At 42.3% G+C, this 283,171-nt stretch overlaps 5 protein-coding genes and 1 non-coding gene across 14 annotated transcripts; 4 read left to right on the top strand and 2 right to left on the bottom strand.

The window, feature by feature from the left end:
* Positions 1-4,785: 4,785 nt before the first annotated feature.
* LOC106567689 (single-minded homolog 2) lies at positions 4,786-31,721 on the top strand. Of its 2 annotated transcripts, none has more exons than XM_014137274.3 (12): positions 4,786-5,177; positions 6,036-6,233; positions 16,975-17,057; positions 17,798-17,887; positions 23,391-23,499; positions 24,247-24,332; positions 26,651-26,850; positions 27,534-27,640; positions 27,991-28,138; positions 28,346-28,511; positions 28,783-29,206; positions 30,050-31,721. In XM_014137274.3, the coding sequence occupies exons 2-12, from the start codon at positions 6,059-6,061 to the stop codon at positions 30,901-30,903; spliced, it is 2,442 nt and encodes an 813-aa protein (XP_013992749.3). In that variant the 5' UTR covers positions 4,786-5,177; positions 6,036-6,058; the 3' UTR covers positions 30,904-31,721. The 2 variants fall into 2 exon arrangements, with proteins under 2 accessions (XP_013992749.3, XP_013992752.3); XM_014137277.3 differs by lacking the exon at positions 4,786-5,177 and adding an exon at positions 5,224-5,689.
* A 5,948-nt stretch (positions 31,722-37,669) lies between these two features.
* On the bottom strand, positions 37,670-84,736 carry hlcs (holocarboxylase synthetase (biotin-(proprionyl-CoA-carboxylase (ATP-hydrolysing)) ligase)). Of its 2 annotated transcripts, XM_014137272.2 has the most exons (11): positions 84,317-84,736; positions 83,724-83,870; positions 80,026-80,188; positions 78,644-79,698; positions 78,243-78,425; positions 67,278-67,561; positions 44,117-44,184; positions 43,758-43,918; positions 39,870-39,984; positions 39,487-39,700; positions 37,670-39,257 (listed from the first exon to the last, which is right to left on the bottom strand). In XM_014137272.2, exons 1-11 carry the CDS (start codon positions 84,719-84,721, stop codon positions 39,086-39,088), a joined length of 2,967 nt encoding a protein of 988 aa, XP_013992747.1. In that variant the 5' UTR covers positions 84,722-84,736; the 3' UTR covers positions 37,670-39,085. The 2 variants fall into 2 exon arrangements, with proteins under 2 accessions (XP_013992747.1, XP_013992748.1); XM_014137273.2 differs by lacking the exon at positions 83,724-83,870.
* Positions 84,737-89,712: 4,976 nt separating this feature from the next.
* Positions 89,713-92,696, top strand: LOC106567741 (uncharacterized). Its single transcript, XR_001320144.3, has 4 exons — positions 89,713-91,359; positions 91,436-91,496; positions 91,700-91,773; positions 91,989-92,696. It is a non-coding gene; the product is annotated as an uncharacterized LOC106567741 (transcript).
* Positions 92,697-112,022: 19,326 nt separating this feature from the next.
* On the top strand, positions 112,023-159,870 carry ttc3 (tetratricopeptide repeat domain 3). 3 transcript variants are annotated; one of them, XM_014137269.3, is made up of 46 exons: positions 112,023-112,111; positions 112,681-112,753; positions 112,895-112,937; positions 113,161-113,317; positions 113,417-113,498; positions 113,584-113,637; positions 114,705-114,837; positions 115,869-115,954; positions 119,441-119,535; positions 119,902-119,964; positions 120,070-120,124; positions 120,650-120,836; positions 132,124-132,169; positions 132,269-132,368; positions 139,800-139,836; positions 140,575-140,629; positions 142,217-142,307; positions 142,642-142,794; positions 147,326-147,406; positions 147,519-147,628; positions 147,718-147,844; positions 147,958-148,080; positions 148,173-148,274; positions 148,363-148,455; positions 148,539-148,603; positions 148,767-148,903; positions 149,842-150,162; positions 150,345-150,620; positions 150,742-150,788; positions 150,898-150,957; positions 151,678-151,754; positions 151,844-151,999; positions 152,204-152,846; positions 152,937-153,008; positions 153,105-153,254; positions 154,774-154,913; positions 155,092-155,160; positions 155,306-155,402; positions 155,533-155,636; positions 155,736-155,820; positions 155,975-156,076; positions 157,909-158,180; positions 158,257-158,383; positions 158,653-158,793; positions 158,982-159,074; positions 159,268-159,870. In XM_014137269.3, exons 2-46 carry the CDS (start codon positions 112,691-112,693, stop codon positions 159,394-159,396), a joined length of 5,499 nt encoding a protein of 1,832 aa, XP_013992744.1. In that variant the 5' UTR covers positions 112,023-112,111; positions 112,681-112,690; the 3' UTR covers positions 159,397-159,870. The 3 variants fall into 3 exon arrangements, with proteins under 3 accessions (XP_013992744.1, XP_013992745.1, XP_013992746.1); XM_014137270.3 differs by lacking the exon at positions 112,023-112,111 and adding an exon at positions 112,119-112,281; XM_014137271.3 differs by lacking the exon at positions 112,023-112,111 and adding an exon at positions 112,330-112,532.
* A 6,773-nt stretch (positions 159,871-166,643) lies between these two features.
* vps26c (VPS26 endosomal protein sorting factor C) lies at positions 166,644-177,325 on the bottom strand. Of its 2 annotated transcripts, none has more exons than XM_014137204.3 (8): positions 177,177-177,325; positions 174,188-174,331; positions 173,853-174,002; positions 172,677-172,757; positions 172,300-172,374; positions 169,140-169,290; positions 167,345-167,497; positions 166,644-167,253 (listed from the first exon to the last, which is right to left on the bottom strand). In XM_014137204.3, the coding sequence occupies exons 2-8, from the start codon at positions 174,260-174,262 to the stop codon at positions 167,171-167,173; spliced, it is 768 nt and encodes a 255-aa protein (XP_013992679.1). In that variant the 5' UTR covers positions 174,263-174,331; positions 177,177-177,325; the 3' UTR covers positions 166,644-167,170.
* Positions 177,326-201,881: 24,556 nt separating this feature from the next.
* Positions 201,882-261,731, top strand: dyrk1aa (dual-specificity tyrosine-(Y)-phosphorylation regulated kinase 1A, a). Of its 4 annotated transcripts, none has more exons than XM_014137264.3 (12): positions 201,882-203,103; positions 231,012-231,081; positions 246,349-246,545; positions 247,292-247,411; positions 247,765-247,953; positions 248,420-248,567; positions 250,692-250,978; positions 255,202-255,348; positions 255,724-255,864; positions 257,140-257,443; positions 257,749-257,873; positions 258,097-261,731. In XM_014137264.3, the coding sequence occupies exons 2-12, from the start codon at positions 231,072-231,074 to the stop codon at positions 258,697-258,699; spliced, it is 2,271 nt and encodes a 756-aa protein (XP_013992739.1). In that variant the 5' UTR covers positions 201,882-203,103; positions 231,012-231,071; the 3' UTR covers positions 258,700-261,731. The 4 variants fall into 4 exon arrangements, with proteins under 4 accessions (XP_013992739.1, XP_013992742.1, XP_013992743.1 ...); XM_014137267.3 differs by having other exon boundaries at positions 247,319-247,411; XM_014137268.3 differs by lacking the exon at positions 231,012-231,081.
* Positions 261,732-283,171: the final 21,440 nt, after the last annotated feature.

Below are 283,171 nucleotides of genomic sequence, written 5' to 3' on the forward strand. Positions count from 1 at the left end.
TATAAACCAAAAATATTAAGCCAATGCCATTTGAAAAGATATCTAAATAATGAATTTAATTTGTTGATTTAATGTTGAGCATATAAGAACTTTCCCAGATCACCAAACTACAAGCCTATTAAAACGGAATTCAGTTTTCTTTTAGGCCTATGGATCCGGAATAGATGTGGGCTATCCTAATGAGAAAAGATCTAGTGGCAAATTAGTTGCACTAACATTTTCATGTTTTTTATAACCCTAAAAGTGCCATTATATTTATAACCCTCAAAGTGCCAACAAGGGTCATGGTTTACCCCATATTGGTAATGATTGCAAAGAGATACTATCTGTCAAGCAGTAACACTTTTTCTTTGATTCATCTTTGGTAACACAAGTAAATGGATTTAATTCCCCAAAATAAGCATATATTTTTAAATGTTCACACATTTATAGACACATTTGATGTAAAAAATATATATATTTTTTAAAAGGTTTTGAACAGTTATTTTGATACATTTCATCCATAGCAACTTGTCATGAACATTTTTCTGTTATTTATTGAAAGTGTTGTGTTTCTGTGATACTCAGAGGCTGAGAAATTGGTGATTGAGCTCATCTGATATACCGGTATGATCTAAGATGACCGCCCATGTGGGCGATATAGGCAATATGGGCACCGGTGCAATCAATCTTTTAGCTCTAATGTTGGAACGCTATAGGCTATCAACTCAGTTCTAATTGCATCTGAAAGATGAGACTCTCAACTTGGTATAGAAGCATTGGCTGAAAGCTAAATATTTATTTACAATTTAATTTTTTGGGTTGGCTCCATGTCTACAGTTGAAGTTGGAAGTTTACATACACTTAGGTTGGAGTCATTAAAACTAGTTTTTCAACCACTCCACAAATTTCTTGTTAACAAACTATAGTTTTGGCAAGTCGGTTAGGACATCTACTTTTTGCATGACACAAGTAATCTTTCCAACAATTGTTTACAGAGAGGAAGGATATGTGGATATATTGAAGCAACATCTCAATACTTCAGTGAGGAAGTTAAAGCTTGGTTGCAAATGGGTCTTCCAAATGGACAATGACCCCAAGCATACTTCGAAAGTTGTGGAAAAATGGTTTAAGGACAACAAAGTCAAGGTATTGGAGTGGCCATCACAAAGCCCTGAACTCAATCCTATGAAAAATGTGTGGGCAGAACTGAAAAAGCATGTGCAAGCAAGGAGGCCTACAAACCTGACTCAGTTACACCAGCTCTGTCAGGAGGAATGGGCCAAAATTCACCCAACTTATTGTGGAAAGCTTGTGGAAAGCTACCCGAAATGTTTGACCCAAGTTAAACAATTTAAAGGCAATGCTACCAAATACTAATTGAGTGTATGTAAACTTCTGACCCACTGGGAATGTGATGAAAGAAATAAAAGCTGAAATAAATCATTCATTCTCTCTACTATTATTCTGACATTTCACATTCTTAAAATAAAGTGGTGATCCTAACTGACCTAAAACAGGGATTTTTTACTAGGATTAAATGTCAGGAATTGTGAAAACTGAGTTTAAATGTATTTGGCTAAGATGTATGTAAACTTCCGACTTCAACTGTATATATTTTCAGGGTACTTACATCTACCTCTGTGCCAAATCTAGTGCTTTTATCACAAAGTTTACTATTGAGTCAAAATGGACACACTCTGTGTGCAATAACAGTTTTTAACATGATTTTTAAATGACTACCTCATCTCTGTACCTCACACATACAATTATCTGTAAAGTCCCTCAGTCGAGCAGTGAATTTAAAACTCAGATTCAACCACAAAGACCAGGGAGGTTTTCATGCCTCGCAAAGAATGGCACCTATTGGTGGATGGGTAAAAAGTCAAGACAAAAAACAGACATTTAATATCCCTTTGAGCATCGTGAAGTTATTAATTACACTTTGGATATTGTATAAATACACCCAGTCACTAGAAAGATACAGGTGTCCTTCCTAACTCAGTTGCCGGAGAGGAGGAAATACACTCAGGGATTTCACCAACAATCAATCAATCCATTTTTTAACAAAGCCCTTTTTACATCAGCAGTTGTCACAAAGTCCTATACAGATACCCAGCCTATAACCCCAAACAGCAAGCAATGCAGATGTAGAAGCACATGAGGCCAATGGTGACTTTAAAACTGTTACAGAGTGTAATGGCTGTGACAGGAGAAAACTGAGGATGGTTCTCCACAATACTAACCTAATTGACAGAGTGAAAAGAATGAAGGCTGTACAGAATCAAAAATATTCCAAAGACTGAATCCTGTTTGTAACAAGTCACTAAAGTAATACTGCAAAAAATGTGGTAAAGCAATTCACTTTTTGTCTTGAATACAAAGTGTTATGTTTGGTTCTAAATAATGAACTATCACAATGCTTGTTTTAGTACATTACAAAGTTAATTACATTTTTAATCAGGGTACACAGTAGGCCTGCAAAACAGAAATTACAGGCTAACAACAAAATAGAAAAGGAATGACAGACCTAGATCCATAGCCTAGATATTGGTTTTCTTGCTTCTTACATCACATTGAAATTGACAGTGTGGAGGGAGAGGGGGGGGAGGCGGGGTCTTGAATTTGAATCATTCTCCTATTTGTTTAAAATACAATGTTGTACTGCAACAGTGGTAAATATTAAAACAAAATCATATTCCAAATGAAACCAACCCCCCCCCCCCCCCCCCTCCACCTCTCTCTCATTGTTTAAACCAGGGATAGTTGGCTCAGGTTCTTTCAATCACATTCTACTCTCTTCCCCGCACCAATGACCTCCAGACAGACACAGCTGTATTTGTGTCCCATAGGCTACTCCAGACCCTTTTCAGGTGTCCCAACTTTTCTTTTTACAAGAAAGGTCCACTTGTTAGCAAGACACATCAATCTTTTCAGGCTACAAGACTGTAGGCCTAATGACAATCACAGAATGGCATATCACGTTTTGGTGTTTTGTAACAGATGTCTATTTCCATTCATCAAATGGCGGGCGCACGGTGAACTGTTTGGATGCTGGAGTGTGCAGTTCAAGATTCTGAGCAGATTATTACAGCAACTGAGAAGATTTCACAGACCTGCGACAACCTATGCATGCTATCTTGAACATGAGCAATTTATATAATTAGCCTACAGAAGAAATGTATAGTTACAATAACCTCAAATTGTGGCCATGGATGTGTTACTCATTTTAATGTTGAATGTTACATTCGTTTGTAAGATAGCCTTAACTTTAGGCTATTTAGGCCTACTATAAAAGTAATATTGAATTTGGTTGACAATGCGACAACATATCAAATTGAATTAAAGGAGTTGTATCTACTGTTTACATAGTTCCATTTGAGCTACTGGCTTAATTCCATTCTTCAATTTACATTTTTGGTTGAGTTGGAGAAAAGAATCCAACATATCATTTCTTAACAAGTTAATAGGCTATTTATTGCATTTCAAAAGTGATATTGAAGTGTGTTTGGTTGTTAAAGCAACAAAATATCAACATTTGAAGGACATTAATCTTCTGCTTGGATAGTTCCATCTGTGCCACTGATTTAGTCTGGCTTTAATTCCAAATTGTCTACAAATTAATAATTGACAGGCCTATGTTTTTTTTTCAAGTCTCCATCTCAACCAAAAATCTAAGTTAAAGAATAGGACCAAATCATATCAAACTATAAATGTGCTTTAATCAAAGTTTGATTTGATTCAGTCCTTTTATTTAACTTAGATTTTTGGTTGAGATGCAAACCTTAATCCAACATATCAATGATTCATTTGCAGACAAACTGGAATTAAAGCCAGACTAAGTCAGTGGCACAGATGGAACTATCCAAGCAGAATATGAATCTCCTTCAAAGGTTGATATTTGGTTGTTGGCAACCAAACACAATTCAATATCACAAAATATCATAACATTTGAAAGCTTGAAACCCTTGGCATATTGTTTTGTCTATGTATTTATTTTTAATTCTGGGTTGAATTGAAACAATAACTGTTGATGACTTTGCAAATGCTATATAAGCCTAAATAACATAATTGATGGTAAGGCCTACTGTATAAGTGATCAAGTATGGTCACATTTGTTAAACCTACCCTTAGGAATGACTTCGACAGCAACAGTGAATATCTTTCGTTTTTAAGTGGAAATCAATCAACAATCATTCTCATGATAGAACATTGGTAATAGTCAGTGACACATATCATAGCTGAGCAGGGCTGAGCTTGGGTAAAACCCTGGATGGGAGACCAAAGGGTAGCTGTTGATATATTTACTCTCCAGCAAGATGCGCTACCCAGCCTATATATCTTTTTTTTATAGTGGGTATAACATTTAAGATCTGACGTTGTTTTAAAGATACAAATTCAATATAGTTTATACACGGTTTGTCTTTGTTGAAATGTGGTTACCATGATGACATGATCCTGTGTATGAAGTTTCACCCTCAAAACAACAGTTTACCTTTATTACTTTTTTCAAATTCAATGTATTTTCAATGTAGATTCCACATCACAATATTTTGACAAATTACGTTGAAACAACGTTGACTGTCTCCTCCAGTTTGTGCCCAGGAGCCTACATGTGACCAGATGAATTAGGAGGAGACATGCAGTCTTTTGTCATGTAGTCAGCCCCACACTAGAGTTGATATAGTATTATTTATTTTTTTTACAATTTATTTGCACTGAAGCTACCTTGCTTTGATCCAGGCGGTAGAGATTCCGTGATGTAACTGTGCCCTCTTGCCCGCGCACCGCCCCTCTCTCTCCCTCAGTCCGCATTTGGTTCTGCAAAAGGAATTGACGGGTGCTGCTTGGAAAATCGGTCTGTCTTTAAGGATTACTGAAGCCAAAAAACGAGACTTCTTGAAGACGAAAAGGTTGCGTTATTATTCCTAGCACTGTCTGAGACAACTTCGCATGCTCTCCATTGGTAGCCTAGTTAAATATCCTTATCCTGGCGTTGAAATAAGGAAATGGAGAACTCAGTTGATGTCTTCCTGAGTCGATTAAACAAGGTGGACATTACATGGGGAGGACTTATAGTCGTTATTCACTAATCATCCTAACTGCAGTGCCAGTACGTCATCGAAGACAGGTTTCTGGTGATTATGGCAGCAAACCCACTCTGGAATGAAGTGTGAAAAATAACATTCCAGGCGCAGGTAACTTCAAATTGATATGCTGTAAAACATCTACATCATGGACGTCTTTAAATGTGTCTTGGGCATGGATGTTGTAATTATTCGACAAGTTGAATAATTTCGCGTCCAATTCTTTGCAAAAGTTAACAGTAGGCTATAGTGTTTATATGGGCTTGCTTTCGTTAATCAAAATATTACAATTTGCGTTTTATTTACGCAAATGAATAGGCCTACACATTCGCACCGACGAGGTATAGCGAATCCAACCAAATCGTCTTTTGATGGTGTGCCTGAACTTGAGAGATTTTCTGATACTTCAAGGGAGTCTTTTCTGTTTAAACGGGGCGTTCATCCGTGTGATATTTGACAGTCTACGTATTCCGGAGTTTACTTGCTCAGTAGAGAGCAACCTGTTTCTCATGCCACCACTTGGAGACTGAAGGGAGCCTACCCAAGATTTGTCCTCACAGACTCTTTTGAATGAAAAGTAGCCTAGTCGAAGAAAAAGCTTTTCAAATGATTACAGAGCTCTGGTAACTTTAACGTTGTTTACCACCTAAATTGCGTTATGCACAGGCGTCGCAAAACAATGTTTTGGAGACCAACATTTCGAACATTCATTACATATCAACATGTAGGCTAATGGTTGTAATATTTCATTAATTACATGCAACAGGTTGTTTTTAATGAACATGCAAGTATCTGCAATCTATAAGGAGACAGGAGAGTGATTCGTTTTCACTAGATTGTTCAAGAAATCTTTAAAATATGTTACAATATCGTTATGATGTAATTGGTAAGTGCATTTTCTGATTCAAAGATAAAAAGGAAACATCTACGTTTTGAGGGCGAAGAGGAAGGTGTTCTGTGTTGCAACAGGTATTCATTTACAACAGTCAGAGATGAAGGAAAAGTCCAAGAATGCGGCGAAGACGAGACGAGAGAAAGAAAATGGAGAATTTTATGAACTGGCGAAATTACTGCCTTTACCTTCGGCCATCACATCACAACTGGATAAGGCTTCAATCATTCGGCTGACAACCAGTTACTTGAAGATGAGAGCCGTGTTTCCGGATGGTAAGTTATGCTACCACTATCAATTATGATTAATCATAATTAGGCCTGTGTCTTCAGAAGAGGCACATGTCAGTTTTTAAAACATAATATTAGTCTTCCTATTATACTTTTAACAAATACATATTAGAAAGGGCCAGAAAATATAAGAAAATGCATGCATTTTCATTGTGTTAATTTTGAAATATATGTACATTTTCGGGGTTATTTAGATTACCATTGTCACTTCCCCTAGTTAATGTTTCTATGGACAAGGACAGTTATTTGTCGGAAATGAATCTCCAGTAGAATTTGCCAATTATAAATATCTAAAATATATGCATCCCACTGAGCACAGACATCAGTTCAACGTCTAGTTGTGATTTACATTTTGATGAGTTGTGAATTCAATGTGAAATCCCAAAAATGTCAACATGTCAATGGATTTATATTAAATGTTGGGTACACAATTACGACATTCCTTTACAATGATTACTTTTTGCAAATTTTGCAAAACCAATTTTCCACTTTGATTCAACGTCATCACATAGATTTTTTTGGGCCAGGACACAACGTTGATTCACCCAGTGTTTGCCCAGTGGAATATGACCATGCATGCCTAAAAGTGCCATTATAATTGTCACCAACTTTCCTCTTTCCCACCTGGTCATACAATAAAAAAAAGTACTTATTTTACAAGTTTACAACTTCACATTAATAATGTTTCACTCCTATACATGTGGCTCTAGATTATGAGTTATAATAAATCATCCAATTATGGTCAATAAAAGGAACACTTCGACAGGCTAAACCTGAGGAAAACAGCCTTCTTCCTCTCATAGAATTGATCTGTCATCACTCATAAAGTCATAGAAACCTTTAGGCACGGACTAAAAGGGCCGCCCGTTAGTTCTGGATTTGAATAGCTAAATGTATGACCATTTCACCATTAAAATCTTGTGGAATCTATAAATAATTAAACCGTATAACAATATTACAAAAATAAAAAGTGTAAGCCTACATCTATTATAGTCTTGATCATATTTAATTACAGTAATCAAAAATGTGATTTTGATGTAATTTCAAATATTTGGAAATCAATTAAACTAATATTCTCTTAAATTATTTGGCCAATCGTTGGGTTTTTTTATGGAGCAAAATCAGACACTACCCTAAAACAACCAAATAGCCATACTATTGTAATTTAAAATAAACGCAACTTCCATGACAAAACAGAAATGGATTTATGAACTAATAAATAATAATAAATAATAAGCTAATAACCTACTTCGAGAAAATGCATTATGCTGCCTCTCAAAAGTACAGACCATAGGCCTCCGTTGTAAATTACATTCACTTACAGGTGAAATATTATTTAAGCACTCCAAGTTATAGCAAATATGATTAGATAGGATTGTTTATTCTTAATTACAATGTTTCACACGAAATATAGGCCTTAATTTTTAATTAACTGTAGAAATTAACAGTCACTTCAAATTAATACGTAGGCCTAGGCTAGGCCAAAATACAGTCTGCCGTAACATTTTTGTTTTTACTTTCTCGTTTGACATATTGATTATTCTAACATCAGATGTATGGAATATTGTTTGGGTCTACATGTAATTCACGACATCCTGGTACTGAGAGAGATGTGACCGCCGTCCAACGAGTCTATTAATGGCCACTGTCCCTCACATTTGTCAAATGTGTAGGTTTATTTTGCAAGTAACCAATGCTTGACTTGGGCATGACCTCATCGGAGCTGAGTATCGGTACCATCATTTTCTACTGGTTGAGCGAGCTCCTGTTCCTCTTCTAGAATAGTAAATCAAAAGTATTGTGGGGCACCTGCACCTAAATATAAACAGTAGGCCTACCGGCACCCAAATTGAGTACCGGCACCAAATTTCAGTCCAAGTCAAGCACTGCAAATAACTATTCTGGGGCTTCAGAAACTTGGACCCGAGGCAGATTTCAATATGATGCGCAAAAGTTTGTGAAATATAGGCCTATCACCTCACGCAAATTATGTTTATCTCGTGCATTCCATGTGCAAAGTGTGCAAATTAAGCAAATATAGGCCTAATTTATTTTAGTTTGAGGTAGTCCTTTAAAAAGAGTAATAAATAAGCAAACATATTTTTTCACACGACCTCAAATTGCTTCCACTTATGCCTATAGCGGGGGTGCAAGTGCAACGTCTCTGTCGCAGCCACTTACGTGATTTGGGCCTATAGAACCGTAAAAGGCCTGTCCTGCACAGCACCTAATCCCTAATCCCGTCTATCAAATCAAGACACAGGGAATTAAATGGATATTGATGGTGAAAAGTATGAAATATAAGAGTTAAAATTGTGACCTATTAACCATGAATGTTTGTCCAAAACATATTGTGCAATAGCCACTATTTAGCATATTTTCCCCAGTTTTGTAACTCAGTCAAATCAAAGCACTCAAAGCAAAGTTAAATTGAGAAAATGTAGGGTGCTCAATGCTCATATGTTTTTCTGAGAACCCAGACTATAGAGTGCATTCGGAAAGTATTCAGACCCCTTGACTTTTTCCACATTTTGTTACATTACAGCCTTATTCTTTAATGGATTCAATAGTTTTTTTCCCTCATCAATCTACTCACAATACCCCACAATGATGAAGCAAAAACAGAATTTTAGAAATTTTGGCAAATTAATTTAAAAAAAAACTACTGAAATATCACATTTACATAAGTACTCAGACCCTTTACTCAGTACTTTGTTGAAGCACTTTTGGCAGCGATTACAGCCTTGAGTCTTCTTGGGTATTATGCTATAAGCTTGGCACAACTGTATTTGGGGAGTTTCTCCCATTCTTCTCTGCTGATCCTCCCAAGCTCTGTCAGGCTGGATGGGGAGAGTCTGGCTGGGCCACTCAAGGACATTCAGAGACTTGTCCCGAAGCCATTCCTGCGCATTCTTGACTGTGTGTTTAGTGTCGCTGTCCTGTTGGAAGGTGAACCTTTGCCCCAGTCTTAGGTCCTGAGCGCTCTGGAGCAGGTTTTCATTGAGTATCTCTCTATACTTTGCTCTGTTCATCTTTCCCTCGATCCTATTTCAGGTCTCTCCAGAGATGTTTGATCGGGTTCAAGTCTGGGCTCTGGCTGGACCACTCAAGGACATTCAGAGACTTGTCCCAAAGCCACTCCTGCGTTGTCTTGGCTGTGTGCTTAGGGTCGTTGTCCTGTTGGAAGGTCTGAGGTCCTGAGCACTCAGGAGCATGTTTTCATCAAGGATCTCTCTATACTTTGCTCCGTTCATCTATTCCTTGATCCTGACTAGTCTCCCAGTCCCTGCCACTGAAAAACATCCTCACAGCATGATGCTGCCACCACCATGCTTCACCGTAGGGATGGTATTGGCCACGTGATGAGTGGTGCCTGGTTTCCTCCAGACGTGACGCTTGGCATTCAGGCTAAAGAGTTCAATCTCGGTTTCATCAGACCAGAAAATCTTGTTTCTCATGGTCTGAGAGTCCTTTAGGTGCCTTTTGGTAAACTCCAAGCAGGTTGTCATGTGCCTTTTACTGAGGAGTGGCTCCCGTCTGGCCACTCTACCATAAAGGCCTGAGTGGTGGAGTGCTGCAGACATGGTTGTTGGTTGCCTCCCTGACCATGGCATCTTCTCCCCCGATTGCTCAGTTTGGCCGGGTGGCCAGCTCTAGGAAGAGTCTTTGTGGTCCCAAACTTCTTCTATTTAAGAATGATGGAGGCCACTGTGTTCTTGGGGACCTTCAACGCTGCAGACATTTTTTGGTACCCTTCCCCAGATCTGTGCATCGACACAATCCTGTCTCGGAGCTCTACAGACAATTCCCTAGACCTCATGGCTTGGTTTTTGCTCTGACATGCACTGTCAACTGTGGGACCTTATATAGACAGATGTGTGCCTTTCCAAATCATGTCCAATCAATTGAATTTACCACAGATGGACTCCAATCAAGTTGTGGAAACATGTCAAGGATGATCAATGGAAACAGGATGCACCTGAGCTCAATTTCGTGTCTTATAGCAAAGGATCTGAATACTTATGTAAATAAGGTATTTCTGTTTTACATTTTTTATACATTTGCAAACATTTCTAAAAACATGGTTTCGCTTTGTCGTTATGCGGTATTGTATGTAGATTGATGAGGACTTTTTTTTATTGAATCCATTTTAGAATAAGGCTGTAACGTAACAAAATGTGGAAAAAGTGAAGGGGTTTGAATACTTTCTGAATACACTGTATATGAAATAAGTGACACTGGCCATTGATTTCACAGCATTTGACAAATTCCACCATTCTACAAATTAATATGATGGACAACCTGGTATGCTAATATTCAACTTCATCACACATCATAATTCATTTCAGATTTAGGGGTTATATTTTCAGATGACAGTTGTGACATTTCTGTGAATGTAACACTTTCTTTTAAAACATGTTTCATATGTTTATTTTTCTTTTCTTTTTTTCTGGTGATTTTGTCAAGCCATAATTTGCAAACAGACTTATTGAGTATAAACACACAAAGGTTCCCACTGGGCACACCATGTCAATTCAACGTGGATATTTGGGAAATATTTGGTTGAGATGTTGATCAATGAGATTAAAACCTATATTCACCCACTCAAAAAGAAAGCCAAAAGTTATTTAAATTTCCAATGTGTTATCATTATGTTTCAACCATCTAAAAGCACAACCAAATTCCAATTCATTGATGTGTTATTCTGGTCACGACGTACATAGCTAGTTCGTTAGCTAAGCTAGCCACTTGTAGCTAGCCAGTAACTCCTCCAGTATGTGCAGATGTCATTTCACAGGATTTGTTTTTGGTTACAGTTTAAAGCCATAACTTTTGGAGTTTTTGCCAAAAGTCGATCTTTAAAGTAACTTTCCAGTGTTTCCAGATTTGTATGAAATATGACCTTTAATAAATTACAATATGAGTGAAATAGTTTTCCTTCCAAAAAATGGCAATTAAGTGTGTTAAAAAGCATCTTCTCTGTGTTGGAATGGTGTGGGTGTATACCGGTCATTCAAAATATTAATGCCAGCTCATTACCTCTATGAGGAAATAGCAAGCATTTTTGTCTGTTTGAGATACAAGTTTGAAGTGGGGTTTTTGAAGTGTTTTTTCTTCAATTCATGCTTTGGTCACAAAAACGAGTATAGGATGAGTCAACAACGTTATTTGGGTATGAGTTAATTACAATATATGAACTTTTCAAAGTTATATTTTCACTGGACAGTTTCTTTAAAACTGTAACATTTTCTCTTAGCATCATGGAAAAATGTGTAGAGTAGTGGGTAATTAAAACTGCAACATTTTCTCTCATCCTCATGGCAAAATGTGAAAAATAGCATGAGATGAGCTATAAAACAGCACACTTGTCTTTCTGCCCTATGGCAAAATGTGTAGAATTGCAGGAAATTAGCTTTAAAATGGCAACATTTTCTCTCAGACTCATGACAAAATTTGTAAAATACCATTATAAAACTGCACTGCATAAAACTGTAAAATGTGTTGAAATGCAGGAAGTTAGCTGTTTCCCCCCCCCAAAAAAAATCAGTCCCCCTCCGCAAAAAAAACATGTCCTTTTATTTTTTGGGGGTTGGAGGGCCTTCCAATTATCCTTCCACTTATACAGTTTTTTCAAAATACCCTTCCATATAACCCTCATAGGACCCCTCAAGAGAGGCATAATACTGTATGCCATGTCAAACTGTGTGGAATTGCAGGAAATACGTTCTTAAAATGTACAAAATAAATCTGGGGGCTGAATTTTCTGTTAATACATACACCACAATTTTGCCTGTGTTTCAACCATTTAAAAGCACAGCAAAGTTCAAATGGGAATACAATATCAGATATTTTGTTTATTTATACAACAGATTTTTTATGTGCTCCCGATTGGCGCAGCGTTCTAAGGCACTGCATTTCAGTGCTTGTAACGAACGTTGTTGGAAGGATGGTCGGACCAAGACGCAGCGTGGTTTGGGTTCATCATCTTTTATTAAATTGAACCAGCAACAAAACAAGGAAACAGAAACCAACGAAACTGACAGCCTTGTAGGGCTAAAAAGCAACAATACAAAATCAGGATCCCTCAAACAACAGGTTTGAAAAAAAAAACAAAAAACAAAAGGCTGCCTAAATATGATCCCCAATCAGAGACAACGATAGACAGCTGCCTCTGATTGGGAACCATCCCCGCCCAACATAGAAAAACAAAAACTAGAGTACCCACCCTAGTCACACCCTGACCTAACCAAAATAGAGAATATAAAGGATCTCTAAGGTCAGGGCGCGACAGTACCCCCCCACAAAGGTGCGGACTCCGACCGCAAAACCTGACTCTATGGGGGAGGGTCTGGGTGGGCATCTAGCCTCGGTGGCGGCTCCGGTTCGGGACGTAGACCCCGCTCCACTCGCGGATCCCTCCGCTTCCTTGGAACCGGACCGTGGATCGTCGCCGGAAGCTCCGGACCATGGATCGTCGCCGGGTACTCTGGACCGTGGATCGTAGCCGGAGGAAACAGACCGTAGATCGTCACCGGGGACTCCGGACCGTGGATCGTCGCCGGGGACTTCGGACCGTGGATCGTTGCCCGGGACTGCGGACCGTGGATCGTCGCTGGAGGCTCCGGACTGGGAACCGTCGCTGGAGGCTCCGGACTGGGAACCGTCGCTGGAGGCTCCGGACTGGGAACCGTCACTGGAGGCTCCGGACCTTGGATCGTCTCTAGAGGCTCTGGGCCGTGGATCGTCTCTGGAGGCTCCGGGCCGTGGACCGTCTCTGGAGGCTCCGGACCGTGGACCGTCTCAGGAGGCTCCGGACCGTGGACCGTCTCAGGAGGTTCCGGACCGTGGACCGTCTCAGGAGGTTCCGGACCGTGGACCGTCTCAGGAGGTTCCGGACCGTGGACCGTCTCAGGAGGTTCCGGACCGTGGACCGTCTCAGGAGGTTCCGGACCGTGGACCGTCTCAGGAGGTTCCGGACTGTGGACCGTCGCTGGAAGCTCTGGACTGGGAACTGTCACCGGAAGCTCTGGACTGGGAACTGTCGCCGGAAGCTCTGGACTGGGAATTGTCGCCGGAGGCTCTGGACCGCAGACCGTCGCTGGAGGCTCTGGACCTCAGACTGTCGCCGGAGTCTCTGGACCTCAGACCGTCGCCGGAGCCTCTGGACTGCAGACCGTCGCTGGAGGCTCTGGACCGCAGACCGTCGCTGGAGGATCTGGACTGCCGACCGTCGCTGGAGGCCTGGTGCGTGGAGCTGGCACAGGACGTATCGGGCTGGGGAGACGCACAGGAGGTCTGGAGCGTGGAGCCGGCACAGGACGTACCGGGCTGGGGAGATGCACAGGAGGCCTGGTGCGTAGAGCTGGCACAGGACGTACCGGGCTGTGGAGGCGCACTGGAGGTCTGGAGCGTAGAGCTGGCACAACGTGTCCTGGACAGATGACAACCTTCGCACGGGAAGTGCGGGGAGCTGGCACAGGACGTATCGGGCTGTGGAGGCGCACTGGAGACATGGTGCGTAGAACCGGCACACATTGTACCGGAACGATAACACGCTCCTCAATGCGAGTGCGGAGAGCTGGCACAGGACGTGCAGGGCTGGGGAGGTGTACTGGAGACCTGGTGTGTGGGGCCGGCACAGTCTTCACCAGACGGCTAGCATGCTCCTCAGGACGAGTACGGAGAGCTGACTCAGGTGGCATTAAACTGAGGACACGCTCCTTAGGGCGAATGTTGTGCCTCATGCACCAACACAACAGCTCTCTCATAACTCTCTCCTCCAATTTCCCCATCAACTCCTTAACTGTCTCTGATTCACTCCCTTCACTCCCCTCCAAGTTCACCTTCCTCTCCCACTGGCTCTGGTTCACACCTTGGCTCCTCCGACCATCCCGTGTGGACTGGCTCTGGTTCACACCTCGGCTCCGCCAACCACCCCGTGTGCCACCCCCCAAATATTTTTGGAGGCTGCCTCTTGGGCTTACGTCTTGGATGCGAGCCTCGATGTCGTCGATTCTCCTCCTTCGTTGCTGTCGCCTGCTTCCATGGCAGGCTTTTGTCTCCTGCCATTATTTCATCCCAAGTCCAGGATGTCCTCCACTCCTGGCTTTTCTCCCAGGCCCAGGATCCCTGCTCCTCCTGGGCACGCTGCTTGGTCCGTGGGTGGTGGGATCTTCTGTCACGAATGTTGTTGGAAGGATGGTCGGACCAAGGCGCAGCGTGGTTTGGGTTCATCATCTTTTATTAAGGTGAACCAGCAACAAAACAAGAAAACAGAAACCAACGAAACGTACAGCCTTGTAGGGCTAAAAAGCAACAATACAAAATCAAGATCCCACAAACAACAGGTGGGAAAAGGCTGCCTAAATATGATCGACAATCAGAGACAACGATAGACAGCTGCCTCTGATTGGGAACCATACCCAGCCAACATAGAAATACAAAAACTAGAGCACCCACCCTAGTCACACCCTGACCTAACCAAAATAGAGAATAAAAAGGCTCTCTAAGGTCAGGGCGTGACAGTGCCAGAGGCATCACTACAGACCCTAGTTCGATTCCAGGCTGTATCACAACTGGCCGTGATTGGGCGGCGCACAATTGGTCCAGCGTTGTTCGGGTTAGGGTTTGGGCGGGGTAGGCCGTCATTGTAAATAAGAATTTGTTCTTAACTGACATGCCTAGTTAAATAAATGTAAAATAAATAGAAGATTCATGTGTTATAACTGTGCTTCATATAATAGCAGAACCAAATGATCGGGATTACAGTTGAGACCACATTAAAAATACATGGTGCAAGTGATCAGTGCCATTTGAGATTCTTCACAGATTATTACAGCAACTGATTAAATGAAAATACATCTTCATCAATCTGCACACAATACCCCATAATGACAAAGCGAAAACAGGTTTTTAGCAAATTTATATAAAATAAAAAACATAAATACCTTACTTATGTAAGTATTCAGACCCTTTGCAATGAGACTCGAAATTGAGCTCAGGTGCATCCTGTTTCCATTGATCATCCTTGAGATGTTTCTACAACTTGATTGGAGTCCACTTGTGGTACATTTAATTGATTAGACATGATTTGGAAAGGCACACACCTGTCTATATAAGGTCCCACAGTTGACAGTGCATCTCAGAGCAAATACCAAGCAACGAGGTCGAAGGAATTGTCCGTAGAGCTCAGAGACAGGATTTTGTTGATGCACAGATCTGGAGAAGGGTACCAAAAAATGTCTGTAGCATAGAAGGTCCCCAGGAACACAGTGGCCTCCATCATTTTAAATGGAAGAAGTTTGAAACCACCAAGAGTCTTCCTAGAGCTGGCCTTGGTCAGGGAGGTGACCAAGAACCTGATGATCACTCTGGCAGAGTTCCAGAGTTACTCTGTAGAGATGGAAGAACCTGCCAGAAGGACAACCATCTCTGCAGCACTCCATCAATCAGGACTTGATGGTAGAGTGGCCAGACAGAAGCCACTCCTCAGTAAAAGGCACATGACAGCCCACTTGGAGTTTTCCAAAAGGCACCCAAAGGACTCTCAGATCATGAGAAACAAGATTCTCTGGTCTAATGAAACCAGGATTGAACTCTTTGGCTTGAATGCCAAGCGTCACGTCTGGAGGAAACCTGGCACCATCCCCACAGCATGGTGGTGGCAGCATCATGCTGTGGGGATGTTTTTCAGTGGCAGGGACTGAGAGACTACTCAGGATCGAGGGAAAGATGAACAGAGCAAAGTATAGAGAGATACTCAATGAAAACCTGCTCCAGAGCGCTCAGGACCTGGGGGACTGATTTTTGAAACAACGTTGATTCAACCTGTTTGTGCCCAGTAGGTTGTTTGCATGTCCCAGTGTCCAGCATAATAGACAAATAATATCACAGCAAGTGAGAGTGACTGTAGGAAAAATATATCTTGTTCTTAGTGACGTAGGGGATTATGGATGTGGGCATGAGCAAATAATGGGATCTGAGTCAAGCACGAACTAAAATAAAATCTTTAAATACAGCAAAAGTACTGCATAAGGGTGTGTTTCTGAAATCTACTCTCATATGTAACATCTCCCGTTAGTCCAACCTTATACAAGACTGGTGGACATGTGTGCTTGTAGGATTCTGTGCACTCACTTTGCATCAGCTGAAAATACATACACTACTTTCAACCTATGTGATTTAAAACAAATACAAAAATCAAATCAAATAAAATGTATTTATATAGCCCTTCGTACATCAGCTGATATCTCAAAGTGCTGTACAGAAACCCAGCCTAAAACCCCAAACAGCAAGCAATGCATGTGAAAGAAGCACGGTGGCTAGGAAAAACTCCCTAGGAAAAACTCCCTAGAAAGGCCAAAAACCTAGGAAGAAACCTAGATAATGATACAGGATGGAGCAGCTTGAAAACCTTTAGTATTACCAAGGAGGATTAAATGTATGTTATACATTACAAGGTTCAATACTTCTCAAACCATTATGAGCAGCATCTCAAGGGACAATTGTCGTGATTGATGTCCCCTTTAATACTGGCAGGTGTCCATCTTTTCATTTGGCGTAGAAGACATTGTGTCATTAACCCGTACCATTGAGATTGCAGTATCTGACCAGACCAGGAAGAAAAATAATGTAAGGGTATATATTGGGTCCTCTTCATAGTGTCCTCTTCTCCTGGAAGCAGCTCGGTAATGAATTCTACACCTATTGTGTGTTTCCTCTATAGGGCTGGGGGAGGCCTGGGGCCAGCCTACCAGAATCAGCCCTCTGGACAACATGGCAAAAGAACTGGGCTCCCATCTACTGCAGGTGGGATATTTTCAACACAGATATATGACCCAATATACACAATACAAATATGTAACACAATATTGCAGTACTATATATACAACATACAGTACCAGTCAAAAGTTTGGACACACCTACTCATTCAAGGGTTTTTCTTTATTTGTATTATTTTCTACATTGTAGAATAATAGTGACATCAAAACTATGAAATAACACATATGGAATCATGTAGTAATCGCAAAAGTGTTAAAGAAATCAAAATCTATTTTATATTTGAGAAAAGTAGCCACCCTTTTCCTTGATGACAGCTTTGCACACTCTTGGCATTCTCTCTACCAGCTTCATGAGGTTAATGCGTATGAGCCAATCAGTTGTGTTGTGACAAGGTAGGGGTGGCATACAGAAGACAGCCCTATTTGATAAAAGACCACTGTATGGTACTGTATGTATTTAGGACAATTGTAGTGTTCTGAAGAGGAAATGCCATTGATGTTTCAATGTTTTTGCTATGGAATTTGTAGGCTTTGCCAAGAATTTGTAGTGGATTTCATGCCATGATTAGAGCCAGATGTGATAGAACAGAGTGTGGTTTTTGAAAGACTACAAAAGAGTAGGCATAAAAGGCATTCTTAATCATACACCCATATGCTGATTTATGCACAATGCAACGTCTAATATCTACAATTCTAACTGACCTTCTATGCATGTTATTATCCAAAATGGATGGTATATTTTCGGGTCTAACATGTTTTGTTCCCCAGACTCTGGACGGCTTCGTATTCGTTGTCGCTTCAGACGGCAAAATCATGTACATCTCTGAGACTGCATCAGTCCACCTCGGCCTATCCCAGGTAAGACATCACTCTGCCTCCATTTTGGTCCTGGGCCATTGCGTATGCCACGAGCTTTGGGTCTGCCTCCCTCAACACAACCAAGGTCAACTAAGGGGCATCTGCCTCCTGATATACCTGTTCAAACATTGATTTGATAGTCAGTAAAACAGACTGCAGAATGCTACGCAAAGTTTGCCTAAGTTCACCTAGCACAGATAATTGAGAAGGTATGGGGTGGACACAGAATATGATCTGTCAGTCTATTCTAGGTGTTGTTGAGTTATTTTCCTTTGTGTTTGGGCGCTGTTCACAATTTGTTGGCAGTCCACCCACTCTGCCCAGAGAGGGTGAAAACGGGCTTTGGTGATGAAATTTCACTTTACATTTTACCAAGACAAATATGATTCTTCATGTTCTGAATCTATCAGTGGGGTCTTTCTCTAAAATATCATTACCAATCCAAAAAGTCAGATTCCGTAACCTAATACATCCGATAATAAGCACCAAGCTCTGTTGACAGAGTGGTGCCACTTCTCGCAGTGACGTTTGAGGATTTTACATGTTGTGGTGGTCTTCTGCAAAAAGTGAAATTAACATGGTAGAAGCTGAAAATAAAAAGCTTGTGGTATGCTAAGTGTTCCGTTGATATTTCAGAGATATGCTTGTTTTTCTGATACATTTTTACGAAATAACAGGAATTTTGCATTAATATGAATAGAGTATACTAAAATATGAAAACACTACATGTCATATCTCAAAATCCATATCTATCTTACCTTATATTATCTTATATTGTTTTATGTTCTCTGGATTATAAGAAAGATGACGAGTTCAACCGTGAGCCTGTCAGTTTGCCTTAATTCTCACACAGCATCCAGCCTAGCTGACACAATGTTATTTTCAGATTTTTGACCTACAAGGGTAAAAACTCCAATAACTTTTGAACAGATTATGATAGAGAAATTTGGTATGGATCATCAGTTTTTCTTAGCGGAGTATCTACACAATTATACTGATCAAAAATATAAACGCAATATGTAAAGTGTTGGTCCCATGTTTCATGAACTGAAATAAAAAATCCCAGAAATGTTCCATATGCACAAAAAGCTTATTTCTCAAAATGTTTCTGCACAAATGTGTTTACATCCCTGTTAGTGACCTTTCTCCTTTGCCAAGATAATCCATCCACCTGACAGGTGTGGCCTATCAAGAATCTGATTAAACAGCATGATCATTACACAGGTGCACCTTGTGCTGAGGACAATAAAAGGCCACTCTAAAATATGCAGTTTGTCACACAACACAATGCCACAGATGTCTCAAGTTTTGAGGATGATTTTTACGCGCTTCAGTACTCAGCGGTCCCGTTCTGTGAGCTTGTGTGGCCTACCACTTAGTGGCTGAGCCATTGTTGCTCCTAGACGTTTCCACTTCACAATAACAGCTGACAAACTGCTTGTTGGAAAGGTGGCATCCTATGACGGTGCCACGTTGAAAGTCACTGAGCTTTTCAGTAAGGCCATCCAATGTTTGTCTATGGAGATTGCATGGTGGTGTGCTCAATTTTAGACACCTGTCAGCAACGGGTGTGGCTGAAATAGCCGAATCCGCTAATTTGAAGGCGTGTCCACATACTTTTGTATACTGTATAAAGTGTATTTTATTCTGTTTACCCTGCCTTAACTGAGGTCCAGGCAGTTTGACTGAGAAGCAGTGTATCGTTGCTGGTTTGGCTTATATATATTCCAGTAGGACAGTGTGATCAGCATTCTTCGCTGCTTGACACTTCATCAGTATTGGTGTTCCCCCAGAGACAGATGCTCTGTCTAGCTAACCCACTCTCCACACGTGGACTCCCACTGAATCATCTCATTATTCACACGCGGTGACTGAGAATAGCGAAATGGAGTCAGCGGCAGCCTCCCTCAAAACAGAGGTTTATCCTTAAAGTACTGTCTCTGATGTGTTATACTCTTGGCCTCTACTTCGAGCATACCGTCATTCTATCTGGTTCACTTTCCAAAAGGGTAGAACATAGACTTTTGGGGGTACCCTAGAAGTAGTGGTCCTGACCAAAGCAACTATTTTATGAATCAGTTTTTTAAAATGGAGGTGCCCACATTGATTTTAGCTGAGCTACTTACAGTATAGGGGTGTTCTGCTTATGAAAGTGGTCAGAACCTAAAGTATGGAACCGCTGTCATCCTAACACTGCACTCATGTAAAGAGATTGTGTACTGAGCTGTGGATAGCAAACAGAAATGCTGATGTCTTGAATGTACCTCCCCTAAGCAAACTTGGACAGACACATTGACGGCTGTGCTCAGAAAGCATGCGAGAGAACAGGGGGGCTGAGCAACAGCAATAACTCAATCCAATAAAAACAGCCCAACCACCCACTTTGAATGTGGCGCTCTTGCACGCAGGCCTGATGTAAATTATGCTTGTGCACACCTGTGTTCGCTGTCAAGCTTATTCAAATGGACCATCCACTGTTGTTGATATCTTGTGTGTGTGTGTAGGGGGTGGTGTGTGTGTGTGTGTGTGTGTGTGTGTGTGTGTGTGTGTGTGTGTGTGTGTGTGTGTGTGTGTGTGTGTGTGTGTGTGTGTGTGTGTGTGGTGTGTGTGTGTGTGTGTGTGTGTGTGTGTGTGTGTGTGTGTGTGTTTAGTGGGCTAAGGTTAGGGTCGTTTTCAAATTAACTGTGAAAGACAAAACAGTATGTTGAGAATGCCTCTGTTTTAACACTGAGGTTAACCCATCTTCCATTGTAAAATCTAGATGCCTGTTAAGTATCAGTAACCCACATATCTTAACTTACATTGGTGCTTTTACACACTAGAGGCGGTCAGTGCTCCGATCATGGCCTTATTTCTATTACATCATATTGTATGACTCTTATGCATATTCCATTCACCCAGTTCAATGTAACAGCGATAGGTTTAGGCTACTACATGATACTCAAATTTTCCATAAACCCATCTTGAGGTTGCTACAACCTAGCCTATGAATGAAAGTTTACAACGTCGGTGCACACAGGTCGAGAGACAAATTTGAGGTGTCAGACAGTGAGACATGGACAGACAGTGACATTCAATACCGTTTTGCACACTCTTGCCTGCAGTTGCAAACGAGAGTTTATATTGGACAAATTCAGGTATGTTTAGCCCTGTTTTGTTCCGTTTGTTTCCGTTTAAGTTCACTTTCATAGCAGCCACGTTGTATTCCTTCTTGCATCTATGCGCTCTCCTCCTCTCACGTCTTCCCTTCACTTGTGAACTTCAATGCACAACACATCAGCTGTATGTGACCAGGCCAAAAAAAACTTTCCAAGCCAAACCACTACACACAGCCTACACTGTTGTCACCATATTAGCTAAAGTAAAGTCATAGTCAGCATAGCTAATAGCACTGTTAGTAAACCCACTACAATCATGCAGTAATGTTACAGTGAACAGTTAGTAAGCAGTTACACTGATGTGCCCCGGTGGCAATAAATTAGTTATACCAAAAGCTTACCTTGACTTGGAAGAGTTCCAGTGTCATGTTGGGAAAGTCATAGCCAGCTAGCTAACATAGCATCCCTCTGTTTGAGCAGCAGTAGGCTAAACTAGCTAGCTGCATTTGCTAGCTAAGTAAGTGAAACTGAAAGTGAAAAAGAATGACGAAATCTCTCTATTTCTCTCTTGCTTTTCCTTCACTTAGGAAGATATTCATTTGTTCAAAACTGTTCAATTATTGTCTTTCTCTCTCTTTGAGTCAACTACTGACCACATTTTATACACTGCAGTGTTAGCTAGCTGTAGCTTATGCTTTCAGTATTAGATTCATTCTCTGATCCTTTCATTGGGTGGACATCATGTCAGTTCATGCTGCAAGAGCTCTGATAGGCTGGAGGACGTCCTCTGGAAGTTATCATAATTACTGTGTCTATGGAAGGGGGTGAGAAACAAGCGCCTCCTAGGTTTTGTATTGAAGTCAATGTACCCAGAGAAGGACGGAAGCTAGCCGTCCTCCGGCTACACCATGGTGCCACCCTAAAGAATGCTGTTGAGGCTACTGTAGACCTTCTTTGCAAAATAGTGTGTTTTAATCAATTATTTGGTGACGTGATTAAATTGAGTATAGTTTATCTGAAAAGGATAGCTTTAAAAAAAAATTACAATGAAACATTTCATGAAATTCACTGAGTAGGATGGTCCTCCCCTTCCTCCTCTGAGGAGCCTCCACTGTTACACAAATATTTCACTTGTTGCTCCTGAACACCATTTCTGTGACACCAAAAAGCAGAGCAGTCCTCTATCATCCGTCCCAATGCTCTCTCACTACAAAGCATGGATTACTCGAGCCTAACTCCACACTATGAAGAAACCAATTTGTTGTTGAAGTGGGGAGCAGTGACCCGCTCGCTGAGTGACCCAGCCCCCAAATTTGAGAGGTAAAATAGATCAGAGGGGAGCCTAGACGTTGTTCTGTGTTCTCATGCAAATGATTGGTTCTTTCATAAATTAACCCAAGTGTTTCCTGACATCATCCGCCTTTGAGACGGAGCTGAAAGTGATGCAGAGATCAATTTTTGTCCCCTTCCTCACTTCCAACACACAGACATATGCATGTACGTATGCATGCAGGCACAGGCACTCACACACACGCACACACTCACATGTACGCACACGCACGTGCGCGTGCACACACACACACACACACACACACACACACACACACACACACACACACACACACACACACACACACACACACACACACACACACACACACACACACACACACACACACACAAAAAGTCAGTGTCCCCCTTCAATAGGCATTTCTCTTTGATAATGTAATCCCTTGTAATGACAGAGTATCATCCTGCTAAATGATCAAAAGACCTCAAAACACCATTCAGAAAGACTGTCTTCTTCACTGTTGTTTTAAGATGGCGCCGGAGAAGAAGGCAGCTGTTTTACGTGCCCCCAACCAATTGTGTTTTTTTGTTTGTTTATTTGCATTGTTTATAACTTTTCTTTTTCTTATTCTTATCCATATTTTTTTTTAAACTGCATTGTTGGCTAGGGGCTCGTAAGTAAGCATTTCACTGTAAGGTCTACTACACCTGTTGTATTCGGTGCATGTGACTAATAACATTTGATTTGATTTGCTAGGGATGACATGTCACTGAAGAAATGATATGCTGGTCTCTAACATATGTAATGTAACTTGTCATTTTCTCAAATTTCAGGCTGATGAAAGTTGATGTGATGTGATTAACCGGTGCCCCCACACATTGACTCTGTACCGGTACCCGCTGTGTATAGCATCGCTACTGTTATTTTACTGCTGCCGTTTAATTATTTGTTATTTTATTTAAAAAAATGTACTTATCTATTTTTTACTTAACACTTATTTTTATTAAAACTTCTTAAAGCATTGTTGGTTAAGGGCTTGTAAGTAAGCATTTCACCTGTTGTATTTGGCTCATGTGACAAATAACATTTGATTTGATTGATTTGTTTCTGTCAGGTGGAGCTGACGGGCAACAGTATATTTGAGTACATCCACCAATCAGACCATGATGAGATGACGGCCGTGCTCAGCGCCCATCAGCCCCTCCACCATCACTTCCTGCAAGGTGCCTAATATGCTAGATTCATTCACTCTCCTTTTCTATTTTCTCTTTCTCCTTTTTTCTTCCTCTCTTTCTGTCTTTCTTATTCTTTATCTGTCTCTGTCTGTCTTTCTTTCTTTCCCTTCCCTTTCCCTTTCTACTTCTATCTCTCTGAACCAAGTCACTTGATCACGATTTTCCCTCATGCAAAATGTACTCAACTCTCTGTACGTTTATAAGCAACAGTGTTGGTACTTCAATGAGGTCTACCTCTATCGTAAGAATAAAGGCAACTATAACAACATAGTACTTGTGTACAAAGTACAATGTGTAGCACCATGATGCATAATACAAGGCAATACTCAGGCAGCCTCTCTCTCTCTCAGAGCAGCAGGCAGGTTTTCATTATCTTAGTCTAGGAGCAGCATCTTAAGTCTTATGTGATAACAGGACTAGACATTCTGTGGAGTACCAACTTGGGCTAACCACATCCACATTTGCTGCTTTATTTGGTATTGGTATTTGGTATTTTATTAGGATCCCTATTAGCTGTTGCGAAAGCAGCAGCTACTCTTCCTGGGGTCCACACAAAACATGAAACATGAAATAATACAGAACATTAATAGACAAGAACAGCTCAAGGACATTAAACCAGGGTTTGTGTGTGTGACTGTGAAGGTGAAATGTTTTTATTTTGTCTCCTCTCCTCTCTCTCTCTGTGTGTGTGTGTGTGTGTGTGTGTGTGTGTGTGTGTGTGTGTGTGTGTTACAGAGTACGAAATTGAGCGCTCTTTTTTCCTGAGGATGAAGTGTGTATTGGCCAAGCGTAATGCAGGACTGACGTGTGGAGGATATAAGGTAGTACTATAATGAAATTAAATATTTGAAATCACATTTCTTAGTTACTGTATTCCATGATAATCTGCGTCTCTGGAAGTAGTAAACATTTCATGAATATCAATAAAAGAGAGAAAGTAGCTAATTCAAATTAAACACCTACAATTTAAAATTGTCAGTTCAAAACAAATATTTCTTCTTTCTTCTATTTTGAGATTAACATTTTTTTTTGTTCTATTGAGGCTATAATGTTATTATAGTCTTATTACAGTGTTAACAGGTTATTTTTAACTGCATATTGTTTGTCTAAGAGTCTCAGCAGCTGCAGCATTTCCACTTGACTCACTCAAATCTCCAACAACAACTACCTCTTCTAAAACCCAGTCCACAGTCGTTCCTCCACCATCCTCCTCTCTGGATGCAACGGCAATATTCTTCACTCCCTACTTCTTCCCTCTCTTCCTCTCATCCCCTATAATATACGGCACCTAGCAGATTGCAATTGAGATCTGTTGTCAATTTACAGTTGAAGTCGGAAGTTTACATACACCTAAGCCAAATACATTTAAACTCAGTTTCACAATTCCTGACACTTAATCCTAGTAAAAATTCCCTGTCTTAGGTCAGTTAGGATCACCGCTTTATTTTAAGGATGTGAAATGTCAGAATAATAGTAGAGAGAATGATTTATTTCAGCTTTTATTTCTTTCATCACATTCCCAGTGGGTCAGAAGTTTACATACACTTAATTAGTATTTGGTAGAATTGCCTTTAAATTGTTTAACTTGGGTCAAACTTTCTGGGTAGCCTTCCACAAGCTTCCCACAATAAGTTGGATGAATTTTGGCCCATTCCTCCTGACAGAAATGGTGTAACTGAATCAGGTTTGTAGGCCTCCTTGCTCGCACACGCTTTTTCAGTTCTGCCCACAAGTTTTCTATGGGATTGAGGTCAGGGCTTTGTGATGGCCACTCCAATACCTTGACTTTGTTGTCCTTAAGCAATTTTGCCATAACTTTGGAAGAATGCTTGAGGTCATTGTCCATATGGAAGACCCATTTGCGACCAAGCTTTAACTTCCTGACTGATATCTTGAGATGTTGCTTCAATATATCCACATCATTTTCCTCCCTCATGATGCCATCTATTTTGTGAAGTGCACCAGTCCCTCCTGCAGCAAAGCACCCCCACAACATGATGCTGCCACTCCCGTGCTTCACTGTTGGGATGGTGTTCTTCAGCTTGCAAGCTTCCCCCTTTTTCCTCCAAACACAACGATGGTCATTATGGCCAAACAGTTCTATTTTTGTTTCATCAGACCAGAGAACATTTCTCCAAAAGTACGATCTTTGTCCCCATGTGCAGTTGCAAACCTTTGTCTGGCTTTTTTATGGTGGTTTTGGAGCAGTGGCTTCTTCCTTGCTGAGCAGCCTTTCAGGTTATGTTGAGATAAGACTTGTTTTACTGTGGATATAGATACTTTTGTACCTGTTTCCTCCAGCATCTTCACAAGGTCCTTTGCTGTTGTTCTGGGATTGGTTTTCACTTTTCGCACCAAAGTACGTGGTACCTTCAGGCGTTTGGAAATTGCTCCCAAGGATGAACCAGACTTGTGGAGGTCTACCATTTTATTTCTGAGGTCTTGGCTGATTTCTTTTGATTTTCCCATGATGTCAAGCAAAGAGGCACTGAGTTTGAAGGTAGGCCTTGAAATACATCCACAGGTACACCTCCAATTGACTCAAATTATGTCAATTAGCCCATCAGAAGCTTCTAAAGCCATGACATCATTTTCTGGAATTTTCCAAACTGTTTAAAGGCACAGTCAACTTAGTGTATGTAAACTTCGGACCCACTGGAATTGTGATACAGTGAATTATAAGTGAAATAATCTGTCTGTTAACAATAGAATAAATCATCTGTGTGAACTGGGCGTCCGCTACTGAATGGCCGGACGAGGCCCGCGCAGGCATAGGTTAACAGGAAGTGAGGAAGATAAATAGCGCCATTAGTATCTAGGCACGTGGCTGTTCCAGGGAGGCAGGGCTGGAGGGGAGCAGTGGAGGAGGGGGGATGGAGAGGGGCACTTAATGGGGTGCAGGCTGAGGTTTGAGCCTGCTCTTGCGGAGTTAGTGAGAGCAAGTTTGCTGCATTAGCAACAATGTTGTATCTCTATCTACTGTATCTATCTCTTGGATCCACCTAAATGTGGACACAAAACCACATTCTGGACACATAAGGCAAGGTGTAAAGCCTCTCTGTCTAGCTATATCTATGTATGTATCTGTATCTATCTCTATATTGCTGTGTAAAGCCCCTCTCATCTCTCTGCTCCGCAGGTAATCCACTGCAGTGGGTATTTGAAAATCCGTCAGTACGTGATGGACATGGCGCTTTTTGACTCGTGTTATCAGATCGTGGGTCTGGTGGCAGTGGGCCACTCCCTGCCTCCCAGTGGTATCACAGAGATCAAGCTCCATAGTAACATGTTCATGTTCAGGGCCAGCCTGGACCTCAAGCTCATCTTCCTGGACTCCAGGTATGGGAGTGAGTGAGTGAGTGTATTTTGTATTTATTATGGATCCCATTAGCTGCTGCCTTGGCAAAGTTAAGGCAGTTTGTACAGTCTCTTATGGCATGTCTTGTGGGGTATGCATGGGTGTCCGAGCTGTGCGCCAGTAGTTCAAACAGACAGCTCAGTGCATTGAACATGTCAATACCTCTCATAAATACAAGTAGTGAAGAAGTCAATCTCTCCTCCACTTTGAGCCAGGAGAGATTGACATGCATATTATTAATTTTAGCTCTCTGTGTACATCCAAGGGCCAGCCGTGCTGCCCTGTTCTGAGCTAATTGCAATTTTCCTAAATCCCTCTTTGTGGCATCTGACCACACAACTGAACAGTAGTTCAGGTGCTACAAAACTAGGGTCTGTAGGACCTGTCTTGTTGATAGTGTTGTTAAGAAGGTATAGCAGCGCTTTATTATGGACATACTTCTCCCCATCTAAGCAACTGTTGTATCAATATGAGTGAGGGAGGGAGGGAGGGAGGGAGGGAGGGAGGGAGGGAGGGAGGGAGGGAGGGAGGGAGGGAGGGAGGGGAAAAAAACATACACTGTATGTAAAATGAGACAAAAAAAACAAACAAAAAAACACCACAAAGGATGTGAACATCATGATTTAAAATGTTTTACTTTTGACTCCTGAACTCTGGATTCAAGGGTGGCTGAGTTGACGGGACACGAACCCCAGGACCTGATCGAGAAGACACTATACCACCACGTGCACGGCTGTGACGCATTCCATCTACGCTTCGCTCACCACCTCTGTGAGTCAGTCCCCCTCTGTGGCCACATTGTGACACTTCTAACTAAACAACCCACACTCTCCTTGAGAGGGCTAGGGTTTCTGTAAGTGGCAACTGTGGAGTTTCTCACAGGATATGCATGCAGGCTTAAGAGGAAAATAAAAATTATACAGTATTCATGACTCAAGGTATTCATGAGTATGTCAATGGAACTGAGCCTTTTGCAGTCACTCTCTCCCAAGCATTCTGTATGCATTCTATAGCTATGTGCACTTCTCTTTCTCTCCCTCAGTCTTTTATTCAGGCACGGTGCAGTCTGGGATTTGGTCTCTCACCCCCATCTTTCTCTCTCACCCCTCCCTCTCCTGCAGTGTTGGTGAAAGGGCAGGTCACTACTAAGTACTACCGTATGTTGTCCAAGCACGGGGGCTGGGTGTGGGTGCAGAGCTACGCCACCATCGTCCACAACAGCCGCTCCTCCAGACCCCACTGCATCGTCAGCGTCAACTATGTTCTCACGTGAGTCAACACTTTCACCTTTCGACCTGAGTGGTGCTGTGACAGGTGAATCATGCCCTAAAAAAAACGTCTATTTAATAGTCAAGGACATTTTGGGGAAGAAAGTCTGGGTTTGTAAGGTGGTGCACCCGGTGTGTGTGTGTGTGTGCGTGTGTATGTTATGCTAATCCAAGCTTTTCTGTGATGTATGTATATATCTCGCCACAGGGACGTAGAGTATAAAGATATGCAGCTGTCTCAGGAGCAGAGTCGAGCGGCCAAATCCAGCTTGGCCTTTAAGAGTGGCCCGGCCTCCTCTCAGGACCCCCGCAAACAACTTAAAGCCAAAGCAGTCAAGATCAAGAGCAAACTCAAAACAGCCCCCTACCCTCAGGTACTACAGACTACTGCTCCTCACTCCGAGTTACTAATACTGTTCATATGCACATACAGTAGCCGATATTATGATGAATAGCTTTTGCCAGCTTGGAAAAAGAGGAGACACTATTCACAATCTTTCCTCTTGAAAAGGAAAATATACAAAGTGACTTGATTCTTTGTCATAGCTCAACAAATGAGCTGTCCTCAGCACTGTATTCATTGCCTGTCTTTGATAGAAAAGAACAACACCATCATAACCTGCTGTCTATTGCCTCCACCTCCAGCCCAACATCATCTACCATCCAGACAAGCTGGACTGCTCCCCCCAAGGAGAGGCCTGGAAGGAGAGCCCCCCCTACACCCTGACCCCCTGCCAGGGGCAGAGCTCTGGCCCCTCTGGAGGCCCAGAGGCTGGAGAGGTCCTGTGTAGCATCAGCTCCCCGTATGGCCTCTCCTTCCCCAACCCATATGGACACCTACCCCACACGGAATCCCAGAGGAGGTTGCGACCCACCCAGGGTTCCTCTTCCGCCTCGCCCTCCCCGTTTTCCCCCAGCCTGGCTGCCCGGCAGCTGCTCAGCTCCCTGCAGGATCGAGGGGGCGAGGGGCACTGGAGCTGTGCCAACGCCAAAACCCATCCCGGTCACACCCTAAGGCCCTCTGTTGCATCGTGTGCCATCACCACTGCCACTGCAGCAGCATATTCCGGTATGGCTCTGGCTCAAAAGCATGGGGAAAGGCGGGCTCCCAATCAGTGCTGAGGAACGCAGAGCTCTTTCCACAAGCTTTTAAATGCACCACTAACTGATATAATCAGTTTACACTAGCATTGCTACATTTAACCAGAAATGGTACACTGTAACTGAAAACTGTAATTAATACAGTAATTTGGGGTATTATCAACAGTCAAATACTGAGAAACATTTTACTGCAGCATACTGTAAATGATGGTGCATTCTGGGAACATTTGTGGGCGGGGAAAGAATTGCTATATTTCAAATGATACTGTAATTTAATCTCACAGAATACAGTACCGTACTGTATTTTTGCACCAAAAGTGCCAAAAACCTTTTGACCACTAGTGGATGCATGGTATTATTGTTTCTGGCTCATTAACATATTTTGAGGCGTGCCTTGTAAGAGGCTATATTTGTTGCACCATTACTGAAAGTGCTGTACCAATTGAATTACTATGTGGTAGTAGTGACCCATCATTTTAAAATGTATAAGGGACAGATTGGTGTGGCAGCAAGTCTTAAACCAGCGACTAACCCAACTTCTAGAGGTGTCTGGTTATAGCCTCTTACTGTAATGAATGGCTGCTAATTCTATTTTAGCAACATTCAGTCAAATAGCTAGAGAATCGGTCATTTTACTTGTACTTCACGACTTGCCATTAGCAGGGCTGTAACGTTTTCGCTTACAGCTGTTTAAGACCACATGTTGCTATCTCCTCAAGTAATGTCACTGTAAACCCCAACGTAGGGTTTTAGCTCAGTTTCACCATAGCATTTTAGACTGAATCTCACGGAGCATTTCATTTCTTCACAGGCCCTACGGCGAGCAGGGGGTACCCCCACAGCGAACCCCTCCATGGCGTCCTCTCCAGCTGCTCGACCCTGCGCCCTATCAGCAGGTACAAGGAAGAGCCCTACGAGCATCACACGCTTGGCCAGAGAAAGACCACAGAGGACCGCCTGGCCTCCCAGTCACAGGCCACGAAAGAGGACAGCAAGCTGCCGTTCAATCGAGACCACCTCCACAAGGGCTCCGAGGGAGGTGGTTGCATAGTAGGGGAGAAGCCTTTGTCCTGTCCTCTGCTGAGTGGCTCTGTGCTGGAGAAGGCGAGCTATAAGCAGTCCGGGTCCCTCCACGGCCTGGGCCAGCCCTTCCCCATGCAGGTAGTGCTGGAGCAGCGCAGGAGGCTGTGTATGATGGAGTCCCCCTACAGCCACAGTGCCACTGGCCCCTTGGAGCACACGGACAGCAATTGGGAGCGGAGGACCCCCAAGCTGCTGGAGCCTGAGGCGGGGGAGAGGAGGATGTGGATGGGGGTTGGAGTTGAAGTTGGGGTTGGGATGGGGGTTGGAGTTGAAGTTGGGGTTGGGATGGGGGTGGGAGTTGAAGTTGGTGTTGGGATGGGGGTGGGAGTTGGGGCAGGCCTGCCGGCCCAGGCTCCGTACATGTCTTTGAACCTCCACCATGTCTTGGCCAAACACAGCTCCTTCCAGGCCCCGCCCTATGCTGCCCTCGGCCATTTGTCAGACAGCTACGGTTACCGTGGTGATGAAATGGGTTCTTATGGCTACAAGAGCCAAAGCCCTGCCTCTGGCTCCTCCCCTGAGACCCACAGGGAGATCCCTCATTACATCGGCACGTCCGTCATCATCACTAACGAGAGGTGACACAGCCTGGGGTTGAAGGTCAAGAAGGGACAGACACCCTTAGACTTCAGCCTTTTTGGTCAGACACAGACCATGACCAAAAGCTGTATCAGTGACTATGTCAGACATAAGTCGAGTCACTTTCTGGGGACCCCCATTTCTGTTTCCCCCGATGCTTTCTACACAAATAAACCAATGTCAGACTCCTGTAAGGAGCAGCCAGGAATTTCAGGTTTCTTGAATATATTATATTTGTGGCATACAGTTTAGCCAGTAGCATATGTAATGCATTCTAGTTCAAAGCCATTTCTTTTGATAAGACGTCAATCACCTTTGAGCCATACGGTACATCATTTGAGGTACAAATTATTGCCTGTGAAGAATACACCCCTCTAATGTTGTAACTCATAGAGGTACCAATCATACAGACCTGAACAAGAAGAGACTATAGAATGTAGCATGAGTTCAACCCAATTTGCAAGCTAGTTCAAGTGCAAACTGTTTCCAATGCACGTATAAGTTATGCCAACAGAAAAATTACAGTTGCAAATATTGAACGTGGACACTGTCTTGCAAACAGTAATGAGGGTAAATATCCTTCATCCTCTTTTGAAGTTGGAATTAATTTGGTTTATTCTACCCATAGCAGAGATTGGAAACGTAATGTGTTTATTTATTATTGTGCAACACAAAGCAGCTTGCTTATTTATGAAGGAAACCAGGGTCTAACAAGTATAATGAAAAAAAATCTACTGCATTGGGGGAAATTAAATGAAATAAAACAAGGTAGTTTGCTTTCATTCTGAATAAATAATTCAAATGAAATGTCATGCCAGACAGTCATTGTCCGTTTCTATTTTCAGCTCTTCTTTATTCCTCAGAATGCATCATGAATATCATCTGGTTATTGAAGAAGTCTGTGGACATTGCTGTGATATCAATCACGTCAAATGTCTGAATATGGAGCACTTTTATATAATAGTTACATATAACCTTCTTACTTTCTTTCTATGAGGTCATCTTGAAATACACATTTACATCCTCCTGCCTGTATCCCACCAACCTGGTAAAATGGGCCCTCCAAATGTACAGTTGTGGCCAAAAGTTTGGAGAATGACACAAATATTAAATTCCACAAAGTTTGCTGCTTCAGTGTCTTTAGATATTTTTGTCAGACGCTACTATGGAATACTGAAGTATAATTATAGGCATTTCATAAGTGTCAAAGGCTTTTATTGACAATTACATGAATTGATGCAAAGAGTCAATATTTGCAATGTTGACCCTTCTTTTTCAAGACCTCTGCAATCCGCCCTGGCATGCTGTCAATTAACTTCTGGGCCACATCCTGACTGATGGCAGCCCATTCTTGCATAATCAATGCTTGGAGTTTGTCAGAATTTGTGGGTTTTTGTTTGTCCACCTGCCTCTTGAGGATTGACCACAAGTTCTCAATGGGATTAAGGTCTGGGGAGCTTCCTGGCCATGGAACCAAAATGTCAATGTTTTGTTCCCCGAGCCACTTAGTTATCACTTTTGCCTTATGGCAAGGTGCTCCATCATGCTGGAAAAGGCATCGTTCGTCACCAAACTGTTCCTGGATGGTTGGGAGAAGTTGCTCTCGGAGGATGTGTTGGTACCATACTTTATTCATGGCTGTGTTCTTAGGCAAAATTGTGAGTGGGCCCACTCCCTTGGCTGAGAAGCAACCCCACACATGAATGGTCTCAGGATGCTTTACTGTTGGCATGACACATGACTGATGGTAGCGCTCACCTTGTCTTCTCCAGACAAGCTATTTTCCGGATGCCCCAAACAATCGGAAAGGGGATTCATCAGAGAAAATGATTTTATCCCAGTCCTCAGCAATCCAATCCCTGTTGCTTTTGCAGAATATCAGTCTGTCCCTGATGTTTTTCCTGGAGAGAAGTGGCTTCTTTGCTGCCCTTCTTGACACCAGGCCATCCTCCAAAAGTCTTCACCTCACTGTGCATGCAGATGCACTCACACCTGCCCGCTGCCATTCCTGAGCAAGCTCTGTACTGGTGGTGCCCCGATCCCGCAGCTGAATCAACTTTAGGAGACGGTCCTGGCGCTTGCTGAACCTTCTTGGGCACCCTGAAGCCTTCTTCACAACAATTGAACCGCTCTCCTTGAAGTTCTTGATGATCCGATAAATGGTTGATTTAGGTGCAATCTTACTGGCAGCAATATTGTTGCCCGTGAAGCTTTTTTTGTGCAAAGCAATGATGACGGCACGTGTTTCCTTGCAGGTAACCATGGTTGACAGAGGAAGAACAATGATTCCAAGCACCACCCTCCTTTTGAAGCTTCCAGTCTGTTATTTGAACTAAATCAGCATGATAGGTGGATCTCCAGCCTTGTCCTCGGCAACACTCACACCTGTGTTAACGAGAGAATCACTGACATGTCAGCTGGTCTTTTTGTGGCAGGGCTGAAATGCAGTGGAAATGTTTTTGGGGGATTCAGTTCATTTGCATGGCAAAGAGGGACTTTGCAATTAATTGCAATTCATCTGATCACTCTTCATAACATTCTGGAGTATATGCAAATTGCCATCATACAAACTGAGGCAGCAGACTTTGTGAAAATTAATATTTGTGTCATTCTCAAAACTTTTGGCCATGACTGTATGTATGTGGGAGAGTGTTCTCTCAATGACTGCAAGTAACTGTCCATCCACTGTGGTCTTCTGTATCCATACACCCCTCCACATTCCCCTTAGGACACATATAGACAGGCAGGGAGTTATTTGGACAAGCCCGTCACACATCCAGGGGTCCACATCTAAATAATCCGATGACAGCCAGAGACACTCCATGTTAACATCTAAACTCAAACACAAATCAGCAGAAACTCTGAAAGTTTTTTATTTGTAATTTTTTTATTTCACCTTTATTTAACCAGGTAGGCAAGTTGAGAACAATTTTTCATTTACAATTGCGACCTGGCCAAGATAAAGCAAAGCAGTTCGACACATACAACAACACAGAGTTACACATGGAGTAAAACAAACATACAGTCAATAATACAGTAGAAAAATAAGTCTATATACAATGTGAGCAAATGAGGTGAGATAAGGGAGGTAAAGGCAAAAAAGGCCATGGTGGCAAAGTAAATACAATATAGCAAGTAAAACACTGGAATGGTAGATTTGTAGTGGAAGAAAGTGCAAAGTAGAAATAGAAATAATGGGGTACAAAGGAGCAAAATAAATAAATAAATACAGTAGGGGAAGGGGTAGTTGTTTGGCTAAATTACAGATGGGCTATGTACAGGTGCAGTGATCTGTGAGATGCTCTGACAGCTGGTGCTTAAAGCTAGTGAGGGAGATAAGTGTTTCCAGTTTCAGAGATTTTTGGAGTTCGTTCCAGTCATTGGCAGCAGATAACTGGAAGGAGAGACGGCCAAAGGAGGAATTGGCTTTGGGGGTGACCAGAGAGATATACCTGCTGGAGCGCGTGCTACAGGTGGGTGCTGCTATGGTGACCAGTGAGCTGAGATAAGGGGGGACTTCAGCTAGCAGGGTCTTGTTGATGACCTGGAGCCAGTGGGTTTGGCGACGAGTATGAAGCGAGGGCCAGCCAACGAGAGCGTACAGGTCGCAGTGGTGGGTAGTATATGGGGCTTTGGTGACAAAACGGATGCCACTGTGATAGACTGCATCCAGTTTATTGAGTAGGGTATTGAAGGCTATTTTGTAAATGACATCGCCGAAGTCGAGGATCGGTAGGATGGTCAGTTTTACGAGGGTATGTTTGACAGCATGAGTGAAGGATGCTTTGTTGCGAAATAGGAAGCCAATTCTAGATTTAACTTTGGATTGGAGATGTTTGATGTGAGTCTGGAAGGAGAGCTTACAGTCTAACCAGACACCTAGGTATTTGTAGTTGTCCACATATTCTAAGTCAGAACCGTCCAGAGTAGTGATGCTGGACGGGCGGGCAGGTGCAGGCAGCGATCGGTTGAAGAGCATGCATTTAGTTTTACTTGTATTTAAGAGCAGTTGGAGGCCATGGAAGGAGAGTTGAATGGCATTGAAGCTCGTCTGGAGGGTTGTTAACACAGTGTCCAAAGAAGGGCCAGAACTATACAGAATAGTGTCGTCTGCGTAGAGGGGGATCAGAGACTCACCAGCAGCAAGAGCGACATCATTGATGTATACAGAGAGAAGAGTTGGCCCAAGAATTGAACCCTGTGGCACCCCCATAGAGACTACCAGAGGCCCGGACAACAGGCCATCCAATTTGACACACTGAACTCTATCAGAGAAGTAGTTGGTGAACCAGACGAGGCAATCATTTGAGACACCAAGGCTATTGAGTCTGCCGATGAGGATGTGGTGATTGACAGAGTCGAAAGCCTTGGCCAGGTCAATGAATATGGCAGCACAGTATTGTTTCTTATCGATGGCGGTTACGATATCGTTTAGGACCTTGAGCGTGACTGAGGGGCACCCATGACCAGCTCTGAAACCAGATTGCATAGCGGAGAAGGTGCGGTGGGATTCGAAATGGTCGGTAATCTGTTTGTTGACTTGGCTTTCGAAGACCTTAGAAAGGCAGGGTAGGATAGATATAGGTCAGTAGCAGTTTGGGTCAAGAGTGTCCCCCCCTTTGAAGAGGGGGATGACCGCAGCTGCTTTCCAATCTTTGGGAATCTCAGACGACACGAAAGAGAGGTTGAACAGGCTAGTAATAGGGGTTGCAACAATTTCGGCAGATCATTTTAGAAAGAAAGGGTCCAGATTGTCTAGCCCGGCTGATTTGTAGGGGTCCAGATTTTGCAGCTCTTTCAGAACATCAGCTGACTGGATTTGGGAGAAGGAGAAATGGGGAAGGCTTGGGTGAGTAGCCGTGGGTGGTGCAGTGCTGTTGACCACAGTAGGGGTAGCCAGGTGGAAAGCATGGCCAGCCGTAGAAAAATGCTTATTAAAATTCTCAATTATAGTGGATTTATCGGTGGTGACAGAGTTTCCTATCCTCAGTGCAGTGGGCAGCTGGGAGGTGGTGTTCTTATTCTCCATGGACTTTACAGTGTCCCAGAACTTTTTTGAGTTTGTGTTGCAGGAAGCTAATTTCTGCTTGAAAAAGCTAGCCTTGGCTTTTCTAACTGCCTGTGTATATTGGTTTCTAACATCCCTGAAAAGTTGCATATCACGGGGGCTGTTCGATGCTAAAGTGTTAGGTACTTCCATAAAAAACGATTATTCTCATATCAGTGTTATGTACAGTATATCAACAATGGTCCCATTTATTTCTAAATTAACCTAAAAGAGCCACAGTGTAATTTGTGCTTTATGAATTTCAGAGGTCAGAAAATGTACAATGTAACACCAAATAAACACTACAGGTGGTTACCTGGGTATTTGCATGTTTCAAATAGAGCATAAAAACATTTAAATTCAATAACGCACCTTCCACTAGTTTTCAAAGACTCTTCAAAGTTTATGTAAATACTGTATGTCCACTCCATATGCTTGTTTTCCCTGCTAGTCTTTTAGGTTTCATCACGATGGGATATGAAGTCAGTCAACCATTCACCATCTAACCAGTACACATGGCAGAATGCTTGTAAAACAAAGTTCAGCAAACATATCAGCTCTCAACCATTATTTTCTCAATCTTACATCCTTCACTTCATTCTGTTTTCTATAACTTATAGAATAGAGTTAGCGTAAACATAGAAGCCAAGGATTTCCATCTAACTACCCTTTAAAACAACATGTCTAGATTTTCTTGAAGAAAAGCTCTGATATTTGAAGGTGAGCCAAAGGGCTCTGCTGTCTCTCTGGGGAGGCTGGATTGAGATGTGGTATTATGCAGCCAATATTAAAGAGGATAGATCCCTTTTGACCCTTGAGACCTGCCACTGAAATTGTTAAATAGGATATTGAGGAGGCACCATTTATGGCTCCAGAGGTAAGCTATTTGCTTAATGAACTTTAGGCTTGAGAAAATCCGGAGTCTTTGTAGCTGATGCTCCAGAGTGTACAAACGCACACCATCAGCTACATCAGAACGGTGCAGCTAAGACCTAAATCTTCATTGATCAAAATCGCTACATTGGAAGCCAGTTGTTTTCAACAGCGTTCAGAGGACCATATTGTTTCCTTAAAAAGTAACAGTACTCATAAAGCCAGGCACTGTAAATACCTCAATGTTGCCATTGAATACATTCTGTTAGCGCACTGCTAAACTTTGATGAAACCATATTGGGTACATTTATTAAAATCTGAGAAGGGGGAAATGAGCTTGTAATGGAGCTGAGGGCTGCATCCAGTTTGTGGAGTTAGCATGCATATTTTCTCCTTATCTAACCCCCCCCCCCCCAATCCTCACTCCCTCCTGGCCACCTGCACCAAGGGTCTCACCCACACCTCATCACTCCCCCACCGGAAGAGGGAGGGAATCTACTTCCCCCCTCCCTCTCCCACTCTACAGCCACTGCTGGGCAAAGCTGGACTCAATCAACAGTGTCTTTCTCTTTAGTACAGTTCAAGGGGCATGGAGAAAGGAGAGCAGAGCAAAGAAAGCAACAGGAAACCTACCTCCCTTCGTTTAAGAGGCCCCTTCTTGTTGTCCAATGACATGCCTTTAGATGGGAGACTGGGTTGTTGCAAACAACATTATTTTGAGGCAGACTTGAAACCCAATTCCGCTCTAGGGGATTCGTCCATGTGTCTACACCTTATTCCTAATACCCATGCAAAGGTATCATGGTCTACAAACTATTGCAAGTCAGAAAAATGATATATCCAAATCCATTTATTTCAGTATAGGTTTTTAATAATAGCTCTTATTGGAATGACAAGATAATTGATATTTATATATGTTTACCAAACAGTTTCTTCATCAAACAACTGCAACCAGTATTCCTTTATTACATAATTACATAGTTATAGAGTGCTGATGTTTTACATCAATTGTGTGTATTATCAAAATATACAGATCACCTCTTTATCTTACAAATATGTATCTTATGTTAGACATTGTGTATCAGTTATAGTCTCTGAAACTTAAAGTCAGGAATGCAATCCAGCATGCCTGTCCTAAAGAGTAACAAAATCATATCACTGTAACCTCCAAAACATCAAATGCAAGGCTTGAAGTAAGTGATATGAATTTATAGTTCTTAAATTGGAGTTCTAAGATAACATAAGTTAATACATGACTCAGCGCAACAGGCTTGGGTTATCCCGTAGCTCAGTAGCAAACAATGCTAAACAGTCCAGCAATTGGGATTAGGTGCCAGCCTTCGGGCAGTCTATCACATTGTGTTTGCACTCAGTGAATACATTTGCATCTAAGTGTGACCTCCCATGTCAATATAGCATCACAATGTCTTTACGCAAAGCAGATTTGGTACATTTCCAAGCGATAAGCTAAAGACGTGTTTTAACATGTTAATAGCACTCGCGTCAACACCTCTGGAAAAAAAGACTTTTGACCTCCAGCACTTTCTCGAGAGCCTTTGAGTGTTGTAACTAAAGATATTACATGGAATACTACATTACAAAAGGAAATAATCAGTGTTGACAATTTGACTTCACAACCTTTGCACAAAATTACTGGAAATATTACACTTAAACCATGCTATTGTACAATATATATTGAATATAAGTGAGTTGGGTGAATAACTAATTTTGTATTCTTCATAAACTACTGTATTTTAGAAATCCTGTAGCTGCCAACTACAATTTGATCATGTAATAAAGATGTGCTTGTCTGGGGCTACAACCAAAATGTATGCTGTTAGGAAACCCTGATGTAATACATGAACTAGTCAAGTAATTCCACTACCACCGCACTACACTAAACAGGCCAACTTTTAAAAACAGCTACCTAAATACCATGGAATTGTATCCTAACAAACGTTTTCAGATGCTTTACTTCCCAATAAGTTTCAGCCAATCTATCAAGTAAAATGAGCGAACATTTGTATTTATACTTGCAGATAAGTAATTGATAGGTCAATTCGTTATTTTTTCAAGTAAAAAACAAGAAAAAAATTAAGTAGTATTTTTCCCTAGCAGATTAGTTGTGTGAGATCTCACAAATAGTTAAGAGTATCTCCAACTCAAGCTACATAGGAGCTGGCTAATCTTCTTTCATGATGCCCCTGGCTAAAATGCCCTTCAGGCAACCAGGAGGGGCTACTCTATAGGGATCCTTACAGGGTCCTAGCGTTGCTTGGTGACCACCAGGTTCCTTAGCATGTCAAAGGAGTTGCCGTCAGGCTGCACGGAGACCACGCCCTGCTCCTCGGAGCGCACCTGCAGGAAGCCGTTGTCGTCGAGGCCCACTACGACAGCCTGGGGGCCATCCTCACTCCACAGACGCACCTGGGTCCCACTGAGACAGGACGGAGGGCACAGCAAGGTCAATGTAGCGGAAACACAATTCCCATGTTTAGATGTTATATCTGAAGAGTGAGAGGTGTTTATTGATGTGTATGTGTAGGAAAGAAGTTCCTCTTGAATGACAATTAATATTATGATCAGCAGTAGCAACTGCAGCAGCGGGAGTAGATTCTACAGGTAGCCTACAGAGTATAAAATAATATCCATCCAAGTTATCTTACTTGTGCACCCATCTCTTGTAGTAGAGGGGTAGGACGGCCTCTGACCCCCGATCTTGGAAGTCAGAGATGAGCTGCTCCAGGCAGGTGAGGGTGCGGCCAATGAGCTGGGCTGAGCTAAGGGCCTCCAGGCTTGTGCCACGCTCTCGGTTGTGCTGCATCACCAGGTCGTTGATGGCAATGGTGGGGTTGCTGTTGCTGACGTTAAAGCCACAGCCTGGAGAAGCAGATTGCTTAAAGACATTCATTGAGAAGACACTTCACCAAGAATAACAAATGGTATTGTATTCAAGCACTGTCTTTTTCTATAAGTTAACAGGTTAAGTCCTCAACAGAAGCTCCATTATACTGCACTTGGATAAACATAAGTAGAAGAGGATTCTGACCAATGAGGAGATGGAAGGTTGGCCCCATGACTGTTGATGTCACCAACACTCCTCCTAGCTTCATCAGGTTACCGTAGTAAATGTCATTAGGCCACTTCACCCTTAGGTCGATGTCCTACAACGAGACCAAAACTGACGTTGAGATACACTTTTATATCACACATACACTGGGGCGGCAGGTAGCCTAGTGGTTAGAGCGTTGGACTAGTAACCGAAAGGTTGCAAGATCGAATCCCCGAGCTGACAAGGTAAAAAAATCTGTCGTTCTGCCCCTGAACAAGGCAGTTCTGCCCCTGAACAACCCAGTGTTCCTAGGCCGTCATTGAAAATAAGAATTTGTTCTTAACTGACTTGCCTAGTTAAATAGAGGTAAAATAAAAAATAAAAATTTAAATGCTGGTGTAACACATCAATACATAAAAGTACTATTAAATACGGAGATATAGTACACGATACCGTATCCACTTTTATACAACGCGTGGTTCTAATCCTGAATGATGATTAGTTAAAACCGCATTCCAGCCAGTGTCTATTCCACAAGTTACCACCAGCTAAATCTTTTACATTAAAATGCCTATTTACTCTGTTCCATCGGACTGCGCAATCCACTGTCTCATCAGCCCAGCCAGGCAATTTATAAACTTGATTTCCACTATTAAAAGCATCAAGACATTCTCACATTTCTTTTAGACTAACATGTAGTTTTCAACAGCGGAGCTTTGTATAAACCTTGCTGTCTGTCTCTCTGACATTTGCAACATTGTTTCAATATTCAAATTCGATCTTCAGCTGTCCCATAGAGAGCCATTGTGTTGAACACTGCGATGTTTAACAGTGAGAATGGCAGAATGGTGAACTTACTAAATGACAGAGTTTGGCTGTGTGATATTAGGTTGCGTCTTGTGTAAATATTTTCCGTCTGGATTTTAATGATTTGTATGTTCGGGAGAAGAGATGTGGCAGACAGGCAGGTAGCTTTTCTAAGCCAGTCAAAATCATGAATCAGCATAATTTTTATGGATATATACAAAGAACTATCAATAGAAAACAGGTAAAAACAAAACGAAGTGCAGCTAGTTTACAGTCTTTCCAGCTTCAGTTTGAAGTCATTGTGTTAGCTGTGTTGTTGGCTAGCTCCTCTGAACAACAGTGTCCTGAAGAAAGAGCACATTTTATATGCCAGGCAAATCGTGCATCATTAGCTCATTGTTATGGATGTATCCAAATAAATGTCATTAGAAAACAGTTCAAACAAACGCAAACACAGCTACTTTCCTGTTATTCTGGCAGCACTGTTTGACATGGCTGTAAGTTAGCTGTAGTTGGCTAGCTAGCAAGGGGTAAGAATGTTGCCAGCCAGTATGGTAAAGGACCATTTAGAACAAAGGACTGGGTCGCGTCCATAGATACAGAACAAAAAGACTGAACGACTGGGTCGTGTCTCTGGAAACCGAACCGATAGAACAAACGACCAGCCAGCTTGGGTAGCAACCCTAGATTTGTGTCGGGACTATATCCTGTGGAAGGATGAAATAGTATGAATAAATTCATCAAAATAACATTTTTAATGATATAGGTCAATCATTATTTTAATATGTTGGTAAGCTGTTATATAAAAGTGATAATGCCCTTGAAGCCGCTGTTTGGAGGACCGTGCCAATATATCCTCCAAACACCAGATTCTCGGGCATTATTACTTAAATAATCAAATATGTAGTATTACATGTAAGACATAACATGCTAGACATGGAAATAGTTAGTTCTAGATCAAGCTAAGACAGAGATCAAAATAATGTGTCTGTCAACCTGAACAGCTCTTCTGAGTCTGGCCTGCTTTGAAGGTTAGGTTCTCCCCATCTGCAGCACATCCCTTAAAACGGCCACCATGTCTGTTTATATTTACCCATAACTCATGGCACACATCTACAATGGCTTTGACAGACCTACATTACCTCCAAAAATGGCATATCCAGCTACATGTAAACCTGGCCTCTAGTCTTGATTAAGAGAGAAATATTTAGGCAAAGTGTTGGCTGTTATTTCTTCACATCCAGTACTATTTCCTGCGCCATGCATTGGCTTGTTCTACACTTTGGCTGACTGGCCAGAGCCCATAAATTACTGGGAAGTGTGACACCAGTGTGTTTCTCATCACAGACCCCCACACTGCAGCGCATATATTTTCTCACACACACACACACACACACACACACACACACACACACACACACACACACACACACACACACACACTCCTGGAAGCAAAATAGGGCCCTTACACCATGTAAAATAGATGCTTAATGAGAGAGGGGGAGAAAGGAGAGTTCTAGCACAGAACCCTTGGATCAGTGAGTTAGACATACCATCCATTTGGAGAGGGAAGTGCATTGCGTTGAATAGAACAAGAAGAAGAGGGACACCTGACCGGCCATAAACAGCTGTGTGAAACCTGGAGCCCTTTATTTCGGCATAAGGAGTGCTCTCAATGGTAAATGTATCAGTGCAGTAAGTATTCTAGTGATGACAGGCTTAACCTCAGTAACATGGATTGGGATAGGGCAGGTCTATGGCTGTAGCTTGGAGATACACTACATGACCAAAAGTAAGTGGACACCTGCTCGTTGAACATCTCATTCCAAAATCATGGGCATTAATATGGAGTTGGTCTCTACTCTTCCATTAATATGGAGTTGGTCTCTACTCTTCCATTAATATGGAGTTGGTCTCTACTCTTCCATTAATATGGAGTTGGTCTCTACTCCCTTTGCTGCTATAACAGCCTCTACTCTTCTGGGAAGGTTTTCCACTAGATGTTGGAACATTGCTGCGGGGACTTGCTTCCATTCAGCCACAAGAGCATTAGTGAGGTCGGGCACTGATGTTGGGCGATTAGGTCTGGCTCGCAGTCGGCATTCCAATTCACCCAAAGGTGTTTGATGGGGTTGAGGTCAGGGCACTGGGCAGGCGAGTCAAGTTTTTCCACCCCGATCTTGACAAACCATTTCTGTATGGACCTTGCTTTGTGCACAGGGGCATTGTCATGCTGAAACAGGAAAGAACCTTCCCCAAACTGTTGGCACATCTAGAATGTCATTGTATGCTGTAGCGTTAAGATTTCCCTTCACTGGAATTAAGGGGACTAGCCCGAACCATAAAAAACAGCCCCAGACCATAATTCCTCCTCCACCAAACTTTATAGTTGGCACTATGCATTCAGGCAGGTAGCGTTCTCCTGGCATCTACCAAACCCAGATGCCAGATTGTGAAACGTGAGCCATCACTCCAGAGAACGCATTTCCACTGCTCCAGATTCCAGTGGCGGCGAGCTTACACCACTCAAGCCGACACTTTGCATTGCACATGGTGATCTTAGGCTTGTGTGCGGCTGCTCGGCCATGGAAAGCCATTTCATGAAGATCCCGACAAACAGTTATTGTGCTGACATTGCTTCTAGGAACTTGGTAGTGCGTGTTGCAACCGAGGACATACGATTTGTATGCGCTACGAGCTTCAGCACTCGGCAGTCCCATTCTGTGAGCTTTTGTGGCCTACCACTTCGCGGCTGAGCCGTTGTTGCTCCTAGACGTTTCAACTTCACAATACCAGCACTTACAGCTCTAGCAGGGCATAAATTTGACGAACTGACTTGTTGGAAAGGTGGCAACCTATGACGGTGCACTTTGAAAGTCACTGACCTCTTCAGTAAGGCCATTCAACAGCCAATGTTTGTCTATGGAGATTGCATGGCTGTGTGCTCTATTTTATACACATGTCAGCAACGGGTGTGGCTGAAATACCCCAATCCAGTAATTTGAAGGGGTGTCCACATACTTTTGTATATATAGTGTAGCTTGGTGATAACCATGCAGCAGCATGTAGTGTTTCTACCTGGTAACCGGGAAGGGTGCGTACGGCCTCCACCACGGCCAGGGCAGCCAGGTGCTGCAGGAAGGGGATCCTCTGGCCCAGTCTGGAACTCACAGCCACTTGCACATGCACACTAAACATGGCACATCCCAGAGGACTTAGCCACGCATTCCCCCCACGGCCTGACAAACGGAAAATGCAACAAAAAAACACACAAAAACACAGTAAGAGGCGACATGATGTAACAATCCACCTTTAGGTTGTTCATTGGAACGAGGTACAAAAATGTACCAATGTAAGTGAATTGAAAAGTAGTAGCTAAGTGAGGGAGAGAGAACAAGAAAGAAAGCGAGCGAGAGCACGTTGTGGTGGAAACTGACCTCTACCCTGGGTCTGTCGAGCCGCGATAGCAGTTAACCCCATTTTCTCAGGCAGCTGGAGCATCAACCTGGAGGACAGGAGTGAAGGAAGGAGTCAGAATATGAAAGTGTTGCCTTCACATAACTGATTAGTGATAAGAGTATTATTCATACACTGACAACACTCTGTAAATGACACCCTCTGAGAAAAATAGTAGTTGAGTCACTAGTTTAGTTCTGCATTCAAATCATTGGTGTTACAGAAATCCTTTCTGTATTAGCTAGCTGAGGAGGAAGGTCCTTCTATCACTTTCTCACACACACACACACACACACACACACACACACACACACACACACCCTGCTACACTGCGTGTGACGTGTCAACTTCAACAACTCACCAAAAACATTGACTAATCACACGTGAAATGGGCCTAACACAAAAACACAAGCAAATGCCTTTGCACTGAGAGTAAAAAAAAAAAAAGGACTTAAATATTTTCTCCTCTCAAGTAGCTTGGCTGCAGACGCCTGGTAGTTAATATTTTCTTTCTAGAAGGCCCAGAGCTACTAGTGTTGCTTTGGATGGCCACCCTGCATTAATCACACTCAGTTAAAGATAAACTACTCAGGCAGGTGGTGTTAACTCTGCACCTGTCCTTTAACCCCAAACACACACCACAAATGCCACAAACACACACAGGCCCTGGAGCTAATACGTTTTAAACACAATCTTTCTACATTTTAGTCATTTAGCAGACGCTCTTATCCAGAGTGACTTACAGGAGCAATTACGGTTACCGTAATTTCCGGACTATAAGCCGCAACTTTTTTCCCAGGCTTTGAACGTTGCGGCTTAAACAATGACGCGGCTAATATATGGATTTTTCCCGCTTTCAAATGTTTTTCTCCAAAAAAAACACATTCTGTGACGTGCTCAGTTTTTTGGCGGCATGAAGCTTTCATTAGACCAATGAAATTGCCGAACGGGTTAAGGTCAAACATCTTTTTTTGTTTACTGTTTAGATTAAATCGAGCGCTCTCAAACTTCCCATCATTCTGATTACGGTAGTCATTTTGTCACCCTGATTCCTGGGGGCACAACAAAATATTTGCAGCCACTTGACATCAGTGTAAATCGTGCATTTAAGGTGGCGCTCTGTGTTCAGCGGGAGGCTTGGATGACAAGTGGGGAGAAATCCTTCACTAAAACGGGCCGCATGCGAAGAGCAACTTATGGTCAAGTCTGCCAGTGGGTCCTGACAGCGTGGAGCATTGTCAAAAAATCCACTATCATCAACGGGTTTCGAAAGGCTGGACTGCTGCATGTTGAAGAGGGCTCAGCGGGGGATTTGCCTCCGGATGAAAATGACGAGAGTGACAATGAAAACGATCCAATATTGGATGAAGCAATTCTGAGGCTATTCAACTCTGACACCGAAGGAGAGGACTTCAGTGGTTTCAGTGCACAGGAGGAGGAAGATAGTGACCAATGTCTTTCTTGGTAGGCTACTGTTTACTGCAAATTTTTTATTTTTTGTTACAAGCCGTGTTTCGTTAAAGCCTATTTATTTTTGGTACAAGCCGTGTTTCGTTAAAGCCTATTCATTTTTGTTACAAGCCGTGTTTCGTTAAAGCCTGTGTAAAGTTCATTTGTTTCAATGTACCGGTAGGCACCTGCGGCTTATAGACACGTGCGGCTTATTTATGTTCAAAATAATACTTTTTTAAAAATTCAGTGGGTACGGCTTATATTCAGGTGCGCTTCATAGTCCGGAAATTACGGTAAGTGACTTGCTCAAGGGCACATCAACAGACTTAACTTAGTTGGCTCGGGGATTTGAACCAGCAACCTTTTGGTTACTGGCCCAAAGCTCTTAACCGCTAGGCTACCTACCTGTTCTTATCTAATCATTTGGTCAGCAATTAATCAATTAAAATGAAATGTTACTTGTCACATACGCCGAATACAACAGGTGTGGACTTTACCATGAAATGCTTACTTACGAGCCCTTTATCAACAATGCAGAGTTAAAAAGTTTTAAAAAATTGCACACAAAAAAAAACAGTAACACAAAAACAATGAGGTTACAGTGCCTTCGGAAAGTATTCAGACCCCTTGAATTTCCACATTGGTACATTACAGCTTTAGTCTAAAAAGTATTAAATTAAAAAATATCCTCATCAATCTACACACACTACCCAATAATGACAAAGTAAAAATAAAAACAGAAATACCTTATTTACATAAGTATTCAGAACCTTTGCTATGAGACTCGAAATTGAGCTCGGGTACATCCTGTTTCCATTGATCATCCTTGAGATATTTCTACAAGTTGATTGGAGTCCACATGAGGTCGAAGGAATTGTCCGTAGAGCTCAGAGAGAGGATTGTGTTGAAGCACAGATCTGGGGGAGGGTACAAAAAAAGGTCTGCAGCATTGAAGGTCCCCAAGAACACAGTAGTCTCCATTCTTAAATGGAAAAAGTTTGGAACCACCAAGAGTCTGGCTGCCCGGCCAAACTGAACAATCGGGTGAGATGGGCCTTGGTCAGGGAGATAACCAAGGACCCGATGGTCACTCTGACAGAGCTCCAGAGTTCCTCTGTGGAGATGGGAGAACCTGCCAGAAGGACAACCATCTCTGCAGCACTCCACCAAACAGGCCTTTATGGTAGAGTGGCCAGACGGAAGCCATTCCTCAGTAAAAGGCACGACAGCCCGCTTGGAGTTTCCCAAAAGGCCCCTAAAGGACTCTCAGACCATGAGAAACAAGATTCTCTGGTCTGATGAAACCTAGATTGAACTCTTTGCTCTATATGCCAAGCGTCACATCTGGATGAAACCTGGCACCATCCCTAAGGTGAAGCATGGTGGTGGCAGCATCATGCTGTGGGGATGTTTTTCAGCAGCAGGGACTGGGAGACTAGTCAGGATCAAGGGATAGATGAAAGGAGCAAAGTACAGAGAGATCCTTGATGAAAACCTGCTCCAGAGTGCTCAGGACCTCAGACTGGGGCGAAGGTTCACCTTCCAACAGCACAACGACCCTAAGCACACAGCCAAGACAACGCAGGAGTGACTGACGCCGAACTGACTGCAGTTTGCGTGGGCAAATGCTCACCTTCGATGGCCAATGGCATGCTGGAGACTTCAGTGGGAAAATGCTCACCTTCGATGGCCAATGGCATGCTGGAGAAGTGTGCTCTTCACTGATGAATCCCAATTTGAACTGTATCGGACAGATGGCAGACAGCATGTATGGTGTCGTGTGTGCGAGCGGATTGCTGATGTCAACGTTGTGAACACAGTGCCATTAGTGGCGGTGGGGTTATGGTATGGGCAGGCATAAGCTACGGACAACGAACACAATTGCATTTTATCGATGGCAATTTGAATGCACAGAGATACTGTGACGAGATCTTGAGATCCATTGTCGTGCCATTCATCCGCCGCCATCACCTTATATTTCAGCATGATAATGCACGGCCCCATGTCGTAAGGACCTGTACACAATTCCTGGAAGCTGAAAATGACCCAGTTCTTCCTTGGCCTGCATACTCACCAGACATGTCACCCATTGAGAATGTTTGGGATGCTCTGGATCGACATGTACAACAGCATGTTCCAGTTCCCGACAATATCCAGCAACTTCGCACAGCCACCGAAGAGGAGTGGGACAACATTCCACAGGTCACAATCAACAGCCTGATCAACTCTATGTCAAGGAGGTGTGTCGCGCTGCATGCGGCAAATGGTGGTCACCCCAGATACTGACTGGTTTTCTGATCTACGCCACTTCCTTTTTATTAAGGCATATCTGTATTCCCAGTCATGTGAAATCCATAGATTAGGGCCTGATGAATTTATTTCAATTGACTGATTTACTTATATGAACTGTAACGCAGTAAAATCGTATCCATTTTTGCATGATGCGTTTATATTTTGATTTAGTGTATAATTCAACAAAATAATGTTTCAAGAATGCTAATCTTATCTGTTTCTGACTACAGAAACAATTTCAGAACATTCTGAGATGGTGGGTGTCGAAATCTGGTTTCTTGTGCTTTTTGAGGTGGAATTATTATTGTTTGCAGCAAATTCCTTGATCTACCCAAATATTTTTTATAAATGTTTTATTTTACCTTTATTTAACCAGGTAGGCTAGTTGCGAACAAGTTCTCATTTACAACTGCGACCTGCCCAAGATAAAGCAAAGCAGTACGACACAGACAACAACACAGAGTTACACATGGGATAAACAATAAACAAGCCAATGACACAGTAGAAAAAAAGAAAGTCTATATACAGTGTGTGCAAAAGGCATGAGGAGGTAGGCAATAAATAGGCCATGGTAGCGAAGAATTACAATTTAGCAGATTAACACTGGAGTGATAAATGAGCAGATGATGATGTGCAAGTAGAGATACTGGTATGTAAAAGAGCAGAAAAGTAAATAAAAACAGTATGGGGCCTTGGTCAGGGATATGCATGGTGGAGAGTGGTGGAAGCAAAAAAGAGAAACGAGAGAAAACGTGAAAACAATAACCAAAACGCTGATTTGCAGACGTAGGAATTTGTTGTCTCAAACTGATAGTAATTAAATTGGACGTGGTGTAATGGCCCGACGGCAAAAAAACTGAAGCCTTCAAAAAGTTCTAGACACAGGGAAAATGTTTAAAAAAACTTGAATATTAAGTATTCTGCTGTACTTTCTTTGCCAAGATAAATAAAATGTTGAATGAATAAAAATAAAAGTAGCAATATGCAATTTATGTTAATCAATTATGATGATGTTGAGTAATGCTTGGCTATGAACCTGTGTTAAGAAAATAGCTTTCATGCATGGTTTAGTTTAAAAAAGGCATGAAATCCTGTATACTGCCATGTCATAGTAAATCTCACACTGCTCTTCCAAATCTTCCCTCACACAGACACGCACACAGTATTTGTGTGCCGCAGTGTGAGCTGTGCGAGTCATGTCTGTGAACCATGTTAGCAGGAGCATGACCTCTCCGCGGCTGAGGCCAGTTAGGAGGTGGCCAGGCTCGGAGCACCGCGCAGGTGCCCTAATTGAGCGCTGACGCTGTTTGGCAGGACCAGGGAGAACCCTGCGCGCCGCTCCGTGACGACGGCCACCCCCTCGCCAATCAAGGCGCGAGGTGAAGCGAACAGGGGGCCCAGCTGCCTCTCTGGAGTCCTTCAGCCCCAGAAATTTGCTTTTTATAAGAACATCCGTGCCTTAACTAGGCTAGGAAGACTTTCGCTGACTTCCTCACCAGGTTGCCAGGGTACCGCTGTTCACCATTAAGTGTCTGATAAAGTGTCTGATACAGCTAGGGGTGTGGGTCGCGTGTGGGTGTGCATGTTTTCTTCAATTTGTGTGTTAGAGGTGTGTGTGAGAGTGTGTTTTTCCGTTGTTTACAGCCGAGGAGGAAGATAATGGCTGAGATGCAGTGGGAAGTGGGTGAATGAAGAGATGTACTACTGGTAATGTGAAAAGATGCTTTGTAAATAGGAAATGGCCTACGCATACTCGACTGACTACTGTCGAAGTGTAGAAAGTTTGAAGCATTTCATGAAAACATCATCTGGATGAATACTCAAAGCACTTTCGCAATATCCATAAGGAAGTCAACCTTCAGAATAGGCAATTTCCACGCCAAATCGTGGGCCACTGATTCAAACAGTGCAGTCGGAGAGTATTCAGACCCCTTGACTTTTCTACATTTTGTTACGTTACAGCCTTATTCTAAAATGGATTGAATAGCTTTTTTCCCCTCATCAATCTACACAAAATAACCCATAATGACAAAGCATAAACAGGTTAAGAAATGTTTGCTAATTTATTAAAAATAAAAAACTGAAAAATCACATTTACATATGTATTCAGATCCTTTACTCAGTACTTTGTTGAAGTACTTTTGGCAGTAATTACAGCCTTGAGTCTTCTTGGGTATGACGCTACAAGCTTGGCACACCTGTATTTTGGGAGTTTCTCCCATTCTTCTCTGCAGATCCTCTCAAGCTGTCAGGTTGGATGTGGAGAGTCGTTGCACAGCTATTTTCAGATCTCTCCAGAGATGTTCGATCGGGTTCAAGTCAGGGCTCTGGCTGGGCCACAAGGACATTCAGAGACTTGTCCCAAAGCCACTCCTGTGTTGTCTTGACTGTGTGCTTAGGATCGTTGTCCTGTTGGAAGGTGAACCTTTGCCCCAGTCTGAGGTCCTGAGTGCTCCGGAGCAGGTTTTCGTCAAGGTTTTCTCTGTACTTTGCTCCATTCATCTTTCCTTCAACCTTGACTAGTCTCCCCGTCCCTGCCGCTGAAAAATATCCCCACAGCATGCTGCTGCCACCATCATGCTTCAAAGTAGGGATGTTATTGGCTTCTGCCTTTTACTGAGGAGTGGCTTTCGTCTGGCCACTATCATAAAGGCCTGATTGGTGGAGAACTGCAGAGATGGTTGTCCTTCAGAAAGGTTCTCCCATCTCCACAGAGGAACTCTAGAACTCTGTCAGAGTGACCATCGGGTTCTTGGTCACCTCCCTGACCAAGGCCACTGGTACCCTTCCCCAGATCAGTGCCTCGACACAATCCAGTCTCAGGGCTCTACTGACAATTCCTTCAACCTTATGGCTTGGTTTTTGCTCTGACATGCACTGTCAACTGTGGGACGTTATATAGACAGGTGTGTGCCTTTCCAAATCATGTCCAATCAATTGAATTTACCACAGGTGGACTCCAATCAAGTTGCAGAAACATCAAGGATGATCAATGGAAACAGGATGCACCTGAGCTCAATTCCGAGTCTCCTAGCAAAAAGGTCTGAATAGTTATGTAAATAAGGTATCCGTTTTTGGGGTTTTAAAACATTTGCAAAAAATTCTAAAAACCTGTTTTCGCTTTTTCATTATGGGGTAGTGTGTGTAGATTGAGGGAAAAAATGATTTAATCAATTTTACAATAAGGCTGTAGCGTAACAAAATTTGTTAAAAGTCCAGCGTCATTATTAGTCCAATGTCTCAAAAGCACCTTTTAAAAAACAGAATTGTAGTCAAAATAGGCCTACTTAATGGTGGAATACTAGGAGTAAGAGTGAGAGTGCCATAGGGAGAGATAGAGAGAAAGAAAAGGGAGAGCCACTTCAAGTCTGTCTCCTCCTCCCAGACTGCTCTGGTCTCTATTATAGAGTCAGTACAGAGCCCAGCCACAGAGAGAGGAGAGAGAAAAGCTGCATTGTCCCAAAGCTGGGAACCAAAATTAACCGTGTCTGGGTGGAGGGTGTTTTACCCCCCAAATGTCTTTTTTTCTTGGGCTTTGTCACATCTAAAATAAGTTCCCCCTCTTCTCCCTGGGCCAGCTTAGCATGCAAAGCAGCGTGAAATACATTTCTACAATGCAAATATGAGATCACACAAAACAACTCAGTCCTAAACATGGTAATGCTCTTATACGCTCAATGAGAGATTGTCAATAAAGAAGGAGGTGGGGGGTATGGGTGTTTGTGTGTGTGCGTGCGTGCATGTGTGCGTATGAGTGTGTAGAAGCAAGTGCACGTATGTGTGTGCGTGTGTTTGAATGAAGAGCCATCTCTAATAAGGGCCAGCTCAGCCAGTCCAGGGCTGTAAAGCTTGGGGGGGCTAATGCATTCCTCTAGAAAGTCAATCTAATTTTGAAAGCACATACACAGAGTACCACAGAGGTCGCCGCTGGCTCAGAAAAGCCCAAACACATTCGAAAGATTCTCAATAACGTCCACAAAAACGGAAAGAAAAGGCCCACAATTAACAATTAGACGGCTACAATGGCAGGGCTTTCACCTGCAAGTGACACAAATGGACAAGGAAACTAAGCTTGGGCGGTATACAGGGGTATTTGGAAATAGACAGGGGATGGTTTATGAATACGTCAACTATTTCTTTGAAGTTTATCAATACATTTTTATATTTGTAGCTACTTTATAAGTAAAATACCTGCAGTCAACTAGCGCAGAAGTTAGGAAATAAAGCAGAACACGTTGTTAATTTCACCGGTCACATTATGAAGCTTAACGTAGTTCACCAAAATAGTTGAGCCAGTCACGTGTTTGTTTGTAAATAGCACAATGGGAGAAAGCTTTTTATACTGAAAGTCAAGATTTTTTATGTTTTTTTTTTCCCTCAATAGAGTAATCAGGGGTGTGCAACTATAGAAAATTAGTGCAACACATTCCGCAGCAAATAGCTCAATTTTTATCAGATGACAACAGAAGTGCAACGCTATTTGGTTGGCAGCCACGAAAGTAAATGAGCTTACAATGAAAAAGCAAGGTATTTTTTTCAAAAACTACACATGGCCATCATATTTCTAATGTTTATCATAGAAAGAATGTAGCCAGCTACATTTCCTAATGTTTTGCATAAAGTTCATCTTTAAAATTTTACCAGAGAAAAATAGTTTACACAAAAAGTAGGCAACACCGAAAAGTACTGGAGAAAAGTAGCGACACTCCAGTCAGAGCACTGTCTGTTGATAGACTGCAAGTATTTTTTGTTGTGTTTATTTGTGTGAAAAACACTGGGGTTGCGTTAACCAGCAAGTTAAACTTGGAATTCTGCGTTATCTAAGTAAGTGGCTGAATTAATAAGCAGACGGGAGCATCATATAGTGTTATCTGTCTGCCATGTTTAAGAAATCTGTACAGCCCTCACTGCTATTTTGATTTCCTTGCTATTTTTTTTACTCCTCTCTGTTCTCGGCTGTCTCCTCCCTCCTATCCGAGCAGAGCAGGCAGACCCGTTGCCCTTGCGACTCCAGACTCCACACAGAAATAACGTGTACACATGCTGCTCCAGAGCCAGTACCGTTCTTCCTTCAGACAAGCATGAATATAAAACTTTGTTAATTTGTACAATGTCTCGCTTGTAAATGTCCAAACTCACCAAAAAGTACATTCGGTATCTCTTACCTATGTATAATTTTACGAGCTGGATTGCCTGTCTTTACAATTCATTTATTTTTTTGCTCTCGTTAGCATATTTAGTGACCAGCCTCCATGGAAATTCGTTATTAATTGTGCTAATTTTGTTAGCATTCCATAGACGTCCAATGGCTTCCATTTCATTTTAGCAAGCCAGGTTTTCAATGGGGTTCAAGTCCAGTGATTGAGATGGCCAGTCCATTTCTTTGACGATTTTATTAGTGTTTGGGTTTACTATCTTGCTGGAAGATCCACTCCTGGCAGAGTCAAATAGGTTTTGGATTAAAATGTCCTGTTATTTATTTTATACAGTCTTTTTTGCTCATCTTTATCAAGAGTGCCAATAATTATGGACCTGACTGTATGTACAGTGCATTCAGAAAGTATTCAGACCCCTTCACTTTTTACACATTTTGTTAAGTTATAGGCTTATTCCAAAATTGATTCAATTGATAGTTTTCCCCCCCTCAATCTACACAAAGCAAAAACAGGTTTTTAGAAATATCACATTTACATAAGTATTCAGACCCTTTACTCAGTACTTTGTTGAAGCACCTTTGGAAGCGATTAGAGCCTTGAGTCTTTTTGGGTATGATACTACAAGCTTGGCACACCTGTATTTGGGGAGTTTGTCCCATTCTTCTCTGCAGATCCTCTCAAGCTGTCAGGTTGGATGGGGAGCGTCGCTGCACAGCTATTTTCAGTTCTCTCCAGAGATGTTCGCATGTGTTCAAGTCTGGGCTCTGGCTGGGCCACACAAGGACATTCAGAGACTTGTCCCAAAGCCACTCCTGCATTGTCTTGGCTGTGTGCTTAGGGTTGTTGTCCTGATGGAAGGTGAACCTTTGCCCCAGTCTGAGGTCCTGAGTGCTGTGGAGTAGGTTTTCGTCAAGGATCTCTCTGTACTTTGCGCCGTTCATCTTTCCCTGGATCCTGACTAGTCTCCCAGTCCCTGCCACTGAAAAACATCCCCACAGCATGATGCTGCCACCACCATGCTTCACCTTAGGGATGGTGCCAGGTTTCCTCCAGACGTGACGCTTGGCATTCAGGCCAAAGAGTTTTCAATCTTGGTTTCATCAGACCAACGAATCTTGTTTCTCGTGGTCTGAGAGTCTTTAGGGGCCTTTTGGCAAACTCCCAGCGGTCTGTCATGTGCTTCCGTCTGGCCTCTCTACCAAAAAGGCCTGATTGGTGGAGTGCTGCAGAGATGGTTGTCCTTCTGAAAGGTTCTCCCATCTCCACAGAGGAATTCTGGAGCTCTGTCAGAGTGACCATCGGGTTCTTGGTCATCTCGCTGACCAAGGCCCTTCTCCCCCGATTGCTCTGATATTTTCCGCATTGACTGACCTTCATGTCTTAAAGTAATGATAGACTGTCATTTCTCTTTGCTTATTTGAGCTGTTTTTGCCATAATATGGACTTGGTCTTTTACTAAATAGAGCTATCTTCTGTATACCACCCCTACCTTCTCACAACAACTGATTGGCTCAAACGCATTAAGGTAAGAAATTCCACAAATTAACAAGGCACACCTGTTAATTGAAATGCATTCCTGGTGACTATCCCTTTAAGCTGTTTGAGAGAACGCCAATAGTGTGCAAAGCTGTCAAAGGCAAAGGGTGGCTACTTAGTAAAAATAAAGAAAAACCCTTGATTGAGTAGGTTTTTATTTAACTAGGCAAGTCAGTTAAGAACAAACTTTTATTTACAATGACGCCCTACACCGGCCAAACCCGGACGACGCTGGGCCAATTGTGTGGTGCCCTATGGGACTCCCAATCACGGCCGGTTGTGATACAGCCTGGAATCAAACCAGGGTGTCTGTAGTGACGCCTCTAGCCCTGAGATGCAGTGCCTTAGACCGCTGTGCCACTTGGGAGCCCATAGGTGTGTCCAAACTTTTGACTGGTACTGTAGGAATATAAAACTCTTAGGATGCAGGACTATAAAAATGTAAATATACTGCTCAAAAAAATAAAGGGAACACTTAAACAACACAATGTAACTCCAAGTCAATCACACTTCTGTGAAATCAAACTGTCCACTTAGGAAGCAACACTGATTGACAATAAATTTCACATGCTGTTGTGCAAATGGAATAGACAACAGGTGGAAATTATAGGCAATTAGCAAGACACCCCCAATAAAGGAGTGGTTCTGCAGGTGGTAACCACAGACAACTTCTCAGTTCCTATGCTTCCTGGCTGATGTTTTGGTCACTTCTGAATGCTGGCGGTGCTCTCACTCTTGTGGTAGCATGAGACGGAGTCTACAACCCACACAAGTGGCTCAGGTAGTGCAGCTCATCCAGGATGGCACATCAATGCGAGCTGTGGCAGAAAGGTTTGCTGTGTCTGTCAGCGTAGTGTCCAGAGCATGGAGGCGCTACCAGGAGACAGGCCAGTACATCAGGAGACGTGGAGGAGGCCGTAGGAGGGCAACAACACAGCAGCAGGACCGCTACCTCCGCCTTTGTGCAAGGAGGAGCAGGAGGAGCACTGCCAGAGCCCTGCAAAATGACCTCCAGCAGGCCACAAATGTGCATGTGTCTGCTCAAACGGTCAGAAACAGACTCCATGAGGGTGGTATGAGGGCCCGACGTCCACAGGTGGGGGTTGTGCTTACAGCCCAACACCGTGCAGGACGTTTGGCATTTGCCAGAGAACACCAAGATTGGCAAATTCGCCACTGGCGCCCTGTGCTCTTCACAGATGAAAGCAGGTTCACACTGAGCATGTGACAGACGTGACAGAATCTGGAGACGCCGTGGAGAACATTCTGCTGCCTGCAACATCCTCCAGAATGACCGGTTTGGCGGTGGGTCAGTCATGGTGTGGGGTGGCATTTCTTTGGGGGGGGCCGCACAGCCCTCCATGTGCTCGCCAGAGGTAGCCTGACTGCCATTAGGTACCGAGATGAGATCCTCAGACCCCTTGTGAGACCATATGCTGGTGCAGTTGGCCCTGGGTTCCTCCTAATGCAAGACAATGCTAGACCTCATGTGGCTGGAGTGTGTCAGCAGTTCCTGCAAGAGGAAGGCATTGATGCTATGGACTGGCCCGCCTGTTCCCCAGACCTGAATCCAATTGAGCACATCTGGGACATCATGTCTCGCTCCATCCACCAACACCACGTTGCACCACAGACTGTCCAGGAGTTGGCGGATGCTTTAGTCCAGGTCTGGGAGGAGATCCCTCAGGAGACCATCTGCCACCTCATCAGGAGCATGCACAGGCGTTGTAAGGAGGTCATACAGGCACGTGGAGGCCATACACACTACTGAGCCTCATTTTGACTTGTTTTAAGGACATTACATCAAAGTTGGATCAGCCTGTAGTGTGGTTTTCCACTTTCATTTTGAGTGTGACTCCAAATCCAGGCCTCCATGGGTTGATAAATTGGATTTCCATTGATTCTTTTTGTGTGATTTCATTGTCAGCACATTCAACTATGTAAAGAAAAAAGTATTTAATAAGATTATTTAATTCATTCAGATCCAGGATGTGTTATTTTAGTGTTCCCTTTATTTTTTTGAGCAGTGTATAAAACTCCCCATGTAAATATAAAACTCCCCGTGTACTGCTGCAACAAGATTGCAACGTCCCCTTGAGCCAGAAAACATGTGACTCAGACAAAAAACTGTATTCGAAATATGAAAGAAATTCTTGTCTTTAAGGAATACGGATTGTTCACCTCCCTCCAATCTATCTGGGTTGCTGGCGGCGGCCAAACGAGCCAAGGCCTGCTTCCCCCTGAGCCAAGGCCAGTAGCACAAAACAGCTGTGTTACTCCAGGTTGGTCTCTTCAAAATCAGCAGCATGGCCCTGATTAGAAACAGCAGTGGCCACAAGTGCAGGGACTACATCCTCAACCTGCACTGTGCACCCACTCAGACACACACACACACTTTTCCCTCCCTCCCTCTCTCTATTTATTTCTCACTCTCCCCCTCTATCTCTGTACACTTTAACCTATTCAAATCAAATCAATGCTGTGACTTTTAAAACAGGGAACTGACGTCTTAAGACCGAACAGTTACAGGTCAACTATTGCCAAACCTGAATGAGCAATACCTTCAAGTAGGGAAAGGAGAGGTACAGCTAGATTAAGATTAGGAGAGAGGCAGAAATGAGTAACCCCTACTACTCAACCACCCCATCCAGCAGCAGTAACCCCTACTACTCAACCACCCCATCCAGCAGCAGTAACCCCTACTACTCAACCACCCCATCCAGCAGCAGTAATCCCTACTACTCAACCACCCCATCCAGCAGCAGTAATCCCTACTACTCAACCACCCCATCCAGCAGCAGTAATCCCTACTACTCAACCACCCCATCCAGCAGCAGTAACCCCTACTACTCAACCACCCCATCCAGCAGCAGTAATCCCTACTACTCAACCACCCCATCCAGCAGCAGTAATCCCTACTACTCAACCACCCCATCCAGCAGCAGTAACCCCTACTACTCAACCACCCCATCCAGCAGCAGTAATCCCTACTACTCAACCACCCCATCCAGCAGCAGTATTCATTTCATCTTCACTGACCAGGCTGGGACCATTGTCCAGCTCATAATTACAACAAGCCCAGAAAAAAAGACATTACAAAGTAACACGTCTGGGGATGAAAGATGGGACCACCTCTCCCAGAAGAAGAGCAGGGCCCTTTTAAGTCCGGCCAGGTCTTTGTTTGGCTTGCCGGACCAGAGATAGGCTCCCAGGGCTTTGTCTTGGGGGGGCAGCTGAGCCAGAGGGGTCACTTACTCAGCGCCAATAGGTCAGAGGGACAAGTGGGGAGGAGTGGTAACTCATACCTCCCTAGACTGACATATAGTGTGTGTGTGTGTGTGTGTGTGTGTGTGTGTGTGTGCATGCGCGTGCTGGTCCTGGATTAGTGTAAAGGCCCAGTCGCTTACCTTGTTTTCGGGGGTATAGGAGAGAATGGTGTGGGGAGGTACACATTACACATAGCAGACAAAAATAGGATTTTCAGCCCCAAGGTTAGCCCTAGGCCTAGGGGTGAAGCTATGCTCTGTTGATTCTTAAACAGGCCAGGTGAAGATGTTTCTCAACAGCATGCTGCCTGTCACAGGGAATGGCTGTTGTGGTGACGGCAAATAAACAGTAACCCGTTTTTGCCCACACTGATGTGGATGACTGCCTCCAAGTCATTATAGTAATTTGCAATGACAAAATTAATTGACTTGACTGGATTTTATTTTCTGATAAAACTTCAATTCAAATCAGAACTCATCAGGCAGAGTGATATAGGCCTAAATCTCTAATTTGGGGACCTTTTACTGAAAGCCATTTATCATAAAAACACTCTCCCATCCAATCCCTATCCAATCCCCCAGATCAAAATATCTCAAATTAAGAGATTATTTCTGCCGTCGATGCTCTTTTTCACAATTGGATTTGCTGTGGTTAGCCTAAGCTAGTTTGCATTGATCATCAGCCGAAATAAAGGTGATGATCGATAGGAGAGGAATAACTAATCTGTAAATGTGATTAATTGAGGTAATCCTGTTGGCACAAATTATCATTTTCAAATAGCACCCTTAGAGGTGATCAATGGGAGGCGTTATCCATTACTGAGGACAGGCAAGGACAGGTCCCCCTCTTTTCCCTGACTCTGCTGGACCCTTTAAATGGCCCTAGAGGTTTAGTCAGAAACGCTAGTCATCAGAACATACGGAGGGACGCCACTCGATTTCTTTCTTTAGAGCTGTTATGTCTTTGTTTAAAGAACGATGTCTTGGACAGGATGTCAGTCTTTCCTTGGAGCTTGCGTTTTCATGACATATGTAGAACCTTTATCACATAAGGTGTTGAGCACCTATTCTCCTCCACCCTGATGATACCTATTGAATTTCCGACGACAAAATATGTTCATCGTTTTAACTCCTGTTGTTCATGTGTGCCGGAGGGTGTGTTTCTCTATTCTCCCACTTGTGCGAGTGTGTCTCTCGCTCTCTCTCTCTCCCCTTCTCCTGCTCCACTTGAACGCTTCTATGAGGCCTGTGCCCTGCAGGGTCCTCTCCTCAAAGCCTGACCTGCAGACTCCAGCTCCTTAGCATGCCGACTTTCTGGAGATGTAAACTTTAACTCTGGTCAGCCGCGCCAGATGTTCACTAGAATATGAAATGAGGACTTTAGGCATCTGCTTACAATTTTAGATAATTGCAGGTAGAGCATGCAAGGTCAATTGGACCAATTCAATTTTTATGTACAAACCTGCTGCTGCAGTTATGGGGCGTCCATTTTCTCTCTCTTTCTCGCTCGTGCTCCCCTTTCTCGTTTTCTACCCGTACAAGGTTCATATTTTGCACAGGAAACAGGACCCTAATTCCATACAGTGTCAGTTTGGATTTTGGATTCCCTGTCAAAACAAACACTGATTGCCGGGGCTTTGGCCCGACAACTGGGCTGCTTTAACCAGAAGAGCCCCTTGTTCACCGTGTTTGTCTTATTCCCACTTCCAGAGGAGGAAAGTGTTATGCTCCCATTAGCTTAACAGGGTCCTGTTTATGTCCCTACAACTCAAACCAAATATGGCGTGGGTTTTCACTGCTAAATCACACCGCTGGTGGTCATCTTTCAAGTCATTTGCATTTTACGTCCATCACTTGTTCCTCTCACCGGGCCCAACCTCTCTGCTTAATGAAAGAAAAAGGAGAAGTTAGAGGAGAGGAAAAGTGGGCCCTGGGGTTTTTCTTGACGGACCTGACGCCTGGGCTCAGATAGAGAGAATGAGAGAAACCGGGACAAAAAGAAGCGTATCGCTCCAGGCACTGGGATCAGGTTCACCGGAGCAGGAAAAACATCATTATGGCTCAGTAGACCCAGTGGAGTAGCGTTCAGGAACACCATAGGGTCTTATCCCACCTTGTTCACAAATAAACACTTCCACAAAACAGTCCAGTTTAAATGTCAGTCGGATGGAGGACGCGCACCCTCAGTGTACCGCGAGGAAGATGTCTGTCTGGGTGATGGGTTGCTACTGATCCGTCTTGATGCCCCACACCACCATCTCCCACGAGAAATGATTATGGATTATCAAACATTTCAGCAAACGAATGAACTGACACTTTTATGACACCATTTTCACAGTCTGACTGTGGCCAAAGTATCACACATATACAATAATAGAAATGACGAATGCGACAAGGAGTAAAGATACAGTTGAAGTCGGAAGTTTACATACACTCATTTTTCAACCACTCCACACATTTCTTGTTAACAAACTATAGTTTTTGCAAGTCGGTTAGGACATCTACTTTGTGCATGACACAAGTAATTTTTCCAACAATTGTTTACAGACAGATTATTTCACTTATAATTCACTGTATCACAATTCCAGTGGGTCAGACATTTACATACACTAAGTTGACTGTGCCTTTAAACAGCTTGGAAAATTCCAGAAAATGATATCATGGCTTTAGAAGCTTCTGATAGGCTAATTGACATAATTTGAGTCAATTGGAGGTGTACCTGTGGATGTATTTCAAGGCCTACCTTCAAACGCATGCCTCTTTGCTTGACATCATGGTAAAATCAAAAGAAATCAGCCAAGACCTCAGAAAAAAACATTGTAGACCTCCAGAACAACAGTAGACCTCCAGAACAACAGGAAAGGTCCTTGTGAAGATGCTGGAGGAAACAGGTACAAAATTTGGAGGAAAAAGGGGGAGGCTTGCAAGCCGAAGAACACCATCCCAACCGTGAAGCACGGGGGTGGCAGCATCATGTTGTGGGGGTGCTTTGCTGCAGGAGGGACTGGTGCACTTCACAAAATAGATGGCTTCATGAGGAAGGAAAATTATGTGGATATATTGAAGCAACATCTCAGGACATCAGTCAGGAAGTTAAAGCTTGGTAGCAAATGGGTCTTCCAAATGGACAATGACCCCAAGCATACTATCAAAGTTGTTGCAAAATGGCTTAATGACAACAACATCAAGGTATTGGAGTGGCCATCACAAAGCCCTGACCTCAGTCCTATAGAAACATTTGTGGGCAGAACTGAAAAAGTGTGTGCGAGTAAGGAGGCCTACAAACCTGACTCAGTTACACCAACTCTGTCAGGAAGAATGGGCCACAATTCACCCAACTTATTGTGGGAAGCTTGTGGAAGGTTACCAGAAAAGTTTGACCCAAGTTAAACAATTTAAAGGCAATGCTACCAAACACTAATTGAGTGTATGTAAACTTCTGACCCACTGGGAATGTGATGAAAGAAATAAAATATTAAATAAATAATTTTCTACTATTATTCTGACATTTCACATTCTTAAAATAAAATTGTGATCCTAACTGACATAAGACAGGGAATTTTTACTTGGATTAAATGTCAGGAATTGTGAAAAACTGAGTTTAATTGTATTTGGCTAAGGTGTACGTAAACTTCCGACTTCAACTGTATGTGCACGATATCTGCGTCCTTGTAAAATGTCTCAAAGGCTTTTGGTCTGATAAGTCATGAGACCATCTTTAGTAGCGAATTGAGTAGCAATTGAATAAAAAATATACAATATGACTGTGATGGGTATTTAGCCTCTATGTAATCTATCAGACTGTATGAGAAGTGTTAGAAAGTGTGAGTGTGTGAGTAGCTGACTAGCGGCGGGGTTAGTGAGTGTGAAGCGGCGGGGTTAGGGAGTGTGAAGCGGCGGGGTTAGGGAGTGTGAAGCGGCGGGGTTAGGGAGTGTGAAGCGGCGGGGTTAGGGAGTGTGAAGCGGCGGGGTTAGGGAGTGTGAAGCGGCGGGGTTAAGGAGTGTGAAGCGGTGGGGTTAGTGAGTGTGAAGCGGCGGGGTTAGTGAGTGTGAAGCGGCGGGGTTAGTGAGTGTGAAGCGGTGGGGTTAGTGAGTGTGAAGCGGTGGGGTTAGTGAGTGTGAAGCGGCGGGGTTAGGGAGTGTGAAGCGGCGGGGTTAGGGAGTGTGAAGCGGCGGGGTTAGGGAGTGTGAAGCGGCGGGGTTAGGGAGTGTGAAGCGGCGGGGTTAGGGAGTGTGAAGCGGCGGGGTTAGGGAGTGTGAAGCGGCGGGGTTAAGGAGTGTGAAGCGGTGGGGTTAAGGAGTGTGAAGCGGCGGGGTTAGTGAGTGTGAAGCGGCGGGGTTAGTGAGTGTGAAGCGGTGGGGTTAGTGAGTGTGAAGCGGCGGGGTTAAGGAGTGTGAAGCGGTGGGGTTAAGGAGTGTGAAGCGGCGGGGTTAAGGAGTGTGAAGCGGCGGGGTTAGGGAGTGTGAAGCGGCGGGGTTAGGGAGTGTGAAGCGGCGGGGTTAGGGAGTGTGAAGCGGCGGGGTTAAGGAGTGTGAAGCGGCGGGGTTAAGGAGTGTGAAGCGGCGGGGTTAAGGAGTGTGAAGCGGCGGGGTTAAGGAGTGTGAAGCGGCGGGGTTAGTGAGTGTGAAGCGGTGGGGTTAGTGAGTGTGAAGCGGCGGGGTTAGGGAGTGTGAAGCGGCGGGGTTAGGGAGTGTGAAGCGGCGGGGTTAAGGAGTGTGAAGCGGCGGGGTTAAGGAGTGTGAAGCGGCGGGGTTAAGGAGTGTGAAGCGGCGGGGTTAGTGAGTGTGAAGCGGCGGGGTTAGGGAGTGTGAAGCGGCGGGGTTAAGGAGTGTGAAGCGGTGGGGTTAAGGAGTGTGAAGCGGCGGGGTTAAGGAGTGTGAAGCGGCGGGGTTAGTGAGTGTGAAGCGGTGGGGTTAGTGAGTGTGTAACCTGCTCACAACCCAGCGGTCCTGGCTGAGGGCATTGATATTCCAGCTTGGTTGTGACCTTGTGATCTGTCTTGGGGCCAGCCTATTATTAGCTGCTACTGGCCAAACAAAGCACTAATACTCTGGACAAACACACCGCCTCCCCACTGAGCTCAGACCCAGCCTGGCCGTCAATATATTCCCCCACCCCCTATACCAATCCCCCGTCTTCATCAGCTCTCCCAGCCGATGAGCCAGGCACTTTACTCCCCAACCAATTCCCCTTTTAATAAGCTCCCCCTCAATGGCCTATTACCTATTACTTATAAAAGAAATGCTCCACCATTGAGTTGAAGAAGTGATTAATCTATAATTGAAGTTGCATTTGGGGGAAAGGTTTATATACACACACAAAAGTTTGGGGTCACTAAGAAATGTCCTTGTTTTCCATGAAAACATATATGAAATCAGTTGCAAAATGAATAGGAAATATAGTCAAGACTTTGACAAGGTTATAAATAATGATTTTTAAGTGAAATAATAATAGTGTCCTTCAAACTTTGCTTTCGTCAAAGAATCCTCCATTTGCAGCCTTGCAGACCTTTGGCGTTCTAGTTGTCAAATTGTTGAGGTAATCTGAAGAGATTTCACCCCATGCTTCCTGAAGTACCTATCACAAGTTGGATTGGCTTGATGGGCACTTCTTACGTACCATACGGTCAAGTTGCTCCCACAACAGCTCGATAGGGTTGAGATCCGGTGACTGTGCTGGCCACTCCATTACAGACAGAATACCAGCTGACTGCTTCTTCTGTAAATAGTTATTGCATAGTTTGGAACTGTGCTTTGGGTCATTGTCCTGTTGTAGGAGGAAATTGGCTCCTATTAAGCGCCGTCCACAGGGTATGGCATGGTGTTGCAAAATGGAGTGATAGCCTTCCTTCTTCAAGATCCCTTTTACCCTGCAAAAATCTCCCACTTTACCACCACCAAAGCACCCCCAGACCATCACATTGCCTCCACCATGCTTGACAGATGGCGTCAAGCACTCCTCCAGCATATTTTCATTTTTTTTGCATCTCAGGAATGTTCTTCTTTGTGATCCAAACACCTGAAACTTAGATTAGTCTGTCCATAACACTTTCCCCCCCCAATTTCCCTCTGTCTAGTGTCTGTTCTTTTGCCCATCTTAATCTTTCTTTTTATTGGCCAATCTGAGATATGGCTTTTTCTTTACAACTCTGCCTAGAAGGCCAGCATCCCGGAGTCACTTCTTCACTGTTGACATTGAGACTGGTGTTTTCCGAGTACTATTTAATAATGCTGCCAGTTGAGGACTTGTGAGGCATCGGTTTCTCAAACTAGACACTCTAATGTACTTGTCCTTTTTCTCAGTTGTGCACCGGGGCCTCCCACTCCTCTTTCTATTCTGGTTAGAGTCAGTTTGCGCTGTTCTGTGATCAGTCCACAGCGTTGTACGAGATCTTCCGTTTCTTGGCAATTTCTCACATGGAATAGCCTTAATTTCTGAGAACAAGAATAGACTGACGAGTTACAGAAGAAAGGTCTTTGTTTCTGGCCATTTTGAGCCTGTAATCAAACCCACAAATGCTGATGCTCCAGATACTCAACTTGTCTAAAGAAAGCAAGATTTATTGCTTCTTTAATCAAAACAACAGTTTTCAGCTGTGCTAACATAATTGCAAAAGGGTTTTCTAATGATAGATTAGCCTTTTAAAATGATAAACTTGGATTATCTAACACAATGTGCCATTGGAACACAGTTTGGGCCTCTGTACGCCTATGTAGATATTCCATTTAAAATATTTAAAAATAAATAAGCTGTTTCCAGCTACAATAGTCATTTACAACATTAATGTCTACACTGTATTTCTGGTCAATTTGATGTTATTTTCATGGACAATTTTTTTTGCTTTTCTTTCATAAACAAGGACATTTCTAAGTGACCCCAAACTTTTGAACAGTAGTATTGTGCTAAATTGTAATTATTTTCACCTATATGGCATATTTATTGCCTACCTCACTACATTTGCACACACTGTACATAGATTTTTCAATTTCTCTTTTCTTTTGTGTTATTGACTGTACGTTTGTTTATGTGCAACTCTGTGTTGTTAATTTTGTTCGCACTGCTTTACTTCATCTTGACCAGGTCGCAGTTGTAAATGAGAACTTGTTCTCAACTGGCCTACCTGGTTAAATAAAACAAATAAAAATACATATCTTTGTATATTATTAGCTTTCGTATATTAATAAGGTTATTACATTCTCAGGATTTTTCTTCCCACTGCTTTAACTAATATATTTGTGAACTAAAATATTGATTAAGAATGTACAAAAAATGTCTAATGGATTGTACAGTTTATCTGGAAATTATACATACTATTGAAAGTGACATGGATAGCCTATGATTAAATAAACTTCAGTTGAGGAAGAGGTGCAAAAAAATAGTTTTAGCCATTTTACTGTATGCTAAAAGATATGCATACAACAATGCCATAATTTTGTTGAACAATAAGTTCAAGTAAAATAAGTCAAACTAAACATTCAAATAGACTCCATCATTTATTTATTTTTTGCTTGAGTAATACATTGGTCAGAACATTTCTTGCCCGCGGCAACTCATTTGGATTTACATTTCCTTGCCAACACTGAGCACTACACCACCATAAAAAAGTATTTACATAGGAATGTGCAGCTAATTGTTGTTTTATGCCAGTTCAATTATAATCATGAATTATTCAGCCTATTTTCACTTCCTGTCTTACTTTGGCTTATAACAGAAAAACAAAAAAAAAATCAGCTTTTTGGATGAATAACAGTTACTGGTTTTGCATTTACTGTGGGTCCTTTACTCTCTCTCCATGCATCAAAAATTGTCCCTCTTGAATGAAATAGTGTATAATAAAGGAAACACTTATTAAATCCACTGTACTGGTGGCCCTCCAAAGAAAACTGAAACTGCTATACTTGAGTAGCTCCTAAACTGCCGTGGATCGGTTGTACGGTATTCCACTAACATCTGCACAAAAACTGACCCCACAGCTAAGAACAGGCCAGCAAACAAATTGAGAAAAGCATGTTGTACAGACTAAATAAAGACCTATTGAGTATGAATGAGAGTCACACATACTTGATACCTATAGTAGTTTCACCATCACCACCAGTCCATATCAGAATGCCAAAATACACTCAATACTGAATAGGCAAACAGTTGCTTATATGGTTAGTGTCAGTTATATTGATATTACCAGGACAGTGTTCATTAGGTCACAGCGTAGAAAAACATTTTGGAACGGAAAAAGAAAATGAGAGTTTCTTATTGAACAAGTAGAGATAATTTCTCCCCGTTTCGGAGCACTTTCTTCCTTTTGGTGCCTAATGAACACAACCTAGGTGTTCCCTTTTGATAGGAGCAAGAGCAGTCCAGATAAACAATGACAATCCTCCCATAGTCATCCTGGGCTGTATCACAACCAGCCGTGATCGAGAGTCCCATAGGGTGGCGCACAATTGGCCCAGCGTCGTCCGGGCTAAGGGATGGTTTGGCCGGGGTAGGCTGTCTTTGTAAAATAAGAATTTGTTCTTAACTGACTTGCCTGGTTAAATAAAAAAGAACTACTTGTGCTTGAGGGAATATAGGCTAAAACAAAGAAAAGGAATCCAACAAGAGGCTTTCATCTAGAATAATCCCACTTAATCAAGACTAACGGGACCATCTGGAAATTAAACCGCCAAAAAATCAGAGGGAGCGAAATCAAAACTCACAACTGGAGAACTGTTTTTTTCACGCGTCCTTGTCTTTCCTCCCTCTTTCGTTACCTTACAACCTTAATGACAACACTGTCAGTTCCAATCAATTCCGCGCAGGTCCAGAATCCATTTTTCAAACTTCATGACAGCTCTAATAGCTTCCACCTGTTCCTGGGATCCGCCTGTTGACTGGCAAGTTCCCAATGAGATGTGGGGATATAGACAAAGACCTGTATTAGGTACAGCCTGCCTCTGCTGCAGTAAGGTCACTCAGCCATTAAATTAGTTCCAGCCCAGCGAAATGCCCCCCCAACTCACAGCATGGTTGGTGGACCAACCAACCACTCACTCTCAATCGAATTTGTTTTCTCGCTCCTTTTATCGGTCTCACGCCGCACTGGTGTCTGACAACTTCACTTTCATTTAGACACCACTACTAAACCCGGAATCACCTCGTGGCGCTACGCTGACAAGGGTATCACAGTGCGTTTGTCATCGTATGTGTCCATGTTACTTTAACAATGACTGTAAACTGAACATCTTCCCCTGAAACCACCCACACCCGATAAAACCCGGATGTTAACTGGAGATATGAGTGCAGCCAACTCAAACTTCTGCTTAAGTCATGCATCGATGTCAATGGAGAGTTCTGTGAAACTTTGAGTTGGACTAATTCTTAGGTTAGGATTTGGCCCTTACTTACAGACTACCCCACTCCCTCCCTGTCGCAGAGCCAGGTGGAGGTAATGTTAACTTACCCCTCTAGTAGGTCCATTGTGGTAGGGGTGACCTGAGTGTAGAGAAGGGTCCGTCCCAGCGTGCGGGTCTCCAGGTGCTGGCTGTAGGTCTGCAGGCTGAACTGCTCCCAGCTCTGGGCCTCTGGGGCGTCCGTGACCAGGGCCAGGGTCCCCTTGGGCAGCAGGGGGGGCCCAGCCTGGAGCTCTGCGCTGGGGACTACTTTGAGGAATGCCTTGGAACACTTGAGCAGCCCTTCTTTGTCCAACTGGGTGTGCAGCCACTTGAGGAAGCTGGCCCTGCGCTCCTGGGGACAGAGGAACACAAGGCCGGTGTGATGAGATACTGAATAAATCCTCTGATTTCATTACCATTCACTTCACTAATTTCAATTAAAAATATTTTTCTTCATATCCTAATGGCTCCCATCCTTCCATGAAAACGTATAAAACAGACAACTATGATGCCATCTTTTTCAATTATATATATTTACAGTATAGAGTTAAAGAGCCAAGCCGAAGTCCAGTCTTAAATAAGATAATCAACGGCTGTTGAGAATCAATTACATGGCTTAATTAGGCGCTGGTTCCAAGAGTAGCGAAACATTCTGTTCCAGTCACTTCTCATCCATCAGAAGGATCAGACACTTTATGACTCCCACCAGAAACCATCTCCTCCGTGTTTTAGATCAATGCGTAACACTAAAAAGGTGTTGCTCAAGAAGTCAGCGGAAGCCCCTTCTCCACAGAGGGATTTGACATGATCCTCATCTAATTTGATGCTGTATACGGATGGTACGCAGAAAGGGAATGCTTCCATTGCGTTTGCCGCAGGCTAGATCAATTGTACTCAGCCAAGAACAGCAAAGTGAATTGTCTGAATTAAAAGTAATCTGTTACTTTGATGAATTTTATCAGACACAGGTTAAAAAAGGTAATTCTTTATAGTAACTACCAGAGACAGTACTAAGTCACAATTTAGCAAGTCCTAAGCAAGTCTCAAGTCTTAACCTTTGAGTCTCGAGTCAAGTCCCAAGTAATAATGGGCAAGTCTCAAGTTAACCTGTTGGGGATAGGGGGCAGTATTTGCACGGCCGGATAAAAAACGTACCCGATTTAATCTGGTTACTACGCCTGCCCAGTAACTAGAATATGCATATCATTGTTTGATTTGGATAGAAAACACCCTAAAGTTTCTAAAACTGTTTGAATGGTGTCTGTGAGTATAACAGAACTCATATGGCAGGCCAAAACCTGAGAAGATTCCAAACAGGAAGCGCCCTCTCTGACCATTTCTTGGCCTTCTTTGTCATCTCTATCCAAAACAAAGGATCTCTGCTGTAACGTGACACGTTCTAAGGCTCCCATAGGCTCTCAGAAGGCGCCAGAACATTGAATGATGACTCTGCAGTTACTGGCTAAAAAACAGTAGCACATTTGGTAAGTGGTTGATCTGAGAACAATGAGACGGGTGCGCGCGTGCACGTGAAGAGTCCATTTTACTTTCTCAGTCTTTGAACGAAAACAACGACTCCCGGTCGGAATATTATCGCTATTTTACGAGACAAATCGCATAAAAATGTATTTTAAACAGCGTTTGACATGCTTCGAAGTACGGTAATGGAATATTTTGAATTTTTTTGTCACGAAACGCGCCGGGCGCGTCACCCTTCGTTACCCTTCGGATAGTGTCTTGAACGCACGAACAAAACGCCGCTATTTGGATATAACTATGGATTATTTGGAACCAAACCAACATTTGTTGTTGAAGTAGAAGTCCTGGGAGTACATTCTGACGAAGAACAGCAAAGGTAATCCAATTTTTCTTATAGTAAATCTGAGTTTGGTGAGTACCAAACTTAGTGGGTGTCAAAATAGCTAGCCTGTGATGGCCGGGCTATCTACTCAGAATATTGCAAAATGTGCTTTCACCGAAAAGCTATTTTAAAAATCGGACACCGCGATTGCATAAAGGAGTTCTGTATCTATAATTCTTAAAATAATTGTTATGTTTTTTGTGAACGTTTATCGTGAGTAATTTAGTAAATTCACCGGAAGTGTTCGGTGGGAATGCTAGTCACATGCTAGTCACATGCTAATGTAAAAAGCTGGGTTTTGATATAAATATGAACTTGATTGAACAAAACATGCATGTATTGTATAACATAATGTCCTAGGAGTGTCATCTGATGAAGATCATCAAAGGTTAGTGCTGCATTTAGCTGTGGTTTTGGTTTTTGTGACATTATATGCTAGCTTGAAAAATGGGTGTCTGATTATTTCTGGCTGGGTACTCTGCTGACATAAGCTAATGTTTTGCTTTCGTTGTAAAGACTTTTTGAAATCGGACAGTGTGGTTAGATTAACGAGAGTCTTGTCTTTAAAATGGTGTAAAATAGTCATATGTTTGAGAAATTGAAGTAATAGCATTTCTAAGGTATTTGAATATCGCACCACGGGATTCCACTGGCTGTTGACTAGGGTGGGACGTTTGAGGTTAAGTCCCAGAGCTCAGGTCAAGTCACAAATGTTGTGTTTTGAGTCTTCAAATCAATGGTTAAGTCAGGGTTCTCCCCAGGATTGTTAAACAAGGTGGTGCTGATGGGTAAGGCAGGGGGAGACAGAGATTTTTGAGCACCTGTAAGTGACATTTCCTTCCATCTAGAGCCTTAAAGGGCCAATCTGTAGTTGCTACATCCATTTTTGGACTTATATGATATGTACCCATTGATCCTTAAAGGATAGAACTTATGCCTCATTAGCTTTGTTAAACTGTCATACCCCTTCAGAACCCCAAATATAAGCTTGTTTTACGCCAATGTTTGTTTACATCTACTTTGTTTACAAACACTATATAGACTAATATCAAAATGATTGTTTTAACCATGTTATTAGGGATGGTCAGTTCTTGCTTCCATAGCTCTGTCTATGAATTTGAGTTTGGTTACATTCCCTCAGCTTTCTATCGTAACAGGAACGGGCAGAACTCTTTGCTTTAACTGCTGATTGTCACTTTAAATCAGGGGTGTCAAACTCATTTTGCCCCAGGGGCAGCATTCTGTCTTCAACGAGGTCCGGAAGGCTACACTGAAAATTGCCTATATTTCTTTGCTGTAATTTGTATAATTTAAAAAAATATATTCCTCTATCCATCGTTTTTGGAACTGTCGATGTGCCTTGACTGTCTAGCTTTCATTTGGGTGAGTAGGCTATTAGCGAGCTGGACACAGTCAAGAAACTGCATGAATGTTCAGTAGGTCCATTATCATTTATACACAGTTTCAAGTTGGTTTTATTCATTTTAATGTGTATATACAAAAATTACAGGCTTAGTGGCACATTCTTTGGTGAGAACTCTTAAGTGTTTTATATTCATTTCAATACAATTTTTTAATTCAGGTTACATTATCTGTTTACCTTACACTAAGCATACTTGTACAGTACATAGGCCTACAAAATAAACTTAACAGATTATTAAAAAAATTGTTTTTGAAGCATTACTAATAGAAAGGGCATCCAAATGACGATTTACAGCTAGTGTTAATAGTACAGTTAAAGTTTGACTGACATTTTGAAATATCCAATTAGAATCAAGTGTTGTTTTCCCCCTGCCCACTACATGCACATTGAGAGGTCAGAATAAACATTCAAGGAAACTCTTGCTAAGAGCACATATTTTCAAGCGACAAGCGTTGAAAATATAGGACAGTGCTCTATTTTTCCCCTTGCCTTTCCGCATCTGCCGGCGCTAGGCAGAACAAAATGTAACAGTTATTTTACATATAACCCAATGCGATTCTCAGCTTTGAGCAACGGAACTGCCACAAATGTAGGTTCACGGTGTAATAACAGAATTTAACAGGATCGGAAGGGGGGAGAGCAGCACCATCAAAGTCTCAAGTCTCTTGATAGTTCCAGTCCAAGTTCAGTCCTGAGTCATTGATGCTCAAGTGAAAGTCAAGTCGCAAAATTTGCAACTCGGGTGGTACTCGAGTCCAAGTCACGTGACTCGAGTCCACATCTCTGGTAGCTACCAATTTAAAGTATATAATGTTGCTATTTAATCATGTTATGATCATTCAAACATTTTACTAATTCTTATTTATTTTCAGCTAAATATAGTTTTTTTAGTATCACATTAAGTATTATTCAAGTATCCAGGTTTTTTTTCCATGTTACTAATACATGAAAAAAATACATGCACATTTCTAGTGGTGTTCTGTAGTTTACTTTTAATTTATTTATATTGCCTTGTAATATAATAACTAGGGGTAGTGAAAATGTACAGCTAATCCTCCAATCCTTCCAATTTGGGGAAAGTTACCAGAATTTTGAGTGAGTGGATTAATAGTCCTTTCTGCCACCCCACACCCACAGAAGATACTCGGTTTAGTAAAGAGGATACGTGGTGCTCCTTTCATCTCCTCAAATTAGGTCATTTTTTTAACCTCTCAAGGCACCATCTGCTACGCAAATGTATGTGTTTGGCACCCCCTTGGCAATGAGAGAGGACAAGGATGACGGCCTAATTAGCCCAAATCCATATTTAGCAAATACAGTGATGGTTAATCAATTAGAGTCGCTGATCTGCATGCCTCAATTATCTGCTTTGTGCCAATCACAAAGGAGAGGGCGGTCACTGGAGACTGGTTGGGCCACTTAACAAGTCTGACATCTCTGGGCTTACAGGGATAAGGAGCAGGGAGCTCAGTAGGTTTCTCTATTGAAAGCACTGCCAGTGTGTCTGCTGTTGTACCTTAAAAACTAGTATAACCTGACTAGTACGAACTGAAAACATCTAAGTAGTATTTAAGACAAAGGAGAAAAAAATTTGGGTGCACAACTCCATTTTGCTCCTCCCTTCCTATAAGCAGAAACAGGAAGTACCCGTTCTAAGGTCTATTCAATGCTGGTCTGACCAATGGGAAAGCATGCTTCAAGATTGTTTTGATCATGCGGACTGGGATATGTTCCGGGTAGCCTCTGAGAATAACATCAACAAATATACAGATACGCTGACTGAGTTCATCAGGAAGTGTATAGAAGATGTTGTACCCACTGTGACTATTAAAACCTACCCAAACCAGAAACCGTGGATAGATGGCAGCATTCGCACAAAACTAAAAGCGCAAACCACTGCATTTAACCATGGCAAGGTGACTGGGAATATGGCCGAATACAAACAGTGTACTTATTCCCTCTGTAAGGCAATCAAACAAGCAAAACGTCAGTACAGAGACAAAGTGGAGTTGCAATTCAACAGCTCAGACACGAGACGCATGTGGCAGGGTCTACAGACATTCACGGACTATAAAGGGAAAACCAGCCATTTCTCGGACACCGACGTCTTGCTTCCGGACAAGCTAAACACTTTGAGGATTAGTGCTATCCCTGTGCTATCCCGCTTTGAGGATAGCACAGTGACAGACACGGCCCACTACCAAGGACTGTGGGCTCTTCTTCTCCGTGGCCGGCACGAGTTGAGACATTTAAGTATGTTAACCCTCGCAAGGCTGACGACCCAGACATCATCCCTAGCCGCGTCTTCAGAGAATTCGCAGACCAGCTGGCTGCAGTGTTTACGGAGATATTCAATGTCTCCCTATCACAGTCTGCTGTCCCCACTTGCTGCAAGATGTCCATCATTGTTACTGTACCCAACAAAGCAAAGGTAACTGAACTAAATGACTAACGCCCCTTAGCACTCACTTCTAGTTAAAGATCATATCACCTCTACCTTAACTGACACCCTAGACCCACTTCAATTTGCTTACCACCCCAATAGATCCACAGACGATGCAATCACCATTACACTGCCCTATCCCATCTGGACAAGAGGAATACCTATGTAAGAATGCTGTTCATTAACTATAGCCCAGTATTCAACACCATAGTACCCTCAAAGCTCATCATTAAGCTCAGGGCCCTGGGTCTGAACAAACCCTGTGCAACTGGGTCCTGGACTTCCTGACGGGTCGCCCCAAGGTGGTGAAGGTAGGAAACAACACCTCCACTCCGCTGATCCTCAACACTGGGGCCCCACAAGGGTGCGTGCTCAGCCCCCTCCTGTACTCACTTATCACCCATGACTGCATGGCCATGCACACCTCCAACTCAATCATCAAGTTTGCAGAGGACACAACAGTAGTACGCCTGATTACCAATAATGACAAGACAGCCTACAGGGAGGTGGTGAGGGCCCTGGCAGAGTGGTGCCAGAAAAATAACCTCTCACTCAACGTCAACAAAACAAAGGAGCTGATCGTTGACTTCAGGAAACAGCAGAGGGAGCACCCCCTCATCCACATCGACGGGACCGCAGTGAAGAAGGTGGAAAGCTTCAAGTTCCTAGGCGTACTCGTCACTGACGGTCTGAAATGGTCCACCCACACAGACTGTGTGGTGAAGAAGGCGCAACAGCGTCTCTTAAACCTCAGGAGGCTTAAGAAATTTGTCTTGGCCCCTAAAACACTCAAACCTTTACAGATGCACAATTGAGAGCATCCTGTTGGGCTGTATCACCGCCTGGTACGGCAACTGCACCGCCCACAACCACAGGGCTCTCCAGAGGTTGTGCGGTCTGCCCAACGCATCACCAGGGGCAAACTACCTGCCCTCCAGGACATCTACAACACCCGATGTCACAGGAAAGCCAAAAAGATCATTAAGGACATCAACCACCAGAGCCACGGCCTGTTCACCCCGCTATCATCCAGAAGGCGAGGTCAGGTGCATCAAAGCTGGGACCAAGGCACTGAAAAACAGCTTCTATCTCAAGACCATCAGACTGTTAAATAGCCATCACTAGCCGGCTTCCACACGGTTACGTAACCCTGCACCTTAGAGGCTGCTGCCCTATATACATAGACATGGAATCACTGGTCACTTTAATAATGGAACACTAGTCACTTCAGTAATGTTAACATACGGCTTTACTCATCTCATATGTATATACTGTATTCTATTCAATGCTACACCGACATTGCTTGATCTAATATTTAAATATTTCTTATTTCGATTATTTTAGATTTGTGTGTATTGTTGTGAACTGTTAGATACTACGGTACTGTTGGAGCTAGGAACACAAGCATTTCGCTGCACCCACAATAACATCTGCTAAATACGTGACCAATAAAATTTGATTTTGATAATTTGTTTGTCAGATTAGAGAAAGCATACCAGGGAAATCAGAGAGGGATGAGAGAGTAAGGACATAGAGAGAGAAGTGAGCAGTAGTGAGCAGTAGAGGGGAAAAGGGAAATAAACGCTCCCTTGATGAATCTGTCTGAGCACCGAGTTCCTCTGAGCAAGCCCATGCCATGTGACGTGCTAGAGCAAAGGAACCTGGGTAATAACGATAACACCAGGGTCTCCACTACCAATTCCAGAGTTTGCATTGCCAGATGCACACAGTCCATCCGCTCTAGCCAAGGTGCACAGAATACACTCTATAGAGTTCATTCTATTTCTGTGGTACACTATCTAATCCCCTCCAATTCCTCAAAGCACCTTCCATTTTCCAAGAACAATCTGGAAGCGATCCTGCATGCCCTCGCTTTCATCATCCTGGTGTATATTTTAACAAAGTTGCTGGGACAGTGGGGTGAAGAAGTCACAGCCCAGTCCAAACAGTCATAATTAAACTACATTTTGGGCCTTTTCGGGAAACACTTTTCCATTGTCGGGCAGAAGGAGGCCAACTATGGCCAAGTGTATGGATAAATAAGTAACTTAACTTGTCAGAGTCGTTCAAGTGGGCCCATAAGATGTGATTTGCCAAGCGGAGGGCAACGGGTTTGTGACATCTCTCCTGTCCAGGGTATATTGAGGTCTTTATTTGGCATTATGAGATAATGCATTTGTTTTGGGGCTCACAAATCGTGGGCAAAGTGAATTTTATTTTGAGGTACAACTGTACTGGGGTATTACATTCTTTGATTTATTTTCAGTAAGTGTACACTTTGATAAAGAATACTCAAGAACGTTAATCAAAGTGACTGAATTATTTCCTTTTTGCTAAGACGAATCACCACAACAAACAGTATGAAATACCAGACAGATGGTGTTGTAGTACTCATAAAGGGCAAAATAGAGATTTTCTGCCACCTAGTGGAGAGTTATTTCACCACAGGTGCATAGGAAAACTTCTGCTGTCATTTGTATCCCCAGCCAAGAGGGTACAGCAGACTAGAGTAACATAACACCTGGGCTGCAGTCTTAAGACCCAGGCTGAAATAACGACATTTTCACAATCTTTTCACAACTCAGGTGCTGCATTGCACTTCTCCCTGTCTGACAGACCTACTCTAGACTCTATAGCCCTTATGGGTTTAACTAGATTACACATAACTGCTAAGGCTGAAGCCTCCAGAAACAGCCTGGCTGTCTGTGGCACGGAGGTATATAGAAATGGAGACAGCATCCAACACGTCCAACCGTAGTTTTCAACGTAATGTTAATATCTTCGGCTGTGAGCGATAGAGAAAATAAAATAATCGGCCTCAGCAACAATCATTTGAATAATTCAATGGATGTTTTGTGCACAAAGGTGATGACTAAAGTGTCTTATTAGGAATTTTCTAATCTGACTTCTCTATGTGGCCGTCTATGGAAATTGTCTTTCTTGGCAGGCGTCAGTTAAACTGCAGTACCAAAGCAAGACTGTAGTTGCAGTCGAAACCATGCTTCTAGACCGGAACCCTGGCCTCTTGGTGTGTGGTCCTGAGGCGTTTCACTTCCTGCTCTCAGAGGCCTGTTAGGCCAATCAGTGGCGAGAGCCTGGAATAACCCTCTGAGATCCCTCTGAAGTGGGTGAGTAAACGGTCAGTGATCCATCTCAAACACTGATTAACTCCCAGAGCTAATTCCCCACATACCACAGCAGAGCACAGCACTTTGCTGGGGGGCCATTTCGAATGTCAATGAAAAAGTCAGGGGCCTCATCATCAAACACAATGGAGTAATAGCCTCAGCCTGCCAGTCAGCAAGTTGACTGGGAGTAATAGCATCAGCCTGCAAGGCCGCAAGTCGACTGGGAGTAATAGCATCAGCCTGCCATTCAGCAAGTTGACTGGGAGTAATAGCATCAGCCTGCAAGGCCGCAAGTCGACTGGGAGTAATAGCATCAGCCTGCAAGGCCGCAAGTCGACTGGGAGTAATAGCCTCAGCCTGCCAGGCCTCAAGTTGACTGGGAGTAATAGCATTAATAGCCTCAGCCTGCCAGGCCGCAAGTCGACTGGGAGTAATAGCCTCAGCCTGCCAGGCCGCAAGTTGACTGGGAGTAATAGCCTCAGCCTGCCAGGCCGCAAGTTGACTGGGAGTAATAGCATCAGCCTGCCAGTCAGCAAGTTGACTGGGAGTAATACCATCAGCCTGCGAGGCAGCAAGTCGACTGGGAGTAATAGCTTCAGCCTGCCAGGCCGCAAATTGGCTGGGAGTAATAGCCTCAGCCTGCCAGTCAGCAAGTTGACTGGGAGTAATAGCATTAATAGCATCAGCCTGCAAGGCCGCAAGTCGACTGGGAGTAATAGCATTAATAGCCTCAGCCTGCCAGGCAGCAAGTCGACTGGGAGTAATAGCCTCAGCCTGCCAGGCAGCAAGTTGACTGGGAGTAATAGCATTAATAGCATCAGCCTGCCAGGCCGCAAGTCGACTGGGAGTAATAGCATTAATAGCCTCAGCCTGCCAGGCAGCAAGTTGACTGGGAGTAATAGCATTAATAGCCTCAGCCTGCCAGCCAGCAAGTTGACTGGGAGTAATAGCATTAATAGCCTCAGCCTGCCAGGCAGCAAGTTGACTGGGAGTAATAGCATTAATAGCATCAGCCTGCAAGGCCGCAAGTCGACTGGGAGTAATAGCATTAATAGCCTCAGCCTGCCAGGCAGCAAGTCGACTGGGAGTAATAGCCTCAGCCTGCCAGGCAGCAAGTTGACTGGGAGTAATAGCATTAATAGCCTCAGCCTGCCAGGCAGCAAGTTGACTGGGAGTAATAGCATTAATAGCATCAGCCTGCCAGCCAGCAAGTTGACTGGGAGTAATAGCCTCAGCCTGCCAGGCAGCAAGTTGACTGGGAGTAATAGCATGAATAGCCTCAGCCTGCTAGTCAGCGACTGGGTGCACACAGACTGGTGGCACTTTTTGAACTGTCACCACTGACATCACATAGAGAAACTGCATTGTGCACTGAGCAATAAGGTGTGTGTGAGAGAGACTGTGCGCTACCTCTTACGTCCATGTCAGGCCTTTTCTTGGCCACACACAATCCCCCCCCACACCAGACCATAATTACCTGGGTAAATGTTTATTGTGGCAGCCCTAGTCCAGACACGCCCCAGACGGGTCTGAACATGTGGAAACCATTTTGTTTCTTAATACATGCAAATACATGTCCAATATATGCAACAGGCTTAGAGCAGGTTTATGTGTCCAGAGGGCCAGTCAAAATAAGTGAGGGCAGGGCTCCACAAGAACACAAACAGTAGAACTAGAACAGACCTTGAATCAGCAGTCAGCCTCACGGCATATCTAGTTGAGAGACTGATGAGCTAACATTGTTAAAGCAGTAGGATATTTTTTTTATCCAACTGGAGGACAGGAGTAATGTGAGAACTCTAATAACAGACAAGAGTGTTGAAGGTTTCCATACCCAGTTGTCTGGATATTGTGGGGCAGGCTAGCCAGCCATGTTCACACCACAGGCCAATGTAGAAATATAGAATTTGTTACTGATCAAATGTAGGGTGGGGAAGCCTAGGTCACGTTTAGTCAGGTGCATACACTATACGCAACACACTGACCGATGCAGATAGAAATACCATGAATAGAGCAGTCATGACTCCTTACTCTGTCAGAAGCATGTCTGTTCTACACAATAGATTTCTGAATAAATATCTGAACATTCCAAAAACCTTGTGCATACTGAACACGGCCCTGGCTGGGAGAGGCCTTAGCTTTAACGGATAGGTAGCAGGGGAAGAGTCAGGTACGTACCTCAGAGGTGGCGAGGAGGTAGACAGGGCTGGCCGGCGGGGCCTGACACTGCTCACAGCTCAGGCCCAGGGAGGTGATGATCTCCGTCAGGACCTCGTAGCGCCGCGCATTGCTCATCTTCAGCTCGTCAAAACCCTGAGACGACACAATATCTTCAGAGTTGGGGGCCGTCTCCAGGTGCACCTGAGGTCAGTGGTGAGAGGGCAAAGGTCAGCTGAAAGGTTAAGTGGTTGTAAAATGCACATTCATCTAAATGAATGAATACTGTATATTATTTGCTAAATAAGTTAGTTAACATGAACAGCAGCAATACTTTCCATTTATAGAGCATTTTATTTACAAATCTAGTGGTTTACATGTGAAATGACATCTTTGACTGATCGAGACAGTGGAGTGCAAACCTGACACAGCACAGCCTCCCCTCGGTCCTCTCCACGCGTCACCCTGACGATGACCATGTCCTTGTCTCCACCATCTCCGTCCAACTTCAGCTCCCCCCAGACTTCCGTCTCTCCAGGGTCCCCACCACTCTGCGGCTCCCTGACAAACACACTCCCACTGGCAAGCACGCTCAGATCCAGCTCTGTGGTATCAGCCTTGGTGAAGCTTAGCCTGCAGATCTGGCTCCTCCTGCTGTTCCTGGGCACCAGGGCCAGCCCCGTGGGGCAGAGGGTGGAGGAGAGCCCCAGGACCCTGCCACCCTGCTCTAGGTATGCAAGGAAACGGGCCTGGAGCTGGGGGGTAAGGGGTTCGTCTGAGGCCAGCACTAGCAGGATTGCACTCTCCAGCCAGGGTTCACTGAGGGCTTGCTGGGGCCTTAGGGGGTACACCGTGTAGCTGTCCATGTCGATGCACTCGCCCAGCAGCGAACGCACCCTCTGGAACCTCTCCTGGCAGCCACCCGTGAACACCAGCACGTTGGGGGGCTTCCCGGTAACGTTGACCCGCCGGCTTTGACCAACAAAGCTCTCTGCCTCGTCCTCCTCAAACTCGTCCAGAGTCTCGTCCCCGCTGTCCGTGCACGTGGCGTAGTCGTCGGGAAGGTCAGGGATGTTGTCGACCGAGGCGTACTTGACGGAAAGGATGGTACTGTTCTCCAGCTCCAGGCACTCGTGGCAGCTGGAGAGGTGGAGGTGGCGGCCGTGGCCCTCCATGTGCTGGTGGTTGATGCCAAGTGAGTTGTCCCCGCTGTCCACCCCAGGGCTGACTCCTCGTAGGGGCTCGGAGCCTCGTCTTTCCACTAAAGCCCTCTGGATCTCTGGCGGTTGGAGCAGGCTGCACTTCCTATTTTGTGTTAGCTGGAGGTCGCCTCTCACTGAGAGTACCTCCCACTCGCAGGGAGAAGGCTCAGAGAGGATGATCTCAGTCTGTTTTTTGAGGTTGAGGGAAGAGATGTGCTTTTCCGACTTTCCCTTCTCCAGAAGTTCTTTGAATGCAGATTCTCGGAGCAGGACAGCTGTGGAAATGAGTACAAAGGGCAATATTTGAATTGCAAAATGCGTCCCTCACTCAGTTTTAAGCAATGTGAAAAAATTTCACAATAGACTTGGAAAACTGATTTGGATCATGTTTTTGGATGTAGCCTAGCTAAGTGAAGTTCTGAGATGGCATTGGCCAAGAACTGAAACTTATCTGCAGTTAGGGAAAAAAATTGCCTCTTTTTAAAAATACTAACATTTTTATTTTAAATATCCTAGGTTTACAATCAAGTTGAGGATAGGTATAAAACTGTATATACACACACATGAGAAACCATTGACATTTTTGCAATAACGACACTCACAGACTATCTTTGAAGGCACTAGTCCATTGTCCAGCTGAAGGCGATCTTCCATAAACGCCACCCCAAGGCGGCTGAAGTTGTCAACGCTGGCCTGAGCCACGGCCCTGAACGGCTGCACTGGGCTACAGGCCAAAGGCAGACAGTAGTCTGACCACTTCAGCACCTAGACAACAGAGCATAGTACACTTTAACCGTTAGTGGACGGTAGAAGGAAAAGAGGATCATATCAGACTTAGTTTTCTAGATTAGTTGGGATCGGGATTAGTTCAACAATCAACAGAACATAGATACTGCACTGCTTTACCACTTTTGAGTAACTAAGCAAAATCTACCTGCTGTCTGAGTAAAATAACAATTTGTGTGTTTAAAGGCTGAAGGGGAATTAAGGATTTCCTCTCCAACCAAAACATTTTGGCTCCAGGATCTTAACATGGCATCTCAAGTGTCAGTTGACCCTCCATATTAAAGACCTGCTTTTTAAAACATGACTTCCAAAAGGCCAGAAGCTCTCTCTTTCCTTGAGCCTTTTGAAGGAAAACAGCCCAATTGAACAGTGTCCAGTGCAGTCCAAACCAGACGTGAGGAACAATGGAGCGGAAGTAAACACTCAGAAGGAAAGAATGCGACCTGTCTAAGGTTAAAATCCTCTGTCCAGTAAGCAAAAGAGAGCATTCCCCCCTGAACTATACAAGCATAGTCTCAAAAACCCGACCCTAGGCAACAGTGACTAGTGCAGGGGTCTACAACCAGTCGATCTCAAGCTACCAGTAGCTCACAGCCCACCTATGAGTAGCTCGCCAAACAATTCTGAAAGTATGTGCAATTTTCACGTGTTCCACCGCAAACGGTCATAAACAAATCTCACAAGCATCCAACACCGCAAGCTACCAGCTAATCAACGCAACAGTGACATTATCCCACCACACCTGGTTAAGCACCACTGGCTTAAAAAGCCAAACCTAACACTATCTGCCAATTAATTTCCATCAATATTATCCGTCTGTCTGTGTGGTGCGCGCATTTGTCTATCACTCTATGTGTAGCCAAGTTGATGTGATAACCGTCTTGTGGGTTGACAGAAATACTTTCCCCAAAACTTTCTCAATTAAAATGTTAACTGCAAAGTAGGCTTACCTGGCAGAAGTATATCATTTGCATCTATTATTTACAAACTTTGCTATGGAACGAGCCGCAGAACATTAGACTGCACATTCCTCACTTGCTACAGTGAACAAAAATATAAATGCAACATGTAAAGTGTTGGTCTCATATTTCATGAAATAAAAGATCTCAGAAATGTTCCATAAGTACAACCGAAGAATTTCTGCACAAACTGTCTGAAACCGTCGCAGGGAAACTCATCTGTGTGCTGGACATCCACACCAGGGTCTTGACCTGACTGCAGTTCGGCGTTGTCACTGACTTCAGTGGGAAAATGCTCACCTTCGATGGCCACTGGCATAGAAATGTGCTCTTCACGGATGAATCACAGTTTCAACTGTACCGGGCAGATGGCAGATAGCGTGTATGGAGTCGTGTGGGCGAGCGCTTTGCTGATGTCAACGTTGTGAACAGAGTGCCCCATTTTATTGATGGCAATTTGAATGCACAGAGATACCATGATGAGATCCTGAGGCCCATTGTCATGCCATTCATCCGCTGCCATCACCTCATGTTTCAGCATGATAATGCATGGCCCCATGTCGCAAAGATCTGTAAACAATTCCTGGAAGATGAAAATGTCTCAGTTCTTCCATGGCCTGTATACTCACCAGACATGTCACTCATTGAGCATGTCTGTGATGCTTTGGATCGACGTGTACGAGTGTGTTCCAGTTCCAGGCCAATATCCAGAAACTTTGCACAGCCGTTGAAGAGGAGTGGTACAACATTCCACAGGCCACAATCTACAGCCTGATCAACTATATGCCAAAGAGATGTGTCACACTGCATGAGGGAAACAAATGGTGGTCACACCAGATACTGACTGGCTTTCTGATCCACGCCACTACCTTTAAGGTATCTGTGACCTATCCCCACCCATTACATTTTTACATGTTGCATTTATATTTTTGTTCAGTGTTAGTTTTGTCACATACAGTGCCTTGCGAAAGTATTCATCCCCCTTAGCGCTTTTCCTATTTTGTTGCATTACAACCTGTAATTTAAATGGATTTTTATTTGGATTTCATGTAATGGACATAAACAAAATAGTCAAAATTGGTGAAGTGAAATTGTTTAAAAAAATAACAAATGGAAAAGTGGTGCATGCATATGTATTCACAACCTTTGCTATTAAGTCCCTAAATAAGATCTGGTGCAACCAATTACCTTCAGAAGTCTCACAATTAGTTAAATAAAGTCCACCTGTGTGCAATCTAAGTGTCACATGATCTCAGTAGATATACACCTGTTCTGAAAGGCCCCAGAGTCTGCGACACCACCAAGCAAGTGGCACCATGAAGACCAAGGAGCTCTCCAAACAGGTCAGGATTGGGTTATAAAAAAAATATCCAAACCTTTGAACATCCCACGGAGCACCATTAAATCCATTATTTAAAAAATGGAAAGAATATGGCACCACAACAAACCTGCCAAGAGAGAGCCGCCCACCAAAACTCACAGACAAGGCAAGGATAGCATTAATCAGAGAGTCAACAAAGAGATCAATGATAACCTTGAAGGAGCTGCAAATCTCCACAGCAGAGATTGGAGCATCTGTCCAAAGGACGTCTTTAAGCCATACACTCCACAGAGCTGGGCTTTATGGAAGAGTGGCCAGAAAAAGCCATTGCTTAAAGAAAACAATCAGCAAACACGTTTGGTGTTCGCCAAAAGGTATGTGGGAGACTCCCCAAACATATGGAAGAAGGTACTCTGGTCAGATGACACTAAAACTGAGCTTTTTGGCTATCAAGGAAAACGCTGTCTGGCGCAAACCCAACACCTCATCACCCCAAGAACAACATCCCCAGAGTGAAGCATGGTGGTGGCAGCATCATGCTGTGGGGATGTTTTTCCATCGGCAGGGACTGGGAAACTGGTCAGAACTGAAGGAATGATGGATGGAGCTAAATACAGGGGAATTCTTGAGGGAAACCTGTTTAAGTCTCCCAGTGGTTTGAGACTGGGACAGAGATTCACCTTCCAGCAGGACAATGACCCTAAGCATACTGCTTAAGCAACACTTGAGTGGTTTAAAGGGAAACCTTTTTAAACGTCTTGGAATGTCCTTGTCAAAGCCCAGACCTCAATCCAATTGAGAATCTGTGGTATGACTTAAAGATTGCTGTACACCAGCGAACCCATCCAACTTGAAGGAGCTGGAGCAGTTTTGCCTTGAAGAATCGAGACATACCCCAAGATGCTTGCAGCTGTAATTTCTATAAAAGGTGGCTGTACAAAGTATTGACTTTGGCGGGGGGGGCTGAATAGTTATGCACGCTCAAGTTCATTTTTTTTTTTGTTTCACCCAAAAATATTTTGCATCTTCAAAGTGGTAGGCATGTTGTGCAAATCAAATGATACAACCCCCCCCCCCCCCTCATATTTTGTTTGTTTTTATTCCAGGTTGTAAGGCGACAAAATAGGAAAAATGCTAAGGGGGTGAATACTTTCGCAAGCCACTGTATATGCTTGACAGTCTACAAAAACTGACAGTTTCTTTGCTTCTCGATAAATATACTTGTGATCCATACTTTTTTATTTTCTGTAGTGTGATGAGCCTGGCTGCCCACTCTTTGTCCTGATGTAGCCTCTATGATGAAAGAAATGTTCTCTATCCGCGGGCCACAACTCAGAGAGGACCCCCACAAAAGAGTCCACTTGCTGAGGTCCTCACATGCCTAGGAACAATAATACAGACAACATATACACTGATCTACAGTATGGATAGATATTAAAGCATGTTTTAGAAAGTTAGTATGATCATTAGACATTAGTAAGACTTTCACATATACAAAACTATGTAAAATGACTAACATATCATGTAAGTTAATGTGCACCAAAAAGATCTGACAAATTCACAGAATTGACTGGATTTTGACGGATTAGCCATTTACCACAGAGCATGCACAAACTGATAGCTAATAATGGAGGAGGCCTATTTCACATTTTCGTGCTCTGAATGGAACAGAGCAGAAATATGTGTACCTTAACGCCTGTCATTTAGCTTGCAAGCTGATCTTGCCCATTCATTGATAGCGGAGTAGCTTGTGTTTTTTGACAAGACAAGGCCTCGGATGCTAGCTAAAATAAAAAGCTAGCTAGCTATATCAAACAAACGTGTCACCTGAGGTTCGGTTATGTAAATAGCCTTGTCGCCCAACTTGAGAAAAACGTCCTCCTCAGGCAGAGGTGGACTGAGCTGCTTATTGACACTTTGCAGGCTGGTTGGTTGTCCTTTCTGAAGTCGAGGCTTCCCCAGTGGATTCAAGGCACAGAATGTGAAGCTAACGTTACTGGCATTGGTTTTGCTCCCCCCGCACAATCTGTGCAGGGTGCTCCGAATTACCACTGTGTAGCACTTTTGAAAGCGCACCCAAAGGTAGACGTAGCACAACGTTATTAGCATTTTCTTTACATTTGGAAAGCCGTTTTTGAGCCCATATGGTATGGCCTCTCCTCTGCTCAGATTCGACCTGACCGTAGCTTCCCTGTTGTTGACAGAAAAGCTCTTCCCACTATAAATCGTCATTACGCATGCTCGCAGTCTGTGCAGATGAGTGGCACAGTTTCTAAACCCAGAGGCACAACCTCGCGAGACTTCCGAGAACACTTGCGAAACAGACTATGCAGACCGGTTTGGGGTTTGTGAAGTCAATGAGGGAAGTGACACATCTTCTTTAGTTATTCATTCTCGAAAATTAAAAGCAAAACCTAGATTCAAGCCAATGTTTTAAGTATATGAACTTGTTATTACTCCAACCACGTGAGAACAACAAACTGATACTTTTTCAGTTTCGTCAAAAACAACTTTATATCGAAGGAGAGCCTTTGCGTAGTCGGTTTGCACATGCGCAGTTTGGCGCGAGACCCAATGACGTGAAAATCTGAAACCCACAACAGACCCAACCGCTAAAATCGAAAGCGCACTGTAGGCTACAGTCAGAGACTGCGGAACGATTTCTTTGACAGGGCGGACTTTTTTTTGGTTGCTTGATTTAGATATGTTTTTGCTTATAATTTCCGACATTTTGGTAGCCTATTTGCTAGTTAACTTGTCTATAATTGTACTGAACAAAAATATAAATGCAACATGCAACAATTACAGTTACAGTTCAGTTGGAAATTAGTCAATAGAAATGAATTCATTAGGCCCTAATCTATGGATTACATGACTGAGAATACAGATATGTATATGTTGGTCACAGATACAGTACATTTGGAAAATATTCAGACCTCTTGACTTTTTCCAAATTTTGTTATGTTACAGCCTTATTCTAAAATGTATTAAATAGTTGTTTGCCCTCATCAATCTACATGATTTTAGAAATTTTTGCGATGTATTAAAAAAAAATACAACTGAAATATGACATTTACATAAGTATTCAGACCTTAAATAAAAGGTTCAATTAATTAATTAATTAAGCCGCATACAAACAGGCAGCTCCAAAATGGTGTTTCAGCTTAGCTCAGTGCTTTCTGTGGTGGTGGGGCACTTGTTGGGATGTGTTTGTTGAGTAAGGATGAATATGTTGGAGACCCATTTGAGGCGTCAAATGGTGAAGTTTGCGCTGGGAAAAGTGGAGTCTCAGAGTGACCAGGATTTCTGAATAACAGTGGCAGCCTCAAAAGAATCTGGACAACAGAAGTTTTTGTTTTGAACATCGGAGTAGAGCACCTGTCAAAGGAGTCATCTCAGGGGTGATGACGGATGTTCAGGTTGAAAACCTGAAGATAATTCCTGGTGTGGTTGGTGCCCGGTGTCTGACCAGCTGGGTGAAAGGAGAAAGTGTTGGTCCTATTTTTTGATAAAGAGCAGATAACTACGCATGTGAAGCTTGGTTAAAGTAAAATACGCCGTCAGAGCTTTCGTCCCCAAACCATTGCAATGTAAGAATTGTAAAGGATTTGTCCATGTTTCAAGTGTGTGGAGATGGACAGAGTATTGAAGGACGACAGTGTTGCAATTGTGGTGGGGATCATGATCCCCAATTCCTGGAGTGTGCTCTAAGGGTGAAGGAGATTGAGGTGGTAAAATTAGAGCAGTGAATCGAATCTCCGATGCGGATGCGATTAAAATAATTGAGAAAACAAGTTATGCTAGGGAAGATATGGTAGTGTTAAAAAGGTGGATTTTGTGGCGTTCATTGCTATAGTTATAAACTGTACGGCACGTCTCAGAAATCCTAAGAAACTGGACATTATTGTGGCTGCGGCAGAAAAGTTTACATTTGAAGACCTGTAAGGGCGCTGGAAGACCTGACCTTCCAGGTGCCCCTTGAGCCGGTGTAGGGATCAGATCTGTTTTATTTATTTTTTAACAGAAAAGTAGAGTATTTTTAATTTTTTTGTATTTTATTACATTTTTGGTATCCTGTTTCCATCCTGCACAGTAGGTGGCGGAATGCACATTAAATTGTGCTATCACAAATATATTATAGTATAAATAGTTTTTGGTGTGGTAGAAGTTAGATATTTATTTGGTTTTGAATTTTATTTTCATGGTAGTATAGAATTGCGCAGATCATGATTGATCGTACATTCCAGCACAGTAGGTCCCGGCATTCACTTAAATTATTGTTTGCGGACTGCCATGATATTGTAGAAGTATTCGGGCCTGGGAATTTAGCGGAGAATGTCTCTCCGTGGGGACTGGCCCCCTATGCAAGTTTCCATGTCTTGTCTGTTTGGGTGTTTGCTGTGATCGCAATGGAACAGTGTCTGCGGAATGCAAATTCTTACTGGCGAATTCGAGTGAGGAAGTGGGCGGCTACGCTGACGACGAACTGTCGCTAAAATGGTCATCCAAGAGCAGAGGACGGAGAGAGGCATTGGTACAACACACATCTAGGAGCTTTAGCTCCTCTAAGGGACGTGATTCTTCCTGTGTTCCCCTTACAGGCTGACTACACCACTCGCGTCGCGTGTGCGAGCGTTGCAAAATAAATGTAGAAATCTATGTTATTCAATTATTGCACCCACACTGCTCGCACGCGCCAACGAGCGTCTGCGTTGCTAAGGGCAAAATAGAACTCGGTTCCATTTCTGACGCAGATCGCGGTGTAAATCCTGCCTCTCATCTCCTCATTGGTTTATAGAAGCAGGTATCCACGTGCCATCTCCTCATTGGTTATACCCACTGGGTGACTGAAAGACGAACGAGGTCAGTGGCATAATGCACCTAATTTATGAAAGTTGCCAATCGCAATATAAAGTCAAGAGAAGAAAACGCATGGAAGGAAGAAATTCGGTTGACCATTTTATCTGTGGATTAATTGGAGGAGTAGAGGACCTTGTGCATTTCAGGTAAAACAACAACTCAATGTTTATATCCCAGGACAAATTAGCTAGCAAATGCAAGGTAGCCAAATAGGACAAATTAGTTAGCAAGTGTAAGCTAGCTAAATTGCCATGAAGGTTTAATGCTTTTCGGCCTGTCCCCAAAATAATGTAATTGGTTCAGAGTTTGTTTTGATATTTTAACCTGCGTGTCGTTTTCCCATTTGGTGTGGGGGGACAAAATACATTTATGCACGATGGCACATGCGCGCAGCCGGTTTGGATTCCGTGTCAGACCGGGCGCGTTCCAGGACAGGGAGCTGTGCGGATCTGGATATCACCATACAGAGGTTTATTTTGTGGGGATATGCTTCTCGTCGGGCCCTAGAAATCGAGAACCTATCCCTACCCTGTTGTCTTGTCTGTCCTCCCTATTTTGTCCTATAGTAGAACGTCCGTTAGAGGAGTTGGCAGAGTAGAGCAGGGCCAGGGTTAGGGTTCTTACTTTGCGTTTTGGTGTACTGAAAAATACTCTGATGTCCGTCTTTTATTTTTCTGCCATTTTTCTACCTGGCTGGCTGGCTACACACACACACAGTGTGTAGGTTATTTACAGTAGGAGATGGGCTTCTATCATCTTATCTTTTATCATTCTATTTGGGCTTCGATCTAAAAGGTAGCTAGCAAATGTGAAACGGATTAAAATGACAAGACTTGACAGCTGTATGAGTTCACCATTTACACAACATATGCGGCAACCTTTTGTAATGTTAATAGTTTGTTTCATATTGGCTGGCTTCCAACAATAGCTGAATTTGCAAAGCTAGCGAGCACCAATTCAGTTTCAGTGGTGTTTGCTATAATCTTTGCTACCCGGGTTAAATAAAATAAATAAATAAAAGTTCCCTTGCGACAATTTAGCTTTTGCAACAAGACCATTAAATATATTTAAGACAATGGTAGAAGAGAGTGTAGTTCTGTTCAGTTTGGACTTCAGTTTATCGCTAACCTTATCACAGGGACTTTGAAGCACTAACTTACATCATCTGCATGCTGATCTCGGAATAAATTGACGATAGCAAAGATTCCATCTTTGACGAGGCCACATAAATGGAATAGGTACTAGCTAGCTTAATAGTTAATATTTGCGCGCTAGCTCTGCATATTCAGCTAGTGTGTGTGCGCGATTGACTGGATTAACCTCACGTCAGTTACGTTCATTGAGTGCCTTTCAGACAGTGGCTACGACCCCTCTGTTCCCTTGCCAGTGGATCAAACCATTGTGAGGAAAAGGGTGGGGGGGGTCGCAATCTTTTGAAACTTAAAAACGCGCTATTAAGTGTCTAATCAGCACAATTGCTTTCATTGCGTATTATTAATATTATTTAAATTACATAGTTATGTTTCAGTGATATATTGGGGGGGACAAATCATATTTTTCCCAGGATGGGGGGGGTCGTGTCCCCCCCGTCCCCCCCGGGATTTCCGCCCCTGGGCGGATGGATAGTCTTGGCAAAGGCAAAATGCTCACTAACTGGTTTGTAAACAAAATTGTGCAGAAAATTTGAGAAGATTTTTGTGAATATGGAAAATGTCTGATCTTATTTCGGCTCATGAAACATGGGACGAACATTTTACATGTTGCGTTTTATATTTTTGTTCAGTGCAAATACATGCAGTTTATCTTCTGTCATTAGCCTAGCCCATATGTTTCCCTAGAAGACTAAATAAACCCTTGCTCACCAGAATGTTATAAATCGATAGAATGAATGCTTGACATCGGTAGGTTTTCTGTAATCTCTGCTTTTGTGGAGCAAAGACGTTTAGGTACCAGGGAGAAAATGCAGTCATAAACTGGAAAGATTTTCTGCGCAAAATGTCCAAATGACATCAGTTTGACCAGTTGTAAAGAAATAATAAGCTGTGAAAACGACCCAACATTTTGTGCTGTCTGTGCCCAATGTTTGTAACATGTTTTGTGCTGCTGTTATGTGTTGCTACTGTACCATGTTGTCATGTTGTGTTGCTGCCATGCTATGTTGTCTTAGGTCTCTCTCTTTATGTAGGGTTGTGGTGTCTCTTGTCGTGATGTGTGTTTTGTCCTTTAATTGTATTTTTAATCCCAGCCCCCGCCTCCGCAGGTGGCCTTTTGGTAGGCCGTCATTGTAAAAAAGAATTTGTTGTTAACTGACTTGCCTTGTTAAATAAAATATATATTGTTTGATAAGATTTCAGTTCAGCTTGGATGCATAGCCTATTTTATGTGGTTTAAATACTGATTTTATGATGCTGATAGTGCCTCTACAGACTGTATCTAACGGTGCATTCCCATTCTCTCAAGATGCTGAAAGAAAGACATATTTCTCCACTCCTCTTCCCGAGTCAAAATGTAGCCTACATTTGGATAAATTTACTGAAAAAAATGCTTAATTCTGCAGGAGTTAATATTAAGGCTGTGTGAGGTTATAGACCTACAGTCAGTGTCCAGATTTCAGTTTCCATTTAACCCATCTGAACTGTAGTTCCCTTGATGTGCCATAAGCCTATTTGAAGTCCAGTCTTGTGACTGTCGACTTTGTATAGCGTCTCATATCACACAACATTGCGGCACTGCTATCATCCTCTCTTACCACTTCACCAAACCTTTCCCAAACATTACTTTTCTGGCCGTCCCTTGTCTTTATTTTCAAGTCAACATATCTCAGCTTTTCTCTTATTGAAATAAACCAAGACATTGTCCTTCTTGCCTCAGTGGATGTACATTTACTTTTTCTGCCTGTTCTCAAAAGCGTTTAGTGATTGACTGTTGGCTATTTGGCACGCATAAAGTTAGGCCCTAAAGTTTAGGCTTACCCACTAATGACAGAGAGCCTAAAATAATGAAAGGAAAAAATGTAGCCTATTGTTCTCTTGTACCTGTTTTCATTTCGAGGACCTGTGTCCTTTATTACTCATACAGACTTCCCAGAGCTGAGATTTAAAATTGTACAGCTACATCGTCTGTTTTTAAATTTAAAATAAATTGCACAATAATTATATTTTGATGGATTTTTAAAGGTATTCTCTTTATTCAACCCGACCTGCCATCCACCCGCCCTTCATCCACACAATATGTCATGACCCTAAACCCACGCGCCCGGCGGATATAACAGCGGGGACTACAGGTTGAGTCAACCCACTCATCACTAGTGCAGACATACCGTATATACAGTCATGACTGCAGGGCAAACTTTCACTGCGTGAGGCCGAGGCCATGTGAGAGGGAGAATTTGAAACACTCAGGGAAAGAAAAAATTCAATATCTATTACGAGAACACAATGTGAGAGGCTATTTGCATATCCCTTAGCTCACCAAATGTTATACACATTCTTATACAGTTTCTTCCTTAAATGAGAATTAAACTAATTATATTCCATTTAATCTAAATGTACCCAGTACAAATGCATATTACCAGTAAACTTACCAATAACTATAGGATAGGTCTATAAAATAAATGGAAGGACAGCCAGGGCCTTAAAGTTCAATAACATGAAAAAGATAAACAATATTTTTTTGTTATCTGAATAACTAACTTTTCATGATCCATCTTTGAAAAGCTTCAATTCTGTGGAGGAAGGGGACCTGCAATTTGACAGCCGAAGACAGATCTCAAAGACTCCCCCCACCCAAATCCACTTTTGTTTATTCAAGTGAACAGTCAAGATGGGAAAGCCTTGATAAACAGCATACCTGACCGTATCCCTCAGTCTAGGAGTTTGCAGGTAGTGGGTCAGTCGAAGACAGAAGATGCTCCCTCTTGGTCAGGATATGCAGTTGACGTCGCTCACAGTGAAAGACCAATTAATGAGATGCATGAGAAGAAACGGGGAGTCTGAAGAGCCAATCCTAAGGTATGAACGTTATATTTAGCCTGTTTGGAATATGGAAATAAAAACCAGTTCAATAAAAAATGTTCTACTTTTGCAGTTATCCAGTGATATGGAGACCATGGATTCCCTGTCATAGAGAAACTGGATGTCTAGAAAAAGTAAGGACATTATGCAATTACTTTAGGCCTACTATTAGATTAGGAAGTAATTCAATTTCATCCAACCTATCACAAGAAACCTGTAGCCTAGTAAACAAGATTATTCAATACTTTACTGACACAGGTCCTTAGAAATGCTGTATTTGGTATTGTATAGGTTTATTCATTTGAGTTGAAAATGAACATCTAATTGTCCTGTTTAGTTTGACCAAGGGAATGTGTCATCAAGAACCAGACAGATGTCCAAAGGTGCTCATGGATTCCAGCACCCTGTCAGGTATGTAGACTGTTAACAGTTGAGAGAAGATAGTAAGTTGGAATTGTTACTACATTTAGACTCATTTGGGGAAAAGACCTGTGTTGTGAATACATTTTATGATTTGACGTTATCACTTTCATGAAGACCATTTTTGTATACCGGTATGCTAATTTCTTTGAATAGTAAAACACAGATGTATTTTAAAATACTTAATACTGTAATCTGATCCATAGGCTCTTCATGCCCAAGTCCAGGACTGAGGAATATGTGTCTCATTTGGGGAAGGTGGTCTTGGACAGTTTCCCTGTCCAAGCCACTCTCCACTTCTACAACGATGACTCCAGCTCTGAGGATGATGAAGATATGGAGGAAGAGCTGGAGGTTCATTCACATAGTTTGGATCACAGGTCCCATCCACTCAGAGATAATTCAGAGAGGTAGCTAGTCTTTACTGTTTTGGAAACAAGCAGGTGTGATTGGACAAGGGAGACGGACAGTGCAGCAGGTCACAGGAGACATGTTACTTCCATGGTGAGGGTCTAGTAGGACCCAATGTGTTCACCTGAGACAGCCACAGAAAGCCGGGAAGGGCCAGGTCACTGGCTGCATGTGGCTTCACTGAGGTGATTCTGTTTACACCAGATCACCGTCAACACACCTTTAACCTGGATATGGCCATTTTCCTTGACAACGTCCTATGTTCTCTGGACCTTGTCATACAAACTCAAGTTGGCCTTGTGCTGGTCCCTTGTTTTTGTTTGTAGTGAAACATTTTCTATGCTTTCAATGTTTTGTAATTATAATATTTTTTTTATGTGTGTATGACAGTGTGTGTGTAATACATTGCTGGACATATGAGTTACTGTGTAGATGGTTTGTTGGTTGAAATGTAAATAATGTATGTGCATAGAATTGAATATTACTGTTATGCGCTTAGCTAGTGAGTGAATATGTTGGTATGGATGCCAAGTGAAATGTAACAGTATTTCAATGATATCATTTTAGTTAAGTAATAAACATTTCTTTCAAAATCATAATTTTCCTACCCTTCTTGTGGATGTGGACTTATACTTTTGTTCAGGATCAATTCACATGTTCATTGAGGTATTTGCTATCACATTACTCCTAGTCAGTAACCTACTCCTAAGCAAAAACAACAGTGAATATAAATTATTTAATATTGGCTGACCAATTCTCTAAAATGCTTGAAAGTGACAGTACAGTGCATGCAAAACAAGGGGAAATGGAATAAGGTGGCATGAACCTATCAACATGTAGGGTTTGAGGTCATAGAAGGCCGCGCCAGTACAGGCTCATGCTACAAGGGGAAGAGACAGACCCAATGAACCCTGACAAGTAAAAGGAAAATGGATCATAAAGGTCAGGCATACTGTATGTCAGTGCAAATCAACTGACTCTTTCAGTACATATAAAATAACATCTCTCTCATGAATCATATTGTGAATTTCAATGGCAGAAAAAGAGTATAAACACCCCAAACCTCATCCATTTAAGGTGACCAAAGTTGTGATCTTATATGGGATCTTCTAAACATAATGGTCCACCATTGACTATTTCCCGGGAACTCAGAGAGATCAGAAAACAGCTGGAAAACCATTGGAAATAAGTCGAATTGGTCACTTCCTAATCACTCCTAATGACACTGGGTCCAGTGATCAAAGCCTGGGCTGAGGTTGAGCCTGGGGGCAAGTTTAGCCCTCAAACAACCGGCACCATCCCCTCCCTCTAGGGTTGGGTAGGCTATTTTCTACATGTAATCCGTTCATTACTAGTTACCTGTCAAAAATTTTAATCAGTAACATTACTTTTTGATTACCCAAACTCAGTAATGTAATCTGATTACTTTCAGTTATTTTTGGATTACTTTCCAAAAGGCATTTAAATAAGACAAAAAGGATCCAACCAACGCATTTGGTGTGTCATCATAGTTGTCTCTGACTTGCGGTCAGACTCGCTCAGCTGGAACAAACTTAAACTTGTGGCTTTTTTTTATGCTGAATTGAATTTCATTGAGAAAACAGAAAGATGTCATATTTTTTTGCAAACATCCATTCAGAATGTAAAAGTAATCAGTAAGCTGATTACAATATTTTTTCTAGTAACGTAACTGATTACAGTAATTGTTTTGTAGTCAGATTACATGTAATCAGTTACTCCTAAACCCGGACTCCCCCCCCACACGAACACACACAGGGTACGATATAGTGCCAGGGCTCTCCATCATCAGGTCCAGCTTGGCTTACAAACAGGGCAGCAGGAACTGGTGGCCCTCCAGAGGTTAAACACTGGCCAGCCATCTGATCCCAACCTCTTGTTTGTTTATGATGGTTTATCTGTGCAGCCTGGCTGAGGTGGCCGGCTGACCCGTCTGGTGGGCTGGCTGGGACAGGCTAGGGGAGAGGGGATGGGGATAGGGTTTGTCAGTCCCCAATGGGTGGCTAGGTCACTGAGGTGGGCAGCAGACTGATTGAGGTGTCTCAGCGAAATCCTGAAGATGAGAAGATAGTGCTGTGACCATTTCACTTGCAGTCTGACGAGTTCAGGAGGTCATAAACCTACTGACCTCACCCCAACTGAAAAGAGCACATCATACTGTAGAAGCACAGGCACAATGCTTGATTTACATCACCCAAAGGCTTAAGCATTATAAAATCGAGAAGTTGTTGATCTCATATTTTTGACTGATTATTACTAATACAGTCATTGGATAAATATAAGACTAATTAATCTCGTTCCACACAGCACCACTAATTTTACATGTTCCATTACACAACATTTTCTATCTGCATTTTCATTAGTTAGTCGAGGGGCTGTGATGACGGATTATCACAAGAGGTTGAAGAGCAAATGATGTGCGAGCTGCTGTGGTCAGGTCACCTCCCTTCCCAGGGTTCATATACAAGTCAGATCTTTGTCCTGTCACAAGTGATGGAAAAGGTGCATCTAAAACCTCCGCAAATTCCCACGGTGAGGAGAGATGCCAGTTATGGTGACAAAACTGCCCTCTGCTTGCCCTGAGACTTCAAATAAGACCACTGGCTCAACACAGTGGATGGTGGACAATTATAACGTACAGGTATGTTGCAGGATTAATACAATTGAACAGTGTTGAACTATAATAAACAATGTTAAAATGCTAAATTAACAAAACAAAATATGCAGCAAATAGAGGTAAATTGGTTGTCTACCCTCAGCTCAGCAGCATATTGAAACATTTTGCATATAGAATTTACATTTGTGCTATACTTCCAGTTACCTTTGACAGGTTTTGAGTGGACTATAGACACAAAATAGTGGGAGTGAGAAAGATAGCAAGATAAGACAAGATAACTGACTTTTCTCTGAGAAATGCATATCCACAGAAGTACTATTTAAGTTAAACCAAAACGTACAAATATAATAATTAAGATCAGTTCACATGGTTTTAATAGACATTATTATGAACCCTAAGTTGGTGAGAGGATAATGAACTTACTAAAATGAAAATGTGTGAAGTTGGTGATAAATGTTCAGGAATTGCATTAAATAACCTTCTAAGGAACCTTCTTCTTGAGGAGCTTCTTAGATTATTTTCAGACAACTTGTGAATCAAGGCTGAAGTCATTCATATTCCCCAAAAAAACGTAAAAAGGAAATCATTTGTAAGACATTTACAATAGTAAGGGGACCCCTTGAAAGTGATAGTGCTCGACAAATACTAAATAAGTATCATATGACACACCACACTTATGTCAAGCAATTATCGTTGCAGTGCATATAAAACAGCATCAGCTATTTGTTAATTTTCTTAGTGAGCATCCTCACTGAGGTAATGCCATGCTTCTTAGTGCCGTATGCCCGCACCTGCCAGCCAGACTAGCATCACTACTCTGGACGGTTCTGACTTAGAATATGTGGACAACTACAAATACCTAGGTGTCTGGTTAGACTGTAAACTCTCCTTCCAGACTCACATTAAGCATCTTCAATCCAAATTAAATCTAGAATCGGCTTCCTATTTCCTCCTTCACTCATGCTGCCAAACATACCCTCGTAAAACTGACTATCCTACCGATCCTTGACATCGGCGATATCATTTACAAAATAGCCTCCAATACCCTACTCAACAAACTGGATGTAGTCTATGTCAGTGCCATCCGTTTTGTCACCAAAGCCCCGCCCCCCGCGCCGTGACTACTACGTCCACCACTGGGCCGCACGCTGTATGCCCCCATCTCGCTCCTGGCCCCCCCCCCTGGCCGCGCTCGCTCACGGCATGCATCACTGAAGCTGGAGTCTTATATCTCCCTCTCTAACTTTAAGCATCAGCTGTCAGAGCAGCTTACCGATCACTGTACCTGTACACAGCCAATCTGTAAATAGCACACCCAACTACCTCATCCCCATATTGTTATTTATCCTCTTGCTCTTTTGCACCCCAGTATCTCTACTTGCACATCATCATCTCCACATCTATCACTCCAGCTAAATTGTAATTATTTCACCTCTATGGCCTATTTATTGCCTTCCCTCCCTACTCTTCTACATTTGTACACACTGTACATAGATTTTTCTATTGTGTTTTTGACTGTACGTTTGCTAATGTGTAACTCTGTGTTGTTGTTTTTGTCGCACTGCTTTGCTTTATCTTGGCCAGGTCGCAGTTGTAAATGAGAACTTGTTCTCAACTGGCCTACCTGGTTAAATAAAGGTGAAATAAAGAAATAAAATAAAATGTTCTTCCAACGGAATGTGAAAAATCTGTTGTCATTGAGGTGATAAATAGAAAATGATGTTCACTTCACTGATGAAGACATCCTTTAATCTGGGTATGGCCCTCTTCTGGCAGTCATCCATCCTCTGACCTCTGGCATAGACATCTTTTCAAGACAATAAGGTGGGCTACAGGTTACAGTCGAGGTGACTAGATTCAGAGAAACAGATATTAGAGAACCTTGTTGAAGCACCTTTGGCAGAGATTACAGCCTCGATTCTTCTTGGGTATGACGCTACAAGCGTGGCACACCTGTATTTGGGGAGTTTATCCCATTCTTCTCTCAAGCTCTGTCAGGTTGGATGGGGAGTGTCGCTGCACAGCTATTTTCAGGTCTCTCCAGAGATGTTCGATCAGGTTCAAGTCAGGACTCTGGCTGGGCCACTCAAGGACGTTCAGAGACTTGTCCTGAAGCCACTCCTGCGTTGTCCCCCCAATTGCTCAGTTTGGCAGGGCGGCCAGCTCTAGGAAGAGCTTTGGTGATTCTAAACTTCTTCCATTTAAGAATGGAAGGCCACTGTGTTCTTGGGGACCTTCAACGATGCAGACATTTTTTGGTACCGTTCCTCAGATCTGTGTCTCGACACAATCCTGTCTCGGAGCTCTACGGACAATTCTTTCGACCTCATGGCTTGGTTTTTGCTCTGACATGCACTGTCAACTGTGGGACCTTATATAGACAGGTGTGTGCCTTTACAAATCATGTTCAATCAATTTAATTTACCACAGGTGGACTCCAATCAAGTTGTAGAAACATCTCAAGGATGATCAACGGAAACAGGATGCACCTGAGCTAAATTTAGATTCTAATAGCAAAGGGTCTGAATACTTATGTAAATGTGATATTTCTGTTTTGTATTTTTTATTTTATTTGCACAAAATGTCTAAAAACCTGTTTTCGCTTTTTAATTATGGGATATTGTGTGTAGATTGATGAGGGGGGAAAAACTATTTCATCAATTTTAGAATAAGGCTGTAATGTAATAAAATGTGGAAAAAGTCAAGGGGTCTGAATACTTTCCAAATGCACTGTATATAGCGCTATAAAATTTTAAAAAATCAGTTGGAGATTTGTATTACATATTTGAATAATCTAATGTTTACATAAATCCAGTTAGTTGCATTTTATTGAGAAAAAAAATATTAGAGGTTGTTCCTTTACATGGTGTGATCTGATACTTTGGGTCTATCAAATACAGTACCAATCAAAAGTTTGGACATACCTACTCATTCAAGGGTTTTTCTTTACTATTTGCTACATTGTAGAACAATAGTAAGGACATCAAAACTTTGAAATAACACATATGGAATCATGTGGTAACCAAAAATGTGTTAAATAAATCAAAATATAGATTATATTTGAGATTCTTCAAAGTAGCCACCCTTTGCCTTGATGACAGCTTTGCACACTCTTGGCATTCTCTCAAACTCAAAAAGGTGAGGTAGTCACCTTGAATGCATTTGAATTAACAGGTGTGCCTTGTTAAAAGTTAATTTGTGAAATTTCTTTCCTTCTTAATGCGTTTGAGCCAATCAGTTGTGTTGTGAAAAGGTACGGGGGTATACAGAAGATAGCCCTATTTGGTAAAAGACCAAGTCAATATTATGGCAAGAACAGCTCAAATAAGCAAAGAGAAACGACAGTCCATCATTACTTGAAGACATGAAGGTCAGTCAATCCGGAAAATTTCAAGAACTTTGACAGTGCAGTCACAAAAACCATCAAGCGCTATGATGAAACTAGCTCTCATGGGGACCGCCACAGGAAAGGAAGACCCAGAGTTACCTCTGCTGCAGAGAATAAGTTCATTAGAGTTACCAGCCTCAGAAATTGCAGCCCAAATAAATGCTTCACAGAGTTCAAGTAACAGACACATCTCAAGATCAACTGTTCAGAGGAAACTGTGTGAATCAGGCCTTCATGATTGAATTGCTGCAACCACTACTAAAGGACACCAATAATAATAAGATACTTGCTTGGGCCAAGAAACACGAGCAATGGACATTAGACCGGTGGAAATCTGTCCTTTGGTCTGATGAGTCCAAATTTGAGATTTTTGGTTCCAACCACTGTGTCTTTGTGAGACGCAGAGTAGGTGAACGGATGATGTGTGGTTCCCACAGTGAAGCATAGAGGAGGAGGTGTGATAATGTGGGGGTGCTTTGCTCCTGACACTGTCAGTGATTCATTTAGAATTCAAGGAACACTTACTCAGCATGGCTACCACAGCATTCTGCAGTGATACGGGGAAGGAGTAGAAAATTGGCAAAAACATAAAGTACATTGAAAAGTCAGACTAACACACTCCATTTGAGAGCACATTTGGCTTTTTCACATAGTCTACAGAGAATAATATGGCATTGAATCTCCAACTTCAGTCTTCTTCTTCGATCGGGTTTAAAGGCGGTTGGCATCCACTGTTAATGGTGCATTACCGCCACCAGCTGGACGGGGTATTGAATAAAAAAAACATTTTGGGAAAGGGGGAAAACGACGTCATCCAAAATAAACATGTCAACAGCTCAGCTTTCCCCATTGAGACCGTGTCTGTGCCTCGATCTAGGTTGGGCAAAATTAAAAATGGCGGTGTTCGCTTTAGCAATCTCACTAGTATAAAGACCTCCTCCATTCCTGCCATTATTGAAAGAGATTGTGATACCTCACATCTCAAAATTGGGTTACTTGGGTTGGGTTACCTGACTGAAACATGGCTTAAGCCTGATGAATTTACTGTGTTAAATGAGGCCTCACCCCCTGGTTACATTAGTGACCATACCCCCCGTGCATCCGGCAAAGGCGGAGGTGTTGCTAACATTTACGATAGCAAATTTCAATTTACAAAAAAAAAAACAATGACGTTTTCGTCTTTTGAGCTTCTAGTCATGAAATCTATGCAGCCTACTCACTCACTTTTTATAGCTACTGTTTACAGGCCTCCTGGGCCATATGCAGTGTTCCTCACTGAGTTCCCTGAATTCCTATCGGATCTTGTAGTCATAGCAGATAATATTCTAATTTTTGGTGACTTTAACATTTACATGGAAAAGTCCACAGACCCACTCCAAAAGGCTTTCGGAGCCATCATCGACTCAGTGGGTTTTGTCCAACATGTCTCTGGACCTACTCACTGCCACAGTCATACTCTGGACCTAGTTTTGTCCCATGGAATAAATGTTGTGGATCTAAATGTTTTTCCTCATAATCCTGGACTATTGGACCACCATTTTATTACGTTTGCAATTGCAACAAATAATCTGCTCAGACCCCAACCAAGGAGCATTAAAAGTCGTGCTATAAATTCTCAGACAACCCAAAGATTCCTTGATGCCCTTCCAGACTGCCTCTGCCTACCCAAGGACGTCAGAGGACAAAAATCAGTTAACCACCTAACCGAGGAACTCAATTTAACCTTGCGCAATACCCTAGATGCAGTTGCACCCCTAAAAACTAAAAACATCTGTCATAAGAAACTAGCTCCCTGGTATACAGAAAATACACGAGCTCTGAAGCAAGCTTCCAGAAAATTGGAACGGAAATGGCGCCACACCAAACTGGAAGTCTTCCGACTAGCTTGGAAAGACAGTACCGTGCAGTATCGAAGAGCCCTCACTGCTGCTCGATCATCCTATTTTTCCAACTTAATTGAGGAAAATAAGAACAATCCGAAATTTCTTTTTGATACTGTCGCAAAGCTAACTAAAAAGCAGCCTTCGCAAATGGAGGATGGCTTTCACTTCAGCAGTAATAATTTTATGAACTTCTTTGAGGAAAAGATCATGATCATTAGAAAGCAAATTACAGACTCCTCTTTAAATCTGGGTATTCCTCCAAAGCTCCATTGTCCTGAGTCTGCACAACTCTGCCAGGACCTAGGATCAAGGGAGATACTAAAGTGTTTTAGTACTATATCTCTTGACGCAATGATGAAAATAATCATGGCCTCCAAACCCTCAAGCTGCATACTGGACCCTATTCCAACTAAACTACTGAAAGAGCTGCTTCCTGTGCTTGGCCCTCCTATGTTGAACATAATAAACGGCTCTCTATCCACCGGATGTGTACCAAGCTCACTAAAAGTGGCAGTAATAAAGCCTCTCTTGAAAAAGCCGAATCTTGATCCAGAAATTATAAAAAACTATCGGCCTATATCGAATCTTCCATTCCTCTCAAAAATTTTAGAAAAAGCTGTTGCACAGCAACTCACTGCCTTCCTGAAGACAAACAATGTATACGAAACGCTTCAGTCTGGTTTTAGACCACATCATAGCACTGAGACTGCACTTGTGAAGGTGGTAAATGACCTTTTAATGACGTCAGACCGAGGCTCTGCATCTGTTCTCGTGCTCCTAGATCTTAGTGCCGCTTTTGATACCATCGATCACCACATTCTTTTGGAGAGATTGGAAACCCAAATTGGTCTACATGGACAAGTTCTGGCCTGGTTTAGATCTTATCTGTCGGAAAGATATCAGTTTGTCTCTGTGAATGGTTTGTCCTCTGACAAATCAATTGTACATTTCGGTGTTCCTCAAGGTTCTGTTTTAGGACCACTATTGTTTTCACTATATATTTTACCTCTTGGGGATGTCATTCGAAAACATAATGTTAAATTTCACTGCTATGCGGACGACACACAGCTGTACATTTCAATGAAACATGGTGAAGCCCCAAAATTGCCCTCGCTAGAAGCCTGTGTTTCAGACATAAAGAAGTGGATGGCTGCAAACTTTCTAATTTTAAACTCGGACAAAACAGAGATGCTTGTTCTAGGTCCCAAGAAACAAAGAGATCTTCTGTTGAATCTGACAATTAATCTGGATGGTTGTACAGTCGTCTCAAATAAAACTGTGAAGGACCTCGGCGTTACTCTGGACCCTGATCTCTCTTTTGAAGAACATATCAAGACTGTTTCAAGGACAGCTTTTTTCCATCTACGTAACATTGCAAAAATCAGAAATGTTCTCTCCAAAAATGACGCAGAAAAATTAATCCATGCTTTTGTTACTTCTAGGCTGGACTACTGCAATGCTCTACTTTCCGTCTACCCGGATAAAGCACTAAATAAACTTCAGTTAGTGCTAAATACGGCTGCTAGAATCCTGACTAGAACCAAAAAATTTGATCATATTACTCCAGTGCTAGCCTCCCTACACTGGCTTCCTGTTAAGGCAAGGGCTGATTTCAAGGTTTTACTGCTAACCTACAAAGCATTACATGGGCTTGCTCCTACCTATCTTTCCGATTTGGTCCTGCCGTACATACCTACACGTACGCTACGGTCACAAGACGCAGGCCTCCTAATTGTCCCTAGAATTTCTAAGCAAACGGCTGGAGGTAGGGCTTTCTCCTATAGAGCTCCATTTTTATGGAATGGTCTGCCTACCAATGTGAGAGACGCAGACTCAGTCTCAACCTTTAAGTCTTTACTGAAGACTTATCTCTTCAGTAGGTCCTATGATTAAGTATAGTCTGGCCCAGGAGTGTGAAGGTGAACGGAAAGGCTGGAGCAACGAACCGCCCTTGCTGTCTCTGCCTTGCCGGTTCCCCTCTTTCCACTGGGATTCTCTGCCTCTAACCCTTTTACAGGGGCTGAGTCACTGGCCTACTGGTGTTCTTCCATGCCGTCCATGGGAGGGGTGCGTCACTTGAGTGGGTTGAGTCACTGACGTGGTCTTCCTGTCTGGGTTGGCGCCCTCCCCTTGGGTTGTGCCATGGCGGAGATCGTTGTGGGCTATACTCGGCCTTGTCTTAGGACGGTAAGTTGGTGGTTGGAGACATCCCTCTAGTGGTGTGGGGGCTGTGCTTTGGCAAAGTGGGTGGGGTTATATCCTGCCTGTTTGGCCCTGTCCGGGGGTATCATCGGATGGGGCCACAGTGTCTTCTGATCCCTCCTGTCTCAGCCTCCAGTATTTATGCTGCAGTAGTTTATGTGTTGGGGGGCTAGGGTCAGTCTGTTACATCTGGAGTATTTCTCTTGTCTTATCCGGTGTCCTGTGTGTATTTAAATATGCTCTAACTAATTCTCTCTTTCTCTCTTTCTGTCTTTCTCTCGGAGGACCTGAGCCCTAGGACCATGCCTCAGGACTACCTGGTATGATGACTCCTTGCTGTCCCCAGTCCACCTGGCCGTGCTGCTGCTCCAGTTTCAACTGTTCTGCCTGCGGCTATGGAACCCTGACCTGTTCACCGGACGTGCTTGTTGCACCCTCGACAACTACTATGATTATTATTATTTGACCATGCTGGTCATTTATGAACATTTTAACATTTTAACATCTTGACCATGTTCTGTTATAATATCCACCCTGCACAGCCAGAAGAGGACTGGCCACCCCTCATAGCCTGGTTCCTCTCTAGGTTTCTTCCTAGGTTTTTGGCCTTTCTAGGGAGTTTTTCCTAGGGAGTTTTTCCTAGCCACCGTGCTTCTTTCACATGCTTTGCTTGCAGTTTGGGGTTTTGGGATGGGTTTCTGTACAGCACTTTGAGAATATCAGCTGATGTACGAAGGGCTATATAAAAATAAATTTGATTTGAACTAAGGAAACCCATCACACTTCTTCAATCACAGTCCACTACAAAATACATCCTTACACAGGCTCAGGTGGTACATTCACCGACAGGATTTCTTGCATGGCCTCGGCTGTGAAATCACGGAGACCCAAAAAACGTTCAGCGGCATTCACAATGATTCCAATTTTCTTAAAATTCTTCTCCGCTTGTGCTGTACAATTTATGACCATTGCAATACATAATACAAAGTCCACCTTTTTAACATGTAGCATTCCACTATCCCTCGGTTGATGAGAAAACTTCACTGGTCGTGGTGGCTCTAATACCATTGCTTCTTCCCCGCCACTCGTTCCGTCCAATCTTCTCACCGCCTCCAGATAGAAGACATGCTGGACACTCCTTAACCTTGCCACCTCATTCTCACTCAGGGCACTCCAAGAATTCAGGTGCATGTTCACCTGCACAGTTGTAGCATTTCCCTTCATCTGGCATATGATCTTTTTCCCTTCTGCACACACTTGACACATGATCAAATCTTTTACATTTATGACACTTGTGCACAAAAGCTCTTACAGGGTATCGCATGAATCCTAACTTTATATGTTAAGGGAGAGACTCTTCATCAAAGAACAGTAGCATGGATGAAGTTAATTTATTTTCTCCGTCCACCATACAGGTCAGTCGATGTGCACCAACCACTCTATCAATGTCTTCAGTTATATCCTCTGCCTTTACTTCTTGCGCCACCCCAGAAATAACCCCCTTGATTAGGCGCTATGCTATGAAAATCCATGCAGGAAAGATTCCACTCCAATATCTTTTTGAGTCATGCTTCTTCTGCTCCGCAGACACACAAAAAATCTAAATAAGACCACTTCTTGTGACTCTCACCGACTCCACACTTTCCCCCAACCCATTCCAGATTTTCCTGGAGACGTTAAACAGATAAATAGCATTGATCCAAAACCCTGACTCCGACTAAAAACGAGTCTACTGGTTTCCTGTTTCCCAACATAGCTTTAATTCTCGTTTCTCTTTTTCCTCGCCAATGTAACCCACTCATTCTCACTTTCTGTACTATTAGCTTCACCAGACTCACTAGCAGTTTCAAACAAAACTTCAGGTTCTGCCATCTTCCGTCACATTCCAATCCCAACTTCAGTCATCGACACAGCCTAAACTCAAAAGTCACACAATTGTGATTTACAGAAGCCAACTTGTGAGCCAAGGAACAGAACAAAGCCGTAGACGGCCCTTTCTGGCAGCGGAGAGGGCAAATTTTCCACCACATAATCTGAAATCATAGAAAAGAGAAGGAGATAGAGAGGTAAATATGACGCATAGACAGATGAATTGCTTGGTTATAACAGGCTAATGTATAATTTGAGATATTCACCACAACATCAGCATGCCTCATTTGAAGATAACTTTATGCTTTTTCGTAGGGCTAGGGAGGGAAATTCAGAACCATGTAATAAATCTTGTACCCATCTTTATTACTTCCATATTTCAAAGTGGGTGTTGGTAACTTTGTCATGTGAATTCAAGAGAGTGGGAAGTGGAACAAGCAACTGATTAGGAATGAACGAGAAACACAAGCTGTGTTCAAATACCCATTCCTTTCATACTGTATACTACATACTTAATGAGTATATACGACATACTATATACTATTAGTTCTTTGTAATATACTGTAAACGAACATTATCGTTTCAGTTGAGCGTACTAGCACTACGAGACAGCCAGTCCGACTGCTATTTCCACAACGCAGCTTCTATTTCCACTTCCTCTCTGCCGGAAGTTGATGCTGTTGCTATGCAACCTCTTGCTAGCATAACAAATTACTAGACAGACATTTAACGATTTCGGGTGTGTTCGTAAATTTAATCTGGAGTGCCATTGTGCACTCTGGGCGTTCCTAAATCAAGCGTTGTCAGATTGTCGTTTCGCTCTTGGAGCTTTCAGCACACTGGACGCTCTGGCTGAGGAGTAGGGTTGATCTGAGCGTTCTGACCTCACAACAGCAGTCAAGCACCCGAGCTAATTGGCTAACGTTGGCTTGCTACTTCCAGACACAACTGAGAGAATATCTCACTCTGACCATTTTACTTGCCCTAGCAGAGTTGGTTAGGCTGTTTTCATGTTAACCAAAGCATTGGTGACTGTAACTGTGCTGCTGGCAACAATTTAATTAAGCTTTCTGTTTGCCAACGTTTACTGACACGGCCATATTCAACGGGTGTTATTCTGTGCTCTGGCACATTCAGAGAGTGCTCTGAAATCGGAGTTGATAGCCAGGATGAACAATGTCCATTGAAAACTTAGCTAAGAATGAAGTGAATAATCAAGTCAATAAATGTTGGGTAGTTAGTGAAATAGCATATAGTTAATATACTGTCTGGCTAGTTCAAATGTATTATTGAAAAGTCATTCATGTATTACATTGCTCAACATTTTCTTAACATTTGTCATAATTCGGCTGCATATTTTCCGCCATTTTCCTCACATCTGAAAACGTTGTGAAGCCGCGCCCGTTTTCTGAAGAATTGCATTATGGTCCCTAAAAGCACGGAAATGGTGTCCACTGCTTGTATACTTCGTATTTTGTCGAATTTAGTACGACGTACCGGAATTTTTGGCATACTAAGACCAATTAGCTTATTACATACTCAATATAGGTCACAAATAGTGCGATTAGTATGAGTGTTCGAACACTGCTACTCTTTTCACACCAGCTCCGTGAAATCAGCGACATTGACTGGTCCCAAATCGCGCAAAAAGCTTCAAAATAAAGGTCCTCCGTTTACTTGAAATTGAGTTTGTTTCAAGATGCGTTCTATTTTTCTGATCCTATCCTCCCCGTGCATGCTATTTGGGGAGGTATTGAGGCTCATTGTTCTGTTCTAGTGGTTATTTAAGCAATAATGTACGAGGGGGTGTGGTATGACCATATATCACGGCTAAGGGTTGTTCTTGTGCACAACGCAGCTGCTCGCCAACGTAATTAGAACAGTCAAAAGTAATGTTTTTTTCATACTTGTGGTATACGGTCTCATATACCACGCTTTCAGGCAATCAGCATTCAGGGCTCGAACTACCCAGTTTATAATTGTAAATAGGTACTCACTTTGCCAAGGTGGGTAAATGAAATAAAACATGCAATCAGTACATGTTATTCTAATAAGTAGACATCGGAATGTGTATTAAACAGCAATGTTAAATATACATGAGTTGAAAAGGAGTTAATAGAAATGTCAATATTCTTCATTAAATAATATCTGGAATAATAGTTTCATTTATATTCCGTTAGATGGCACTGTTGTGCTGCTATTTTTATTGACTTGGCCAAAGCTTTTGATACAGTAGACCATTCCATTCTTGTGGGCCGGCTAAGGAGTATTGGTGTCTCTGAGGGGTCTTTGGCCTGGTTTGCTAACTACCTCTCTCAAGGAGTGCAGTGTATAAAGACAGAACATCTGCTGTCTCAGCCACTGCCTGTCACCAAGGGAGTACCCCAAGGCTCGATCCTAGGCCCCACGCTCTTCTCAATTTACATCAACAACATAGCTCAGGCAGTAGGAAGCTCACTCATCCATTTATATGCAGATGATACAGTCTTATACTCAGCTGGCCCCTCCCCGGATTTTGTGTTAAATGCTCTACAACAAAGCTTTTTTAGTGTCCAACAAGCTTTCTCTACCCTTAACCTTGTTCGGAACACCTCCAAAACAAAGGTCATGTGGTTTGGTAAGAAGAATGCACCTCTCCCCACAGGTGTGATTACTACCTCTGAGGGTTTAGAGCTTGAGGTAGTCACCTCATACAAGTACTTGGGAGTATAGCTAGACGGTACACTGTCCTTCTCTCAGCACATATTAAAGCTGCAGGCTAAAGTTACATTTATACTTGGTTTCCCCTATCGTAATCTCTCCTCTTTCACCCCAGATGCCAAAGTAACCCTGATACAGATGACCATCCTACCCATGCTAGATTACGTAGACGTAATTTATGGATCGGCAGGTAACGGTGCTCTTGAGCGGCTAAATGTTTTTTACCATTATGCCATCAGATTTGCCACCAATGCTCCTTATAGGACACATCACTGCACTCTATACTCCTCTGTAAACTGGTCATCTCTGTATACTAATCACAAGACCCACTGGTTGATGCTTATTTACAAAACCCTCTTAGGCCTCACTCCCCCCATCTGAGATATTTACTGCAGCCCTCATCTTCCACCCGTTCTGCCAGTCACATTCTGTTAAAGGTCCCCAAAGCACAGACATCCCTGGGTCGCACATCTTTTCAGTTCACTGCTGCTAGCAACTGGAACGAGCTGCAACAAACACTCAAACTGGGCAGTTTTATCTCAATCTCTTCATTCAAAGACTAAATCATGGACTCTTACTGACAGTTGTGGCTGCTTTGCGTGATGTATTGTTGTCTCTACCTTTTTGCCCCTTGTGCTGTTGTCTGTGTCCAATAATGTTTGTACCATGTTTTGTGCTACTACCATGTTGTGCTGCTGCTGCCATGTTGTGTTGCTACCAGCCTTCCCTGTAGCTCAGTTGGTAGAGCATGGTGTTTGCAACACCAGGGTTGTGGGTTCGATTCCCACGGGGGGCCAGCACAGAAAGAAAATGTATGAAATTGTATGAAATGTATGCATTCACTACTGTAAGTCGCTCTGGATAAGAGCGTCTGCTAAATGACTAAAATGTAAAATGTAAAATGTTGGTGTCTTGTTGTGTTGCTACCATGCTTTGTTATCATGTGTTGCTGCCATGCTATGTTGTTGTCTTAGGTTTCTCTTTATGTACTGTTGTGTTGTCTCTCTTGTCGTGATGTGTGTTTTGTCCTATATTTTTATTTTTTATAAAGTCCCCGCAGGAGGCCTTTTGGTAGGCCCTCATTGTAAAGAAGAATTTGTTCTTAACTGACTTACCTAGTTAAATAAAGGTTAAATGACTATAAAAAAATAACAGAACAGGATTAAATCATGTTTTGAAGAGAACAATTTTAAATTGGCCCTGTTTTTTATAAAGCTCTTCACAGTGCTTTTTCAGATAACCAGCCAACAACCTCAAAGAGCAAGCACAACGCAGAGACATAGAGAGAAAGAAAGAGATGGAGGGGAATTCCAGAGAGCAGTAGCGATTTTAGCAGGTAAATCTTGGCAAGGCAAAGTCCCTACATTTTTTGTTGATGCATGCCAGCAAGCCACTACACAAGACTAAACAATACATTAATTGCACTATAAACGGTGACGACAAACTGTTAGGGCCTGCCCCAACAGCAGAGTCCCAACACCTTACCACTGCTACACCTGGCTATCAGCAGATCCTTGTCTGGTAGCAAAACAGTTCATTCAGCCTCATTTACTGTCTTTAAAAAAACATAACTGATATGGTTGACTTGCTTAATTAAACAAATGTGGTTTCTACTGACAATTGAGATGTACATATGGCAAACAAATGTGGTTTCTACTGACAATTGAGACTGTCACGTTGCGTCAATTCGAATCTGGTATTAGGATATAAACAAACCATGCAACTTAGTTTTGCAATGATTATTTAATTCATAAATAGAATGATAGTACAAATGGAAAATATGATGTTCGTATATATACGGTCTCGCTGTGACACCACGCAGGGCAGACAGAGAAGAGAGCGTCACATCCTATTGTTCTCCCTTATATACTGACAGAGATAGTTCCCGCTCAATGCTGGCCTGTCAGGGCGGGGCTGAGCGTGGTTTAAACTTGCTCATCCTAACGTCGGCGTGCAGGCTGGTCCCAGCCTAGTGACGCACTTCCTGTCGCCGGGTGTAGTTCTTCTTGTCTTCAGCAGTTGATTTATCAGTAGTTTATATACTTAATATTGTAGCATAGCTTCCCCGGTATATTATATAGGTTATGCAAACAAATAGCCAGTTCAACCCTAACAAGATGTACAAATTATGGCATAAGGGGACAATGAGAGGATAAAAAGAAATCTGTAATTTCGATCAAGACATTAATGAGCGAGCTAGGATGGACGTAGTCAATACAACTATTTGTTCAGCACTTTTGAAATGTATGGCGACAGAATTCAGAACATGGGCCGTTCTTACAATATTCTCCCTGTACACCAAGTCAGAACCGAAGGATAAATAAAGGGGGCATATAAGCAGACAATGAAAACTCTTACAATATTCAAAGATGACATTTCTCTAAAACAGGCTATAGGCTAAATTTGCACCTCAAAGTCAGAACAGTAGGTTAAGAAAATTATTATATACATATCTCGCAGGCATATTACACAATTAATGCAGCAGCATACAATACATTTTTGGACTCCCTTTGTTGTGCTGTGCTCACTTGAACAGGAAGGTGGTGCGGCGGTCCTACTTGTGGGCTCTAGAAAGAGGCCCAAAATCCCAACTTGGAATTCAGAGTTGGATGACCGTTCCAAATTATTTGACGCATTTTCCCAGTCGGAGCTAGTTTTATCCGAGTTCGCAGTTGTATTGAACTCACTGAAGTCTGAGATTTCCCAGATCCGAGTTTCCAGTTCTTTTGAATGCGGCAGAAGTCATGCTGGACTGACAGCATGTCAGTGTCTGGCCCATGGCAACCCCTTTTTCGTGATATCCAATTGGTAGTTACGATCTTGTCTCATCACTGCAATTCCTCTACGGACTCAGCGAAGGTCAAGAACCAAGCTGCCGCACTGCTTCTTGACACACTGCTCGCTTAACCCGGAATCCAGCTGTACCAATGTGTCAGAGGAAACTCTGTCGAACTGACGACCGAAGTCGACCGACCGGTCCTCCACAAGAAGTTGCTAGAGCACGATGAGACAAGGACATCCCAGCCGGTCAAACCCTCCCCTAACCCGGACGACGCTGGGCCAATTGTGTGCCGTACCATGCGTCTCCGGGTCACGGCCGGCTGTGACACAGCCTGGTATCAAACCCGGGCTGCAGTGGCTCCTTTGCACTCGTTGTTGAATTTGCGATTTCCAACTTGTTGTGGAATATTTGTGTTCAATGGCCGATGGGCACCGATACGTTCTATAATTTATCTTTATTTGACAAGGATTGAAAAGGATTTGCCAGTAGATTGCCGACTTGATGCATGATGATGACTGCTTGTCTAGCTTGCTAGCTAAGATTTTGAAATTATGATATGACGTGATCAGTCCAATCAAAGCTAAGGTAGATATGTGATTTGATGTCATTTTATCTGTGTCCAATGACCTTGAGCCTTCTTGGATGGGCACTTCTAATATAAGTCTATAGCAGCACCCAAGAGGCTTGAATTCTTTAGTTCTACCCGTAGATTCTGCGGTGACGTGAGGGATAGAACACTGAGCCAGTCACTGCACAACTAGAGAACATTACCAACCCCTGGGCTCCGTATTTTCCACTGGCTGCCCCACCACCACAGAAAGCACTAAGCTAGGGTGAAATACCTGCATTTTGGAGCTGCTTTACTCAAGAAAGCAAAAAAGAGACCATGTTTGTATGCAGCTTTACTAACTCAAGGTTTATTTTTTTTAACATTGTTTGCAAACTGATATGTGACAGGTATTAATGTCAAAATAACATACAAAACAGAAGATGTTTTATTTTTTATTATATATATTTTTTGCTAAACAGCATCGCCACAGAGAGAGCATGCCTAAAATCACACAATACACCAGTTAAGGGTTGACAGTAGTTTAAAACCATTAATACTTCCAACAACAGGGTTGGTATTGTGTTGTTATTTTTTTAACTACTGTTAACTCTACCTCTATGGGATTGGTGTGTCCCCCGCGGGACAGTTGAGCTAACGTAGGCTAATATGATTAGCATGAGGTTCTAAGTAACAAAACCCAAAAAATCCCAGGGCATATGTAACCGATGTGAAATGACTAGTTAGTTAGCGGTGGTGCGCGCTAATAGCATTTCAATCAGTGACGTCACTCGCTCTGAGACTTGAAGTAGGGTTTCCCCTTGCGATGCAAGGGCCGTGGCCTTTGTGGCGCGATGGGTAACGATGCTATGTAACCGATGTGAAATGGCTAGTTAGTTAGCGGTGGTGCGCGCTAATAGCGTTTCAATCAGTGACGTCACTCGCTCTGAGACTTGAAGTAGGGCCGCGGCTTTTGTGGCGCGATGGGTAACGATGCTTCGGTGGGTGTCAGTTGTTGATGTGTGCAAGGGTCCCTGGTTCGAGCCCGGGTTGGGGCGAAGAGAGTGACGGAACCTACACTGTTACACATAGACATATCTGATATGGACAGAAAGCTTAATTTCTTGTTCATCTAACTGCACTGTCCAATTTATAGTAGCTATTACAGTGAAATAATACCATGCTATTGTTTGAGAAGAGTGCACAATTATGAACTTGAAAATGTAATAATAAACTAATTAGGCATATTTGGGCAGTCTTGATACACCATTTTGAACAGATATGCAATGGTTCATTGGATCAGTCTAAAACTTTGCACATACACTGATGCCACCTAGTGGCCAACATCTAAATTGTGCCTGGGCTGGAATAATACATTATGGCCTTTCTCTTGCATTTCAAAGATGATGGTACAAAAATAAATAACGCATGGTTTTTTTCTTTGTATTATCTTTTACCAGATCTAATGTGTTATATTCTCCTACATTCATTTCACATTTCCACAAACGTCAATGTGTTTCCTTTCAAATGGTATTAAGAATATGCATATCCTCGCTTCAGGTTCTGAGCTACAGGCAGTTAGATTTGGGTATTTAATTTTAGACAAAAATTGAAAAAAAGCGTCTGCTCCTTAAGAGGTTTTTAACTGGTGTACTAGCTTAACAAATGAGACAGTAAAACGATCTTTGTTAATTGATTTCAATAATATATTGTTCGTTTTTTCAGTACATGTATGTTTAAGTCACTTTGAACTATTGTTGTGATTTTAAATCAGAAAAACGTGGTTTTCTGTAACGTTCAAGTAAAATAAAAATCTACGGGACTTTTATTTTGAAATGTAGCCGTATTATCAGCAACGCCTGCTCTGTGGTAAACTGAGCATGTTGCCATAAAAGACAAGTGAACAAGAAAGGTAGGTTGGTGTGTGCTGTCCCATATTTTTTTTGTAGCGTGTCTAACAGTATTTCATGCTCGCGGTGTCCAGATTTCTAAATGTTGTTTTTTTTTCACGGTAAAGCCATTAAAAAACCGCGCCAAGTTGCTAGCTAACAAACGATTGCTTAACGTTAGCTAACTTTCAAGGTGAGTGCGAGGCTTCTGGCAGTCAGACAGATGTTCCCTTCCCCCATCTGCAGTTGGCTAACCAAACAATGACTCTATTAGATGGGTATTGTTAGGAAACACAATTTAGTTGTAACGTTAGTTAGCTAACGTTAACTTAGTTAGCCAAGTTATATGACCGCAGAACTAACGTTAGCTATAATTTTGGTTTAACGTTTCCAACGTCGTTAGCCATCTCCAAACATAGCTCTTTAGCCGTCAATTCACATGTGGTACGTTAACTTGGTACACTTTCGTTGAGTAATAATAGCTAGTTAACATTAGTTAAGTTGGCTAGTTTGTTGACAACGCAGTTAACTAAATAACATAGCTAACGTTATTGTGTATTGTCACTGGGCTAAATTATGATTCTTGTTTCAGACTTCCCAAAATGTCAGATTCAGACTCCGGTCCAGAGTTTTTGGACTGCGACATCAGACACGGGGCGAAACTTGTGAGTAACAAGGATGGTTGACTGTAATTTTAAATAGTGAAGTAAGTTAGTACCGGTGAGCTAACTACATCCTTTTGAAAATGGACTACTAATGTAATAAATGTGGCAGTACGTCATTATTAACCTTATGTTCTTCCTCAGATCTATGACAAAGACAGTCCCTTTGTAGCCCTGCAACCTCCAGGTAAGAAGTAGAACACTAGCTAGTTCCTTACACATAAATACCTAGCTAGCTAGTACTGACTCTCACATTGTGGTTGGAAATGGGTATTGGGAGTGGACAGGTGTGACCCAGATCCTCCACTATCAGAGACTACAAACATATCTATTCAAGGTGGATGTTGAAGATTACATGGGAAAAAATAACATTCATTTTCACTTGTATCACACTGTGTTTAATGTTGCAGATGTTATATATGAGCGATGGAATAAAATCCCTGTCATTTTGAAAAAGAAGGCGGCCCAGTTAATGAAATTGTATGCCTTTTGGTACCACATTCTGCTGCGTCAAGAGAATCACAACACCACACGCTGGGCTGTGCAAGTGGGCTTCCTAGACTCAAAGTAAGAACAATGACTTGCAAATTAATTGTAACTCCCCTGTCTCACATTTGTCGTTCCGTAGTAGTGTTAATGTGCATGTTTTCTTTTCACTTTCTCTAGTGTCAGCAATGACTTGAGTCTGAAGAGACTGCACAAGATAGAAATATTGGAAGCTATCCTCAGAGCGATGGAAAAAGGATGTGTAAGTTCCTTGTTACAATAAATGGAACCATACAGGAATTGCAGTGTTGAACCTGAAGGCTCATGTTGTCACTTTTCTCTTCCAGTTATTAGAAGATCAAACAAGGCATATGATCTGGATAAGCAATAAATTTAACTTGGTAAGTGTAATGCATGCCTATGGTGCACTGAAAATGCAAATATTCTGCATCTTCACTGCTTTCTCTTGCTCATATCTTTCCAAATAGAGCAACATGGTTTCTTCTCTTTTCTAATATGGAAGTATCCACTCAGCACAATAATTATTCATAAGAATACAAGAATGTTCTCTTCATGCCAAGAAAATGGGGCAAAATTCTACTTACTGTTTGAGGTATCCAAAGAGTGGGGTGCCAATATTCATTGTTTTAACTCAACAACTTATTTACACCCTGCTGGTACATAGCCAAGCAAAGGAAATCGAAATGTCCTGTTTGGTGCTCTTAAATTTGAATCGTTGATTGCGTTAAGACAAGCTCAACCTGATTTGTCACATGGAATACCTAGCAACCTGGTGCGCATGAACTTCCCACCCATGGGTGTATTGTCTTCTGGTTGCCGTGGAGTTGCCTAGGCAAAGAACTCTGTAAATATTGTACAACATTAGCATTTAATTGTTTGGTCTTGACTCCATTGCAGAATTGGGGTAAAGTGTTTTTTTTTGGCTCATTGCTAGCATGCTAGATGGCTGTTGGATTCAAATAATGTAGCCCTGGCTTTGTTTCGTCTGTTGGGAGGAATTACAGTAAGTACTGCATGCTGTCCAGAGATTGGGGGGAGGCTCAGGAACTGTTCTTAACCACAGCCAAGATGTGGTGGCTATCCATGTGCTTTTCGACAGCTGTGGCATCACCCAGGTGGGTGCTACATGTTTGGCAATTGAGGAACTGACTGTCGGAGAAGCAGATGTGGTACACCGATGAAGTGGTCCGTTCCCGTTTGTTAGACTTTCTCTCTGGCTGTACCATCGATGCCCCCTATGCTGAAGTGACACTGCCTTTCCAGTACAAACTGCCTCAACCCCCACCCTTTCACCTGAAGCCAAAATGGGGGATGTTTAATCTCCCATCTGTACCACCTCAATTTATTTTTTTGCTTTGAGAATTTTCTGTAATAATCAGCGCTATACAAGTTGTTATGATGGTGAAGGCTAGAGGTGTTTTGTTGACTGGTACCTCTCTGTGGCTAGCATGTGCCGGAGGTCCTGGACGACGCGATACGCTGGCTGGAGCGGACAGGAGAGCCCCGCATCAAGCTGCGGGTTCAGGAGCTGGGCCCCAGAGGGAACTGCTTTGCTGCCCTGCAGCTCATCTTCACTGAATGTAAGAACCACTGTCGGGCAGTGTGTCCTCCATTGCTGTTAATATGGTGGTCTGATATACTGTCTGTAAGCCTCATACTGATGTTTTTTCAGCCTTCTCACACTAGATCTTAACCTACTAATGCCTGTTTAGGGCTTAGTGGTAGGTAGCTTGTGGAGGCTGAAAGGTGAAACATGGTAGATGGGCAGTGATATCTAAACTTCATCAGCGAGGGCCTTGTTTTTTTTAAGCCAGAATTTCTAGAGACACCCAAATCTGACAACCTTAAAATGTGTGATTTGCTGCTTTTTTTGTTACATAAAAAGTCAATTCATTACAAATAATTATTAATCAAAATTACAAACCAATAAATGCCTTAGATTATTTCTGAAACATTTGTATTTTGTCCCATACAATCTCTATTCTTAACTGTTTTGTGTTCCGGCCCTCCAAATCAAACTTTATTTGTCACATGCGCCAAATAAAACAAGTGTAGACCTTACCGTGAAATGCTTATAAGTAACGGATGGAACTTCTCTGCTGACACCAGAGCAGAGTAAAAGGCAATTGACAGGAGTGTTTGGGTGTCAGAGTTCTTAAACTGCTTTTGCCCCTTTAATACTGGTCAGTCAGTCCTTAAACAGGGCAATGGTTCCTAAGTCTTCTGTGGGCCAGGGGGAACTAGTCCACATAGGAAGAGGCGTAGCCTGCCTTACTTCCAGTCAAAGGAGCGCTTCACCAGCCGGTAGAAGTTACGATTGTGCTCCCGGAGGTAGGAGCGTAGCTGTTGCAGCACGGTACTGTTGACGGCCGGGTGGGGACGCCCTTTGGACTCGTGCAGGCAGCATGTGACAAAGTTTGCTTTGATCTCTATTCTTAACTGTTTTGTCTCCCCCCGCCCGCAATTCCCGTGTGATCCTGACTTTGAATGTTACTGGGCTATAGGCTAGAATACCACTGTGCAATTAAATATGACATTGTTTATTCTGGCAACTTGGCAACTTGGTTAGCAGTGAATGGGTCCCAATCCAAACATGAACTTCTCTCATCAGATGCCCACTATACACAGGCCATGGGAGTCAACAGAAAAAAAATGATGCGAGAGCTTGCACAGGACCCCGGCCAATGGTCTATTGAGGTAAGAACCTGTAATTTATGTCATCCTTGAAGGACTCCATGCCCTCACCTTATTTTATGTAAAAATTGTGACGATTTGGAAAATGAATTTACTACAATCGTTTCGTTCCGATCAGCAAAATAAAGTTCTGAACCGGTTCGAACCAAAAAGTACTGTTTATTGTTTTACCTGTAAAATAACTTTTTATTTAGCTCATTAACCTCTTGGGGCTATGTGGGACGCTAGCGTGCCACCCGTGGTGCACCCTATCAACAGCAGGTGCATTTCAAGAGCGGCAAATTTGAAACCAAATAAATGTCAAAATTAAGATTTTTCAAACATACAACTATTTTACACCCTTTGAAAGATAAACATCTCCTTAATCTAACCACGTTGTCCGATTTCAAAAAGGTTTTACGGCGAAAGCATAAAGTTAGATTATGTTAGGAGAGTACATTGACAATAGCTGTGTGTAATGTTTTGTCAATTCAAAGACAGGGTCACCAAAACCATAAAACCAGCTAAAATGATGCACTAACCTTTTACAATCTCCATCAGATGACACTCCTAGGACATTATGTTAGACAATGCATGCATTTTTAGTTCTATCAAGTTCATATTTATATCCAAAAACAGCGTTTTACATCCAAAAAGATCCGTGTTAGCACATGATCTAAGCCAGCCGGACTTCTCGTCATGAACGAGGGGAAAACACTATATTTACGTTCGTTCAAACATGTCAAACGTTGTATAGCATAAATCATTAGGGCCTTTTTTAACCAGAACATGAATAATATTCAAGGTGGACGAATGCATTCTCTTTTAAAACGTTTTGGAACGAGGGTACCCAACATGACCTCGCACGCCAGAGTCTAATCGGCCATCACCGTTCCAAGGCTCTTGTTCGGTCAGATCTCAAAGTAGAAGATTCAAAACACTTTGTAAAGGCTGGTGACATCTAGTGGAACCAATAGGAAGTGCCAAAACATTAATCAGCCCCTGTGTGTTTCAATGGCATAGGCTTAACCTCTATGGGCTAGCGTCCCACCCGTGGTGCACTCCATCAACAGCAGGTGCATTTCAAGAGTGGCCAATTTGAATCCAAATAAATGTCAAAATTCAAATTTTTCAAACATACAACTATTTTACACCCTTTGAAAGATAAACATCTCCTTAATCTAACCACGTTGTCCGATTTCAAAAAGGTTTTACGGCGAAAGCATAAATTTAGAGTATGTTAGGACAGTACATTTACAAGAGTTGTGTGTAATGTTGTGCCAATTCAAAGACAGGCGTCACCAAAACCATAAATCAGCTAAAATTATGCACTAACCTTTTACAATCTCCAACAGATGACACTCCTAGGACATTGTGTTAGACAATGCATGCATTTTTAGTTCTATCAAGTTCATATTTATATCCAAAAACAGCGTTTTACTGTGGCGTTGATGTTCAGGAAATCGTTTCCCTCCAATAACCGGCAGTCAAGTCAGCACCACAAATTAAATAATTAAAATTAGGAAACATTGGTAAAATATTATATTGTCATTTAAAGAATTATAGATTTACATCTCTTGAACGCAATCAACTTGCCAGATTTAAAAATAACCTTACTGGGAAATCACACTTTGCAATAATCTGAGCACTGCGCCCAGAAAAATACGCGTTGCGATAGACTAGCCGCCATGTTGGGGAGATCTAAAATCGAAAATACTATGTAAATAATCCATTACCTTTGATTCTCTTCATCAGATGTCACTTCCAGGTATCACAGGTCCATAACGAATGTAGTTTTGTTCAAAAAAGCTCATTTATGTCCAAAAATCTCTGTCTTGTTAGCACATGATCTAAGCCCGCCGGACTTCACTTCATGAACGAGGGGAAAAAATATATTTACGTTCGTTCGAACATGTCAAACGTTGTATAGCATAAATCATTAGGGCCTTTTTTAACCAGAACATGAATAATATTCAAGGTGGACGAATGCATACTCTTTTATAACGTATTGGAACGAGGGTACCCAACATGAACTCGCGCGCCAGGTGTCTAATGGGCCATCATCGTTCCATGGCTCTTGTTCGGTCAGATCTCCCTCCAGAAGACTCAAAACACTTTGTAAAGGCTGGTGACATCTAGTGGAAGCAATAGGAAGTGCCAAAATATTCCTCAGCCCCTGTGTTTTTCAATGGGATAGGTTTAAAGGTAATACAACACATCAGGTATCCACTTCCTGTCAGAAAATGTCTCAGGGTTTTGCCTGCCAAATGAGTTCTGTTATACTCAGACACCATTCAAACAGTTTTAGAAACTTTAGGGTGTTTTCTATCCATATATAATAAGTATATGCATATTCTAGTTACTGGGTAGGATTAGTAACCAGATTAAATCGGGTACGTTTTTTTATCCAGCCGTGAAAATACTGCCCCCTAGCCCCAACAGGTTAAATTATCCAATCAGTGGATAGAGTAGGCAAACTAGTTAACATTTTTGATTGACAGAGAAGTGTAGCCTATGGCTCAATTTGACACATTTTGCAGGTGGGCAGAAAGGGTTGAGGAGGCTTGAAGTGCTGGGCATTTTATGACATGCATTATCTGAATTGGGTCCAAATAATTATATCTAGGAGGAGTGGCTTCTATGGCGGAACTTTGCATTTCCTTTTGAGTTAGCTAGCTAACAATCTTGTGTGTGCAGAGCGGCACCAGAATTTAAAACCCATCTTACCATTTTGTAGTTAATAAATCCAATGTGAAATGTGATGACTAGGCCTATAGTATTCTTAACTAGCATTGAAGAAGTGAATCTAATCTTCTGTTGCTAATTAAAAATATTTATCTTCTGAATCAAGCTTGTAACATCAAGACAGTATCATATCAAATGTATTTATAAAGCCCTTCTTACAGCAGCTGATATCTCACAGTGCTGTACAGAAACCCAGCCTAAAACCCCCAAAAGCAAGCAATGCAGGTGTAGAAGCACGGTGGCTAGGAAAAACTCCCTAGAAAGGCCAGAACCTAGGAAGAAACCTAGAGGAACCAGGCTATGAGGTGGCCAGTCCTCCTCTGGCTGTGCCGGGTGGAGATTATAACAGAACATGGCCAAGATGTAGTAGTCTGTTCTTTGGGAGGGGCAGGTAGCCTAAACATGCAACGGTTTTCATATTACAGGTAGATACTCAAACTTTTTCTAGTAACAGTGGGCTTTGCATAGGCACTTAGTGGGACTAAAACAATTCCTAGAACATAAAATCACTTAACTGGTTCCCATGCTTCTAAAATAACGGTTATGATCCGGAACATTATGGATCACTTTCATTCTGTGCCTTCAATGTTTTCCATTTCTGTTCTATTCCCTGAACTGGTTCCAACCCCTGATAGTATGTTTTAGATGTATAGCAGATGTTTTTTTAATGACCTAAGTTGATGGATAGGTTAGTGTCGATTTACATGAATTCTGACATGTTTTTTCTATTAGGATTTTGTCAACTTTTTTCCCTCCTTTCCTCAGAAAAGTGAAGAGATGAAGACTAGAGGAAATGATCAGTTTCAGAAAAAGAAATATGATGCAGCAGTCAAGTGTTACTCAAAAGCCATCAAATATCAGTAAGTGGTATTTTTGGTTTTAACATCGGATTTACGTACTATTGGAATGTTGGACAATATAACATGCGCCTGTGATTGCATCAAGTCAGGCTGTTACCCATTACCGCTTCCCAATGTGTTATTGTCACACTACCTTTTTGATTTCATTGTTTATTCATGTGTTTTATTCAAGTGACTAACACCCTGCTGAACATGTTTGTTTATTGCACCATAAATGTCGCTGAAGTGTAAACTCTACTTTGACCACAACTCACTTTCCCATTTGGTCTGTCAAAATGGACCAGAATGGTGTACTTAACTACTCATAAATAAATACAAATTTGTATCAATTTCTTGTTTGATAACATAATCCTATCTATTTTTCAGCCCTGAAAACCACATTATCTATGGGAACCGAGCCCTTTGTTATATCCGTAGTGAAAAATATCTGTAAGTCCTACAAACTATAAACATATGATAAACAGACCTGTTTGTGTAGGACACTTACACAAACCCATTAAACATGTTTAATGATCAAGGCATCATTTGTTACAGAAAAGCTGTTGGGGATGGAAAACGAGCCACTTTAATACAACCAGAGTGGGCAAAGGTATGCAATTCTCCCACGGCCACATCTGAATTTCCGTTGCGATTGCCCTCAGCTTAAAGGGATATTTCGGGATTTATGTAGTTCCCCAGGGTCAGATGAACTTGTGGATATCATTCCAGTCATTGTGCTAATGCTAGTTAGCAATTTTACTAAAGCTAGTTGGCAACTTCAAATGCAAAGACAAATGGTATCCACAAGTTCATCTGACCCTGGGGAAGTAAATAAAGGGCTTCGTTGCCGAAATCACAAACTATCCCTTTAAGCAAGATTCATCAAATATCTGAAGATCAAACCCATTGATGGTGGTGAAATGAATACATTTTAGTCAGCTCTTTGTTATGACTGACCAGCAAGCTAGTTCTATTGATCTAAAATCAAAATGTTTTTTTTTCAGTGAGGCATGAAATGCTCAACATTCTACAAAAAGGTTATGTTGTATGATTGTAATGGAATGTTAATGCCTAAAGTACTATCATTCCTAAAATGTCTGGCATCTTCCCTTCCTCTGTGGTCTGTGTATGTCAGGGTCACTACCGGTACTGTGAGGCGCTGTTCCTACTGGGGGAACACAAGCAGGCGATAGAGGCCAACGAGTGGGGCCAGACCCTGTGCAAGGCTGACCCAGAGGGCATGAAGGACCTGCTGCAGCAACATGCCAAGTTCAACATAGAGATGGAGGAGAGCAAGTGCCACCGGGCAGAGGAACGCAAAGGTAACGGAAATTCGCCCACATAACTTTATATTAAAACCAACTGATCATGTAGGAAAACATAATTACTAGGATCAATTTGGGGATGATTGTAAGAATTGGCTTGTGGTTAACAAGATTAATTTGGCGCCTTGTAAAACTAGCGATTTACCGTGACAAATCAAAGGGATGGTTAAAAACCCTCCCAACAAGAGCTTGTCCCACCGCCATAAATTTTTCGCATATCCAATAGCAGGAAGTGGGGGTGGCTAATCCTAACTCTACCCAGAGGGTACCTCCATATGAAGTTGGGGGAAGATATGGAAAATAATCATCTTTGTTTACAGTGGGTTCGGAAAGTATTCAGACACCTTGAGTTTTTCTGAGTTTATGTTACAGCTTTATTCTAAAATGGATTAATTGTTTTCCCCTCAATCTTAACACAATACCCCATAATGATAAAGCAAAATCAGGTTTTTAGGGATGTTTGCAAATGTATTAAATAACATAAGTATTCAGACTACGGATGCTCCGCTGTATCGGTGAACATATCGGAATCGGACGATATTAGCTAAAAATACAAACGCCGGTATCGGCCGATATCTAGTTTAACACCCGATGTGCACAACCGATGTCAAAGCTGACGTGCATACCGATGTAACGAAGGTACACGATGTAACGAAGGTACACGATGTAACGATTGTACACGATGCAACACAGCAGCTAAACTAGCCCACAATGTCTGCTGTGTGGGTCAAGCAGTCATTTGAAAGGAACAAAATTTCAGCGAGACCACTCGAAGGTGAAATCCATTAAAGCCAAGATAATGGAATTCATTGCCCTTGACAATCAACCTTTCTGTTGTGGTTGATGGCTTTCGCCGACTGGTCGAGCACCGGTTAACACTACCAAGTGCGCTATTTTCTGCTGTTGCCCTACTGGAGTTGCACAGTAATAGCGTCACTATTAGCTTCACAACATGCATACTATGGAATGCCGTTTGGGTCTTTGCGTGTCAAAAAAGATAGGTGCACAGTCAAAGCTGTACAAAAGTCAGCCAACACCGGCCATGAACAATGTTTACAATACCGTGTTGGTAAAGTATAATTTGTTTGACCGCAACTTCTGGGGTAGCTAGCGTTAGCTTGGTACCTAGCTAGCACCAATACAACAGCCTGAAAACAATAACCAGTATAACCTGCAGTCATCATTATTCTTAGCAATGATTTAGGAATCCTTAAGTATTGTTCGCTTAATGAAATTTAACTTCAGTTCATGAAATTAAGTAGCTGGCTAGCTACTTAACCCTGTTCCCCAAAGCAAATGTTATAAGCAGCCAGCTAGCTTCATCTGGCTAGTGAGGCTCGCTCGGACTGAGTTATGTGTTAAACTAGCCACAATAAGGTTTAGGCACAATAGTCGAATTTGCGGTTTGCCTTCAAAATAAGTGTCTTTGACAGTGATGCGAATTATGCCATACTTTTAATGAAGGCTAACCGCAAAGTCCACTATTGTGGCTAATCCTTATTGTGGCTAGCTTCACAGAGATGGGTCCGACCACCATTAATCAAATAAACTATTATAACCCTAATTTATTTTAGATGACACCTAGCTATTTAGTTAGGACTATAGCTACTGAAACAGATGCCGTTTTGCTATGTTTTTGGGAAGAACATTGTTTGCACCCATGACCTAGCTTTTTTTTATGACCAGCACTGTAGGTGCACAAGGCATCTTTATCAGCATCAAAGCATACGTATCGATGAATTGGATGGTGCCAGGTTTCCTCAAGACTTGACACTTGGTGTTCAGGCCTAAGTTCAATTGGTTTCATCAGACTAGAGAATCTGGTTTCTCATGGTCTGAGTCTTTAGGTGCCTTTTAGTAATTTCCAAGCCGGCTGTCATGCCTTTTACTGAAGAGTGGCTTCTGTCTGGACACTCTACCATAAATTCCTGATTGGTGGAGTGGTGCAGAGATGGTTGTCCATCTGGAAGGTTCTCCCAGAGGAACTCTGGAGCCATGTCAGTGCTCATTGTGTTCTTGGTCACCTCCTTGACCAAGGCCCTTCTCCCCTGATTGCTCCGTTTGGCCTGGTGGCCAGCTCTAGGAGGAGTCTTGGTGTTTCCAAACTTCTTCCATTTAATAATGGAGGCCGCTGTGTTCTTGGGACCTTAAATGCTGTGAAATGTTTTGGACCCTTCCCCAGATCAGTGCCTCGACACAATCCTGTCTCGGAGCTCTATGGACAATTCCTTCGACCTCATGGCTTGGTTTTTGCTCTGACATGCATTGTCAATTGTGGGACCTTTATATAGACTGGTGTGTGCCTTACCAAATCATGTCCAATCAATTGAATTTTCCACAGCTGGACTCTAATCAAGTTTTAGATACACCTCAAGGATGATCAATGGAAACAGGATGCACCTGAGCTCAGTTGAGTCTCATAGCAAAGGGTCTGAAGTCTTATGTAATTAAGATATTTGTTTAAAAAAAAGAATTGCAAAACTTTTTAAACTTGTGTTCGCATGTCACCATAGGGGTTTTGTGTAGATTGAGGAAAAAAATATTTTATTTCTTTTAGAACAAGGCTGTAATTTAACAGTGGAAACTCAAGGTGTCTGAATACTTTAGGAATGCACTGCATGCTAAACAAAAGTAGCCTACAATGTAATGCCATTAGTTTGTCATGTATTTCCTTTTCATTGTTCTTGTCTTGGGTAGGTTGGGCTTGTTTTACCAGCTGTTACTTGTTCCCAGCGATGCAAACTAGTCACCTTTTGCCGAAATTCGCTGTTTTGAATCCAAACTAGGTGACCTACGTGAATCGTGTAGATCCGAGTGATGCGCGTTTGTAAACCAGCGCAGCGCGAGACCGAACGATAATGAAGAGGTAGGCGAGAAGCCTGACCACGGAGACGGGTGAGAAGATGAAGCGTACTTCATGAGCTGTAACTGGAAAAATTGGCATTTGGAAAGTGTGGTGGAACAAGTATTGTTGGCATTAAGTATTTTGCTATAGTAGCTGGATTGAATAATCTGTTAGCTAGCCAGAGAGAATTTGAGCAACATTAGCCAATTTAGCTGATCAAATTATTGCGTTTGTCTGAAAATTAGCTAGCTAATAAAGTCAGACAGCTAGCTAACGTTAGTAACCTAACCAATGCGGTATAGTATTAACTGGTATACGACTCCTTGCTGTTGTTCAATGATCATTTTATTTTTATGGCGGTTTTATCGGGGGGGAGGCACTAATGATATCTGGAGTTTTCGCTTTGGCTATTTGTTTCAAGTGTATTAGTCTAAATAAATCTCTTTGCCCAAAATCGTCATCACTCCCATGTCTTAATTGACTTGTTTTGAAATGTTTATTGCTTGCCTACATCTTACTCCCTCTGTTTAACATAACACATATTAATTTTGGTTGCCTATCTGGACGTGAAGTTTGTTCTATAATATAAAATACCCTCTTTGATTTGATCTTAACCTCCCTGGGCAAGGTGGGACGCTTGGTCAACAGCCAGTGGAATCGCGTGGCGCGAAATACAAATACCTCATAAATGCTATAACTTCAATTTCTCAAACATATGACTATTTTACACCATTTTAAAGACAAGACTCTCGTTAACCTGTTAGGGCTAGGGGGCAGCATTTGCACGTCTGGATAAAAAAAACGTACCCGATTTAATCTGGTTACTAATCCTACCCAGTAACTAGAATATGCATATACTTATTATATATGGATAGAAAACACTCTAAAGTTTCTAAAACTGTTTGAATGGTGTCTGTGAGTATAACAGAACTCATTTGGCAGGCAAAACCCTGAGACATTTTCTGACAGGAAGTGGATACCTGATGTGTTGTATTACCTTTAAACCTATCCCATTGAAAAACACAGGGGCTGAGGAATATTTTGGCACTTCCTATTGCTTCCACTAGATGTCACCAGCCTTTACAAAGTGTTTTGAGTCTTCTGGAGGGAGATCTGACTGAACAAGAGCCATGGAACGATGATGGCCCATTAGACACCTGGCGCGCGAGTTCATGTTGGGTACCCTCGTTCCAATACGTTATAAAAGAGTATGCATTCGTCCACCTTGAATATTATTCATGTTCTGGTTAAAAAAGGCCCTAATGATTTATGCTATACAACGTTTGACATGTTTGAACGAACGTAAATATATTTTTTCCCCTCGTTCATGACGAGAAGTCCGGCTGGCTTAGATCATGTGCTAACAAGACGGAGATTTTTGGACATAAATGATGAGCTTTTTTGAACAAAACTACATTCGTTATGGACCTGTGATACCTGGAAGTGACATCTGATGAAGAGAATCAAAGGTAATGGATTATTTACATAGTATTTTCGATTTTAGATCTCCCCAACATGACGTCTAGTCTATCGCAACGTGTATTTTTCTGGGCGCAGTGCTCAGATTATTGCAAAGTGTGATTTCCCAGTAAGGTTATTTTTAAATCTGGCAAGTTGATTGCGTTCAAGAGATGTAAATCTATAATTCTTTAAATGACAATATAATATTTTACCAATGTTTTCTAATTTTAATTATTTAATTTGTGACGCTGACTTGACTGCCGGTTATTGGAGGGAAACGATTTCCTCAACATCAATGCCATAGTAAAATGCTGTTTTTGGATATAAATATGAACTTGATAGAACTAAAAATGCATGCATTGTCTAACATAATGTCCTAGGAGTGTCATCTGATGGAGATTGTAAAAGGTTAGTGCATCATTTTAGCTGGTTTTATGGTTTTGGTTACCCTGTCTTTGAATTGACAAAACATTACACACAACTCTTGTAAATGTACTGTCCTAACATACTCTAAATTTATGCTTTCGCCGTAAAACCTTTTTGAAATCGTAAAACGTGGTTAGATTAAGGAGATGTTTATCTTTCAAAGGGTGTAAAATAGTTGTATGTTTGAAAAATTAGAATTTTGACATTTATTTGGATTCAAATTTGCCGCTCTTGAAATGCACCTGCTGTTGATGGAGTGCACCACGGGTGGCACGCTAGCGTCCCACCTAGCCCATAGAGGTTAATCTAACCACACTGTCCGATTTCAAAAAGGCTTTACAGCGAAAGCAAAACATTAGATTATGTCAGAGTACCCTGGCAAAAATAATCACACAGCCATTTTCAAAGCATGCATATATGTCACAAAAACCAAAACCACAGCTAAATGCAGCACTAACCTTTGATCTTCATCAGATGACACTCCTAGGACATTATGTTATACAATACATGCATGTTTTGTTCAATCAAGTTCATATTTATGTCAAAAACCAGCTTTTTACATTAGCATGTGATGTTCAGAACTAGCATACCCACCGCAAACTTCCGGTGAATTTACTTACTTACTCACGATTAACGTTCACAAAATACATACCAATTATTTTAAGAATTATAGATACAGACTCCTTTATGCAATCGCGGTGTCAGATTTTAAAATGGCTTTTTGGCGAAAGCACATTTTGCAATATTCTGAGTAGATAGCCCGGCCATCACGGCTAGCTAATTTGACACCCACCAAGTTTGGCCCTCAGCAAACTCAGATTTACTATAAGAAAAATTGGATTACCTTTGCTGTTCTTCGTCAGAATGCACTCCCAGGACTTCTACTTCAACAACAAATGTTTTGGTTCGAAATAATCCATTGTTATATCCAAATACCTCCGTTTTGTTTGTGCGTTCAGGGAACTATCCGAAGGGTGACGTGCGAGCGCATTTCGTGGCAAAAAAATTAAATATTCCATTACCGTACTTCGAAGCATGTCAAACGCTGTTTAAAATCAATTTTTGTGATTTCTCGTAAAATAGCGATAATCTTCCAAAAAGGCGACGTTGTATTCGTTCAGATTGAAAGGAAAAACATGGAGTCCTCTCATGGATGCACACTCCAGTGTCATTGTTCCCTGTCTGACCACTCACAAACTCCTGCTGTTTTTCGCCCAGAGACTGGAGAGACGTCATTCTACTCTCTGGCGCCTTCTGAGAGCCAATGGAAGCCTTAGAAAATGTCACGTTACAGCAGAGATGCTGTATTTTCAATAGAGATGCCACAGAAGGAGAACAAATGGTCAGACAGGGCACTTCCTGTTTGGAATCTTCTCAGGTTTTGGCCTGCCATATGAGTTCTGTTATACTCACAGACACCATTCAAACAGTTTTAGAAACTTTAGTGTTTTCTATCCAAATCTACTAATTATATGCATATTCTCGTTTCTGGGCAAGAGTAGTAACCAGTTTAAATCGGGTATGTTTTTTTTATCCGGCTGTGCAAATACTGCCCCCTAGCCCCAACAGGTTAACCAATACTCCTCATCGTTTTAATGCTTCTGGTATTTTTGTAAATGACATAAGTGATCACTGTGCTATTGCCTGTGGATGGTAATATTCCTAAAATCTCCACGTGATATTACGAAAAGAAACTGGAAGCGGTTTGATATTTAAGATTTTTTACATGATGTATCTAGCATTGAATGGAAGTAATCCCTGATGTTGAACTAGCCTTTTACTTCCACAATGCATTCTAGGATGTATGCAATAGGCATGCCCCTTTAAAAAAAATCAGGATTAAGGGCAGAGAGAACCCTTGGTTTACTAAGGAAATCATAAGGTGGTTTGGCAGATTGATTGGAAGGCTTTTAAACATCTTCGAAATATGGGTGTGGGTATGATCCGTAAATTGAAAGCAGACCACTACCTGAAATCTACTTCACAAAATTGAAATAATCTATCCAAATTTTGGCAAGTAGTGAAGGGTTTGGAGTGCAAAAAACATGCACAGATTCCCAAACAATTGTTGGTCGATACCGATTGTAACTGAGACAACCTCCATTCTGAAAGCCTTGAATCAGCATTTTTTTAGATGCAGGCAGTTTATTTGAAAAGGTATAATTGAGCCCCCTATGAATTTACCTGACACCCCTGTGCGCTCCTTCACCAGGTTCTCCTTTTCATCCTCCTCCGTTTCAGAAGTGTGTAAAGCCCTGAAAGAAATTGCTAAAAAAAAAAATCCCCTGGCCCTGATGAACTAGACCCCTGCAGACATCATTGCAACCCCTTAACATGTATTTTTAACCTCATGCTTGATGAGGAAATCCCCAAGTTATGGAAATCTGCTTTTGTACTGCCTCTCCTGAAAGGTGGAGATCCTTCGCTACTTGACAACTATTGACCGATATCAAAATTGTCTGTACTGTCAAAGGTACTGGAGTCCTTCGTTAGTAGGCAGCTAAAGGTCTACTTCCAAGAAAACATCTTAAATGGAATGCAATCAGGTTATAGGTCTGGCCACAGCACTGTTTCAGCAACATTGAAGGTTTTAAATGACATCCACTGTGCTCTTGATAAGAAGTTACATTATATCTGTTTTTATTGATTTGTCGAAGGCTTTTGACACCGTGGACCATGCTGTGTTAGTGCAAAGGTTGAAATGTTGTGGAATTACTGGTCATGCTCTAGATTGGTTTATAAATTACCTATCAAATCGTACACAATGTGTAATGGCGGATGGTTGTAAATCCAGAGGTGTGCTCAGGTGTTCCGCAAGGTTCTATTTTGGGCCCACTGTTCATTTTGTATATCAACCACATTGGGGATCTTAATAAAACGGCGGATGTTCATTTTTATGCATATACTGTTCTTTATGCAAGTGGTAGTAGTTTCTTTAGCTTTTGAAAATGCCCAAAGGGCATTTATCATACCACAGAATCTGTTTGATTTAAAGCTGATTCTAAGTTCGGGTAAAACAAAATGCATGGTACTTTCAAATGCCAGGTATGTTACAAATGTCATTGCTACATTGGCTGGACATACTATAGAGCAAGTTAAAGTGTACAAATATTTTGGTGTGTGGGTTGATGATAAGCTGAGCTTCACTGTGCATGTAGAGAACTTGATAAGGAAGCTCAAGCTGAAAATAGGATTTGATTACCGGCATAAGGCTTGTTTTTCTTTGAGGCCAGGAAGGAGCTGGTACGATGTAATTAATGTCGATTTATATATATTATTTATTTATATTTATTTATATATATACTATTTATTTATTAATTTATTTATTAATTTATTATATATATATATATATTATGCAGGCCTCCGCCACTACCCTGAGAGCACTTGATTCAGTGTATCATGCAGCCCTCAGGTTCATTACAAATCAGAAACGTCTAACGCATTGTGATCTCTACAGCGCTGTTGGCTGGTCGTCATTGACCTTGCGTAGGCTTAAAACACTGATTTATAAGGCCATATTGGGTTAAATGTTTTTTTTTTTTTTTGTCAGGTCAGTAAATAAATATCAATTACAGTCCCATTCTGATTTGCAGCTAACAGTACCAAAAATTAGAACAGGTAATGGTAGAAATAGTTTTAGTTACTTAGCTCCGTGGTCCCGGAATTCTCTCCGGAACATCTTAAAATGTGGTGATCTAGTTTTGTTGGTGGAGTTTAAACACTTGATCGATGTATATATCATAAAGTAATTGTTTTTTTAGGCAAGCTGTTTTTAGTCAAGATGTTTGTTTTTAATGTGAAATGTTTTTGTTGTACTGTATGTGTTTATAGTTTTAATGTTGTGTTAGTGTATGTAAGTTGTTTTGTTTAAACGTTGTTCCCTCTGCTGCTATTGGACCAGGTCTCTCTTGGAAAATAGGTTCTCAATGAGAACCTGTATAAATAAAATGGACGTTTTTGGCTCTAGTGACAAAATGTAAGGAAATTAGAAATCGGGTGGGAGAGAAGAGTATTTCGGCAAGGCCATTTTCTTGCCTGCTGAAATTCTCCCTGCCGTCTAAGTTCCTTAATTTTGTGGCTAGTCAAATACTTTCTGTGGCACACACTACTGGTCAACATGAGCTACCAAAATGATTCTGAAATGTGCCAGGCCTTGCAGCCCCCAAAATAGAAGGGAGAATTCAGCAGGCAAGGAAATGGCCTTGCTGAAATACACCCCCCCCCCCCCCCCCCAATTTGCTTTTGTCAAATACTTTCTACAGAACAAATTTCACGTCAGGATAGGAAACCTTAATTAATGGATGTGTATTAAACCAAGGGAGTCAAATGTAGGCAAGCTATAAACATTTCAGATCAACTACTAGTCAAATAAGACATGGGAGATGAATTTTGGCAGATTTATTTATAGAGTAATACACTTGAAACAAATGGCCAAACTGAAAATTGCAGACATTTGTGCCTCCCCTGCGATCAGAGGACACAAACAAAAAAAAAAAGCATTCTACTAAGATCAGTGAAATGTAGGCTTAACCTCTTGGGGCTAGGTGGGACGCTAGCGTGCCACCTGTGGTGCACTCCATCAACAGCAGGTGCATTTCAAGAGCGGCAAATTTGAATCCAAATAAATGTCAAAATTCAAATTTTTCAAAAATACAACTATGTTACACCATTTGAAAGATAAACATCTCCTTAATCTAACCACGTTTTACGATTTCAAAAAGGTTTTACGGCGAAAGCATAAATTTAGAGTATGTTAGGACAGTACATTTACAAGAGTTGTGTGTAATGTTTTGTCAAGTCAAAGACAGGGTCACCAAAACCATAAAACCAGCTAAAATGATACACTAACCTTTTACAATCTCCATCAGATGACACTCCTAGGACATTATGTTAGACAATGCATGCATTTTTAGTTCTATCAAGTTCATATTTATATACAAAAACAGCGTTTTACTATGGCATTGATGTTGAGGAAATCGTTTCCCTCCAATAACCGGCAGTCAAGTCAGCGTCAGAAATTAAATAATTAAAATTAGAAAACATTGGTAAAATATTATATTGTCATTTAAAGAATTATAGATTTACATCTTTTGAACGCAATCAACTTGCCAGATTTAAAAATAACCTTACTGGGAAATCACACTTTGCAATAATCTGAGCACTGTGCCCAGAAAAATACGCGTTGCGATACAGACTAGACGTCATGTTGGGGAGATCTAAAATCGAAAATACTATGTAAATAATCCATTACCTTTGATTCTCTTCATCAGATGTCACTTCCAGGTATCACAGGTCCATAACGAATGTAGTTTTGTTCAAAAAAGCTCATCATTTATGTCCAAAAATCTCCGTCTCGTTAGCACATGATGTAAGCCAGCCGGACTTCTCGTCATGAACGAGGGGAAAAAATATATTTCCGTTCGTTCAAACATGTCAAACGTTGTATAGCATAAATCATTAGGGCCTTTTTTAACCAGAACATGAATAATATTCAAGGTGGACGAATGCATAGCCTTTTATAACGTATTGGAACGAGGGTACCCAACATGAAGTAGCGCGCCAGGTGTCTAATGGGACATCACCGTTCCATGGCTCTTGTTCGGTCAGATCTCCCTCCAGAAGACTCAAAACACTTTGTAAAGGCTGGTGACATCTAGTGGAAGCAATAGGAAGTGCCAAAATATTCCTAAACCCCTGTGTTTTTCAATGGGAGAGGTTTAAACTCAATACAACACATCAGGTATCCACTTCCTGTCAGAAAATGTCTCAGGGTTTTGCCTGCCAAATGAGTTCTGTTATACTCACAGACACCATTCAAACAGTTTTGGAAACTTTAGAGTGTTTTCTATCCATATATAATAAGTATATGCATATTCTAGTTACTGGGTAGGATTAGTAACCAGATTAAATCGGGTACATTTTTTTTATCCAGACGTGCAAATGCTGCCCCCTAGACCCAACAGGTTAACTGACAATGGAGTGAAGAGCAGAAATCGCAAGTTGCAGCAATGAAGATTTGAGTGCGTTCACGGGGGTAGTGGGTTGTTCTTCGGCACAACACCTGTCCTCATGTTATAACGCGACCCTGGCAATCTGACATGTTAACTAACTACTGTTTTCCCTCTACAGTATGTGGTTCGTTTTCAGAATGAGAGAATTAGGTCAAAATGAGACGTTGCTTGTTAAACAAGTGTTCAGGTAGTCTAGCAACATAACATTGGATTGCTTTCTTTAAAAAAAAATTTTTTAGCTGCGAGTTAGGTTTACATTAACCACTTATTTTACAGACTGAGCATGTTTTAATTAGTTAAAATCTGCATTTCCCCCTAGCAGGGATTTTTTTGTTGTTGCCTGTTTCAGTGCGACGCAGTGTCACCTTATTGGGCTCTCACCAGTTTGCATCCCTGTTGGTTCCTCAAAAGCAGTTTTTCCTCAATTGTTCTAAGTTTATAATTGTTTGTTGGAGGTAGTCTGCTTTTGCTAGATCATTGTCTGTATGTATTATCTTTGATTTGATGTTTCTTTTCATGTTTACAAACTATTCATTTCTAGCTGGAAGATCAAATAAAACTGCAGCTAAGAAAGTTTCAAGTAAAAGGTATGTACAGTATTACTCAAGTGTTTACGAACCAATGGCAATCATGCATTTGTTGATCATTTTGAAGTTGTTAACCTGGTGTTTTACTGTGACTTACAGAACAGAGAGTACCACCAGAGACACTACAGAGTCACAACAGACTGCTAAACCCACCAGTAAGGTTGAGCCTTCTGCTAAAAACACTGCTGCTGAGAACAAGGTCAGTTACTCAGACCTGAGCCTCAACTTTCAGTACCCTAATCTATGAATTGCATTCAGGATGACACATTTTGTTCACAACAGTCCTTGTAGAGTACAAATAGGACTTAATCCAAGAGTAGTTTCAACTACAGCAACTGGTGATTGCTTTGTTGTGCACTGATTAATGAGCTGTTTGATAAGCTATAGCATCAACGTCATCTCATGGACATTAATGTTTCTAAAGTCCTGTTGTGAGTAATACTGTTAGGCATGTTATGCAGACCAAATACACTGAACAAATATAAACAGAACATGCATAAATGTTGGTTTCATGAGTTGAAATAAGAGGCCAGAAATTTCCATACGTCTTATTTCTCTCAATTGGTTCACAAATGTTTAAATCCCTGTGAGGGTTTCTCCTTTGCCAAGATATTCCATCCACCTGACAGGTGTGGCATATCAAGAAGTTGATTCAACAGCATGTTCATTACACAGCTGTACCTTGTGTTCGGGACAAAAGACCACTCTAAAATGTGCAGTTTTGTCACACAACACAATGCCACAGATGTCTCTATTTTGAGGAAGAGTACAATTGGTATGCTGACTGCAGGAATGTCCACCAGAGCTGTTAAGAGAATTGAATGTCGTTTTAGAAAATTTGGCAGTACGTCCAACTGGCCTCAACCGCAGACCACGTGTAACCACGCCAGCCCAGGACCTCTACATCTGGCTGCTTCACCTGTGGGATGGCCTGAGACCAGTCACCCGGACAGCTGATGAAACTGCAGAAATTCTTTGGTTGTGCAAACCTAGAAACTGTTAGAAACCGTCTCAGGGAAGCTTAACTGCGTGCTCGTCATCCTCACCAGGGTCTTGACCTGACTGCAGTTCTGCGTCATAAGACTTCAGTGGGCAAATTCTCACCTTGGATGGCCACTGGCACACTAGAGAAGTGTGCTCTTCACAGATGAATCCCAGTTACAACTGTACCGGGCAGATGGCGTCGTGTGGGTGAGCGGTATCCTAACGTCAAAGTTGTGAAGAGTGCTCCATGGTGGGGTTATGGTATTGGCAGGCATAAGCTAACGAACACAATTGCGTTTTATCGATGTCAAATTGAATGCAGAGACACCGTGACTAAATCCTGAGGTCCGTTGTTTCTGTATGATAATGCACTGCCCCATGTCGCACGGCTCTGGACACAATTCCTGGAAGTGGAAAATGTCCCAGTTCTTTCATGGCCTGCATACCCACCAGACATGCAGTGCATTTGGAAAGTATTCAGGCGCCTTCACTTTTTCCACAATTTGTTAGGTTACATATTTCCTCAATATACACAATACCCCATAATGATAAAGCAAAATCGGGTTTAGAATTTTTAGCAAATGTATCAAACTGAAATATAAAATGTACGTAAGTATTAAGACCCTTTACGCAGTACTTTGAAGCATCTTTGGCAGCAATTACAGCCTCGAGTCTTGGGTATGACTCTAAGCTTGGCACACCTGTATTTGGGGAGTATCTCCTGTTCTTCTCTGCTCATCCTCTTAAGCTCTCCGGTTGGATGGGTAGCGTCGCTGCACAGCTATTTCAGAGATGTTCAAGTCCGTGCTCTGGCTGGGCCACTCAAGGACTTTCAGAGACTTGTTTGGAATCCACTCCTGCGTTGTCTCGGCTGTGTGCTTAGGGTTGTTGACCTGTTGGAAGGTGAACCTTCGCCCCAGTCTGAGCACCTACTCCAGAGCGCTCAGGACTTCATCAAGGATCTCTGTACTTTGCTCAATTCATCTTTCCATCAATCCTGACTAGTCTCTCAGTTGCTGCCACTGAAAAACATCCCACAGCATAATGCTGCCACCACCATGCTTCACCTTAGGGATGGTGCCAGGTTTCCTCCAGACGTTAATCTTCCATTCAGGCCAAAGAGTTCAATCTTGGTTTCATCAGTTCAGAGCATCTTGTTGCTCATGGTCAGTCCTTTATTTGCCTGTTGGCAAACTCCAAGCGGGTTGTCATGCACTTTTACTGAGTGGCTCGTCTGGCCAGTCTACCATAAAGGCCTGATTTTAGTGGAGTGGTGCAGAGATGGTTGTCCTTCTGGAAGGTTCTCCCATCTCCACAGAGGAGCTCTGTCAGTGACCATCCGTGTTCTTGGTCACCTCCCTGACCAAGGCCCTTCCCCCGATTGCTCAACTGTTCTTGGGGACCTTCAATGCTGCACACTTTTTTTTTTTTATGCTTCCCCAGATCTGTGCCTCGACACAATCATGTCTCGGAGCTCTACAGATAATTCCTTTGACCCCATGGCTTGGTTTTTGCTCTGACATGCATTGTCAACTGTGGGACCTTTTATATAGAAAGGTGTGTGTGTGTGCCTTTCCAAATCATGTCCAATCAATTGAATTTTCCACAGCTGGACTCTAAGTTTTAAACACCTCAAGGATGATCAATGGAAACGTGATGCGCCTGAGCTCAATTTCGTGTCTCATAGCAAAGGGTCTGAGTAATTATGTAAATATAGTATTTTATTTTTAACCTCTCTGGGCTAGGTGGGACGCTTGCGTCCCACCTACTCAACAGCCAGTTGAATCCTGTGGCGCGTTATTCAAATCCTTAGATATGCTATTACTTCAATTTTTCAAAAATATGACTATTTTACACCATTTTAAAGATAAGACTCTCGTTAATCTAACCACACTGTCCGATTTCAAAAAGGCTTTACAATGAAAGCAAAACATTAGATTATGTCAGCAGAGTACCAAGCCAGAAATAATCAGACACCCATTTTTCAAGCTAGCATATAATGTCACATAAACCCAAACCACAGCTAAATGTAGCACTAACCTTTGATCATCATCAGATGACAACCCTAGGACATTATGTTATACAATACATACATGCATGTTTTGTTCAATCAAGTTCATATTTGTATCAAAAACCAGCTTCTTACATTAGCATGTGACTAGCATTCCCACCGAACACTGCCGGTGAATTTACTAAATTACTCACGATAAACGTTCACAAAAAGCATAAATTATTTTAAGAATTATAGATACAGAACTCCTCTATGCACTCGATATGTCCGATTTTAAAATAGCTTTTTGGTGAAAGCACATTTTGCAATATTCTCAGTAGCCCGGCATCACAGGGCTAGCTATTTAGACACCCAGCAGGTTTAGCACTCATCAAAGTCAGATTTACTATAAGAAAAATGTTCTTACCTTTGTTGTCTTCGTCAGAATGCACTCCCAGGACTTCTACTTCAATAACATGTTGGTTTGGTCCAAAATAATCCATCGTTATATCCAAACAGCAGCGTTTTGTTCGTGCGTTCTAGACACTATCCTAAAGGCTAAATCAGGGTTACGAGCATGGCGCAATTTGTGACAAAAGAATTCTAAATATTCCATTACCGTACTTCGAAGCATGTCAACCGCTGTTTAAAATCAATTTTTATGCAATTTTTCTCATAAAAAAAAGCGATAATATTCCGACCGGGAATCTGCGTTTAGATAAACAGACAAAGGAAAACAAAGCATTCGGTCGAAGCGGGCACGTGCCTAAGCCCATAGTACTCTGAGTGGCCACTCGCCAGAAGCGATAGTGTTTCAGCCAGAGCCTGCCTCGATATCGTTCATCGTTTTCCCGGGCTCTGAGACCCTATGGAAGACGTAGGAAGTGTCACGTTATTGCACAGATCCTGAGTCTTGAATAAAAAGAGCCAAGATGAAACACTACTTCTCAGACAGGCCACTTCCTGCTTGAAATCTTCTCAGGTTTTGGCCTGCCATAGGAGTTCTGTTATACACACAGACACCATTCAAACAGTTTTAGAAGCTTTAGGGTGTTTTCTATCCAAAGCCAATAATTATATGCATATTCTAGTTACTGGGCAGGAGTAGTAACCAGATTAAATCGGGTACTTTTTTTATCCAGCCGTGTCAATACTGCCCCCTATCCCCAACAGGTTAAACCTGTTTTCGCTTTGTTGTTATGGGGGGTGTGTAGAAGAGAAATTCTAATTTAATCAATTTTAGAATAAGGCTGTAACGTGACTAAATGGGTCTGAATACTGACTGCACGGTCACCCATTGAGCAAGTTTGGGATGCTCTGGATCGCCGTGTTCCAGTTCACGCCAATATCCAGCAGTTTCGCACAGCCATTGAAGAGGAGTGGGACAACATTCCACAGGTCAAAATCTACAGCCTGATCAACTCTATGCAAAAGATGTCGTGCTGCAAGAGGCAAATGGTGGCCACCAGATACTGACTGGTTTCCTGATCCATGCCCCTACCTTTTTTTTTTAAGCTGTGACAAACTGATTTCATACCAGTATTCTCAGTCATATGAAATCCATATATAAAGGGAACACTAAAATAACACATCCTAGATCTGAATGAAATAATCTTATTAAATACTTTTTTCTTTACATAGTTGAATGTGCTGACAACAAAATCACACAAAAATAATCAATGGAAATCCAATTTATCAACCCATGGAGGTCTGGATTTGGAGTCTCACTCAAAATTAAAGCGGAAAACCACACTACAGGCTGATCCAATTTTGATGTAATGTCCTTAAAACAAGTCAAAATGAGGCTCAGTAGTGTGTGTGTGTGGCCTCCACGTGCCTGTATGACCTCCCTACAATGCCTGGGCATGCTCCTGATGAGGTGGCGGATGGTCTCCTGAGGGATCTCCTCCCAGACCTTGACTAAAGCATCTGCCAACTCCTGGACAGTCTGTGGTGCAACGTGGCGTTGGTGGATGGAGCGAGACATGATGTGCTCAATTGGATTCAGGTCTGGGGAATGGGCGGGCCAGTCCATAGCATCAATGCCTTCCTCTTGCAGGAACTGCTGACACACTCCAGCCACATGAGGTCTAGCATTGTCTTGCATTAGGAGGAACCCAGGGCCAACCGCACCAGCATATGGTCTCACAAGGGGTCTGAGGATCTCATCTCGGTACCTAATGCTAGTCAGGCTACCTCTGGCGAGCACATGGAGGGCTGAGCGGCCCCCCAAAGAAATGCCACCCCACACCATGACTGACCCACCGCCAAACCAGTCATGCTGGAAGATGTTGCAGGCAGCAGAACGTTCTCCACGGCGTCTCCAGACTCTGTCACGTGCTCAGTGTGAACCTGTTTTCATCTGTGAAGAGCACAGGGCGCCAGTGGCGAATTTGCCAATCTTGGTGTTCTCTGGCAAATGCCAAACGTCCTGCACGGTGTTGGGCTGTAAGCACAACCTCCACCTGTGGACGTTGGGCCCTCATACCACCCTCATGGAGTCTGTTTCTGACCGTTTGAGCATGCACATTTGTGGCCTGCTGGAGGTCATTTTGCAGTGCTCTGGCAGTGCTCCTGCTGCTCCTCCTTGCACAAAGGCGGAGGTAGCGTCCTGCTGCTGGGTTGTTGCCCTCCTACGGCCTCCTCCACGTCTCCTGATGTACTGGCCTGTCTCCTGGTAGCACCTCCATGCTCTGGACACTACGCTGACAGACACAGCAAACCTTCTTAACCACAGCTCGCATTGATGTGCCATCCTGGATGAGCTGCACTACCTGAGCCACTTGTGTGGGTTGTAGACTCCGTCTCATGCTACCACTAGAGTGAAAGCACCGCCAGCATTCAAAAGTGACCAAAACATCAGCCAGGAAGCATAGGAACTGAGAAGTGGTCTGTGGTCACCACCTGCAGAACCACTCCTTTATTGGGGGGTGTCTTGCTAATTGCCTATTTTCACCTGTTGTCTATTCCATTTGCACAACAGCATGTGAAATTTGTCAATCAGTGTTGCTTCCTAAGTGGACAGTTTGATTTCACAGAAGTGTGATTGACTTGGAGTTACATTGTGGTGTTTAACTTCTTGGGGCTATGTGGGACGCTAGCGTGCCACCCGTGGTGCACCCTATCAACAGCAGGTGCATTTCAAGAGCGGCAAATTTGAAACCAAATAAATGTCAAAATTTTAATTTTTCAAACATACAACTATCTTACACCCTTTGAAAGATAAACATCTCCTTAATCTAACCACGTTGTCCGATTTCAAAAAGGTTTTACGGCGAAAGCATAAAGTCAGATTATGTTAGGAGAGTACATTGACAATAGCTGTGTGTAATGTTTTGTCAATTCAAAGCCAGGCGTCACCAAAACCATAAAACCAGCTAAAATGATGCACTAACCTTTTACAATCTCCATCAGATGACACTCCTAGGACATTATGTTAGACAATGCATGCATTTTTAGTTCTATCAAGTTCATATTTATATCCAAAAACAGCGTTTTACTATGGCATTGATGTTGAGGAAATCGTTTCCCTCCAATAACCGGCAGTCAAGTCAGCACCACAAATTAAATAATTAAAATTAGAAAACATTGGTAAAATATTATATTGTCATTTAAAGAATTATAGATTTACATCTCTTGAACGCATTCAACTTGCCAGATTTAAAAATAACCTTACTGGGAAATCACACTTTGCAATAATCTGAGCACTGCGCCCAGAAAAATATGCTTTGCTATACAGACAAACGGCCATGTTGGAGAGATCGAAAATACTATGTAAATAATCCATTACCTTTGATTCTCTTCATCAGATGTCACTTCCAGGAATCCCAGGTCCATAACGAATGTAGTTTTGTTCAAAAAAGCTCATTTATATCCAAAAAGCTCCGTGTTGTTAGCACATGATCTAAGCCCGCCGGACTTCTCGTCATGAACGAGGGGAAAAAATATATTTACGTTCGTTCAAACATGTCAAACGTTGTATAGCATAAATCATTAGTGCCTTTTTTAACCAGAACATGAATAATATTCAAGGTGGACGAATGCATTCTCTTTTATAACGTATTGGAACGAGGGTACCCAACATGAACTCGCGCGCCAGAGTCTAATCGGCCATCACCGTTCCATGGCTCTTGTTCGGTCAGATCTCATAGTAGATTCAAAACACTTTGTAAAGGCTGGTGACATCTAGTGGAAGCAATAGGAAGTGCCAAAACATTAATCAACCCCTGTGTGTTTCAATGGCATAGGCTTAAAGGTAATTCAACACATCAGGTATCCACTTCCTGTCAGAAAATGTCTCAGGGTTTTGCCTGCCAAATGAGTTCTGTTATACTCACAGACACCATTCAAACAGTTTTAGAAACTTTAGGGTGTTTTCTATCCATATATAATAAGTATATGCATATTCTAGTTACTGGGTAGGATTAGTAACCAGATTAAATCGGGTACGTTTTTTTTATCCAGCTGTGAAAATACTGCCCCCTAGCCCCAACAGGTTAAGTGTTCCCTTTATTTTTTTGAGCAGTGTATATGAACTAACTCAAACGGAAATTGTTGCAGCTTGCGTTTTTCAGTAACTTTTTTTCTTCAGTGTTCGTCAACCCTAATGTTTTAGTTATTGTTTATTTCTGATGTTTTTCATGTCACTGAACACAGGGCTTGGAAGTCAAGGTGGAAAGCCAGACACAACCAGGTAGGATGTTTTTGGCTACTATTTCTGTTTTGCTAGAAATGAAGTCTTATGTTTGGGTTGATATGCACCGAACAAATAAACTCAATGTTATGTGCTGGTCCCATTTTTCATAAACTGAAAAAGATCCCAGAAATGTTCTGTATGCACAATTATTATTTCTCAATTTGTGCTCATTTTGTTTTAATGCCTGTTAGTGAGCATCTTATCCTTTGTCAGGATAATCCATCTACCTGAAAGGTGTGGCAAATCAAGAAGTTGATTTAAATATTACCATTACACAGGTGTCTGGGCACAAAGTGCGGGGCGGGGTGTACCTCTGTCTGTACCAAAGCCATTTTGTGGGGAAAATCATTGATTGGCTGGGGCTGCTCCCCTGCCCAGTCATGTGAAATCCATAGATTAGGGCCTAATGAGTTTCTTTCAGTTGACTGATTTCCTTATGAACTGTAACTGTATTTTTGTTCAGTATAAATGGAAGCAAATATAGTTTGGCTTTTTAGTTTGTGTTAAATACAATGTAGATTTTTAGGTTCCACGAGATGCTTTTGATACGAGTCAGCTGCTTATGTCAATACCTAACAAGTTCAGCCTATCATAACCTTCTGGTTGTTTTGACTTCCTTGAGCTGTCTCTTTAAGAACACAGGCTGCCACTTTCTTTGCCAAGTTGCTGTTTTTTCACTGGGAGCCTTGTGTTGTCTGAGTTTTCAGAAGCTAACCCTTTTCTCCTTGTTGAAAGGTGCAGGAAGAGCACATTCGGTGGATAATACCAAGGTGCCTAAAGAGATGAAAGTGTGAGTTTTATGTTCGATTTGTCTTCTGGATTTGTAATACATTAGGCTTACCTCACTACCAGACCAAAAGACCAGGTCTGCTGTTTAGTGGGGAAGAACGACTTTTAAAGCAGTATATTGACCTCAAACGGGCATTACTAGTGTGGTAAAGTTGATGTGTATGTGAACAGTAGGGTGTTGCACGGTATACCTAAACTTCAGTACTTTTTCGATACTAGAACATGAATTGTTCGGTACTAGATTGTTACTTTCGGTTCATCTGTCAAATGTTTCATGTCATCTACTGATTGAGATCTTTTTAATGTAAAGACACAGCTTAATCGTTTTATGTAGTTGAAAGCAATGTGTTAGAAGCCTAAATAACCAACCTATAAAGTAAAATGCACCATTTATGGCCAGCTATGTAAACGCTAACATTGATTTTTATCCTGCAGTAGATGTCGTTCAATTGGTTAATATTCATTTTTTTCCCCTAATGCCTCTTACGGTAAAGATTTTCCATTACATGCTAGAACACTTTAAAATGCAAGATGATAGCCTACAAAGCTAGAAGCTACCGGTAACTTTCTTTGCTGCCTTACAGCTGCAGCTAACATACTATCAAACAAGGTACTGAATTTATGTGAACCATAATGCAAATTATTTCAGATTTTCAAAGCTGATTGTCACTATTTATTCAATTCGTCTTATCTTTGCTCAAACCTCGAACTGACCGTGTGTGAATGATCACATGGTTCTTAAAGAGAGCGCACACTTTTATTAAAGATGGCTTCTTCCATGTAAAGGTTGTTGATCAGTATAATATAAGTCCCAAATGGAAGGGATGCACATTGTTTTTCATCTGTAGGCCCATGAAATCAGCCAAAACAAGCTCTAACTCAATGCATGCGCACACCTATTTAATATGCTTTCAACTGTATTGTGAATAGGCCTCGGCTACTTAATTTTCCCAGTTTATCAGTTGAGATTCGCCATTCAAATGATTAGTTATGTAGTTTGGTTAAAAAAAGTCATTTGATTCATTAATGCATGTGTTGAATAATGTAACTTTTAATGATATTGAACTCAAAAGATATGTCTGGGTCAAGTGCCATTCTATGACTACGGCTCATAATATGCCTTTTTTTTGCCTTGGAATCGTGATACCAAACCTAAAATTCTGGTTTCATGACCACACTAATGAACAGTATGATGGCAAATTTAAGCTTTTTGGTCCACCCAAACAGTGGAAAAATAATTTAGGCTTTATCGGAAGCAATGGATATTTTCTGCTTTATTGAATGCTACCAAGAATCTGAATCTGTTCTTTTAAAATTGTGTATAGGAAAAGCACATACGACGCACCTTTGTTTGCAAGTATGTACTTTCTTGCTAACTTGATTAATGCTTGACAGTGCTTGTCGAATCATGTGGCACGCCTACAGCTCTGTGCACACCCTTGCATACTTGGGTGATTTCCTGTTTTTGGTCTGCCTCAAGTAACACTGGAGATATTCAGTTAAGTTTTTGTAGTGTGCAATTGACTACAGTAGGCTACTCAGAAGTTGGCATTGTCAACACCTAAAAGTGATCTGTTTTTCTTTTCAGTGAAATGGCTGATAAAAATAGCAGCAAACCGGAGCCCTGCGCTACAGAGAAAACAAAAGGGAAGAACAGAAACCAGCAGTCAAAGGAAAAGGTAGACCGCAATGTGACAATGACCTCATCTTACAAGTCAAACAGGTTTTCACAACGCTGGATGCTTTTCCTTCCTTGTATTTCTTGCCATAACTTTACATTACTAATGGCATGCATCTCATTATCAAAATGTACTGTGGCCTCCTGTGAGTTTAACCCACCACCTCCCTGGCGCTGAAACATAGTTAGTATATTCATCCCATAATCGTTTTTACCACAAAGAACACGTCAGCTAGGATGATGCATGATCTCCTGAAGCAGTTTTCACACGCAAAGTTTTTTTCTAAACCAACTTGTGTGTTATTAGTGACTCACTGATAACCCTTCCCACTCAGGCGGTATCCGGCAGCTCCAGAGACCCTAGTGTGCGGGATGCACTGATGTCAGCTGTGCAGGATGCCCACATGGCCCTGGCTGACCAGCGATGCCGCAACGCAGAGCAGGCCTTCTCCCAGGCCCTCAGCATCCTGGCGACCAGCACACCAAAGGTACAGCACAGAACAGTTCCTCTCACAATCAGCCCTCAGTGACACTATTAGAGGTGGTAGAGTTGGGCAACTTCAGCTCAAATTGTACTCCACTTCATCCAGTTCTCTAACCTGTGAAACAACTTTCTATCAAATTCCCAAAATGAGATCATCCTCAGGGCTGTGTTCAGTATGAAAAAACGTAGTGATATGTTTAATTAATCGCAAACGGTGGTGGTCTGAGCGTTCAGTTGAAATGCGTGGAGGGGTTGTACGTTCAAAATGCAGGGATGGGGCTGGAGAAATGTAACCACTCTAAAATTCATAGACAGAGCTATGGGTGCAAATAATGACCATCCAAGATATCAACATTATAAACGCTTGCAATAAAAGAAACGTGCCTTTTTCAGGACCCTGTCTTTCAAAGATAATTTGTAAAAATCCAAACAACTTCACAGATCTTCATTGTAAAGGGGTTAAACACTGTTTCCCATGCTTGTTCAATGAACCATAAACAATTGCTGAATATGCACCTCTGGAACGGTCGTTAAGACACTAGCAGCTTACAGACGGTAGGCAATTAAGGTCACAGTTATGAAAACTTAGGACAGTAAAGAGGCCTTTCTACTGACTCTGGAAAAACACCAAAAGAAAGATGCCCAGGGTCCCTGCTCATCTGCGTGAACGTGCCTTAGGCATGCTGCAAGGAGGCAAGAGGACTGCAGATGTTGCCAGGGCAATAAATTGCAATGTCCGTACTGTGAGACGCCTAAGACGGCGCTACAGGGAGACAGGACAGACAGTCGAGAGAGCCTAACTTCTTGTTAATCTAGCCACCGTGTCAGATTTCAAAAAGGCTTTACGGCGAAGGCAAACCATGCTATTATCTGAGGACAGCACCCCATCAAACAAACACATGACAATCATAATTCAACCCGCCAGATGCGACAACTCAGAAATAATGATGTAATTCATGCCTTACCTTTGAAGATCTTCTGTTGGCACTCCAATATATCCCATAAACATCATAAATGATTCTTTTGTTCAATAAATTCCGTCGTTATATCTCAAATGTCCATTTATTTGGCGTGTTTTATTCAGAAAAACACCGGTTCCAACTCGCGCAACATGACTACAAAATCTGTAATAAGTTACCTGTAATCTTGATCCAAACATTTCAAACAACTTTCCTATTACAACTTGAGGTATTTTTTTTAACGTAAATAATTGTTAAAATTTAAGACGGGATAAACTGTTTGATACAGGACAAAAGCAAAGTGGAGTGAGCTTTCAGGTCGCGTGCCCCAACCACAACAGTACACTAGACTCGACCCTCGTTCTGAACAGCCATACTTCTTCATTACTCAAAAGACAAACATCAACCAATTTCTAGACTTTTGACATCCAGTGGAAGCGATAGGAACTGCAAGCAAGTGCCTTAGATCCACATAGAAAACCCATTGTAAACACTGTCACCTCAAAAAAAAATAAAAAATAATCCTGGATGGTTTGTCCTTGGTGTCACCTGCCAAATAAGTTCTGTTATACTCAGACATAATTTGAACAGTTATTTTTTTTTTAGAAACTTTAGTTTTCTATCCAAATCTACCAATTATGCATATCCTAGCTTCTGGGCCTGAGTAGCAGGCAGTTTACTTTGGGAACGCTTCTCATCCAAAATTCGAATGCTGCCCCCTATCCTAAAAGTTTTTTTTGGAAATGTCGTTCAGTACAAACTGTTACACAACATAGTAAATGTTCAATCAAACTGAGTGCACACCAGGTGATGTGCAGCGTACAGAAGATGCTTTTGGTTATGTAGTGTATGTGGACACCTGCTTGTTTAACAGCTCATTCCATGCTCCTGGGGCTTTCTATCATTCAGCCACAAGCATTTAGTGAGGTCGGGCACTGATGTTGGGCGAGTGGGCCTGGCTCTCAGTCGGTGTTCCAATTCATCCCAATGGGGTTGAGGTCAGGGCTCTGTGCAGGCCAGTCAAGTTCTTCCACACCGATCTAGACAAACCATTTCTGTATGGACCTTGCTTTGTGCACAGGGGCATTGTCATGCTGAAGCAGGAAAGGGCCTTCCCCAAACTGTTGTCACATCTAGAATGTCATTGTATGCTGTAGCATTAAGATTTCACTTCACTGGAATTAAGGGGACTAGCCCGAACCATGAAAAACAGCCCCAGACCATTGGCATCCACCAAACCCAGATTTGTCCGTCAGACTGCCAATGGTGACGTGTGGTAATTCACTCCAGAGAACACGTTTCCACTGCTCCAGTGTCCAATGCTGGCGAGCTTTACATCACTCCAGCCAACACTTGGCATTGCACGTGGTGATCTTAGGCTTGTGTGCGGCTGCTCGGCCATGGAAACCCATGAATTTTCCAGGCAAACCATTCTTGTGCTGATGTTGCTTCCAGAGGCAGTTTGGAACTTAGTACTTTGTTTAAGCACCTTTTGCTGCGATTACAGTCTAAGTCTTCCTGGGTGAGACACTACAAGCTTGGCACACCTGTATTTGGGGAGGTTCTCTGCAGATATTCAAGTTGGATGGGGAGTGTCGCTGCACAGCTATTTTCAGGTCTCTCCAGAGATGTTTGATTGGGTTCAAGTGCGGGCTTTGGCTGGGCCACTCAAGGACATTCAGAGACTTGTCCCAATGCCACTCCTCTGTTTTCTTGGCTGTGTGCTTAGGGTTGTTGTCCTGTTGGAAGGTCAACCTTCGCCCCAGTCTGAGGTCCTGAGTGCTCTGGAGAAAGTTCATGAAGGATCTCTGTATTTTGCTCCATTCATCTTTCCCTTGATCCTGACTAGTCTCCCAGTCCTTGCCACTGAAAAACATCCCCACATCATGATGCTGCCACCACCATGCTTCACCGTAGGGATGGTGCCATGTTACCTTCAGATGTGATGCTTGGCATTCAGGCCACAGAGTTCAATCTTGGCTTCATCAGACCAGAGTTTTGTTTCTAATGGTCAGTCTTTAGGTACTTTTTGGCAAACTCCAAGCGGGCTGTCATGTGTCTTTTACTGAAGACGGGCATATCTGTCTGGCCACTCCACCATAAAGGCCTGATTTGGTGGAGTGCTGCAAAGATGGTTGTCCTTCTGGAAGGTTCTCTCTCCACAGAGGAACTCTGGAGCTCTCAGTCACTGTTGATTTCTTGGTCACCTCCCTGACCAAGGCCCTTCTCCCCCGATTGCTCAGTTTTTTTGGCAGGGCGATCAGCTCTAGGAAGAGTCTTTGGTGTTTCCAAATTTCTTCCATTTAAGAATGGTGGCCGCTGTGTTCTTGGACTTTCAATGCTGCAGAAATGTTTTGGTACCCTTCCCCAGATCTGTGCCTTGACACAATCTTGTCTCGGAGCTCTACTGCCAATTCCTTCGACCTCATGGCTTGGATTTTGCTTGACAAGCACTGTCAATTTTTTTTATTTTAATTTTATTTTTTTAAGATACAGGTGGGTGTTTGCCTTTCCAAATGTTTAATCAGTTGAATTAACCACGGGTGGACTCCCAAGTTGTAGAAACGTCTCAAAGATGATCAATGTAAACAGGATGCACATCCACTCAATTGAGTCTCATAGCAAAGGATCGGAATACTTAAATGTAATATATATTTAAGGTTTTATTTATTTTTACACATTTGTAAACCGGTTTTTGCTTTGTCATTGTGGAGTAATGTGTGTAGATTGAGATTTTTATTAGATCCTTTTTAGAAGAAGGCTAACGCAACAAAGGGGAAGGGGTCTGAATACTTTCCGAATGCACTGTATATGGGGTGTGCATTAGGAAGGGTGCTGCATAACCGGAAACGGGTGTATTCGTTACAAACTGTATAAGAAGCAAACGTAGCGAAACAAGAGTTTCTTTTGTCCTTTTGCTTCTTTTAAGACACTTTTTCAATGTAACCAGCAGAATGAATACATCACTGGGCTTTGTTTTAGAGAACATTGCTTGACCTTGTTCAGATGTGGAGGTGAAGCCATGGTGAGTTCTCAAAAGTACAAAGCAGATTTTTATCTTTCCCCACAACCAAGTCTTGACAATTTAGACGGCTAACCAACGCATTTTAACTAGCTAGCATGTTTGCCCGGTCAATTGCAAGTGCTGGTATTGTGAAGTGGACATGTCTAGAATCATCAACGGCTCAGCTGCGTAGTGGTAGGCCACACAAGCTCACAGAACGGGACTGCTGAAGTGTGTAGCGTGTAAAAAATCGTCTGTCCTCGATTGGAGTGGTATAAAGCTCGCCACCATTGGACTTTGTCGTGATGAATTACGCTTCACCATCTGGCAGTCCGATGGACAAATCTGGGTTTGGCGGATGCCAGGAGACCCGTACCTGCACCAATGCATAATACCATTAAGTTTGGTGGAGGAATAATGGTCTGGGGTTGTTTTTTTCCCCCATGGTTCGGGCTAAGGCCCCTTAGTTTCAATGAAGGGAAGTGTTAACGCTATAGCACACTGACATTCTAGACGATTCTGTGTTTGCAACAGTTTGAGGAAGGCCCCTTTAATTTTTTTTTTCTCCCCAGGAACTTGGCCTCTGTGCTCTTGACCAAGTTGTACTGATTTATGGCCATGCCTCAGCTCTGATAGAGATTGGTCAACCAGAGGTAAGAAACAAGAAGCTACAAAGGGAGGCTAACATTACTGTTTTTGATATGATCTGCAAATCACATTTGCCCTCCATCCAGGCTTTGTACTAATGGGTTTTTTCCTATTTAGGAACTTGCTGAAGCTCAAAAAGACTTTGAAAAGATCAAACATTTTGAAGAGAGGAAGTTTCAGTGTCTGGTTTTTTATGGCATTGGAAAGGCATATCAGAAGGAGAACCGGTAGATACAAATGGAATAATACTTATAGATCATGCTGAAATTAGCTGCACATCACTGGGTAAACTGATGTTTTTTCTCCACCCTTGTAGATTTCCACTTGCTCTGGAACAGTTTTCTGATTCTATGCAAATGGTTAAGAAAAAGATAACGCCTGGTAAACTGACCTGGCCCACTACTAAAGTTATTGTTGAGGAAAGTAAGCTGGACTATTTCAAGGTATGTTTTCATCAATCTCACTTGGGTTTGGGTCAACTCAACTGTTTAAATGAGACAGGAAATGTCATTGCTTGCTGTAATTTAGATTTTGTTTTATTTTAAACCCAAACCAGGAGCTGCTAGAGGAATCCATAGAGATGTGCAAATTTCCACCTAAACCAGATGCCATTTGTCGGCATCAGAATTGCCACGGACATTCCAAAATAGAAATCTACTTCACAGATCCAGATTTTAAGGTTAAAGGCAAATGTGTTCAACCTAAATTTCCTCCATGAAAGTCAGACCTAACATGTTCACTAAGCACTCAAACTGCTGTCTTTACTCATAGGGTTTCATTCGGCTGGTTTGCTGCCAAAGCTGCGAAGTGGAGTACCATATCAACTGTTGGAAGAAGTTGAAAGCAACAGCATTCTCTGATAAGAATGAAAAGGTAACATCTATTTACAACGGTCAAGTGCACACCCATTTTATTTTGTTACTCTTTCCTCTGGTATACTCATGCCTGTTTTTACCCACAGGATTTCCTGCAGGGAATGTGTTTTACTCCAGACTGTGGGGGTAGAATCTGTCATATTAAAATCTATGGTTCAACAGGGCTTGTCAAATGTGAGGTAAGGAATTTCTCAAGTTGTTGCGTTATTAAGTCATTGCAAATTTGGAGAACACGCTAATGAATGTGTTATTCTGTCTTTAGTTTGAAGCAGCTATTGACAAACCTATGGGTAAAGCAACATTGAGAGTAAATCAGAAATGTACAAGGTGAGATTAAGTTTCTCTTAATGTCCATACCCAACTAATTTTGACTGCCCACTGAATACACAACACAATTTGTATGTCAAGCACATCTTTAACCAAGGCAGTACTATTACACAATCACAATTGTTTCTGTATGTTTTCAATGTTTTGTTATTTTGCTTGCCAGTCTCAAGAAGTTGAAATCCAAAGAGGATCGTAAACTTAGGCGGAAGCAACATAGGCAAGATGCTTCTCTGTCTACGCAAGCCAAGAATGATCAAATACCTTTGGAGAACGGGGAAACCATTGTCATAGAACAGAAGGGTACAGACATCTTACATGTATTATATTCCACCGGATGTACGTTCAACATTTTCCTTTCTAAAGGAACCTGTTTCAATGATCTCACCCTTAAAGAATGTAAAGATGTGACTACACTGAACAAATATAAACGCAACAGGTGAAGTTTCAAGGGCTGAAGTAAAAGATCCCAGAAATGTTCCATACCGAAAATATTATTTCTCTCAAATGTGCACAAATGTCTAACATCCCTGTTGGTGAATATTTATTTTGCCAAGATAATCTATTCGTGTGGCATATCAAGAAGTTGATTGAACAGCATGATCATTACACAGGTACACCTTGTGCTGGGGACAAAAGGCCACTCTTAAATGGAGGTTTGTCATACAACACAATGCCACAGATGTCAAGTTGAGGCAGTGTGCAATTGGCATGCTGACTGCAGGAATGTCCACCTGAGCTGTTGCCATAGAATTTAATTTTCATTTCTCTACCATAAGCCACCTATAAAAGCAATGTCCATTTAGGAGAATTTGGCAGTATGTCCAACCAGCCTCACAACCACAGACCATGCCAGCTCAACCATGCCAGCTCAGGACATCCACATCTGGCTTCTTCCCCTGTGGGATAGTCTGAGACCAGCCACCCTTTTTGTGTGCCAAAAACTAATTCTGATTTCCTGGGCCTTGCTCCTAAGTAGGTGTGCCTATGCCCTCCCAGACCAACCCATGGCTGTGGCCCTACCAGTCATGTGAAATCTATAGACTAGGGCCTAATGAATTTATTTGGATTCACTGATTTTCCTTTATATTAACTCGTCAGTTTCGTTTTATATTTTTGTTCAGTGTAAATACATGATGCAATTCACATCACTGTTACTTTCCAAATGTTCTTCTGACCACGCCACAGCTTCTCTTAGTCACATTATCCTCCGTTTCTAACTGTTGAACACCCTTCTCCAGCTTCATCCCCCACCTGGCTAGCTTACAGGGACCGTGTTCTGCTTCAGATCAGTGAGCGTAAAGACCTATTCAGGGCCGAGAGCCACAACATCTCTGTCCTGATGGAGAACCTTAAGCCATGGATGGACCTGGACCAGATCAAGGGGAACAAGCCGGGCACTTCGTACACTGAGAGAAAGGTGGAGTCCCTGGGGGATGTTGTAGAGCTCCTCCTGGAAAGGAAGAACCGGGTGTGGGCCCGTGTCTTTATCCATGGCCTAAGCTGCTGCCTGGACACCAGCCCCAAGCTGCACGACTGGGCCCACCAACTGAACTGCGCAGGTCAGCACACATTTGCATTTTCAACGTATGTATTGAAGGGCAATGCTAACCTCCCAGCTGCATACCTGTGTACCCTCTCACCACTAGATTACTGGTTCTCTTCAGGTACTCAGCAGCAACACAATTGGGAATGACTCTATGCTTTATGTGCCAGCTTGGATCATTTTCTCTTTCCTCCCCAGGTCTGAATTCAGCTGCACTGTTCATTGACCGCTATGCAGACCACCTGGAGCAGCTCGACCTCGCTCCTTTGCTCAATTTTGCCCCCCTGCAGGACATGCTCATAGAGAAGTTTGGGACCATGCCTGAGTTTTTTAGCCGCCTAGGCCTGACTCTAACGGAGTACCTGAAGCAGGCCCCTTCCCAGGAAATGAGGCTGTTTATCTGGACTCTGGAGGAGCACAGAGACCAGTACGCCACTTGCCACACTGTGCTGGATGATTATTTTGAAATAATGGGTAAGCGTTTGGACCCGCACACCTTCCTTACCAGGGGAAAGGTCCACTTGAAGCAAACATTTCATTTGCTGACGTTTTTGTTCCTGTTTCCAGCCGTGTTAACTGTTTCCTCCTCTTTCAGACGGTCATTGTTTAGTGATTAAAAAGACAGGGATTGAAAATGAAATTGTAAGTGTTGATTGTTGGAAATCAATTTTTTTTTAAAGCAAACTTTGTCTTTTAGTGTTGCATTTGACATAAGGCATAATATACTAATAATCAAAACCCTCAATTTCAGAATTCCCCTATAAAGACTAGGAACAGAAACCGCAAAAAAAAGCAGAAGGAGCCAAAGGGGGTGAGCATTAGGACTTAGGCTGTTACACTATGCAACTTCCACGCTATTTTAGTTGCTTGCAACGGAGTTGCTTCGAAAATCACACTCCTGCAACTTGGCTGCATCTAGATGTAACGTTTCAAAATTTTGCAACTAGTTGCTTGCAACAGCCAATCAAAACAAACTTGTCACATGAACCATTTGAAGGTTTGGTATTCCGACCCAGTTGTCACATTAACACCGCTTTCAGTGCTGTGTAGAAAAAAACGTGATCAGGGTTGACAGAACAGAAATGGGCACAACAGGAGATGTATACAAATTATTGTACATGGTTTTGAAGTGAACCCAAACCTCTTCCTAAACAGATTGTCCACCATAAACTTTGCTTGCTAGCTTAGTTAGATGTTGGTTTTACAGGCTGTGTTTCCTCTATATCCTTGTTGTTAGAATAACCAAACAGTTGGATAAACAACAAATTTGTGAAACCATGATGTAATGCAGCATATCACATGGGTTGCGTTTAGAGTTCTCAAACAAGCAGCTTGAATTTGATTGGCTGTTGGATGCAATTTTAATTGTTTTTGAGTTGCTTCATGTAACAGCAAAGTTATTTTGAGATGCAATTTTAGTTGCAGTTGCAAGTGATGTGAAAGTTGCTTTGTGTAACTCTAGCCTTAAACCTAGAGAAATGTAGGCTATTGTGTGTTTTCTGGACATCAATATCATTTTTCTGTTACATAGTCAGTTATTGTCCTGTCGGGAATGAGAGGTGGTACCTCAAGAGAGGAGGACGACGAGGATTTTTTACATGACTCTTTGTAAGTTACTTATTCTGTAGAACACCGTCTTCAAGTCTGCCCGTTGACAACCCCCAGCTTGTTCTCACCAGCTCATAATTTCTCTGCAGAATGTTCCTTGACTCCACTGACCCATTCAGCATTCCCAATCATCTTCGAAATCAGGTGGCAGAGTTTGAGGGACAGTACAACATTGGCAGTCACAGTAGCCACTACAATAGAATATTGGACAACAACCCTGACCCAACTAAAGAGAGTTTGTACGAGTAAGTGCCTCAGCTATTTCTCCTTTGGGTATTGGACAACAGTGTCTTAGTCTGCAGAAAATGTGTGTTATAACTTGTATCAATGACTCATGAGGATGCACAAGTCCAAGCAATGACCTGAAGTATTGGTTGTGTATTCAGATGTCATGCTGATCCTTGTGTATGGCCTCTGGCTCTAACCTGTAAGTCTGCTTTTCCTCCCAGCTACTTTGCCCAGATCCTGGAAGAGTACGGTCCCTTAGGGGCCCAGGACCCCTTGTTGGTGGGTGAGCTGAACAACTTCCCTCCTGTTGCCCAGCAGAAGATCCACGAGGCAGGTGGCCTTGAGCACTTCCTCCTCGAGTCGCTGCGCTTCGTCATGACCGACAACCTCCTGGGCCTCATGAAGCATGCTGTGTCACTGCAGGATGCCAACACTCACAGAATGGACAATCTAGACTTCATAGGGGATATCCCCAATGGACTCTCTCTAAACCCTTCTGCTATGGAGTTCCTCCCAAACTCTCATGACTCTGGACCTAGGGATTATGATGAAGAGCCTTTTTCTCTCATTAATGTTCGGCCTAACCCAGTTGAATTCAGTGGCTATCTTCAGGTGATCGCTAATCTCCCCAGCCCATATGTTTTACCTGTTTTTGGCTCTCCACCTGCCCCGCCTGCCAACGAAATAGCACGTGCCATTGAAACTCTGAGAGCGGAGGACAAGTCATATAATAACCATGAGCCGCATAACCTTGAGGATTGTGAGCTTTATATTGGCGGTGTGGATGAACGGGGATTGTGTGAGACTGTTTATGCTCCTGTTCGCAGTACCAAGGCACCTGGAAAGACTGCAGTGGAAGTACAGGTGGGATAGTCCTCACTCCATTTGAAAGTTTCTAAGATCACCGATCACAAGGCCCAGTGTAATGTTTCGTTTTTTTTTTTCTTCCCATAGGTAGTAATTTGTGACACAATGAGTGAAGTGGCTGTTAACACGGAGCCTTATGAGCCTTTTGAAGGGAATAATGTGAGTTTTGAATACCTAATAAGCCTTTGTACTTAACACATTATTGTGCTCTATCATATATTGACCTCTCATATCATTCCTGTTTCCATGCTCCAGGGAGACATGAACAAGAAAGAGAAGAGCAATGCTGAGTTTGAGCAGCAGATCCAACAAATGAAGCAGGATTATGGCGCTGTGAAGCAAAGACGCCAAACTGAGATATCTGCCCTAGAAGGAGAGCAAGAGGAAATCAACCATTCAATACAGGTAGAAAGGAGTACTCCCATACTGGTGTGGAAGGCTCAGGGTGAAGTTTCCCTAGGTAGAGATCTATGATCAGCTTCCCCTTCCCCAATCCTAACCTTAACCTCCCTGGGCAAGGTGGGACGTCCTAGTCAACAGCCAGTGGAATCGCGTGGCGCGAAATACAAATACCTCAAATGCTATAACTTCAATTTCTCAAACATATGACTATTTTACACCATTTTAAAGACAAGACTCTCGTTAACCTAACCACAATGTCCGATTTCAAAAAGGCTTTACAGCGAAAGCAAAACATTAGATTATGTCAGAGTACCCTGGCAAAAATAATCACACAGCCATTTTCAAAGCAAGCATATATGTCACAAACCAAAACCACAGCTAAATGCAGCACTAACCTTTGATCTTCATCAGATGACACTCCTAGGACATTATGTTATACAATACATGCATGTTTTGTTCAATCAAGTTCATATTTATATCAAAAACAGCTTTTTACATTAGCATGTGATGTTCAGAACTAGCATACCCACCGCAAACTTCCGGTGAATTTACTAAATTACTCATGAATAACATTCACAAAATACGTAATTATTTTAAGAATTATAGATACAGAACTCCTTTATGCAATCGCGGTGTCAGATTTTAAAATGGCTTTTCGGCGAAAGCACATTTTGCAATATACTGCGTACATAGCCCGGCCATCATGGCTAGCTAATTTGACACCCACCAAGTTTGGCCCTCAGCAAACTCAGATTTACTATAAGAAAAATTGGATTACCTTTGCTGTTCTTCGTCAGAATGCACTCCCAGGACTTCTACTTCAACAACAAATGTTTTGGTTCCAAATAATCCATAGTTGTATTCAAATACCTCCGTTTTGTTCGTGCGTTCAGGTCAGTATCCGAAGGGTGACGCGCGAGCGCATTTTGTGACAAAAAAATTCAAAATATTCCATTACCGTACTTCAAAGCATGTCAAACGCTGGTTAAAATCAATTTTTATGCTATTTTTCTCGTAAAATGGCGATAATATTCCAACCGGGCGACGTATTCATTCAAAGGCTGAAAGAAAAAAATGGAGAATTCTCGTGATTGCTGTGTTTTCGATAGATGCCACAGAAGGAGAACAAATTGTCAGACGGGGCACTTCCTGTATGGAATCTTTTCAGGTTTTGGCCTGCCATATGAGTTCTGTTATACACAGACACCATTCAAACAGTTTTTTAGAAACTTTAGTTTTTTCTATCCAAATCTACTAATTATATTCATATTCTCATTTCTGGGCAAGAGTAGTAACCAGTTTAAATCGGGTACGTTTTTTTTTTATCCAGCCGTGCAAATACTGCCCCCTAGCCCCAACAGGTTAACCATTAGTGGGGTAATGCAAAACTGACCCAAGATCATTGTCTATGGGCAACACTTCACCCTACTTTTGTCTGGAAGAGGAGTTGAAACTGCCGTTTTAGTGTGGGTGGAAGTGTTCCATGATGTTTTGCCCAGTGACTGATAGTGTTGTGTTCCAGATCATCCATAAAGAGCTGGGCCTGTTCCAGCAGAAGCTGGAGGAGGAGGTGAAGAAGGACCAACAGGAGAAGAAAGAGAATCAGGAAACACTGAAGGCCTTAAAGATTGAGATAAAGGAGTTGGCGGAGTCACAGGAGAGGTACGGCCGAGGCTGTCTAGCCCTGTGTATATCCAAATGGGCACCATGGGTGAACGTCAAAGGGACCTTCAACATGATCGGCATTGGAGTCATTGATAAATGCAGATTTGGTTGTCTATATAGGTGTGAGTGACGAATAAACTTTGATTCAAATTTTAAATGTTTTCATCTTCCACAGCATTTCTAAGAACATCCACAAGAAGAACAAGGAGTATGAGACCCAGCTGAATAATTTCCTGGAGCTGAGGCATGTTATGACATGTTTCTAAACACACAACACCTGCAGTGTTTTCACATGCGTCCTAATGAGTGACATTTAGGTTAACATGCCACTAACTCTTCTGAGCATTGTGCTGCTGCTGTGTTAAATGTGCAGTGATTCTTTCCCATAGTAACCAGTCAGCTGCTGAGAAGATGAGCCTGGAGGATGAGATCAAGCGGTGCAGAGACCTGTGTGCCAAGGCAACTAGAAGGTCTCAGGGAGCAGAGGTATGTGGGTTGAATGTGTATGTTGAGATACCTGCGTGTTCCTCAGAATTCTGTTACTGTGGGTAGTGAGCGCTACAAATGGCATGAGAAACACTAACGTTCTTTCCCAACTGACTGACATGTTCCCTAGCTGTCTATATTGGAGAACCGGCGTAGCCGCGGCCTGCGCTGCCTCTACAGGTCTCTGTCTGATGCCAGGGCCATCCTGGCCAAACTCAAGGAAGTCTCACCCAGGTAGGTGTTAACGCTAACCACAGGGCAGACTGAGGGCCCGTAGATTCGGTTGCATGCAGTCACCAGAACCAGTTTCAATCTCTTCTTCATCCTCCTCAGATTACCTTCCCAAATTTTCCAGTCAGCCACAGATGCTTGGATAGCATGTGCTCAAGAAGCAGAGGAGAAAATCCACTCAACTGAGGTAGAAAAGAACAATGCTAACAAACAGTTTCAACTATTGGGATGCCATTTCCATTGTGACTATTACAGAAGACCTTGGATAAGAAATTCGACGTAAGGTGCACAGGCTTTTGAGGGCTGGTCCGTTTGTGTGACAGCTTTGTTGTTCTCCACAGGCACAGTACCAGGATCAGATGGAACAGGTGAAGAGGGGGACCAGGCTGTGCACTCTACCCCCAGTTGCAGTCCCCAGCACCCCCTGGCCCCCACCTGTACCGGTAAGATGCAGCACAACCGGACTTTAAGTTTAGCAAAGGTTTACATTTTCTGATGTCTTTATTTTGTTGTCCATTCTGACAAATTAACCTCCAGACGAGCTTCAATGCCATACAACTCTTCTTCTGTGGCCTCCAACTGCTCTTAAACAAGTAAAACTAAATCCATGCTATTCAATTGATCACAGCCCACACCTGCTCGCCCGTCCAGCATCACTACTCTTGACGGCTCTGACTTAGAATACGTGGACAACTACAAATACCTGGGTGTCTGGTTACTGAACTCTCCTTCCAGACTCACATTAAGCATCTCCAATCCAAAATTAAATCTAGAATCGGCTTCCTATATTGCAACAAAGCATCCTTCACTCATGCTGCCAAACATACACTCGAAAACTGACCATCCTACTGATCCTCGACGTCGGTGATGTCATCTATAAAATAGCCTTCAACACTCTACTCAGACTGCGTCCAATTTGTTATCACAGTGCCATCTGTTTTGTCACCAAAGCCCCATACACTACCCACCATTGCGACCTGTACGCTCTCGTTGGTTGGCGCTTGCTTCATACTCGTCGCCAAACCCACTGGCTCCAGGTCATCTACAAGTCTCTGATAGGTAAAGCCCCGCCTTATCTCAGCTCGCTGGTCACCATAGCAGCACCCACTCGTAGCACGTGCTCCAGCACTGGTCACCCCCAAAGCCAATTCCTCCTTTGGTCGTCTTTCCTTCCAGTTTTCTGCTGTCAATGACTGGAACGAACTGCAAAAATCTCTGAAGCTGGAGCCTCATATCTCTCTCAATAGCTTTAAGCACCAGCTGTCAGAGCAGATCACTGCACCTGTACATAGCCCATCTGTAAACAGCCCATCTATCTACCTACCTCGTCCCCATACTGTATTTATCTTGCGCCTTTGCGCCCCAGTATCTCTACTTGCACATTCACCATTCCAGTGTTTAATTGTAATTACTTCGCCACCATGGCCTACTTATTGCCTTAACTTACCTCATTTGCTGTATATAGACTTTTTGTTTTCTTTTGTTCTACTGTATTGACTGTTTATTCCATGTGTAACTGTGTCGAATTGCTATGCTTTATCTTGGCCAGGTCGCAGTTGCAAATGAGAACTTGTTCTCAACTAGCCTACCTGGTTAAATAAAGGTGAAATTAAAAAAACGCATGTTAGCTCAGCATCCTATGTCTTGGGTTTATTTAATAAAATTGTAAGAGGGCTATTGTGACCATAAACACCTAGCGACTTTCTTTGAAACTGCATTGGTTATTCTCAGCCTATACCTTGAAGCTGTTTGTCAGATGAGTGAGGCCTGTGTGTGGTGACCCCTTGCTTCTCCCAGATCTACTCTGTCCCAGAGGAAGACCTGGGACCCCTCTGCCTCCCCTACCCTGTCCTCTCCATCAGCCCTCCCAGGCCTGAGCTTTCCCCTAGTGGCGCCAGGCTTGAGATACAGTGCAGGCTTCACACGGCAGGCAGGACAGGTCCTGGGGCTCCACTTCCCCATCAGAGGGTCCCTGGGGTCAGAGCAGGTAGCTAGCTAGAGGCAGAGCAGCTCTGTCAGGGAAGGGAAGAGTCTCTTATGTGGCCTGGCCCACAATCTAGTCAATGTTGCTTGAGAAAGACTGAGTTAGGAACAGAACTCACTTTCTATATATGTACACACAGCCACTTTCTGTACACACAGCTCTACGATCTCCCCAGGCTTTACCTCTGCCCCTTGTCAGTTTGTCAAGGTGTTTCGGAACATTTCCATTGTAATCTCCTGTCAAGTGGTCTTACTAACCGGCTCCCACTCTCTGATGCTGTTCCCACCCCAGGCTCACCAGCAGCTCCCTTGCCATCCAGTGCACATGAGAGCCCCCCTCTACGGTCACCCGGGGTTGCCTAGAGCCCCTCCTGCTCCAGCCATGGATCAGAGTGTTGCACTGCCTTCCGGTATGGCTGGAGTTCCAGCTAGTGCCACCACTAACCGTCCTATCATGAGACCGCCCCAGCAGAACCAGGCTTCCAGGCCACCGGCCCCACAGCCCACCAATGTGTACGATAGAATTGTAGATCGCCTCAGCGTCATGTTCCCTCACTATAGCAGGTAACGTAACAGATAAGCGTGCACACAAATGGGTATTATGGGTGTACGAGCATTCAATACTGACTTGTCATTTCAGGCCTGTGCTGTCCAAGTTCATTGGGGAGATGCGCACAGCCAACAGAGGCTGCTTGAACTCCCTGTCCTACCAGGAGGTCATCAACAGAGTGGCCCAGCTCATCCTGGACCACCAGGACTCCACCAGAGTAAGGGCCCCAAAGTAACCTGCACCAAGGACTAGGACCATACCACACCTGTTGGCAAATGTCTTCATACTTGCTCTAGTTCTGTATCTCCTCTATCAGGGATGTTCTTTATCACTGTTTAGCTAGATTTTGAACTAAAGGGATCTCAAAATATCTTGAATGGAAGCATCAATTGAAAATGTATTATGTCCTTATTCACATTCACTCCTAGGCTAAAATATGCCCACAACTGTTGGCTTCCATATGAACTGTAACGTGTGTGTGTCCAGGTGCAGCTGAGCAGTGCTGGTAGAGGTGACATTGCTGGGACCCCTTTGCGCTCTGACTCTCCAGCCTCTGTCCACTCCACTGGGCCCCCCACCCATGTCTGGAAGAGCGTGGGTGCCCAAGGGCACTCCAAGTCAAAGGCGGTGAGTTCAGCTTGCACTTCACACTGAGTCGCTCACAGCAGGGCTCGAGACTCGGTCAGACGATAACATGGATGTACAGATGCCGATGAGGTCTAACTCGTTGAAGCCTAAATATAGTGTGTAAATTGTAGGGTTTGCTGTTTTGTACTACACGGACTCTTTGATTCTGATGTATGTGTCTTGTACAGTTGAACATGGAGGATCCCTGTATCATCTGCCATGATGACATGACCCAGGAGGACCTGTGTGTGCTGGAGTGCAGACACAGCTTCCACAGAGATGTAAGGCCACTTCAACCCACACCCTTAAGTAGTCTGCAACTGAGTTTGCCCAGTGCTTTCATCTATGGCCCTGTGGTTATTTAGGGCTAGTAGAACACAGGAACTGGGAATTCCTGTTCTTGCACTTGGGATTGGTTTGACTGTCAGTCTCACTTTCTACCACTTATCTTTTCCTCTCCCCTTCTCCCTCTAGTGTATTAAGTCGTGGCTGAAGGAGCAGAGCACCTGTCCCACCTGTAGAGAGCACGCTCTCCTACCTGAGGACTTCCCTCTGCTACCTGGCAGAATACGCAGGGGCCACACACCTGCTGCCTTCTCTTAAACACCCCCAGCTACAAATCCTTAACCCCCCCCCCCCCCTTATGCTTAATGCCTGAATTCCAAACACAGATTGATTCCCAGTATATGGTCAACTGCTCAATTTCATAATTAATGCTTCTGTCAAATGTGCATGTGGAGATAAAGAAATTGGACTAAAGTCAAGTGCGATGAACTAGTTATCAAGCGATCTCCCTATGATTATATCATGCAATGAATGTTGAGCTTTTTTATTTTGTGTCTATCGTTTGTGCCATTATAATGCTGAAGTGTTTAGACTTAAACCATTTTTTTTGTAGTAGTAGACAGTGTGTTAAATATGTTCATAACCATTAATCGCAGCGTTGTCGTTAGACACGTTTGAGTAAGGAGTGGTTCAGTTGGGCCCGGTTTACTTTTAAGTGTGGTTAGGGGTTGAGCTAATTCTGAAAGTCTTAAGATTCTTGTGCCTGGTGTAATAAAGTTTGATTGCCAGCTACTTTGTTTGAAAAGTTGGATCTGGAGGATAGAAAACCAACTGCAATTTAAAAAATATTTACCACATTTTTCTATGGTTAATTTTAAGTGACAGATATTTTAATTAGGAGTTATCAGACTTGTTCATTCAAGTCTTATGCTGTTGAAAGCAGTCAGTCATAGCCTGAAGGATTTTCCTGACAACTGCTGTCTGTTTTAACCGAACTCATGGCTTTCAGTTTGTTTTCAATGTGACCCCTACAACTGTTCCCTACCAGAAAGTATGTGATTCCTTCTGTTAATGCAATGTCAGGTATACTAAAGTATGTGGATACCCCTTCAAATTGGTGGATTCGGTTGTTTCAGCCACACTTGTTGCTCACAGGTGATTAAAATTGAGCACACCGCCATGCAATCTCCATACACAAACATTGGCCTTACTGAAGAGCTCAGTGATGAATAGTTTTTAAAAATTATAAAGTCAATTAAGAACAAATACTTACAATGACAGCCTAGGAGCAGTGCCTTGTTCAGGGGCAGAACGACAGATGTTAAGGTTTCGATCACTGGCCCGAAGCTCTAACCTACGTGACACCATTATAGGATTCCACCTTTCCAACAAGTCAGTTTAGCAGGGCAGAAATTTGCCAGAGTTGCCCTGGAATTGTGAATTGGAAACGTCTAGTAGAAACTACTGTTGAAGCGACGTGGTAGGCTACACAAAATGTGACCGCTGAAGCATGTAAAAGTGTCTTCACTTGCTCAAGCCTAAGATCGCTGTCGGCTGGAGTGGCTTGCTGGAATTGGACTCCGGAGCAGTGGAAACGTGTTCTCTGGAGTTTTATTTATTTAACCAGGTAGGCAAGTTGAGAACAAGTTCTCATTTACAATTGCGACCTGGCCAAGATAAAGCAAAGCAGTTCGACACAAAGTTACACATGGAGTAAAACAAACTTGCAGTCAAGTCTGAGGTGAGATAAAGGCAAAAAAGACCATGGTGGCAAAGTAAATGCAAACTAGAAATAATGGGGTGCAAAATAAATACAGTAGGGGAAGTGGTAGTTGTTTGGGCTAAATTATAGATGGGCTATGTACAGGTGCAGTGATCTGTGAGCTGCTCTGACAGTTGGTGCTTAAAGCTAGTAAGGGAGATAAGTGTTTCCAGTTTCAGATTTTTGTAGTTCGTTCCGGTCATTGGCAGCAGAGAACTGGAAGGAGAGGCGGCCGAAGGAGGCTTTGGGGGTGGCCAGAGATACCTGCTGGAGCGCGTGCTACAGGTGGGTGCTGCTATGGTGACCAGTGAGCTGAGATAAGGGGGGACTTTACCTAGCAGGGTCTTGTAGATGACCTGGAGCCAGTGGGTTTGGTGAAGAGAATGAAGCGAGGGCCAGCCAACGAGTGCGTACAGGTCGCAGTGGTGGGTAGTATATGGGGCTTTGGTGACAAAACGGATGGCACTGTGATAGACTGCATCCAATTTGCTGAGTAGAGTGTTGGAGGCTATTTTGTAAATGACATCGCCGAAGTCGAGGATCGGTAGGATGGTCAGTTTTACGAGGGTATGTTTAGCAACATGAGTGAAGGATGCTTCGTTGCAAAATAGGAAGCCGATTTAACTTCGGATTGGAGATGTTTGATGTGAGTCTGGAAGGGGAGCTTACAGTCTAACCAGACACCTAGGTATTTGTAGTTGTCCACATATTCTAAGTCAGAACCGTCCAGAGTAGTGATGCTGGACGGGCAGGCAGGTGTGGGCAGCGATCGGTTGAAGAGCATGCATTTAGTTTTACTTGTATTTAAGAGCAGTTGGAGGCCACGGAAGGAGAGTTGTATGGCATTGAAGCTCGTCTGGAGGGTTGTTAACACAGTGTCCAAAGAAGGGCCAGAAGTATACAGAATGGTGTTGTCTGCATAGAGGGGGATCAGAGAATCACCAGCAGCAAGTGCGACATCATTGATGTATACAGAGAAGAGTTGGCCCAAGAATTGAACCCTGTGGCACCCCCATAGAGACTACCAGAGGCCCGGACAACAGGCCATCCAATTTGACACACTGAACTCTATCAGAGAAGTAGTTGGTGAACCAGTCGAGGCAATCATTTGAGAAACCAAGGCTATTGAGTCTGCCGATGAGGATGTGGTGATTGACAGAGTCGAAAGCCTTGGCCAGGTCAATGAATATGGCAGCACAGTATTGTTTCTTATCAATGGCGGTTACGATATCGTTTAGGACCTTGAGCGTGGCTAAGGTGCACACATAACCAGCTCTGAAACCAGATTGCACAGCGGAGAAGGTGCGGTGGGATTCGAAATGGTCGGTAATCTGTTTTTTGACTTGGCTTTCGAAGACCTTAGAAAGGCAGGGTATGATAGATATAGGTCAGTAGCAGTTTGGGTCAAGAGTGTCCCCTCCTTTGAAGAGGGGGATGACAGCAGCTGCTTTCCAATCTTTTGGAATCTCAGATGACATGAAAGAGGTTGAACAGGCTAGTAATAGAAAGAAAGGGTGCAGATTGTCTAGCCTTGCTGATTTGTAGAGGTCCAGATTTTGCAGCTCTTTCAGAACATCAGCTGACTGGATTTGGGAGAAGGAGAAATGGGGAAGGCTTGGGTGAGTAGCTGTGGGGGGTGCAGTGCTGTTGACCGCGGTAGGGGTAGCCAGGTGGAAAGGGATGAGGTCAATATCCTTCCAGGATACCCGTGCCAGGTCGATTAGAAAAGCTTGCTCGCTGAAATGTTTCAGGGATCGTTTGACAGTGATGAGTGGGGGTCGTTTGACCGCTGACCCATTACGGATGCAGGCAATGAGGCAGTGATCGCTGAGATCTTGGTTGAAAACAGCAGAGGTGTATTTAGAGGGCAAGTTGGTTAGGATATCTTTGAGGGTGCCCGTGTTTACGGCTTTGGGGTGGTACCTGGTAGGTTAATTGATAATTTGTGTGAGATTAAGGGCATCAAGCTTAGATTGTAGGATGGCTGGGGTGTTAAGCATGTCCCAGTTTAGGTCACCTAGCAGCACGAGCTCTGAAGCTAGATGGGGGGCAATCAGTTCACATATGGTGTCCAGAGCACAGCTGGGGGCAGATGGTAGTCTATAGCAGGCGGCAACAGTGAGAGACTTGTTTTTAGAGAGATTGATTTTTAAAAGTAGAAGTTAAAATTGTTTGGGTACAGACCTGGATAGTAGGACAGATCTCTGCAGTAGATTGCAACACCGCCCCCTTTGGACGTTCTATCTTGTCTGAAAATGTTGTAGTTAGGGATGAAGATTTCAGGAAGTCTACCAAAAACTCTAAGCCAGGATTCAGACACAGCTAGGACATCCGGGTTGGCAGCGTGTGCTAAAGCAGTGAATAAAACAAACTTAGGGAGAAGGCTTCTAATGTTAACATGCATGAAACCAAGGCTATTACGGTTACAGAAATAATCAAAAGAGAGCACCTGCGGAATAGGAGTGGAGCTAGGCAGTGCAGGGCCTGGATTCACCTCTACATCACCAGAAGAACAGACGAGTAGGATAAGGGTACGGCTAAAAGCTATGAGAATTGGTCGTCTATGACGTCCAGAATAGAGAGTAAAAGGAACAGGTTTCTGGGGGCGATAAAATAGCTTCAAGGTATAATGTACAGACAAAGGTATGGTGGGATGTGAATACAGAGGAGGTAAACCTAGGCATTTAGTGATGAGAGAAATATTGTCTCTAGAAACATCATTGAAACCAGAAGATGTCATAGCATGTGTGGGTGGTGGAACTGAAAGGTTGGATAAGGTATAATGAGCATGGCTAGAGGTTCTACAGTGAAATAAGCCAATAAACACTAACCAGAACAGCAATGGACAAGGCATATTGACATTAAGGAGTGCTGGTAGTCTGACGGATGAATGTGGGTTTGTAGATGCCAGGAGAACACTACCTGCCCTAATGCAATGCCAACTGAAGTTTGGAGGGGGAATAATGATCCAAGACCAGCTAAGTTAATCCCTACTATTGTGACAATGAGTCGTCATAATGCTGCATCAAATGTACATAGGGCCACTGGCAAACACAATGCAAGTAATTTAATTTCTGTACCCCTAATTGCACCGAATACATCTGTTTATCTTACAGCTGTTGCAAGCAGTAATCATAAACCAGTTACTGTTACCACTGAGGCGGTGTGAAATAGTAGGAAGATCACTTTATGCAGCTCACCCTGCACTATCAGCTCCATGTAAATAATATGAGTAAGTCTACCTCTGATAAGCTTCCCAGTAAAGCATTAAAAACAATCAAGCAACCCAGAAAAGTACTAAAAATAGCCCATATTAATATATGTAGCCTAAGAAACGAGGTCCATGAAGTCAGTAACTTGCTTGTAACACAGGACATTCATATTCTGACTATCTCTGAAACTCACTTAGATAATACCTTTGATGATAGTGGTAGCAATTCATGGTTATTACGTCTACAGAAAATACAGAAATGCCAATGCAGGAGGTGTTCAGAACCACACAGGGCTATATTCAGAACCACATACCTGTAAAGCTTAGAGATGATCTAATGTTAAATACTGTTGAAGAAATATGGCTACAGGTTTATCTGCCTCACCTAAAGCCCATTCTTGTGGGAAGCTGCTATAGGCCACCAAGTGCTAACAGTCAATATCTGGATAATGTGTGTGAAATACTTGATAATGTATGTGATATCAACAGAGAAGTATATTTTCTGGGTGATTTAAATATTGACTGGCTATCATCAAGCTGCCCACTCAGGAAAAAACTTCAAACTGTAACCAGTGCCTGCAACCTGGATCAGGTTGTCAGTCAACCTACCATGGTATTTACAAACAGCACAGGAATTAAATCATCAACATGTATTGACCACATCTTTACTAGCACTGCAGATATTTGCTTTAAATCAGTATCCAAATCCATAGGATGTAGTGATCACAATATAATAGCCATATCTAGGAAAACCAAAGTTCCAAAGGCTGGGCCTAATATAGTGTATAAGAGGTCATACAAGAAGTTTTGTAGTGATTCATGTTGAGGATGTAAAGAATATTTACTGGTCTGTGGTGTGTAATGAGCAACCAGACGCTGTACTTGACACATTTATGAAACTACTTATTTCAGTTACTAATAAGCATGCACCCATTAAGAAAATGACTGTAAAAACGGTTAAATCCCCTTGGATTGATGAGGAATTGAAAAACTGTATGGTTGAGAGAGATGAGGAAAAAGGTATGGCAATTAAGTCTGGCAGCCCAACTGATTGGCAAATGTACTGCAAATTAAGAAATCATGTGACTAAACTAAATAAAAAGAAGAAACTACACTATGAAAGAAAGATCAATTATATAAAGAATGATAGTAAAAAGCTTTGGGGCACCTTAAATAAAATGTTGGGAAAAAAGCCAACTCGGCTGCTCCTTCTTTCATTGAATCAGATGGCTCATTCATCACAAAGCCCACTGATATTGCAAACTACTTTAAGGACTTTCATTGGCAAGATAAGCAAAGTTAGGGATGACATGCCAGGAACAAACACTGACACTACACATCCAAGTACATTGGATCAAATTATGAAAGACAAGAATTGAACTTTTGAATTCTGTAAAAGTCAGTGTGGAAGAGGTGAAAAAATTGTCTATCAACAATGATAAGCCACCAGGGTAGGACAATCTGGATGGAAAATTACTGAGGATAATAGCAGACGATATTGCCACTCCTATTTGTCACATTTTCAATTTAAGCCTACTAGAAAGTGTGTGCCCTCAGGCCTGGAGGGAAGCTAAAGTCATTCCACTACCTAAGAATAGTAAAGCCTCCTTTACTGGCTCAAATAGCCGACCAATCAGCCTGTTACCAACCCTTAGTAAACTTCTGGAAAAAATTGTGTTTGACTAGATACAATGCTATTTTACAGTAAACAAATTGACAACAGAATTTCAGCATGCTTATCGGGAAGGACACTCAACAAGCACTTACACAAAGAATTCCCCAGGGTACCCGTTTAGGCCCCTTGCTTTTTTCGATTTTTACTAACGACATGCCACTGACTGAGTAAAGACAGACTGTCTATGTATGTGGATGACTCAACACTATACACGTCAGCTACTACAGCGACTGAAATGACTGCAACACTCAACAAAGAGCTGCAGTTAGTTTCAGAGTGGGTGGCAAGGAATAAGCTAGCCCTAAATATTTCTGAAACGAAAAACATTGTATTTGGAACAAAACACTCACTAAACCTCAACTAAATCTTGTAATAAATAATGTGGAAATTGAGCAAGTTGAGATGACTAAACTGCTTGGAGTAACACTAGATTGTAAACTGTCAGTCAAAACATATTGATGCAGTCGTAGCTAAGATGGGGAGAAGTCCATCTATAATAAAGCGATGCTCTACCTTAACAACACAATCAACAAGGCAGGTATGACACGGCCCTAGTTTTGTCACACCTTGACTACTGTTCAGTCGTGTGGTCAGGTGCCACAAAAAAGGACTTAGATGAGCCAATTGCAATTTTCCTAATATGCATGTCAATCTCTCCTATTTATGAGAGGTATTGACATGTTGCATGCATGATCTGTCTGCCTAAACTACTGGCACACAGCTCGGACACCAATGCATGCCCCAGAAAGCCGGATCATTACTTTTAGTCAGCCATCTCTGATCTTATGGTTTGGGAATATGGATTCAGTCTAAAATGTGTCAATCCTTACTGAAGAAAATGTACTAAAGCTGCTTACCTCCTTGAGCCAGCTCTTTGGGGTTAAGCCAACACACACAATTTACAATGATAACATAACTGGAATGTTAAAATGCATTTAATAACTTGGTTGATTTTGAATACCTTGTTAGTTTGAAATTCCTCCATTTAGAATGTTCTTTGGGCTACATTTTGACAGTGCCGATATTCAGTTAGAAATTGACCATATTACTGCTAATGATGGACAATGTCTCTCCAAAAAACTTCTGAAATGCAACAACGCGGCTTCAAAGATATCATGAATTGATACACAATTAAGTTACTTTATCCATTTTGACATTTGCACTATTATATTGAAAGGTAGCCCACGACCTTGAACATCCTCTGCTTTTTCAGTCTTTTTTTCCCTGAACTGTAGACATACGTCCATATAACATTATGCACTTATAGACCGTGTCATTGATTCAGAGCAGGGAGGCCCAGCCAACAGATATGGCTGTCTGCCAGGACTTGTAGGCTTGGCTATCTCTGGACTATGAGTCCTTGGTCACTTCAGGTCGTTCTTGCCCAGGCATGTCAACGGCACTATCCTCTGACCATCCTCCATTGTAGTGGAGCTCTGGGCTCTCACGCTCGGCACAGCTTCAGAGGAAAGTTCTCAGTGATCAGATGTTCGTCATGGAGGACAATCACCACATTCACCTCAAACTCTACAGAGGAACAAAGAATCAAATCTGTCAGTCATCGGTAAACCACAAACTGTTGCACTATTTGACTTGTATTTATTACAGGTTAACTCACCGACTTTAAAGTTGATGGTCTCAAGGGTAGGGCAGGTAAAGAGCCTGGGGAAGACCATGTAGATGGGGATGGGGAGGCTGTGGCAAACGTCTCCCTCTGCTATCTGGATGTTCTGGATCTCTGTGGCATCTCTGGCATAGCCCTCAGCACAACCTGGCGCAGATGGAAAAACACACTATTCACTTCTATTGGAGTGGGTAGGGCCCTGTTTAGACACTAATCTGGATTGGTGAAAGCAAAGTAATGGGAATCTTACTTTCATTCAATCACGTACAGTTCAGATGAATGATACCCTCGAAGGAAGCATTGTTACAGTATTCTACCAGGGCCTGCCCTCAAAATATAACGCAACATGTAAAGTCTAGGTTTCATGTTTCATGAGCTGAAATAAAAAAAATCCATACACACAAAAAGCTTCTCAAATTGTGTATACATCCCTGTTAGTGTGCATTTCTCCTTAGCAAAGATAATCCATCCACCTGACAGAGGTGGCATATCAAGAAGCTGATTAAACAGCATGATCATTACACAGGTGCACCTTGTGCTGGGGACAATAAAAGGCCACTAAAATGTTCAGTTGTGTCACAGATGTCTCAAGTTGAGGGAGTGTGCAATTGGCATGCTGACTGCAGGAATGTCCACCAGAGCTGTTGCCAGAGAATTTAATGTTAATTTCTTTAACATGAGACACCTCCAACATCATTTTAGATTATTTGGCAATACATCCAACTGGCCTCACAACCAAAGACCATGTGTAATCACGCCAGTCAAGGACCTCCATATCCAGCGTCTTCACCTGCAGGATCGTCTGAGACCAGCCACCTGGACAGCTGATGAAACTGTGGGTTTGCACAACCAAGTAATTTCTGCACAAACTGTCTGAAAACGTTTCAGGGAAGCTCATCTGCGTACTTGTCACCCTTACCATGGTCTTGACCTGACTGCAGTGGGCAAATGCTCACCTTCATTGGCCCCTGGCATGCTGGAGAAGTGTGCTCTTCACAGATGAATCCCGGTTTCAGCTGTACCGGGAAAATGGCAGACAGAGTGTATGGCGTCGTGTGGGCGAGCGGTTTGCTGATGTCAACATTGTGAACACAGTGCCCCATGGTGGAGGGGGGGGGGGGGGGGGGGGGTTTATGGTATGGGCAGGCATAAGCTACGGACAAACACAACTGTATTTTATCAACAGCAATTTAAATGCACAGAGATACCATGACGAGATTCTTAGGCCCATTGTTGTGCCATTCATCCACCACCACCTCATGTTTCAGCATAGTAATGCAAGGCCCCATGTTGCAAGGATCTGTACACAATTCCTGGAAGCAGAAAATGTCCCTGTTCTTCCATGGCCTGCATACTCAGACATGTCACCCATTGAGCACGTTTGGGATGCTCTGGATCGACGTGCATGTTCCAGTTCCCGCCATTATCCAGCAACTTCACACAGCCATCGAAGAGGAGTGGGACAACATTCCACAGGCCACAATTAACAGCCTGATCATCTCTATGCGAAGGAGCTGTGTCGCGCTGCATGAGGCAAATGGTGGTCACACCAGATACTGATTGTTTTCTGATCCACGCCCCTACCTTTTTTTTAAAGGTATATGTGACCAATAGATGTATATCTGTATTCCCAGTCATGTGAAATCCATAGATTAGAGCCTAATACATTTATTTCAATTGTATGATATCCTTATATGAACTGCAACTCAGTAAAATATTTAATTGCTGCATGTTGCGTTTATATTTTTGTTCAGTGTAGATGGGCACCAATAAGTAGCGTCAGACTCACCGCAGGTCTCTACGCGGACCAGCTGCAGCTCGATGCTCTTGATGGCCACATCAGAACTCTCCACCACCAGTTCTCCAGTCAGGGGCTTAGTGATCACACAGTTGGTGGCATCCAGGTGGCCCCGGATCAGGAACTTGGGCAGCAAACTCCTCTGAGGGAGACGATGGTGAGTAATACAAAGATGGGATGATATTAACGGTCTGAACACTCCTGCTACGGTGTCTGCTGGTTTTCCTCAAATAATTTTGATCAATGACGGAGTAGACCGATTAAGACCCAGGAAACCAACATCTAGAATGCCAAAAGGTACACTATATAGTTGAAGTCGTAGGTTTACATACACTTAGGTTGGAGTCATTAAAACTATTTTTCCAACCACTCCACAAATTTCTTGTTAACAAACTATAGTTTTGACAAGTCAGTCAGGACATCTACTTTGTGCATGGACACAAATCATTTTTCCAACAATTGTTTACAGACATATTATTTCACTTATAATTCACTGTATCACAACTCCAGTGGGTCAGAAGTTTACATACACTAATTTGACTGTGCCTTTAAACAGCTTGGAAAACTCCAGAAAATGATGTCATGGCTTTAGAAGCTTTTGATAGGCTAATTGACATCATTTGAGTCAATTGAAGGTGTACCTGTGGATGTATTTCAAAGCCTACCTTCAAACTCAGTGCCTCTGCTTGACATCATGGGAAAATCTAAAGAAATCAGCCAAGACCTCAGAAAAAAATTGTTGACCTCCACAAGTCTGGTTCATCATTGGGAGCAATTTCCAAATGCCTGAAGGTACCACATTCATCTGTACAAACAATATTACGCAAGTATAAACACCATGGGACCACGCAGCTGTCCTACCGCTCAGGAAGGAGACGCGTTCTGTCTCCTAGAGATGAACGTACTTTGGTGCGAAAAGTGCAAATCAATCCCAGAACAACAGCAAAGGACCTTGTGAAGATGCTGGAGGAAACAGGTACAAAAGTATCTATATCCACAGTAAAACAAGTCCTGTATCAACATAACCTGAAAGGCCGCTCAGCAAGGAAGAAGCCACTGCTCCAAAACCGCCATAAAAAAGCCAACTGCACATGGGGACAAAGATCGTACTTTGTGGAGAAATGTCCTCTGGTCTGATGAAACAAGAATAGAACTGTTTGGCCATAATGACCAACGTTATGTTTGGAGGAAAAAGGGGGAGGCTTGCAAGCTGAAGAACACCATCCCAACCGTGAAGCACGGGGGTGGCAGCATCATGTTGTGGTGGTGCTTTGCTGCAGGAGGGACTGGTGCACTTCACTAAATAGATGGCATCATGAGAAAGGAAAATTATGTTGATATATTGAAGCAACATCTCAAGACATCTACATTTACATTTTTACATTTTAGTCATTTAGCAGACGCTCTTATCCAGAGCGACTTACAGTAGTGAATGCATACATTTCATTCATTTTTTTCCCCCTGTCAGGAAGTTAAAGCTTGGTCGCAAATGAGTCTTCCAAATGGACAATGAACCCAAGCGTACTTCCAAAGTTGTGGCAGTTACACCAGCTCTGTCAGGAGGAATGGGCAGAAATTCACCCAACTTATTGTGGGAAGCTTGTGGAAGGCAACACAAAACATTTGACCCAAGTTAAACAATTTAAAGGCAATGCTACCAAATACTTATTGAGTGTATGTAAACTTCTGACCCACTGAGAATGTGAAGAAAGAAATAAAAGATGAAATAAATCATTTTCTCTTCTATTATTCTGACATTTCACATTCTTAAAATAAAGTGGTGATCAACTGACCTAAGACAGGGCATTTATGCTAGGATTAAATGTCAGGAATTGTGAAAAAACTGAGTTTAAATGTATTTGGCTAAGGTGTATGTAAACTTCTGACTTCAACTGTATATACACAAAAGTATGTGGACACCCCTTCAAATTAGTGGATTCGGCTATTTCAGCCATACCTGTTGCTGACAGGTGTATAAAATCGAGCACACAGCCATGCAATCTCCATAGACAAACATTGGCAGTAGAATGGCCTTACTGAAGAGCTCAGTGACTTTCCACATGGCACTTCATAGGATGCCACCTTTCCAACAAGTCAGTTCGTCAATATTCGGCCAAGCTAGAGCTGCCCTGGTCCACTGTAAGTGTTGTTATTGTGAAGTGGAAACGTCTAGCAGCAACAATGGCTCAGCCGCGAAATGGTAGGCCACAAGCTCAAAGAACGGGACTGCTGAGTACTGAAGCTTGTAGCGCGTAAAAATAATATGTCCTTGGTTGCAACACTCACTAGCATGTTCCAAACTGCCTCTGGAAGCAACGTCAGTACAATAACTGTTTGTAGGCAGCTTCATGAAATGGGATTCCATGGCCGAGCAGCCGCACACAAGCCTAAGATCACCATGCACAATGCCAAGTCTCAGCTGGAGTGATGTAAAGCTCTCTTCCATTGGCAGTAGAAGCGCATTTTCTGGAGTGAATCACTACACATTCCAATCTGGCAGTCCGACAGAAAAATCTGGGTTTGGCGGATGCCACGAGAACGCTACCTGCCCGAATCCATAAAGTTTGGTGGAGGAATAATAATGGTCTGGGGCTGTTTTTCATGGTTTGGGCTTGGCCCCTTAGTTCCAGTGAAGGGAAATCTTAACGCAACAGCAAACAATGACATTCTAGAGGATTCTGTGCTTCCCACTTTCTGGCAACAGTTTGGGGAAGGCCCTTTCCTGTTTCAGCATGACAATGCCCCATGCACAAAGCAAGGTTCATACAGAAATGGTTTGTCGAGATCGGTGTGGAAGAACTTGACTGGCCTGCACAGAGCCCTGAACTCAACCCCATCGAACACCTTTGGGATGAACTGGAATTGTGAACCAGGCCTAATCGGCCAACATCAGTGCCGGCCTCACCAATGCTTTGTGGCTGAATGGAAGCAAGTCCCTGCAGCAATGTTCCAACATCGAGTGGAAAGCCTTCCCAGAAGGGTGAAGGCTGTTATGGCAGCAAAGGGGGACCAAATCCATATTAATGCCCATGATTTTGGAATGAAATGGTCGACAAGTAGGTGTCCACATACTTTTGGTCATGTAGTGTAGATTAAATGTAATTGAACATTTTGTAGGTGTTTGGTCATATTCCCGACAGGCCTGCTGTACCTCGCGGACATTCTGCAGGGTCTCTGGCGTGATGGTGAAGTCTACCGGGGTGGGTTGCAGCTTGGCTTTCTGTGGCTGAGAGAAGAGAAAGGGGACAGTCTAACCATGAGCAAATGGTCTGCATGGCCCCAGAGATGGCACAGTCCCCTAGTAATCATGTATGATATCATTGTGCAACTATAGATTACAACATCACTTCACTTGTAACTTCATCTATATTAAAGAAAAGTATAAGAAACTACAGGCCTGTTTCTTACTGTAGCTACATGAAACTTAAAATCAAGCAACGTCAGATCATGTTACGGTGGTGTTTTTGTATGGTATTCTCAGAGATGAGATGAGATATTGGTCTGAGTCAGGATGATGGTTGATCTCACCAGACTGTGCACCATGAATTCACAGGTCTTGCTCAGGTCTTTGGCCAACAAGGAGCGCTTCATGTCACAACGGAGGGTGTACTGAGAAAATAAACACCATACAATTATTAACATTAGTAACAAGGCTTTTTTGGATACAAATACTTTTTCCTCACATATTGTCAGGAGAAACAGGCATATGATTGTTAAAAGCCTGCCTTAAAATAAAGCTGGATACCATTTCCAGTGGTAGAATTGAGACTGATAAGTCACCCCCCCATGAGGTTCCTCATCAGTACTATCTGAATTTTAGGTCTAATATTAGATGCAGTACAGAGCCTCCCCTCTGTCCTTCGAATGCCTCACTTATTCTGGAATGCAATATAAATACCTAATCTACTAGATCGTACTGTTTCAGAAGACATAGCTTTTCAAGGGTAAACATTCTTATTGGACAAAAACAAAGCCTATTAGATAATTTTTTTTCAAAGGTTTAATGCTCAAGCGTTACACTATTGAAATGTTGGTCTACACCTCATTGATTTTGCAGACAACAGACACACATCTAGATACATTCTGAAGCTTGACTGATTCAGGGGACAAAAAAGAGCTCCAGTTTGAGAGTAAAAATGCCTCGGCAACTACAGAATGCCTTGTTATTTTTACTCCAGCAAAATGTAAGATTGCTGGAAAATGACCTTTCAGCATCTGCTAATAACATTATTTCATTGCTTAGGCCTATACATCTGCAGTGATGAAAACATGCTTTTTTTAAGCAAACATTTAGTCTTCCTTGTATTTTTTTTGTTGCAGTTTCCTTGAGACAACAAACGACTGGAACACAGGAAATGTCAATCTGTGCCTCTCTGTCTCTATAATTACACCTCATTAGCATCAGAGGTTTACAATCAGTTGTTTTTGTATTTCTCCAGATGACATGACAATAAAAGGGATCTTTTAAATTGTCATTAGAAATAGCATGGGCACTGCGTCAGCTGAAGCAGGTCTGACCCAAAGATGGCAGACAAAATGCATACACAATCAATTTTGGACACTGAAATATCTGCTTTGGGAGGTATAGTATGGTTCTCTGGCTGGTCCTTGTCTGACATGGAGAAGAATCTAGGTCATAGTCTGAAAATACAGAAGACAGCCATTTGCAAAGTGCAGGGCAGGCCCCAGCTCTGTGGTCATTACCTGAATGTTGACGAAAACACCATGGTAGGTCTCATACAGCACTTTGTTGCCCTTTGTGTGCAGGGGGAACTCAAAGGGAATCTCTGTCTTGCCTCCAGGCACCTTGCCTTGCTTTACCACTTCAATGTTGCTTGTGATAAGTTGAATGGGCTGTTACAGAAAGAGGGGAGAGATCAATCTGTGACATCAGAGTCATTGATATACAGACTGAGGTAAGGTATCTATGCTCCATGTTGGCACTAAACAGTCCATGACAACAACAACATCTAATCATGTGAAAAAGGCAGTTCAATGTGTGGTGATCCTTGGGCTTGGAAATACCGTTGGACTCTCACCTTAACAGAGTTGTAGAAGGCCTCAAAGACTCCCACACTCTTGGAGCTAAGCTGTAGGTTGACAATTCCCTCCATGGTGAGAGTGATGCCCTGGTGCTGGACCGCCTCCTTACTAACTATCGCCACAACACCGGCAAGGACCTCCTGACATAATAAACCAGAAATTATATTACAAATATGAAATGCAAAAAGTATCACACTCTTGGTGTTTAGGGTGTTCATAAAGCTTTACTATGACCAGAGGGTTTGGTGAAGAGATACACATAACTGACAAAATAAAGGAAACACCAGCAAAGTGTCTTAAGCCGCCAGAACAGCTTCAGTGCAAGTTGGCATATATTCTACAAGTGTCTGGAACTCTATTGGAGGGATGCGATACCGTTCTTCCACAAGACATTCCATCAATTGGTGTTTTGTTGATGGTGGTGGAAAACGCTGTCTCTGTCTCTGCTCCAGAATCTCCCATAAGTGTTCAATTGGGTTGAGATCTGATGACTGACACACACACGATGATGGGATGTTAATTGCATAATTAACTTAGGTACCACAACTGTATGGAAATACCTGCTTTCAATGTACTTTCTTTCCCCCTTTTACTCAAGTGTTTCCTTTATTTTGGCAGTTACTTGTATGTCATCATCTGCGATATGCAACGTTTCAGGGAAGTTAGGAACCAATATACACAGGCAGTTAGGAAAGCAAAGGCTAGCTTTTTCAAACAGAAAGTTGCATCCTGTAGCACAAACTCCAAAAAGTTCTGGGACACTAAAGTCCATTGCACCGAGGCTAGGAAACACTGTCACCAACAATAAATCTACGATAATTGAGATTTTCAATAAGCATTTTTCTACAGCTGGCCATGCTTTCCACCTGGCTATCCCTACCCTGGTCAACAGCTCTGCACCCCCCACAGCAACTTGCCCAAGCCTCCCCATTTCTCCTCCACCCAAATCCAGAGCTGATGTTTCTGAAAGCGCTGCAAAATCTGGACCCTTACAAATCAGCTGGGCTAGACAATCTGGAACCTCTCTTTCTAAAATGATCCGGCACAATTGTTGCAACCCCTATTACTAGCCTGTTCAACCTCTCCTTCGTATCGTCTGAGATTCCCAAAGATCGGAAAGCTGCCACGGTCATCCCCCTCTTTAAAGGGGGAGACACTCTAGACCCAAACTGTTACAGACCTATATCTATCCTACCCTGCCTTTCTAAGGTCTTCGAAAGCCAAGTCAACAAACAGATCACCGACCATTTCGAATCCCACCGTAACTTCTTCGCTATGCAATCTGGTTTCCGAGCTGGTCATGGGTGCAGCTCAGCCACGCTCAAGGTCCTAAACGATATCATAACTGCCATCAATAAAAGACAATACTGTGCAGCCGTACTCATCGACCTGGCCAAGGCTTTCGACTCTGTCAATCACCGCATTCTTATCGGCTGACTCAACAGCCTTGGATTCCCAAATGACTGCCTAGCCTGGTTCACCAACTACTTCTCAGACAGAGTTCAGTGTGTCAAATCGGAGGGCCTGTTGTCCGGACCTCTGGCAGTCTCTATGGGGGTGCCACAGGGTTCAATTCTCGGGCCCACTCTATTCTCTGTATACATCAATGAAGTCGCTCTTGCTGCTGGTGATTCTCTGATCCACCTCTATGCAGACAACACCATTCTGTATACTTCTGGCCCTTCTTTGGACACTGTTAACTAACCTCCAGATGAACTTCAATGCCATACAACTCTCCTTCCATGGCCTCCAACTGCTCTTAAATGCAAGTAAAACTAAATGCATGATCTTCAACCAATCGTTGCCCGCACCTGCCCGTCCGCCTAGCATCACTCCTCGGGATGGTTCTGACTTAGAATACGTGGACAACTACAAATACCTAGGTGTCTGGTTAGACTGGTTCCTCACTAGCTTTAAGCACCAAATGTCAGAGCAGCTCACAGATCACTGCACCTGTACATAGCCCATCTGTAAACAGCCCATCCAACTACCTCATCCCCATACCGTATTTATTTATCTTGCTCCTTTGCACCCCAGTATCTCTACTTGCACAGTCATCTTCTGCAGATCTACCATTCCAGTGTTTAATTGCTATATTGTAATTACTTCGCCACCATGGGATATTTATTGCCTTACCTCCCTTCTTACCTCATTTGCACACACTGTATATATACTTTTTTTCTACTGTATTATTGACTGTTTGTTTATTCCATGTGTAACTCTGTGTTGTTGTGTGTCAATCTGCTGTGTTTTATCTTGGCCAGGTTGCAGCTGTAAATGAGAACCTGTTCTCAACTAGCCTACCTGGTTAAATAAAGGTTAAATAAAAATAAAATAAAAAAATAAAATGTTAGACAACGCAGGACATCCACTAGAGGGCAGTAGAAACCTTACACATTGAAGAAATTGATAACTGCTGATCAGGAAAAATAATCATTATCATCTCTTCACCACAAACACATAAAAGGTTGCTCTGTAGTAAGCAAAACAATTGTCATGCACACGACTTGCCAAGTTGCCAGAGCTACGAAACACAGCAATTTATCTCAGGGTTAATATAGCCACTGTATTGTGAAGTTACTGATAAAATTGGAGTAAAACAATGATCAACACGAGCTAGTAACAGAACATGTCGAGGGTAGAAGAGATAAAATACGGGTGGTTAAGTACTTATTTGACACTTCACTGTATCACCTGTCACTGATGCACTTGTTCAAGCTATACCATTTGGAATGACTTCTGCTGAGTACGTGAGTTGCTTTATACCCAATGACACAATGTCATCGCGTCTTACAGTTTGGTGGCATCGATAGTTATACTGTATATCTTACTATGTAAATTTCAGGCAAATTGACCCTTACCCCCTCATGATATACTTTATTTGCTCTTTTCAGTCTGATGTCCAAACTAGCACTCATTTTCGACGATTTGGCGGATATCGATCAAAATGTGTAGCACATCCACAGTAAAGTAAAAACAATCCACCTTTCTCCTCTTCAGCTGCGATATTTCCTCATACACGTCATGTGACCGATACGCCAACCCGCTATGTCCGCCCCCAAATTAAGAGAATTTGGCGAGTTTATATGCTAGTCGGAACTGGGAAACTCGGCAATGTCTGACTTGCTGATTCGTTGAACGCGTCACGTGGGCGTCACGTGTATAACTATAACCAGTTAGCAAGTCGGAAATATCCGAGTTTCCTCCTTCCGACTAGTACGTCAACGCGGCAAGAGTCAGAGCCAGCAGTCCAATCGCGTTATTTTTACCCTATCAGCCCTCGCGCTGAATCTTAGGTTGCTGCCTCGCTGGAGTGACTCATAATGGGCGTGTCGAGAGAAGTGGGAGGATGGGGAGAAGTGGGACAATCAAGATCAGTGACAATTGGGTGGAAAGAGAGGAAATGGCTACTGTGCTTGAATCTGAAAGTGCGGCAAGTAAAGTGTGTGACAATTAATGGAAAATAGTGAAATCAAAGAATGGAACAAAACGAGCAAAAGTTGCAGTAGAAGACAAGGACCTGTCCGATAATGCTTTTCTTATTGGACTGTGTTTTTTGGACAAGGAGATTCATTTGGAAAATCCATTTGTAATATTGAGGACTGTGAAGAAAGCAATGGATTAAATCAAAGTGACTAGAAGCAGCCTTGTTTTGGTTAATTGTGTTAATGAAGAACAGAAGAAGCATGCACTAGATCTGGCAAAATTGTCCACGTCAGAAGTAACTTATTGCTTTTCGGAGCAGGGCACCTGCCAAAGGAGTTATAGCTGGAGTCTCGTTGGATATAGATGACAAGTACCATAGTCACAAAATCACAGGACTGGTCAGTGCCCGTTGCCTGAACCGTATGGTAAATGGAAGGAAGGAGAAAAGCCTATCGATATTGTTGTTTGAGGAGACTCTACCTTAATTATGTGAAGCTTGGATATGTGAGGTATGTGGTGAGAGCATTTGTGTCCTAACCATTACAGTGTGGGAATTGTAAAGGATATGGTCACGTGTCAAAAAAATTTCAGACGGGAGAAGTATAGTATTGAAGAATCTGTCATTTTGTCCGGACTTCCTTGAGTGCCCTATTAGGGTGAAGGAGGTAGAGGTGTCAAGGTTCAGGGCTGTGCAGCAGATCACCTATGTGGAGGCAGTGAAGAGAGTTGAAGTGGCAAGAGGCAATAGTGTTGAAGATATGGCAGTGGATGCATTGCAACCAGTTCCTAGTGTTTTAAGTCAATCGAGTGATCTGGATACACTCATTGTGAAGAAAGTGGATTTTGTGGCATTTATAGCCACAGTGATTAATTGTACAGCACAAGGGTCTAAGAAGCTGGAGATCACTATATTTGCAGCCGAGAATTTCTTTGGGGCTCCATGACTTCACGGTAGAAGCACTGCAAGGACTATTGTCGCTAGGAAATGTCCCACCCTCACAGGAGTCTTTTGAGCCTATGAATGGACCTGATTAGAATGTATGAATTAATTTTTACAGAAAAGCAGGTTGATTTTGTTTAGTTAATATTTTTTTTTTATAGTTTGTATGATATTTGATTTATTTGTCCCACATTATTTCCTTTTTTGGGATTCTTGTTATTCACCCGCACAGTTGGTGGTGAAATGCACATCAAATTGTTGCGAACTCCATTATACCATAGAAGAAGAAGCATTGACAATTGGGATGACTTGTTGCCAATCAATACCGTTTTTGGGGCTGCTTTGGCCATTGTGTTTCAAACTTTCAGTGCGTGTTCTTTGGCAGAGATGACGGTAGGTATTTTAGCTAACGTAACATTTTGCTGTTCACTTAGAGCTCTGTATTTGGTGTAACGTTAGCTAGCTACCAGTATCTAAACAAAATCACATTTTATTTGTCACATGCACCAAATACAACAGGTGTAGACTGTACTGTGAAATGCTTACTTACAAGCCCTTAACCAACAATGCTGTTCAATAAATAAAGTAAAGAAAATATTTACAAAATAAACTGAAGTAAAAAATAAGTAACACAATAAAATAACAATAACGAGTTTACATACCGGGTGTACCGGTACCGAGTCAATGTGCAGGGGTACAGGTCAGGCGAGGTCATTTGTATATGTAGGTAGGGGTAAAGTGACTATGCATAGATAAACAGCGAGTACCAGCAGTGTAAACACAAAGAGGAGAGGGGTGTCAATGTAAATAGTCCGGGTGGCCATTTTATAAATTGTTCAGCAGTCTTATGGCTTGGGGGTAGAAGTTGTTAAGGGGGCCTTTTTGACCTAGACTTGGTACTGCTGGCCATGCAGTAGCAGAGAGAACAGTCTATGACTTGGGTGACTGAAGTCTTTGACACTTTTTTGAGCCTTCCTCTGACACCGCCTAGTATATAGGTCCTGGATGGCAGGAAGCTTGGCCCCAGAGATGTACTGGGCCGTACACACTATCATCTGCGGCACCTTCCGGTCGGATGCTGAGCAGTTGCCATACCAGGCAGTGATGCAACTGGTCAGGATGCTCTCGATGGTGCAGCTGTAGAACTGTTTGAGCACCTGCCAAATCTTTTCAGTCTCATGAGGAGTCTCAAGAGGAGTAAAAGGTGTTGTCGTGCCCTCTTCACAAGTGTCTTGATGTGTTTGGACCATGATAGTTTGTTGTTCAGGTAGACACCAAGGAACTTGAAACTCTCGACCCGCTCCACTATAGCCCTGTTGATGTGAATGGGGGCGTGTTCGGCCCTCATTTTCCTGTAGTCCATGATCAGCTCCTTTGTCTTGCACATGTTGAGGGAGAGGTTGTTGTCTTGGCACCGGACTGCCAGGTCTCTGACCTCCTCCCCTATAGACTGTCTCATCGTTGTCGGTGATCAGGCCTACCACTGTTGTGTCGTCAGCAAACTTAATGATGGTGTTGGAGTCCTGCTTGACCACGCAGTTGTGGGAGTACAGGAGGGGACTAAGCACGCACCCCTGAGGGGCCCCCGTGTTGAGGATCAGCGTGGCAGATGTGTTGTTGCCTACCCTTACCACCTGGGGGAGGCCTGTCAGGAAGTCCAGGATCCAGTTGCAGAGGGAGGTGTTTAGTCCCAGGGTCCTTAGCTTAGTGATGAGCTTTGTGGGCACTATGGTGTTGAACGCTGAGCTGTAGTCAATGAACAGCATTCTCACATAGGTGTTCCTTTTGTCCAGGTGGGAAAGAGCAGTGTGGAGTGCGATTGAGATTGCGTCATCTGTGGATCTTTTTGGGCGATATACGAATTGGAGTGGGTCTAGGGTTACGTTGATGATGGTGTTGATGTGAGCCATGACCAGCCTTTCAAAGCACTTCATGGCTACCGACGTGAGAGCTATGGGGCGGTAGTCATTTAGGCAGGTTATCTTCGCTTTGTTGGACACAATCTCCAGTATCAGTCAAAGGTTTGGACACACCTACTTATTCCAGGGTTTTTCTTTATTTGGATTATTTTCTACATTGTAGAATAATAGTGAAGACATCAAAACTATGAAAAAACACGTATGGAATCATTTAGTAACAAAAAAGTGTTAAACAAATGTAAAATATTTTAGATTTTTCAAAGTAGCCAGCCTTTGCATTGATGACAGCTTTGCACACTCTTGGCATTTTCTCAACCAGCTTCACCTGGAATGCTTTTCCAACAGTCTTGAAGGAGTTCCCACATATGCTGAGCACTTGTTGGCTGCTTTTCTTTCACTCTGCGGTCCAACTCATCCCAAACCATCTCAATTGGGTTGAGGTCGGGTTTTTTGTGGAGGCGAGGTCATCTGATGCAGCACTCCATCACTCTCCTTCTTGGTCAAATAGCCCTTACACAGCCTGGAGGTGTGTTGGGTCATTGTCCTGTTGAAAAACAAATGATAGTTCCATGCCTTTTCGTCTGGTTTGTGCTTAGTATCGCTGCAGAATGCTGTTGTAGCCATGCTGGTTAAGTGTGCTTTGAAGTATAAATAAGTCACAGTGTCACCAGCAAAGCATCCCCAAACCATTACACCCCTCCATGTTTCACGGTGGGAACCACACATGCAGAGATCATCCATTCACCTGCTCTGCATCTCACAAAGACACGGCGGTTGGAATCAAAAATCTAAAATTTGGACTCATCAGACCAAAGGAAAGATTTCCACTGGTCTAATGTCCATTGCTCGTGAACTTATCCTCTGCAGCAGAGGTAACTCTGGGTCTTCCTTTCCTGTGGCGGTCCTCATGAGTGGCAGTTTCATCATAGCGCTTGATGGTTCTTGCGACTGCACTTGAAGAAACGTTCAAAGTTCTTGAAATTTTCCAGAATGACTGGCCTTCATGTCTTAAAGTAAGGATGGACTGTCGTTTCTCTTTGCTTATTTGAGCTGTTCTTGCCATAATATGGACTTAGCCTTATTTGGTAAAATACCATCTTCTGTATACCACCCCTACCTTGTCACAACACAACTGATTGGCTCAAAAGCATTAAGAAGGAAAGAAATTCCACAAATGAACTTTTAACCAGGCACACCTGTTAATTGAAATGCATTCCAGGTGACTACCTCATGAAGCTGGTTGAGAGAATGCCAAGTGTGCAAAGCTGTCATTGAGGCAAAGGGTGGCTACTTTGAAGAATCTCAAATATAAAATATATTTTCATTTGTTTAACACTTTTTTTTGGTTTCTACATGATTCCATATGTGTTATTTCATAGTTCTGATGTCTTCACTATTATTCTATAGAAAACTAAATAAAAACCCTGGAATGAGTAGGTGTGTCCGAAATTTTGACTGGTACTATGTATGTATGTATGTATGTATGTATGTATGTATGTATGTATGTATGTATGTATGTATGTATGTATGTATGTATGTATATTTTTTTTAAATCAGCAAAAAAAGAAACTTCCCTTTTTCAGGACCCTGTCTTTCAAAGATAATTTGTAAAAATTCTAATAACTTCACAGATCTTCATTGTAAAGGGGTTAAACACTGTTTCCCATGCTTGTTCAATGAACCATAAACAATTGATGAACATGCACCTGTGGAACGGTCGTTAAGACACTAGCAGCTTACAGACGGTAGGCAATTAAGGTCACAGTTATGAAAACTTAGGACAGTAAAGAGGCCTTTCTATTGACTCTGAAAAACACCAAAAGAAAGATGCCCAGGGTCCCTGCTCATCTGCGTGAACGTGCCTTAGGCATGCTGCAAGGAGGTATGAGGACTGCAGATGTGGCCAGGGCAATAAATTGCAATGTCTGTACTGTGAGACGCCTAAGACAGTGCTACAGGGAGACAGGACGGACAGCTGATCGTCCTCGCAGTGGCGGACCACGTGTAACAACACCTGCACAGGATCAGTACATCCGAACATCACACCTGCGGGACAGGTACAGGATGGCAACAACAACAGCCCGAGTTACAACAATCCCTCCATCAGTGCTCAGACTGTCCGCAATAGGCTGAGAGAGGCTGGACTGAGGGCTTGTAGGCCTGTTGTTGTAAGGCAGGTCCTTACCAGACATCACCGGCAACAACGTTGCCTATGGGCACAAACCCACCATCGCTGGACCAGACAGGACTGGCAAAAAGTGCTCTTCACTGACGAGTCGCGGTTTTGTCTCACCAAAGGTGATGGTCGGATTCGCATTTATCGTCGAAGGAATGAGCGTTACACCGAGGCCTGTACTCTGGAGCAGGATCAATTTGGAGGTGGAGGGTCCGTCATGGTCTGGGGCGGTGTGTCACAGCATCATCGGACTGAGCTTGTTGTCATTGCAGGCAATCTCAATGCTGTGTGTTACAGGGAAGACATCCTCCTCCCTCATGTGGTACCCTTCCTGCAGGCTCATCCTGACATGACCCTCCAGCATGACAATGCCACCACGCACAGAACGAGCAGTATGAGTGATTTCCTGCAAGACAGGAATGTCAGTGTTCTGCCATGGCCAGAAAAGAGCCCGGATCTCAATCCCATTGAGCACGTCTGGGACCTGTTGGATCGGAGGGTGAGGGCTAGGGCCATTCCCCCCCCAGAAATGTCCGGGAACTTGCAGGTGCCTTGGTGGAAGAGTGGGGTAACATCTCACAGCAAGAACTGGCAAAATTTCACAAACCAGGATAAAATGCCATATAATAGAAAGCTCTCTAACAGTCTGGTAGAATAGGAGCATGACCTTTTGTTTGATGCCAAAATTCCTGAAACTACCCTGAGTGAAGTCCACATTATGTAGCACCACACCACAGGTGAGTAGTCAACAATGGATTTTTAATCAAGAAACATTTTCTTGACACGTATGAGGTGGTTGTAATCACACCACTGCACAAACCTCTTAATCAGTCGTATGTTATTTATAAAGCCCTTTTTACATCAGGAGTTGTCATTAAGTGCAGATGAGTGTGCTCTTGTGGGCCTAAACCCCCCCCAAGAGCAAGCAAAGCATAGTGGCTAGGAAAAACTTAATAGAAAGGCAGGACCCTAGGCCCTAGGGGAAAATCTAGAGAGGAGTGGCCATTCCTCTTTTGGCTGTACCTGGTTGAGATTTAAGAGTACACGTGGCCAATTAAGGCCACATTTTTCTTCAAGATGTTCAAACTCTCAGAGATGACTGAGCGTTTGATTTTGAGCATGTTAACACACTTTAAGGTTTCAGTCTAACTTTATGTAGAAGTCATTAGGTTAATTTGACAGTATTTTCATAATAGAAACATGACATATTATGTATGTTACGTTGCCTACAGTGGATTTCTGGTAGGAGTCATATTGATAGATTTTATTTTTGACCTTGTCATTGAATAGGATGTCAATACAATACAGAGCCCAGAAGTTCCCATTCAAGGTGGTTTGCTACCAGATTCTACAAGAGTAGATTATTGAGCCAAAAACTTTGTCATCCATTGACGATAGCCGTGAGTTATAATAAGGAGATATAGATTTACTGGTAAATGAAAAAACTGTTTAGTCTGTTTGGTGCCTAATAATAAGCCTACAAAGGTAATTATAATAAGCGTTATTAACAAAACACAATTTTATTGTCATCATATGATAGCCAAACAGGCGTTATGAGTTATAGACCTAATATGTATCGGTAAAAAGTGACAACTTTTATTAGAATTTTAGTTTAAGATGTTTGTTATTTGTGTTTCGTTAACATTCAACTGACAAAGTATGATTCTATCAAGATTAGATCGCACCTTTTTAGCTCTCCCGATCTTGTTTCACACGATAACTTCGTCCCCAGGCTGGCCTGAAGTGACACACGGTCGGGAACACCACTCAATCAAAACCGTAACCAATCACAGAGAAATCATCCATCGCCTGATCCTCCCATCATTGCTCCCTATCCTCCCACTTCCCTCGACACGTCCATTAAAAGAGTCATTCCAGTGATGCAGCTACCTACACTTGCTGGTGCTAGCCTCCCTCAGGTGAATCCCTGTCGAGACCGGATGCAGCTTGATTGCCATCTTAAGTGGCGGTCCAATCACAACAATTGTCCCCTCAGCCCTCGATCTAGCTCTAGGGAGTGAATGAACGAAGGTTACGTATGTAACCACGGTTATGTGAGCTATTGGATCACTCCAATATGGTAGATCTCCAACAAGATGATTGGAGTGATCCAATAGCTCAAATAACCGTGGTTACATACGTAACCTTCGTTATGTAGCACTATATTGGATCACTCCAAAATGGTATCCTTCCGCTCGGCAGGATACATCGTCCAGTTCGAGGTGAGTAATCGCTGACGAGGATTGGAGTGATCCAATAGCTCACATAACCGTGGTTACATACGTAACCTTCATGTATTACCCTCTCCATATTCCTTCCATACAACTTCAAGTAGATTTCCCCCCAAACCTTCCTTCTAGAAAAAAAAACTGTCTGTGTTTTCTTAACTGAAAACTTGAAACCCCACCACTGCTCAACTTCACTAATCACTTCTTGAACTCTTCTGGCTGTATGGGTAATATTTCACCCTCTTCCACAGTTCTTCATCACCCGCAAACAATGACCTCCCAATATCAGGTCTCACCTAGGAGAATACATCATCAATCATAACGGAGAACAACAAAGGACTAATGACACTTCCCTGGGGGGTACCATTATCTACCTCATCGCTTTCTGATATAGCTCCCCACCCTTACTTGTATTGATCACCCAAAAATAAAATCCTTTTTCCAGTTAAAAACCCTGCCTTCCTTCCCCATCATATCATAAACCTCTACATCAAAGAAAACGGCTACCACCACCTCCTTATTTGCCTGTGCCTTCTGTATGACTACTCATGGGACAGTACAGGATCATTCCCCTGCCTTTCCTGAACCCACTTTGATCAGGTGACATAAGTCCTCTACTCCAGAAAATACATCAGCCTTTCCGTTGTCATCCTTTCCATAAGTTTACATACATGAGATGTCAACGCTATCGGCCTATAGCTTGAAGCACTAGTAGGGTTTTCCCCTAGTTTCCATATCGGCACCACTACAGCCTGCTTCCAACTTCCAGGCAGTTTCCCTTCCTTCCACACTTTATTGTAAAGGCCCCATTGCAGTGTCACTGAGATGAGCCATCGTGATGTAACACATCTGATCCTTCCCAGGAGATGTTATCCCAGCTTTAGCTAATGCATCCCCCACCATCTCTCTGATCCAGGAACCCTGGATGTTCTCCTCTGACCCCATCTCTCCCACGCTGGCCCTCTTCTGTCAGATTATTTGAGCTGTGCACCTTCACGAATGCCTGGGCTAACATCTCTGCCTTCTCAGTATCTCTCACTGCAACCATCTCCCAACTTTTCAGCACAGGGAGATCCCAATCTCATCTGACCCCACTCATCCTCTTAATAATCCCCTGTACTTCTCCCACAGGAGTGATCCTGCCTATGTTTCCACAGAACCGGCGCCAATACTCCCTCTTAGCTGTCCTAATGATCCTCCTTAATACTGCTTGTGCTTGTTTATTCTGAATCAGGTGCTGGTGATTATGGGACCTTATCAACATTCTGAAAGCCCTGTTCCTACACATCACAGCTTCTCTACACTCCTCAGTCCACGCTTTCTCCTCCCTGTGCCCTTAGGAATCAACTGCCTTGTGACCCCTAATATTGCTTCTCTTACTCCATCATTCACTGTTTCTATAACTGAATTGATATCAGCCTTAGGCAGTTCCTGTTCACTCAACTCCTGAAACTGAACCTACTCTACCCGACTCAAATATCCATCTCCTCAATCAATTTCCAACTGATTCTTAAACCCTCAATCCTACAGTACACATGATAGTGATCACTACCCCCTTGTAGATTCCTCCAAAACCTCCCAACTACATCTGCCTGCCATTGAACTTGATATCAAAGTTAGATCCAGAGCAGATTCATTTCCAGTTACTGGGTCATTCCTGGCCATCCAGTAGCTCCTCCCGACCATTTACATCAGTCCGTAACCCTCCCCAGAGCGTACTATGAGCATTAAAATCCCCACACCACATTACCCATATCTTATGTTGACCTTCTACATTCTCAAGGGCCATCAACTCTAGTCTCTTACACAGGTTGTAAAAGTTCACTATATTCCCTCCTCCCAACACACCTCTACATACTGTTCAACTCCCTCTCCTACACACCTATATGGGATCGGCCGCTTTATAAATGTAGCACACCCTCTTCCTCCCCCTGCCACCCTATCTCGAAAGACTTCAACATAAATGTGTAATACAAAATCTAGAATAGGTTTAAGCCATGCCTCCTGGAGACATATCACATCAGGATTGGCTGGTAACTCCTCAAGAAACTGTTTTTTTGTTTTTACTCTTTTTATTGGTATTTTTTTCAGTTACAGTAAACAATGCTTGAAATACAGTACATTGCACATGTGATTTTTATACATTCGATATACCATGGGAACATGCTTTTTTAACAAGGTAGGAATGTATATGCCCATTCGAAAATGTAAAATACTTAATACTTTCAAAACATACATTAGAAACAACAAAGTGCACAAAAAAACATGGCTAGTCTTCAAAACGAATAGAAAATTATAATAAGACAGGATAATAATAAACACTCACAAAGGTAGATAAATTAAATACACAGTTTAGGTCGGCAGTTTACTGTAGAGTGGAGGGAAATTTCAGTGTCTCTACATTGGTAAAGAAAGGTTGCCACATTCGGTAGAATTTGTCAGAAGAAGGGTAAATTTTATCTTCTCCAATTTACTAAAGTGTAAGACATTTTTAATCCACACAAAATGAGAGGGGGAGGAGAGGGCGAATTCCACAGAAGTAAAATCAACATTCTTGCCAACAAACTCAAAGGCTACAAATATGTGTATTTTGGTAGTGTAATAGTATCAGGTATTACCCCAAATAATTATGTTTTGGCAGTAGGCGCAAAAGGCACTTGTAATACTTTAGATATGGTATCAAAGATGGCAGACCAATAGTTATGTAGAGAAGAGCAGGACCAAAATATATGTATTAATGAAGCAGGAGCTTACCGACACCTGTCGCAATCAGGGTCGACATCAGGATAGATCTTGGAGAGCCTGAGTTTAGTCCAGTGAGTGCGATGGAGGATTTTGCATTGGATCAAACAATGTTTAGCACAAATAGAAGAGGAGTGGACATGGTACAGAATATCTTCCCATTTGTCATCAGTAAACTCATCACCTAGATCCTGTTCCCATAAAGTTTTAATAGCTGTGAATGAAGGATTGTGAAGAGAGTAAATTTTATCATAGCTATAAGAAATAATACATTTTACTGTTGGGGATGGTGTGGGAAATGAATCAGTAGGAGGGGCCACAGGAAGAGTGGGGAATTGAGGTCATGTCACGGACAAAGCTGCGCACTTGTAGATATCTAAGGAAACGACTATTCGGAAGGTGGAATTTATCTGAGAGTTGTTGGAACGATGCAAACTAGGAATGAATGGAAAACTTGATTTCTGAGTAGAGGGGCCATTAATGAATAGGTTTGCTAACCAAAGTGAAGTCTAAGCTGGTTCCAGATTTTGAGAGTGGTTTTTACAAAAAATGTTTTTGGTATAATTTGAAGTAGCAGAATGAATAGGGGAATGTGCCAAAGCAGCCAGTGAGGATGGCATACATTAGGCAGATTATATCTTCAACCATGCTGGAATGATATGTGGTGTATCTGCAGGGATCCAGTACGGAATTACACGGAAGTTGGCAGCCCATTAATAGAACTGGAAATTAGGTAGGGCCATGCCCCCAAAAGGTTTAGGCCTTTGCAGGAAAACCTTGCGGATTCTAGGATTTTTTTAAAATTCCAGATGAAGTCTGAGATAATCCCATCAAGTTTGCAGAAAAGAAATGTGGGAATAAAAATAGGCATACATTAATTAATTAATTAATTAATTCAACCAGCTAAACTCTTTCTCCACCAGAGTAAGGAGGGGTAAAATTAGCCTTAAAAAGGTTCTCAAATTATCAAAAACACCATCACAACTTTCCACTCTGACACATTATTACTCTTGCTTCTGACCTTGGCCCTCTTTATGCTTTCTATACTAGACTAGACTCCTTTCAGTATCATGATCTCTCTTCGTCCTATGTCTTTCCACTACAGACCATTCAGATCGTTGACCCTCATCCTCCCGCTCCATATCATCAGAACTGTTACCCACCATACGTTCCCCATGCACTTTATCTCTGCATCAAACACTTTGCGTTCCGGTCTGCGGAGAAAGAAATACTAGATGATGTTGGGGTCCAGGATGTCCGCCACTGGGACCCAAGAGCACTAAAGACCGTATCCCTCCCAATCCACTAGGTACTGGAGCCGATCCCCTCAATGTTGAGAGTCCAGGAGGGACCTAACAACATAGGCAGGGGTCCCCTGGATGACCAGTGGAGGTGGTGGGGTGTCGTGGGGGATGGCATCAGCCAGGGGACCTGGAACCACCGGCCTGAGGAGGGAAACATGAAAGGAAAGTGAGATCCGGTAGTTGGTGGGGAGTTTGAGACTGACATAGTGGGTGACGTCCTGCGCCAAGGTGGGCCACCAGTACTTTTTGGACAGGGATTGGATGGTGCGGGTGATACCTGGGTGTCCAGCGGCGAGGGATGTGTGTGCCCAGGTTAACAGCTGATCTTTCATCCCTGTGGGAACTTAGATGCGCTCCGGAGGACAGGTGGCAGGAGCGGGTTTCCGCTCCAGAGCATGGCGGATGTACTCATCTACGTCCCAACGATACGCCAGGACCGATTGATAGGCTGGTGGGAATTCACAGGGCCCTCAACCGGCGTGGAACCACAGGATACGGGAAAGCAGGTCCTCTGGCATCCTAGTCCCCAGGCGGTAATTTTCATACTTGACCATGTGAAGGTGGGATTGTGACGTTGGAGCCACATGAGGCCGAGGATTACCTTGGGTACAGGTGCGGAAACGATAAAGAAGGAAAGGCTTTCCTGGTGCATGTGTCCCACGATGAGGGTGAGAGGTGCGGTGATGTGTGTAACTGTGCTGGATCCCAATGGTTGTGTGTCCAGAGCTTGAAAAGGAGAGGAGAGGAGAGTGGGTATGAGATTAAGTTCGAGGAGGCGAGGGCCTGGTCGATGAAGTTCCCAACGGCACCAGAATCCACTAGAGCTGTAGAGACAACACTTGAGGGACAGCCAGCCAGTGAATTAGGCACCTTAAAGGGTTTGATACTCACGCCTACCCTGGGAGATGGAAGGTCATGAGGGCACACTGGACACCACTGAAACTGGTGCCCCTCCTGGCCGCAATAGGGACAGAGCCCCAGCTGACTCCGGCGACGCTGCTCTGCTGCAGAGAGGTGTGTGGCCCCTACCTCCATGGGTTCAGGCTCTGGCTCAGGACAGCCAAAGGAGGGAGGCGAGTGGCGAAGTGGACACCGGCACTCCCGCAGAAGGTTATCCGACGGATGGCCATCGAGATGAGTGAGAGCGTCCAAGGAAATATTGTCATCCCGACATGCCAACTCCATCTGGACCTCTTCGTCGCGAAGTCCACTACGGTATAGAGTGCGGAGCACCGGCTCATTCCATCTGCTGGAAGCTGCCACAGTCCAAAAGGTGAGGGTGTACTCCGCAGCGGTCTGGGCACCATGCCGGAGCTGAAAAATTCGCTCACCTCCCCCTCTGGAGGATGGTCGAAGACGCTGGCGCACAGCATGTTTTGGGGCATATTTTGCACATACGCAAGGTTTATAAATGAGAGCCCAGTGGAGTAAAAAACTCAATTATCAGCCCTTGTTCAGTCAGCGCATAAAACCACTTTGCCAGGCCAGACATCCACACACATCCTTTCATGACACATTTGTATTATACCCTATTCTATCTCTCTTTCTCCCTCCTCCTTCTCTCTCTCTCTCTATTCTTTAATCCCCCCTCTCCAAATCACTCTCTTCTCTCTCGTTGCCTCTCTACCCCCTTTATCCCCTCCTTCTTTTCTCTCTCCCTCCCCCTTCTTTCACCCACTACACCCTCCCCCTCTCTCTTCTCTTTTCTCTCACTCTCCCTTCTATTATTTTCCTCAATCTCTCCCCTCTGTTTCCTTATCCCCATGTCTCTCATCTCTCTCCCCTCCCTCCTTCACCCTCTCTCTCCCCCTCCCTCACACTCCCCCTTCTCTCCCTCTTCCCTCTCCATTCTCTCTCTCCCTCCTTCTTTACCTCCCTTTCCCTTCCTCTCATCTCTCTCTTTCTCTCTCCCTCCCCTCTCTCCCACCTTGACCTCTCTCAGTTGTCCATCCAATCAAGGTATCAGAGAATTAATCTAGTACTGAAAACAAACTACAGCTAGCTAGCACCGCAGTGCATAAAGTGTGGTGAGTAGTTGACTCAAAGAGACAAAAATATAATAGTCGAATGGGTTTTGAACAAATTATTTTCATAAAAAATTGAGGAGCAGCAGAGAGAGGGAGAGTTACAGTATATTTTATTGCATTTCTTTTTGTTATCCCGGGTCGCTGAGCCTCTCACATAAAACAACCATCTTTCCTGTATTTTTTTGGTCTTGCCAACTTAGTGGTGCACACATTAAATGATCTGGCACAGACGGGGGGGGGGGGGGGGAGTCACACACTACAAGATTCTTCACTTGGTCGTGAGGATTGTTGATACCACGCTGTCTCGAGAAAACAATGATGTGATTAGATTGTTAACGTAGCTAGAATGAGCTGTGGCTCAAAGCAGCCTTATAAACGCTTTCAATCAGCAATTCATGCTTGCTATATAGAGATGAAATATCTAGCCAACATTTTAAATTGAATAACATTGCATGTGAACTTCAGAGCTGTAATAATTTCACACTTTGGCTTTGGTTAAAGGCAAGTACCAATGCATACTAGTAGTAGTCATCGCTCCTGCTCGAGTCTACAAATTCTGGGTGATGGGAAACAACATCTCACTGGCTTCTTCTCACCGTTCTCAAAACTTGTCGTTGCACATCTCACACTACAAGAGCGTTGCACATTTTGTGCCGATAAAATCAAACATGTTTGAAAATATCAGGACGTCTGGGACTGCTAAAAAATGGGATCGGTAGCCCTTAGATTGCGTCTCTGACCCACTCATATTAAATGAGTGGCGGTGGTGGTTGTGCTCCCCGAGTAGGCAACAACATGGGGATTTTGTCTCTGATCTCAAAAACTTGTCAGTTGTGTTGTAACAAGGTAGGGGTGGTATACAGAAGATAGCCCTATTTGGTAAAAGACCAAGTCCATATTATGGCAAGAACAGCTCAAATAAGCAAAGAGAAATGACAGTCCATCATTACTTTAAGACATGAAGGTCAGTCAATCTGGAACATTTCAAGAACTTTGAAAGTTTCTTCAAGTGCAGTCGCAAAAACCATCAAGCGATATGAATAAACTGGCTCTCATGAGGACCGCCACAGGAAATGAAGACCCAGAGTTACCTCTGCTGTAGAGGATATGTTCATTAGAGTTACCAGCCTCAGAAATTGCAGCCCAAATAAATGCTTCACAGAGGCTGTGTAAGGGCTATTTGACCAAGAAGGAGAGTGATGGAGTGTTGCAAATCATACAAAAAAAACACCCTTCCAACTAACCCTGCACACATTCAAAACCCACTACCACATTCCACTACTTTGACCCTATCTGCTCCTTAACCATGCCAGCAGCCTGGGATGACGGGGCACCACCACTCAACACACCCTGTAACTCTTCTGAAGTCAAATCTCGTATACCCAAATACTTCTCTGCAGCTGCCACCACAATATCAATATTTTTGTGATTTACGTTCCATTTCTGCGGTACAGTTGATAACCATTGCTATGAACGCTAAGAAGTCAACCTTACTGAAGCATTTATCACTCTTCGGCCGAACCCTCTGTGCTGGCACGAATCTACTACTCACAGGGATCCTCTCAGGACCCCTCACCCTTGACCCATTCTCCTCTCCTTTCTTCACTGCCTCAGCATACAACACCTTCTGCACTATGACTTTAACCACTTCAACCTGCCTCTCTCGCACCAGACACTTCTGATACCCAGCAACATGTGCACCCCAACAGTTGACGCACACCTTTATCCACCGAAACTACACAATCCTCTATCCTATGCTCTCCTGCACACTTCCCACATATTGGAATCTCCTTCCTACAAACTGCTGCAACATTTATATTCAACAAGACTCCAGCTATAACTCCTTTGGTAGGCGCCCTGCTCCGAAGATGAATTTGTGCTAATTCTGAAGTGGACAATTTTGACAGATCTAGTGCATGCTTCTTCTGTTCTTTATCAACACAATTAACCAAAACAAGGCTGCTTCTAGTCGCCTTGATTGAATCCACCTTCCTCACTGCTTTCTTCACAGTCCTCAATATTGCACATGGATTTCCCAAATTAATCTCCTTGTCCAAAAAACGCAGTCCAATGAGTAATGCATTATTAGACCGATCCTTGTCTTCTACTACAATTTTGCTCATTTTGTTCCATTCTTTGATTTCACTATTTTCCATTCATTGTCACACACTTCACTTGCCGCACTTTCGGATTCAAGCACAGTCGCCATTTCCTCCGCCCCCTCTGGTCTCGTCTTCTTCAAATTTATATTGGTGGATTGCAACCAACTGAAAGGTGCATACACCGCCACCTACTGTACCGGAGTGTGAAGCCGGTCACAGCCTCCCTATTAATCTATTTCTCTTATCTAGCCCTGTGTTTCTGCCTACTGTTCTGGAGTGTGAATTCATTACACCTTGTGACACAAAGGGTAAGGGAAAAAGGATGGGAGAATAGGGAAGAAAAACCTAACACCCATTCAAACCTCACCACTATTCCACTACTTGGCCCTATCTGATCCAACATCAGGCCAGCAGCCTGAGAGGACAGGACTATATCGTTCAACACACCTTGTAAATCCTCTGCAGTAAACTCTTGTACACCCAAGTACTTCTCTGTAGCTGCCACCAAAACATTTATTTTCTGTGATTTACGTTCCATTTCTGTGGTACAGCTGATAACCATGGCTTTGAACGCTATGAAGCCAACCTTACTGAAACACATGTTATTCTTATCACTCTCTATTGGCCTCTGCCTAATCACAGGATCCCTGGACCCATCATCCTCTACTATTCTTTTCACTGCCTCAGCATACAACACCTTACTACTCTGATCCTGACAATCTCAACCTGCCTTTCTCTCACCGGACACTTCTGATCTTCAGCACCATGGGTATGCCTTCAGTTAACACACTGATTTTTTTCCATTGATACTACACATTCCTTTGTCTCATGCTCTCCTGCACACTTCTCACAGCTAGGAAACTCCCTTCAACACACTGCTGCAACATGACCATAAGCTTGGCAGCTAAAACACCTTAATGGGTTTGGGACAAAAGCTCTCACGGGATAACTGACACATCCTATCTTGATTTTGTCATATCAAAACAGACAGTGTTTTCTGTTTCATCACGCTCTCTACCAGGTCTGTGTCGCACCAAACAGCGGGTGTCACAGTCACCGAGAATCTTCAATTTTAGTTGGTCCTTAACACTTATCGCCACTCCAGTTATCACTCCTTTCAACAGCGTCCTGCTCCGGAGAGCAAAGCAAGTCACAAGTCTTGTCCCGAGGCACGTGGTGTGGAGAGCCCGCTCCATCTGGACAGAAGACACACAAAAAAATCATCAGGAGTCCACTTCAAGTTACTTTCACTGATTCAACTGCCCCCAACCTTTTATCCACATATGGATCATCCAAAAGGCAAGGATCCACTCTCCAAAAATCTCACGCCCACTTGTCATCATTGGGACGAGGCCCGAACACTGCAGTCTTCACTGCACCTGCCACAGCAAGACATTCATCCTCACTCTCATCAGGTTACATTTTGGAGCTACCGGAGTCCGTTTTGTTTTCATTTTGTACTTCACGCCAATCTTCCTCACCACACCCCTTCCATCTACACACATCTTCTTTCCTTCTTCCTCACTGTCCATTTCCACATCTCCACGCTCTTTCTGCTCCTTCATCCACTGTAATAGCAATAGCACTGAAGTCCACAAGCGAAGGGAAAAAGGTGAGACGAGGAGTCGCCTCGATGCGAGAAGGAATTATACAACGAGAAAAGTGATTGTATTGTGCAGTATGTGGTTACTATGAAAGTGAACTGTGTGTGCGGGTGATCAGGGGTGTATTCATTCCACTGATTATGTAGCAAAACATTTCTTAAACTGTAGCAAACAGAATGAAATGGGGAGGGACCTACCTGAATTTGTCCAGTAAACTGTCGTTGTAGTTACAAAATGGAAATTTTGCTACTTTTTGGACTAATGATTACACCACAGATCAGCTAGATGCAGACAAAAGTGTGCAAGGCTGTATTGAATGTGTCACTGTCTGTCACCTTGATTACTCCAATTTGTCTCTCGACCTGTGCACCTATGTTATCAACTTTCATTTGTAGACTAGGTTGTAGCAACCTTATGATGGGTATAGGGCAAATTTGAGTATCACGTAGTAGCTTAAATCTATTGATGTTTCTTTGAGCTGGGTAGATGGAATATGAATGACAGTCAACCAATATGCTGTAATAGAAATAAGGCCATGCTCATTAAAAAAATTTGTCCTCCCTAATCTTGAATGGCACCAACGGCCACTGGTCTAGGATTGAGTCCCTAACCCTAACTCTAGCTTCAAGTCCATATTTCGGCTCAACCCTCACCTAAGACTCAACCCTAACACTAACCTTAACTCAAGCTTCATCTCGGCTCAACCCTAACCTTAGCCATAAGCCTAACCTTAACTTCTTGCCCACATCCCTTCTCAAACCTAACTCCAACCATAACCCTATGGCTAGGGTTGAGTCGGGATGTGGGACATGAAGCTAGGGTTACGTTTAGGGTCGAGGTTAGAGCAAGGTTTGAGCCAGGATGTGGACATGAAGCTAGGGTTAGCTAGGCTTAGGTTTAGGGTTGAGGTTAGAGTCTGAATGTCTGCCTGCCTGTCTGTTTGTCTGTCAGGTTAGGGTTAGAGTTGAGCTGGGAGTGGAGTTGAAGATAGGGTTAGGGCCTCAACAATAGACATAACCATAATCCAATTAACATTGAATGAATTTGCCCCTCCCCCACTACATGGCAGAAAGGTAGGCCTTAATGTGCTTTTGAGTGACATTGGTAAAATGGTTGAGGCTAGAAACACAATTCACATATGGGATCATTCAGCAGAGGCTCCCGATGAACGCGCGCCTACACCTGAAATGAACTTATCACAGTAAAAACTTTGTCCCACAGAGAACAAGGCCTTTCTTCCATAGAAAAGCATTACCTACGAACCTTACATAACCATGACGCCCCTGTGGACTGCGATTGAGCTAGCTAACCGTCCTTGCACACAACCCACCGTGACCTTATAGGGATGCCCTGTGTTGAGGTTCACCTTCTTTTGGAAACAGGAAGTGACTTAATTCATCCTCAACATGGTCCGTAATTTTCTCCCTGCAGTTACACAAAAACACTGTGTTCCATCCTCTGTAATATAAAGAGGAGAGAGTGAGTGTGTGTGTGAGAGAGAGGAAGGAGAGAGTGATTGAGAGAGGGGATTAGAGAATAGAGGGAGAGAGAGAGAGTAAGAAAGAGAGAGGGGAGAGAGAAAGAGGGAGAGAGAAGAGAGTGATGGAAAGGGGATTAGAGAATAAAGAGAGAGAGAGAGAGAGCAAGAGAGAGAGAGGAGAGAGAAAGAGAGGGACAGAAGAGGGGGAGAGGGTACACCCTTTTTTTACTTTAAAATTTTTATCCATTGATACTTTAAGAATGTAACTGAGAAATGCCTCATTTTTTAAATTTGACCTTTATTTAACCAGGTAGGTAAGTTGAGAACAAGTTCTCATTTACAATTGCGACCTGGCCAAGATAAAGCAAAGCAGTTTGACATATACAACAACACAGAGTTACACATAGAGTAAAAACAAACATACAGTCAATAATACAGTAGAATAATAAGTCTATATACAATGTGAGCAAATGAGGTGAGATAAGGGAGGTAAAGGCAAAAAAAGGCCATGGTGGCGAAGTAAATATAATATAGCAAGTAAAACACTGGAATTGTAGATTTGCAGTGGAAGAAAGTGCAAAGTAGAAATAGAAATAATGGGGTGCAAAGGAGCATAATAAATAAATACAGTAGGGGGAGAGGTAGTTGTTTGGGCTAAATTATAAGCATATCAATTATAAGCTCATGAGCAACAATCTTATCCAGTAGTGTAGTGCACATTTTTATTTAGGTGCAGGAACACTATTTATTTATTACTTTATTTCTCAATCAAAGTTTTCTACTGACAGTTTAGCCTAATCAATATTATTATAAAATATGCGTAAAATGCATCCCCCAACTGCAATGTCTGCCTATGCCCACACGTATTGTCTAAGAAATTTTTCTATTTTTTATACCCTCAAACACCAAATGAGGCATACCTAATTTCAAAATAGGCCATCGTCACTGCCAATCGTGAATGACCACAGTATGAGTCATAATACCCATAAAACCTAGCGGTCAAACAGGGAAATGGTTCCAATTGTTTTTCCACCATTCATTTTTCCCATAAGGGATTTTTGAAACACTTAAAATAAGGGCTGTGTTTCGTGTAGGCTTACCCTGGCATGACATTCTGATAAAAGTGTAAATCTCTAGGCCAAGGTGACCTATATTTGCCTGCCCCAGATCATTATTCCTTCTCCACCAAACTTTACAATTGGCACTCTGCATTCGGGCAGGTAGCGTTCTCCTGGCATCCGCCAAACTCAGATTTGTCCGTCGGACTGCCAGATGGTGAAGCGTAATTCATCACTCCAGAGAACGCGTTTCCACTGTTCCAGAGTCCAATGGCGGCGAGCTTTACACCACTCTAGTCGATGCTTGGCATTGCACATGGTGATCATAGGCTTGTGTGCGGCTGCTCAGCCATGGAAACCCATTTCATGAAGCTCCAGACGAACAGTTATTGTGCTGACGTTGGTTCCAGAGGCAGTTTGGACCTTGATAGTGAGTGTTGCAATCGAGGACAGACGTTTTTACGTGCTACGCGTTTCAGCACTCCGCGGTCCCGTTCTGGGAGCTTGTGTGGCCTACCACTCCAAGGCTGAGCCGTTGTTGCTCATAGACGTTTCCACTTCACAATAACAGCACTTATAGTTGACCGGGGCAGCTCTAGCAGGGCAAAAATTTGACAAACTGACTTGTTGGAAAGGTGGCATCCTATGACAGTGCCACATTGAAAGTCACTGAGCTCTTCAGTAAGGCCATTCTACTGCCAATATTTGTCAATGGAGATTGCATGGCTGTGTGCTTGATTTTATACAACTGTCTGCAACGGGTGTGGCTGAAATAGCTGAATCCACTATTTTGAAGGGGTATCTACATACTGTAATGAAACAGCAGGGAGCAGGTCTCGAACACTCGACCTTCAAGCCTGAAGTCCGGCGCGCTATCGACTGTGCCGCAAAAGCATGCTCAAGCGGCAGAGTCGATTTCCGCGCTTATAAACCCAGGGTCGTCACAATACTTTTGTAAATATAGTGTACGTTAAGTTTGGGATGGTTACTGAAGACAAAAATGAAAATGTAAGGTATTTGGTCGGGAATATAACATGGATATGTAGCAACCCAAAGGTTGCAAGTTCAAATCTCATCACAGACAACTTCAGCATTTTAGTTAATTAGCAACTTTTAAACCACTTTTTAGCTACTTTGCAACTATTTAGCATGTTAGCTAACCCTTCCCCGAACCTAAACCCTTTAACCTAACTCCTAAACTTAACTCTAACCTTAACCCTAACCCCTAGCCTAACTAACATTAGCTAACGTTAGCCACCTAACTGGAATTCGTAACATATCATAAGCTACGTTTTGCAAATTCGTAACATATTGTACATTTGCAAATTTGTAACATATCATACAAAATGGGTGATGAACATCCACAAATTAAAACATACCATACGAATAGCAGTGGCATATATTCATTGATGCCAAGGGAAGCAGGCTTCCACAAAAAAAACTAGAAAAAAGGGAAAAAACATACTAAATCATTTATCTTGCATTTCTCTATTGTAAATTTCCTTATATTCACAAAAGGCTGAATGAACAGTGCATTCGGAAAGTATTCAGACCCCTTCCCTTTTTCCACATTTTGTTACATTACAGCCTTATTCTAAACTTGATTCAATAAAAATGTTCCTCAATCTATACACAATACCCCATAAAGACAAAGCGAAAACAGGCTTTTAGACATTTTTGGAAATGTATTAAAAATTAAAAACAGAAATACCTTATTTACATAAGTATTCAGTATTCATTGATTGGAGTCCACCTGTGGTAAATTCAATTGACTGGACATGATTTGGAAAGGCACACACCTGTCTATCTAAGGTCCCACAGTTGACAGTGCATGTCAGAGCAAAAACCAAGCCATGAGGTCGAAGGAATTATCAAGAGCTCCGAAACAGAATTGTGTCAAGGCACAGATCTGGCGAAGGGTACCGAAAAATGTCTGCAGCATTGAAGGTCCCCAAGAACACAGGGGCCTCCATCATTCTTAAATGTAATAAGTTTGGAACCACCATGACTCTTACTACAGCTGGCCGCCCGGGCCAAACTGAGCAATCGGATGGGAAGGGCCTTGGTCAGGGTGGTGACCAAGAACCCGATGGTCACTCTGACAGAGTTCCTCTGTGGAGATGGGAGAACCTTCCAGAAGGACAACCATCTCTGCAGTGCTCAGGACCTTAGACTTAGATGAAGGTTCTCCTTCCAACAGGTCAATGACCCTAAGCACATTGCCAAGACAACGCAGGAGTGGCTTTGGGACAAGTCTCTGAATGTCCTTGAGTGGCCCAGCCAGAGCCCGGACTTGAACCCGATCGAGACCTGAAAAAGCTGTTCAGCGACGCTCCCCATCCAACCTGACAGAGCTTTAGAGGATCTGCAGAGAAGAATGGGAGAAACTCCCCAAAAACAGGTGTGCCAAGCTTGTAGCGTCATACCCACGATGAATCGAAGCTGTAATCGCTGGCAAAGGGGCTTCAACAAAGTACTGAGTAAAGGGTCTGAATAGTTATATAAATGTGATTTCTATTTTTCTTTATTGTTATTATTTACCAAAAAATCTAAAACCTGTTTTTGCATTGTCATTATGGGGAATTGTGTATAGATGGATGAGGGGGAAAAAACAATTTTCTACATTTTAGAATAAGGCTGTAACATAACAAAATGTGGAAAAAGTCAAAAGGTCTGAGTACCTTCCGAATGCACTGTATCTCTCTGGAGAAAGCATCCGATTGAACGAAACAGCGCCCCACTGTCTCAGTATGTGTAGCGTAGGTATCTGATGCTGTCTGGCCCAAAAAAATGACATTGTTGCCGCCTGTAGCATTGAATGCAAGGGAAGCCAGCGAGCATTTGGCCTCCCCTGATAAAATAAATAAATAATAATAGCATTTTAACCAGGTAGCCTAGGACAACAAAAATGAAAAGTGTGTACTGTATGACATAGAGTCATAGACCGTTTAGGCAACATGAAAGAGGATGGCATTGGCGTTTGTCTACAAGTAGGGTGAGTCAACATGTTTTTTCTAATTGCACGCACGCACACACACCACACACAGAAATCAGTAACATGGACAGCCACATAATATTTAACTTACGTTGATTGGACTAAATAGTTTTTGGTATCTTTTAGTTGTCATTGTATTAGACTAAGCATAGGTGATTTGATGATGTTGAAGTTGAAATGGTGCTGGAATAGTGGAGGCAGCTCCTGTTTTCTTTGCGACTTGTGGTAATTCTCCAAGGTTCTAAATCAATAGTTGTAGTAGTCTGAAAATGACAGAAACATTACCTTGCTTGAGCATACTGTAGGTCATGTACAGTTGAGGTCGGAAGTTTACATACACTTAGGTTGGAGTCATTGAAACTCGTTTTTCAACCACTCCACAAATTTCTTGTTAACAAACTATAGTTTTGGCAAGTCGGTTAGGATATCTAGTTGTGCATGACACAAGTCATTTCCAAACACCTGAAGGTACCACATTCATCTGTACAAACAATAGTACGCAAGTATAAACACCATGGGACCACGCAGCCGTCATACCGCTGAGGAAGGAGCCACATTCTGTCTCCAAGAGATGAACGTACTTTGGTGCGAAAAGTGCAAATCAATCCCAGAACAACAGCAAAGGACCTTGTGAAGATGCTGGAGGAAACAGGTACAAAAGTATCTATATCAACAGTAAAACGAGTCCTATATCGACATAACCTGAAAGGCCGCCCAGCAAGGAAGAAGCCACTGCTCAAAAACCGCCATAAAAAAAGCCAGACTACGGTTTGCAACTGCATATGGGGACAAAGATCATACTTTTTGGAGAAATGCCCTCTGGTCTGATGAAACAAAAATAGAACTGTTTGGCCATAATGACCATCGTTATGTTTGGAGGAAAAAGGGGGAGGCTTGCAAGCCGAAGAACACCATCCCAACCGTGAAGCACGGGGGTGGGGGTGCTTTGCTGCAGGAGGGACTGGTGCACTTCACAAAATAGATGGCATCATGAGGAAAGAAAATGTTGTGGATATATTGAAGCAACATCTCAAGACATCAGTCAGGAAGTTAAAGCTTGGTCGCAAATGAGTTCCAAATGGACAATGACCCCAAGCATAGTTCCAAAGTTGTGGCAAAATGGCGTAAGGACAACAAAGTCAAGGTATTGGAGTGGCCATCACAAAGCCCTGACCTCAAACCTATAGAAAATGTGTGGGCAGAACTGAAAATGCATGTGCGAGCAAGGAGGCCTACAAACCTGACTCAGTTACACCAGCTCTGTCAGGAGGAATGGGCCAAAATTCACCCAACTTATTGTGGGAAGCTTGTGGAAGGCTACACAAAACGTTTGACCCAAGTTAAACAATTTAAAGGCAATGCTACCAAATACTAATTTAGTGTATGTAAACTTCTGACCCACTGGGAATGTGATGAAAAAATTAAAAGCTGAAAGAAATCATTCTCTGTACTATTATTCTGAAATTTCACATTCTTAAAATAAAGTGGTGATCCTAACTGACCTAAGACAGGGAATTTTTACTAGGATTGAATGTCAGGAATTGTGAAAAACTGAGTTTAAATGTATTTTTCTACGGTGTTTGTAAACTTCCGACTTCAACTGTAACTGTTTGTTACATGCAATATGTTTTGTGGACTTCACAGGACAGATGTTGATCTCCGGTTTTGTAATGAAACAAATGTGTGGTTGAATTTATTCTTTATTCTTCTTATTGTCTCGGCTTTAGGCCTATATATCACGATGTCAAGGCACATGAACTAACTGGATTATAGAGCAAACAATGCAATTATCACAACACAGGTTGTAATATGGTTTCTTTTTTTTCCTGGCTTGGCTTTCCCGGTGATTTTGACCACGCACCGCTACTGACGAAACATACATTTACTGTATCATACTTTATAGTGTTTGGCTTTACGTACAGAATAATACAAAATGCTATGAGACCAGGCTGCAGCGGTTGACTGACTCCCCATAGACTGTAAAAAGAAGGGTCAGACATCCAATCTAGTTTATGTACACTCAGCATTGGTGGTAAGGTAATGAATGTCCCAGGTGTTGTTTCACCCGTTCGGTGGTGACCCAACCGAACACTTTCTCGTGTCAAGGAGTTTAGCCAGAGAGAATAGCTAAAAGAGTATATCTGGTTTAGCTCCCACAATCACTCCTATGACCCGCCCACTTTCAAACATTTTGATTGGCAGTTTCTATGACAACTGCACGGTCTTTTTCTGCGTCATTGGTCCATACGGGAACTTCTTCGTTTGATAGACAGTCGTCATGGTAACGTTCTTTTTCAGCCTCCATTTTGTTAGACACTTTCGTTTTTCCCCAAAGTATGTACCTTCCTGCCGGAATAGTAAATCCACTGATCAGAGTAATGACATGTACATTGACACTTATGCCCAGACAGAAATTGGTTATTATAATGAAAGGGGTTGGTAGATGTGCTACAACGGCGCTTACTGAGTACATTGGTTTACTGTAGTTTCTATGGTCTTCCGCCGGGCCGGTACGCTGCGCAGGTTTGGAACGCGCGCCATTTTGTGACATTTACAAAAAAAGCTTTCTTCAAGAAAACAGGGTCTTCAAGTTTTTTCCGTGTTTAAAAAAAACCGATACTCTCCCTGAAATGGAAGTATCGACCAGCTAATGGCCTACATCGAAATGTTGGTTTCTCTATGGTCAGATCGAATAAGTTTCTGCTGTTGACGGTGGTGGCGAGTTGACGGAGAGGCGCTGTTGATTTGGAAACAGAATTGACATCTACTCAGAGGAGTGAGGGTTGTACGTTGGGAAATCTGGGGGGGCTCCATGGAGAAGAGACTGTATTCAATAATTCGCCGTAAGGCATTGGGGATTGTAAATGAGGATATTTTTCTGGAATAGGGAGACTGACAGGCAGCGACAAAGGTAAGTTTGTACTGTCGTTCTAACTGTAGCTAGCCATACTAGCCAGTCACAGTGCTAACGTTACCATTGTAATGGTCTAATGGGCTCACACACACACAAACTAGCTAGCTAACGTTAGCTGGTAATGACCTGACCATTCAACGTTCTATAATGTTTCCTCTTTTTGGTGGGAAAACGTGCACCCACATATTGACAGTACGATGACAAGCAGTAACGAGTAACATCAGGCCTAGTTAACAATATGAATCGTTAATAACATTACTAAGTTCAACGTTAACTCGCTACTGTAACTGCTTAGGCCATGTTGGTGTAGTTGTTAGCTAACTTTCCCTTGCCACAGTTAACTTAACGTTAGCTAGCTAGAACCCTAGCCTTACTCCATTCCAGTAACGTTAGGTTAACTAGCAATCTAGCTAACGTTTATTCAATGCAGCTGGCTAACATGGATAGATATGAAACTTAGCTAACTACCTACAGTAACATCTTGCCTTTAATGTAATTCAGTAGAAGGCAGTGTTGCTTGCTAACTGGACCTTTGCTATTTCAGCAAGCTAGATTAGATTAACTAGTTAGGTCATAACGTTAGTTGGGTAACTAACGTTAGTTTGCTAGTTACCTAGCTAACGTTAGCTACATAGATAGTAGCGTGTAAAAACATAGTCACGTTGCTAGTAGTAGCGTTAGAAAACATAGCTGGCTAACGTAGCAGGCGTAAAATACACGCCTGAAACTAGATCCCTCTAAATACTGGTCTTGACAAGAAGAAAAAAAACTGTCGGGGGAGGTTCTCTTCTGTACTGTTCAACCAATCCAGTAAATGTGGAGGAGTTAGGATGGAGTGTTGCCTTCAAAACTTCAAAAAGCGGAACTCACGTCACAGGCTCTCTTTTAATTTCCCCTGAAAACCGGAACATCCGGTTGTTGGGGACTTGGCAGAGGCTACTAGCTACCTACTGCTTCGCTACTGTTTGTTAGTGCATCATTCCATATTGGTTAACGTTAGCTAGCTAACATTAGCAGGTCCACGTTGTGTTGATGATCTTGTAGCTTTAGTAACATGATTGATAGAATAAGCTGGCTACAAAGAGTAACTCCACCTCAGGCAGCTGGGTTCAATAGAGGGGATACCAATCATATGTTGCCTTCCAGCTAGCAAACACCTGCTACCTTGGCAAGTCATCAGTTTCCAAAGAGATGCGAGCATTGATTGATAGTCAGCTAATAGCTAGTCATAAGGATGGGGAGCTTATCCACTTCAACACATTCATTCTTGATACTGTGTTATCAACGAGCTATCGAATGCTAATATGCTCACGTTGACCTAGTGTGTTTGGTGATGAAGTTCGCTAGCAAACATGTTGACCCTAGTGTAATCGTGGTCATGGTTCAGTTGGGCTGATGGTAGCCACTGACTTGGTTATTTACAAATTGAAATTGAATGAGGAATTTTGTAGCTGACACGAACAGTTGAATTTAAGTTCCAGATCACAGTACATGATACACTTGTTGACAAAAGTATTCACTGACTGAAGCATCAAGTTCAGTGGGGGAAACTAAACTTATTAATTTGAGAACTCACATGAGAGGTAGACCGCAGCAGGCACTAGTATGTTTTTGATGGCGCGCTATTTAGGACAATGTAACTTCTTGAATAAATTCCTCCTCTTCATAAGTATTGGATAAGGCCCATAGTTTACATTTACAGTCAACTGATCATTGTTATGTAGTAGCACCTGCTCACCAGGAGATGTTTTCAGTTCATAGTCACTCTCTTGGTCTCTTTTAGTACATAATATCATATCAACCTCATGGTTGAATCAGCGAGTTGCTAACTTCGGCCTACTATAACAGCTACAAGAGTCATGGACAGCAATAGCAAAGCACCTTTTCTATAGTAAAGTTTGCGAATGGTATGGGTAGATCTCAAGTTGGCCTTAGTTTGAAGTCTGTCTGGTTGGTCAATCAGTGTTATCTTGTGACGCTATAGGCTCAGCCTAATTGTTTTGAAAGTTGGGATGCACCAATACAATTTTTTGGGGCGATACCGATATCTGATATTTTCCTTGCCAAAAAAACAAACAATACCGATAACCAACATTTTAGCGCCCTTTTAAGCATTCTAGTACAGTTAAATAGTTAACCAACACACATGGACACAGCGGTCTAAGGCACTGCATCTCAGTGCAAGAGGTGTCACTACAGTCCCTGGTTCGAATCCAGTCTGTACCACATCCGGCCGTGATTGTGAGTCCTATAGGGCAGCGCACAATTGGCCCAGCGTCGTCCGGGTTTGGCCCAGGGTAGTCCGTCATTGTAACAATAATTTTTTTCTTAACTGACTTGCCTAGTTAAATAAAGGTTCCACACCACACTGACCAAAAAGTTATTTTGTTGGCATTTACGTATGTCCCCATTACCAGTAAAACATATTCACAACCTATTTCTTTCACTTGCTGTGCTGTTTCGTTGTTCATTTGTTCAGTCGCTTTATTCTCAACCACGATTTCATCATACATGTCAAGCAGTGAAGTTTCAGCTCTGTCTGTCCGTGGCCTCTCTTCCTCGGTGCGTACTGTCACTGTGTCCGTATTCATCTGTGTATGTCCAGCTGTATGTCCAGATGTGTATGTAACATTTCACGTAAACCCTGTTTCTTGTCTACTCGAAGTAGTGGTCCTTCTATCGAGCATGGTGGTGACACAGTAAAGAGGCTCAGAGAGAATGCCACCGACTCGCTTGTTCACAGCCTTGAGTACTTTTGTAAGTTTTAACCCCATGGTCTATGTCGGCAGTTTTGTTGAGCAGGTGTTTCAATGCCATGACAGAGGGTATCACGTCTGCTGCAGACGCAGTTGATTAGCTTATTTCTCGAGTCAGTTGTTCAAATGGTGCTAGGAGTGTGACCATGTTTCAAACATGTTCTCAAATGCCATTGAAATGGCAGCAGCAGTATGAGAACCAGCACATTCCTGAGCATGTAATACGGCTTTCATCAGTACGAAATCCTTGTCGACCCACTGTGCTGTCAGACTCCGCATGCTCATGAGGCTGACATCGCTGGTCCAAATGTCTGTCGTGAAGCTAATAGCAGTGACGCTCCATAGCAAGTAGCTCAGATGTACGTTTCAACAATACTGTGTAACTGGTAGGGCAAATCTGAAAAATAGTGTGTACTGGGGCTCGACCAGTTGGCGAAAGCCAACATCATCCACGACAGAGGACGGTTGATTGTCAAGGGCAATGGATTCCATTATCTTGGCGTTAATGGATTTTGCCTTTCAGTTGTCTCGCTGAAATTTTCTTACTCTTCAAATGACTGCTCGACTTGAACTTGTTGTTGTTGGAAATGTGCGCTTAGTATTTTTCGGATTTTGTTCTGTGAAGCACTGTATTTTTCGTGGCGTCATTACGCCATCTACTTAAGTTATATAGGTATGCACGTCAGCTTTGACATCGGTTTTGCACCATGGCGTTAAACTAGACATCGGGCCGATGTTTGCATTTTAGGCTAATATCGTCTGATTCTGATATGCTCACCGATATATCGTGCATCCCTAATTGAAAGGGGCTTCTGCTTCAGGGGCTTCTGCTTCATGGTTGATTCCTTGGAAACAGAATTACCTCATGGACACATTCTTTATTTAGGCTACTTATAGAAAACTTCCATGCTGAGTGTACTTTACAATAAGCATTTGTGTTCTCTCTGCCTTTGACTTGACTTTAATCACAGCAGCAAACTCCTCAACAAGTGATTACACGGTCATCTGTATTTTAAGATTCCTGCCAGTAATTTCTATGCCGGTTCATATTTGACTGTTTTTGGCTGTGTATGGGTAATAGCCAAGGAAAAAGAAAGCTGTTTTTACATTCAGTTATTTTCAACACAAATGTGTCTAATGAACATTAGGCCTATATTCAACATGAATGAGAACCGTGTGTGCACCTACACGGATGTTGATGGAAATGTTGCTGCACCAACTTTGGAAGGATTTTCAAACGTAGGCCTAAACTGTATTTTCCCCATATCATAATCGGTTGAGATTCATTGTCTATCTCTGTGATGAAATGTCTATTTTTACTGTAGAATACGCACTGAAAGTAGTGTGGAAAGTAGCCTTGTAGTTTTTGAACTTCTTGAATGGTCTTCAATGGGCAAAAACGTAGCACAATGGTTGTCAGCGAAAAAATTTAAAAGGTCCAATGCAGCCGTTTTATCTCTATAAAATCATTTCTGGGTCACAATGAAGTACCTTACAATTAAAGGGATACTTCGGGATTTTGCCAATACCCTTTATCTACTTCCTCAATGTCAGATGAACTTGTGGATACCATTTTTATGTCTCTGTACAGTATGAAGGAAGTTAGAGAAAGTTTAGTGAGCCAATGCTAATTAGCGTTAGGGCAATGACTGGAAGTCTGTGGGTATCTACTAGCATGCTAGACTTCTAGTCGTTCTTATGCTAGTTAGCAATTGCGCTGGTTAGCAACTTCCTTCAAACTGCACGCAGGGACATAAAAAAAGGATATTTACGAGTTCATCTGACTCTGGGGAAGTGGATTAGGGGCTTACAGACAGGCCGCGGTAAACGGCAATTGAACAGCAAGAAAATCCACCTATCGTATGTAGTGATCAAATGTTATTTGTCACATGCTACAAATACAACAGGTGTAGACCTTACCGTGAAATGCTTACTTACAACCCCAACCCCTTAAGGAAATATTTACTAAATAAACTAAAGTATAAAATAACGAGGCTATATACAGGGGTTACCGGTACCAAGTCAATGTGCGGGGGTACACATTAGTTGAGGTAAATGACTATGCATAGATAATAAACGGTGAGTAGCAGCAGCAATGTAAAAACAAAGGGGGGGGGGCTGTGTCAAAGCAAATAGTCCGGGTGGCCATTTGATTAATTGTTCAGCAGTCTTATGGCTTGGGGGTAGAAGCTGTTAAGGAGCCTTTTGGATATATATAACCAAATATAAAATATATATATAACCAAATATAAAATATATAACCAAATATAAAATATATACAGTGGGGAGAACAAGTATTTGATACACTGCCGATTTTGCAGGTTTTCCTACTTACAAAGCATATATATACTGCTCAAAAAAATAAAGGGAAAACTAAAATAACACATCCTAGATCTGAATGAATGAAATCATCTTATTAAATACTTTTTTCTTTACATAGTTGAATGTGCTGACAACAAAATCACGCAAAAAATAATCAATGGAAATCCAATTTATCAACCCATGGAGGTCTGGATTTGGAGTCACACTCAAAATTTAAAGTGGAAAACCACACTACAGGCTGATCCAACTTTGATGTAATGTCCTTAAAACAAGTCAAAATGAGGCTCAGTAGTGTGTGTGGCCTCCACGTGCCTGTATGACCTCCCTACAACGCCTGGGCATGCTCCTGATGAGGTGACGGATGGTCTCCTGAGGGATCTCCTCCCAGACCTGGACTAAAGCATCCGCCAACTCCTGGACAGTCTGTGGTGCAACGTGGCGTTGGTGGATGGAGCGAGACATGATGTCCCAGATGTGCTCAATTGGATTCAGGTCTGGGGAACGGGCGGGCCAGTCCATAGCATCAATGCCTTCCTCTTGCAGGAACTGCTGACACACTCCAGCCACATGAGGTCTAGCATTGTCTTGCATTAGGAGGAACCCAGGGCCAACCGCACCAGCATATGGTCTCACAAGGGGTCTGAGGATCTCATCTCGGTACCTAATGGCAGTCAGGCTACCTCTAGCGAGCACATGGAGGGCTGTGCGGCCCCCCCAAAGAAATGCCACCCCACACCATGACTGACCCACCGCCAAACCGGTCATGCTGGAGGATGTTGCAGGCAGCAGAACGTTCTCCACGGCGTCTCCAGACTCTGTCACGTCTGTCACATGTGCTCAGTGTGAACCTGCTTTCATCTGTGAAGAGCACAGGGCGCCAGTTGCGAATTTGTAAATCTTTGTGTTCTCTGGCAAATGCCAAACGTCCTGCACGGTGTTGGGCTGTAAGCACAACCCCCACCTGTGGACGTTGGGCCCTCATACCACCCTCATGGAGTCTGTTTCTGACCGTTTGACCAGACACATGCGTATTTGTGGTCTGCTGGAGGTCATTTTGCAGGGCTCTGGCAGTGCTCCTGCTGCTCCTCCTTGCACAAAGGCGGAGGTAGCGGTCCTGCTGCTGGATTGTTGCCCTCCTACGGCCTCCTCCACGTCTCCTGATGTACTGACCTGTCTCCTGGTAGCGCCTTCATGCTCTGGACACTACGCTGACAGACACAGCAAACCTTTTTGCCACAGCTCGCATTCATGTGCCATCCTGGATGAGCTGCACTACCTGAGCCAATTGTGTGGGTTGTAGACTCCGTCTCATGCTACCACTAGAGTGAAAGCACCGCCACCATTCAAAAGTGACCAAAACATCAGCCAGGAAGCATAGGAACTGAGAAGTGGTCTGTGGTCACCACCTGCAGAACCACTCCTTTATTGGGGGTGTCTTGCTAATTGCCTATAATTTCCACCTGTTGTCTATTCCATTTGCACAACAGCATGTGAAATTTATTGTCAATCAGTGTTGCTTCCTAAGTGGACAGTTTGATTTCACAGAAGTGTGATTGACTTGGAGTTACATTGTGTTGTTTAAGTGTTCCCTTTATTTTTTTGAGCAGTATATATATATATATATATATATATATATATAAAATTGTGAATTGCCCATCAGTTTGAAAGAAATTAAGATATGATATTTAGGTCATATTGCCCAGCCTTCCACAGTCTACATCAGCTGGTGCGCAGCGGCGAAGCAAACAATGAGTGTGGACAGGCAGGATCCGCTCCAGTTCCAAACATAGGTTATACATGGCGCAAGCGACACTCTTGCTTCCCCGTAACCACCAGTCACCAGCCTACTATTTAGGTTTGCCTGGTTAAAGGGGCAGTGCCGTTAACTTGTTTTTCCATAAAAAAAAAAAAAAAAAAAGATATTTCCTAGGGCTGACCCAATTTAGTCGACTGGTTGATTGTTTGGTTGGTCGGCTGTTGGTCGAGTGATTTCTTTTGTCGAGCAGTAGCAAATATATATTTTTTTATGCCACACGAGACACCTGTCTAATTTGCACCTGTGTCAGTGAACTTATCCATTGCGGAGGCCGCAGGGATGGCACAGTCCAAGAAGAAGAAGGGGAGTGTGGCTAACATGCACAATGCACGTCTCTCTCCAGAATGCCCTCTCCCGCCAATTTGTGTGCAATCATTGTTTCATAATTTCATTGTCTGAATTGTTTGCCTTCGATTGTTAATGTCTATCAATTGCCCATTACATATACACTACGTGACCAAAAGTATGTGGACACCTGCTCGTCGAACATCTCATTCCAAAATCATGGGTATTAATATGGAGTTGGTGCCCCCTTTTGCTGATATAACAGCCTCCACTCTTCTGGGACAGATTTCCACTAGATGTTGAACATTGCTGCGGGGACTTGCTTCCATTCAGCCACAAGAACATTAGTGAGGTTGGGCACGGATGTTTGGCGATTAGGCCTGCCTCGCTGCTGGCGTTCCAATTCATCCCAAAGGTGTTTGATGGTGTTGAGGTCAGGGCTCTGTGCAGGCCAGTCAAGTTCTTCCACACCGATCTCAACTAACCATTTCTGTATTGACCTAGCTTTGTGCAGCTGCTCGGGCCTTGGAAACCCATTTCATGAAGCTCCCGACGAACAGTTATTGTGCTGACGTTGGTTCCAGAGGCAGTTTTGGAACTCGGTAGTGAGTATTGCAACCAAGGACAAATTATTTTTATGTGCTTCAAATCAAATGTATTTGTCACATACACATGGTTAGCAGGTGTTAATGCAAGTGTAGCGAAATGCTTGTGCTTCTAGTTCCGACCATGCAGTAATATCTAACAAGTAATATAACCTAACAATTCCACAACAACTACCTTGTACACACAAGTGTAAAGGAATGAATACGAATATGTACATAAAAATATATAAATGAGTGATGGCCAAACGGCATAGGCAAGATGCAGTAGATGGTATGGAGTACAGTGTATATATATACAGTGCCTTGCGAAAGTATTCGGCCCCCTTGAACTTTTCGACCTTTTGCCACATTTCAGGCTTCAAACATAAAGATATAAAACTGTAATTTTTTTGTGAAGAATCAACAACAAGTGGGATACAATTATGAAGTGGAACGAAATTTATTGGATATTTCAAACTTTTTTAACAAATAAAAAACTGAAAATTTGGCCGTGCAAAATTATTCAGCCCCCTTAAGTTAATACTTTGTAGCGCCACCTTTTGCTGCGATTACAGCTGTAAGTCGCTTGGGGTATGTCTCTATCAGTTTTGCACATCGAGAGACTGAAATTTTTGCCCATTCCTCCTTGCAAAACAGCTCGAGCTCAGTGAGGTTGGATGGAGAGCGTTTGTGAACAGCAGTTTTCAGTTCTTTCCACAGATTCTCGATTGGATTCAGGTCTGGACTTTGACTTGGCCATTCTAACACCTGGATATGTTTATTTGTGAACCATTCCATTGTAGATTTTGCTTTATGTTTTGGATCATTGTCTTGTTGGAAGACAAATCTCCATCCCAGTCTCAGGTCTTTTGCAGACTCCATCAGGTTTTCTTCCAGAATGGTCCTGTATTTGGCTCCATCCATCTTCCCATCAATTTTAACCATCTTCCCTGCCCCTGCTGAAGAAAAGCAGGCCCAAACCATGATGCTGCCACCACCATGTTTGACAGTGGGGATGGTGTGTTCAGGGTGATGAGCTGTGTTGCTTTTACGCCAAACATAACGTTTTGCATTGTTGCCAAAAAGTTCGATTTTGGTTTCATCTGACCAGAGCACCTTCTTCCACATGTTTGGTGTGTCTCCCAGGTGGCTAGTGGCAAACTTTAAACAACACTTTTTATGGATATCTTTAAGAAATGGCTTTCTTCTTGCCACTCTTCCATAAAGGCCAGATTTGTGCAGTATACGACTGATTGTTGTCCTATGGACAGAGTCTCCCACCTCAGCTGTAGATCTCTGCAGTTCATCCAGAGTGATCATGGGCCTCTTGGCTGCATCTCTGATCAGTCTTCTCCTTGTATGAGCTGAAAGTTTAGAGGGACGGCCGGGTCTTCGTAGATTTGCAGTGGTCTGATACTCCTTCCATTTCAATATTATCGCTTGCACAGTGCTCCTTGGGATGTTTAAAGCTTGGGAAATCTTTTTGTATCCAAATCCGGCTTTAAACTTCTCCACAACAGTATCTCGGACCTGCCTGGTGTGTTCCTTGTTCTTCATGATGCTCTCTGCGCTTTAAACGGACCTCTGAGACTATCACAGAGCAGGTGCATTTATACGGAGACTTGATTACACACAGGTGGATTCTATTTATCATCATTAGTCATTTAGGTCAACATTGGATCATTCAGAGATCCTCACTGAACTTCTGGAGAGAGTTTGCTGCACTGAAAGTAAAGGGGCTGAATAATTTTGCACGGCCAATTTTTCAGTTTTTTATTTGTTAAAAAAGTTTGAAATATCCAATAAATTTCGTTCCACTTCATGATTGTGTCCCACTTGTTGATTCTTCACAAAAAAATACAGTTTTATATCTTTATGTTTGAAGCCTGAAATGTGGCAAAAGGTCAAAGTTCAAGGGGGCCGAATACTTTCGCAAGGCACTGTATGAGATGAGTTATGTAGGGTATGAAAACATATAAAGCGGCATTGTTTAAGGTGGCTAGTGATACATTACATCAGGATGGCAAGATGCAGTAGATGGTATAGAGTACAGTATATACATATGAGATGAGTAATGTAGGTTATGAAAACATTATATAAAGTGGCATTGTTTAAAGTGGCTAGTGATGCATCTAATTACATCAAGATGGCAAGATGCAGTAGATGGTATAGCGTACAGTATATACATATGAGATGAATAATGTAGGTTATGTAAACATATAATATAAAGTGGCTAGTGATAAATTGATTACATCAATTTTCCCATTATTAAAGTGGCTTGAGTTGAGTCAGTATGTTGGCAGCAGCCACTCAGTGTTAGTGATGTCTGTTTAACAGTCTGATGGCCTTGAGATAGAAGCTGTTTTTCAGTCTCTCGGTTCCAGCTTTGATGCACCTGTACTGACCTCGCCTTCTGGATGTTAGCGGGGTGAACAGGCAGTGGCTCAGGTGGTTGCTGTCCTTGATGATCTTTTTGGCCTTCCTGTGACATCGGGTGGTGTAGGTGTCCTGGAGGGCAGGTAGTTTGCACCCGGTGATGCGTTGTGCAGACCTCACTACCCTCTGGAGAGCCTTCCGGTTATGGGCGGAGCAGCTGCCGTACCAGGCGGTGATACAGCCCGACAGGATGCTCTCGATTGTGCATCTGTAAAAGTTTGTGAGTGTTTTTGGTGACAAGCCGAATTTCTTCAGCCTCCTGAGGTTGAAGAGGCGCTGCTGCGCCTTCTTCACCACGCTGTCTGTGTGGGTGGACCATTTCAGTTTGTCCGTGATGTGTACGCTGAGGAACTTAACTTCTATGGGCTAGGTGGGACGCTAGCGGGACACAGCCAATGAAATATCAGGGCAGCAAATTCAAAAACAACAAAATGTCATAATTCAACTTTCTCAAACATACAACTATTTTACACCATTTTAAAGATACACTTCTCCTTGATGTAACCACATTGTCCGATTTCAAAAATGCTTTACAGCGAAAGCAAAACATTAGATTATGTTAGGAGAGTACATAGACAAAAATAATCACACAGCCATTTTCCAAGCAAGGACATGTGTCAATAAAACCCAAAACACAGCTAAATGAAGCACTAACCTTTGACGATCTTCATCAGAAGACACTCCTAGGACATTATGTTACACAATACATGTATGTTTTGTTCGATAAAGTTCATATTTATATCCAAAAACAGCATTTTACATTGGCGTGTGATGTTCAGAAAATGTATTCCCACCAAAACGACCGGTGAATGTGCACATCAATTTACAAAAATACTCATCATAAACGTTGACAAAATGTAAAACAATTATTTAAAGAATTATAGATAGACTACCCCTGGATGCAACCGCTGTGTCAGATTTTAAAATAGCTTTATGGAGAAAGCACATTTTTCAATATTCTGAGTACATAGCTCAGTCATCACGGTGAGCTATACAGACACCCGCCAAGTTCGTGTCAACCTAAACTCAGAATTAGTATTAGAAATATTCTCTTACCTTTGCTGATCTTCATCAGAATGCACTCCCAGGACTGCTACTTCCACAAGAAATGTTGTTTTTGTTCCAAATAATCCATATTTATGTCCAAATACCTCCGTTTTGTTCATGCGTACAGATCACTTATCCAAAGGCATAACGCGTGGGCGTGGAACCAGAGACGAAAAGTCAAAATGTTCCATTACCGTACTTGTCAAAGCATGCATGTCAAACGCTGTTTAAAATCAGTCTTTATGGTATTTTTAACGTAAAGTTGCGATAATATTTCAATTGGACAATAGCGTATTCATTCAAGGAGAAAAAGAAGGAACAGCGTGCTCGCATGACCGCACATATCCAATCCCTTTGTTGCCAGGCAGTCCACTCAGAAACTGAGCTCCTATACTCTGCCCAGTGACAGGAGAAGTCTCAAACCACTTTCTGAAGGCTTTAGACAGCCAATGGAAGCCTTAGGAAGTGCAATGTAACCCCACGGATACTGTAGTTTCGAAAGGGACTAGAAAGAAGAACTACAATTCTCAGATCCTCCACTTCCTGGTTGGATTTTTCTCAGGTTTTTGCCTGCCATATGAGTTCTGTTATACTCACAGACACCATTCAAACAGTTTTAGAAACTTCAGAGTGTTTTCTCTCCAAATATACTAATAATATGCATATTCTAGTTTCTGGGCCAGAGTAGTAACCTGTTTAAATTGGGTACGTTTTTCATCCGGCCGTGAAAATACTGCCCCCTAGCCCAGATAGGTTAAAACTCTCCACCCTCTCCACTACTGTCCCGTCAATGTAGATAGGGGGCTGCTCCCTCTGCTGTTTCCTGAAGTCCACGATCATCTCTTTTGTTTTGTTGACATTGAATGCGAGGTTATTTTCCTGACACCACACTCCGAGGGCCCTCACCTCCTCCCTGTAGGCCGTCTCGTCGTTGTTGGTAATCAAGCCTACCACTGTAGTGTCGTCTGCAAACTTGATGATTGAGTTGGAGGCGTGCATGGCCACGCAGTCGTGGGTGAACAGGGAGTACAGGAGAGGGCTGAGAACGCACCCTTGTGGGGACCCAGTGTTGAGGATCAGCGGGGTGGAGATGTTGTTACCTACCCTCACCACCTGGGGGCGTCCCGTCAGGAAGTCCAGGACCCAGTTCCACAGGGTGGGGTCGAGACCCAGGGTCTCGAGCTTAATGACGAGTTTGGAGGATACTATGGTGTTAAATGCTGAGCTGTAATCGATGAACAGCATTCTTACATAGGTATTCCTCTTGTCCAGATGGGTTAGGGCAGTGTGCAGTGTGATGGCGATTGCGTTGTCTGTGGACCTATTGGGTCGGTAAGCAAATTGGAGTGGGTCTAGGGTGTCAGGTAGGGTGGAGGTGATATGGTCCTTGACTAGTCTCTCAAAGCACTTCATGATGACGGAAGTGAGTGCAACAGGGCGGTAGTCATTTAGCTCAGTTACCTTAGCTTTCTTGGGAACAGGAACAATGGTGGCCCTCTTGAAACGTGGGGACAGCAGACTGGGATAAGGATCAGCACTCGGCGGTTTCGTTCTGCTAGCTTGTGTGGCCTAGCACTTCGCGGCTGAGTCGTTGTTGCTCCTAGACATGTCCACTTCACAATAACAATACATACAGTTGACCGGGGCAGCCCTAGCAGGGCAGATATTTGACGAACCAACTTGTTGGAAAGGTGGCATCCTATGACTGAGCTCTACGGTAAGGCAATTCTACTGCCAATGTTTGTCTATGGAGATTGCATGCCTGTGTGCTCAATTTCATACACCTGCTAGATTTAGCCACAACAGGTTTGGCTGAAGTAGCCGAATTCACTAATTTGAAGGGGTGTCCACATACTTTTGTATATATAATGTATCACCAGTAATACATTTAATGAATTCCCATAACTTCTGGAGCCCACTCTGGAGCCCACTGGTGCAGGAAACTCTTGAGGGCCAAGAATATTTTATGCAATGTTGCAAGTTTGCTAGCGCAAATTTAGGGCTGGACCCAGTTGATAGTTTATACAATGTTTCAAGTTCGTTGCGGACCGACCATGTGTTGCCAATGTGATTCATAGGATATTTTTATCAGGATATTTTCTACCTGAAGGCTGCAATGTTCATATTTGTTGGCTTTATGTAGGCTATTTTTACATAGTTGGCAATGGCAATTGAAGTTTTGTATTAAAATTTGTATAATTTCCATTTAGATCGAATTTTGATTAACCACATGATAAAGATTTTGAGGTTCGAAGACATTATTATAAATTAAACTGTTCCACAAGAATGTGCATATGGAAACCATAACTGACACGCAGATTGGTAAACATTGTAAGATAAATTGGCATTCTACATAAAGGTTGTAGCCCATTACCGGCAACTTTGGGAGCGTATCGGCAGAATCTGCGAAGGCCAGCTGGATGGTCGGGTTGGGTACAGGTTTTTTTATTCTGGTTATCTTGATCTCTGGCTACCCCTTGAGTCATTTTTGTCTTGTTTGATCAAACAGTGCGCTTAAAGCATCAGACAAGCTCAGTGCATATAGTTGATTTTATTTAAACACATATGGGGTGTCTCTATATGGAAAAATACACTGAACATTTTTGTTGGAGACAGCCCTAATAATTCCACACTGAGGTCGAAATAATAACATTGAAATTGTGAAAATTATGATAATGCCCATTTTGTGTAAGAGCTGTTTGGAGAGAAAAAAATGTCTGGAATGTTTGCCGGTTCGGGTGGGATGTAATTCTGGCCCGCCGCATAATGTCACCCGGCGATCTGATTTATAATAGACCAATTAACAGTAATCCTTTATTTACATATTACTTCCTAGTTTTGATGCTGGTCATGCCTAGGGCTGTTGCGGTGACTGTATTACCTCCACACCGACGAGTCATGAAGGCAGTCAAATTCCACATGACCGTTTAGTCACGGTAATTAGGCTTCTGCAAGCTCTGATGCTGCTGCTGGTCATTAGTAGCCTACCAAACTTGCTAACTGCCTGGTACTCAGAACTCTGTTGTCCCTCTAATCACTCTGACATCAATGCAAATGTATTCGATAATCTAATCAAACACTTCATGAGAGCCCATGAGCTCATGTTGTGCAACATTTCTATAGGCTATGTAATTGCGTGAGAAAACGGTGCGATGGCCACTAGGGTTGCAAAGGGTCGGAAACTTTCCGGTAAATTTCCAGAATTTTTCTGGACATTTTTAATGGGAAGTTAAACCTGGGAATTTTGGGAATTTTGCTTAAATTCATCAAAAAAGTTAGCTTATAACAGGGAACCTTTTCTTGTGGGATACACATAAGGAAATTATAGGTTTTGTGGCATATTTTGGTTAAACTATCCCCAATTCAATGGAATTGCAACCCTCTGCATGCCCAGTGCATTCTTCCATCACATGTACAACTGATTCTCAAGATCTTGCACACTAATGAGATGCTATTGAGCCCACACTACTACTCTGTCTGAGCCAAGGACTACATGCTTTCTGGTAAGTTTTGATTATAATACTGGGTGGGGTGTATTTTATAAGACATACATTATTTTTTGTTAACTAGTAAATAGTAGCCTACAGCAAAGTGTATTTAAATAATTTCTAACTTGTTAAAAATTTTTGCTAGTTAGTTTTTGCTACCATGTGGGTTTTAGCTTACCTGAGCCTGCTAACTGAGGAGTGTTAATTCACCTGTTACCATACATGTTTTATTTTAAAACATTTATCTTACAAAGGAGTTGTTTAATCTAACTGCTTAACTATTTATTTGTACATGGAATTGTATTTGTTTTTTTTACTCCTTTTTTTTCTAATCTTTACAGGAAAATTCCACGGTACTATCTGATGTGTGGAGACATTTCACCGCAGCTAATCTAGATGGAAAAGCTGTGTACGTTTGCAAATACTGTGCCAAATTATATGTGAAGAATGCAACAAAGATGCAGAATGATCTGACCAAGTGCATAAAGTTTCCTCAGCGCTCACAACAAGCAACCTCTGACAAAAGTCCCTCTACTTCTATTCGAGGTGAAAATTATGAATCAGACACTTTATCGATAGCAACAGCTCATGGTCCTCCTGGAATCAGATTTTAATTTTTTTACTCAATGGAGGAACGTAGTCAGAGATGCAGATGAATGTCATGCTCAAGCTGTGTATGCAACTGGTTCACCTCTGATGCTCACAGGCAATGTGTATTGGAAGAGATTTCTGAAAGTTCTTCACCCAGCATACACCCCTCCAACCAGACATGCTTTATCTACTAATTTGCTGGATGCAGAGTTCAACAGAGTTCAAGTGAAGGTCAAGCAAATCATAGAGAAAGCAGACTGTATTGCAATCATCTCTGATGGGTGGTCGAATGTTTGTGGGCAAGGAATAATTAACTACATCATCTCCACCCCTCAACCAGTATTCTACAAGAGCACAGACAGAAGGGACAACAGACACACCGGTCTCTACATTGCAGATGAGCTGAAGGCAGTCATCAATGACCTTGGACCACAGAAGGTATTTGCACTGGTGACCGTTAATGCTGCGAACATGAAGGCTGCTTGGTCTAAAGTGGAGGAGTCCTACCCTCACATCACACCCATTTGCTGTGCTGCTCATGCATTGAATCTGCTCCTCAAGGACATCATGGCACAGAAAACAATGGATACACACTACAAGAGAGCCAAGGAAATGGTTAGGTATGTGAAGGGTCATCAAGTTATAGCAGCAATCTACCTCACCAAGCGAAGTGAGAAGAATAAGAGGACCACATTGAAGCTGCCCAGCAACACCCGTATGGGGTGGTGTAGTCATCATGTTTGATAGTCTCCTGGAGGGGATGGAGTCTCTCCAAGAAATGTCCATATCACAGTCTGCCGATATGGACAGCCCCATCAAGAGGATCCTCCTAGATTATGTATTTTGAGAGAGAGTGGTAAGCAGCCTGAAACTCCTGAAACCTATAGCAGTAGCCATTGCATGGATTGAGGGAGACCATGTCTTCCTGTCTGATGTTCAGACTCTGCTTGCAGATGTAAGAGAAGAAATCCGTACTGCCCTGCCCACTTCACTGTTGCTCCAAGCAGAGGAAACTGCAGTTCTGAAATGCATCAAAAAGCGTGAAGACTTCTGCCTGAAACCCATACACGCTGCAGCATACATGTTTGACCCCCAAATATGCTGTTAAGAGCATCCTGTCTGGTGCAGAGATCAACAAGGCCTATGGTGTCATCACTACCGTGTCTCACCACTGTGGCCTGGATGAGGGCAAGGTTATTGGCAGTCTGGCAAAGTACACTTCCAAGCAAGGGATTTGGGATGGAAATGCAATATGGCAGTCGTGCCAACATATCTCGTCAGCCACCTGGTGGAAGGGACTTTGTGGATCTGAGGCTCTTTCCGCTGTTGCCTCCATCATCCTCCAAATCCCACCAACATCAGCCGCCTCAGAGCGCAACTGGTCCTTGTTTGCGAACACACATACCAAAGCACGCAACAGGCTGACCATTACAAGGGTTGAAAAATTGGTGGTCATCTTGGCAGATTTGAGGCTTTTTGAGCCTGACAATTTGCTATCCTCAACAAGGTTGGAAAGTGACAGTGAAGATGAGGCCTCAGAGTCTGATGTTCAAGAGGTGGACATTGAGGTGGTCCAGGAAGAAGACATGGAACCCTGAGAGGAAGACAGCCAAAGCTTTAGTTTCTAGACTATCATTTTACAGATGTATGTTAAATACTTTTGGGAGATGCGATGGATCATTCAGTATTCCCTTTCTTTTGTTGTTCAGTGAAATCATCCCACGTGTCAACTCATTTAATTAAAGTTCAATTCATTATTAAATTGTTGCTTTGTTTTTTCTATTGGAAAGATTTAATCATTTACCTTATAATAAGTAGACATAATTGCAATAGGTTTATGTTTCTGTCTCCATATGATATGGTAAATATATCCAATGCAAAAAACATTACATTTAAATGGTATTAATATTAATTTGCATATATTTCCGTTAATTCCCATATATTCCCAATATTTCCCACGGAAAGTTTCCACCTCTGAATATTCCCCAAAATGTGCAACCCCAATGGCCACTAATAAAAAGATGAGGACCCGATCAGCTTTCTATAGGCTAGGCCTACTATATTTATTTCTCAACTTTCCTAATATTTAGCACATTGCTTATATTTACAACAGAAGTATAGCCTACCTGGCTGGCGAGAACAAAACCATGGTGAAAGCATCCTCCGTTTGCCATGTAAGTGCATAGATAACATGTATTTTTCCCGCTGCCCCTGTTTCGATACAGGTCCATTCTAAATCCGAACAAATGTCACACATATATTATTCTGTATATGTAAAGACAAGATTAAGTCAATAATAGTCTGATGGGTGACAATATTAGCCTATCACTTGTGAATTATATATTATCACTTGTGAATGATGCCCAGCATTAGAAACAATGCCTTTTTTTGTGCAACTTTTTTTAATCATAGTCACACACCTCATGTACCCTAGCCCATAGGCCTATGTGTTTTAATAAGGTTTGTATCACAACTAGTGGCCAAATAACTTCTTAAAATAAAGTACATTAATCTGCTTTACAAGGGGTGCGGTGCCTATCTGGCATATATAAGCAGTGACTGAGATTCAAATTTGGGGAAGATCATTTTCACCATAAAAATGCTAATTTATAATAAAAGCATTACATGCATAATTGCTTTTGTGTTCACTTTTGATAATGGTGTTTTCCACTAATGGAACATTGGCGCTTATAGCCTACTACCATGTGCGCATTGCTGCGCTTATAATAAAGAAATAGCCTAATAGTTTATGAACATTTTAAGCTAAACATTCTGATCTGTTGTGTCAGATACATTGCATAAAAAAGGTTTTTTGTTGCTTGTGGTTGTATTAATTTGTGATCTATTGTATCCCACAACTGTCCCAGACTATGTTTGGAATATTTATTTATTTTACAGAATAGGTCGACTTTTGTACTGTGGGGATAGTAGATTGTTTGCTGTTCGTTAGGCCTACACATCTTGTTGGCTGACGAAAAGTAAATGTGCACAGTTCTTCCAATATGCACCTCGGATTTGGATAAGGACACTCACTGTTGTGTCCCAGATGTGTCTGTCTTCATTTGTAGCATGTGAGTAAGATCCGATCGCGTGACGGAAATCCATGTGAGGGCACAACGCAGCAATCCGGACGCAAAAAGGCATATACATTTGAATTCGGAAGTTTACATACACTTATGTTGGAGTCATTAAAACTCGTTTTTCAACCACTCCAGAAATGTCTTGTCACAAAGCCCTGACCTCAAGCCTATAGAGAAAGCGTGTGCGAGCAAGGAAGCCTTCAAACCTTACTCAGTTACACCAGCTCTGTCAGGAGGAATGGGCCAAAATTCACCCAAGTTATTGTGGGAAGCTTGTGGAAGGCTACCTGAAACGTTTGACCCAAGTTGAACAATTTAAAGGCAATGCTACCAAATACTATTTGAGTGTATGTAAACTTCTGACCCACTGGGAATGTGATGAAAGAAATAAAAGCTGAAATAAATCATTCTCTGTACTATTATTCTGACATTTCACATTCTTTAAATAAAGTGGTGATCCTAACTGTCCTAAAACGGAATTTTTACTAGGATTAAATGTCAGGAATTGTGAAAAACTGAGTTTAAATGTATTTGGCTAAGGTTTATGTAAACTTCAGCTGTATTTCTTTACGGTGCATTACGGCCACAAAGGGGTTGCCACCTTGAAATTTGAGGCATGTGGAAAAAACAACGCGGAGCTCATGCCTTTCATGCATTCTCCATGTGCTGATGACGATTTAGTCTAAAGAGGATTATAGTGACTTGGGAAAACGATTACATTTCTAAAGGTGGCAAATCATTAGTATGAAAACCTTTTGGAGATGGAGTATAACTTTAGCTAGCTAAGATTGAGGGGCCTGGTTTTAACTAACGAAGATAGCTAGGTATTTTAAAATTACTTTTCTTCTAGCTATGGCAATTGCCATCTCTCTAAAGTAAATTTGTCAAAATGACAAAGTTGTTTCCTACTATTTACTTTTCTACTTCAGGAATGTCATCATATATCCAGACCACTATAGTGTCTTCTCAGATAATTTTAGCTAGATTGCTAGCTATCGAAGTCTGTGAGCTAATTACACTGCCTTCATAAAGTTTTCACACCCCTTGACTTTTTCCACATTTTGTTGTCTTACAAGGTGGGATTAAAATAGATCTAATTGTAATTTTTTCATCACAGATCTACACAAACTACTTTAATGTCCATGTGGGGAAAAAAGTCAATACATGTTAGAAATCACCTTTGGCACCGATTACAGCTGTGAGTCTTTCTGGGTAAATCCCTAAGAGCTTGGCAGACCTGTATTGTACAATATTTGCACATTATTATTAAAAAAATTCTTCAAGCTCTGTCTAGTTGGATGTTAATCATTGCGTGACAGCCATTTTCAAGTCTTGCTGTAGATTTTCAAGCAGATTTAAGTCAAAACTGTAACTATGCCAGTCAGGAACATCTGGGTGGAGAAGTGCAACTGAAGCACGAAATTACTACATTTACATTCATGATTTGGAGCGAACCCTGACTGAAGCTTAGCAGAATTTCCAATAATAAGTATTTTAGATCTGCGTTTACAAAACACAGCAAGATATTTTTCTGCGTTATCTTTCCTTTTCTGCGTGAAAAATGCGGAATCCTGCCATTACCCCTGCTTGCTGTTCGGTCCTCAATCAAAGCGGAGTAAATAGCTTATGCGCCCCGACTCCATGATTCCAACAGTTCACCCAAGTGTTTATATCTAAATTGCGAATCAAATCACAATTCCAACATTTGGTTAAAAATATGGCCTCCATTTCTTTTATCATACAGCCCTATGTGGAATTGATCTCAAATGCGTGCAGAAATGGTTGAAAATGCATAAAAAATATGTTTGATTGAAGTTTAATTGAACAGTGTGAAGGGAAAGGGGGATACCTAGTCAGTTGTACACCTGAATGCATTCAACTGAAATTTGTCATCTGCATTTAAAAACAATCAGAATGGAGAAAGCCCCATTTTGAAATCACTTAGAATGTATGTGTTGGCACCCTAGGCTCACTCAATTCTCATAAAGCAAATTCAAACTTTGTTGCTCCTTGAAGTTCAGTTGTAGAAGTCATCTGTGTTTTTAGAAGTTTTCTTCCACTTTGACATTAGAGTATTTTGTGTAGATCGTTGACCAAAAATGGCAATTAAATCCATTTGAATCTTACTTTGTAACAAAACAGAATGTGGAAAGTCTAGGGTTGTGAATACTTTATGGCTCTTGGTTAAAAGGCTTGAGCAAAATACCACATTACTTCTTACTAGTAATACATTTCTAGTTTTATCAACATTACAAAGCATGCTCATCCGTTTTTGGTGTAGTTATGGCAAACATTTTCTTCTCTCATTCAGGTTGTGTTTTAAACAAAGACATTTTATTTTCATAGTACATGTAGCTCTTCAGTCAGTCCTGACAATGGTAGCCTATGGTATTTTGTCCACTTCAAATAGCCTAGTGATAACACAGATCAATGCAAAACACTCACCAGAAAACGTTTTTGAAAAAGAATAATTTCTATCATGGTGAATATCAGACTTCTCTTTCACTGTTGCTAACTGTTAGCCAAAAACTACTGGAGAATAGCAGTTCCGGTATTTGCGTCATTCTGATTGATCAAGAGACCCAAGAGCAATTTTTTTTATTTAGACTATCCGAATATCTGTAAACATGTCATATGATTTGAATAGTGAAATAGATTTCAAATGCCCATCTCTACTAGATATTACGGATGTGACAAATGGATAATTTAGCTTAACATTTAAACTGCCATTTTTAAAAATCTGTTTCATACAATTCCACGTCAATTTACAATGCAGAATAATGGTTCTATAACATATGAATGACCTTTTAGGTTCGGGCAATGAAGTTATATCCACCGCGACCGTTTACAGACATAAAATGCAGCTATAGTAACATGTCGATAGCAACAATTTACAACTTTTTAGACAATAATAATAAATACAAATTTGACGCGTCTGTACCTTTTCAGACACTAGAATTCTGCTCCGGCGTAGAATGTTCTGTATTGTTTCCCTAACAACAACAAACATTCCTGATTGATGTGCTGCTGTTTGTTTTTTATGGTTGGGTAGCTAGATGTTTTCTTTCTAGTAAATGTCTTGGTAAATCACGGTATTTAACCAACTTTTTTAGGAAAGGGTGGTCTGCAGGCAAGCTGCGCGCAGCAGTTTGAGATTATTTGATTAACAGTTCTGGTCGCCTAGTGATGGACGTTAGTCCTGCTTCAGAAGCTGCGTTCCTTTACAGACAAGTAAAATGCCCGTTCATATCTCCAGAGAAGGTTTTGTGTCGGCATTTAGAAAGCTGTAGTGTAGCCAACCCTAACAGACAAACATGACGTAGCCGAGGCGCTTTCAAGGGGCCACATTCCATTATGTCTGAAAAGGGTAATCCATACAGGCTACCGGTAGCCTACTGTAATTTCATATTATAAAACAAAAACACCCCCCACCCACGAAGACGAAGAGTGCTCGCAAGACTGGCCCAAAGATACCTCTATATCCTGGCGATACCGGTGCCATGAATAGTTTGACAGTGGTCACCAACCTTTTCTGAGTCACAATCACTTTAGCAGTCAAAAAGCAAGCTGAGATCTACGTCTCAGATTTTTTATATATATATATATATATATATAAAAAGAAAACCAATCAAACCTGTCACACAATTTCTGAGCAGCCTAATTTCCGGATTCGCGCTGAGAGTCACGTGGGTTGCATCAGCCAGGCTAACTTTTATGCATGATAAAAAATAATGGTTTGTGATACAAATGTGAAAAGCATGTCATACATCCTTCCTACCAGTCAGAATATGTGAGCGGTTGAGCAGTTGGAAATCACACTCATCCCACATGGAGTGGTCTTTGCGCACACTCCGTGTCTCAATGAACTTTCCCCACTCTGGCGATCACAGGAAAAAAACTGCTGCTCCGTTCATTTTTTGTTTAAAAAGATAATTTAACCAACACCCCATCTACTTTTGTGACTCTATACCATTTGTTTTTTTAAAGTAGGCTATCCTAAGAAGCTTCAACATTTCAACCTGTTGTAGGCTATTAAACAAGGACCTACCTGATGATTTGCTGCTGCTGTTTAAAAAAACAAGTAGCCTTTTCTATTGATGATCAGAAACTTCAGTTTTAACTAGCTCTGTTGCGCTCACGCTTTACAGCTAATAGATAACTTTAGCACTGTTACAAACTTGGACTCCTCTTTTGTTAACAATAGCCTATATTGAATTTTTTTTTAAGTATCCGGTGCTGCTGCATGGGCGCATTCATTGCCTTGCTATCAATTAAACAGGCTGTGTGACCTATTTCTCTGCGCATTAGTGGTGGGATAGGCTAAATAAATACAACAGAATAGGCTTAATTAAAAGAACAGTGATGAAGGAAATGAAAAATGCTGGGCAGAGCATGACGAGCTAGTGGCAGAGCCGTACCAGAGTGAAAGTGAAACGCTCCACACTCCAGCCAAATTACGCAAGCTCGGCTCCTCGCGCCACTACAGCTCCTCTCCGCTCACATCCTCTGCTCTCAATAACGTTTCAGTGAGAATTGCCAGAACAATCTGACATACCAACAATATTTTCTTCCTTGTGTTCCTTGTTTGCTACATGGGGTTTGTAGGTGTTTTTGTTTATAATAGAAGAGTTTGATTAAACTGAACCAAGGTGTACCGGGTTGTGGCATTTCGTGTGACCGGGCAAGGGTGGGGCGACCTGCTGAAATCGAACAGTAAGTAATATGCTCTACTGGGTCATCATTGTCAACATGGCAGCAGCATGGATTGCTCAGAAACAAATGTATTTTCCATAAGATTTACAGCTCCTTCAGAAAGTATTAATACCCTCTGACTTATTCCACATTTCTTTTGTTACAGCCTGGATTCAAAATAGATTAAATTACAAAAAAAATCAATTTACACAAAATACCCCATAATGAAAGTGAAAACATGTTTTTAGAAATCTTTGCTAATTTATTGAAAATGAAATACAGAAATATGTCAGTTACACCATTACAGCTGTGAGTCTTTCTGGGTAAGTCCCTAAGAGCTTTCCACACCGGGATTGTGCAACATTTGCCCATTATTCTTTTCAAAATTCTTCAAGCTCTGTCAAATTGGTTGTTGATCATTTCTAGACAACCATTTTCATATCTTGCCATAGATATTTAAGTCAAAACTGTAACTTGGCCACTCAGGAACATTCACTGTCTTCTTGGTAAGCAACTCCAGTGTAGATTTGGCCTTGTTTTTAGGTTATTGTCTTGCTGAAAGGGGAATTCATCTCCCACTGTCTGTCTGTTGGAAAGCAGACAACCAGGTCTTCCGCTAGGATTTTGCCTGTGCTTACCTCTATTTTCTAAGTAAAAGAACATTGATCCTTTTTTTTTTCTCCTGAGATTAAAGTCTTACTTATTGCAACTGATGTTTTTTTCAAATGATGTCTTTTATTACCACAGAAAAGTAAGTAAATAGCACACATCTTGAAAAATAAATGATAGGTAAAAAAGAAAGAAAAGAAGTGTTAAGTATAATGTATTTGTGATTTTACATGGCCTTATGTATTTAAAATTATTAGGTAGGGTCCTATAAAATCTGTTAGATTTTTTTGCCAAATTCTGTTTTTGTTTTCAATTTTCCCATTTGATGTTCTTAGTCCATAACAATAAGTAGTTAAAATCATCGCGAATGGCTACACGGTGGTAGACACACGGTGGTAGACACACAGTGGTAGACACACGGTGGTAGACACACAGTGGTAGACACACGGTGGTAGACACACAGTGGTAGACACACAGTGGTAGACACACAGTGGTAGACACACAGTGGTAGACGCGCGCTCTGCACACACACGGGCATTCTCGTTGCCTCTTCAGAAAGTTGAAGGAAATACGAATCACTGATTCATTCTGTTCATGTATTATGATAAACTTGGGCAAATTAATAAATGTTCAATACATTTTGTTGATTTCCTACTAAGGTCAATACATTTTTGAATATTGTTGAATTCTGTTTTAATGCTCATGAGGATGTGGCATGTTAGCGACGCTGCTATTTCGTAACTTAGCTATTTCTATTCCATCCCTTCGTTTAAGCCACTGCAACAGTTGTTTAAAAATGTTGACTGGCAAAAGAGATGTTATAGCATGCCTGTCAACTGGCAAAGGCAAAAGTTTGATATATCAAGCATGGCCAGGTTTGTGCACTTTGCGGTTTGAGGTATACCCAGAGCAATGACCGACGAATGCTTTATGTGGTATGCCCATTATTACCGATAATGGAGGTGCATGTGGGGATTTTGAACATATTCCAGTTCTGTTCACAAAAGATTACATGTTTGGTAGCGAGACCGAGCCCAAAACAGACCGTCAGAGTAGAAAGATAATACGATTGAGAAACAACGTGAACCAACCTCCATGCACAGCTAATGCGATATATGAAGAGGATACTGATATTCATCAGAATATTATTTGCTGGCCAATTAGCATGAGATTTTTTTATCTCATGAAAATGACATTGGTGGTTTAAAGACCAATGCCTAGGGCCCTATAAAATCTGGAATCACGGAATCAAGACATTAAAACGGAATTCAACAACATTCAAAAATGTATTGAATAGTAGGAAATCTACTAAATGTATTGAATTTATTAGAACATTAATTAATTTGCCCAAGATTACGAAAAGACATTTAGAAATGCATAAGCGATTTGTATTTTCCTACCAACTTTCTGAAGAGGCAACGGCCCAGGAATGCCCGTCTGTATGTGTGTGTTAGTCTAGTACTACGTGTAGCCGTTAGTGATGGTGCTAATGACAACAGTCTTCTGGTAGGTGGAAAGGCATTTCCCAAAAAACTCAAGTCTATGCCTACCTGGAAGAATGATATCATGATTATTTGCATCAATCCAGTGGTGATTTGTTTAACAAACTCGGGCTGCCGAGTGGCGCAGCGGTCTAAGGCACTGCATCTCAGTGCTAGAGGCATCACTACAGACCGTGGTTCCATTCCAGGCTGTATCACAAACAGCCGTGATTGGAAGTCCGCCCCAGCGTCTTCCGGGTTAGGGTTTGGCCGGGGTAGGCCGTCATTGTAAATAAGAATTTGTTCTTAGAACTTCTTAGGGATAGCCCCCCTTTTTTACATTTTCGTCTAAAATGACATACCCAAATCTAACTGCCTGCAGCTCAGGCCCTGAAGCATGGATATGCATATTCTTGGTACCATTTGAAAAGAGAACACTTTGAAGTTTGTGAAAATGTGAATTGAATGTAGGAGAATATAACAGAATAGATCTGATAGAAGAAAATACAAAGGGAAAAAAAAATATTTTTTATTAATTTTACCTACCACCATCTTTGAAATGCAAAAGAAAGGTCCCACTTCCAGCCATCACTCTGGTTGTAATTCTGATGGTGTCCTCAAGATGGCAGCAGTGTATGTGCAACGTTTCACTTGAAGTATGAGTGAACTACATGACATTTAGTGTGATGTCACCCAAGTACATTTGGGCAAATCGTGAAGGAGACATTTGCACTCATATTACATTTTTCGGCAAGAATATCGTCATATCTGTATCCTTGAACTTTGATTTATCTTTTCCAGTATTAGTAGCCATATTATAAGTTCAACATTTTCAAAACAACCAGTTTTCATAACTTCATAACTTTGAATATTCTGATAATTTTTGTCCAAAAGGAAAAAGCAGCTACATTTAGTGACAGATACAGGGTTTACTTTACGGGATACTCCCGTAAAGCCCAGCTCATTGGCTATCTATCTAGCTAGCTTTGTTTGACTCCGATTGGTGCTTATTTGACAAAGTTAGAGTCGATCAAGTGAAGACCGCCCGCGTTATCAGTGTGCCATGAAGGCGTCTCTCTCTGACTAAATTGGTGTCCTGTAGGATATACTACACCCCTAATGATATAGGGAAGTCTGGTTACGTTCTAGGATCTCTGAAGAATAAATACGAATGCCATTTCACTGGTTGAAACAACGTTTAGGGTTAGATTTTCACAGATTCCTTTCTTTGCAAATTCAACGAGTGGAAATACAAGATCGTTCGTGCATGCTATATGGACCTTTTTAGGATATGAACAAGGATTTTATCTAACAAAACGACACTTCATGTTATCTCTGGGACCCATTGGATGATAAATCAGAGCAAGATTTCAGAATGTAAGTACACATTTCACCTTCAGAGGTGAATTTATCAAACCTTTTTTTTGTTAGGACCTCTCCTCAAACAATAGCATGGCATTTTTTCGCAGTAATAGCTACTGTAAATTGGACAGTGCAGTTATATTAACAAGAATTTAAGCTTTCAGCCGATATCAAACACTTATATGTAACGACATTTGTTATTTTTCTAAAAATCTGCGATCGTGACACAAGGCGCTGCATGATTTACAACTGTCCTGTTGACGGGACGCTGATCCCTAAGTTAACTGACTTGCCTCATTAAATAAATGTTAAATATATTAAAATAAAAGGTGCTACAGAAATGTGCTAACCAAGCAAGTATTTTGCTGGTGAGCAGACTGCACACTTGAATTTAAAGGGTATCTACACCCAAAAATTAACATGTATTAGCTTTTTCCCTGAACTCAAGTGGTCTGCTGATGTGGTTTAAACATTGTGGACTTAGAACATCCATATTTGTTGATTTTTCCTTTTTAAAAAAAAGTGTGTTTTTCAGAACGAAAACATGAACAACAGGAAAAAAATCTGAAACCTGGAAAAACAAACAGAACTTAATTTGGGAAAAACTACTGAATTAGGCAGAACAATTATCAGGCCTGTATGATCAGGACAAATGTCATGCACAAAAAGCTTCTTTTTTTCCCTCAAATGTGTGCACAAATTTGTTTACATCCCTGTTAGTGAGCGTTTATCATTTGCCGAGATAATTATCCACCTGACAAGTGTTGCATATCAAGAAGTTTGAACAGCATGATCATTACACAGGTGCACCTTGTGCAGGTGACAATACAAGGCCACTCTAAAATGTGCAATTCTGTCACACAACACAATGCCACAGATGTCAAGTTTTGAGGTATCGTACAATGGCATGCTGACTGCAGCAATGTCTACCAGAGCTGATGCCAGAGAATTTAATGTTAATTTCTCTACCATAAGCCGCCTCCAACATTGTTTCAGAGAATTTGGCAGTACGTTCAACCGGCCTCACAACCGCAGACTATGTGCAAACACACCAGCCCAGGACTTCCACATCCGGCATCTTCACCTGCAGAATCGTCTGAGACAAGCCACCCAGACAGCAGCTGAAATGTAGGAGTGTTTCTGTCTGCAATAAAGCCCTTTTTGTGGGGAAAAACTAATTCTGATTGGCTGGGCCTGGCTCCCAAGTGTGTGGGCTTTAATGTTTGGAAGGTGCAGCACCAGAAAATAATTTAGATATAGGTAATAATCAAGGTTACGACATAGCCTAACAGGAAATAGCCTCGCAAGCTCAAATACACTAAGGCTAATATAGTTAATTGTTTTGTCTTTCTCCAGTGAGCTGTGGTGTGCTGCTGGACTCTCCTGCCAGGATGATATGAGAGTTACCAGGAGACAATGCATACAGGTTAGCTGCTGATCGCTCGCTTTCTCTTCCTTTCTCTCACTTTTTTTGTTAAATGTAGGGAAATACTGTCCGTGACTTAAGGACATATGTTTCATGCCTTCTTTACATCATTGGTGTGCAGTACCTTAAAAATGTCATAGTAGCCTAATACTGATTTCATGAATAGGCTTACATGCCTCAGATAAATCCTTACCTAGGCTGCATATGGGGGTGGCGGTAGCCACGGGGTTAGAGAGGCAGGCCAGTAATTAGAGGGTTGCCGGTTTGAATCCCAGGACTGACGGGAACAATCTGGCGGGAGTGAAAATCTTGCCATAGGTTTTCAAGCCAATTTAAGTCAACTGTAACTAGGCCACTCAGGAACATTCAATGTCGTCTTGGTAAGCAACTCCAACGTACAGTGCATTAGAAAGTATTCAGACCCCTTCCTTTTTCCACATTTTGTAACGTTGCAGCCTTATTCTAAAATTGATTAAATAAATAAAAATTCCTCATCATATACACAATACCCTATAATGACAAAGCGAAAACAGAGTTAGTAACATTTTTGCAAATTTATAATAAAACATAAAACCAAAATACTGTATTTACGTAAGTATTTAGACCCTTTGCTATGAGAGTTGAAATTGAGCTCCAGTACATCCTGTTTCCATTGATCATCCTTGAGATGTTTCTACAACTTGATTGGAGTCCACCTGTGGTAAATTCAATTGATTGGACATGATTTGGTCTTCCCTGTGGCTCAGTGGTAGAGCATGGTAGGGCATGGTGTTTGCAACGCCAGCATGGTGTGTGCAACGCCAGGGTTGTGGGTTCGATTCCCACGGGGGGCCAGTACAATTTTTTATTTTTTTTAAATGTATGCATTCACCACTGTAAGTCGCTCTGGATAAGAGCGTCTGCTAAATGACTAAAATGTAAATGTAAATTTGGAAAGGCTGTCTATATAAGGTCCCACAGTTGACAATGCATGTCAGAGCAAAAACCAAGCCATGAAGTCTAGGGAATTGTCCGTAGAGCTCCGCGACAGGATTGTGTCAAGGCACAGATCTGGGGAAGTGTACCAAAAAATGTCTGCATCATTGAAGGTCTCCAAGAACACAGTGGCCTCCATCATTATTAAATGGAAGAAGTTTGGAACCACCAGAACCCGATGATCACACTGACAGAGCTCCAGAGTTCCTCTGTGGAGATGGGAGAATCATCCAGAAAGACAACCATCTCTGCAGCACTCCACCAATCCGGCCTTTATGGTAGAGTGGACAGACGGAAGTCACTCCTCTGTAAAAGGCGCGTGACAGCTCGCTTGGATTTTTAGGAGTGGATTTTGCCAAAAGGCACCTAAAGGACTCTCAGACCATGAGAAACAAGGAAACCTGGTACCATCCCTACGGTGAAACATGGTGGTATCAGCATCATGCTGTGGGTTTGTTTTTCAGCGACAGGGACTGGGAGACTAGTTAGGATCGAGGGAAAGATAAATGGAGGAAAGTACAGAGAGATCCTTGATGAAAACCTGCTCCTGACCGCTCTGGACCTCAGACTAGGGCGAAGGTTTACCTTCCAACAGGACAATGACCCGAAGCACACAGCCAAGACAAAGCAGGAGTGGCTTCGGGGCAAGTCTCTGAATGTCCTTGAGTGGCCCAGCCAGAGCCCTGACTTGAACCCGATCGAACATTTCTGGAGAGAACTGAAAATTGCTGTGCAGTGACGCTTCTCATCCAACCTAACAAAGCTTGAGCGGATCTGCAGAGAAGAATGTGAGAAACTCCCCAAATACAGGTGTTCCAAACTTGTAGCGTCATACCCAAGAAGACTTGAGGCTGTAATCGCTGCCAAAGGTGATAAAAAAAAAAAAAGTACTGAGTTAAGGGTCTGAATTAGAGGTCGACCGATTAAATCGGAATGGCTGATTTAATTATGGCCGATTTTCAAATTTTTACATTGCACTCCACGAGGAGACTGCGTGGCAGGCTGACTAGCTTTTATGCGAGTGCAGCAATGAGCCAAGGTAAGTTGCTAGCTAGCATTAAACTTATCGTATAAAAAAAACAATCAATCTTAACATAATCACTAGTTAACTATCATGGTTGATGATATAACTAGTTTATCTAGCTTGTCCTGCGTTGCATATAATCGATGCGGTACCTGTTAATTTATCATCGAATCACAGCCTACTTCGGCAAACGGGTTTGTGTACCTAACCATAAACATCAATGCCTTTCTTAAAAGCAATATATATATATATATATATATATATATATATATATATATTTATTATTATTATTATTATTATTATTATTATTATATATTTTTTTTTAAACCTGTATATTTAGTTAATATTGCGTGCTAAGATGAATTTCTTTTAACTAGGGAAATTGTGTCACTTCTCTTGCGTTCTGTGCAAGCAGAGTCAGAGTATATGCAGCAGTTTAGGCTGCCTGGCTCGTAGCGAACTGTGTGAAGACCATTTCTTCCTAACAAAGACTGTAATTAATTTGCCGGAATTGTACATAATTATGACATAACGATGAAGGTTGTGCAATGTAACAGCAATATATAGACTTAGGGATGCCACCCGTTAGATAAAATATGGAACGGTTCCGTATTTCACTGAAAGAATAAACGTTTTGTTTTCGAAATGATCGTTTTTACGGATTTTACCATATTAATGACCTAAGGCTCGTATTTCTGTGTGTTATATTATAATTAAGTCTATGATTTGATAGAGCAGTCTGACTGAGCGATGGTAGGCAGCAGCAGGCTCGTAAGCATTCATTCAAACAGCACTTTCCTGCATTTGCCAGCAGCTCTTCGCTGTGCTTCAAGCATTGCACTGTCTATCAACTCCCGAGATTAGGCTGGCAATACTATAGTGCCTATAAGAACATCCCATAGTCAAAGGTATATGAAATTCAAATGGTATAGAGAGAAATAGTCCTATAATTCCTATAATAACTACAACCTAAAACTTCTTACCTGGGAATATTGAAGACTCATGTTAAAAGGAACCACCAGCTTTCATATGTTCTCATGTTCTAAGCAAGGAACTTAAACGTTAGCTTTTTTACATGGCAAATATTGCACTTTTACTTTCTTCTCCAACACTTTGCTTTTGCATTATTTAAACCAAATTGATCATGTTTCATTATTTATTTGAGACTAAATAGATTTTATTGATGTATTAAGTTAAAATAAGTGTTCATTCAGTATTATTGTCATTATTACAAATATATATATATATATATACTGCTCAAAAAAATAAAGGGAACACTTAAACAACATATCCTAGATCTGAATGAAAGAAATAATCTTATTAAATACTTTTTTCTTTACATAGTTGAATGTGCTGACAACAAAATCACACAAAAATAATCAATGGAAATCCAATTTATCAACCCATGGAGGTCTGGATTTGGAGTCACACTCAAAATTAAAGTGGAAAACCACACTACAGGCTGATCCAACTTTGATGTAATGTCCTTAAAACAAGTCAAAATGAGGCTCAGTAATGTGTGTGGCCTCCACGTGCCTGTATGACCTCCCTACAACACCTGGGCATGCTCCTGATGAGGTGGCGGATGGTCTCCTGGGGGATCTCCTCCATTTGCGAATAATTGCACCAAATGTTGTCACCTTCTCACCAAGCTGCTTGGCGATGGTCTTGTAGCCCATTCCAGCCTTGTGTAGGTCTACAATCTTGTCACTGACATCCTTGGAGAGCTCTTTGGTCTTGGCCATGGTGGAGAGTTTGGAATCTGATTGATTGATTGCTTCTGTGGACAGGTGTCTTTTATACAGGTAACAAGCTGTGGTTAGGAGCACTCCCTTTAAGTGTGTGCTCCTAATCTCAGCTCGTTACCTGTATAAAAGACACCTGGGAGCCAGAAATCTTTCTGATTGAGAGGGGGTCAAATACTTATTTCCCTCATTAAAATGCAAATCAATTTATAACATTTTTGACATGCGTTTTTCTCTATATTTTTGTTGTTATTCTGTTTTTCACTGTTCAAATAAACCTACCATTAAAATTATAGACTGATAATTTCTTTGTCAGTGGGCAAACATACAAAATCAGCAGGGGATCAAATACTTTTCCCCCCCCACTGTATATATGATCTTATATAAATGTAAGCAAGATTTCAAATGATTATACTTTAGTCAAATATTATATATGTTTGGGCTTATTGCAGTCAATTTGCAGACTAAAAATTATTTGTAATTATTTTCAGCCACCTGACCATCCACTCAAGAAAATAAAAAAATTGGCCCTAGGCTGAATCTAGTTGATGATCCCTGAGATAAGTAGATGGGTCACTATTGTCTAGACATTTACACACGTTCATAAAATATAATGGATGGCCGTAATTACCCCCAGACACACCTGGCTAATTTGATGGGTCATGTAATCAAGTCTTTTGTTTATACATGTAGCTAAACAATGCTAAACAATGAACCATAATCCCAACCCTACTAGCAATACAAACAAATTGTCATATCTAGCAACCATGCATGAAATGTTATAGTAAGAATCTGCAGGTATCTAAAGCTAACCAACTAGGTTCAATGTTAGCTAGCTTTCTGAGATACAAATAATATTACAACACAGATCATACACGTAATGTTAGCTAGCGAGCCATAAAGCTAACATTCATAAGCAGCTAACAATCCGCTTTAACTTGCAATTAAACTACTTTCTAACACAATTTAAAACGTATAATATCTGATAATGTAGCTAGACTCTTACCCATATACAGTACATGGATGAACGCTTCATGGCAGTCTGGATGCCTTTAACTCTGTTTTGTTTCTAGCTACAGCTTGTTTGGCCAGAGTTGTGTCAACATACTCCGGTTCACACTGACCATGTGCAAAAACTTTTTCCCACTGATCTTTGTCGATAGCGCCTGCTAAATTCAGGGCAGCAATGTTCTAGAGCGTTGGGCTAGTAACCGAAAGGTTGCTGGATCGAATCCCCGAGCTGACAAGGTAAAAATCTGTTGTTCTGCCCCTGAGCAAGGCAGTTAACCCACTGTTCCCCGGGCGCCGAAGACGTGGATGTTGATTAAGGCAGCCCCCTCACTTCTCTGATTCAGAGGGGTTGGGTTAAATGCGGAAGACACATTTCAGTTGATGGCATTCAGTTGTGCAACTGACTAGGTATCCGCCCTTTCCATGGCTAACGTTATACAATATATACTGCTCAAAAAAATAAAGGGAACACTAAAATAACACATCCTAAATCTGAATGAATGAAATAATCTTATTAAATACTTTTTTCTTTACATAGTTGAATGTGCTAACAACAAAATCACACAAAAATAATCAATGGAAATCCAATTTATCAACCCATGGAGGTCTGGATTTGGAGTCACACTCAAAATTAAAGTGGAAAACCACACTACAGGCTGATCCAACTTTGATGTAATGTCCTTAAAACAAGTCAAAATGAGGCTCAGTAATGTGTGTTGCCTCCACGTGCCTGTATGACCTCCCTACAACACCTGGGCATGCTCCTGATGAGGTGGCGGATGGTCTCCTGAGGGATCTCCTCCCAGACCTGGACTAAAGCATCCGCCAACTCCTGGACAGTCTGTGGTGCAACGTGGCGTTGGTGGATGGAGCGAGACATGATGTCCCAGATGTGCTCAATTGGATTCAGGTCTGGGGAACGGGCGGGCCAGTCCATAGCATCAATGCCTTCCTCTTGCAGGAACTGCTGACACACTCCAGCCACATGAGGTCTAGCATTGTCTTGCATTAGGAGGAACCCAGGGCCAACCGCACCAGCATATGGTCTCACAAGGGGTCTGAGGGTCTCATCTCGGTACCTAATGGCAGTCAGGCTACCTCTGGCGAGCACATGGAGGGCTGTGCGGCACCCCAAAGAAATGCTACCCCACACCATGACTCACCCACCGCCAAACCGGTCATGCTGGAGGATGTTGCAGGCAGCAGAACGTTCTCCACGGCGTCTCCAGACTCTGTCACGTCTGTCACATGTGCTCAGTGTGAACCTGCTTTCATCTGTGAAGAGCACATGGCGCCAGTTGCCAATCTTGGTGTTCTCTGGCAAATGCCAAACGTCCTGCACGGTGTTGGGCTGTAAGCACAACCCCCACCTGTGGACGTCGGGCCCTCATACCACCCTCATGGAGTCTGTTTCTGACCGTTTGAGTAGACACATGCACATTTGTGGCCTGCTGGAGATCATTTTGCAGGGCTCTGGCTATGCTCCTCCTGCTCCTCCTTGCACAAAGGGGGAGGTAGCGGTCCTGCTGCTGGGTTGTTGCCCTCCTACGGCCTCCTCCACATCTCCTGATGTACTGGCCTGTCTCCTGGTAGCGCCTCCATGCTCTGGACACTACGCTGACAGACACAGCAAACCTTCTTGCCACAGCTCGCAGTGATGTGCCATCCTGGATGAGCTGCACTACCTGAGCCACTTGTGTGGGTTGTCATGCTACCACTAGAGTGAAAGCACCGCCAGCATTCAAAAGTGACCAAAACATCAGCCAGGAAGCATAGGAACTGAAAAGTGGTCTGTGGTCTCCACCTGCAGAACCACTCCTTTATTGGGGGTGTCTTGCTTATTGCCTATAATTTCAACCTGTTGTTTATTCCATTTGCACAACAGCATGTGAAATGTATTGTCAATCAGTGTTGCTTCCTAAGTGGACAGTTTGATTTCACAGAAGTGTGATTGACTTGGAGTTACATTGTGTTGTTTAAGTGTTCCCTTTTATTTTTTTGAGCAGTGTATATATATATATATATATATATATATATATATATATATATATATATATATATATATATATATATATATATATATATATATATATATACACACACACACACACACACACACACACACACACACACACACACACACACACACACACACACACACACACACACACACACAAAAAAAATCGGCTCATTAATCGGTATCGGCTTTTCGGGGTCCTCCAATAATCGGTATTATTGGGGACAATCGTGCTTCTACACCTGCATTGCTTGCTGTTTGGGGTTTTAGGCTGGGTTTCTGTACAGCACTTCGAGGTATCAGCTGATGTAAGAAGGGCTATATAAATAAATTTGATTTCATTTTGATTTGGTATCGGCATTGAAAAATCATAATCGACCTCTAGTTTGAATACTTATGTAAATGTAATATTTCAGTTTTTTTTTTTAAATACATTTGCAAACATTTCTTAAAACCTGTTTTTGCTTTGTCATTATTAGCTATTGTGTGTAGATCGATGAGGGGGAAAAACTATTTAATTAATTTTAGAATAAGGTTGTAAATGAACAAAATGTATTTTTAGCCTTGTGTTTTATGTTATTGTCCTGCTGAAAGATGAATTTGGATCCCTGTGTCTGTTGGAAAGGAGACTGAACCAGATTTTACCTGTGCTTCACTCTATTCAGTTTCTTTTTATAAAAAACCCCCCCAAAACTCCTTAGTCCTTGCCTATGATACGTGATGGAGCCACCACCATGCTTGAAAATATGAATTGTGGTACTCGGTGATGTTGTTTGATTTGCCTCAAACATACCGCTTTGTTTTCAGGATAAAGTAAATTTATTTTAGTTCCTTATTGCAAACAGGATGCATGTTTTCGAGTATTGTTATTCTGTACAGGCTTCATCCTCAGTTTTGTCTTATCACAGCCATTAAACTCGAACTGTTTTAAAGTCACCATTTGCCTCATATAGAAATCCCTGAGCAGGTTTCCTTCCTAGGAAGGACACCTGTATCTTTGTAGTGACTGGGTGTATTGGTACACAATCTAAAGTGTTATTAATAACTTCACCATGCTCAAAGGGAAATTCAGTGTCTGCCTTTTTTACCCATCTACCAATAGGTGCCCTTCTTTGTGAGGCATTGGCTGGTCTTTGTAGTTTAATATATATTTGAAATTCACTGCTCAACTGAGGGACCTTACAAATATCTATCTGTATGTGTGGGGTACAGAGATGAGGTAGTCTTTCAAAAATCACAGTCAAGTCATATAGAAACAAATGTGGCAAAGCAATTAACTTTTTGTCCTGAATACAAAGTGTATTCTGAGTATCACTCTCCATATTTTCAAGCATAGTGGTGGCTGCATCATGTTATGGGTATGCGGAGAGGACCAATGTTCCCTCTAAGCTGCACGTGGGCGTGCAGTAGCCCAGAGACGGGACTGCCGTGCAGAGCGCAGAAGAAATATCAGCCCACAAAGAGAAGGATGAGATTGAACTTCACTCAACTTTCTACAGTTTTCCCTGTTAGTTAACACTATCAACATTTCCCTTTACTGTGGAAATTGTGATCGAATCAATGCAATATTAGCCACTTTCAATGCAACATACAGAAACAAAATGAACTATGCAAGAGATTGTTGTAGGCAGAACGTATCAGAGTAAGATTCTATTGTGCATGACTCAGCCCGTACTCTACACAGACCCGTGGGGCATAACCAATCAGAGCTGCAGTAGGCCTATATTCCAATAGACCATTGCCATATATGGATGAACTGGACTGTGTTTACAGCTGTGGTCGTAAGTAGATACGCTTGTCTTGAGATCAACAGAAAGAGCTGCATGTAGCCACGTGTGCACATTGTGTTCATATCCTTTGCTAGTTAATGAGTTATTAGCCCAGTTATAGATAATTTGTAGTCAGCCATATGGGAGTGATTGCTTCCTACAAGACCACAAAATGTTTACTTTTATAGACACCTTTGAAAAGCCAGTCCGGCAAAGAGCTTTTTTTCTTTCTTTCTTAAAGGGGCAATGTTGTATTTTGAGACATGCTTGAATAGACTAAGTAGCCAATAGGCAGAGGGTAGCATAATTTGTCTGATTCTCTGTAATAATGGTATGGGAACAATAAAGCATTTTATTTTGTAAAGTGGTTTCTTGCATCAAACATTTTCAGTCACCTCCTTGTCTGAAGGACTGGGCCACTCAAGGACATTCATGTTTTCTTTTTTAGGAGATTGATTTCCTCTTCTAGCTTAGTTCACACTAATATTTGAGGTCACTTAGAAATGTCTTTGTTTTTAAGGACACACCTTAGATATTGGCACTATTCCCACCTCACCGCAACTGAGCTGATGTTACAGGTAAATGCCAACCATGCTGCAATGGTTGGAAAATGCCAAAGCGCCAGATATTACAATCCGAAATTGCCAACTAATGTGTGTTTCACAATAGCGCTGGCTTAACGTTAGCCAAAAATAGAGCCCTCAAGTCTAACTGTTTTAGTTAGTTGTAGCGACATAAGGATCTCTGCAAAGCCGGCTTGCCAGAGTAAATGAAACATATTTGAGTAGGCTTACTACTCCTTGACATTGATTAGCTAATGGTGTGACAGAACAGCACTGCTCATCATTATTTTGGTGGCTGCAGGTAGCCTAGAGGTTAGAGGTGGACCAGTAGTGGAAAAGTTGCTGTTTCAAACCCCGGGTAGAGCTGGCACAATTATTGGATAATCGTGCAACTAAGAATTATGCACAATAATTGTGAACCCAAAAATATTTGTCATCGCTTTAATACCTTAATTTTAGGAGAAGGGAGAATTCAACTTTTTATTCAAGCAGTTTACCCAATAGCAGTTAGTTTTAAATGAAGTAGGTAAAATTGGTAATCATTTTACGAGCAGAACGGCACAGTTTGGAGGAAAAGCTTAATTTCCAAAAGTTCCAAGCGGTCAAAACCATTCGTTTTTGCGACGTGGGTGTCACCAAAGCGGTGTTGTATTCATTATGTATGTCGTAGCAAATTTTCAAAGATGCATTACACTTTATTTTATTTTTTTGTAAAAATTACAATTATGACAACTGTGCAATTTGCATAACAATTCATCGTTGTCCAAAATTCCACAATCATCCCAGCCATGACATCAGGCCTGGTGTAAAAAAGTGGGAATTGATCTGGCACTTAAAGGACAAAAGTATCTACAAAAAAGGATAAAAATGTATTATCATATTGAAGGCAAAAATGCGTAAATAATGTACAAATAAATAAATACATAAATTCGTTGATGAACAGACACCAGGTTTGACTCTTAGGCTAAGTTTGTGTAATTATGAAACTCCTCCCGTGATTGATGAATCAATTAAAACTGCTGTAGCTGTAGTTTCAATTGACCTCTGGTGGACTATAGCTCAACTCCACTTTAGTTGCCACTGAACTTCGGCCCAGTTTTGAGGGAGAAGAAGACATGGCCTCACCTTTTCCGCTTTTCAGAGTGTTTTTTTGCTAGATTACACCTGCCTGTCAAGAAAAAATTGGAATGCCAGTTTACTGTAAAAGCAATCGTAAATGTGCTGCCTCAGCCCGGTTGGATTTCCCAACAGCATACTCATGCTGTCTAGTAGAATCAACCAAGCGAGCTTTAAATTGTGCATTAATGTATTTTGCTGAGATTGTATTGAAGCTGTCCAAAATGCTCCCCTAGAAATACAGTAGTGTATATTGATTCTCTATTAAAAGGAACAATAGCCTAGACTAAAAGTTAATAGGAAAGTATTTCAACTGTATTCACCATGACTGTCTCTTTTTATTATTAAATGTTTTAATGCTGTTATTCATGATGTGTTGTCAGAAGGAAATACATTGTGTTCTGGGATTATAAACTTAACTCAAGATTTTGTTTTCTAAATATAATTTCATTCTGAATACCAAATTCATAATATCAGGCAAAAAAGATTCAGAATATGTCACTCTTTCCCATCACGGTTGTGGTACTCGGCTCTACTCCCTTATCTTAGGTTGGACGTTTGCTAGAGCTCTGTTCTTGGAGACACTGGCTCCAGGTTCTAAACTGCTACATTAATTTCATCCAGCAAATAATGTGTTAAAAAAAAAGCTTGGAAATTTGACAGTGATTTTTCCATTTCTTGTTTATTACTTGTTTTCCTATTGGACAATAGATCGGAGCTCTGCCCTAGCAACAAAAGTAGGGTATTTGCATACTGTCTTCTGATTGGGCAAGCCGGAGAAAGCACAAGCCAATCACACAGTTTCTTCTTGGTGGTAGGCTATGCTAATTAGGTACTGTTGCTGGGGTTCAGAAGGCTGGTTACTCTCTGTGATTCTGCTGCATTGTGTTGCCTGGTGAGAGACGTTGATAAATGAGTACTTAATGATCTGCAGAATACCCACTCACTGCAGACAGACTGAGATTTCAAAATAGAACTGAGAAGATTCGATTACAGGGCTATAGGCTTGCTTTCACTGCTGAGTTGAATCAGTCAAGTAAAACAACTGATGCAACTGGAATGTCTGCTAATATCTGTCTTAACTACTTATTTTTCACCTTATTCCTATTACATTTTTGATTGCCAAATACATGTGTACATGCCATATAATTATATTTTACATGTGATCAGACATGAGATCTTACTGTGTGTGAATGCTTTCAGTAGACATCATTTGGAAAATGTCAAAGCACCAATATTTTTGGGGAGAACTTGCCGAACCTCAGAAGTCCTTAAAAGTAATCTGTGAATTAATGACAAAATAGGCTACATCTTTTTAGCTGGCTTTGATCATATTAAAAATGTAATCTTGTGATATACACTGAGTGTACAAAACATTATGAACGCCTGCTCTTTCCATGAGATTGCCCAGGTGAAAGCTATGATCCCTTATTGATGTAATTTCTTAAATCCACTTTAATCAGTGTTGATGAAGGGGAGGAGATGGGTTAAAGAAGGATTTTTAAGCCTTGAGACATGGATGGTGTATGTGTGCCATTCAGAGGGTGAATGGGCAAGACAAAAGATTGAAGTGCCTTTGAATGGGGTATGGTAGTAGGTGCCAGGCGCACTGGTTTGTGTCAAGAACCGCAACGCTAAGGGGTTTTTCACGCTCAACAGTTTCCCGTGTCTATCAAGAATGGTCCACCACCCAAAGGACATCCAGCTAACTTGAGAAGCATTGGCGTCAACATGGGCCACCATTCCTGTGGAACACTTTTGACACCTTGTGTTCTTAATGTTTTGTATACTCAGTGTATATGTGTAATGTAATTCTACTCGTAACTCAAGCCTGTATTTAAAGCTATATTTCTTAGTCAACCCAGCAGCAGAGCCCCGCTGTCCCAGAGATCGACACAATTGTTGTAAGCATTTTTGAAATCTATAGGTGTATTGTTAATTTAAATGACCATTACACAAAATAAAGTATCCCAGATTGTGCCTTCAATGACTGCTAAATAACACTACTTGGAAAAATCACACATTTCCTGTATGTGAAGTACGCATTAATTGTAACGTGAGACGGGTTTACCAAGAAAAACTTCCAAAAGGACAAATTTGAGGCAGAAAGTAGTTGGAGCTCTCAACGAAAAAAGCAGAGATCGATTTATTTTAGCTCACTTCAAATCAAATGTTATTTGTGACATGCGCCGAATACAACACCTAACCGTGAAATACTTACTTACAAGCCCTTAACCAAAAATGCAGTTCAAGAAATAGATCTAAGAAAATATTTACTAAATAAGCTACTTTAAAAATGAACACAAAATTACTTAACAATAATGAGGCTATATACAGGGGGTACTGGTACCGAGTCAATGTGCGCGGTTACAGGTTAGTCAAGGTAATTTGTACATGAAGGTAAGGGTAAAGTGACTGTGCATAAATAATAAACAAAGAGTAGCAGCAGTGTAAAAACAAAGGGGGGGACAATGTAAATAGTCCAGGTGGCCGTTTGATTAATTGTTCAGGAGTCTTATGGCTTGGGGGTGGAAGCTGTTAAGGAGCCTTTTGGACCTAGACTTGGCTCTCCGGTACCGCTTGCCGTGCGGTAGCAGAGAGAACTATTGCTTGGGTGACTGGAGTCTTTTGACAATTTTTTGGGGGCCTTCCTCTAACACCGCCTAGAAAATAGGTACTGGATGGAAGGAAGCTTAGCCCAGTGATGTATTGGGCCGTACGCACTACCATTGGCTACATAATATCTGCATGACTCGCCACCTTCTCATGGTAGATTTGCAGACAATGGTTTAGTGTTACAGCAGTTTAGTGCCCGTTCATGTCAATCAAAGTGAAATATTTTCTGGATATTACAGTGATGGATCTATGGTTTGATAATGATTTTAACCTTATCATGAATATTTGTGCAATATGCTTTCTGAGTAATGACTACACCTCACGCAATCAAGTAGCTTTCCAACAGAATAGTGCTTGGTGTGAACATCGCTTCATATTACCCCAACCACATTAACTTTTTTGTGTGTAAGCAAATAGAAAAATGCTAACTAGCGGTAATGCTAACAATTAGCATGGACGCTAGCTGGCCATTTTTAGGCCACGCCTAACACAGTCATTGATTGTACTCTTCAATTATATAATTTTTAAGGTCCCTCTACACACAAAAAAGTTAATGTGGTTGGGGTAATATGAAGCAATGTTCACACCAAGCACTATTCTGTTGGAAAGCTACTTAATTGCGTGAGATGTGATTTGATTTTGTAGTCATTAGTCAAAGCATATTGCCTACTTGATAAAAGCATGACCTTTTTTAAATCTACTTTCACTTTTTGAAACGCTGCCTCGATCTTTCATTTTGAGTGTTTTGGCAGTTCTTTTAAATTCCTTGACTACAGCAACAGGGAAACTGAACAGTAATTGCAGCAGCAGGGATTAGAAAAATATAATCCAGAGTGATGCGTTGAAAGATGACGTTACCCAGGGATTTAAGGGGAAAGGTGATGTCCGATTGCTGTTTATAGCATCAGACAGCAGCTCGTTGTGCTCGCTTTTTGCTTCTCTCTCTCTCTCTCTCTCTCTCTCTCTCGGCTACGCTGCCAGAGCAGCTTTTGGGAATGAGTTGTGTGTGGTGACGCAGCGGTTTCCCAGCCCTCAGTGTGATGAGGTGGTGGAGGGGAAGAGTAGGTAAAAGGCAGGCAGGTCTGAGTTCGGCTGATGCTCCCATCTTGATGCTGAGTCACTAGCCAGCAGACGACTCAGACTGAGAGGGTCCACTCACTGAGAGCCTCCACAGCCCCCCCATCCCTCTTCTTTGATTTAACCAAGCATGATCAAAGGTTACCCCCTCCTCCTCTGGTAAAACTGACTAAAAAAGCTTAATATACAAACCTTTCCACATGAGCCCTAGCTATGTTTAATTTCGCTGTGTAACTGACTGCTAATCATTCCATTGACTTTTTGCTGGCAAATCTCTCCAGCTATTTGAGAGACCATCTGGAGTGTTAGTGAGAGCAACCTTGTGACAAAAGCATGGCTGTGTGGGCTGTGTCCTCTGGGTCCCTCCTGTTTGGGATGGAACCTGATCTGAGGGCGATGGAGAAAAGACTCCAGCGAGTCGCGCAGTGCTGTAGGACACATTAGACTCTCGTCATCGTCATGTGCTGCTGCTTTTTTGTGATCTGATTTCATCCTGCATGCCACTGGCCAAGGAGCAACTCTCTGTGCAACAGGACAGAGAATGTCACAGTTTATCTTTACAAAGCAACTCGGGTCCCTTTACTGTGATTTGAAGTTTGTGTGGTGTCTGGGTATGTTAGGATTTAATTTCAAAAGCTATCTTTAGAATATTTCCTGGAATATATAGTTTCCTTCAAAGGTCTCATATGCCATGAGTCCAGATGAGACTTAAGATGCCGTAGAAAACTTAAACTGTGCCATTATTCATTCACAGTTCATTGACATTTTAAATGCAATGGCAATGGTCAGCTAGCTATTTGGGACTTTGTACTTTTTTGCCCTGGAGCATTTTGCTTCAGAATTTCTTTAATCAGCTTTGGGGCTTTTGTAATAGTTTCCCCAATCAATTATTCACTTAATATCTGGTGAACAAAGCATGCTTTTTTTTCCTTCTTTTTTCTGGCCATCATGCAGGGATGTGATGAAGTAGTGTGCAGGTATTACATCATCTCCCTGCCATGGTCCTTTTTGTAGTTTTTTTTCTTCTTGTCGGTAGGTTTATGGTGATGCTTGTTTTCATGTATACATTTTGGGTCGTGTAGGATGCTGTCTTCCGAAATGGCTACAACTTTCTGAGAAATGGGAAGTCTGTTGATGGTAGTGAATGGAATAATCACTGGTAAAAGAATGATGGAAAAATACTTGCTCTAGTATACAAACACTGATTATTCCAAACACAATTACATAATTTCTTAAGTTGCATTATTTATTTAAAGGAACACCGTTGCAAGGGTTCACACTGAGATTACTGAGAATGGGGCCTTGTGAGAACCTATTAAATGTGTGTCAATCAGAAGGTGTCCCTCTCTTTCAGGAGGAGAGACTTCAGCATGCAAACCTTCATCTGTCCGGCTTGCCCCCTCGTTTTCGTTCCACGCTGCTGGGCTTCAGATGGCTGCTCCCATGCCCCATTCGCACCAGCAGTACAGTGAGCGGCACCAGCAGACAACTGACCCGTCTGTGCCGGCTCTGCCCTACAGCGAGCAGGCGCAGCAGTCTATCGCCAGCCAGGTACACTAGCTACAACTAGACACAAACACACGGTCATTCACACGTACAATTACACGCACACTGATGCACACAATTATACTGACACACACACATAAGCATGCACTCATACTCACACACATTGACATAAATACACACACACAAACCAAAAACATCCTCTCGCCCACAAAGTGGTGCTAACCCCAAGCCCTGTGGCCTGTGCCTGCCTTACACAACACCGCTTGCGGTCGGCCTTTCTGTTCCTAGCAAAGGGCACTTCTCAAAATGTATTCCGACCCTGCGTGAGGGGTTATTCTTACTGTACAGGGAACATCACGGCCTGCGTGTCCAGGACAGTGGACTAATAATAAACAGTGTGATTTTCCACTTGATTTTATTACTGACGACAGTTACCAAAATAAGCTGCGGGGGGGCTGTCAAGCACGCCCATGACCTCGGTGTACAGTGGCTGCTGCCCACGTGTGTGGGTCTCTATCAGTCCCTCATCAAAGCTCAAATGTAGGTCCACACCACTGAGTTCCCTACGTAGTCTTACTGTATATTGCCCCCATGTGTGTCAATCCTCCCTCTTCAGTATGGTGAACAAATGACATCATGAATAGGAACATTTGCCACATAAAAACAGATGCACTTGATGGTAGCTGAAGACGGGTGATCTAATGAATCGTTTTGATGAGATAGACAAGGTGAGTGTGTCTGTGTTTCTGAAAAGGTGATGTTCTCTGTGTTTGGTGCGTCTGTGTTTTAAGGTGACCCCTGATGTTGTCATGTTACAGAGGCGCATGCCCCAGTGCTTTCGCGACCCGTCCTCGGCTCCCCTGAGGAAGCTCTCTATTGACCTGATCAAAACCTACAAATGCATCAATGAGGTAAGTTCCACCACTCTCCCTCCGCCACACACTACACCTGTACCTGGAACTCTGGTCGCTCAAGGCCGGGGGGGTGGGGGTGGGGGCACACAAAAGGATGGATCACTACTCAGAATTGTTGTGATTTCATAACATTTTCGTAGACAACACAACTGGCAGGCCTGAAGAAGGTAGAATCAGGCCTGCACTGAGCCACTTAAATATTTGAATGAAATAGTTACAAGATCCAATGCAATCTCCAACTTATACTGCACAGTGTTGGTTAGGGCCTACCTTTTTTAGCAACCACCTCCCAGGCTCAGTGTGCCACCTACCTGATGGGTAATCTAGTAGGAACACTTTTTTGTCGGCAGGTATACTATGCAAAAAAGAAGCGGAGACACCAACAGGGCCAGGGCGACGACTCCAGTCACAAAAAGGAGAGGAAGGTCTTCAATGACGGCTACGATGACGACAACTACGACTACATCGTCAAGAACGGGGAGAAATGGATGGACCGCTACGAGATCGACTCCTTGATAGGCAAAGGCTCGTTTGGACAGGTGAGTCTCATGATGAAATGTATTGTCAACCACCAGTGGAGCAGTTTCCATTTTGCAGAAGCTCACCTGGTATTGTTTCACCCACCACCACACCAGGTCTTTAATGGGCTAGACATGGTCATTAAGATTGACATGACATTTTATTTGTCACATGCTTTGTAAACAACCGGTGTAGACTAACAGTGAAATGCTTAATCGTATGTTTGATTTAAAAAAAGATACATGAGTGTTTAACCATACCTCCACACTGTGTGAACCTATCTGCTGAGTCAGCAGAAATGTGTGTGTGTGTGTGTGTGTGTGTGTGTGTGTGTGTGTGTGTGTGTGTGTGTGTGTGTGTGTGTGTGTGAGAGAGACTGAAGAGGCTTTGATAAATCAGAACCCCACCCCCCTTGTTCAGTGCACGCATTTCTGCCCGGCTCATTGTGTTTACGATGATTTGTGTTTGGCTTCCCCCTCTCTCCAGGTTGTAAAAGCATATGACCGTGTTGAGCAGGAGTGGGTGGCAATTAAGATCATCAAGAACAAGAAGGCTTTTCTAAATCAAGCCCAGATTGAAGTGCGGCTCCTCGAGCTCATGAACAAACATGACACGGAGATGAAGTACTACATAGGTGAGACCGGATTCCCCTTCTTTCTATACACCTTTCTCTCTCCCTCTTCTCTCGTTCAGGCATTATTTACCTCCAGCTAAGAGATCATATTCATTAGGTGGTCAGGGCTCTAAATAAAAAATAAAAATCATTGGTACCACTGATGCTACCAAAGTATTCAGACCCCTTGACTTTTTCCACATTTGTTACGTAAACAGCCTTATTCTAAAATTGATGAATGTTTTTTACCCCTCATCAATCTACACACAATATCAATGAAGGCAAAGCAAAAACAGGTTTTTATACATTTTTGCAAATTGATTAAAAAAACCTGATATCACATTACTTAAGTATTCAGACCCTTTACTCAGTACTTAGTTCAAACACCTTTGGCAGCGATTACAGCGTCGAGTCTTCTTGGGTATGATGCTACAAGCTTGGCACACCTGTATTTGGGGAGTTTCTCACATTCTTCCCTGCAGATCCTCTCAAGCTCTGTCAGGTTGGATGGGGAGCGTCGCTGCACAGCTATTTTCAGGTCTCTAGAGATGTTAGATCGGGTTCAAGTCAGGGCTCTGGCTGGGCCACAAGGACATTCAGAGACTTGTCCCGAAGCCACTCCTGCGTTGTCTTGGCTGTGTGCTTAGGGTCGTTGTCCTGTTGGAAGGTGAACCTTCACCCCAGTCTGAGGTCCTGAGTGCTCTGGAGCAGGTTTTCGTCAAGGATCTCTCTGTACTTTGCTCCATTCATCTTTCCCTCGAGCTTGACTAGTCTCCCAGTCCTTGGCGCTGAAAAACATTCCGACAGCATGATGCTGCCACCACCATGCTTCACCGTAGGGATGGTGCCAGGTTTCCTCCAGACGTGATGCTTGGCATTCAGGCCAAAGAGTTCAATCTTGGTTTCATCAGTCCAGAGAATCTTGTTTCTCATGGTCTGAGAGTCTTTTAGGTGCCTTTGGCAAACTCCAAGCGAGCTGCCATGTGCCTTTTACGGAGGAGCGGCTTCCGTCTGGCCACTCTACCATAAAGGCCTGATTTGGTGGAGTGCTGCAGAGATGGTTGTCCTTCTGGAGGTTTTTCCTATCTTCACAGTGGAACTCTGGAGCTCTGTCAGCATGACCATCCGGTTCTTGGTCACCTCCCTGCCGAGGCCCAATTGCTCAGTTTGGCCGGGTGGCCAGCTCTAGGAAGAGTCTTAGTGGTTCCAAACTTTTTCCATTTGCGAATGATAGAGGCCACTGTGTTCTTAGGGACCTTCAATGCTGCAGAAATGTTTTGGTACCCTTCCCCAGATCTGTGCCTTGACACAATCCTGTCTCGGAGCTCTGCGGACAATTCCCTAGACCTCATGGCTTGGTTTTTGCTCTGACATGCACTGTCAACTGTGGGACCTTATATAGACAGGTGTGTGCCTTTCCAAATCATGTCCCCATCAATTGAATTTACCACAGGTGGACTCCAAGTTGTAGAAACATCTCGAAGATGATCAATGGAAACTGGATGCACCTGAGATTAGTTTAGAGTCTAATAGCAAAGGGTCTGAATAATTATGTAAATTAGGTATTTCTGTTTTTTATTTGTAATAAATTTGCTAGAAAATGTTTTAAACCTGTTTTTGCTTTTTCATTATGGAGTTTGTGTGTAGATTGACGAGGGGGAAAAATCCTTAAATCTATTTTAGAATAAGAATTACATAAAACATGGAAAAACTCAAGGGGTCTGAATAATTTACGAATGCACTGTACATACACTTGACCTCTGTTCAACTTTGTGATGGAGTATTTACCATAGAAATACCAGAAAGACCCCAAAGCATCTCGATGTCAGTGCGCCATCTACTTGATAGACACATTGGGGCATTTTTCGGGGGTGAAACCCCATTTGAAAATGTGTTTTGCTCCAGGATGAGGCTTAATCTGTGTCTGGGAAACAGGCCCATTCACATTAGCTAGTCAATGACAAGAGTATCCAATTGCCATGTGTATGTTTAACATCACTAGTATTTTGTGCAAATCCACCTCACCAACACATGCACATTAGTATTTTTTTCCTCTTCTCTCGCTCTCTCTTTCTTTCTCTTTTTCTCTCCTTTCTCATATCTCCTCTCTCTCTTCTCCCTCTCTCTCTCCCCCTCTCCCTCCAGTTCACCTTAAGCGCCACTTCATGTTTCGGAGCCACCTGTGCTTGGTGTTTGAGATGCTCTCCTACAACCTGTACGACCTGCTGCGGAACACCAACTTCCGCGGCGTCTCGCTCAACCTCACACGCAAGTTTGCCCAGCAGATGTGCACGGCTCTATTGTTCCTGGCCACCCCCGAGCTCAGCATCATCCACTGTGACTTGAAGCCCGAGAACATCCTATTGTGCAACCCCAAGAGGAGCGCCATCAAGATCGTGGACTTTGGCAGCTCCTGCCAGCTGGGACAGAGGGTGGGTAAATGAGGATGTTGTTTTTTCTTGGTTTATGTGGTGAATTTTAGATCTGACAGGCCCGAAAAAGTATTGCATCGAACTGTTGTGAATAGGGATGCACGATATATCGGTGAACATATCGGAATTGTCTGATATTAGCTAAAAATGGCAACATCGGGTATCGGCCCGATGTCTAGTTTAACCCTGATGTGCAAAAACGATGTCAAAGCTGACGTGCATACCTGTATAACGTAGGTACATGATGTAATGACGCCACGTAAAATGTTGCGCTACACGTGCAACACAGCATTCCAAACCTAGCCCACAATGTATGCTGGGTAGATCGAGCAGTCAACAAGTCATTTGAAAGAGTAAGAACATTTCAGCGAGACAACTCAGACGAAATCCATTAACGGCAAGATAATGGAATTCAACCGTTCTCTGTCATGGGTGATGTTGGCTTTCGCCGACTGGTCGAGCACCGGTACACATGTTGCCCTACCGGAGTACGCATACTATGGAACACCGTTTGTGTCTTTGCGTGCCAAAAAAGATACACTTGACCACGAGTCAAATAACACTATTTGACGAGTCAAATAACAGCTCTATTATAGAATGTTGTGTGTTCTGAATTTGCAGATGCAAGCCAAGTGCCACCACTACTATCAGTAGCCCTGTCAAAGTCTGTAAAGTCAAAAAAGTCTGTAAACAAGCAAACACCGTCCACGAATGATGTGTTTACAATACCGCGTTGGTAATAAAGCATTATTTGTTCGACCGCAACTTCTGGAGCTTTTGCCCAAAGCTAACGTTATAAGCAGCCAGCTAGCTTCATCTGGCTAGTGAGTCTCTACCGGACTGGGTTATGTGTTGTGAAGCTAGCTACAATAAGGATTAGGCACAATAGTGGAATTTGTGGTTTGCCTTCAAAATAAAACTACCTCTTTGAAAGTGATGCAGAAGGTTACAATTGGTGGAATCATGCCATATTTAGTCTAGATAATGTTAAACAAGGTTGGAATGTGAAGCAATGAAATGGGGTATCAGTCTACTCTGTGACACCCACAGAACACAACTGTGAAGAGTTTACGCAAATGTTATCGCGTGACTGAAATCATCTCCCCAGTCAGCCTATTGTGTGTATTGACATTCATATTGCACTGTACAGCTTTACCTAAGGATTGGGGACCAATGAAATGGGGTATCAGTCTACTCAATACCCAAGATGTTTTTTCCCAATATCCTCCTCAGAGTTATCAGACTCCAAAACATCCACTCAGTATTGTTTTTCCTCGGGAATAGTGTTCAATACACATAGGTTGACAATAAAAGTGGCTCAATTCACAGCTGTTTCATAGTCCCTCAATAAGAGCTACGATGCTAATGTTCTCTGGGTGTCACTGAGTAGACTGATACCCCATGTCATTGATCCACAAACCATAGGTAAGGCTGTACAGTGAAATAAGAATGCCCCCAATGCAATTCTAAAGTATATTACATCCAGTGTGATTTCAACAGATGTTTGTCAAATTAACAAATTATTGTCTTTTGTTGATTTATTTTTTATTTTTATAACAACATTCCAACCTCGTTTAGCATGATCTATTCAATTATTGCATAATTCTACTATTTGTATTAATTTGCATTACTGTCAATGACATACTTTTATTTTAATAAAAGGCTAACCTAGATATATAGTTAGCTAGCTAACTATAGCTACTGAAACAGGTTGTTGTTTTGCTATGTTTTTGGGGAAGAATATTGTTTGCATCCATGAGCTAGCTAGCTTATTTTTATGACCAGCACTGTAGGTGCACGAGACAACTTTACCAGCATCATAGCATACGTATCGATGAATCGTTGTGACATATGAAATATGAGTGATTAGGTGTGTGTGTGTGTGTGTGTGTGTGTGTGTGTGTGTGTGTGTGTGTGTGTGTGTGTGTGTGTGTGTGTGTGTGTGTGTGTGTGTGTGTGTGTGTGTGTGTGTGTGTGTGTGTGTGTGAGTAACCTTTACTTAACTAGGAAAGTCAGCTAAGAACAAATTCTTATTTACAATGACGGCCTACCCCGGACGACGCGGGGCAAATTGTGCGCCGCCCTATGGGACTCCCAATCACGGCCGGATGTGATACAGCCTGGATTCGAACCAGGGCCTGTAGTGACGCCTCTTGCACTGAGATGCAGTGCTTTAGACCGCAGCGTCCATGTGTGTGTGATAACTATTGAACTGTACTAGAATGCTTAAAAGTGCTTTAGACCGCAGCGTCCATGTGTGTGTGATAACTATTGAACTGTACTAGAATGCTTAAAAGTGCTTTAGACCGCAGCGTCCATGTGTGTGTTAACTATTGAACTGTACTAGCATGCTTAAAAGTGCTTTAGACCGCAGCGTCCATGTGTGTGTGATAACTATTGAACTGTACTAGCATGCTTAAAAGTGCTTTAGACCGCAGCGTCCATGTGTGTGTGATAACTATTGAACTGTACTAGAATGCTTAAAAGTGCTTTAGACCGCAGCGTCCATGTGTGTGTGATAACTATTGAACTGTACTAGAATGCTTAAAAGTGCTTTAGACCGCAGCGTCCATGTGTGTGTGATAACTATTGAACTGTACTAGCATGCTTAAAAGTGCTTTAGACCGCAGCGTCCATGTGTGTGTGATAACTATTGAACTGTACTAGCATGCTTAAAAGTGCTTTAGACCGCAGCGTCCATGTGTGTGTGATAACTATTGAACTGTACTAGAATGCTTAAAAGTGCTTTAGACCGCAGCGTCCATGTGTGTGTGATAACTATTGAACTGTACTAGAATGCTTAAAAGTGCTTTAGACCGCAGCGTCCATGTGTGTGATAACTATTGAACTGTACTAGAATGCTTAAAAGTGCTTTAGACCGCAGCGTCCATGTGTGTGTGATAACTATTGAACTGTACTAGCATGCTTAAAAGTGCTTTAGACCGCAGCGTCCATGTGTGTGTTAACTATTGAACTGTACTAGAATGCTTAAAAGTGCTTTAGACCGCAGCGTCCATGTGTGTGTGATAACTATTGAACTGTACTAGCATGCTTAAAAGTGCTTTAGACCGCAGCGTCCATGTGTGTGTGATAACTATTGAACTGTACTAGAATGCTTAAAAGTGCTTTAGACCGCAGCGTCCATGTGTGTGTGATAACTATTGAACTGTACTAGCATGCTTAAAAGTGCTTTAGACCGCAGCGTCCATGTGTGTGTGATAACTATTGAACTGTACTAGCATGCTTAAAAGTGCTTTAGACCGCAGCGTCCATGTGTGTGTGATAACTATTGAACTGTACTAGCATGCTTAAAAGTGCTTTAGACCGCAGCGTCCGTGTGTGTGATAACTATTGAACTGTACTAGAATGCTTAAAAGTGCTTTAGACCGCAGCGTCCATGTGTGTGTGATAACTATTGAACTGTACTAGAATGCTTAAAAGTGCTTTAGACCGCAGCGTCCATGTGTGTGTGATAACTATTGAACTGTACTAGAATGCTTAAAAGTGCTTTAGACCGCAGCGTCCATGTGTGTGTGATAACTATTGAACTGTACTAGCATGCTTAAAAGTGCTTTAGACCGCAGCGTCCATGTGTGTGTGATAACTATTGAACTGTACTAGAATGCTTAAAAGTGCTTTAGACCGCAGCGTCCATGTGTGTGTGATGACTATTGAACTGTACTAGAATGCTTAAAAGTGCTTTAGACCGCAGCGTCCATGTGTGTGATAACTATTGAACTGTACTAGAATGCTTAAAAGTGCTTTAGACCGCAGCGTCCATGTGTGTGTGATAACTATTGAACTGTACTAGAATGCTTAAAAGGCCGCTAAATGTTTTACTATCCGTATCGGGGTTTTTGTCAAGGAAAATATCGGTGCATCACTAGTTGTGACCCACTATGGATTCTGTATTTAATGGATTCATTTATTATTGGATAGATGGATTGGTAGAGTATGGTGTGGAAAGAAAATAAACACATTTTTTTCATTCATATTTGTGTGGAAAAGGTTGCACATTACATGGCCTACCCTACACTAATGATGACATAAGTACCAAATTGTAGCAACCCGTTATCCTCTTCTAACCTTGAGGGAACAACCACTGTAGCTAACAAACTTTATTTCTGCTGAAAACCTGCCGTCTTTCTTCTTTTTACTTGACCTACAGAAGGAGGACATAAATGCCATGTCCTAACAGCCGTGACCCCTTTCTTTCCACTCAGATCTACCAGTACATCCAGAGTCGGTTCTACCGATCCCCAGAGGTGTTGTTGGGCATGCCTTACGACCTGGCCATTGACATGTGGTCCCTGGGCTGCATCCTGGTGGAGATGCACACCGGAGAGCCCCTCTTTAGTGGGGCCAATGAGGTAGGACTTATGGAATGAAATGATGCAGTCATAATTTGGGATGATATAATTTGTCAGATTATATTGTGCTCATGCGAGATTTTCAGTTTTTGCCTTCATGAAGATGGCAGGCATAGGGAGTGAGAACCTTATAATGACCAACAGAGGGAGCTGTGGTGCTTTTAAACTTTTTAGTAGTAGACATGACTCAACTTTTCACCTATTTGAGTTGTTTTATTTTTTATATGAATGTTATGTTATTTCGATGTTTTATCAATATTTGTATATTTAAAAAAATATCCATGTTTTTAAACTCTGAGGAACAGGCAATTTAAAACTCCGTTACAGTGCCAAAGAGGGTAAGATGTTCTCAATTATGTCTTCCTGATTTTTCAGATTGATCAAATGAACAAAATAGTGGAAGTGCTGGGCGTCCCTCCCAATTACATATTGGACCAGGCCCCCAAGGCCAGGAAGTTCTTCGAGAAGATGTCTGACAGTACGTGGGGTGCAAAGAAGACCAAAGATGGCAAAAGGGTGAGTTCAACAAATCACTCTGTCAATTTTTATGGATTTTGTCTTGTTTCTTTTTGTTCTATGTTACTCTGTCTGTATGCTATGTCTTGCTTGTCCTATGTTGCTCTGTCTGTATGCTATGTCTTGCTTGTTCTATGTTGCTCTGTCTGTATGCTATGTCTTGCTTGTTCTATGTTGTTCTGTCTGTATGCTATGTCTTGCTTGTTCTATGTTGCTCTGTCTGTATGCTATGTCTTGCTTGTTCTATGTTGCTCTGTCTGTATGCTACATCTTGCTTGTTCTATGTTGCTCTGTCTGTATGCTATGTCTTGCTTGTTCTATGTTGCTCTGTCTGTATGCTATGTCTTGCTTGTTCTATGTTGCTCTGTCTGTATGCTATGTCTTGCTTGTCCTATGTTGCTCTGTCTGTATGCTATGTCTTGCTTGTTCTATGTTACTCTGTCTGTATGCTACATCTTGCTTGTCCTATGTTACTCTGTCTGTATGCTATGTCTTGCTTGTTCTATGTTACTCTGTCTGTATGCTACATCTTGCTTGTTCTATGTTGCTCTGTCTGTATGCTATGTCTTGCTTGTTCTATGTTACTCTGTCTGTATGCTACATCTTGCTTGTTCTATGTTGCTCTGTCTGTATGCTATGTCTTGCTTGTTCTATGTTGCTCTGTCTGTATGCTACATCTTGCTTGTTCTATGTTGCTCTGTCTGTATGCTATGTCTTGCTTGTTCTATGTTGCTCTGTCTGTATGCTACATCTTGCTTGTTCTATGTTGCTCTGTCTGTATGCTACATCTTGCTTGTTCTATGTTGCTCTGTCTGTATGCTACATCTTGCTTGTTCTATGTTGCTCTGTCTGTATGCTACATCTTGCTTGTTCTATGTTGCTCTGTCTGTATGCTATGTCTTGCTTGTCCTATGTTACTCTGCGTGTGCTCACTGTTCAATGATTGTCTATATTGTAATTGTTTTTAATAACCTGCCCAGGGACTGCGGATGAAAATTAGCCGGCTGGCTAAAACCGGCACTTTTACTGAAACGTTGATTAATGTGCACTGTCCCTGTAAAAATAAAAATAAACTCAAATGATGTTGTGACGTCATAACTCTCCTTTGCAATAGTATGTATCCTCCTAAAGTTTCTGCTCTGTGTGTGTGTGTGTGTGTGTGTGTGTGTGTGTGTGTGTGTGTGTGTGTGTGTGTGTGTGTGTGTGTGTGTGTGTGTGTGTGTGTGTGTGTGTGTGTGTGTGTGTGTGTGTGTGTGTGTGTGTGTGTGTGCGCAGTATAAGCCGCCGGGTACGCGGAAGCTGCACAGCATCCTGGGTGTGGAGGCGGGGGGTCCTGGGGGGCGGCGGGCAGGCGAGTCTGGCCACGCTGTAGCCGACTACTTGAAGTTCAAGGACCTAATCCTGCGGATGCTGGACTACGACCCCAAGAGCCGCATCCAGCCCTACTACGCTTTGCAGCACAGCTTCTTCAAGAAGACGGCGGATGAGGGGACCAATACGAGCAGCAGTGTGTCCACCAGCCCAGCGCTGGAGCAGTCCCAGTCCTCGGGAACCACCTCCAGCACCTCCTCCAGCTCAGGTAGGGAGAGCACTGCAGCCGCGATGCTGTGGGTGTTCACTTTGAAGCTTTAGCATGATGTTAGACCTGTGTGTCTGTCCAATCCTGGGGGAACCCCAGGGTGTTCACTTTGTTTGTTCTAGCCCAGCACACTGGGAATCCCTCAGGAATGGATTTCAAACCCTGGATCAGACATGATGAAATGATAGCAATGAACTAACAGCTCAGGTACAGTAGTGCAACGCCATCAGGCAGAATGGAACTGTCTCAAAAGTTCAACATTAAAATTGAATGTCAACCAGCTTCTGTTTGTCTCTTTCCTGCAGGAGGGTCATCTGGCACAAGCACCAGTGGGCGGGCGCGCTCGGACCCCACGCATCAGCTTCGGCACAGCGGAGGTCACTTCAGCGCCTCCGTGCAGGTCATGGACTGCGAAAATCTCTGCCCACAGGCAAGTCACACAAACACACACACACTATTGCTCCTGGCCAACTTAGTCTATAACCCAGGTTGACAACCTTTACATCAACTCCCATTTGAGCTAGATGAGCCCCATAGCCACAGGGGAAGTCTTGGGTTCTCTAAACATATATGTGTGTTTATTCAGACAGAGTTAAATGACCTCTTATCAGTTGTTTAAATAACTAACTGACTGTGTTGCTGTTGTGCGTTAGGCGAGGCAGCCGTTCCCTCCCCCCGTGGGCTGGGCTGGTGGCGAAGGGGTGCAGACTGTGACGGTGGAGACCCATCCCGTCCAGGAGACCACCTTCCACGTGCCTCCCCAGGCGCCCAAAGCCATCCACCCTTTGGCCCCCGGCAACATCTCCTCCACCCACCACCACCATCACCACGGACACCATCACCATGGACACCATCACCCTCATGGACAGCAGGGCCTGCCAGCACGGCCCCGGCCCCGCCTCTACCGCTCCCCCACCAACAGCGCCTCCACGGAGAACTCCATGGAGGTGGTGCACGGCCACCTGTCCATGACCTCCCTGTCTTCCTCCGCCTCCTCCTCCTCCACATCTTCCTCCTCCACCGGGGCCCAGGGCAACCAGGCCTACCAGTTGCGCCCGCTCCCCACCAACGCAGCCTTGGACTTTGGTAGGAATGGGAGCATGACCATGGGACTGGGTGCCTTCTCCAACCCCAGACAAGAGACTGGAATGGCGGGCCACCCCACCTACCCCATGGGCATGAGACAGGGCATAGACAGGGAGGAGTCGCCCATGGCGGGAGTCTGTGTACAGCAGAGTTCTGTCGCCAGTTCATGACTAAACTGAGAATGTTTTTTTTTCTTTCTATTTGTATTTTTTTAGGTGGTGGTTTTTTCAACAAAAAAGTGCATAGAGATCAAAAAGCTGCTTAAAATTAGAGGGGCGATTATCACTGACCCGCTACCACAGTGCAGAGCCCACCATCTCTCCAGCTACTCTTCCCCATGCCACCCTTGGGTTTCTCTATTCACTTTGGTTTTCAAATGGGATTTTTGGATCTACCATTTTCAGTGTTCACAGGGAATTACAGATTTTTACTACAAACTGTCTCGCATAGCATACTTCACAACAGTACTGAAACACCCATACATTTCACATTCACCTCTCACTTGACTGCATGGTTTGCATTATTCCTTGTTATTGTCAGCTGAGAGCTTAGAAGTATGTGGTTAGAAAATTACGTGGCCCTCTTTTGCCAACGGCTATTTAGTAAAGAAATTGCTACAGTACCATAACACTTCCAGCAACTTCTATCCACACATTTGCCTTTTTTCCCCTGTCTTCGGCAAGAATTATTTTCGCTTTTGTACTTTTTGTTCTCATTTGAATTTCTCTGTTCTGTTGTGCAATTCCACCTGTGAGTTGTGAGACCTGTAGAGTTGCAGAGGAATGAAGCATTATGCAGGGAGGTTCCGTCTCGCTGGGTTTGTCTGTGTCACTCTTTCTCTGTTTGAGATTGGTGCCGATGCGAACTGTGGGCCGGCGCTCTTGCCGAGGTCAGCACGTGGGCAGCAGAGAGCTGGGAGGCCCCAGAGCAGTGAAGGTGGGCCCTGACCAGGTCCACACTGAAGAGATCTACTGAGGAGCAGCAGCCAGGGCCGGTCCTGCCCAAAACTAAAGTACAGATGTCTGGGCAGTAGCAGTTTTTTGAGATAACCCTTTGGCCTTATGATTTTTTTTGACTCTGAAGTGAGGGTGGGGGAAAGAAGCTGGACATTATCGTTTAAATGAGAAAATAGCTTTCCTGTATTTTTGAAGTATGGATAAAAACAAAAAAAATCTCAAAAAAATTTAAATAGGAAGAAAAGGTGTTTTTGAGAATGCTAATTTAAGAGGCCTTTAACTAAAATGTATGACTTGCGAGGCCCAGTGATTGCAGGGCCTTGCAAGTTCACAGTAGTGTTTTTGCAAGATGGATGGAATTAGCTACGACTGTGTCCCTTCCTGCTTTTTACTTGCTTTTCTTTGCTTTGTTTCTTCAGCATGTGGTTCCTCCAACAGAGCTTCTGCACAAATGTCTTCGGTTCTTCTTGAAAATGAAAACATGCAGAATTTTATGTGACTGATTTTTTTTGTCTCACAATTATGCTGTGAATTTTACAAAGATTTATTTTCCCTTTTGATAATTTATTGTACCAAAGCTGTTTTTTATAGCACATAGATGTCTGTAACAAATAATGTAGCAGTTCTGCACTTTGACACAAGGTGTATCAAGACCTTTTTTAAATGTCAGTAAAAATGGCTGTATCTATTGCTTTAGCAAAACTGGAACTGTTGTTGAACTCAATACATTTACTGTTAGCTGTATCCTCGACAGAATTGGTTGTAAAGGTTCTCAAAAAAGACAAAAACACAAAAACAAATCTCTCATTGGTATAACTTTTTTTCCCGTTATCAAGGACTTGAGGGACAATAGATGCCAACGCTGGTTGCTACTCTGCGGGTTCCGGAGTATCAGTATGGTGGCTATGAGTCGGGGCAAGTCCTCGTATTCATGAGTCGAGAGGAAAAAATGTTAATAACAGTGCATTAATCCTTCAATTTGTGACCTGGGTTTCAGAGGCTGTTTCAAACATGCCTATCTATCTGGGTAAAGCTGCCTTAAAATGACTTTTGGCAGTCTTCACGGCAGTGGCTAAAATGGTACCCCCCCCCCCCCCCCCAATTTTGAAGCAACCCTATTTGACCTAGCTAGCAGAGGCACTGTACACATCCACATGTTTAGATGGTTTTGGAGATGGGGTACTGCTCTAAATTAGCTCAAATTCACGTGTTTGACTGAAGCTCTCACCATGGGTGTTAAATCCAAAAGGAAACTAGTAGGGATGGATGGAGTGAGAAGTGAGCCCTGTCTGCTGGAGCGTCATACTCCAGTCTCCTCGTGTGATGCCAGAGGATACGAGAGAACTGGCCAACGTTTTGTACCAGTTGCAAATGGAAAGGGGCGGCAACAGCTAGAGGAAAGGTGTCCATGACAACACAGGCTTCAGGTGTTTACTTTTCAACCCCATTTTAATAGTTGAAATAGAATTTATGTATATATTTATATTTTTTTAATAAAGGAAGTTTAGAACTCACTACTTTTTTCCTAATGGTATTTTGAGTACATTTAAGTCAATGTGGAGACCATGCAGTGGAAGTTATTCTGTGATATTAGTCAATGGGTAACAGTGCTTCCAGGCCAAAGTAGTTGACAATGCCAGTACAAATGCAAAACTTGTAGGGTTTAAATTTTAACAGGACAATAGATATGCATACCTTAAATATTATAGACAGGGTATAGTGTGTGGGTGTATGTCTACGAACCTGAATGACAGCTGTGTTTTAATATATAACAAATACATAAGAAATGATGTACGTATTACAGGAACTAATTTAAGTTGCATTAAAATTGGCATAAGCTTCAACCGTGGGTCCATTTGAAGTCAGGCTACTGACACGTGTGTGAAAGCTATGATCGTCACCATATAACCAGTCAACAAACATCCAACGTTTACTCCCAAGTGTTCAGTATAATTTCTGCTCTGCTCCCTGTTTCATTCAAATAAAAGCTTTGTCCTACTTGCCACCCTTTATTTTCTGTCCCCCAGTCTGGTTTTGAGTGATTGACAACATAGTTTGGTTACAGGACATCTGACATGCACTGTTAAGATTAAACGGCATGGGGAAAGTACCTGTGTCCACAGATTGTAAGATCTAGTCAATACTTGCTGTGTATATGATGTTACAAAAAGATACAAAATGGACAAGCCCTTTGTATTATATTCAAGCGGTCTTATGTATGATATAAAAAAGTTCATTAACTTGTACTGAGTCTGTTCTTTTTGTTTCCTTTTCACTGGGTAACAGGACTAACATTCAATCACAGTAGACCTGTCTGGAATGCCAACCCAAGCATTCTAACTAGTCTAGTTCCCATCATGACAATTTTATGCTTCAGTAATGAATGCAATATTAAAAAGACCCAAATCCAAGTATGGTATGTCCAAATTTGAAAGTATCAAAAATGTAAGCTCACTTAGATGATTTTGAACATATGCGAAAGATGCTAATATCAGGCCCATGACTTGCATGGGATATGTGCCACAAATGCTAAAACATTAGCATGTGGAAACTGCGCCAGGAAAACTATTACTTAGTTGGTTACAGCGAGCAAATACGACCATCACTATCAATCATAGTTAACAAGTTTTTAATGTTATTCCGCCATTGCCACACATACCACAATACAGAAACTAAACCAAAGCATGGATTGCTATCCCTTTTGACACAATCACGTTGAACGTGTGTTAACCGTGTTAACCAATGATGTGTATATAAAGCATTGGTGTTAACCCTTCACCCCACTTGGTCCTTTGATTGTTATGAAGGGATTTCCATCCTTAAAAATGTAGAAAAGTCACAATGGCACTGAAGAACCAAGTAAAACAGAATGTTTAGACACTGCAGAAAGTGGGACAAAATGACAGAAAGACCCAAGCCCCTTACCTTTGCAATCATTTTAATACTTCCTTGGTGTGACTTTCATGCCAGGTAAACTATTGTATGATGTCTGGTGAAATGAACATTTGATACATTTTGCAGCTGCTGTTTTCTTCCTGCTTGATATACTGTAGAGCGGCATCCTCTTTTGTGTGACACCTGTGAATGAATGTATTTGGTGTAATGATTAAGGTGTGGCAGACAGCAGGATTGTACTGGTGTTAGAAGTGGGATAGCGCTACTGTAAGGCCATCGGAGGTGTGCCCAGGTGTTATTGACTTGAGATAGTTACGTGTGGGAAGGAAAGGGATTGTGTAGCATCAGAAATCTCATCAACACCAAAAATCTCATCAACCGGTTCAGACCTTGGTGTTGGCCTAATGGTCAAGGTGTTGGACTGAGGGACTTGTTTGGTCTACCCCCTGAACTCTGTTCCAGACAAGATAAACCCCTTCTTAGCCCGCTTTTAGGATAACACACTACCACTGACGTGGCCCGCTACCAAGGACTGTGGGCTTTCCTTCTCCGTGGCTGACGTAAAACGTTTAAGCGTGTTAACCCTTGCAAGGCTGCCGGCCCAGACAGCAACCCTAGCCGCGTCCTCAGAGCATGTGCAGACCAGCTGGCTGGACAGTTTACGGACATATTCAATCTCTCCCTATCCCAGTCTGCTGTCCCCACTTGCTTCAAGATGTCCAGCATTGTTCCTGTACCCAACAAAGCAAAGGTAACTGAACTAAATTACTACCGCCCCGTAGCACCCACTTCTGTCATCATAAAGTGCTTTGAGAGGCTAGTAAGGATCATCTCACCTCTACCTTACCTGACACCCTATACCCTCTTCAATTTACTTACCGCCCCAATAGATCCACAGACAATAAAATCGCCATCACACTGCACACTGCCCTATACAATCTGGATAAGAGGAATACCTATGTAAGAATGCTGTTCATTGACTATAGCTCAGAATTCAACACCATAGTACCCTCCAAGCTCGTCATTAAGGTCGGGGCCCTGGGTCTGAACCCCGCCCTGTGCAACTGGGTCCTGGACTTCCTGACTGGCTGCCCTCAGGTGGTGAAGGTAGGAAACAACACCTCCACTTCGCTGATCCCCAACACGAGCCCCCGAGTGGCGCAGCGGTCTAAGGCACTGCATCTCAGTGTTAGATGCATCACTACAGACCCTGGTTCAATCCCGGGCTGTATCACAACCGGCCGTGATCAAGAGTCCCATAGGGCGGCGCACAATTGGACCCAGCGTCGTCTGGGTTAGGGGAGGGTTTGGCCGGGGTAGGCCATCATTGTAAATAAGAATTTGTTCTTAACTGACTTTAATAAATAAAAAGGGTGCGTGCTCAGCCCCCTCCTGTACTCCCTGTTCACCCATGATGGCGTGACCATGCACGCCTCCAACTCAATCATAAAGTTTGCAGACGACACAACAGTAGTAGGCCTGATTACCAACAATGACGAGACAAGCTACAGGGAGGAGGTGAGGGCCCTGGGAGAGTGGTGTCAGGAAAATAACCTCTCACTCAACGTCAACAAAACAAAGGAGCTGATTGTTGACTTCAGGAAACAGCAGAGGGAGCACCCCCTCATCCACATCGACGGGACCGAAGGTGAAAAGCTTCAAGTTCCTCGGCATATACATCACTGACAATCTGAAATAGTCACCCACACAGAGTGTGGTGAAGAAGGCGCAACAGTGCCTCATCAACCTCAGGAGGCTGAAGAAATTTGGATTGGCCCCTAAGATCCTCACAAACTTTAACAAATGCACAATTGAGAGCATCCTGTCGGGCTGTATCACCGCCTGGTATGGCAACTGCACCACCCGCAACTGCAGGGCTCTCCAGAGGGTGGTGTGGTCTGCCCAACGCATCACTGGGGGCAAACTACCTGCCCTCCAGGACATCTACAACACCCGATGTCACAGGAAAGCCAAAAAGATCATCAAGGACATCAACCACCGAGCCACGGCCTGTTCACCCCACTATCATCCAGAAGGCGAGATCAGGTGCATCAAAGCTGGGACTTAGAGACTGAAAAACAGCTTCTATTTCAAAGCCATCAGACTGTTAAATAGCCATCACTAGCCGGCTTCCACCCGGTTACGCAAGCATGTACGTTAGAGGCTGCTGCCCTATATACATGACTTGGAATCACTGGCCACTTTAATAATGGAACATTAGTCACTTTAATTATGTTTAAATAATGTTTACATACTGCTTTACTCATATCATATGTACATACTGTATTCTATTCTACTGTATTTTAGTGAATGCCACTCCGACATTGCTCGATCTAATATTTATATATTTCTTAATTCCATTCTTTTACTTTTAGATTTGTATGTATTGTTTTAGATAACACTGCACTGTTAGATACTACTGCACTATCGGAGCTAGGAACACAAGCATTTCGCTACATCCGCAATAACATCTGCTAAATATGTGTATGTGATCAATAAAATTTTATTTGATTTGATTTACAGTAGCTAAACTATGTACTTTGTCACCAATTGCATAGCTTTAACTGTTACTGTCAACGTTCTCTTGTGCCTATGTATTTAAAAGTCTTCCCTCTCAACTTAATGACATTGATCACTACTATATCATGCTCCTGAAAGTATTTGCAATCGACTGTAGTATTGTAACCATTCCTTAAAGTGCAGTACATATTTTAGTCACAAGAGGGTATTCTAACACAAATGTGGAGAACATACCACCAGTAAAATGGATATGCAGTTGAGCAATTATATTTCCTTGCTTGTTTTTTGTTTAATGGATATTAACTATGTTTATGTTCCTTGTAAATGTCTCATGGCTTCTCAATCCCTAACAACATCTAACCCACAGCCCCATGACAAGTATGCTGATCCATATCACATACAGTGCTTTCGGAAAGTATTCAGATCCCTTAACTTTTTTCACATTTTGTTACATTACAGCCTTATTCTATGAGGCTCGAAATTGATCCATTGATCATCCTTGAGATGTTTCTACAACTTGTTTGGAGTCCAGCTGTGGTAAATTCAATTGATTGTACATGATTTGGAAAGGCACACACCTGTCTATAAAAGGTCCAACAGTTGACACTGCATGTCAGAGCAAAAACCAAGCCATGAGGTCTAAGGAATTGTCCATAGAGCTCTGAGACAGAATTGTGTCGAGGCACAGATCTGTGGAAGGGTACAAAAAATGTCTGCAGCATTGAAGGTCCCCCAAAACACAGTGGCTTCTATCATTCTTAAATGGAAGAAGTTTGGAACCACCAAGTCTGCCTAGAGCTGGCCGCCCGGCCAAACTGCGCAATCGGGGGAGAAGGGCCTTGGTCAGGGAGGTGACCAAGATCCCGATGGTCACTCTGACATAGCTGCAGAGTTCCTCTGTGGAGATGGAGAACCTTCCAGAAGGACAATTATCTCTGCAGCAGTCCACCAATCAGGCCTTTATCGTAGAGTGGCCAGACGGAAGCCACTCCTCAGTAAAAGGCACATGACAGCTCACTTGGAGTTTGTCAAAAGGCACATTCTCTGGTCTGATGAAACTGATTGAACTTTTTGGCCTGAATGCTAAGCATCACGTCTGTAGGATGCTGTGGAGATGTTTTTCAGCAGCAGGGACAGGGAGACTAGTCAGGATCGAGGGAAAGATGAACAGAGCAAAGTACAGAGAGATCCTTGATGAAAACCTGCTCCACAGCGCTATGGACCTCAGACTGGGGGCGAAGGTTGACCTTCCAACAGGACAACGACTTAGAGCACACAGCCAAGACAGCGCAGGAGTGGCTTTGGGACAAGTCTCTGAATGTCCTTGTGTGGGCCAGCCAGAGCCCGGACTTGAACCCAATCGAACATCTCTGGAGAGACACCTCCAGTGCAGCGACGCTCCCCATCCAACCTGACAGAGCTTGAGAGGATCTGCAGAGAAGAATGGGAGAAACTCCCCAAATACAGGTGTGCCAAGCTTGTAGCTTCATACCCAAGAAGACTCGAGGCTGTAATCGCTGCCAAAGGTGCTTCAGCAGAGTACTGTGTAAAGGGTATGGATACTTATGTAAATGTGATATTTCAGTTTTTTATTTGTAATACATTTGCAAAAATTTCTAAGAACCTTTTTTTTACTTTGTCATTATGGGGTTGTGTGTATATTGATGAGGGAAAAAAACTATTTTATTCATTTTATAATATGGCTGTAACATAACAAAATATGGAAAAAGTGGAGGGTCTGAATAATTTCTGACTCACTTTATCTTTAATCTTGTTTTGGGGGTAAAGCAAACATATTTATTTCAAACATACTTTATCAATTCATTAAAAAAAAATTGTAATGTCGTCATTTAGGTTTTTGTACAATTATTGTGCTTTCATATAAAACATGTGTCACAGATGTCGTCTGGAATGGAGGACCAAAACGCAGCAGGAATGTGGATGCTCATCTTAGTTATTTTAAATGAAGAGAACACCAAAAACAACAAAACAAAGAACGCACGAACAACAAAAGTCTTGTAAGGCTCACACAGGCAAAACAAGAAACAATCTCCCACAAACACTAAACCAAACAATTACCCATATATAGGACTCTCAATCAGAGGCAACGAGAAACACCTGCCTCCAATTGAGAGTCCAGCACCCAAACCTAAACATAGAAAACCTAAACTAGACAACATGCAGAAATACAACCTAGAACAACTAACCTAGAACATACACCCAAAACCCAGGAACACATAAATCAAACACCCCTCTCTAACACACACAAAAAAAACACCATACAAAACAAACATCCCTCTGCCACGTCCTGACCAAAATACTAAACAACTATTCCCTCTGCTGGTCAGGACGTGACACCATGCTTATCATCCATCAATTATCTCTGCACTATCACACTAAAAGAACAACTGCATGGGCCTGGGGTGGGCGGCAGAGATTGGAGTGGTCAGTGACAGAGACAAGTAGGGTGAAACCAAAGAAAAGACCAACATGGAGACTTTATAATTCAGTGGAAGGAATTTCACAATGAGAGAGAAATGGTACTCTTTGAAAAGACATTGGTGCCAAAGTCACCAGTAAACAGTTACATATATTGATGTAAGGTTGAGGGGGGAGGTTCTACAGTGGTGATTCTTGAGGCTCAAACCAGGTTTCCATCCAACCTTTTAATGTGAGTAAAGTACGTCGGGTAAAAAAATTTCATCACAGGCCTGAAACAGAAAATGTTTCAGTAAACCTTCCAAATATCGATGAAACAAAATACGGTCGACAAGGGGGGATCTTTTCATGTCGGTAAAATTTATTATGCGATAAATGTTGCTGGAAAATCAAATACTGATATAATAACCATCATCTCCAAGTAAGGTATGGTCCTCCCACTACGTCTCTGGAAAGCATTCCGTTTAGGCTACAGTTGAAATAAGTTAAACTGAACAAAAATATAAACTCATCATGCAACAATTTCAAAGATTTTACTGAGTTCATGTAAGGAAATTAGTCAACTGAAATAAATGAATTAGGCCTTAATCTATGGATTTCACATGACTGCGAATACAGATAACTTCAAAAAAGGTAGGGGCGTGGATCAGAAAACCAGTCAGTATCTGGTGTGACCACCATTTGCCTCATGCAGCACGACACATCTCCTTCACATGTGGCTGTGGATTGTGGCCTGTGGAATGTTGTCCCTCCTCTTCAATGGCTGTGCAAAGTTGCTGGATATTGTCAGAAACTAGAACATGCTGTCGTACGCCCAAACACGCTCAATAGGTGAAATGTCTAGTGTGTATGCAGGCCATGGAAGAACTGGGACAGCTTCCAGGAATTGTGTACAGATCCTTGTGACATGGGGCCATACATTATCATGCTGAAACATGAGGTGATGGTGGCAGATGAATTGCACGACAATGGGCCTCAGGATCTCGTCACGGGAGCTCTGTGCAATGAAATTGCCATTGATAAAATGCAATTGTGTTTATTGTCCGTAGCTTATGACTGCCCATACCATAACCCCACCGCCTCCATGGGGCACTCTGTTCACAACGTTGACATCAGCAAACCGCTCACTCCCACAATGCCAATCACGTGGTCTGTAGTTGTGAGGCTGGTTGGACGTACTGACAAATTCTCTAAAACTACGTTGGTAGAGAAATTAACATAGAATTTTCTGGCCACAGCTCTGGTGGACATTCATGCAGTCAGCATGCCAATTGCACACTCCCTCAAAACTTGAGACGTGTGGCATTGTGTTGTGTGACAAAACTGCACATTTTAGAGTGGCCTTTTATTGTCCCCAGCACAAGGTGCACCTGTGTAATGATCAAAATCAGATTCTTGATAGGACACACCTGTCAGGTGGATGGATTGTCTTGGCACAGTAGAAATGCTCACTAACAGGGAAGTAAACAAATTTGTGCACAGAATTTGAGATAAATAAGCTTTTTGCGCATATGGAACATTTCTGGGATCTTTTATGTCATCTTATGAAACATGGTACCAACACTTTACATGTTGCGTTTATATTTTTGTTCAGTGTATAATGAACTTTACAGGGTAGTGAAAGTGCAAAGTAATGAGCTTGATATTCCTTTCCAATAAACATTGAGGGTCTTATTCTGTTGACATGATCATCGATGCTTGGCTGCCGTTTGACAAATAAAAAATCTTGCTCTTTTGTCCATAATAATCTCATCATGTAAATGATTTGATGCTCTCTAGCCTACAGCACGGTATATGCATGCTGTAGGCTAGAGCGCATGTGCCAATACCACAGTGGGCACACATGTTATATAACACTTTTTTTTGTGAGAAAACCATTAGTGGACCTTAAAATGCTTGTATCTTTATTCGGTATATGGGAATTTAACTGCACAAGGTATTTTTATGTGCACTACATCATCATGCACAGCCTTTTATCTGCAACAAGTCAATTGGATGGGAAAAGGCACACATTGTTTTAATGCAGATTTTAGAATATTTGCATGAAAATCTGTTGCCAATTGGATGGAAAACCTAGCTATTGAAGTCATATTGTGAGGCAACATAAATCTTTACATGGAGGTGTTGGGAAAGGTCCCGTGTGGCTCAGTTGGTAGAGCATGGTGTTTGCAACGCCAGGGTTGTGGGTTCGATTCCCATGGGGGACCAGTATGGGGAAAAAAATGTATGAAATGTTTCCATTCACTACTGTAAGTCGCTCTGGATAAGAGCTTCTGCTAAATGTAAAGAATGCTATCTGCAGAGTCCCCACCAACCAGATGTTCCACTTTTCAGGTGAAATGGAAAGAGAGCCTGTGACACAATTTCCAATTAATAAGGTGACACCAGAGAGGAAGAGGTGAAGAGAGAGGTTTCACGTCCTCCAAAATATGTGCAAAATAAACCCAATACGTTTCTATAGGATTATTTTGGACCTAAGCATGTTGCCTGCCTTCCTGCCTTTGGGACAACCCATTTTTAGGGCAGAGACATGATCATATCCTCATTATATACAGATCTCCATTTCCTGGATTTGTTGAACAGTGCAGAAGAGAAACCTCCCACGATAGTTTTTTCTTATTCTTGACAGGACCAGTATCACAGTGTTTCTAAACCCAAAGGCGCAACATCACGAGACTTCCGGGAACGTTTTGAGAAGTCAATGAGAGAAATACAAAATGATTCTTTAAAGCTGCAATATGTAACTTTTTGGGTGACTGACCAAATACACATAGAAATATATGTTATAGATCTGTCATTCTCATTGAAAGCAAGTCTAAGAAGGACAATCTGTTCTATAGTATGTGCGCTATTTCTATGCTTCTCGTTCTTAAGTTTATTTTTTGCGACTTTTAATTTTGGTTTTGTACAACAGCTTCAAATAGATGAAAATACAATATTTTTGGTCATGGAAAATATATTTCACAGCAGGTTAGATGGTACCATGATTCTCTACACTATACTTGCTTGTTTTGTCTCATAAACTGAAATTATTAGAACTATTAGAATTTTAGAAACCAGGAAACGGCAGAGTGATTTCTGCATAGTGCATCATTAAATATGCAACAAGTGTTTGTTTCATTCTGTTGAGCCATTATCTCCGGACAAATTAACTTACAACTGTAATGTTGTGTTTGCTGCAATATAATAGAATTACCGGTAGGCCTACTATAGGGCTACTTGCACTCAAACCATGGAAAGGAAAAACCAAAGAGATGCTAATCTTAATTTAATGCCGCAATATATAATAATAATAATAACCTGTTTGTATTTTCCCCATAAACAATGACTGGACTTAATGTTTATATTACCCTAATAAAGTTAAGAAACCGTTGTGAAGGTTTGGTGTGGTATGGCTATTATTTGGCTTAGCTACTGCATGCCTATGAAGGCAGTTCACACCGGAGGTCCAATTGACACCGACAGTTGAACTTCTTACTCTTTTAATCTAACAATATAATGGTTATCTTTATAAAAAACATTCAGGTAAAAAATTTACTAATTATCCTCTTTCTGTACATCTACATCTGCATAGCAGTACAGTCGTTGCCAAAAGTTTTGAGAATGACACAAATATGAATTTCCACAAAGTTTGCTGCTTCAGTGTCTTAAGATATTTTTGTCAGATCTTACTATGGAATACTGAAGTATAATTACAAGAATTTCATAAGTGTCAAAGGCTTTTATTGACAATTACATGAAGTTGATGCAAAGAGTCAATATTTGCAGTGTTGACCCTTCTTTTTCAAGACCTCTGCAATCTGCCCTGGCATGCTGTCAATTAACTTCTGGGCCACATCCTGACTGATGGCAGTCCATTCTTGCATAATCAATGCTTGGAGTTTGTCAGAATTTGTGGGTTTTTGTTTCTCCACCTGCCTCTTGAGGATTGACCACAAGTTCTCAATGGGATTAAGGTCTGGGGAGTATACTGGCCATGGACACAAAATACGTCACCAAACTGTTCCTGGATGGTTGGGAGAAGTTGTTCTCGGAGGATGTGTTGGTACCATTCTTTATTCATGGCTGTGTTCTTAGGCAAAATTGTGAGTGAGCCCACTCCCTTGGCTGAGAAGCAACCCCACACATGAATGGTCTCAGGATGCTTTACTGTTGGCATGACACAGGACTGATGGTAGCGCTCACCTTGTCTTCTCAGGACAAGCTATTTTCCGGATGCCCCAAACAAACGGAAAGGGGATTCATCATAGACAATGACTTTACCCTAGTCCTCAGCAGTCCAATCCCTGTACCTTTTGCAGAATATCAGTCTGTCCCTGATCTTTTTTCTGGAGAGAAGTGGCTTCTTTGCTGCCCTTCTTGACACCAGGCCATCCTCCAAAAGTCTTCGCCTCACTGTGCGTGCAGATGCACTCACACCTGCCTGCTGCCATTCCTGAGCAAGCTCTATACTGGTGGTGCCCCGATCCCGCAGCTGAATCAACTTTAGGAGACGGTCCTGGTGCTTGCTGGACTTTCTTCGGCACCCTGAAGCCTTCTTCACAACAATTGAACCGCTCTCTTTGATGTTCTTGATGATGCGATAAATGGTTGATTTAGGTGCGATCTTACTGGCACCAATATCCTTGCCTGTGAAGCCTTTTTTGTGCAAAGCAATGATGACGGCACGTGTTTCCTTGCAGGTAACCATGATTGACAGAGGAAGAACAATGATTCCAAGCACCACCCTCCTTTTGAAGCTTCCAGTCTGTTATTCAAACTCAATCAGCATGACAGAGTGATCTCCAGTGTCACGACTTCCGCCGGAGTCGGTCCCTCTCCCTGTTCGAGTGGCGTTCGGTGGTCGACGTCACCGGCCTTCTAGCCATCGCCGATCCACTTTTCATTTTCCATTTGTTTTGTCTTTGGTTTTCACACACCTCGTTTCAATTCCCCCATTACATGTTCATTATTTAACCCTCTGGTTTCCCTAATGTTTGTGTGCGTTTGGTTTATTGTAAGGCTGTATCTGATATATTGGTGTTTTGTTACCGGGTTTTGTTATTACGCCCATTTATTTCGTGGTACCTGTATTTTTTCCAGCACCATAGTATTGTGTTTATACTGGTGTTTTCTTGAATTAAATACCTTGTCCACGTATCTCAGCTCTCCTGTACCAGACTCCTTTCACCAGTTACCCACAGCCTTGACATCCAGCCTTGTCCTCGTCAACACTCACACCTGTGTTAACGAGAGAATCAATGACATGATATCAGCTGGTCTTTTTGTGGCAGGGCTGAAATGCAGTGGAAATGTTTTTTGGGGGATTCAGTTCATTTGTATGGCAAAGAGGGACTTTGCAATTAATTGCAATTCATCTGATCACTCTTCATAACATTCTGGAGTATATGCACATTGCCATCATACAAACTGAGGCAGCAAACTTTGTGAAAATTAATATTTGTGTCATTCTCAAAACTTTTGGCCACGACTGTAGTAGCCTATCCGACAAGGATAGGAATGCATGTTGCTGCCGGGAAGATGGCGCTTAAGCTTCTCTTCCTTTATATATCTATTTTATATATTAATATACAGTGAACGCATAGACCTATATGCGCATTTTGCGCTCAAATCTCCGACAGCTGCCCTACCAAGCAAAAAGGCAGAAACTGCTAATTTGGTTGAAAATGAGTTAATGTCATTTTTTCTACATTACACACATGCTTAATCATGTGGACAAGTATCCTGCCTCTATTGTATTGTGTGTTACCATGTTACTGTGAAACCAAGTTATGAGCAGTTACTGCCTTTTTGCTTGGTAGGGCAGAATAGGCTATAAAGTTTTGAATATGCTACACATCGAAACACAATTAGTATTTATTTTGTAATTTGTTATAGTCAGTTTTTAAGCACAAGTAACTGTGGATCATTTGACCAATATCACTCGTTTATTGATGGCACTGGCTGCGCCCAGTTGGAGGTTTCTTTCTTTCTCTCTTTCTACTCTCAGATCTGAACTGGACTCTTATCTGGGTTCCTCAACTCCACGATATGTACATCTTGGTGGAGTTGGGTTACGACAACTGTAGGCGTAATACACCTCAGACTACATTGAGTTACTGTCAGTCGATACGAGGAAACGGTCGGTGGTAGGTAATTGACAAGTTTTATTAAAAAGTATGTATTTAAAAAAACTAAAGAAAGGCAAGCAGCTACAGAGGACAAACATAGGTACAAGGCAAGGGTTAAAGAATGTACATTTTTCCTCCAGGATATTGCCTCTGTTTAGATCGATTGCGTTTCTTTTTATCCCAAAAAACTCCCTAGTCCTTGCCGATGACAAGCATACTCATAACATGATGCAGCCACCACCATGCTTAACATTTTGAAGAATGGGACTCAGTGATGTGTTGTGTTGGATTTGCCCCAAACATAACACTTTGAATTCAGAATATAAAGTTAATTTCTTTGCCACATTTTAGCAGTTTTACTTTAGTGCCTTATTGCAAACAGGATGATTGTTTTGTAACGTTTTTATTCTGTACAGGCTTCCTTCTTTTAACTCTTTCATTTAGGTTAGTATTGTGGAGTAACTACAATGCTGTTGATCCATCCTCAGTTTTCTCCTATCACAGACATTAACATCTGTAACTGTTTTAAAGTCACCATTGGCCCCATGGTGAAATTCCTGAGTGGTTTCCTTCTTCTCCGGCAACTTAGGAAGGATGCCTTTATCTTTGTAGTGACTGGGTGTATTGATACACCATCCAAAGTGTAATTAATACATGGAAAATGCTCAAGGGGATATTCCATGTCTGCTTTTTTATTTTACTTTACCCATCTACCAATAGGTGCCCTTCTTTGCGAAGCAAGTCTTTGTGGTTGAATCTGTGTTTGAAATTCACTGCTTGACTGAGGGGCCTTACAGATAGTTGAATGTGTGGGTTAAATTGATGAGGTAGTAATTCAAAATCATATTAAACACTATTATTGCATGCAAGGGGTGTTAATACTTTCTGAAGGCACTGTATATGTATATGATGGTGTGTGCAGACATTATGGACAATACAGTGCATTCGGAAAGTATTTAGACCCCTTGACTATTTCCACATTTTGTTACGTTACAGCCTTATTCTAAAATTAAATTACATTATTTTCCCCCTCGTCAATCTATACACAATAATCCATAATGACAAAGCAAAAACAGGTTTTTAGAAACCTTCGTCCCAGTCTGAGGTCCTGAGATGGTTTTCATTGAGGATCTCTCTATACTTTGCTCCGTTCATCTTTCCCTCGATCCTGACTGGTCTCCCAGTCCCTGCCACTGAAAAACATCCCCACAGCATGATGCCATCACCATGCTTCACCATAGGGATGGTGCCAGATTTCCTCAAGACGTGACACTTGGTATTCAGGCCAAAGAGTTCAGTCTTGGTTTCATCAGACCAGAGAATCTTGTTTCTTATGGTCTGAGAGTCCTTTAGGTGCCTTTTGGCAAACTCCAAGCGGGCTGTCATGTGCCTTCAATACTGCAGACATTTTTTGGTATCCTTCCCCAGATCTGTGCCTCGACACAATTCTGTCTCTGAGCTTTACAGACAATTCCTGCGACCTCATGGCTTGGTTTTTGCTCTGACATGCATTGTCAACTGTGGAACCTTAAATAGACAGAATCTGGATTTCTAATAACTGACTGACTCTTTTGTAGAAACTAATAAAAGACCCATCATATCTGGCCCTGTACCCTCTCTGAATCGAGGCATTATACGCTTTAGCAGGATTTTTTCTCTTCACTACTGGCTATGTGATTATTACAGCTCATTGGGTGTAACTTTTGTTGACAATTTCGATACCCTTTGGAAACAAAACACATTTTATAAGGAGGATGGGATCCACCCAAATCATTTGGGTTCCTGGATCCTTTCACAGCATTATAACGCTGCGTTGAGATAATGAGTTATCAATGACCCAAGCCAAGCTCAGTTAATCCCTACCATTGTGTCGCTGAGTCATAATAATGCTTTAGCAAATGTACATTATACCAGGGGCATTGGTAGACACAATGTACAGTAAGTAACCTAATTTATGTCCCTCTAACTGCCCTGAATGCCTCTGCTGATCCTACAGCTATTGTATGCAGCAATCATGTTCCTATGAACCAGATTTATGCTGTTAGCACTGAGGCGGTGCCCTAGTAGGAAGTCCATTGTGTGCAGCTCACCCTGCACTTACATAAATAACCTGAGAATATCTACCTCTGATAAGCTTCCCAGTAAAGCAAGGAAAACAAGCAAGCATCCCAGAAAAGTGATCAAAATAGACCACGTTAACATATGTAACTTAAGAAACAGGGTTCATGAAATGAATAACTTGCTAGTAACAGATGACATTCATATTCTGACTATCTCTGAAACTCACTTAGACAATACCTTTGATGATACAGTTGTAGCAATACAAGGTTATCTGCCTCACCTAAAGCCCATTCTAGTGGGAAGCTGCTATAGACCACAAAGTGCTAACACTCAGTATCTGGATAACATGTGTGAAAAGCTTGATAAGGTATGTGATATCAACAGAGGTATATTTTCTGGGTGATTTAAATATTGACTGGCTTTCATCAAGCTGCACACTCAAGAAAAAGCTTCAAACTGTATCCAGTGCCTGCAACCTGGTTGTCAGTCAACCTACCATGGTAGTTACAAACGGCACAGGAATGAAATAATCAATATGTATTAATCACATCTTTACTAATGCAGCAGAAATGTTATTGAAAGCAGTATCCAGATCCATTGGCTGTAGTGATAATATAGTAGCCATATCTAGGAAAACCAAAGTTCTGAAGGGCCTAATATGGTGTACAAGAAGTCATACACAAAGTTTTTTGATTCCTATGTTGTTGATGTAAATAATATTTGTTGGTCCATGGTGTGTAATGAGGAGCAAACAGACGTTGCACTAAACACATTTATGAAATTGCTTATCCCAGTTACTAATAAGCATGCACCCATTAATGTAAAACTGTTAAATCCCAGTGGATTGATGAGGATTTGAAAAATTGTATGGTTGAGAAGGATGAGGCAAAAGGAATGGCAAATAAGTCTGGCTGCACAGCTGATTGGCAAACGTACTGCAAATACTGCAAGAAACTACACTATGAAACAAAGATAAATGACATAAAGAAAAAGGCAAACTCAGCTCCATCATTCATCAGAAAACTGACTGCTATTTCAATTTAATGATTTTTTCATTGGCAAGATTAGCAAATTTAGGCATGACATGCCAGCAAGAAATGCTGACACTACACATCCAAGTATATCTGACCAAATTATGAAAGACAGGAATTGTACTTTTGAATGATGTAAAGTGAGTGTGGAAGAGGTGGAAAAAGTATTGTTGTCTATCAACAATGACAAGCCACTGGGGTCTGACAACTTGGATTGAAAATTACTGACGATAATATCTGACAATATTGCCACTCCTATTTTGCCATATCTTCAATTTAAGTCTACTAGAAAGTGTGTGCCCTCAGGCCTGGAGGGAAGCAACAGTAACTCCGCTACCTAAGAATAGTAAAGCCTCCTTTACTGGCTCAAATAGCCGACCAATCAGCCTGTTACTAACCCTTAGTAAAGTTTTGGATAACATTGTTATTTTAAAGTAAACAAATTGACAACAGACTTTCAGCACGATTATAGGAAAGGACATTCAACAAGGACAGCAATTACACAAATGACTGATGATTGGCTGAGAGAAAGTGATGACAAAAATATTGTGGGGGCTGTTTTGTTAGACTTCAGTGTGTCGTTTGACATTATCAATTATAGTCTGCTGCTGGAAAAATGTATGTGTTATGGCTTTACTGTGGATAAAGAGTTACCTGTCTAACAGAACACAGAGGGTGTTATTTAATGGAAGCCTTTCCAACATAATCCAGGTAGAATCAGGAATTCCCCAGGGCAGCTGTCTAGGCCCCTTACTTTTTTCAATCTTTCCTAATGACATGCCACTGGCTTTGAGTAAAACCAGTGTGTCTATGTATGCAGATGACTCAACACTATACACGTCAGCTACGACAGCGACTGAAATGATTGCAACACTTAAGAAAGAGCTGCAGGCAAGGAATACATTAGTCCTAAATATTTCAAAAAACTAAAAGCATTGTAGTTTGGACAAATCATTCACTAAACCCTAAACCTCAACAAAATCTTGTAATAAATCATTTGGAAATTGAGCAAGTTGAGGTGACTAAACTAATTGGAGTAACCCTGGATTGTAAACTGTCATATTGATAGTAGCTAAGATGGGGAGAAGTCTGTCCATTATAAATCAATGCTCTACCTTCTTAACAGCACTATCAACAAGGCAGGTCCTAGAGGCTCTAGTTTTGTCGCACCTTGACTACTGTTCAGTCATGTGGTCAGGTGCCACAAAGAGGGACTTAGGAAAACTGCAATTGGCTCAGAACAGGGCAGCACGGCTGGCCCTTGGATGTGCACAGAGAGCAAACATTAATAATATGCATGTCAATCTTTCCTGGCTCAAAGTGGAGGAGAGATTGACTTCATCACTAGTAGGATTTGTGAGAGGTATTGGCATGTTTAAAGCACCGAGCTGTCTGTTTAAACGACTAGCATACAGCTCGGACACCCATGCATACCCCACAAGACATGCCATCAGAGGTCTCTTCACAGTTCCTAAGTCCAGAACAGACTATGGGAGGCGCACAGTACTACATAGAGCCATGACTACATTTCACTTTATTCCACATCAGGTAACTGATGCAAGCAGTAGAATCAGATTTAAAAAAACAGATAAAAATACACCTTATGGAACAGCGGAGACTGTGAAGCAACACAAACATAGGTGCAGACACATGCATACACACACGATAACAAATGCACTATACACACACGAACACATGGATTTTGTGTTGTAGATATGTGGTAGTGGAGTAGGGGCTTGAGGGCACACAGTGTGTTGTGAAATCTGTTATGGATGTATTGTAATGTTTTTAAAATTGTATAACGGCCTTGATTTTTCTGGACCCCTGGAACATTAGCTTCTACCTTGGCAGCAGTTAATGGGGATCCATAATAAATACAACTAGACAGGCATGTGCCTTTCCAAATAATGTCCAATCAATTGAAGTGGACTCCAGTCAAGTTGAAGAAACATCTCAAGGATGATCAATGGAAACAGGATGCACCTCGAGTCTCATACCAAAGGGTCTGAATACTTATGTAAATAAGGTAATTTCAGTTTATTATTTTTAATACATTTGCAACAAATTCTAAAAACCTGTTTTCACTCTGTCATGATTGGGTATTGTGTGTAGATTGATGAGGAAAACATTTTATTTAATCAATTTTAAAATAAGGCTGTAATGTAACAAAATGTGGAAAAAGGGAAGGGTCTAAATACCTTCCAAATCCACTGTATATTAATAGAAAAGGTGTGTACAGCAGTAGTTATATAAGATGAGCCTTGACTAGAATACAGTATATACAGCTGAAGTCGGAAGTTTACATACACCTTAGCCAAATACATTTAAACTCAGTTTTCACAATTCCTGACATTTAATCCAGTAAAAATTCCCTGTTTTAGATCAGTTAGGATCACCACTTTATTATAAGAATGTGAAATGTCAGAATAATAGTAGAGAGAATGATTTATTTCAGCTTTAATTTCTTTCATCACATTCCCATTGGATCAGAAGTTTACATACACTCAATTAGTATTTGGTAGCATTGCCTTTAAATTGTTTAACTTGGGTCAAACGTTTTGGGTAGTCTTCCACACGCTTCCCACAGTAAGTTGGGTGAATTTTAGCCCATTCCTCCTGACATAGCTGGTGTAACTGAGTCAGGTTTGTAGGCCTCCTTGCTCGCACACTCTTTTTCAGTTCTCCCCACAAATTCTCTATAGGATTGAGGTCAGGGCTTTGTGATGGCCACTCCAACACCTTGACTTTGTTGTCCTTAAGCCATTTTGTCACAACTTTGGAAGTATGCTTTGGGTCATTGTCCATTTGGGACCAAGCTTTAACTTCCTGACTGATGCCTTGAGATGTTGCTTCAATATATCCACATAATTTTCTTTCATCACGATGCCATCTATTTAGTGAAGTGCACCAGTCCCTCCTGCAGCAAAGCACCCCCACAATATGATGCTTCCATCCCGTGCTTCACGGTTGGGATGGTGTTCACAAGCATCCTCCTTTTTCCTCCAAATATAACGATGGTCTTTATGGCCATTATGGCCATTTTTGTTTCATCAGACCAGAGAACATTTCTCCAAAAAGTACAATCTTTGTGCCCATGTGCAGTTGCAAACCGTAGTCTGGCTTTTTTATGGCGGTTTTGGAGCAGTGGCTTCTTCCTTGCTGAGCGGCCTTTCAGGTTATGTCGATATAGGACTTGATTTACTGTGGATATAGATACTTTTGTACCTGTTTCCTCCAGCATCTTCACAAGGTCCTTTGCTGTTGTTCTGGGATTGATTTGCACTTTTCGCACAAAAGTACTTTCATCTCTAGGAGACAGAACGCGTCTCCTTCCTGAGCGGTATGACGGCTGCGTGGTCTCATGGTGTTTATACTTGCATACTATTGTTTGTACAGATGAATGTGGTACCTTCAGGCATTTGGAAATTGCTCCCAAGGATGAACCAGACTTGTGGAGCTCTACGTTTTATTTTCTGAGGTATTGGCTGATTTCTTTTGATTTTCCCATGATGTCAAGCAAAGAGGCACTGAGTTTGAAGGTAGGCCTTGAAATACATCCACAGGTACACCTCCAATTGACTCAAATGATGTCAATTAGCCTATCAGAAAAGCACAGTCAACTTAGTGTAAACTTCTGACCCACTGGAATTGTGATACAGTGAATTATAAGTTAAATAATCTGTCTGGCGACAATTGTTGGAAAAATTACTTGTGTCATGCATAAAGTAGATGTCCTTACCAACTTGCAAAAACTACAGTTTGTTAACAAGAAATTTGTGGAGTGGTTGAAAAACGGGTTTTAATGACTCCAACCTAAGTGTATGTAAACTTCCGACTTCAACTGTACATATGAAGTGGGTAAAACGGTATTTAAGCATTATTAAAGTGACCAGTTTTCAATGACTATGTACATAGGGCATCAGTCTCTAAGGTGCAGGGTTGAGTACCGAGTGATAGCTAGCTAGGAACAGTGACTAAAGTTCAGGACAGGTTACTGGGTGGGGGCCGGCTAGTGTTGACTATTTAAAAGGATCGGACTCTTTTTTTTCAATTTTCGCCTAAAATGACATACCCAAATCTAACTGCCTGTAGCTCAGGCCCTGAAGCAAGGATATGCATTTTCTTGGTACCATTTGAAAGGACACACTTTGACGTTTGTGGAAATGTGAAAGGAATGTAGGAGAATATAACACATTAGATATGGTAAAAGATAATACAAAGAAAAAACCAACAGTTTTTTTGTACCATCATCTTTGAAATGCAAGAGAAAGGCCATAATGTATTATTCCAACCCAGGTGCAATTTAGATATTGGCCGCTAGATGGCAGCAGTGCATGCGCAAAGTTTTAGTCTGATCCAATGACCCATTGCATTTCTGTTCAAAATGTTGTATCAAGACTGCCCAAATGTGCCTAATTTGTTCATTAATAACTTTTCATGTTCAAGACTGTGCACTCTCCTCAAACAATAGCATGGTATTATTTCACTGTAATAGCTACTGTAAATTGGACAGTGCAGTTAGATTAACAAGAATTGAAGCTTTCAGCCAATATCAGATATGTCTTTGTCCTGGGATATGTTCTTTTTACTTACAACCTCATGCTAATTGCATTAGCCTACATTAGCTCAACCATTCCGCAGGAGACCCAGAAATCCTGAAGAAGTTTCTTCTTCGGGATCGGTGTCCCCTCCACAATAACATTTCTTGGTACGATTTGAAAGTGTTTCCTTTCAAATGGTACCAAGAATATGCATATCCTTGCTTCAGGGCCGATGCTACAGGCAGTTAGATTTGGGTATGTCATTTTAAGCAAAAATTGAAAAAAGGGGTTCATCCTTAATAGTATTAACCACCTAACTGAGGAACTAAATTTAGCCTTGCGTAATACCCTAGATGCAGTCGCACCCCTAAAAACAAAAAACATTTATAACAAACTATCTCCCTGGTATACAGAAAATACCCGGGCCCTGAAGCAAGCTTCCAAAAAATTGGAACGTAAATGTCGCTCCACCAAACTGGAAGTCTTCCAACTAGCTTGGAAAAACAGTAGCATGCAATATCGAAGAACCCTTACTGCTCGATCATACTATTTTCCAACTTAATTGAGGAGAATAAGAGAATCCCAAATTTATTTTTGATACTGTCGCAAAGCTAACTAAAAACCAACAATCCCCAAAAGAGGATGGCTTTCACTTCAGCAGTGATAAATTCATGAACTTCTTTGACGAAAAGATCATGATCATTGGAAAGCAAATTACGGACTCCTTTTTAAATCTGCGTATTTCTCCAAAGCTCAGTTGTCCTGAGTCTGCACAACACTGCCAGGACCTAGAATCAAGGTAGTCACTCAAGTTTTTAACCCTATATCTCTTTGACACATTCATGAAAATAGTAATGGCCTCTAAACTGTCAAGCTGTATACTGGACTCTATTCCAACTAAACTACTGAAAGAGCTGCTTCCTGTGCTTGGCCCTCCTATATTGAACATAATAAACGGCTCCCTACCAAACTCACTAAAAGTGGCACTAATAAAGCCTCTCTTGACAAAGCCAAACCTTGACCCAGAAAAATATAAAAAACTATCGGCCTATATATCGAATCTCCCATTCCTCTCAAATATTTTAGAAAAAGCTGTTGCATAGTAACTCACTGGCTTCCTGAAGATTAACAATGTATACGAAACACTTCAGTCTGGTTTTAGACCCCATAATAGCACTGAGACTGCAATCGTGAAGGTGGTAAATTACCTTTTATTGGCATCAGACCAAGGCTCTGCATCTGTCCTCGTGCTCCTTTATTTAGTATTTTTTTTATTTAACTAGGCAAGTCAGTTAAGAACAAATTCGTATTTTCAATGACGGCCTAGGAACAGTGGGTTAACTGCCTTGTTCAGGGGCAGACCGACAGATTATTTACCTTGTCAGCTCGTGGATTGTTCCTTGCAACCTTTTGGTTACTAGTCCAACGTGCTAACTATTAGGCTACCTGCTGCCCCTCCTAGACCTTTGTGCTGCTTTTGACACCAGCGATCACCAAATTATTTTGGAGAACCCAAATTGGTCTACACGGACAAGTTCTGGCCTGGTGTAGATCTTATCAGTTTGTCTCTGTGGATGGTTTGTCCTCTGACAAATCAACTGTAAGTTTCGGTGTCCTCAAGGTTCCATTTTAGCACCACTATATATTCTACCTCTTGGTGATGTCATTCGGGAAACATGTTAACTTTCACTGCTATGCGGACAATACACAACTGTACCTTTCAATAAAACATGGTGAATCCCCAAAATTGCCCTCCCTGGAAGCCTGTGTTTCAGACATAAGGAAGTGGATGGCGGCAAATGTTTTACTTTTAAACTCGGACAAAACAGAGATGCTAGTCCTAGGTCCCAAGAAACAAAGAGATCTTCTGTTGGATCTGACAATTCATTTTGATCGTTGTACAGTCGTCTCAAATAAAACTGTGAAGGACCTCTGCATTACTCTGGACCCTGATCTCTCTTTTTGAAGAACATATCAAGACTATTTCAAGGACAGCTTCTTTCCATCTTCGTAACACTGCAAATATCTGAAACTTTGTGTCCAAAAATGACGCAGAAAAGTTATTCCATGCTTGATTAGACTATTGCAA

Source organism: Salmo salar, chromosome 13 (assembly GCF_965601325.2).
Source record: "Salmo salar chromosome 13, fSalSal1, whole genome shotgun sequence".
Classification (NCBI taxonomy): Eukaryota; Metazoa; Chordata; class Actinopteri; order Salmoniformes; family Salmonidae; genus Salmo; species Salmo salar.

What these genes read in the sequence shown, in the direction of transcription:
- LOC106567689 (XM_014137274.3), top strand. Translation starts at nt 6,059, where the DNA reads ATGAAGGAAAAGTCCAAGAATGCGGCGAAGACGAGACGAGAGAAAGAA. An exon ending in TCCACCTCGGCCTATCCCAG is followed by an intron (nt 17,888 to 23,390) that starts GTAAGACATCAC and finishes TGTTTCTGTCAG; the next exon opens with GTGGAGCTGACGGGCAACAG. An exon ending in CACTGCAGCAGCATATTCCG is followed by an intron (nt 29,207 to 30,049) that starts GTATGGCTCTGG and finishes ATTTCTTCACAG; the next exon opens with GCCCTACGGCGAGCAGGGGG.
- hlcs (XM_014137272.2), bottom strand. Translation starts at nt 84,721, where the DNA reads ATGACGATTTATAGTGGGAAGAGCTTTTCTGTCAACAACAGGGAAGCT. An exon ending in GGGAGGCTGTGCTGTGTCAG is followed by an intron (nt 78,426 to 78,643) that starts GTTTGCACTCCA and finishes CACTGACCTCAG; the next exon opens with GTGCACCTGGAGACGGCCCC. An exon ending in GCACCCTTCCCGGTTACCAG is followed by an intron (nt 39,985 to 43,757) that starts GTAGAAACACTA and finishes GTCTCGTTGTAG; the next exon opens with GACATCGACCTAAGGGTGAA.
- ttc3 (XM_014137269.3), top strand. Translation starts at nt 112,691, where the DNA reads ATGTCAGATTCAGACTCCGGTCCAGAGTTTTTGGACTGCGACATCAGA. An exon ending in TCACAGATCCAGATTTTAAG is followed by an intron (nt 148,081 to 148,172) that starts GTTAAAGGCAAA and finishes CTTTACTCATAG; the next exon opens with GGTTTCATTCGGCTGGTTTG. An exon ending in CTCAAGGAAGTCTCACCCAG is followed by an intron (nt 155,637 to 155,735) that starts GTAGGTGTTAAC and finishes CATCCTCCTCAG; the next exon opens with ATTACCTTCCCAAATTTTCC.
- vps26c (XM_014137204.3), bottom strand. Translation starts at nt 174,262, where the DNA reads ATGGAGGGAATTGTCAACCTACAGCTTAGCTCCAAGAGTGTGGGAGTC. An exon ending in GTGTTTTCGTCAACATTCAG is followed by an intron (nt 172,758 to 173,852) that starts GTAATGACCACA and finishes TTATTTTCTCAG; the next exon opens with TACACCCTCCGTTGTGACAT. An exon ending in CCCTGCAGAATGTCCGCGAG is followed by an intron (nt 169,291 to 172,299) that starts GTACAGCAGGCC and finishes CGTCTCCCTCAG; the next exon opens with AGGAGTTTGCTGCCCAAGTT.
- dyrk1aa (XM_014137264.3), top strand. An exon ending in TCTTTAGTGGGGCCAATGAG is followed by an intron (nt 255,349 to 255,723) that starts GTAGGACTTATG and finishes CTGATTTTTCAG; the next exon opens with ATTGATCAAATGAACAAAAT. An exon ending in GCGAAAATCTCTGCCCACAG is followed by an intron (nt 257,874 to 258,096) that starts GCAAGTCACACA and finishes GTTGTGCGTTAG; the next exon opens with GCGAGGCAGCCGTTCCCTCC.